The sequence below is a fragment of the Canis lupus genome, chromosome 16 (genome assembly GCF_011100685.1).
Source record: "Canis lupus familiaris isolate Mischka breed German Shepherd chromosome 16, alternate assembly UU_Cfam_GSD_1.0, whole genome shotgun sequence".
Lineage (NCBI taxonomy): Eukaryota > Metazoa > Chordata > Mammalia > Carnivora > Canidae > Canis > Canis lupus.
The window spans coordinates 10,233,575-10,477,367 of NC_049237.1; the positions used below are offsets into that span (position 1 = coordinate 10,233,575).

General features: G+C 42.1%; 2 protein-coding genes, 1 long non-coding RNA gene, 2 other non-coding genes and 2 pseudogenes across 7 annotated transcripts; 5 read left to right on the plus strand and 2 right to left on the minus strand.

Moving 5' to 3' along the window:
• Positions 1–13,087: 13,087 nt before the first annotated feature.
• Positions 13,088–15,414, minus strand: LOC119877089. The gene is made up of 3 exons (XR_005371259.1): positions 14,979–15,414; positions 14,177–14,236; positions 13,088–13,138 (listed from the first exon to the last, which is right to left on the minus strand). It is a non-coding gene; the product is annotated as an uncharacterized LOC119877089 (long non-coding RNA).
• Positions 15,406–43,025, plus strand: LOC119875870. 2 transcript variants are annotated; one of them, XR_005371257.1, is made up of 4 exons: positions 15,406–15,586; positions 40,325–40,518; positions 41,113–41,289; positions 42,050–43,025. It is a non-coding gene; the product is annotated as a ral guanine nucleotide dissociation stimulator-like (transcript). The 2 variants fall into 2 exon arrangements; XR_005371256.1 differs by lacking the exon at positions 15,406–15,586 and having other exon boundaries at positions 37,987–40,518.
• On the plus strand, positions 24,858–24,964 carry LOC119869644. The gene has a single exon (XR_005371738.1). It is a non-coding gene; the product is annotated as a U6 spliceosomal RNA (small nuclear RNA).
• Positions 43,026–108,502: 65,477 nt separating the features above from the next.
• LOC102152761 (ral guanine nucleotide dissociation stimulator-like) lies at positions 108,503–117,539 on the plus strand. 2 transcript variants are annotated; one of them, XM_038559215.1, is made up of 6 exons: positions 108,503–108,820; positions 109,200–109,328; positions 110,871–111,064; positions 111,657–111,713; positions 112,422–112,615; positions 117,202–117,539. In XM_038559215.1, exons 1-6 carry the CDS (start codon positions 108,689–108,691, stop codon positions 117,255–117,257), a joined length of 762 nt encoding a protein of 253 aa, XP_038415143.1. In that variant the 5' UTR covers positions 108,503–108,688; the 3' UTR covers positions 117,258–117,539. The 2 variants fall into 2 exon arrangements, with proteins under 2 accessions (XP_038415143.1, XP_038415142.1); XM_038559214.1 differs by lacking the exon at positions 117,202–117,539 and adding an exon at positions 112,848–113,098.
• A 679-nt stretch (positions 117,540–118,218) lies between these two features.
• On the plus strand, positions 118,219–238,152 carry CREB3L2 (cAMP responsive element binding protein 3 like 2). The gene is made up of 12 exons (XM_038559440.1): positions 118,219–118,708; positions 185,806–186,022; positions 201,159–201,334; positions 202,749–202,836; positions 206,802–206,986; positions 209,152–209,298; positions 210,282–210,340; positions 211,653–211,721; positions 229,056–229,155; positions 229,436–229,562; positions 230,894–231,110; positions 232,766–238,152. Exons 1-12 carry the CDS (start codon positions 118,607–118,609, stop codon positions 232,839–232,841), a joined length of 1,563 nt encoding a protein of 520 aa, XP_038415368.1. The 5' UTR covers positions 118,219–118,606; the 3' UTR covers positions 232,842–238,152.
• Positions 197,138–197,762, plus strand: LOC119874690 (annotated as a pseudogene).
• Positions 213,926–214,370, minus strand: LOC102155578 (annotated as a pseudogene).
• Positions 238,153–243,793: the final 5,641 nt, after the last annotated feature.

Sequence of the window (243,793 nt, forward strand, 5' to 3'; positions counted from 1 at the left end):
AGCCAGCTGGTCAGTGTCTAGGGTGGGCAAGGAGTCTAGGATCTAGCAGGAAAGGGACGACCTCCCACCAGCCACTCGTCACTGAATGGGGTCCCTGGTCAGTCCCTCCCGTGGATGTTTCTTTCCACTGCTTTGATGGAAAGACTCCCTTGTCCCCTGTTGCCAGCCTCAGGGCCTGGACCACCTCCCTCTGTTGGGTTGGGGAGTGTAAGATCCCCCCCACTGAATTGCTGTTCATCCCTCGGGTCCCACGGTAGCCTACCCTCCTCCTTCCTCTCGCTGCCTCTTGCTTTATTTCCAGGGCAAAGAGGAATATGGAGAAGCAGTTCTACTCTACTATGTCCAGGCTGGAGGCCTCACTGTATTATTTTTATGTAGCAGATCTTTGGTTCAAACTCACATCTTTCACCCTAATTCTCCCTCTGCATCTTTTGTGCTATAATGACTCTCAAAGACAAGTTTTCAAGCAAATGAACAGCATGACAATTCAGATCGTTAAGGGACTTCAACACCATCAGCCCCGGGTGTTGTTTCAGGGCTTCCAGATGCGATACGTGATACGTGAATGATCTTCAATCCTCACAACATGCCAATTGTCCATGTAGACCAGCCCACATTGTTGCAAAATTCAAAAAACGTCAAAAATCTGTCTTCTTTCAAGAAATGATGGAAGCCTAGGAAAGCTATGACTTGAAACCCTTGACACATATTCATTATGTAAATCTATTGTCACACCAAGTGTAGAAATAAAAGGAAAAAAAAGAACTCAAGTAAATCCCACATAGACCAGAATCCTAACCATGACTCCAGTGCTCCAGGCTCCCCCAGAGAGCACTATAATTAGTGTTCTAATTCTGCTACACCCCCACAACCAAATGCTCGGTTTTCATGGTGTGGTTAGAGAGGCAGCACTTTGTAGATGGGACACCAGGAGTATGGAGCTGGTGGCAGCACATCATGAAACCCCTAGTGGGTGTGTGAACAGCTATTGAACACCTCAATCCCCAGGTCCCTCCTCCCAGACATTCCCCAGAAAGTCTGGCACCTCGCTTTCCTCAAAACCTCCTGGAACAGAGTTTCCAAGTGGTCAGAGACTTGGGGTTAGTAGGACCTGAAGCTATGGACGAAATGATAAACTGAAGACTTGAATGGTGAGGAACAGCAGCACACAGCTCATTCACCTGGTCCTTCTCTCACTAATTCAGCAATCCTTGAGTAGCGACTTTGAGCCACACAGAATGTCAGAGGCGCTCATGGAGCCTTAGGATCCACAGAAAGACCCAAACTGAAGAAGTACTAAACATAATTAAACAATAGAAAACACTAGAGGGACAACTTCCCAGTGCAAAGGAAACCTATGTGAGGGTCCCATATTGGCCTGGGGAGTTAGAGAAACCCACACTAGGAAGGGGAATCTGGACAAGACAGAGTCTGAGAGTGATAGGCTGCCCTAAAGCACCTGTGACTTCCCTGCTCTCAGCCATGGCGCCATCTGAGACAGCCACCCAGAGCCAACCTTCTCAAAGTCCCTCCAGAACTATCCAGAGCAGCCTTCCCAAACCCAGTCCTCCCATAGTCATCCAGACCCACTTTCCTAAAACTTATATTACAAAAGTATAATCCCATATATTAAAGGGGCTCATTGAACCCCAATCACAAGAATCATGACAAAAACTACATGTCGTACCATTTTGCCCAAAACCACGAACAAAGAGAAAATCTTAAAAGCAGCAGAGAAATAAGACAACTACACGGAGAAGGATGAAGGTAAGGGCGAGTGCTAACTTCTCATGAAGACTTCTGGTTGAAGACAATGAAGAAATTTCTTTACCATTTGAAGAAAAATAACTGTAAACCTAGAATTCTTTACCCAAAAAGAATATCTTTCAAAAAATGAAAGTAAAATAAAATATTTTCCATCCATACTATAGCCAGAAGAACTTACCTCCAGCAAACAGAAGAAAAATTACACCAGATGGAAATCTGGACCAACGTAAAGGAATGCAGAGCATCAGAAATGATAAGTAGATGGGAAATTATGAAGACTTAAAAATGAATTAACCTTTATAAAAGATAGCTGAATGTTTAGAGCAATAATGACAAAACTATATTGTGGAATGTATAACATATGTAAAAGTAAAATACGTTACAATAATAGCACAAAGAACAGAAAGGAAGAAGTAGGAGCATAGTGTAAGTTGCATTTACTATATGGGAAGGGGCACGATCTTGCTCAAAGGCAGGTCAATTAAAGATTTATATCATAAACTCTAAAAAACTAAATAAACCACTAAAGTATCACAATAAAAAAATAGCCAATAATGTAGCAACATAAATGATATGGAATTATAAAAAAGAAATGGTCAATGAATCCAAGAGAAAGTAGAGAAACAAGAAAAAGAGAACAAACAAACGGGACAGTAGAAAACAAGTAGCAAGTGGATAGAATTAGACTCAACCATGTCCATAGTCACACTCAGTATAAATGGTCCAAAACCCACTTAAAAGTTAGAGATTGTCAGATCCAATGAAAAACCACAGCCCCAGCACATAATAGCCACCAGAAAAATGACTTTATTTCTTTTAAGGTTTTATTTATTTATTTGAGAGAGAGAGTGAGAGGACAAGCAGGCAGAGCAGCGGAGGTAGAAGGAGAAGCTGAGCAGGGAGCCTGACTCGGGACTCTATCTCAGGACTCCAAGACCATGGCCCAAGCCAAAGGCAGACACCCAACCTACTGAGCCACCCAGGCGCCCCGAGAAAGTGACTTGAAATGCAAAGATACAAATAAGTTAAATGTAAAGGATGCAAAAAGATATTCCATACTAATCGAAAGCAAGTAGTCGCACGTTAATGTCTGACAAGGTTGATTTCAGACCCAGACTGTTAGAGGGGAGACACAGAACTATGTCGTGAAGAAATAGATGTCCGATCATCAAGAGGACATGACAAAAGTCCTAAGTGCTTATGTACCTAACAGAGCTTCAGGATACATGAAGCAAACATGATAAAGACAAGGAGGTAGAAACAGTAGAGTCACGGATTTCAACATCCCTCTCAGTAAATTGATGGCGGATGTAGACAGCCCATCAGTTACAACACCGAGGACCTGACCTGAGGGACATTCCAGAAGAACATGATACTTGGCAGCAGCAGAACATACATTCTTTCCAAGTGCAAATGGAATATTTGTCAAGATAATCCATAGTCCGGGCCATGAAACAAATCTTAACAAATTGTGAAGGATTTTAGTCATAAAGATATGTTCTCCAATCACGAAATGAAATTAGGTTGTAAATCAATACTAGAAACATGTCTCGAAAATCTGTGAATGTTTAGTAACTAAATAAAATGTTTCCAAATAAGACATTGAACAAAGAAGAAACTTTAAGAAGAAATTAGAAAGGGTTTTGAACTGAGTGACAATGAAATGCACTGTATCAACACGTGCAGGCTGCCGCTGGAGCAGCGTCTGGAGGGAAACACATATCACTTAGCACCTACCCTAGAAAAGTTTGTTTAAAAACCAACAATTCCAACTTCCATCTTCCATCTTAGGAAACTGCGGGGGAGGAATAAAAATCAACATAGTACGAGAAGGAAAAAAAAATCATACGGATGAGAATGGAAATCCATGAAAAAAAAAAAAAAGCAAAACAACAGCAAGAATCAATGAAACAGAAAGCTGGTTCCTTCAGAAAATTGATGTAATGAATAAGTCTTTGGCTAGACTGACCAGGAAAACCAAGAGAACAAAAAAGTCACGAACAGCAGGAGTGAGAAGTGGCAGCCCTTCAGGTGATATAGATATTAAGAGCATAATAAGGGACTATTGTGGACAGACGCATGCCAATAATTCTGACAACTAAGACAAAGTGGGCAAGGTCCTTGGATGACAAACTACCGAAGCTCACTCAAGAAAAGAAGACAAACAGCCTTATGTCTGTTAACAAAATTGAATTTGTAGTAAAAACCAAGGGACAGATAAAATTCCAGGCCCAGGGAGCTCCACTGGGGGAATCCACCAATATTTAAGAAATAAAATGGGGCACCTGGGTACCTCAGTCGGTGATGCAACTGCCGTCAGCTCAGGTCATGATCTCAGGGTCCTGGATTCAACCCTCATGTTGGGCTCCCTGCTCAGCGGGGAGTCCGCTTCTCCTTCTGCCTCTGCCCCTCCCCCCACTCATGCGTGCACTCGCTCTCGCTCTCTCTCACTCACTCAAATAAATAAATAAAATCAAGAAAAAAAAAGAAAAAGAAATCAAACCAATTCTAGACAAACTGTGCAGAGAAGTGGACGAGGGCCTGCCCATAAGTGGCCAGAAGTCTCTGCTACTAAAACCAAAGACATTCCCCCAAAATAAAATAAAATAAAATAAAATAAAATATAATATAATATTTTCACAAGCATGGGTGTAAACATTCTCAACATAGTGTTAATAAATTGAAGCTAACAATATTTAAAAAGATAAATCACAACCAACTGAGGTTCAATGTAAGGTTGGTTTAAAATTAAACTATTGGGGACACCTGGGTAGCTCAGTGGTTGAGCATCTGCCTTCAGCTCAGGTCATGATCCCAGGGTCCCAGGATCGAGTCCTGCATCGGGGTCCCTGCAGGAAGCCTGCTTCTCCCTCTGCCTCTGCCTCTGCCTCTGTGTGTGTGTCTTTCATGAATAAGTAAACAAAATCTTTTTTAAATAATCAAATTAAATTAACAACTAGTATAATCCACCATATTAATAGGCAGAAAGGAAAACGCACATGTCATCTCAATGCAGAAAAAGCAGCATCCATCCCCAGCAAATTAAAAACAGAAGGGAACTTTTTCAAACTGATTAAAGTCGTGTACAAAAACACCATAGGTAACATCACATTGACAGAGGAGCAGTAGACACTTTCCCTCTGAGATCAGTGACAGGACAAGGCCTCCACTTTTCACTGTTCTGTGTGACATTCTTATGCGGTTCCAGCCACTTCAGTAAGACAGGAAAAAGAAATAAAAGGGAGCAGAGAAAGAAAAGTCTTTTCAGCAAATCTGTGGTGAAACAGCTAGAGATAGATAAATACCAAAAAAGGAATGAGAAGAAGAAAGAAAAGAAGGAAAAGGAAAGAAAGAAGAAAGAAAGAAAGAAAGAAAGAAAGTAAGAAAGAAAGAAAGAAAGAAAGAAAGAAAGAAAGAAAGAAAGAAATTGATAAATTGCATCATATACAAACATAAAGTTAACCACGGTCCTAAATGTACAGCCTGAAACATCACACTTCCACAAGAAAATATAAGAAAATGTCTTTTTATTTATGTTGGACTAAGATTTCTCTGATGCAACATAAATATGATCCATAAACACAAAAAAATGATAAATTAATCTTCATGAAAATGTACAACTTCTGCTCTTATAAAGAATAAAAAGACAAGCCACAGATGGAAAGACAATATTTTCAAAATACGTCTCAGCAAACCACCAAAACTGAGGAAGCAAACCAAGAAAGAAAGAAAAAGACAGGAGTTCCACCAGCCAGAGAGCAAGCAGGAGAGGGGTGAAGAATTTCCCAAGACCTTGTCTTGGGAAAGGGGCTTGTCTGTCCGCGGAGCAGGAGAGATGCGTGCGAGACCGACAGTGTTCGCCACAACAGCTGCTGTGTATTGAGTGTATGAAGAGGAGATTTTTCCACTCAAGGATGAATTTCTGATGGTGTGATGGTTAATCTGATGTGTCAGGTCGCCTGGAGTGTGGTCTCAGAGAGCCGGTCAAACACTTTTCTGGCTGTTCCTCTGAGGGTGGCTTTGGATGAGATTAACATTTAAATCAGGCGGGATCCCTGGGTGGCGCAGCGGTTTAGTGCCTGCCTTTGGCCCAGGGCGCAATCCTGGAGACCTGGGATCGAATCCCAAGTCGGGCTCCCGGTGCATGGAGCCTGCTTCTCCCTCTGCCTATGTCTCTGCCTCTCTCTCTTTCTCTCTGTGTGACTATCATAAATAAATAAAAATTAAAAAAAATTTAAATCAGGCAATTTTGAGTAAAGCAAATCACCCTCCATAATGTGGGTGGGCCTCGTCCAATCAGGTGAAGGCCTGCCTAGAACAAAGGCTGACTCCCCCGAGCAAGGGAGAAGTCTGCTCTTCCTGGGCCTCCAGCTGCCGGCCTTCCCCCGGCAGATTTTGGAGTCACCAATCTCCACCATCGTGTGAGCCAACTCCCTAAAGTAGATCTATTTACACACTTACCTCCAGTTGGTTCTGTTTCTCCCTGACTCACACGGCTGGCTTTCCAGACCGCGAGGGGTCTGTTGGCCACCGACACCCGGACTGTTAAGCCAGAGTCACACGCGGACCATGTTGATTAGGCCTCATCCTGCCTCACGAACCATAATTTCCAGAAATGAAAACTTGTGCGAGCCTGGAAATGGCAAGTGAGCCTCCCAGGTTCCCGAGCTGCACCTGGTGCTTACGTGTTAGGAAACACCCTCACTGGCCATCGGTCTGATTCTCCGGCAGAGCCGTGTCTGCACCGCGGGTGGGAGGAGGCGTGAGTTTGTGCGTGGGGAGGCATGCGAGGGGGCGCCAATCTGTCCCTTCCACGCAGGAACGCGGACAGCACCCGAGCCTGGAAACCAAGAAGTTGCAGCAGATACTCATTCTTCAGATACAAGGACGCGGAGAACAGACAAGCATCTCAAAGGGTCCAGAGTGGCTGCATCTGGGGCCTAAGAGTTTGGGGTGGGCAGGGACTGAGCAGTGATCACGGCTTCCCTTCAAAGTCCAGAGCTTTTGTCCTACAAATTATAAAGTTACAGCTTATAACCTCTTGGTGTCAGTTTATTAAAAAAAAAAAAAAAAAATCAGTCGACCAGATATCTGAAACCGCCACATGGAAGACACTGTGCTGGGCTCAGCGGTAGACAGGCAGAAGTAAGAAGAGAATTAATGTCCTCAAAAAGCTTCAGAAGATTTAGGCATTTTCAACCAGAGCAGTCAAATATCTGAACCATGTAATAAACAGTATCAAACAACTGAAAACAATAAAAGTGATACAAAAAAATAAAAAAAGAATGTGCAACTGGATTGTCTCTGGTCTTCCCAAGACACCACAAACTTAACAAATGCATTTAGGTTTTACTAACAACCAAAGCAAAATCACCTAAGTCCAGAAAACACTTTTCATTTCATTTCTTTTCTTTTCTTTCTTTTCTGTTGTCTTCATCAATTTATATGAACCAAATCCATTGTGAAATGAGAGTAGCAAGTATCTCAGAGGAAATCGTTGCTTAACTGTTGGAGGTTAATGTGTGTGAAATTAATCTGGACCTGAATTTTGATGTGATATTTGTATGGAAAGGAGAGTTATTTTTTAAGGTGTTGGAGCCTAGAGCTGTACTGGGTAAACTATCATATGAATAAAATGAAAGCATATATATACCTGCTGAAAAAAAAAAAAACAATACAAAAAAACCAAAAGTGCATTGTTTGTTAGAATTTTAGGCTCATTAGGAGAAAAGATGACAATGCTTCAGACTGGAACGTTTCCCTCCATTTTGCATCCATCCACACTACACTGAACACAGCTACAACCTCGTGTGACACATCTCTGCTAGAGAGGAAAATGTAGCTTGGTATCTCGATCACACAGATATTAAAACAAGTGCATTTTCCTCTCTTTAAACTGATGATGACCTATGGCTAATCCCCAAGCCTATTTCACTGGGTGACAAAAACTAAAACCCTATCAGTCATGCATGAACAGCTATTTATTTTGTTTAAAGCCAGTCAAGTATTAAAGATATGAAACACAATAATACATCTAGATCTCTTCAGTCTAGAAAAATATATCATTATTTGGATGACAGTTCTAGCATACTCGGTACTGCACAAAGGCTTTCTCTAGAATGGATAAAATTAACAAATAGCCATAAGGAAATTAAGATTATTTTCAAAAAGAAAATAACACACAGCAGTAAACAGAAAGAGGAAAACTCACTTAGATAGAGGATGTGCTGGTACTTAAGACCAAAATGACAACTTGTTTCAGAAAAGCACAACCTTTCCTGGAATTAAGACCAGGGAAAAACCAGCCCCTGGATCTCACAGGAAGATCTGACCTATTTTCTGGAGCGGCAACCTGAGCACTATCTTAATAATACAAATATGCATTTTATAAGGCCACTTCTTTAAACATCCTTAAGTGCACGTCATTACCACAAACACTGGGAAGTCCATTCTGCCTTAGAAAACAAAAGCAATAAAAAATAAATTTATTATTAAAAAAAAGAAAACAAAAAGAGAACAAAAGCAAGGCAGGGAGGGCAAGGGGCTCTCCTGCGCGGTGCTAAGGCCAGGGGGAGCGGAAGCACACGAGGAAGGGAAGGCAAGGAACGTGCGCTCAGGCCTGCAGGGCAACCGCAGCCCAGAGGCCCAGAGGCCCAGAGGCCCAGAGGCCGGAGCCCCTCGCAGCTCCTGAGCACTGGGCCGCAGGAGGAGCGGGGCCGCCACTGCTCCAGGGAGGCTGCGGAGCCAGAGGCAGGCGGGACCCGGAGAGAGGGATTTCCATCCCCTTGCGGATGAGCCCCGAGAATGAACTCTAACGAGGTCCAAATCCCTTGCCAAGAAAGTAAGGTGGAAACTTCAGCCAACACATGAGGATCTGAGAACCCGACCTTCTGGACCACTGACACCTCTGTTCACTTCCACCAGGAACGTTCATCAAGTCGCAGTTAGAAAACACCCATTTCAGCAAGAAAACACTTGTCAGGAAGCAACCAAAGAACACTGAAATTACCCACTTAATTGGGAACTATTTCCTAGACACTGACAAGATAGCTTTCGTGGAAGATATATACTTATCTCTGTAGGCACCTTAATAAGTTGTGAGTTTAAATCAGTAACATATAAAAGGAAATTTTCTAGAAATAATAAATAACCTTGGTTTTAGATGAATTGATGTGACTTCTATTTTTCCACATAGAAGTGATCGTTTAGCAGGGCTATATGTCTGTTCGGTCCTACTTGTTCACAACTAAACCGTGGCAAATGATCACAAGATATTAATTCTATTCTACCCTGGATACTGTCTGCAGATGGAGAAATGGGAAAAGACAGAAGAAACGGAGTCCTGAGCTCATGCAACACTGAGGCAATAACATAGGCCAACCTGGGATCCCTGGGTGGCGCAGCGGTTTAGCGCCTGCCTTTGGCCCAAGGTGCGATCCTGGAGACCCGGGTTCGAATCCCACGTCAGGCTCCCGGTGCATGGAGCCTGCTTCTCCCTCTGCCTATGTCTCTGCCTCTCTCTCTCTCTCTCACTGTGTGCCTATCATAAATAAATAAAATTAAAAAAAAAAAACATAGGACAACCTCTCACTCCTTAACATAAGCAAGCCGAGGTGTAAACATAAGCATATGTTTTCCTCCATTTTGGCTCGAGAGTTATTTCTGGTATAAATTTTTTTTTTTTTACAACAAAAAAGAGCCTATAAGCACTATTTTTCTTAAAATGGGCCATCATTAAAAAAAAAAAGGTAGAAAGGGAAAAAATACTGCTAACCATTGGGGTAAGAGAAGAAATGAGAGGGGAAGACCAATAAGCAGTGGGCGAGTCATGGTGACAGTGAGCCTGAGGCCAGCAGGAATAAAGTGACCAACAAGTTTTACCAAGAACACTCCACAGACATCACACGATGGTCACTCAACAAGAGGAAAATATCTCAATGCATCCATGAGAATAAGGTACCCATTTCAGTGGTAGAACAGAAAACGGTATTTACCCTACAGACATTCATAAGGAATAAACACTGAGGAAGATGACGAACCTTTTTTTTTTTTTTCTTTTTAAGTAGACTCCATGTCCAGCAGCCAGCATGGAGCCCAATGTGGGGCTTGAACTCAAGACCCTGAGATCAAGAGCAGAAAGCAAGAGTCTGAGGCTTAATCCAGTGAGCCCCCCAGACACCCTGATGATGGTCTTTTAATACAGAAAATGAAAGTAATGATGACAACTTAGCCAAAGGAACACAGTTCTTTCAAATGGACAATCAAGTGACAATTCCAGGAGTTAAGCTCATACTCTTCTGATAGGAAAATTTTGAATCTCTTTAGATAAATGTAATTCAGAATATTTATAAACTGTATTATCCTCTCATTTAAAGGTAACCTAAGGTTTTGGGGTGCCTGGGTGGCTCAGTCGGTGAAGTGTCTCCCTTCAGCTCAGGTCATGATCCCAGGGTCCTGGGATCCAGCCCCACTTTGAGCTCCCTGCTCAGCGGGGAGCCTGCTTATCCCTCTCCCTCTCTCTCTGCCCCTCTTCCCTGGTATACTCTCTCCCTCTGATTAACAAAATCTTTCAATAAATAAATGTCAGTGAAGTTTCAAATCAACCCAAATTACTGTTAGCAAACTTGCAAAGACAACTGCATGTGCACATTGGTATGCTTTTTTCTAGGAATGTTTAGGTTTGGGATACTTTCATGTTTTCAGAAAAAGAGTTATGTTTCCATCTAAACCGAAAAGCAGGGAACAATGATGCTTTCATAAAATTTTAACATTGCAATACAAGCATTTCTGAAAAAGGAGAGAAAGGAAAGGAGACAAGCAAGACCCCGAAACCCTATAGGGTATCACGTCTGGTCATCTGGGCCTAATGGTTTACAGCAAACCAGAACCAGGTAGCAGAGCTGCCAGTACTTCTATTGCGCAGTGGGCCTAGGTAACACCTGGTATGGATAAAAATGGGGGGGGGGGGGCAAGATTTTACTTATCAATAAGATCAAAGATACTATGAAAAGGAAGATGACGAATCACAAATCCCAAGTGTCTGGTAAAAAGGAGATAGAGCCAGCATCCATGAAAAGAGCTCAGGGATCTGAAACAGGCCTAGGGAAAACCCATTCACCTGAACAAAAGCCCTGACCAATCCTGGGCTCGCCCTGGGGCCTCAAGACTCCCCATGTCAACCACCACACACTCTCTGAGTTTTACAACCTGAGTTGATGCCTCCCAAATTCTTCACTAAGGAAATACTAAGGTTTTTATCGAAGTATTCATTAATTAACAACTTGAAAGAAACAGGTACATTTCCCATGTTCTGAAATTATTTGGGTCTTAGACTCTCTGACACGTGGATCCAATTTAAAATCTTCTAGTGGAAAAGGTGGTTGGGGCGTTAAAGCCCCCCTGAGACGCTGTCAGGGCAGATAACTTTGCTGGCCCCTGGACACCACAAACTCGGATTTCCAGTGAGCCTTTTCCCCTCCTGCTATTTACAGTCACTCAGAGCCCAGCTGACCTCCACCCAGGGAACCAGGAATGCCATCTCCTTCTATTAGAATATGCACCTGACTCCCACGCGAGAAAAACTTAGCAGGGCTGTTTCAGCGGTGGTCATTGTGCAGAGGCTCATTTGCTCGATTCCTATGAGCAAACTCAGTCATAAAGATACTTTGGCTTACTATATTACAAACAGAATTACTCCTTGAAAATAAGAAAGACTTTAGAATGAACTTGCAAATTAATTGAGTCTATTATTTTGGAATGTGAATTGAATGTGGTTATATTTAGTTCTTTATATTTAAGTGTACAAGACTTCAGAAATACAGGAGTGTACTTAGTACCTTAAAGTAAGTTCATACAAATTTAGGGACAAAAAACAAAAACATGTTCTTACGCGAGCCATCATTTCAGGTGTTCATGAAGTCAAACATATATATTTGAAATGATCTAACTTTCTGTCTAATGACAGTCATGCAGACAAAATTTACTGGTTCATCAAACTATAGTGCAAGTATATGAATTTATTTGTAATAAATTATCATTTTTGCATATATCAGTCAAAGCACAAGGCCTAAACACTTGCAACCAAAATGAATTATTAATTTAATTGTCACAAAACATGAGACACCTAGGTCTGGGAAATGAACAAGGGGTAGTGGAAGGGGAGATGGGTGGGGGGTTGGGGTGACTGGGTGATGGGCACTGAGGGGGGCACTTGGCGGGATGAGCACTGGGTGTTATGCTATATGTTGGCAAATTGAACTCCAATAAAAAAAATTAATTGTCACAGCCTATTTGGCTAAGTTCTATTACTATTTGTTATAATATGCAATGCATAAGGGGGAGAATCAGATTGAAAATCTAAAAAAGTAAACCGATTATTTTGTCCTGGAGAAATTAAAATACAGCAAGGTGACAAAATTAGAGCCAAGGCATTAATGTTTTAAATAGGTAAAAAAAAAAAAAAAAAAACAATGTTTACCTTAATTTAAAGAACAGTTGTGCCCAAAGGGAAGGTTCAACCTGCTGATAAAGAGTTCCTTTGTTTCCAGATACCATGAAGAGGTCTCAATTCCCTCTCCGAGGTAGGAAGGAGAGTGGAATGGGAGCCCTTTGGCGCTGGCTTTGCTACTTGACTGTGACTCTCCCCAGCTAAGCAGGTCTACTGGGAGAGGACACTGCTGCGGGGCTCTGGGCCTTCTGACTTGGTATTTTTGTGCAGAGAGAGGGAGCGCCCCAGAAACAGGTGTCCTAAACTAGAAGGCTTCTGAAACACAGAGGTCTTTGAAATAACAATTCAATGGAAGATGCTCAGTTGAGAGGAACTCAACAGCCTGGACTACATGGGGGTCAGGACCCAGAAGATGGTGTATTTTCCCTCTTGAGGTTCCTTTCCTGATGTAGAAGCAAAACCGGATTAATGCCAGAGAAAAAGCTTAGCACCTCTCAAAGGGTAGAAAGACATGCCATGTTTCTCTTGCCTCAGTGTGGCCTCCCTCTACGTGTCAAGGGAGGAAATGAGCGGACATCAGCAAGTGTCCCTGGAGGATACAGAAAAGGTCATGGGAACCAAACAGTACATGTGGGCTCTTCCCCCTCCTGTCATAATACACAAGAGGTGTCTACTGTATTTAAGTCCTTGGAGGATAAAAATATGTATCAGGTAATGAATTATTCATTGTACGAAATGATGTGAAAACTTATTTAACCTTTTTAAATTCCTAAATAAGGGTTCCCTGGGTGGTGCAGCGGTTTGGCACCTGCCTTTGGCCCAGGGCGCGATCCTGGAGACCTGGGATCGAGTCCCACGTCGGGCTCCCGGTGCATGGAGCCTGCTTCTCCCTCTGCCTGTGTCTCTGCCTCTCTCTCTCTCTCTCTGTATCATAAATAAATAAAAAATATATATACATTAAAAAAATTCCTAAATAAAAAGCAAAATGATACATTTGAGTTCAAAACATATACTAGTTACACAGGAGGGGAAGGATTTTCTTTTCAGTAATCATCTGATCTGTTTTCATTCAAAATTTATTTGGGGAACAAAATATACGAAGTACCTATATGTAAAGATTCTCAAGGGGAGATAATTAGTACAAGAAAGGACAATGGGATTAGAGTCAGAAAAATAACAATTCTAATATTCATTAATTAAAAACACTAAGTTTTTATTAAAAAAAAAACACTGAGTAAGTTACTACACATTCCTCAATCTCAGTCCTTAGATCTAAGAACCTGGAATAATGCTGCACTGCTAATAACAACTCAAAGTGATTACTGAGATCATGCATGTGAAAGCAACAAAAACACAGCATTACAAATGTTTTGCTTCCACTCCTTATAGACTCATGAAACAAAACTTTGACAAGTTCCAAATTAGAATTTAAGTGATAAAGAATTTGTTGAATTTGAGGAATAATGCGTTCAGGATATGTTAAATACATAGAGTTTGGCTCAAATTAAATATAATGCTGCAAAGAGAAGACCAGACATCAAAATATAAGGAGTAGGCATACATAACGCTCAGTACTTTGACAAATAGTCACGCCCAAACTAACGTGCTAAAGAAAAGACTAGGCCTGCGATAGAAGAGTCAAGCTAAACTGCTTGTAAACACAGAAAATATTGGTAAGAGCATTTTACATTTTTAAAAAAGGCAATGAAACATTTGTAAATAAGGAAGAGGTCCTTGGAGGTCCTAAGCTGCAGACTTGTACAACAAACTGCATCATTACTGACAACTTAAAAAAGTACTAAAATCCTAAAGTTTCCAGGAGTGTCTACAGAGTTTCAGATACCATCCCAGAGGATCCGGGGGTAAATATCCTCTGTCATTGAAAGAAAGAGAGAGGAATTTTCACTAGCTCTGAGTTGTACATTTTGCAGATTCAAAAAGTTTGGAAGTAGCCATACTCACCTGAGAGCTGACATTGCTCTGTCTCTGCTCAGCTAATAGAATTCAGTCCATGTGGTGAAGCTAATTATGATACGGTAACAGGAGAGAAAAAAAAAAAAGAAAAAGCCTGGCAGTTGAGGACATAATCACTGTGGTGTTATTTCTCACGACTCGGCAACCATAGTATTACTTGGGGGAAGACACAAGATGTATTTCTTTTTTAGTATCAGCAATGTTTAATTCTACACTGAGAATCTGAAAATACTGTTTAAAGTACAGGAAGAAATACACAAAGTTTACTTTTACATCATTATTTTAACTCAAACACATGTGCAGAGGTCAATCCCCTCCGAATAAACTTTTCTACTGTTTCAACTTTATTTCACAATTTCACAAATTCAAAGTCCTTCAAATTGTTGCAAATATTTTTAGAACAGAATTTTCAGAATTCAAAGAACATTAAATGTTTGTGGAAGAGTGGTATGAAATGTCCTATTCAAGGACGGAGCACCACAGACGCAAAACCTGATGAACCGGGCAGCTCCGGGGGCTCAGTGGTTTAGCGCCACCTTCAGCCCAGGGCCTGATCCTGGAGACCCGGATAGGGTCCCGCGACCGGCTCCCTGCAGGGAGCCTGCTTCTCCCTCTGCCTGCGTCTGCCTCTCTCTCTCTCTCTCTCTCTGTGTCTATCATGAGTAAATAAATAAAATAAAAAACACGATGAACTGATGTGATAAGCATTCTAGAGGTCACATCATTAAACGAGGCCTAAAATGCAAATATAATTGTGTTTGTTACATTTTTAAAAATGACCGAAAATTACCTTTCTTTGGGGTGCCAACTCCATGATTGCCTAGTAGAGGTGTATGTAAGTGCTGATTCATTACAAAAGCAACCCTAAAGAAAGAAATAAGCATAATCCTAGAACTAAAACATGACTCTCTGCTAAGAACCTGTGCATGAAGTAGTTAAAAACAGGCATTTATATGCGGATATGACCCGAAAATGCACATTGCAGGGGTGCTCCTGGCGAACAAGAAGCTTGTCTCTAGATCCAAGGCGCTGTCACACCTAGAAGAGAATGTAGTAGTGACAGCAGTCGCTTCAGCCCGCTCAAGGCGGCACTTCCCTACAGTCCTCTAGTTTCCTGTAATCAAAAAACCCCACAGCCCAGGGGAGGAGCGAGGTTAGAGCCCAAAGTGGCCAAGCAGCAGCGCGCCCCGGGCTCCCGCCCCGCCGCCCCGCCCAGGCCAGGCCCCCCGCGGCCGCGCGCTCCGGGCTCCAACGGCCTCAACGGAAGGAGGCGCGGGGGGCAGAGGCGCATCAGTCTGGGGGGGACCCGGGCGGGGGCCGTTGGGGAAGCCGCAGCCTGGACCGGGACCCACCGGCGGCTCCCCCTGGGGCAGGGCTCTGACCCGCACTCGGCCTGCGGTAAGCAGCGCCCCACTGCGCGATGGGGGCTGAGGGCGGCCCGCGGGGGGCGCGACCTGAGGCCGGCGGGGTGGTCCGCGGGGGCGGGGGTCGGCGGGGGAGGCTGGGGGTCGGGCGGGACCTGAGGCCGGGCGGGGCCGCGGGGGGCGGGCAGGGGCCCGGGATGCTGGGGGGGGGGGGGGGCGTGGGCCAAGGAGCCTGGGGGGTCGGGAGGGGGGGGCGTGGGCCAAGGAGCCTGGGGGGTCGGGCGGGACCTGAGGCCGGGCGGGGCCGCGGGGGGCGGGCAGGGGCCCGGGATGCTGGGGGTCGGGGGTCGGGAGGGGCGTGGGCCAAGGAGCCTGGGGGGTCGGGAGGGACCTGAGGCCGGGCGGGGCCGCGGGGGGCGGGCAGGGGCCCGGGATGCTGGGGGTCGGGGGGGGGGTGGGGCGTGGGCCAAGGAGCCTGGGGGGGTCGGGAGGCCGGGCGGGCCGCGGGGGGCGGGCAGGGGCCCGGGATGCTGGGGGGGGGGGGGCGTGGGCCAAGGAGCCTGGGGGGGTCGGGAGGCCGGGCGGGCCCGCGGGGGGCGTGGGCCAAGGAGCCTGGGGGGGACCTGAGGCCGGGCGGGGCCGCGGGGGGCGGACAGGGGCCCGGGATGCTGGGGGTGGGGGGGGAGCGTGGGCCAAGGAGCCTGGGGGGTCGGGAGGGACCTGAGGCCGGGCGGGGCCGCGGGGGGCGGGGCAGGCCCCGGGTCGCCCCAGGGCTGCAGCGGGACTCGGCCAGGCCGGTTCCCGGGTGGCCCCACCGCTGCTCCACGCCCCGCTGTCCAGGTCCCGAGGTACTGCCCTAAGGAACCTGCCAAGGCCCCTGTTATTACCCGAACCCTCATGGACTCTATGATTGTGGCCACAAAATTAAAATTCTTTCCATTTTCTAAATTTCTACAAGTTTAGCAGACAATGGCGAGAATTTTTGTAAGACATACGAATTGTAGATTTAAAAAGATGTGAGTATAACATGGATTATTTATAGGATAAGTTATAATTTGCGTAATTTCCTCTGAATAAGTTCTAAGAAATTAACTTACATAATTTAAAAGACACTGGCTTTAATATTTGTAATATTGAATATAATGGTTTTGAGCTTGTACCTTGTGAAAGATTTAAGAATTAAGCATAAACTCTTATCACTTGATTATTGTTATTTTCAAAGTGCATTGATCAGCGACTGAACCACAAAATATATAGGTTAAAATAACTGGTTTTATTCTCCCTAGGTAACCTTTCTAAACATCATAGTTGATAATGTTTTCTTACTAGCACGGTGTTAGACAAGATAATGATTTGAAGGTCCTTGTAGCTTGAAGAACAGGTAATCTGGTCTGTGTATTCTTACTGTCTATATAGTAAGGAAGAATTATATTTATTTTTAAGTTATAACTGGTATTAAAATATGTATTTTTTGGACAAACAAATCAAAATAGAATTTTATTTTTTTAAATAATAAATTTATTTTTTATTGGTGTTCAATTTGCCAACATACAGAATAACACCCAGTGCTCATCCCGTCAAGTGCCCCCCTCAGTGCCCATCACCCAGTCACCTCCACCCCCCCCTCACCCCCCCTTCCACCACCCCTAGTTCGTTTCCTAGAGTTAGGAGTCTTCCATATTCTGTCTCCCTTCCTGATATTTCCTACCCATTTCTTCTCCCTTCCCCTCTATTCCCTTTCACTATTATTTATATTCCCCAAATGAATGAGACCATGTAATGTTTGTCCGTCTCTGATTGACTTACTTCACTCAGCATCATTCCCTCCAGGTCCATCCACGTCGAAGCAAATGGGTATTTGTCGTTCCTAATGGCTGAGGAATATTCCATTGTATACATAGACCACAGCTTCTTTATCCATCATCTTTCGATGGACACCGAGGCCCCTTCCACAGTTTGGCTATTGTGGACATTGCTGCTGGAAACATCGGGGTGCAGGTGTCCCGGTGTTTCATTGCATCTGTATCTTTGGGGCAAATCCCCAGCAGTGCAATTGCTGGGTCATAGGGCAGATCTCAAAATAGAATTTTAAGTCTTCCGGTGGAATTTATGTAACATATTCAAATAAAATCACAGGTTCTAGGGAGTGTTTTTCATCCCTCTAAACCTCAGTCCCCTAACTCTCTTCCTTCACTTCTGGCTTCTGGTTCTGGAACATATCAAGCTAGCATAATTGGTAGGGCGGAGAAAAGAGACAAATACTCTTTTTGTGAATCAGAGGTGGTTCATAAGAAGTATGCCGTCTTTACAACTGCTTATGGGCAGTGACTATTGAAACGGTTTATAGTAATCTCAATCTTAGTTAAAAATTACAAGAGAAAAAGTCTCAACACTGAAATGGTTCTCTTTTTTTTTTAAAGAAAGAACTTTCTTTTCTTTAATATTTTATTTATTTATTCAGAGACACACAGAGAGAGAGGCGCAGAGACACAACACAGGCAGAGGGAGAAGCAGGCTCCATGCAGGGAGCCTGACGTGGGACTCGATCCCGGGTCTCCAGGATCACGCCCCAGGCTACACGCGCCACTAAACTGCTGCGCCACAGAGGCTGCCCTGAAATGGTTCTCAAAGCCTTCTCATCCCTTGTATATACAGAGACTAAGAGACTTGTGCACACAGAAATGTCATCTCGTAAATTTTCTCAAGTGATATTTTTGCTTCTCATTTTTATCATAAACAACCATTCCCTTTCCTACTACGGATTAGTTACAAAATACTATACTTAACACCAGGTAGCTCAAATGCTATTATAACTTCTTATTGACTCCAGGATAAATCCAAAATTAATAGCATAGATATCAAATCCTTGCTGACAAGGACTGTGAGGAATACCAATAAAATTCAACCTTATTTCCTACATAAATTCTAAAAAAAAAAAAAAAAAAAGGAAAATTGAAAAGATGTTAGTGGTAGCAGGCTAAAGTAGTACTTTTATTAAAGATAAAGATTAAATTGTAAGACATAGGTTACTCAGTATGAGAACCAAATGGTTAACTGATTTAGAGAATCAAGCAGACCGACCAAATGTGATGTGGGATATTTGGGGAGGACATACCCCGTATCTATTCAAAATAAATACATAAGGAAATAAATATGTAAATTAATAAGTAAATCTTTTTTTAAGCCTTAGAACACACACAGATCATGTCTTGTGTTTCTTGACACTCTAAGAAGTCCTTATTTTCACAGGAAATTGCCATGTTATGCATATTTTCAAATTAATGATCAGTTATTATTTCAGTGAAGGTTTAAGTGTTCACTCCCTTCAAAGCATTATATACTAGGCTTTATGGGGAAACCTGGTATAGGTTTTGGTATTCTCCTAAAGCATTTTTCCAAAGTTCAGAAACTAGTGGGCCAGATGAATGCATAAACAAAAGCAAACAATAACACAAAACCTTTGGGATGACACTAAATAAGAGAAATACTGTTATGGGTGAATGATGTGCTATGATGGTAGGAGGGAAGAAAAGTTAATTTTCTATCCAGCAACTGATTCTAGTTAAAAGAAAATATTATAAATAAATCAGAATTAATAAAATGCTTGTTTCTGTATTTATCTTGATAAACCTAACATGAAAGATAATGTACACTGTACAGTAACATTATAAAGTTACTGAACTATCTCCAGAAATATTCTGATATTTGAACCTTTAGTACTCATTCCATGAAGACTCTTCCTTCTCACATAATGCAGTACTCCTAGTCTTCATTAAATATGGCTAATGCAATAAGTATTAGGCTCTGAAAATTTCTTCAGAATTACATTTTTGTTAAGAAAAGATTTAAGGATCTTAGCAAAATTAGGTGGTTTTTTTTTTTTTGACATAAGAAAATTGGATAGGATATCAAAAGTCTGTTTGGGTTAGTATAGAGAATCTAGTCAGTACTGTTTTACAAAACTCTTTGTAAAATAAGTTGTAAAATTCTCACTGTCCAATGCAGTGGCCATTAGCCCCATGTGAATCTTGAGTCCTTGAAGTGTGGCTGTTGCAACTGAGGAACTAAATTTTTATTTTATTTCAATTAATTTAAATTAAAATAACCACATGTGGCTAGTGGCTGCCATATTGTATAACCAGCTCTAGAATGAATATATGAAAATTGGTTGGGGCATTCTTGGTTAATTGATGGGGTAAGGAAACCAGAGCTGACAAACCAAGGTAACCGTGGAGCCTCTGCTAGTCCCTGAAGCCCATGCAGTCCTCATTTTCCTCTTCAGTGCATACAACTAATGTGGCAGGTCTGCCGCTTGATGCTAAAGGAGCAATCCTGACCATAAAAGTATGATAAATGATGCATCTAAGAGGTGGCAAAGTGCAGCCACCTCCTCCTTCAGGAGAGCTACATCTAATGAATTTCATCATTTCCAAGGTGTACATGTCTAATAGGAGACAATCAATAATTGCCTGCTGAGTAGATCGTCAAAGTGAATAAGCTATACAATTGGAAAGGAGTAGATAAATAGAAAAGATTGCAAATGTGGAATGTATAGTATTTGAGATTTTGATTGCATTTGTTTTGAACTTCTAGATCAAGTTGGGAATAATTGGTATTTTACCAGTATTGAGTCTATGAATCCATAAAAATAGAATATTTCCTATTCTTTTACGTCCAATTTGTTTCATCCAAGTTTTATAATTTTCCACATATAGGTTTCATACATATTGGTTTTTAGTTTTGTTACATTGTGGTCTGAAAACATACTTGTATGTTTTTTATTTTCTTAAATTTTTTATGCTGTGTTCTGTGTCTCTGAATATGGTATCTTGTAGAGTCCACCGAGTGAGCTTGCAAAGAGTGTGTATTTTTCTCTCATTAGGAGTATTCACCACCTACTGTCAATGTCAGATCAAGTTGATTCATATTCTACCGATTTCAGGTTCAACTCGCCTACTGATTTTCTGCCTGCTAGGTCAACCAGTTCTTGAAAGAGAGGTGTTGATATTTCTAATCATACATGCAGTTTAAACTAATCTAAGTATACTTTGAAATGATGCTATACCACTTCACATATAGTACAGGTCACTTTTTTATTTTTTATTTTGTATTTTGTATTTTTATTTTTTTTTGTACAGGTAACTTTTAATAGAGTATTAACCAATTCGTCCATTGTAAGCCTTAGGAAATTTCTTTCATGCATTTCACTTGGCTATATGCTATATCAGCTAGTAACATTATTGTTATTGCTTTAGATAAACAGCTATTGGTCAACTGATTTTATTTTTATTTTTAAAAAGATTTTTAAAATTTATTTTAATAGAGAGCAGTGGGAGAGAGAATGTACTCAATGTGCTCATACCTGATTTAACATAGCCAGGTAAAGAAATAGCAAATTTGAACATAGGGTAGCAATAATTACCCAAACTGAAACGCAAGGATACAAAAGTATAGTATAAATCACATTCCTACCATCAATGCCTGACAGACCCAGTTGCTCTCCATCTGTGCACTGCTAGATATTGTCATCCATTCTGATTTGGTCCTAAAGATGATATGTAGTAATATCTCATCATAGCCTTTTTTGAAGGATAAAAATATTTAATAGTTTTCTATACATTTATACCTCGTAAATATTTAGATATAGGAGATAGTACCTACCCTTCCTATCTTGATCTCCATCTGACAAATGTTTGGAGGTGAGCCTGTGCTGAGGCATTGTAGGGCAGTAACAGGGAGACCGTTACTTTCAATCCCTGACACCATTCTAGAGTGGACTTTACAGAAACACACCATGGGCTGCCTGGGTGCCTCAGGTCATCATCTCATGGGGTGTGATATGAAGCCAGGGTCGGGCTCCACGCTCAGCACGGAGTCTGCTTGAAGAGTCCCTTCCACTGCCCCCGCCCCCCCACTGCCTGCTAATGTTCTCTCTCTCACACACACAAATAAATCTTTTTTTAAAAAAGAAATAAACTCTATGTTAACACAGCAGGAATTCTTTCTCTAGGTTGACAGTATAGATGCTGACCTATGTATTTCCATGTGTCAGTTAATCATGCTCCCATTTCTAATCTATTTTTTATCTCAGAAGTTTCTAAGGATGTCCCATCTATTTCTCTTGGTCCTTACTCATAACAACAGATCTTTTCTTGTAGAAAAATATCAAATACTGATATGCATTTTTTTTCCGGTACACTTTATTTCTTTATGTAAATCCAAGTTTTTGACATGTTATCTTGCTCCTTTAAAAGAACTTTCAAAATGTCTTATAGTACAGTCTGCAAACAATAAATTTTTCTTAATTTTTAAGAAAATGTTTATTTCATTAATTGAAGAACAGTTTCATCTGATGTAGAATTCTACACTGGTAGTTTTTTTTCTTTTTAATACTTTAATAGTTTGACTACTCTCTCTTCTCTTTGCATAGATTCTGATGAGCAGCTGGCTCTAATTATTGTTATTCCTTTATAGGTAAGGTTCCTCCCCGCTGGCTGCCTTCAAGGTTTCTATTTGTCTTTAGTTTTCTGCAATTTCAATATGAATTGCCTAGGTGTGTGGTTTTGATATTTATCCCACTTGTGTTTTCTGAGCTCCTGGGATCTGTGATTTGAGGAAATAAATCATTGTGTCTTCAAATATTTCATCTGCTCATTTCCCATTCTTCTCCTTCTGTTATCCCAATTACATAAATGTTGTACTTTTTACATTGTCCCAGTCTTGGGTGTTGTGTTTTGTTTGCCTGTTACTGCCCTACAATGCCTCAGCACAGGCTCGCCTCCAAACATTTGTCAGATAGAGATCAAGATAGGAAGGGTAGGTACTATCTCCTATGTCTAAATATTTATGAGGTATAAATGTATAGAAAACTATTAAATAAAATATTTTTATCCTTCAAAAAAGGCTATGATGAGATATTACTACATATCATCTTTAGGACCAAATCAGAATGGATGACAATATTTAGCAGTGCACAGATGGAGAGCAACTGGGTCTGTCAGGCATTGACGGTAGGAATGTGATTTAGAGGAAACTTTGCAATCTCTTATGAAGTTAAAAATATACTTCCCATACCATCCAGCAATTACTTTCTAGGTATTTACTCAGGAGAAATGACTACTGATATATTCAATAGTATGGATGATGATAATAAACAGTGTCCACCCCATATACTTGTTATGCAGATTAAATGACTTAATATATGTAACCAGTTTAGAGCAGTGCATAACACATGAACACAATTTAAGTACTACCTGTTTGCTTTTTTAATTGTTTTTATTGGACATTAGCACAAGTTTTCATTGGAAACTTTCTAGTAGTACTTATAAGAATGAATAACATGGAAGGAAATGGAAAACTTTTGGTGGGTGGAGCAGAACTAGAGAATGTATATTATAAGATGTAAGAAGCACTAGAGTAAGAATTTTTTTCTCTCTTGTTCACTGATATAGGCCAAGTATCCCAAATAGAGTCCGGCATAGAGAAGTCAATAGATGCTTGTTGAACTGAATCAGCATGGACATGAAGATACAATTCCCGCATGTCCAACACTTATGAAAATTAAACATTCCATTACATGTGAACATCTACAGCTCAACATGTAATGCACATGGGAATAGAATTTGAAATTATTTCATGAACTACTGTCCCAAACTTGAAAAATGAAATCTGCATGAAGTAGATAATTTGCAAGTAGGAAAAAAGGCTACAAAAAGCCTTGATGATAAGTCAAAGGCATCTGATAGGACTAAAAGAAGATGGCAATAATTTAATTAGCTGAGGAAAAAATGGGAGGAAATGGAAAAACTCTAAGGAAACAAGTTTTTGTTGATCAGGGAATTCCTTAGTTCTACTCCATGAGGAACGTATCACACTGAACCTTGCACAGTTAAACTTGACCAAATTTGGTTTCATCTTCCTCCCTTCCTTTTTGCTAGTCTATATGGTTAAAAGATGACCAATATGAATGGAAGTTCACGAAATGATTATCATGAAAACTAAACTTTTAATTCTGCCTTGGACCTCCATATATAGCTGGCTTTAAAGTCTTAGGAACATCTTTTTACATGAGCAGAATGGCTTTACATACTGGCCCCAGATGCTTCATTACAAAAGAGATAATGTACCTTCTTCAACACCTCAAGCTGAGCATCCCTGACTGCTCTTCAGTGAGTGAGCCAATTATGTCAGTTAATCGGCAAGGGACTAGAGCAAGTTGCTACTATCATGTGATTCTGTTTACTTTCCTGTGATACTTTCTATGAAAAGGAGCTTTACCGCATTGTTCTACCTTTTCTATTCTCCCATTAGTCTGTTTTTCCTGAGACACATATTCTTACTCTTTAGGTTATCATGAACTATTGGTGAGACCATGGCTGATTTGCAAGATTGACTTGCACACTGAACTCAACTTGATTTTGTAAACAGCTAATGAAAAGAGAGATACTCTGGCTCTAAGCAATTCTCTATTCAAAACTTTTGTGCATTCAGGCAAAACTGAATTCCCAATCTTGATATGTTGTGAGTCTATAATTTTAGAAGAGATGCAGGGGTGTGGGTCTTGATGAATGCAAGTTAATATGGCCATGCATATTACCTGTCCAGATTCAGTCTTTTCACCCAACTGATCTCTCATTGGAGAGTTCATGAAATAGGACAGTACATAGGAAAAACGGGGCCAGAGTGAAGAAACAGAGCTGAAGGAAACAATGTCTAAGAGTGAAATATGAAATCTCTACAAAAGTGAAATGCTTTTGCTATGCTGTAATGGAAGATGAACTAAAGTTTGATCAATAAGCAATCTTAAAGGCCACTTCTAAAAGAACACTCCTCTTATATTAGTTCAGTGATACAGAAGAGTAAATATAAAATAACTGTGAAAATATAAGAATATAATGATAGATATTAAATTAGTTGTCCCTTCCCAGTAGCATGAATAAAGAGCTATTAACCATAAACTGCAATGGAATTACCTATTGGATGACAAAACCCCTAATATAAAGAGATTTTAGATCCGTTTCCTAAACTGACTACTAGTAATTATTCCTACAGAAAACCAGATTTATTCCTAAACGTCGGCAGTGAACTATGTCAGAGTAAACTACTTTTTTCTTCAGGTTAAAATAAATTTTAAAAAATACCTCAAAAGGTTCATAGTTATCTGGAAAATCAAATTTAAGTGCATAATCTCAATATCAATAAATTTAACCTATTGTGATAGGTTTATGTAGTACACAATTTAAATTAGCAATGCATACTTAATGAAAAATAAAGTATGTAGTTATAAAAAGTTATAAAAAGATGAAGTGCTCGCTTCGGCAGCACATATACTAAAATTGGAACGATACAGAGAAGATTAGCATGGCCCCTGCGCAAGGATGACACGCAAATTCGTGAAGCGTTCCATATTTTTAAAGCCCTCGCCATGGATATTGTGAAACTGTGTTATGTCATTTTGTAATGTGCCCGTTTGTGTATGATCCGTGCAAAAGGGTTTCTGGGGAAGGGGTGGGGGTAGGGAGGCAGGGCTCTGGAGGGTGGGGCGGGGGAGTGGGCTGGGCCCAGCACACAGACTGGCAGCTGCTCCAACCCCATCCCTCCTTAGAGACGCCACCTCCCCCACCACCCACCCCTGATTTGTGCCTTGCCTCCCCGCCCTGGAGTCGTCCTCCGGGTCACCAGCACTGCCTTGGCAGAGCCCACTCCCTACCCTAACCTGTCCCCCTCCCTGCCCCCCAGCATTAGGTGGATACTGTGGGGAAGTGCTGGGGGTCGGGAGGTAGCCGAGGAATGGGGCAGTCCCCGGGGGCATTGAAACCAAGTATTATGAATTGTAACTGTATTTGCACTGTCTTTTTTCCTCTGATTGCATCAGCATAGATACAATATACCTATATAACAAAAAAAAAATGAAGATGAAATCATCAAATATGAAAAAAAATAGTAGTATCAATAAAGATATTTTATTTTTATTTTTTAAAATATATTTTAAATATTACACAAAAAGTCTATATATTGGTATGTGTACGTTTGTGTTTATATAATTTTTTGCATAAGCATAAGCATACATATGTGTATATATGTGCATATATATACTTATTATATAAACAGGTAGAATGTTAAGGATTTTAAGAAGAAACTATAAAGAAGAAGAAAGAGAGTATTGCTTATCCTCAGACTTGAAAGACTGTTATTTTACATAGGTTCACTAATTTAATCTGTAGCTCGTCTAGGTGAGTAAGTATCCACAATATGCCTTTAACCTTATGATGTAACCAAAAGTCCCTTTAAAAAAAACAAATAAAAACAAGGCTTCGATAATAAAAGCCAGGGTCTACTTGACAATATTTCATGTAGTTCTGAAGAATTTTAAGAAAGATTATGTTCATTTAGACATGTACCTTGCTAAAAGTTGAGCATCTTGATTTTTATGACATTTAAATATTAGAATTATCATATATTTGGCACAGACGGTAAATGCTTACTAAGTGAGTATTGACTTAGGTCTTGGGTATTTTGAATGGTTGAGTTTCTGAGTTAAGTTGGACAACTGAGTTAATAAATTGTCCTTATTAAAAAGGACAAAGGTGTGTGTGTGTGTGTATATATATATATATATATATATATATATATATATATATATATATAATGGATTTCTGAAATTTTAATGACATATTTACACTATTCAGCTAACATATTCAATTTATTTTGACTATAAATATGAAATCTTCCTTTATTATAGCACATTATTAATATCCTGTTGCTTTTATTATTGCCCAAAGGTAGTAGAAAATAAAAATTCGGTTAAGTTAATGTTAAGCAATAAAATTTATAATAACTATGAATAAATACAAAGATCAGCAGCTGGTTTACATAGATGGGCAATAAAATGTTGGAATGTCCAAAACATATGAACATAAGGGGTGGCAGTAAGAGGCAGATAGTGATTAAATATGGGATGGCTGAGGTTAGCTTTTTGTTTGCATAGAACATCGGACTTTTTTTTCTTCCAGTAGAAATTTCCTCTATGAAAAGAATAATTATCAAAATGATACATTTCACACGATGGGGCCCCTTGTAGCAAATTTACAATATTTAATTTTGATGTACTGAAATCATTGTTAGAGCTTCTGAAAATGATCTTATTTAAAGATGAAGGAATAAGTTAGGTAATAGGAAATCTGGGTCCATTACTGGACAGCTAAATTGAAGAACTGATATAATTTCACTTTTATAAGTTTACTGATGAATCATATAAGCTTTCTTTCAGGATTATATCTGATCATTCAGAACTGTAAACCTTACAAACCTTCATTAACCTAATGAAGCTTTTAGTATCATAAAAACTTGCAGTATTTTAACCTGACTGGAATACATTCTGATTAATATTTAGAATAAAACAAATTGTGCTTTCATGATTCCACTCTGTGTCTCACTATTCTAAATTTCCTTTTCCAGGTTCTGTATTCCACCCAACCCACTTACTACACCTCATCAGAATTCACATATATATACAGTTCACATATATATACCTTAACATACCTTTTTCCATGAAATGTGACAATGTTATGATCACAATGCACATCTACCACTTGAACCTAATCCGTATTTTTGACCTAAGAAATCCTATCCATTAACTTTTCCTTTTTCTTGATATTATACCATTAAGAATAATCAGTAAGAGGGTCAACCCCATGTTCAGCACTGTGAGGTGAATACCAAAATGAAATAGTATCTGTATAACAGCCAATCAACCAACAATGTCAATGAACAACCATTTCTGACAGCAAGAAGAAATGCATGCTATGATTTATTTATTTACAATGGTTTCCAGAATGTACTATATCCACCTCAAAGATGCATAAGTTACTTTACTGGGGTAGAAAAAGAGAGTATTAGAATTATTTTATTATTTTTATCTTTAAATGTTCTACTTTTGGTTTGCTGTAATACCTTTATTAATCATGAACAGAGAATCATAATATATTACAGATATATCGTCATGTATTTTTTAACTGGTTGAAGAATATGACACCAAAAAATGTTGAAACTTTTAGGAAAGCATGTTAGGGAGTTTAACTGAAAAGTAGAATTGAATATAGAGAAAATGTTGGGTTAAGTGCTTATTAGAGTGGTTTAACTATCAACTTTATCATGTAAGTGGGGTATCTGCTACAGTTCTCACTTACATTTCTAAAAATTTTTATCAGCAGGAAACAGATGTACACTTCAGGAGGTAGCCAAGGAAAATATAATACGAGAACTACTTATACAGGAGTCAATAGAGTTTAGGTAAAACAAGGAATGGTTGGTTGTACACTGGGCTAGTAATCAGCGGTTAAGTCATCACTACTCCTAGACCTTAAATGGAAAGGGAGAAGGCAATTATATGAGCTCATAAAAAATACCTTTTTGCAGAGGGTCACCTGAAGAGACTGTGGCCTTTGGTTTGGGGACAGATGATGTCTACTCTCCAAGGAAGAACCAAAGGAGTAGATATCTTGACTTTACTTTTTGCCACCCTCCAAACTCTTCCTGGTTCCTCCCACGGGCCTGATCCAATCTGAAGCCAGAGAAGGAAGTGCACAGATGTAGTCCATACAGTACAGCCTCCTTGGGCATAGTTTGAGAAAGAGAGCAGAGTGTGGATATGCAAGAAAAAATGGAAAATTTCCTGCATTCCACTCCTCTTTATTCTTGGCATCTTTTCTTTTCCAGATGAAAAAAAGGTGTCTCTAATACAAGGGATACACGAATCCCATCACCTACCATAACCTTATGACTTGATGTCAGTTTAGTCATATTCCCAAATAAAATCTATAATGTTGGCAAACCTCAGTATGCCGCTTTATGTAAGATAATCTAGGGGAAAAAATGAGGGAAGACATTCTCAATTAACATAAAATATAGCTGCCATAGTCCCGTAACTTGTGTAACCTCTCATATGACCTTAAATGACAATTATATATTCTTTTAGCTACATCCATTCAATGTGTATTCTAAGCCTTGTCAGTGACTGGGCTATAGTATTCTTTATCTGGTGATATGATCTTGTGGTATAAGCCTTTGATTGCTTCTGCCTTGATTGAATTGCTTCATTATTCTGTTACCTGACCTTTTATAGAAGTGAGGCAATCCAGAGAAACCTCTAAGTTCTAGAAATTGTTCTTGCCTCCATTGTGCGGCAGCAATCTGATTTCCTATTGTTAAATAACATCAATCACCTCAACTATGATTGTAGTCCCTTTCTCTGCCAGTAAGTTTAAGAGCTTGAGGAGTTTATGATGGCCCGAGGGCATACTTACTTTCCAATTTAACAGAGATTGTGTTGTCTAGGGGAAGCATTTCTTCTGTGTAAACTAGGGCACTTCTACCTATTTGCTGAAAGAAGCTACTCTCACTGCCTTCCTTAGTTTCTGGATTTGTGCATTTTGACAGCAGGAGAGATGGCATGTGTTGGATAATGGTGTAAGGTCTGTAACATCTGGTGGGACACCATCCCAAATCCACAAGATTGTGTCTCTTGAAAGATGCTACAGCAGTCTTTAGCAGATTATTCCATTCTATCAGATCTGCTACTTGTAGATGTTGAGACCAGTGGATTTTGGGGTGAGCCCATGGACACATTTCTTTTGTTGCAAACTACTTACCTTTGTCTGAGGTAAGATTATGTCAGAATCCAAAGAAAATAAGGATTTTGTAAGCCTACGAGTCATGATGCTGACAGAATTGTGACCAGAGAAGAAAGATTCCATATATGTCTCTTCCTGCAAGAAAACATATTTTCCCATAGTGCTAAAAGTAGTCAAGTAGAACCAGTGCCATACCAGTTAGGCAGAAGGTGCCATATGAATGGCTTTGTGTTGTCTTCTGCTATCAGACACTGGTTGGCCATAACCGTATCAACTGTAAAGAGAATTTCTTTTTCTTTCTTTCTTTGTGTGTGTGTGTGTGTGTGTGTGTGTGTGTGTGAAGAGAATTTCATGTTGTCAAACCTGGCCCCTTGTGTTATCCTGGCCTACTAGTATCTTTCCCATTGAGCAAACGCTTGGATTAATGAAAATGAAGACTAATAGCTATAGAATAGGTAATTTTGTGCATCTGATTATTGAGGTCCCTCTAAAGTGTCAGCCTTCTCTGGAAGATTAAATGGGACATGAATATCCATATTTTATGCTCTTTCAAAGGGGACCACTCCTATACTTCATCAGAACTTCTTGTCATCAACTTTTCAATTGGGTTCTTTTAAGTCCCTTACCAGTGGCCCAACTTGTCAGCTACTGCTCGAAGATTAGTGTAGATCACGACCTCAAGCTCTCTCTCCCTTTATGCTGGGCAGGGGGTAAGGGGGTGGGTAAAATGGGTATATTTTCACAAACTTGGTGAATCATAGGTGTGATGATAGATCAAATGCTGGGAGTTTATCGTTTTGTATCTTAGGAACAATTTATATTAAGTATTAGGCTATGTAAGGGGCTTCTTTAAAATGACCATTGTTATGGTACCTGGGTGACTCAGCTGATTAAACATCTGACTTCTGCTCAGGTCATGATCTCAGGGTCCTGGGATAGAGCCCTGTGCCAGGCCACACTCAGTGGGGAGTCTCCTTCTCCCTCTCCTCTCTCTCTCTGCCCCTCCCCCTGCTCATGCTCTGTCTCTCAAATAAGTAAAATCCTAAAATAAAATAAATAAAATGACCATTTTTCTACTTGCAATGTGCCTTTACAGAGGGCTTCCCAAAGCAGCTGACAGCCTAAATTGTTGCTTTTGCTTCCAAAGTTTTTGTTGTGTTTTGTTTGTTTTTGCAGTGTAGGCAGAGGTTGGAGATGGGATTTCCTACTTAAAGCTCAAACTAAGGCTATTAGGCAAGATGAGGGTCTTTTAAATACTTTTAATGAGGAAGCTCATTCTTAATGTAGAAGGAAGTAATTTCATATTTCAGCATTATTTATTACCTCAGCGAACACTTTAAACGCTGGGCCAATTGTTTCCAGGAAACATTTATGACTCTAACATGTGCCAAACAACCTCTTACTGTATGTAAGAATAGCCCTAGCTTAATAGATGTGTGCAATATTTTTGAAGGACGATTAATGAAAACAAAGTCAAACATTTTATACTAATATAGGAATTTGCTTTTTCCTAAAAAGAAACCAAAGACTTTGCTACTTGTCTTTGCTCAGCTACTAAATGTTTTCCTTATCTGTAAGTTGTACTGAAGCTCCTGGAAAGAACTTTCCAGCTGGGGAAAAAAAAACATAATTCTTTATGGGTGATCTACCTGTTTTTCATCTTATGTACAGTGAGAAGCTTTCCTTCCTTCAGGAACTCCACCCAACACTAATCCTTCCTTTTTCATGCCACCAGCATCTACTGACTTTACTTTGTTCCTGTCACTGTCACAGCAAGTTGTGTCTCTCTTCACTGAAGCCACATTTCTGATTAATATGGGCTGAAATCATCTTATGTGGCAAGGGACTGATTGAGAAAATGCAGATAATTCTAAAGAAAGGATGTAAAAGCTCTTCTAATCTAATGAATCGTTACTAATCTTCACTGATGACAAGGGCATGTACATCATGGAACTTAATTTTTTATAGAAATGGGCTATTTTGGAACATTCTTCCAGGATCTCTTTTTCTCATTTGATAATAATATGAACATCCTCCATATCATTAAATACTTTTGTATAGGAAATCTTTAACTATTGAATGCTTTCATTAAATATAATATAGTTTATAGTATTTACTGCGTGTGCATATGCGTTATATTCAGAGGGAATATATATTTATTTTCACCTACATCTACAGACACATAATACGACTTTAATCAGCTATGTTGGTAAAACTTTGGACATATCGTATTTATAGTTCCTGAGAATATATTTTTTAAAAAAAGAATTCTTGAGTTAAAGGTTATAAGCTGTGTTTCATTTTCTTGTATAGAGCATTATAGGAAGGTGTGATACGGGCACCTGCTATAGTACTTATGTGCATTGGCATATAATATTCATTCATTCATTCATTCATTCATTCATTTTTGTTTCTAAGTTAATGGAGGTATAATTGAAAAATAAAAATCATTTAGATTTGTGATGTACAATGTGGTATTTGGGTTTTTTGTTGTATTTTTTTTTAAGATTTATTAATTCATGAAAGACACAGAGAGAGAGAGAGAGGCAGAGACCCAGGCAGAGGGAGAAGCAGGCTCTTCCAGGAGCCCGATACAGGATTCGATCTTGGGATCCCCGGGTCATGACCTGAGCCGAAGGCAGCTGCCCACCCAGGGGTCCCTACAATGTGGTATTTTGATATATGTGTCTCCCATCCAAGTACTATAACCAGGCCTGAACCTGTTTAGCTTCCGAGATCAGACAAGATTGGGCGTGTTCAGGGACTTGATATATTTTGTATCAAGTGTGTATTTTGTAATGGTTGTCACAGTGAGCTAATTAACATATCTATCACCTCATGTAGTTCTGCTTTTGTTTTGTTTTTTCCCTTATGGTGAGAACACTGGATCTACTCTCTTAACAAATTTCAATTATACAAAATAGTATTCTTTTTTAAAGTTTTTATTTCAATTCTAGTTAGTAAACTAGAGGTTTTTCATTTTTAAATACCACAATCTCTTCTACATATCTCTCAGATGGGAAAAACCTCTATTTTAATTCCTCTGTTCATCAGTCTTTCCATAGAACTAGGTTGTCTGAAAGTTTTCTTCTACCTTTTTCAATTTGTTCACTAATGAATGAATAGTACCAGGCACTGGGACTTGAAGCTAGCAGTGTTCTCTTCAGCCTGTTGCTCCTCTGGTACTTACATGGCTTCTCTTGATCTCCCACACTGAATTCTTTCTGGTTATAAAACCTAGTGTCATGGGATGCCTGGGTGGCTCAGTGATTGAGCCTCATCTGCCTTTGGCCCAAGGTGTGATCCTCAGGTCCTAGGATCAAGTCCAGCATCAAGCTCCCAGTGGGGAACCCGCTTCTCTCTCTGCTGCTATCTGTGTGTCTCTCACGAATAGATAAATAAAATCTAATTTAAAAAACAAACAAACAAACAAACAAAAAACAGTACCAGCACCGATTTGAGGTAAAATGCATTGGTGAGTCTTCATAGACTAAAGGGGAAAGAGCAATTTGCATTAATAAAAATAACATTATTGTGTATAATAGATAGGTCCAGAAATCCCAACAGTTAGCAAAATATAGTTGTTTTTCTGTCATGTAAATTGTGCAACATATGTTCCTTATCAGTCAGGGGCTCTCCTCCAAGTGGTGATTCACACCCCCATGTTCTGTCTTCGTATTTTGGCTCTACTGTTTTCTTTACTTTTCTTTCTTTCTTTTTTGGCATGGGAGGATAGAGGGAAAGAGAGAATCTTAAGCAGGTTCCACACCCTGCATGGACCCTGATGCAGGGCTTGATCTTACAACCCTGAGATCTGAGCTGAAATCCACACTTAACAGACTGAGCCACCCAAGTGCCCCAGCCCTGCTGTTTTCAATGTAGCTTCCAGAATTGCTGTATTGAGGGAAAGAACATGGAGGATCACTAGGCCTGGGTTTGGATCATATCGTGTCTATTCTCAGTTACAAGACACATTTTGCTGCAGAGGAGGCTGGGGAATGCTGTATGGGCTATGTGTCCAGGTAGGAGAGAAAATGGACTCAAGAGTTAGACTCTCTGCCATAACATGTGAACAGGTAGTGGTAATTTACTATTATAATAGGATAATGGAGTAAAGTAAACAAGCTCAGTGTGTTAAGCATCCAGCTCTTGATTTCTGCTCATGATCTCTGGGTCCTGGGATTGAGCTGCGGAACAGGCTCTGTGCTCAGCAAGGATTCCACATGGGATCCTCCCTCCCTCTCCCTCTGTTCACCAACTCCCATCGCTCATGCTCTCTCTCTCTCTCTCTGAAATAAATAATAAATAAATAAATCAGATATATAAACCATAAAATAAACAAATTTTTTCTCACTCATTTTTTTTCTAGCTATAGATTGTCTAATCTCTCTTTTTTCAAATAAACAATGCTCATTGTAAAGGAGACATTTCTGCAATTGAAAAAACATGTTCAGGGATCCCTGGGTGGCGCAGCGGTTTGGCGCCTGCCTTTGGCCCAGGGCGCGATCCTGGAGACCCGGGATCGAATCCCACGTCGGGCTCCCGGTGCATGGAGCCTGCTTCTCCCTCTGTCTGTGTCTCTGCCTCTCTCTCTTTCTCTCTCTGTGACTATCATAAATAAATAAAAATTAAAAAAAACATGTTCATAATACAATGTACATAACCAATAATGAAATTAATATGTAGTATTCCATTGGTAGATTGGTCAGTTTGTTTTTAGGTAGTTATCCTCCTTATTAATAGGAATTCTAAGATAAAAGTCAATCTCCTTAAAATTTTTGCGGTATGAACTATGATAAAAAATGAAATATATAGGGATCCCTGGGTGGGGCAGAGGTTTGGCGCCTGCCTTTGGCCCAGGGCGCGATCCTGGAGACCCGGGATCGAATCCCACATCGGGCTCCCAGTGCATGGAGCCTGCTTCTCCCTCTGCCTATGTCTCTGCCTCTCTCTCTCTCTCTGTGACTATAATTAAAAAAAAATTAAAAGTGAAATACATATATATATATACACACACATGCACATATATGTAAAGATTCTGCTTTTATATTTCTACAAGCTTTACAATGTCATTTTGAGTGAAGTTAATCATTATTTTTTAATGATTTCACCATATAATTAGGAAAAAAAATGACTTACAGCACAGTATATTACTTTTGCAGTTCAAACCAGCTTTGGAATCGGACATTTCCATTCATATTCAAATTAATAATCATGAAATCATAATGTAGATTTTGTTGCCTTTTGTGTTACATTTGCCTGTTAGAGCAGAAAAGTTAAATAAATATTTTACTGATGCTTCCTTTTTTTTTTTAAAGTTTGGCTTTGGGGACATGATATTGTGTGGATGTAGGTGGTCGCTCTCCTTTTTTTTTTTTTTTTAAGCTGCATAGAGGAGAGAAATGAACAGGTTAGAAAAGAAATAGGAGTTGCTTTTTAAACAAATTACAGACCAGAGATAAATCACATACCCAATCCCTTAATCTGTCCCATTTCTTATTTATATTAATTGAAGAAAAAATACTGGCTTTATAGCAAGATGCATTCTTCCAAGTAACACTCAGAAAAAGAAATAGGCTAGTTTCACATTGTAATGACTTAGCATTCTTTTTCATTTTTGCTTGAACAAGGTGGAAAACGTCAGTAGGTCTGCTCATGCAAAAGAAAAGAAGTATAAAATATCAAACATGCATTCATTAGAGATTATTATAGAAAAAAGTATTTAACTTTAGGGAGGAAACACTTAACCTGATACACATTAAGTTCTCCTCTCTTCTCCTCTAAGAAAATGAGAATAATTAAGGAGAATGATTATAGGTGCTGCTAATTGGTTCCAAGTTTAAGGATACCATTTATGACACTTTTGTTTTTATTGATGATAATTCTATAACATAATCATACTTACTCTTATCACCATTGACAAAACTATCGTCTTGAGAATGCTAAGCAAAGCAAACGGCTGTACCTTTGAATAGATTACAAAAAACAAGTACTTTTGTGTGCCTTAGTTGATCTTCATGCCATTAGATGTAGCTGAGTGCCATGTTTTTCCACTTGGAATAAATGTTAACCCTGACTGCTTCCTAGACTTGGTAGCATTTGGACTCTGGTGCATTTTTCTGCAATGCGATATACACTTGCTGGAGTGTATAGAGGGAATTTATTTATTTTATTTTTTTAAAGACTTTGTTTATTTATTCATGAGACACAGAGAGAGAGGCAGAGACACAGGCAGAGGGAGAAGCAGGCTCCCTATGGGGAGGCCCATCCAGAACTCAATCCCAGGCCCTGGGATCACAGGATCATGACCCGAGCCAAAAGCAGAAGGTCATCCATGAGCCACTCAGGTGCTCCTATAGAGGGACTCTAAAAGAAATGTAAATGGTCTGTATGTTGGTAAATTGAACACCAATAAAAAATAAATTTATTATAAAAAAAGGGCACACAGCAAGTGAATAAAGATTTGTTCAAGAAAATCTATTTAAAAAAAAGAAATGTAAATGGTGAGTTGATTTCTTAATTTCTAAGAATTCTTGACCTCAAATTCTTTAATCTCTTTTTATTTTCTGAAGGACTTTTAAAATTTAAGAAAATTTTTGAACAGCTCTTCTTTTAATGTTATTTTTCCCTTGAACTCTTCGCTCTTTTAAAAGAACATGTACATATGCATGTGTGTATACATGTATTAATTCATATCACGTTAGTTTTCAAAAAGTTTTTCTTCTCTCTTTCCATAACTGCCATCATTTTTATGAGAAAAAAAGCAACTTTAAATGGTGTGTTCCTACTCTCTAGTCAGTTACCTTGCCCAAGTCCTGAAACCTTAACTGAGGGATCCCTGGGTGGCTCAGCGGTTGGGCGGCTGCCTTTGGACCAGGGAATGATCCTGGGGTCCCGGGATTGAGTCCCGGGATCAAGTTCCGGGTTGGGCTCCCTGAGGGAGCCTGCTTCTCTCTCTGCCTGTGTCTCTGCCTCTCTCTCTCTCTCTGTGTGTGTGTGTCTCTCATGAATAAATACAATTCTTAAAAAAAAAAAAAAAAGAAACCTTAACTGATTGTTGAATTGAATAATGGCAACTTGCTGGCAGCATGGCAACTGACTGTGCTTAACCCAGAAACAAATTCCAAAGAACAGAAAAACAAAAAACAAAAAAACAAAAAACAAGGAATTTGGATATATGTGGTGATACAGAGAATGAATAATGTACTGCATGCACACACACACACACACACATAAACAAACGCACAAAAAAAAAAACTTCCTTGAGAATTTTATGCCACTTCTCCAAAACAGATATGATGGGCATATGAGGTATAATGCAACAGCTGATGACAAGAATGATATTTAAATATATACATTTTATTACTAAAACAGTAAATTATTAAAGAAATGAAAATTGAAACAACACTAATAACACTAATTATTTTGTCTATCATATGGGGGGGAAGACAAATACTACACAATGCTGGCAAGAGTATGGAGAAAGTAGTGCTCTGATTTTCTGCAATAATGAGTGCTAATTGGTAAAACTTTTTGAAAATTAATTTGAAAATACATCTTGAAGTTCAAATATTGCATAACCTTTGACTCAGCGATACTATGTTTATAAATGTACCATGTGTGTACTAACACGAGTCATACAAAAATGTATGCACAGAAATATTTGCTGAGTGAGTGTTGAGCTTTAGCTCTAGAATCAGACAGACCTGAGTTGCAATTACCACTTCATTACTTTCTTTTTTTAAATATATATATATATTTTAATGGAGTTTGATTTGCCAACATATAGTATGACACCCAGTGCTCCTCCCATCAAGTGCCCCCCTCAGTGCCCATCACCCCATCCCCCCTACCCACCTCCCCTTCCACTGTCCCTTGTTCCTTTCCAGAGTTAGGAGTCTCTCATGTTCTGTCTCCCTCTCTGATATTTCCCACTCATTTTCTCTCCTTTCCCCTTTATTCCCTTTCACCATTTTTTTATATTCCCCAAATGAATGAGACCATATAATGTTTGTCCTTCACTGACTGACTTATTTCACTCAGCATAATACCCTCCAGGTCCATCCACGTCGAAGCAAATGGTGAGTGTTTGTCGTTTCTAATGGCATTACTTTCTAGATATGTGAGCTTAGGCAAGTTACATAGCATGTCTAGATTTCACTGTCCTTTGAGAATTAAATGAAATGATGTCTATAAAGTGTGTAAGAAAGTGTTTGGCACCTCATAAGTACTTGAGAGATGTTTATTAGTCTTTGTAATGAAGATAATATTGTTATAAATATTATGCAGCATCATTTATAATAGTTAAGGTCTCAAAACAAGCCCCTTATTCAACTGGGATATCGGTTAAATAAACTTAGGTTCATTGAATAGAATACAACAGAGTCACTCAAAAGAAGAAGATCAATCTATGTGGAAGTAGAGGCAAGAAATACTTTGAAAAACATAAAGTTTTAGTATTAATAGTATTGTTCCATGTGTGTGAAAAGACACTAATATATTTTGACTAGTCTGTATCAACAGAAAGAGGGAAAAGAATATGAACCAACATATTAATAGTGGTTATCTCTGGGAAGTGGAATAATGAGCTATTTTTATTTTTCTCTATTATATTTTTTGAGATATTTAATTTTTTTTTTATTTAATGTTTTTTAAGGTCATTCTTTATTGTCTGCCAAAGTCAAAAAAATTATCAGAATAAATTAATCCTGCTTTTCTGGCATTAAGGATATAGACCGGAATATGCCATCTAAAAAAAAAAAAAAAAAAAAAAAGAATATGTCATCTATCTCTATGTATGGAGATATAGATATGTAGATATAGATATAGCTGCATACCATATCTATCTATAGATAGAGATAGATGACATATACTGGTCTATAGATAGATATAGTATATGAATGTATCTTTATATCTCCATACATAGAGATAGATGACATATTCTGGTCTGTAACCTTAATAAAAAAAATAAGATACACATATAAAATATTAATGGTAAGTAGGTATCATGTAGCCTGATATGTTCTTTATTTGAAAGTTAGAGAGAATTATGGAAATTCATTAACACTTTTTGTGGTATCAGTACTTAAAAAAGAAACCCTAGAAATGGAAGGAATCTCAATACTTCTCTGAGTCCAGCATCTCACCAAGAGCACAAATTCACTGAAAGCCAACTCCACTAACTTCATCTGATTTGGGGGATAATAAACTACTAACTCCAAAAATAAAATATTGCTGTTAGAATGTTATTTCTTAGATTGATTAGAATGTGCTTTCTCATAAAATCCCTGCCATCATTTCTATTTTTGTTTCATAAACTGAATGAGGCTCTTTATAAATTTTCTTTAGATGGTAGCTTTTTAAATAGTTTCAGGTTGGATACACATAATTTTTTCATTTAAAAATTTCCCCAATTCTTATTACTTTTCTGTGTATCAGAGGATTTCCAGGCTCATTACCTTCTTGGTGCTCATATCTGAACGTCCTCAGAACCACTTCTCCTTTAGAGTCTGACTCATGCCATTCCAAAGTCAGGATAACCTTTCAAAGGGAATAGTCAGCTGGGTGATCCAGCTGTTTACTAGTCCTAGCAATATCAGGCTTGATGTTCTCTAACTATAAGTATCAAGGCAGACAAAAGTTTCTTCACTATTTTCTAGTTTCAAGCCTATATTTTTATTTTGGAATTTGTATTTTTATGAAATATAATAATTTACAAATTATTTTAACAAGCTTTATATATCCTTTATAAATTTTGCAAATTTTTAAGGTAATCTGGATCCAAATATTCGCCCTCTTAAGTAATGTGGGAAGCTCATTTCAGTACAATTAATGTGTTAGGAACTATGAAATAGCAACACATTGAGAGTCAAGAACAGACCACATTCCTTTCATTTTAACTTAACATCATCATGAAGAGTAAATTAAGGGTTGACTGGATTTTTAAAATTATATATTAACATACATACACACATATGCATACACACACACACACACACACACACACATTGAAATGTACTTTGGAGCAAAAAGGGACATTAGTGTAGTGATGACTTGTAGGGCAATGACCAGAACATTAGCCTTATATGGGATCCTAAGTTCTCTTAATAAATAATCAAGCCTAGAATATTGTTGTGAAGTTCCACTTACGAGGCACATAGTGTTCAAATTCAACTTGACATTTGATATTCTATGTCACCACTATGAAAGTTCTTGTATTTTTTGAAAATGCTTCGACAGGGAGTCAGTTTACAATTGAGATGAAGGATTATCAATGTCGCTTGATTTATAAAGATGTAGTGGGAGGAGACATGTAAAATATCAAAACATTTAGTTGGATGTGAGAAGAACTTACCTTGGTGTATTTTCAAAAGTTCTCTTTTATTTTGTACAGCTTTGTCTGCCCTATATCCAAGCTCATCCCTTCTCTAATAATTTTACTTTAAAAAATATGGCAGATGGGATGCCTGGGTGGCTGAGCGGTTGAGCCACTGCCTTTGGCTCAGGTCGTGATCCCTGGGTCCTGGGATCGAGTCCCACATCGGGCTCCCTGTGTGGAGCCTGCTTCTCCCTCTCCCTGTGTCTTTGCCTCTCTGTGTGTGTGTCTCTCATGAATAAATAAATAAAATATTTTTAAAAATATGACAGAGAAGTTTTAAGATTTGGGGTTTGACAAGGGGTGAAGCCATTAATGCAGGGAGGTGCTGTCAAAACTCAGCTGACAAGCGGCCCTGGGACACTAATCTTTCCCACTAGGTCCTTGTATTGATCCAAATTTTTTTGAAAATTTATCCTCTAAGATTATTTCTTTATTGGATAGTTTGTCTGTTTAAGAGACAGGCAGAGAAGCAGGGAGCAGAAGAGGGAGACACAGGCTCCTCAAGCACACTCTGCCCCAAGCGCAGAGCCTGCCAGGGGCGGGATCTCAGGATGCTGAGACCATGACCTGAGCCACAACCCGAGTCAGATGCCTAGTGACTGAGCCGCAGGCGTCAAGCCCCGTGTTCCTGCTGTGGGCACTCCTGCCCCCCCACCCCCCGCCCCCCGTAGCCACTGAGAGCTCGGGCTTTGGTCTGCGCTCCAACTGCCAGGTGGTCTGGAGGCTACAGTGCAGGCTGCACGTCCCCTCTGTCCCACCTCAGGCTGAAAGGGCCTCAGCCCTGAGAAAGAATCGGATCTTCCCGACCACCCCCAGCCGGAGGGAGCTGCTGGAGCAGCAGGTAGAAGAACTGGTGCCCGCCTTGCTGTGCTTGGACGACCTTTCCATTGTTCAATTTATGGAAACCTATCCTGAATTTGGCACCACCGAAGAGATCCTGGACCTGCTGTTTGCAAAGTGAGCACCCTGACCCTCCACAGCCCAGGGGGATGGGCCACCTACTGGTTGGGAGTCTTGGGAATGTTCCTGAACTTCCCGGCCCCTGGGGCTGCTCCTCTGACTGGAGTTGAGTCACACAGGGCCTTGTTGGGTCCTGTAGGGAAGCCCCTGGGGCCAGGCCTGTGGCAGGTCGGCTAGAGGGGCTGTGATTGTGCTCAGCAGTCGTCGTTCTCTCCCCATGACGAAGCCTGTGCCGCGTCCCCACCGTCACCAGGGTTTGAGCTGGCCTGTTTTCCCATGGAAAAGGAGGTTTGAGAGTCCATCTGGGGTCTGTGTCCTGGGGCAACCGGAGTAGGGGACCCCGGGGACACCGGGGCGCCCTGGCCCACTCGGATGTAGGCCATGGGCCTGGCCAGAGCCCTTTCATTCCTCAAGCATTCAGGAGGACCCAGCAGGTGCAGGCGCTTCTCCAGGGGCTGCCTGTGGCCCCACACACAGAGCGGATGGCCCCCCAGGGCTCCGGGCTAGTCAAGGGTCAGAGGGTGACAGCAGCTATGAGGAGAGGTCGGGTCCACAGGAACTTTCATGTGATGCCCCCCTGCCCTCCTCTAGATATGGATGCAACAAATATCTGAATGATGACATCGTGGGATCCGTGGAGCAGTGCAAAGTGTGAGTGAGCTCTGGCTCATGCAGGAGGGCCTTCCTCTCCAAGAGGGCAGCGAGGGGGCTGTGGCCTGGAGGGGCTGCTGGACCCTCACCCCACACATCTGCAATTCCTGTGACAAGGTAAAGGTCTAATGGGTCCTTTGAGAAAAGAGGAAAAGAGAGCTGTGGATGGGGTGCGGGCTTTGTGGGAGCCCTAATGAAGTCCTTCTCCATGCCTGCCCCTTTCAAAGTCCTCTGTCTCCCCCCACCTGGGACCCAGAGCAGAGGGTGTGGGGAGCATCGCACTCACCAATCTGGTGGCACCTGGACCCAGGTGCACAGCAGGTGCTCAGGAGAGCCAGTGAGTGCTCACGGACCAGACGGCCCCCGCCCCGGGGGAGATTACAGTCAGTGGAAGGACAACCCCTGGGGGCCCCTCGTGAGTGAGGCAGCGCTGAGCCACAGGAGGGAAGGCGGCAGTACCGGGCAGCTCCTGGCAAGGCCTGGCAAGACACAGAGCCCAAACCCTCCCCACTCGGACATTTCCAGAGCGACAGTGTGTGCAGTGAGGGCAATGACAGGCCAGACACCCCCCTTCCCCGGACGCCTGCCAGTGGATTCAAGGGGCAAGTGGGCAGGGAGCCAGGCTGAGGAGGGAGTCATGCTTCCCCAGGGAAGACAGTGATGGTCACACCACTAGTCATGGGCTCCCATGCACAGAGGCTTCGTGCCAGCCCCTCCTCAGTGAGCAGGCCTGTGGCAGGCAGGACAAGGAGCAGCACTGGCCTCCGACAGCCCTGAGCGGAAGGCCTGGGGCCCCATTCCTGCAGGGCTTCCCCGGGACACCTTGGTGTGAGGGAGCCCTGTCTTCTGATGCCTCTGCCCACCTGTCCCTCCCCAGGGCCATCTCCTTCATCCTGGACATCTGGCTGGAGTACTATCAGGAGGATTTTCATCAGCCACCAGAATTTCTCTTCCTGAGGAAGCTTCTGGCATTCATGGGGCTCAACATGCCAGGCTCAGACCTGGAAAACTGGGCCCAGCGTTACCTGGAATGATTCAGCTACCTGGAGCTCGTGGAATTAGACGATGAGGATGAGGAGGACTGGGGGTGGCCAAGCTTGGGACAGGGTGGGCCACACAGACCCAACCTCCATGCAGGTGGGCCGGGAGCAGTGGGTAGGCTCACACCCCATTCCCACGGGCTTCAGTCTGGGGAGACCTCCCAGGGCTCTTGTACTCACACACGTTGAGCAGTGGGAAGAGTGTCCTTGATTTGTGAGGGACGTGGAAAGTCCGTCCTGGTGATGATACTTTGTCTTCTTGGGGCTACAGCTTCGGCCCCGGAGCAACACCCTAACCCACCTCAGGAGCCCACCCCAGCTCCGACTGTGGGGCCTGTGGCACCTTCAGGGCCTGAGGTGACCGAGCCGGTCCCTGGCTGCTGGAGGTGAGGGCTTGGCCCAAGCTGAGATGCTGGCTACTGAGTCCAAGTCAATGCACATGGTTTTGGCACCTATGATTCCCCACCCTGATGAGGAGCCACCTGCACCCTTGGTCACCCGGTGGAAGAGTAGGCCCTGGAGCCTGCAGTCGGGGTCCCCAAAGTGCCAGGGCCACCACCTGCCTCTGGAGCAACTGGCTTCGACCCCTGAACAACCCCCTGAACCACCTCAGGAGCCACCCCAGCTCCTACCACGGGGCTCGTGATGGCTGCAGCCCAATGGAGGCTTCCCTCCTCGTCATTGTGCTGTTTCCATATTTTGTTTTTCTTTAACCTCTATAATGGCTTATGAATTTTATTTGTAATAAAAGAGGGATCCCTAGGTGGCGCAGGGATCCCTAGGTGGCGCAGCGGTTTGGCGCCTGCCTTTGGCCCAGGGCGTGATCCTGGAGAGTCAGGATCGAGTCCCACGTCGGGCTCCCGGTGCATGGAGCCTGCTTCTCCCTCTGCCTGTGTCTCTGCCTCTCTCTCTCTCTGTGTGTGACTATCATAAATGAATAATAATAAAAAAAAATTTAAAAAAAAAGATAAGTTAACGGCAGAAAATTTACTCTGATGCTTTTAAATTATACATCGTGGTACTTTAGGTCCATTCACAGTGTCACAGGCCCTGGAGCCCAGGGCACTGGGAGACACAGCTCAAGATCCGGCGCCCCCCCCCAGGACAGGCAGAGGCCGGGAGGGTACAGGAAAGCAAGGACGCTCCTACCACTGGGCTGCCCCGAGCTGGGCCGATCGGCGCCCCCCACCCCCAGAGCATCCAGGCCCCTGTGGCCTGGGAGCTGCGGTAGTTACTGCGGGAGCTGACTCCAGGGCTGGACAGCTGGCCGCCACCAGTGTGGCTGTTCCTCCTCGTGTCACCCTGTGCCTGGGACTGGGCAGGGGCCTCACTGGATAAACAGCACCCACTGAGCCAGGCACCTGGCAGGGGGCGGGGCAGCTCCCTCAGCAGCACACACCTGAGAATCAGCACAGCAGGCCCCTACCCCAGAAGACCAGCTGGAAGGACAGGGGAAACCAAGTTATTGACCAAGCAGCACTGGAAAGTTCTAGGGGAAGTTGAGGGATTTACAGTATATAGAATCAGAGGATACTCCCCCTTGTTTTTTCTTTTCTGTTTGTTTCTGTTGTTTCCCAACCCCCTTTTTTAATTCTTTTTTATTTCTTCTTTTTTTCTCTTTTGCTCCTTTTTCCAGTATAACTTGTTTTTGTCCACTCCACACTGAGCAAAATGACTAGAAGGAACAATTCACCTCAAAAGAAAGAATCAGAAACAGTCCTCTCTCCCACAGAGTTACAAAATCTGGATTAAATTCAATGTCAGAAAGCCAACTCAGAAGCACTATTATACAGCTACTGGTGGCTCTAGAAAAAAGCATAAAAGACTCAAGAGACTTCATGACTGCAGAATTTAGATCTAATCAGGCAGAAATTAAAAATCAATTGAGGGATCCCTGGGTGGCGCAGCGGTTTGGCGCCTGCCTTCGGCCCAGGGCGCGATCCTGGAGACCCAGGATCGAATCCCACGTCAGGCTCCCGGTGCATGGAGCCTGCTTCTCCCTCTGCCTGTGTCTCTGCCTCTCTCTCTCTCTGTGACTATCATAAATAAATAAAAAAAAAAAAAAAAAAAAAAAAAAAAAAAAAAAAAAAAAAAAAAAATAAAAATCAATTGAATGAGATGCAATCCAAACTAGAAATCCTAACGACGAGGGTGAACGAGGTGGAAGAACGAATGAGTGACATAGAAGACAAATTGATGGCAAAGAGGGAAACTGAAGAAAAAAGAGACAAACAATTAAAAGGCCATGAGGATAGATTAAGGGAAATAAACGACAGCCTGAGGAAGAAAAACCTACATTTAATTGGGGTTCCCGAGGGTGCCGAAAGGGCCAGAGGGCCAGAATATGTATTTGAACAAATCCTAGCTGAAAACTTTCCTAATCTGGGAAGGGAAACAGGCATTCAGATCCAGGAAATAGAGAGATCCCCCCCTAAAATCAATAAAAACCGTTCAACACCCCAACATCTAATAGTGAAGCTTGCGAATTCCAAAGATAAAGAGAAGATCCTTAAAGCAGCAAGAGACAAGAAATCCCTGACTTTTATGGGGAGGAGTATTAGGGTAACAGCAGACCTCTCCACAGAGACCTGGCAGGCCAGAAAGGGCTGGCAGGATATATTCAGGGTCCTGAATGAAAAGAACATGCAACCAAGAATACTTTATCCAGCAAGGCTCTCATTCAAAATGGAAGGAGAGATAAAGAGCTTCCAAGACAGGCAGCAACTGAAAGAATATGTGACCTCCAAACCAGCTCTGCAAGAAATTTTAAGGGGGCCTCTTAAAATTCCCCTTTAAGAAGAAGTTCAGTGGAACAATCCACAAAAACAAGGACTGAATAGATATCATGATGACACTAAACTCATATCTGTCAATAGTAACTCTGAACGTGAACGGGCTTAATAACCCCATCCAAAGGTGCAGGGTTTCAGACTGGATAAAAAAGCAGGACCCATCTATTTGCTGTCTACAAGAGACTCATTTTAGACAGAAGGACACCTACAGCCTGAAAATAAAAGGTTGGAGAACCATTTACCATTCAAATGGTCCTCAAAAGAAAGCAGGGGTAGCCATCCTCATATCAGACAAACTAAAATTTACCCCGAAGACTGTAGTGAGAGATGAAGAGGGACACTATATCATACTTAAAGGATCTATCCAACAAGAGGACTTAACATCCCTCAATATATATGCCCCAAATGTGGGAGCTCCCAAATACTTAATTAATAACCAAAGTGAAGAAATACTTAGATAATAATACACTTATACTTGGTGACTTCAATGTAGCTCTTTCTATACTCAATAGGTCTTCTAAGCACATCTCCAAAGAAATGAGAGCTTTAAATGAAACACTGGACCAGATGGATTTCACAGATATTCACAGAACTTTACATCCAAACTCAACTGAATACACATTCTTCTCAAGTGCACATGGAACTTTCTCCAGAATAGACCACATACTGGGTCACAAATCGGGTCTGAACCGATACCAAAAGATTGGGATTGTCCCCTGCATATTCTCAGACCATAATGCCTTGAAATTAGAACTAAATCACAACAAGAAGTTTGGAAGGACCTCAAACACGTGGAGGTTAAGGACCATCCTGCTAAAAGATGAAAGGGTCAACCAGGAAATTAAGGAAGAATTAAAAAGATTCATGGAAACTAATGAGAATGAAGATACAACCATTCAAAATCTTTGCGACGCAGCAAAAGCAGTCCTAAGGGGGAAATACATTGCGATACAAGCATCCATTCAAAAACTGGAAAGAACTCAAATACAAAAGCTAACCTTACACATAAAGGAGCTAGAGAAAAAACAGCAGATAGATCCTACACCCAGCAGAAGAGAGTTAATTAAGATTCGAGCAAAACTCAATGAAATTGAGACCAGAAGAACTGTGGAACAGATCAACAGAACCAGGAGTTGGTTCTTTGAAAGAATTAATAAGATAGATAAACCATTAGCCAGCCTTATTAAAAAGAAGAGAGAAAAGACTCAAATTAATAAAATCATGAATGAGAAAGGAGAGATCACTACCAACACCAAGGAAATACAAACGATTTTAAAAACATATTATGAACAGCTATACGCCAATAAATTAGGCAATCTAGAAGAAATGGACGCATTCCTGGAAAGCCACAAACTACCAAAACTGGAACAGGAAGAAATAGAAAACCTGAACAGGCCAATAACCAGGGAGGAAATTGAAGCAGTCATCAAAAACCTCCCAAGACACAAAAGTCCAGGGCCAGATGGCTTCCCAGGGGAATTCTATCAAACGTTTAAAGAAGAAACCATACCTATTCTACTAAAGCTGTTTGGAAAGATAGAAAGAGATGGAGTACTTCCAAATTCGTTCTATGAGGCCAGCATCACCTTAATTCCAAAACCGGACAAAGACTCCACCAAAAAGGAGAATTACAGACCAATATCCCTGATGAACATGGATGCAAAAATTCTCAACAAGATACGAGCCAATAGGATCCAACAGTACATTAAGAAAATTATTCACCAAGACCAAGTAGGATTTATCCCGGGGACGCAAGGCTGGTTCAACACTCGTAAAACAATCAATGTGATTCATCATATCAGCAAGAGAAAAACCAAGAACCATATGATCCTCTCATTAGATGCAGAGAAAGCATTTGACAAAATACAGCATCCATTCCTGATCAAAACTCTTCAGAGTGTAGGGATAGAAGGAACTTTCCTCGACACCTTAAAAGCCATCTACGAAAAGCCCACAGCAAATATCATTCTCAATGGGGAAGCAATGGGAGCCTTTCCCCTAAGATCAGGAACAAGACAGGGATGTCCACTCTCACCACTGCTATTCAACATAGTATTGGAAGTCCTAGCCTCAGCAATCAGGCAACAAAAAGACATTAAAGGCATTCAAATTGGCAAAAAAGAAGTGAAACTCTCCCTCTTCGCTGATGACATGATACTCTACATAGAAAACCCAAAAGCCTCCACCCCAAGATTGCTAGAACTCATACAGCAATTTGGTAGCATGGCAGGATACAAAATCAATGCCCAGAAATCAATGGCATTTCTATACACTAACAATGAGACTGAAGAAAGAGAAATTAAGGAGTCAATCCCATTTACAATTGTACCCAAAAGCATGAGATACCTAGGAATAAACCTAACCAAAGAGGTAAAGGATCTATACCCTAAAAACTATAGAACACTTCTGAAAGAAATTGAGGAAGACACAAAGAGATGGAAAAATATTCCATGCTCATGGATTGGCAGAATTAATATTGTGAAAATGTCAATGTTACCCGGGGCAATTTACACGTTTAATGCAATCCCTATCAAAATACCATGGACTTTCTTCAGAGAGTTGGAACAAATTATTTTAAGATTTGTGTGGAAGCAGAAAGGACCCTGAATAGCCAGGGGAATTTTAAAAAAGAAAACCGTATCTTGGGGCATCACAATGCCAGATTTCAGGTTGTACTACAAAGCTGTGTTCATCAAGACAGTGTGGTACTGGCACAGAAACAGACACATAGATCAATGGAACAGAATAGAGAACCCAGAAGTGGACCCTGAACTTTATGGTCAACTAATATTCAATAAAGGAGGAAAGACTATCCACTGGAAGAAAGACAGTCTCTTCAGTAAATGGTGCTGGGAAAATTGGACATCCACATGCAGAAGAGTGAAACTAGACCACTCTCTTTCACCATACACAAAGATAAACTCAAAATGGATGAAAGATCTAAATGTGAGACAAGAATCCATCAAAATCCTAGAGGAGAACACAGGCAACACCCTTTTTGAACTCGGCCACAGTAACTTCTTGCAAGATACATCCATGAAGGCAAAAGAAACAAAAGCAAAAATGAACTATTGGGACTTCATCAAGATAAGAAGCTTTTGCACAGCAAAGGATACAGTCAACAAAACTCAAAGACAACCTACAGAATGGGAGAAGATATTTGCAAATGACGTATCAGATAAAGGGCTAGTTTCCAAGATCTATAAAGAACTTCTTAAACTCAACACCAAAGAAACAAACAATCCAATCATGAAATGGGCAAAAGACATGAAGAGAAATCTCACAGAGGAAGACATAGACATGGCCAACATGCACATGAGAAAATGCTCTGCATCACTTACCATCAGGGAAATACAAATCAAAACCACGATGAGATACCACCTCACACCAGTGAGAATGGGGAACATTAACAAGGCAGGAAACCACAAATGTTGGAGAGGATGTGGAGAAAAGGGAACCCTCTTACACTGCTGGTGGGAATGATCATTTCAGTAGATGCAGAAAAAGCATTTAACAAAGTACAACATCCATTCATGGTAAAAACCCACAGCAAAGTAGATTTTGGGGGAACATAACTAACAATAAAACCCATATATGAAAAACCCACAGCTAATATCATCCTCAATGGAGAAAAACTGAAAGATTTTCCTCTATGGTCAGGAAAAAGACAAGGATGTCCACCACTCTCAGTACTGTTAATTAACATAGTAGTAGAAGTCCTCACCAGAGCAATCAGACAACAAAAAGAAACAAAAGACATCCAAACCAGCAAGGTTGTCAAAGATGTCAAATTTTCAGTATTTGCAGATGTCATGATACTATATATAGAAAACTGAAAAGACTCCACCAGAAAATTACTAGAACTGATAAATTTAGTAGATCAAAGGATAGAAAATTAACATTGAGAAATCTGTGCATTTCTATGCACCAATAATGTTGCATCAAAAAGAGAAATTAAAAGCTCAATCCCATTTACAATTGAACCAAAAAACCCCAATATGATATCTAAGAAGAAACCTAATGAAAGAGTTAAAAGAACTGTACTCTGAAAACTATAAGCAATGTTGAAAGAAACTGAAGAGGACACAAACAAATGGAAAGACATTCTATGCTTAGGGATAGGAAGAACAGATATTTTTTAAATGCCTGCACTACCCAAAGCAATCTACACATTTAAGGCAATCCCTATCAAAATATCACCAGCATTTTTCACAGAGCTAGAATAAACAATCCTAAAATTTGTGTAGAACCAGAAAAGAGCCTCAATAGCTAAAACAATCTTGGAAAAGAAAGTAAAGCTGGAAGCATCACAATTCTAGACTTCAAGGCATATTACAAAGTGCAGTGGTCAAAACAGAATGGTTGTGACACAAAAATGGACACATAAGTCAGTGGAACAGAGTAGAAAACCCACAAACAAATGCACAACTAAATGTTCAATTAATCTTTGACAAAGCAGGAAACAATATCCAATGGGAAAAAGACAGTTTTTTCAACAAATGGTGTTGGGAAAACTGGGCAGAAATGTGCAAACGAATGAAACTGGACCACTTTCTTATACCATACACAAAAATAAACACAAAATGGATGAAAGACCTAAATCTGAGACAGGAAACCATTAAAATCCTAGAGGAGAACACAGGTAGTAACCTGTTTGACCTTGGCCACAGCAAGTTCTTTATAGATAAGTCTCCTGATGCAAGGGAAATAAAAGCAAAAATTAACTGCTGGAATTTAATTCAAAATAAAAACCTTCTGTGTAGTGTAGGAATCAATCAACAAAACTAAAAAACAAGCACATGAGGAAATGCTCCGCATCACTTGCCATCAGGGAAATACAAATCAAAACCACAATAAGACACCACCTCACACCAGTGAGAATGGGGAAAATAAACAAAGCAGGAAACCACAAATGTTGGAGAGGATGTGGATAAAGGGGGACCCTCCTGCACTATTGGTGGGAATGTGAACTGGTGCAGCCACTCTGGAAAACTGTGTGGAGGTTCCTCAAAGAGTTAAAAATAGATCTGCCCTATGACCCAGCAATTGCATTGCTGGGAATTTACCCCAAAGATACAGATGCAGTGAAACGCCGGGACACCTGCACCCCAATGTTTATAGCGGCAATGTCCACAACAGCCAAACTGTGGAAGGAGCCTCGGTGTCCATCGAAAGATGAATGGATAAAAAAGATGTGGTCTCTGTATACAATGGAATATTACCATTGTAATATTGCCATTAGAAATGAGAAATACCCACCATTTGCTTTGATGTGGATGGAACTGGAGGGTATTATGCTGAGTGAAATAAGTCAACCAGAGAAGGACAAATATTATATGGTCTATTCATTTGGGGAATATAAAAAATAGTGAAAGGGAATAAAGGGGAAAGGAGAAAAAATGAGTGGGAAATATCAGAAAGGGAGACAGAACATGAGAGACTCCTAACTCTGGGAAACGAACTACGGGTGGTAGAAGGGGAGGTGGGCAGGAGGTGAGGGTGACCGAGTGACGGGCACTGAGGTGGGTGGGAGTGACCGAGTGATGGGCACTGAAGTGGGCACTTGACAGGATGAGCACTGGGTGTAATTCTATATGTTGGCAAATTGAACACCAATAAAAAATAAATTTATAAAAAAAAAGATTAAAACACACACACACACACACACAAACAGTACAGGGGTGCCTGGGTGGCTCAGTTGTTAAGTGTCTGCCTTTGGCTCAGGTCATGATCCTGGAGTCCTGGGATTGAGTCCAACATCAGGTTCTCTGCTCAGCAGAGAGTCTGCTTCTCCCTCTCCCTCTGTGCTCTCTCTTGTTCTCTTGCACGCTCTCTCTCAAACGAATAAATGTATAAAATATTTTTAAAAACCTAAACTACAGAATGGGAGAAGATATTTGCCTGACATATCTGATAAAGTGTTAATACACAAAATATATAAAAAGTCATGAAACTTGGAGAGACATAAGATGGTGGAGTAGTAGGGTGACCCTCAGCTTTCCTCCTCCCTCAAACACAGCTAGCTAACTATCAAATCATTCTGAACACCCAAGACATTGATTGGAAGTCTTAGAGAACATAGCTGCATGTCTACAAACTAGAAAAATGATGTGTGGAAGGTAAGAACTCTAGAGCTGATTCTTGGGAGAAAAGAATCATGAGTGCTGCTCAGGGGAGGGAGTAGCCAGAGAGAAGGAGAGAGAGAAAAATCACTGAAAAAAAAAAGGGTGAGGTTTACAATACCACCAGTTTTCTATATACAGCTGAGTGCAGAGTCTGAAGCTTCAGAAGTCCAAGACATTGCTAGGTTTGCACCTGGGGAATTGAGTGGTGCTCCAGTGGAAGACCAGGGCAGAGCCCCAGCACTGGGCATTCTGAGGTTCCCCACAGCCACAGGGAAGAAGTGGTTCCCCACTTGGAGTGCATATGCCAGTGGTAATATGGCCTCTCCATGGACAAAGGATCCTGTAGGCTCATTGAGCTGCCCAGCTCACTGGTATAGGAACAAAGATGCCAGCTGAAGGCAGCAATCTCCAGTGCAGACTGTGTGTTGTGACTTAGCATAAACCGAGAACTGCTGCACAGTCCCACCACTGTCTTCAGGGACAAGCTGGAACTGGTCACCGCACAGGGAGACCCTTCCCCAGAGGATCAGTGCCGGTCCAACCAGTGGGGGTACCTGAAGTGTGGGGTTTTCAAATACAGCTGTGCCTGAGATAAATCCACGAGACTCTTAACTGAAGGAAACAAACTGAGGGTCGCTGGAGGGGAGGGAGGTGGGGGATGGAGTAACTAGGTGATAGGCATTAAGAAGGGCAAGTGATGTGCTGAGCATTGGGTGTTATACACAACTGATGAATTACAGAGCTCTACATCTGGAATGATTATGTTGGCCAACCGAATTTAAATGATTAAACAAAACAAAACAGGAGAGCTGTGCCATTTGGCAGGCAAACAGTTCAGACACAGGGTGAAGGCAGGAATCTGACAGAAGTCATAGAAAGAGGAGGGGTCATTGTCTGCACATTGTGAAGGCTTACTGAAGAAGGGTAGCTTGCATTTCCTGCTCCTAAGCAGAGAGGATGGGGCAAGGCCATGCTCTTCTAGTGCCCGTCAGCCTGATCCACCTCAGTGAGCTAAACACTGCCACCAAGTGGAGAACAGAGCAGGTGCACCGAGCTCCGCCCCCTGCACCTTGCAGGCACATCCCCACTAGGGCAACTCCACCTGAGAATCAGGGGCAGGCCTTTCCCCCAACCCCTAGAACACCAGCACAAGCCTACTGATCACAGAATGCTGCAAAGCTTCAGCTCTATGGGAAACAGAATCAAGCATCCATTAGGTTTTTATTTTATTTTATTATTTTATTTTTTTTTCCATTAGGTTTTTAAATTTTTGTTTCTTTTTGTTTTTTGGTTTTCTCTCTTTTTTTTTTCTTTTTTTTTTGGATACAGAAAGAACAATTCATTTTTCAAAAATTTTTTCTTTTCCTTTTCTTTCTTCCTACCTTTTATTCTATCAAGCTTTTTGTAACAAGAAGACCAAAACACACCTAGGATCTAGCTTCCTTCATGTATTTCATTATATTTTATCTTAAAATTTTTTTGATTTTTAAAATTTTTATTTTATTTTGCTTTTTTCCCTCCATCCAAAATGGCAAGACAGAATAATTCACCCAAAAGAAAGACAAAGAGCAGGAAGAAATGACAGCCAAGGATTTAATTAATAAGATGTCTGAATTAGAATTTAAAACAACAATTGTAATGGTACTAGCTGGGCTTGGGGAAAAAAAGCATAGAAGACACTAGAGAATCACTTCCTGCACAGATAAAAGGACTAAAATCTGCTCAGGCTAAAATTAAAAATGCTATAAGTGAAATGCAGACCTAGATGGACAAAGCAGAGGAATGAATCAGTGTATAGAAGATAAAATTATGGAAAATAATGAAGCTGCAAAGAAGAGAGAAACAAAGGTAATGGGTCTTGAAAGTTGACTTAGGAAACTCAGTAACTTATTAAAATGGAGTATCATAGGAGTCCCAGAGATTAAAAGAGAGATAAAGGGCAGAAGGCCTATCTGAGCCACTTATAGCTGGAAGCAAATTATAGCTGGAAACTTAGCTAGTCTAGGGGAGGTACAGGCGTCAATACCTAGAAGCACAGAGAAACTCCCATTAAATTTAACAAAAGCCACATATCACCAAGACATATCATAGTCAAATTCACAAAATACACAGACAGGAAAGAATCCTGAAAGGAGCAAGGGGAAAAAAGTCCTTAACTGACAAGAGAAGACAAGTGGGTTTGCAGCACATCTGCCCACAGAAACTTGGGAGGACAGAAACAAGTGGCAGGATATATTCAGTGTGCTGAATGGGAAGAACACACAGCCAGGCCACTTTGCCCTGGAAAGCTGTCATTTAGAATAGAAGGAGAGATAAAGAGTTTCCCAAACAAAAACTAAGGGAGTTCATGACCACTAAATCAGCCCCACAAGAGATATTAGAGGGGGACTCTTTCAGTGAGAAAGAAAGGCCAAAAGCAACAAAGACTAGAAGACTAGAAAGGGGGCAGAGAACATCACCAGAAACACCAGCTTTACAGGTAATACAATGTCACCAAACTCCTATCTATCAATAATCACTTAGAATATAAATGGACTAAATGCTTCAATCAAGACATAAAGTATCAAAATGTATTTTTAAAAAAGACCTATTCATATGCTGCCTACAAGAGACTCATTTTAGACCTAAAGATACCTGCAGATTGAAGGTGGAGGGAAGGAGAACCATCTACCATGTTAATGGTTGTCAAAGAAAGCTGGAGTAACCATACTTTTATCACACACACTAGATTTTATTTTATTTATTTTATTTTTTAAAAGATTTTATTTATTTATTCATGAGACACGGGGGGGGGGGGTGTTGGCAGAGACACAGGCAGAGGGAGAAGCAGGCTTCATGCAGGGAGCCCGAGGTGGGACTCGATTCTGGGTCTCCAGGATCATGCCCTGGGCTGAAGGTGGCGCTAAACCCCGGAGCCACCTGGGCTGCCCCACAAACTAGATTTTAAACCAAAGACTGTAACAAGAATGAAGAGGGGGAGGATCCCTGGGTGGCGCAGCGGTTTGGCGCCTGCCTTTGGCCCAGGGTGCGATCCTGGAGACCCAGGATCGAGTCCCATGTCGGGCTTCCGGTGCATGGAGCCTGCTTCTCCCTCTGCCTGTGTCTCTGCCTCTCTCTCTCTCTCTCTGTGTGTGTGTGACTATCATAAATAAATAAAAATTAAAAAAAAAAAAGAATGAAGAGGGGGACTATATCACAACTAAGGAATCTATCCATCAAGAAGATCTAACAATTGTAAATAATTTTGCTCCCAACTTGTGATCACCCAAATATATAAATCAATTAATAAAAAACATAAAGAAACTCATGGATACAATAATAGTAGGGTACTTTAACACCTCACTTACACCAATGGACAAATCATCTAAGTAGAAAATCAACAAGGAAACAATGGCTTTGAATGACACACTGGGCCAGATGGATGAACTTAACAGAACATTCCATCCTAAAACCACAAAATATACATTCTCTTCAAGTGCTTATAGAACATCCTGCAGATAGATCACACATTAGCACACAGAACAAACCTCAACAAATTCAAGATCGAAATCATACCATGCATACTTTTTGACCAACTCTATGAAACTAAAAGTCATACATAAGAAAAAACCCGGAAAGACAACATGGAGGTTAAACAATATACTATTAAACAATTAATGGGTCAACCAGGAAATCAAAGAAATAAAAGTGTACATAAAAACGAATGAAAAAGGGTACCTGAGTGGCTCAGTTGATTAAGCATCTGCCTTCAGCTTGGGTCATGATCTCAGGGTCCTGCAATGGAGCCCCCCAGTTGGGCTTCCTGCTCACTGAGAAGTCTGCTTCTCCCTCTGCCTCTGACTCCCCACTTGTGCTTGCTCTTGCTCTCTCAAATAAATAAAAATCTTAAAAAAATAATAAGATACCTAAGAAAAAATAGAAGTGATAAACCTGTATTTTGAAAACTACAAAACCTGATCAAAGACATTTAAGATGACACAAAGTAATGGAAAAACATTCCATGCTCATGGAATGGAAGAACAAATATTGTTAAAATGTCCATACTATCCAAAGCAATCTACATATTTGAGACAGTGCCTATCAAAATAGCATTTTTCACAGAGCTGGGACAAATAACTCTAAAATTTGTATGGAATCACAACAGATCCTGAATAGCCAAAGCAATCTTCAAAAAGAAAAGCAAAGCTGGAAGTATCACAATTCTGGAATTCAAGTTATATTTCAATGCTGTAGCCATCAAAACAGTACAGTACTGGTACAAAACCAGAAACATAGATCAATGAAAATAATAGAAAACTCAGAAATGAACCCACAATGATCATATCAAGTAATCTTTGACAAAGCAAGAGTATCCAATGGGGAAAAGACAGTCTCTTCAACAAATGGTGTTGGAAAAAATGGACAGCTACATGCAAAAGAATGAAACTGGACCATTTTCTTACACCATATACAAAATAAATTCATAATGAAGTAAAGACCTGAAACCATTAAAATCCTAGAGGAGAACCCAGGCAGTAACTTCTTTGATCAGCTACAGCAGCTTCTTTCTAGATATGTCTCTTTAGGCTAGTCCCAAAAATGAACTATTTGAACTACATCAAAATAAAAGACTTCTGCACAGCAAAGGAAATAACAAGAAAACTAAAAGGCAACCCCTGGAATGGGAGAAGATCACATATCTGATAAAGGGCTGGTATTCAAAATATATAAGGAACTTATAACATGCAACATAAACATAAAACAAAAATAGAACATAAAATCCAATTAAAAAATGGGCAGGAGATATGGAATAGACATCTTTCCAAAGAAGAAATCTAGATGATCAACAGACACAGGAAAAGATGCTCAGCATCACTTACCATCAGGAAAATGCAAAGCAAAAAAAATAAAAAATAAAAAGGAAAAAAAAAGGAAAATGCAAAGCAAAACTACAATGAAATATCACATCACACCTGTCAGAATGACTAAAATTAACAGCACAAGAAAATAACAGGTGTTGGCAAGGATGTGGAGAAAGGAGAAACCTCTTACACTGTTGGTGAGAATGCAAACTGGTACAGCCACTTTGGAAAACAGTATCGAGTTTCCCAAAAAAGTTAAAAATAGAACTGACCTATTATTTAGTAATCACACTACCGGGTATTTACCCAAAAGATTACAAGAATACTAATTCAAAGTGATGCATGCACCCCTATACTTATAGCGGCTTTATTTACAATAGCCAAGATATGGAAGCTGTCCAAGTGTTCATCAATTGATGAATGGGTAAAGAAGAGGTGGTATATTACCAGTGAAATATTACTCAGCCATAAAAAAGAATGAAATCGTGCCATTTGTAATGACATGGATGGAGGTAAAGAGTATAAAGGTCAGTGAAATAAATCAGAGAAAGAAATGTCATATGATTTCATTCATCTGTGGAATTTAAGAAACAAAACAAGCAAATGGAAAAGAGAGAGAGAGAAAGCAAGAAACAGACTCTTAACTATAGAGAACAACTGATGGTTACCAGAAGGGAGGGGGTTGGGGGGATGGGTGAAACAGATGTAGGGATTAAGGAGTCCACTTATGATGAGCATAGGGGGTGTACAGAAGTGTTGAATCATATTTTACACCTGAAACTGATGTAACATTTATGTTAACTAAGTGGAATAAAAACAAAAACTTTAATTAAAAAAATAAAGCCAGTAGGTGATTGTAATGAGCAGTCATGGGTGAGAACCACTGAGAGAAATCATCCTTTGGATCATGTCTTCAGTGGACTGAGATGAATAGTGTCCCAGCATGGTGGGAGCAGTGGCACCTTCTGTCACTCACAGAAAGAGACTTCTAGCCAGAACCATGTATTTATTGATACCTTCCTCTCCCTCACTCCCCCTAACACCTCAGCTGATGCACGTTAGCATAGGCCCACTTCCCCCACCCCAGGCTCCAATGCACGTTATCCATGCTGCCAAATACTACAGATACAGATCTCCTCAAAATTCATCTAGAATCTTAAGATTTCCCTTGTAGAATCCATACTCTTCCACTTCTACTTTGCATCTAGAGCAATCACTTTGGGCTATTTGGGCACAAGTATCACTCGTATTCTCACTTCTTGTATTGCTTTTGAAGCATGTCACCTATACATGTCTTCATTCTCTAAAGGCCCTGGATCTTCTCAAAGACAGGGAGCCAATACTGATTGAGTCTCATCCTCACCCAGTGAGACTGGGCACACAATAGACACATCTTGCTGAATGAGTAAATAAATAGACAACTTTATATACTCATCAAGAAACTAATAGACATGAAGGAAAACACAAACCAAACCAAAACAAAACAAAAAACCCACACAGAACCACATTTAATCCACAAATGGAGATGGCTGGGCTCTTGCAGAAGCTCAATGAAGCATCTTCTCCAGGAAGAGAACAAAGAAGACAGGGGATGGGGGTCTGACTCTGGCCCCATTTCTGATGGCTGATCTGCAATTTTTACTCCCATTAGCAATTGGAACACCCATATAAGTTATCGTCTCTTTGCATAGGTGTGCTTGTATGTATTTCTTCATTTCAATAGCGATGTCTTTAAGACCTACAAAAAAATAAAATAAAATAAAAAAGACTGCCTTTCTCCTCCTCCTTTCTTATACACCAGGTTTGACCCACCCAGGCTGGACTAGAGTAAGATGTAAGCCAGGCCATACTTGTGTGTGTCATCCAACACAACTGTCTCTGGCAGAGACAATGGGCTGGAATGGTGTCCTCCAACCACAGAGCCTCCAGGTGCCTAAATTCTCTCACAACCTATCTCAATCAAATATTGTTAATAGTTTCCAAACCTTCTTTAAGTAAAAAAAATTCCAATCCATATTACCAATTGTGGGTCTAGCATGTCTTTATAGACATTTCATGCAGATGCAGTAAGAACTTGTTCTTAGTCCTTAGTTCTTATTAATCTTCAAATGACTTTGTGAGGAGCTGCATGTACCTGTGTTGCAGTTATGTGTACCCTCCATGATGAAATATAAATCTAATGTCCTTTTATTCTTGGTTTGAGTCATCTTTTAAGAATTAACAATAACCATTTAAAAGCTATCATTCTGATTGGCTTCCCTCTCTTTCAAAGTGTCTTTAGAAACATCCTAACATATGGCAGTAGCTCTATGTTCTCCGTAATTTCATTTTACTTCCTCTGGGTGGGCGCCATATCCATACCCAGTGATTGCTATTTTATTTTTTATTATTTTTTTAATAAATTTATTTTTTATTGGTGTTCAATTTACCAACATACAGAATAACACCCAGTGCTCATCCCATCAAGTGACCCCCTCAGTGTCCGTCACCCATTCTCCCCCACCCCCCGCCCTCTTCCCCTTCCACCATCCCCAGTTCGTTTCCCAGAGTTAGGAGTCTTTATGTTCTGTCTCCCTTTCTGATATTTCCCACACATTTCTTCTCCCTTCCCTTCTATTCCCTTTCACTATTATTTATATTCCCCAAATGAATGAGACCATATAATGTTTGTCCTTCTCCGATGGACTTACTTCACTCAGCATAATACCCTCCAGTTCCATCCACGTTGAAGCAAATGGTGGGTATTTGTCGTTTCTAATGGCTGAGGAATATTCCATTGTATACATAAACCACATCTTTATCCATTCAAAGATTGCTATTTTAAAGCAAAGAATCACTCTACTTAAATTATAGAAAAAAGAAACATAAGTATCTAAGAGACTAACTGCCATGACTAGCCCCTTTAATTTCAACACCTAGGATGAACGCCAAGAAAGCTAAACTCCCGGAGTCAGCAGGCGAAAGTGAGAAGGTAAAGAATAACCATGCAAATAATCCAGCCCTCCTGGAATTCTTCCCCCTGCCCTTCATGCTAAACTATATTACTGCTTCTAATTCATTTCTAATTTGTATCTTCAATTTAGAATTTTGTGTTGGATTTCTTAAAAGCAAGTAGAATAAATTAAGCTTTACAGTCTCTCTGAAGCAAGTTTATGTTTTACTCATTGCCTTTCTCCAAAGCTTCTACTCTGAAAATTAAAAACCCCAGTGGAGTGGAGAACACAAATTACCCATGTTTAAAAAGAAAACAATGGAAGTTAGAGGAAGAATGAAGGTTCATCCAATATGCTGAGCCAACTTCCTCAAAGCTAGCAGAGATTGTTGATAAAACCATGTAAAAATTTATAAATAAATGATAGAATGTGAGAAAGTCAATTAGACACATTTTCAGCATGAGGCTACTATAGTATCTTTGTTTCTAAGAAATTTGGACAAAAGCTCGTTTCTCTTCAACACCCGCCTTGGGACACATACCCCTAAGCTTATGAGAGAGTACCACTTGTACTGTATCTACACAATATTGCATACTAGAAAAGTACCTGTGTTTATGATGCCAGAAAATTCAACACACTTGATCTTATCTGCTGTGCACCACTTGAGCTCATTGTCACACTTTCCATCACTGCAAAGCACGTTGGGCACTTAAAACCATTGGAGTTGAATTCATCAACGTCCTTCTCTTTGAAGTCATTCATCTTAATCTCCCAGGAGGCTGTTTAAAAACAAAACAAAACAAAACACGCTCGCTATTTGTCACAGACAGGCAAACATACCCATGCTCACAAAGCAGACTTAGAACTTGGGTCTGCTCTCTTCACCCTCTCCTACACCCCTCTCCAGTGTTCTAGAGGTGAGACTCAACAGAGGAGTTGCCACAAAAATCCCTGCCTTCATAGAGCTTGCTTTCTGGTGGGGGAGATAGATGAAAAGAAAGAAAGAAGGAAAATATGTGGTATGTAAGACAATGATAAATACTCGAAAGAGAAACAGAAAGGATAGGAAGTACAGGGTGTGGTTGTAATTCTTAAGGTGGTCAGGGAAGGCCTCATTGAAAGTATAATTTTATCTATTTATCTATTTATTTATCTTAGAAAGAGAGAGAGAGAGAGAGCTTGAGTGGGAAGAGGGGCAGAGGGAGAATTCTATGCAGACTCTCTGTTGAGTGTGGAGCCCAATTCAGGGCTTGGTCTCCTGACCCCAAGATCATGACCAGACCCAAAATCAAGAGTTGGATGCTCAACCAACTGAGCCACCCAGGTGCCCCAAAGGGGTAACTGCTAAAACGGAGGCCTAAAACAGGTTTACTTCCATTTGCTTGTGCAGAATAATTCAGTATTATAAAGATCACAGGGCATATAATTCTTACTTAAAAATGTATACAACTAAAAACAAATAAATAAAAGTAAATAAAAACAATGAGAAGGAATAGGAAAAAAATATGTTCTAAAATGTGCTTTTGCCCCTGAAGAATGGGGAAGGAAACCTGCAAAAAAAAAAAAAAAACAAAAACAAAACAGAAAAAAAAAAAAACCTGAAACCTAAATGGACATTTTTCAAAGATATAAGAATGGTCATCAGGTATACAAAAAAATGTTCAAAATCATTGGTCATTAGGAAAATGCAAATCAAAATCACCATGACATCACACCTGTTAGAATTCCATCAAAAAGACAAGAAATAACAAATGCTGCTGAGGATGTAGAAAAATAGAAGCCATTGTGCACTTCTGTTGGGACTATAAATTGGCACAGCCACTGTGTACAACGATATACAGAATCCTTAGAAAAATTAAAAATAGAACTACTGTTAAAAAAGAAATCCACAGGCCCAAAATGGAGATATGGAGTCACTTAGATTAAGGCCCCATCAGTAAACCAAGATTTTATACCCAACATAACTGTAGTTTCAACTGTTCAGCAAGGAAATCTTGAACCAGCCAAAAATTGGAAATTTCTGACCAACACGAGGAGGCCATCACCTGAGAGACTCCTTCCCTTTTAGAGGCTGACCTTGCTGAAACAATGCATTTCTTGCTAATACAGAATCCCTTTTTGTAATGCCTTCTCTCTGCCTTTAAAATCATTTCCTTTCCTTTCCTGCAGCTCTGCAGAGCTCCTCTCTACTTATTATATGGGATGCTGTCTGATTTATAGTGTTTACAGAAGCCAATCAGACCTTCCAATTTACTCGGTTGAATTTGTGTGTGTTTCTAACAGATTCAGGGAACATGAGAAACACAGGCATGGCACCCTGAAAACCCTTTTGAGTTCACTGTCTTTGAGTTTCTGAGGGCTATGGTAACTACTCGGAGCTCTGCTGTCTTTGCTCCAAGCTCCTGATCTAATTGGTTCTCCAGGCCAGAGTTAATGATCGGTCTATATTGAGAAAAGGGACCAACAGAGTGCCAGTTGTTAGCCCTTAGTTCAGTCATTTAGTGGGGTTTGCCGGCTTAATTCCTTTCCCGTTCCAGTCTGTAGGGCCCCACCTACTATAGTCCCCTGGGTCAGTCCACTCTGAGGACTGCTGGTGGTGCACACAGGGTCTTCTGTTGGCCCCTTCTCAAGCTCAGTCCGTCCTTGGTTCTGTTCTCAGAGTCCATGTTGGGAATGGCGGTGGCAGGTGTGCTGGTTCAATCCTGCCCCAGCCCCTAGTTCTTTAGCTACTGCTGGCATCCACACTGCTATCTCCTCAGTACTGCTGGATTCTGTTACTGTGCGCATGATGCAAAGGCTTGGGTAAAAGAAAAATAGTAACTAGGGGCGCCTGGGTGGCTCAGTTGGTTAAGCCCCTGCCTTCAGCTTGGGTTGGGATCCCAGGATTCTGATATTGAGCCCCACGTGGTGTTCCCTGCTCAGTGGGGAGTCTGTTTCTTCCTCTCCCTCTGTTCCTCCCCCATCTTGTGCTCTCTCTTTCAAATAAATAAAATCTTAAAAAAAAAAAAAGAAAAACTAAATAATAAGAGAAGGGGATTTTTAAAATCCAAAGAGTTAAGTGATCCATCTTCTCATACACTGGCGTATTTTGTATCTAAGAACTATGGTCCTGGAAGCCATAAAAATCTGCAAGCTTGTTTTGTGTCCTGAAGAACGTGGCTTGGTAACTGTCAGGCTGGGGTCCCCCAAAATAAGGCCAGATAGAAATGTTAGCTATGCTCTATTCATGACTAGATATGGCCAGACAGAAATGTGGTTTAAACTTCATTTGAAGTTAGGGTCCTATCAAACTGCTGCCAGCCTTCAGGGGAATTACAACCCAGAATTACAATGGCCATTATGAGGAATGTTCCAATTAGATAAGGTCACTTAAGAAGTCTACTTAAAAGCAAAGGCTTCAAAATTCCAAAAATAACTTCACTGAAACTCACAGCGGAAAAAAAAAAGTGATAAAAATTTAAAAAGACATAAGACATACCTAGCACAAAAGACTGGAAGACTGACATAATCTTACTGCTTCCCTGTACCCTCCTTTATTTCAATCCTCATTCCAGTTATCCTCTGAATTGTCTTTGCATGACCATAAACAAAAGTTCTGTCTACCTTTAGAGGAGGGCCCCTGATGGGTCCCTACCAGAGTTGGTGAGATACTAAAGGATTTCTTGATAAACTTCTACATTACTCTTTTAATCAGTCAAGGGAAAACCAGAAGTAAAAAATAAACAAACACAACTAAAAAAATCAACATATGTAGCTATATGTTCTTCCTTTAATATCACATTCTGGCTGGAACTCAATTCTTGGTGTAATTAAAAGCAACTGTCCTTATTTTACAAACCATCACAAAACTAGAAAAGTAATTCTAGAAGCAATTCATAGTTCACCTCTTCCTTTACCAAATCCAAAACCTCCTCAATTTATCTCAAAAGGTTTTTAAAATATTGGCCTTAGAAAACCAAAGTCACTCACGGGGGAACTTACATTCTTTATCTGTCCCTTAAGTTATAAATCTAATCATGTCTTTAAAATATAAACCCAGACCACCTGAGACCAAAGGAGAAAAAAAGAAAGAACAGAGGCTTTTTAAAAATATGAACTGCCAAAAGGACTCACCTGACAAACCCAACACCTCAGCCTCAAGATTTCTTCCAGGGACGAACACAAATCTCAAAAATCTTCTCCACAAATATTGATAATGACAAGATCTCTCTATCTGTATATTTATGTCAATTGTGTCTATTGTGAATATGTGGCATTTTCTATCTCTAACATATTGCTAAAATTAACTTGTAAAGCAACTTTAAGTCAGTTTAAAGAAAAGTAAGCAATTACATAATTTTAGTATTCACAAAAATTCTTAAAAATAAGGGAGCCAGACTGGCTCAGTTCTTGGGTTCATGAACCAGTCACACACTGGTTCTTGGGTTCATGAGTTCCAGCCCCATATTGGGTGTAGAAGTTACTTATAGATAAATACAACTTTTTAAAAATTCTCAAAAATAGGGGATCCCTGGGTGGCTCAGTAGTTTAGCCCCTGCCTTCAGCCCAGGGCATGATCCTGGGGTCCCGGGTTCAAGTCCCACATTGGGATCCCTGCATGGAGCCTGTTTCTCCCTCAGCCTGTGTCTCTGCCTCTCTTTCTCTCATGAATAAATAAATAAAATCTTAAAAAAATAAAAATTAAAATTAAAAATAAAAATTCTCAAAAATAAAATAAAAACAATGAATTAAAATGAATTTCAGGTTCATGTGATCTAGGAAACTATTTGGTAATAAAGCTAATTTAAATTTGTGGGTTTACTTAAAACAGGGATGTCTTTAGAGTTATCAACATTCAATATAAAGTGTTTATTCTATCTAGGTTTACTGAAATAAAATAAGCTCTGAGGAGGGCACTTGACGGGATGAGCACTGGGTGTTTTTTTTTTTTTAAGATTTTATTTATTTATTCATGACAGACATAGAGGGAGAAAGAGGCAGAGACACAGGCAGAGGGAGAAGCAGGCTCCATGCACGAAGCCCGATGTGGGACTCGATCCCGGGACTCCAGGATCGCGCCCCGGGCCAAAGGCAGGCGCCAAACCGCTGAGCCACCCAGGGATCCCCACACTGGGTGTTATACTATATGTTGGCAAATTGAACTCCAATAAAAAAATATACAAATAAAATAAAATAAGCTCATGTTATCTCTGTTACAAAACATGCCAATAATAGTTTGGTATAACGAAACTCTCACTTAAAAACAGCTTTCAAAATCTTTTTGGCAACTTGAAACTTTTAAAGTTTTACTAAGTTATCTTATTATCCAAATAAGATAATGTAGCATTAATTACTGAACTTTTGGCTTCCTTATTATACAGAAATTAAAAATAAATTTGGATCTCTTAGCAAACATTTTTTGTGCTTTAGTTAAAGATTGTACTATTAGAAAGCACATTTCCAGAAATTATGAAATGTGGGATGACTGGGTGGTGCAGTGGTTGAGCATCTGCCTTTGGCTCGGGTCATGATCCCGGAATCCCAGGATCAAGTCCCACATCGGGCTCCCCATAGGGAGCCTGCTTCTCCCTCTGCCTATGTCTCTTCTTCTCTCTCATATTTATGAAAAAAATAAATAAAATATAAAAAAAATCATGAAATGTATTCATAAATTTGCCAATTTAAAGATTCGTGATATAACAGTTCACAATTTCTTACTTAGTATTTGCTAGAAATTAATCTTCTAAGAGTTAAGAATTCTAATTAATGTATGTGGTTAAAGGAACTAGAAACAGCAAGAGACGTTCATCTCTATATGAAAGTAAAGTAAGATATATGCTTTCAGGAAAAGAAGGTATAAGGAATGGAAGTGCATTTTGTTGGTGGCGATTAAAAAATAATTTTGTCCTAAAATGAGGCTGATTATTTAAAGAGGGAAAACTTAGGATAAAATTTGAATGTTAAAAAAGAAAATGAAAAAGCTATAGAGGATTTGTGAAAAAAGATTCTTTGAAAAGGAATTTTGATATGTGGTCAAGCTGGCTAAGATTAAGATAATTTTATTGAAGAATGAGTTTTAATATCAAAAGTACACTAGAAGATGTCTTGTTAATGTTCACCAGTCTCACTGGTGTGAGGTGGTATCTCATTGTCGTTTTGATCTGTATTTCCCTGATGGCCAGTGATGCGGAGCATTTTCTCATATGCATGTTGGCCACGTCTATGTCTTCCTCTGTGAAATTTCTGTTCATGTCTTTTGCCCATTTCAGGATTGGATTTTTGGTTTCTTGGCTGTTGAGTTGCATAAGTTCTTCAGCGATCTTGGATACTGGCCCTTTATCTGACAGGTCATTTGCACATATTTTCTCCCATTCTGGAGGTTGTCTTTTAGTTTTATTGAGTGTTTCTTTTGCTGTGCAGAAGATTCTTATCTTGATGAAGTCCCAATAATTCATTTTTGATTTTGTTTCTCTTGCCTTCATGGCTGTATCTTGCAAGAAGTTGCTGTGACCAAATTCAAGAAGGGTGTTGCCTATGTTCTGCCCTAGGAGTTTGATGGATTCTTGTCTCACATTTAGATGTTTCATCCATTTTGAGTTTATCTTTGTGTATGGTGTAAGAAAATGGTCCAGTTTCATTCCTCTGTGTGTGCCTGTCCAATGTTCCCAGCACCATTTATTGAAGAGACTGTCTTTTTTTCCAGTGGATGGTCTTTCCTGCTTTGTCAAATATTAGTTGACCATAGAGTTGAGGGTCCACTTCTGGATTCTCTCTTCTGTTCCATTGATCTATGTGTCTGTTTTTGTGCCAGTACATAGAAAACCCAAAAGACTCCACCTCAAGATTGCTAGAACTCATACAGCAAATTTGGCAGTGTGGCAGGATACCAAATCAATGCCCAGAAGTCAGTGGAATTTCTATACACTAACAATGAGACTGAAGAAAGAGAAATTAGTGAGTCAATCGCATTTACAATTGCACCCAAACGCATAAGATACCTAGGAATAAACCTAACCAAAGAGGTAAATGATCTATACCCGAAAAACTACAGAACATGGCTAAAAGAAATTGAGGAAGACACAAAGAGATGGAAAAATATTCCATGCTTATGGATTGGAAGAATTACTATTGTGAAAATGTCCATGCTACCCAGGGTAATTTACACATTTAATGCAATCCCTATCAAAATACCATGGACTTTCTTCAGAGGGTTGGAACAAATTATCTTAAGATATGTGTGGAATCAGAAAAGACCCCAAACAGCCAGGGGAATATTAAAAAAGAAAACCAAAGCTGGGGGCATCACAGTACCAGATTTCAGGTTGTATTACAAAGCTGTGTTTATCAAGGCAGTGTTTGTCTTTTTTAAAAAGATTGTATTTATTTATTAGAGTGAGAGCATGAGAGAGAGAGCACAAGCAGGGGAAGGGGCAGAGGGAGGAGCAGCCCACTGAGCAGGGAGCCCAGTGTGGGGCTGGATCATGACCTGAGCTGAAGGCAGATGCTTAACCAATTAAGCCCCCCAGGTGCCTCTGTTTTTGTTTGTTTGCTGATTTTTGGTCTTTTCCTTTCTTTTCCTTTCTTTTCTTTTCTTTTCTTTTCTTTTCTTTCTTTTCTTTTTAAATAATGACAAATCCAGCAGTCTGAAAGACAAAGTTTCCACCCACTTCCTCTTAGAAAGGCCTGGGAGATATAGATAATGACATCATCTTTCCAGGCCAGTATCAGAGTAAAGCAAAGGAAGAGAAGAAAGGGATTTGTGTTAAAGTATAAAGTCCTGATCCAAGATCTTGGGCAGAAGCCATTTACCTCAATGTCTGTTCCTGGTCAGTTTGATTTGGAGGTCTCCAGTGCTTGTCCAGGACCACTTGTCCTGCAGACTCTTTTCCAGCTGTGAGGTGCTTATCCCTGAAGTTTGAGTAGTGTCATCTGGGTCATGAGGAAGCCCTGGTATGTCCTTTCCAAGGAGATTCAAGGGATGTTGTTGTTCTTACTTCCAAATGAGAAGGGTGAGAGAAAATTGGAAACATTAGTTTGGAGAGTTGTAACCAGATTTTTTAGAAAACTAGAATTCAGGATCCAGTCCAATTTACAGGTATATAACACAACCTCAAAGACAATTAACAGGATTACAATCTAATATAAATAAAGATGTGGAGATAATTTCTTTTATTTGAAATGACCCTCATTTTTAATAATAAAACTAATTTTTCTGTATTAAATTTGGCCTGATTATTACATAAGTACAACAAGAATAGTGATGGAGTACTCTATGAGATGTTTTCTGTTGGTTTTTTTAAAACTGATTTACTGGGAAGCCTTTTTTTTTTTTTTCAATTTTTTTTAATTGGAGTTCAATTTGCCAGCATTTAGCATAACACCCAGTGCTCATCCCACCAAGTGCCCCCCTCAGTGCCTGTCACCCAGTCACCCCAACCCCCACCCACCTCCCCTTCCACTAACCCTTGTTCATTTCCCAGAGTTAGGTGTCTCTCATGTTTTGTCTCCCTCACTGATATTTCCCACTCATTTTCTCTCCTTTCCCTTTATTCCCTTTCACTAATTTTTACATTCCCCAAATGAATGAGACCATATAATGTTTGTCCTTTTCCTTTTTTTTTGACATATCTGAAATTTTAATAATTGCTTGGTATGAGGTACTGTATTTTCTTTCTTTCTTTTTTTTGACATATCTGAAATTTTAATAATTGCTTGGGATGAGGTACCATATTTTCTTTTTTTGACATATCTGAAATTTTAATAATTGCTTGGGATGAGGTACCATATTTTCTTTTTTTTGACATATCTGAAATTTTAATAATTGCTTGGGATGAGGTACCATATTTTCTTTTTTTATTTTAATAAATTTATTTTTTATTGGTATTCAGTTTGCCAACATATAGAATAACACTTCTGAAAGAAATTGAGGAAGACTGTCCTTTTCAGATTGGCTTATTTCACTCAGCATAATACCCTCCATGTCCCTCCATGTCGAAGCAAATGGTGGGTATTTGTCGTTTCTAATGGCTGAGTAATATTCCATAGTATACAGAGACCACATCTTCTTTATCCATTCATCTTTCGATGGACACCGAGGCTCCTTCCACAGTTTGGCTATTGTGGACATTGCTGCTATAAACATCAGGGTGCAGGTGCCCCAGAGTTTCACTGCATCTGTATCTTTGAGATAAATTCTACTGGGAAGCTTTTAAGCCAAGGTACCAGGTTGATTTTTTTTCATGGGGCTTTTTAGCTCAGTAAACTCATGTTTAGTTCCTAAAACTGACTGATTGTGAACTAATTAATATGAGTTCACTCCATGGTGAGTCAGAAAATGCATCAAGTTGTTCGTCACACAAGGAAAATTTTTATTTGCAGCAGATAATGAAATCACAAGGGTATGGATTCCAAAGCTATGACTTCCAGAGGGTGGGTGAATGTGTTCCTTTTGTTTAAGATTAGGATGAATATTTAGATAGGGAAGCCTTTTCACCCTATGTAGAGGCAGGTAAGGTCACACATGCAACTTACAGACACAAGCCTATACATACACTGTATGTTAGTAAATGAGGCTGAAGCTCCTCCTTGGGCAGAGCTTTTAGTATTATAATGAAGTAGAGGTAACTGCAGGTATTCTAGACCTCCCCCCATGGTCCACATCTGCACAGGCATGAGTCAGATTTAGCTCAAAGGGTCTGCATGGTCTGGGGCAGGAGGACTTGTCAGGGCAATCACCATCACCTGGGGAGTAGTTTCTGGTTTCTTTTGCCTGACTCAAGAGGAAAGTCAGAAAGAAGAGCTTAGGTGAAAATATAAGATGAAGTTGGTGAGTCCAAGAAGATGGGCAATAGAGGCCAGGTCCTGGGGTCTATCTGTGACATGATCTTATTCAAGTTGATGTACCTCTCTTCTGAAGATGATATTCCAGTCAAAGTTTTGATGATATAATCACTGTCCCATTATGAGGAAAACAGATTCTCATTGAACTTACGTAAACAATTCATTATCTTGCCATAAAAAGAATTCTCAAAGAGTTTTTGAATTTTGGAGAAATCAGGTAGGGAGAAAAAGTAAATGTTTCATCTTTGTTCACAAGGTATATCTTACCAAACTGTTGATAGCTTAAGAGAAAACAGAAAAACACTTTTTCAAAATCTAGAGAAACAACATTAGAGAATCATCAATGTCTTAAGTCATAAAAATTAAAATTCAGTTCATTTGGTCCCATTATTAAATTTTGTTCTGTCAGAATCCAGTTTTTCCACTAGTTTTAGAAATTTTTACCCAGTTCAGTTTTATGTGCTGACAGGATCAGAAAACTGTATTCTAGAGTAATTATCAGATTTTTATGAATTTATTTGAAAATAAAACACATTTTTATCCCCATTGAAAACTGTCTATAAGTTACTGTTTATTTATTTAAAAGTCTTAAATACAGCATAAAGGTCTGATTAGAGCTCATTACAATGCAAGTGATGAACAAATTTGGTCATTCTTGTGACGTATAACATTTTAAAATAATAATTAGAGTTATGGCTGATAATATTACATCAGGACATACCACAATTTTAGATATTTTACACAATGTCTAGTACACATATTAATATTTACATAAACTATATAAGATTTAGCTTCACCTACTTGACAATAGCTTCCCATGTAATTTAACATGCCAAATAAGCCTCATTATAGTTTAGTCTCTCCCTTTTTATAACGAGAAAGAACAACCCTTTGAATGTTCCGATGACTCTCTGGAAATTTCAGAGTTGATTTGTGGTCAAAGGACTTCATTTTAAATTTGATTTGAAGAAGTTTGTCAAAAATATCAAAAGGTTTTGGACACTTGGCTAATAGGATAATAGGTGGCTTAGTTCTATTTAACCAAAGTGACAAAGACTTCGCAGGCAAATACAGAAAGTTACATAATCGTGAGTAAAATTTAGCTTTTTTAATATTAAAAAGACTCCTGTTTTCTTAAAGACTGATGATAAAGATATCATTAAGCACATAATATTATTTTAATAAAATACCTGTTTTCCAGGCAGTTAATTTTGAAAGGTAAAAAAATAATTAATTAAAAACTCTGTAATCTCTTATCAAGAGCAAGCCAATAGTTCAAAAAAACTTGTCCTTCATAGACATGGCCAACTAGCACATAAGAAAATGCTCTGCATCACCTGCCATCAGGAAAATACAAATCAAAACCACTATGAGATACCACCTCACACCAGTGAGTTGGTGAAAATTAACAAGACAGGAAACAACAAATGTTGGCGAGGATGTGGAGAACGGGCAACCCTCTTGCACTGTTGGTGGGAATGTAACCTGGTGCAGCCACTCTGGAAAACTGTGTGGAGGTTCCTCAAAGAGTTAAAAATAGATCTGCCCTATGATCCAGCAATTGCACTGGTGGAGATGTACCCCAAAGATACAGATGCAGTGAAACACCGGGAGGCCTGCACCCCGATGTTTATAGCAGCAATGTCCACAATAGCCACACTGTGGAAGGAGCCTCGGTGTCCATCGAAAGATGAATGGATAAAAAAGATGTGGTCTTTGTATACAATGGAATAATACTCAGCCGTTAGAAACGACAAATACCCACCATATGCTTCGATGTGGATGGAACTGGATGGAGGGTGTTATGCTGAATGAAATAAGTCAATCAGAGAGGACAAACATTATATGGTCTCATTCATTTGGGAAATATAAAAAATAGTGAAAGGGAATAAAGGGGAAAGGAGAAAAAATGAGTGGGAGATAGCAGAAAGGGAGACAGAACATGAAAGACTCCTAACTATAGGAAATGATCAAGGGGTGGAAGAAAGGGAGGTAGGCAGGGGGTGGGGGTGACTGGGTGATGGGCACTGAGGAGGGCACTTGATGGGATGAGCACTCGGTGTTATGTTATATGTTGGCAAATTGAACTCCAATAAAAACAAACAAACAAACCTCCCAACTCACAAAAGTCCAGGGCCAGTGGCTTCCCAGGGGAATTCTATCAAACGTTTAAAGAAGAAACCATACCTATTCTACTAAAGCTTTTCTGAAAGATAGAAAGAGATGGAATACTTCCAAACTCGTTCTATGAGGCCAGCATCACCTTAAGTCCAAAACCAGACAAAGACCCCACCAAAAAGGAGGATTATAGACCGATATCCCTGATGAACAGGGATGCAAACATTCTCAACAAGATACAAGCCAATAGGATCCAACAGTACATTAAGAAGTAACCACCATGACCAAGTGGGATTTATCCCCCGGGATGCAAGGCTGGTTCAACACTGGTAAAGCAGTCAATGTGATTGATCAGATCAGCAAGAGAAAAAACCAGAACCAGATGATCCTCTCAATAGATGCAGAGAAAGCATTTGACAAAATATGGCATCCATTCCTGATCCAAACGCTTCAGAGAACAGGGATAGAGGGAACGTTCCTCAGCATCTTCAAAGCCATCTACGAAAAGCCCACAGCAAATATCATTATCAATGGGGAAGCATTGGGAGCCTTTCCCCTAAGGTCAGGAACAAGACAGGGATGTCCACTCTCACCACTGCTATTCAACATAGTACTAGACGTCGTAGCCTCAGCAATCAGGCAACAAAAAGAAATAAAAGACATTTAAATTGGCAAAGAAGAAGTCAAACTCTCCCTCTTCCCAGATGACATGATATTGTACCTAGAAAACCCAAAAACCTCCACCCCAAGATTGCTGGAACTCATACAGCAAATTCGGCGGCGTGGCAGGATACCAAATCAATGCCCAGAAATCAGTGGCCTCTCTATACACTAACAATGAGACTGAAGAAAGAGAAATTAAGGAGTCAGTCCCATTTACAATTGCACCCCAAATCATGAGATACCTAGGAATAAACCTAACCAAAGAGATAAAGGATCTATACCCGAACAACTACAGAACATGTCTGAAAGAAACTGAGGAAGACACAAAGAGATGGAAAAATATTCCATGCTCATGGATTGGAAGAATTAATATTGTGAAATTGTCAGCGTTACCCAGGGCAATTTACACGTTAAATGCAATCCCTATCAAAATACCATGGATTCTCTTCAGAGGGTTGCAACAAATCATCTTAAGATTTGTGTGGAATCAGAAAAGACCCCGAATGGCCAGCGGAATATGAGAAAAGAAAACCACAGCTGGCGGCATCACAATGCCGGATTTCAGGTTGTACTACAAAGCTGTGCTCATCAAGACAGTTGGTACTGGCACAAAAACAGACACATAGATCAATGGGACAGAATAGAGAATCCAGAAGTGGATCCTCAACTTTATGGTCAACTAATATTCAACAAAGGAGGAAGACTATGCATTGGAAAAAAAGACAGTCTCTTTAATAAATGGTGCTGGGAAAATTGGACATCTCAGAAGCTTTAAATGCATGCTTGTAGTCACTAGCCACAGGGCACATGATCTCCTTAAGATTCAAACGTCAGGAAAAGGAAAAAAAAAAAAAGAGGATGATGACTTAAAAATTGTGAAGCTGAAATAACCTGTGAATACGAGATAGAGGCAAGATGGCGGAAGAGTAGGGTCCCCAAATCACCTGTCTCCACCAAACTACCTAGAAAACCTTCAAATTATCCTGAAAATCTATGAATTCGGCCTGAGATTTAAAGAGAGACCAGCTGGAATGCAACAGTGAGAAGAGTTCGCGCTTCTATCAAGGTAGGAAGACGGGGAAAAAGAAATAAAGGAACAAAGGCCTCCGAGGGGGAGGGGCCCCGCGAGGAGCCGGGCTGAGGCCGGGGCGAGTGTCCCCAGGACAGGAGAGCCCCGTCCCGGAGGAGCAGGAGCTGCACCGACCTTCCCGGGCGGAAAGGGGCTCGCGGGGAGGTGGAGCAGGACCCAGGAGGGCGGGGATGCCCTCGGGCTCCCGGGGACACTAACAGACACCTGCGCCCAGGAGAGTGCGCCGAGCTCCCTAAGGGCTGCAGCGCGCACGGCGGAACCGGCGGGACCCGGCGGACCCGGAGCAGCTGAAGGGGCTCGGGCGGCGGCTCCGCGGAGGGGGCTGCGCGGCCCCGGGAGCAGCTCGGAGGGGCTCGGGCCGAGGAAGAGGCTCCGTGCGGAGGGGCCTGCGCGGTTCCAGGAGCAGCTCGGAGGGGCTCGGGCGGCGGCTCCGCGGAGGGGGCTGCGCGGCCCCGGAGCGCGAATCCAACAGCGCAGGCTCCGGAGCACAGGGCGCCGGGACACAGCCCAGGATCCCGCCTCCCCCGGGACAGGCAGAGGCCGGGAGGGCCCAGGACAGCGAGGACGCTCCTGCCCCAGCTGAGCAGATCAGCGGCCCCGCCCCGGAGCCTCCAGGCCCTGCAGACGGAGTTCCTGCCGGAGCTGAATCCAGGTTTCCAGAGCTGCCCCGCCACTGGGGCTGTTCCTCCTGCGGCCTCACGGGGTAAACAACCCCCACGGAGCCCTGCACCAGGCAGGGGCACAGCAGCTCCCCCAACTGCTAACACCTGAAAATCAGCACAACAGCCCCTCCCCCAGAACACCAGCTAGACGGACAACTTCCAGGAGAAGCCAAGGGACTTAAAGAACACAGAATCAGAAGATACTCCCCTGTGGTTCTTTTTTTTTTTTTTTGGGGGGGGGGGTTTTTTGTTTTGTTTTGTTTTGTTTTTTTGTTTGTTTTGTTTTGTTTTGCTTTTTGATTTGTTTCCTTCCCCCACCCCCCCCTTTTTTTTTCTCCTTTCTTTTTCTTTCTCTTTTTCTTCTTTTTTTTTTCTTTCGTTTTTTTTTCTCTTCCCCTTTTTTTTCTCTTTCTCTTTTCTTTCCTTCTTTCTCTCCTCTCTTTTTCCCAATACAACTTGCTTTTGGCCACTCTGCACTGAGCAAAATGACTAGAAGGAAAACCTCACCTCAAAAGAAAGAATCAGAAACAGTCCTCTCTCCCACAGAGTTACAAAATCTGGATTACAATTCAATGTCAGAAAGCCAATTCAGAAGCACTATTATACAGCTACTGGTGGCTCTAGAAAAAAGTATAAAGGACTCAAGAGACTTCATGACTGCAGAATTTAGAGCTAATCAGGCAGAAATTAAAAATCAATTGAATGAGATGCAATCCAAACTAGAAGTCCTAACGACGAGGGTTAACGAGGTGGAAGAACGAGTGAGTGACCTAGAAGACAAGTTGATAGCAAAGAGGGAAACTGAGGAAAAAAGAGACAAACAATTAAAAGACCATGAAGATAGATTAAGGGAAATAAACGACAGCCTGAGGAAGAAAAACCTACGTTTAATTGGGGTTCCCGAGGGCGCCGAAAGGGACAGAGGGCCAGAATATGTATTTGAACAAATTCTAGCTGAAAACTTTCCTAATCTGGGAAGGGAAACAGGCATTCAGATCCAGGAAATAGAGAGATCCCCCCCTAAAATCAATAAAAACCGTTCAACACCTCGACATTTAATTGTGAAGCTTGCAAATTCCAAAGATAAGGAGAAGATCCTTAAAGCAGCAAGAGACAAGAAATCCCTGACTTTTATGGGGAGGAGTATTAGGGTAACAGCAGACCTCTCCACAGAGACCTGGCAGGCCAGAAAGGGCTGGCAGGATATATTCAGGGTCCTAAATGAAAAGAACATGCAACCAAGAATACTTTATCCAGCAAGGCTCTCATTCAAAATGGAAGGAGAGATAAAGAGCTTCCAAGACAGGCAGCAACTAAAAGAATATGTGACCTCCAAACCAGCTCTGCAAGAAATTTTAAGGGGGCCTCTTAAAATTCCCCTTTAAGAAGAAGTTCAGTGGAACAGTCCACAAAAACAAAGACTGAATAGATATCATGATGACACTAAACTCATATCTCTCAATAGTAACTCTGAATGTGAACGGGCTTAATGACCCCATCAAAAGGCGCAGGGTTTCAGACTGGATAAAAAAGCAGGACCCATCTATTTGCTGTCTACAAGAGACTCATTTTAGACAGAAGGACACCTACAGCCTGAAAATAAAAGGTTGGAGAACCATTTACCATTCGAATGGTCCTCAAAAGAAAGCAGGGGTAGCCATCCTTGTATCAGATAAACTAAAATTTACCCCAAAGACTGTAGTGAGAGATGAAGAGGGACACTATATCATACTTAAAGGATCTATTCAACAAGAGGACTTAACAATCCTCAATATATATGCTCCGAATGTGGGAGCTGCCAAATATATAAATCAATTATTAACCAAAGTGAAGAAATACTTAGATAATAATACACTTATACTTGGTGACTTCAATCTAGCTCTTTCTATACTCGATAGGTCTTCTAAGCACAACATCTCCAAAGAAACGAGAGCTTTAAATGATACACTGGACCAGATGGATTTCACAGATATTCACAGAACTTTACATCCAAACTCAACTGAATACACATTCTTCTCAAGCGCACATGGAACTTTCTCCAGAATAGACCACATATTGGGACACAAATCGGGTCTGAACCGATACCAAAAGATTGGGATTGTCCCCTGCATATTCTCGGACCATAATGCCTTGAAATTAGAACTAAATCACAACAAGAAGTTTGGAAGGACCTCAAACACGTGGAGGTTAAGGACCATCCTGCTAAAAGATAAAAGGGTCAACCAGGAAATTAAGGAAGAATTAAAAAGATTCATGGAAACTAATGAGAATGAAGATACAACCGTTCAAAATCTTTGGGATGCAGCAAAAGCAGTCCTAAGGGGGAAATACATCGCAATACAAGCATCCATTCAAAAACTGGAAAGAACTCAAATACAAAAGCTAACCTTACACATAAAGGAGCTAGAGAAAAAACAGCAAATAGATCCTACACCCAAGAGAAGAAGGGAGTTAATAAAGATTCGAGCAGAACTCAACGAAATCGAGACCAGAAGAACTGTGGAACAGATCAACAGAACCAGGAGTTGGTTCTTTGAAAGAATTAATAAGATAGATAAACCATTAGCCAGCCTTATTAAAAAGAAGAGAGAGAAGACTCAAATTAATAAAATCATGAATGAGAAAGGAGAGATCACTACCAACACCAAGGAAATACAAACGATTTTAAAAACATATTATGAACAGCTATACGCCAATAAATTAGGCAATCTAGAAGAAATGGACGCATTCCTGGAAAGCCACAAACTACCAAAACTGGAACAGGAAGAAATAGAAAACCTGAACAGGCCAATAACCAGGGAGGAAATTGAAGCAGTCATCAAAAACCTCCCAAGACACAAAAGTCCAGGGCCAGATGGCTTCCCAGGGGAATTTTATCAAACGTTTAAAGAAGAAATCATACCTATTCTCCTAAAGCTGTTTGGAAAGATAGAAAGAGATGGAGTACTTCCAAATTCGTTCTATGAGGCCAGCATCACCTTAATTCCAAAACCAGACAAAGACCCCACCAAAAAGGAGAATTACAGACCAATATCCCTGATGAACATGGATGCAAAAATTCTCAACAAGATACTGGCCAATAGGATCCAACAGTACACTAAGAAAATTATTCACCATGACCAAGTAGGATTTATCCCTGGGACACAAGGCTGGTTCAACACCCGTAAAACAATCAATGTGATTCATCATATCAGCAAGAGAAAAACCAAGAACCATATGATCCTCTCATTGGATGCAGAGAAAGCATTTGACAAAATACAGCATCCATTCCTGATCAAAACTCTTCAGAGTGTAGGAATAGAGGGAACATTCCTCGACATCTTAAAAGCCATCTATGAAAAGCCCACAGCAAATATCATTCTCAATGGGGAAGCACTAGGAGCCTTTCCCCTAAGATCAGGAACAAGACAGGGATGTCCACTCTCACCACTGCTGTTCAACATAGTACTGGAAGTCCTAGCCTCAGCAATCAGACAACAAAAAGACATTAAAGGCATTCAAATTGGCAAAGAAGAAGTCAAACTCTCCCTCTTCGCAGATGACATGATACTCTACATAGAAAACCCAAAAGTCTCCACCCCAAGATTGCTAGAACTCATACAACAATTCGGTAGCGTGGCAGGATACAAAATCAATGCCCAGAAGTCAGTGGCATTTCTATACACTAACAATGAGACTGAAGAAAGAGAAATTAAGGAGTCAATCCCATTTACAATTGCACCCAAAAGCATAAGATACCTAGGAATAAACCTAACCAAAGAGGTAAAGGATCTATACCCTCAAAACTATAGAACACTTCTGAAAGAAATTGAGGAAGACACAAAGAGATGGAAAAATATTCCATGCTCATGGATTGGCAGAATTAATATTGTGAAAATGTCAATGTTACCCAGGGCAATATACACGTTTAATGCAATCCCTATCAAAATACCATGGACTTTCTTCAGAGAGTTAGAACAAATTATTTTAAGATTTGTGTGGAATCAGAAAAGACCCCGAATAGCCAGGGGAATTTTAAAAAAGAAAACCATATCTGGGGGCATCACAATGCCAGATTTCAGGTTGTACTACAAAGCTGTGGTCATCAAGACAGTGTGGTACTGGCACAAAAACAGACACATAGATCAGTGGAACAAAATAGAGAATCCAGAAGTGGACCCTGAACTTTATGGGCAACTAATATTCGATAAAGGAGGAAAGACTATCCATTGGAAGAAAGACAGTCTCTTCAATAAATGGTGCTGGGAAAATTGGACATCCACATGCAGAAGAATGAAACTAGACCACTCTCTTTCACCATACACAAAGATAAACTCAAAATGGATGAAAGATCTAAATGTGAGACAAGATTCCATCAAAATCCTAGAGAAAAACACAGGCAACACCCTTTTTGAACTCGGCCATAGTAACTTCTTGCAAGATACATCCACGAAGACAAAAGAAACAAAAGCAAAAATGAACTATTGGGACTTCATCAAGATAAGAAGCTTTTGCACAGCAAAGGATACAGTCAACAAAACTCAAAGACAACCTACAGAATGGGAGAAGATATTTGCAAATGACATATCAGATAAAGGGCTAGTTTCCAAGATCTATAAAGAACTTATTAAACTCAACACCAAAGAAACAAACAATCCAATCATGAAATGGGCAAAAGACATGAACAGAAATCTCACAGAGGAAGACATAGACATGGCCAACATGCACATGAGAAAATGTTCTGCATCACTTGCCATCAGGGAAATACAAATCAAAACTACAATGAGATACCACCTCACACCAGTGAGAATGGGGAAAATTAACAAGGCAGGAAACAACAAATGTTGGAGAGGATGCGGAGAAAAGGGAACCCTCTTACACTGTTGGTGGGAATGTGAACTGGTGCAGCCACTCTGGAAAACTGTGTGGAGGTTCCTCAAACAGTTAAAAATATACCTGCCCTACGACCCAGCAATTGCACTGTTGGGGATTTACCCCAAAGATACAAATGCAATGAAACGCCGGGACACCTGCACCCCGATGTTTCTAGCAGCAATGGCCACTATAGCCAAACTGTGGAAGGAGCCTCGGTGTCCAACGAAAGATGAATGGATAAAGAAGATGTGGTTTATGTATACAATGGAATATTACTCAGCTATTAGAAATGACAAATACCCACCATTTGCTTCAACGTGGATGGAACTGGAGGGTATTATGCTGAGTGAAGTAAGTCAGTCGGAGAAGGACAAACATTATATGTTCTCATTCATTTGGGGAATATAAATAATAGTGAAAGGGAAAATAAGGGAAGGGAGAAGAAATGTGTGGGAAATATCAGAAAGGGAGACAGAACGTAAAGACTGCTAACTCTGGGAAACGAACTAGGGGTGGTAGAAGGGGAGGAGGGCGGGGGGTGGGAGTGAATGGGTGACGGGCACTGGGTGTTATTCTGTATGTTAGTAAATTGAACACCAATAAAAAATAAATTAAAAAAAAAAAAAAAGAAAAAAAAAATAACCTGTGAATACTAAAGAAATTAAACAAAAATGTCATGACCTGTGAATACCTCACACAGGGTTCAAGAAAAGCTGTGAGAACTAGAGAGTGCTATCTGAGAGTGGCACAAATGTCTTAAAAATTTTTTTTATAAATTTATTTTTTATTGGTGTTAAATTTGCAAACATATAGAATAACACCCAGTGCTCATCCCATCAAGTGCCCCCCTCAGTGCCCACAGTTGCTCTACTGTGCCCTTTGCCTGCACTCCACTCTCACACGGTCACACAATAAAATTTCTGACTCCCTGACAACTGTTCCTGAACAGGACCTGCCATTTCTAGTGCTCTAACTCCCACTCCAGATCTCTTCACCATTCTCACTTCTGTTCCCACCAGAGTGTTTGAGCACGTGGATCCCTTCTGGTTCCTTTCCTCTAGTAAACAAGGAGAGCTTTAAACTTTGTTTTCAAGACATTTTAAGAGTGACACTACATAAAATGTTAAGTGGAAAGCCAGCATACCACCTTACGAGGGAGAAAGTATAAAGTGTCTAAGGTAAATATCTCCAAGGGCTTGCAGTGGGAGCCACATTCGTATTTTAAAACTTTCTAGTAGCCTCACTAAGAAAAGTAAAAAGAAACAAGTGAAATTGACTCTAATAATATATTTTATTTAACCCTATATATCCAAAATACAATTTCAATATATAATCGAATGGAAAATGTTAACGAAATAGTTTCCATTTTCTTTCTTTTTGTGCTAAGTCTTCAAAATTGAATACTTTACACTTAGAGAACATTCCAGTTTTCACAGGAACATTTAGTTTTCAGGGGAAATCCTTAATCTGTATTTTGATCTTATAAAATTTATAGTTGAGGGGCACCTGGGTGGCTCAGTTGGTTAAGTGTCCAATTCTTGATTTTGGCTCAGGTTGTGATCTCAGGATCATGAGTTCAAGCCCCGCTTTGGGCTCTGCACTCAGCAGGGAGTCTGCTCGAGATTCTCTCTCTCTCCCTCCCCTCTGCACTTCCGCCACTCACATGCCTGCTCTTTCTCTCCCAAATAAATAAATAAATCTTTATAAATAAATAAATAAATAAATAAATAAATAAATAAATAAATAAATAACTTTATAGTTGAAAAGGAGATTCACATACCTAAGATGCTTCGAACAGACTAAAATTTTTCTCAATTACTGAGGAAATTATTACTTTTTAAGTTTAAAGTAATTAAAAGAAAATAAAATACCAGGTCCTCAGAAGCACTAGTTACACATGGCTAATAGCTACTGTACTGAAAAAAGCCTCTTTCTAGATTAGCATTCTGTGAGTGGAAATTCTATATGTATTAAAATGAAGAGAATGAATACAAACATTTTGGGTGAACCTACCTAGTAAGAGTGGAATTAAATGATTTATTGAGAATGACAGATCACAATTAGGGTAATGGGGGCACAGGAGGGTCAGTGCCAGTCCAGCCTCCAACTCTAGTAGGAGCCTGATGGGTTTACCCTCATATCAAGGGACAGGGAGCTCCCTCACTCCAACATGGTATCTCAGCATTACATGGACTATGGTTCAAGAGTATGATGACTGGCTCCACTTGTCCCATTGATTGTGTCTTCTCTTAACTCTGTCATCCTAACTTCTATTCCCAGTTCCCCAACAAATCTGAATGTAGAGAGCAAAATGGACTCTCTCATGTCAAGCAGGAGCCTTTGTCAAGCAAGGGCCTGTGTCAAGCAATGATGCAAGCAGTTAAGGTATTGCACCTAGGAGATATCACCAGGACCAGCATCAGCTGACACCCCAGAACTGATAACAAGCAGAACCAGAGGAGGTCTGCAGAGACCCAAAACTCATTAAATACCTTTAAAAAGGGAAGGATTTTGGCAGCAAAGTATCAGAGTCTTTAGACCTGACCCCTCTATGTCTGACCACTTCAAAAAGGCAACTGCCACTGAAGGCTCTGACCAGTTGATCTCCAAACAGAACTGAGATCCTTTGTTGCATGAACGTTGGAAGCAGTAAATGCCAAGAGCTGGCCCAGATCAGATTAAGGCCTTATCTCAACTGGGTGCCCACAGACTGACTTTGTGTTTGGTTCATTAACTTCCTGCACCCTTCTGTTATCTTGTTGTGTGGCTTGTCTTCTGTCCTGCTTTTGTGTGTAAGAAGCCAAGTTTAATCACATGGTGAATTGTCATTGAGGTTGGAATCCTGAACCTGCTTTATAATTGTGACTTAACTTTGCTTTATGCTTGAATAAAGCTGACATTGTAGAAAGACACTACTCGCCTTCATAGCGTGCTCATGACAGATGGACCCCCAAGGGCCCTTCATTTCTATCATAGGTGTATGCATGTATCATCTATCTATCATTTATTTATCACTATATATATGTGACATATTTATATGATATATTTACATCTGTATCTAGAGATAGATCTATATCTTTCTAGAACTCTATCATGTATGTATGTACCATCTACCTGTTATCTATCCAGTTATCTATTTATTTATCATCTATCTAGATCTTGATATGTGATATATCTATAGATCTATCATCTACATATCAAAAGATCTATATCTATCTCCTTCCTTTTCCAATGCTTACTTGATATTTAATTTGCTTTTCTTTGTCTAGTTTACTAAGATGGACACTTGTATTATTGATTTTTAGATCTTCCTTATTGTCTAATATATGCATTTAGTACCATAAAATTTTCAAATAAGATCTGCTTTTGCTGTATCCCACAGGTTTTGACAAATTGTGTTACATTTTCACTTAGTTATATATATATATATATAATTTCTCTTGAGATTTCTTTGATAATTAGAAGTGTGTTTTTTAATCTCCACATATTTTGGGATTTTTCAGTTATCTATTATTGATTTCTAGTTTAATTTCATTATAGTCTCAAAGCAGATATCATATGATTTCTTTTAAATTTGTTAAGGTGTGTTTTATGATCAAGAATGTGGTCTATCTTGGTGAATGTTCTGTGTGAGCTTGAGAAGAATGTGTATTCTGCTCTGGTAGGAGAAAGTAGTCTATAGATGCCAATTATATTTGGCTGATGGTATTGTTGAGGTCAGCCATGTCCTTAGTGATTTTCTGCTTCTACTTCTGATAGACTAGTGTTAAAATAATCAATGATAACGGTGGATTCAAATATTTATCCATGCTGTTCTATCAGTCTTTCTCAAGTATTTTGACACTGTTCTTAGACACATACATGTTAAAGATTGCCATGTCTGCTTGGAGAATTGGCCCCCTTATCACTATGTAATGCCTCTCTTTATTCCTGATAACACTTGCTATGAAGTCTAATTTGTCTGGAATTAATTTTGCTATTTCTGTTTTCTTTGATTAGTTATAGCATGGTACATATATTACATGTATATAGGCTCCATGCCCTGCGTGGAACCCAATGTGGGGCTTGAACTTGCAACCCTGAGATCAAGACCTGAGTTGCAATTGAGAGTTGTAGGCTTAACCAACTGAGCCATAGCAGTGCCCCTAATTTATATGTTTTTATGTTTAAAGTAAATTTCTTGCAGACAACACATTAGTAAGGTCTTGAGGTTTTTTTGTGTGTGTATGTGTGTTTTTGTTTTTATTCATGACAGACATGGGCAGAGGGAGAAGCAGGCTCTCTTGTGAGAAGCCTCATGTGGGACTCAATCCCAGAACTCCAGGATCATGCCCTGAATCCAAGGCAGACGCCTAACCACTGAGCCACCCAGGCATCCTGGGGTCTTGTTTTTCATCCACTCTGACAATTTCTATGTTCAGTTTCAAGTGTACATTTTAGTTATTCAAAACTTCCAATCAACATCCTGTGCTCATCACAGTTGTATTCCTTAATCCTCAAAACCTATTTAACCCACCCCCACTCCTCTCCAGTAACCATCAGTTTGTTCCCTACAGTTAAGAATCTGTTTCTCGGTTTGCCTCTCTTTTTTCCCCCTATGATCGTTTATTTGTTGCTTAAATTCTACATATGAGTGAAATCATATGGTGTTTGTATTTTTCTGACTGATATTTTCACTTAGCATAATACACTCTAGCTACATGCACGTCACTGCAAATGGCAAGATTTCTTTTTTTTAAATCTGAGTAATATTCCATTTTACATATAATGGAGTATATCTATATCTATATCTATAATCTCACATCTTCTTTATTCATTCATCAGTTAATGGACATTTGGGCTGTTTCCATAATTTGGCTATTGTAGATAATACTGCTATTATCTAAGATTAAGGTGCATGTGCCCCTTTGAATCTGTATTTTTGTACCCCTTGGATAAATACCTAGTCATGCAATTGCTGGGTTGTAGGGTAGTTCTATTTTTAACTTTTTGAGGAAACTCCATACTGTTTTCCAGAGTGGCTGCACCAGTTTGCATTCCCACTAACAACGTAAGAGGGTAGCCATTTCTCTACATCCTTGCCAACACCTGTTGTTTCCTGAGTTGTTAATTTTAGCCATTCTCACTGATGTGTCATGATATCTCATTGTCCTTAGATTTGCATTTCCCTGATAATGAGTGATGCTGAGCACTTAAGTGTCTGTTGGACATCCTTATGTCTTTGGAAAAATGTCTATTCATGTCTTCTGCCCATTTAACTAGATTGTTTATTTTTGAGGTGTTGAGTCTGACAAGTTCTTTATTAGATTTTGGAAACTAACCCTTTATCAGATATGTCATTTGCAAATACCTTCTTCCATCCCATAGGCTGCCTTTTACTTTGTTGATGATTTCCTTTACCATACAGAAGCTTTTTATTTTGATGAAGTCCCAATGGTTTATTTTTGCTTTCGTTTGCCTTGCCTCAGGAGATGTGTCTAGTCAGACATTGCTAGAGCCAATGTCAAAGAGGTTACTGCCTATGTTCTCCTCTAGGATTTTGATGGTTCCCTGTCTCACGTTTAAGTCATTTATCCATTTTTAATTTATTTTTGTGTATGGTGTAATAAAGTGGTTCAGTTTCATTCTTTTGCGTGTGGCTGTCCGGTTTTCCCAACACCACTTGTTTTTTTTGTTTCTTTTTTTTTCCAACACCACTTGTTGAAGAGACTGTTTCCCATTGGATACTCTTTCCTACTTTTATGATATTAGTTGACCATATAGTTGTGGTCCACTTCTAGATTTTCTATTCTGTTCCATGGATCTATATATTTTTGTGTCAGTATCATACTATCTTGATCACAACAGCTTTGTGATATAACTTGAAGTCTGGAATTGTGATGCCTCCTGCTCTGCTTTTTTTTTTTTTTCCTTCAAGTTTGCTTTGGCTATTCAGGCTCTTTTGTGGTTCCCAACAAATTTTAGGAGACAATCCCCATTTTTTAATTGGCATATTTAAGTCATTGACATTTAAATAATTATTGATATAGTTTATTGATTTGTTATATGTTATTGATATAGTGAAAATTGATCACTGTATCATTATGTCATTATATCTAACATTTTGGTTACCACTATTTTTTCCCTAGTTTGTTGTTTCTATTTGTCTTTCACTCTTTTTTCCTGCATTTTGTAATTTTAATTGAATATTTTATATGATTTGTTTTTTCTTCCTTCTCATCATGTCAGTTTTTAGAAACCTTTTAAAGAGGTTGTTCTAGAGTTTGCAATATACTTATATAATGCTTATTATATAAATTATGCAAATTTCACTTCATATAACACTGTAACAATTCATGGGTAGTGAAAATACCATATAATAACAAAATATTTCTAATTCCTTCTATCCACTCCTTTTACCATTTCTGATGTGCATTTTACTTATACATAAACATGCATAAACATTTATGTGTATATATAAGTACATACATAAATACATTGTTGCTATATTATTTTGAAGAAACAATTTGTTAGAACAATTAAGAATAAGAAATACACAAATGTTGATTTTACCTTTACTTGCATATTCTCTGGTACTTTTACCTGGCTTGTGTAGCTCTGTTTCTGGCCTATGTAATTTTCCTTCTCTCTGAAGAACTTCTTTAAGCATTTCTTGCAAGTCAGGTCTACTAGCAATAAATTCCTTCAATTTTGTTTACCTATAAAATTATTTCTTTTTCATTCTTGAAGGATAATTTCACAAGGTACAGAATTCTAGGTTCTCTGTGTCTGTTTTTATGCCAGTTTCCTCCGCACCAATACTAAATATTTCATTCCATTACTTTCTTGCTTGCATTGTTTCTAAGCAAAAGTCAGATATAATTCTTTGCTCCTCTACCAGTAGTGTTTTTCTACCTTTGTTCCTCTGTCCTGATTCAAGATTTTTTTTCTTTAACTTTCATTTTATGTTTATGGTCTCTATCTTACTTGATGTTTTCTGATCTTCCTGGTTCTATGGTTTGGGGTCTGACAATAATTTGGGAAAATTATTATTGTTTCATATGGCTTAATGCTCTTAGGCACATACATGTTAAGAATTATTTTTTTCTTGGCAATTGACCACTGTATGATTATGTAATGCTCTTCTTTACCTTTCATATGTTTCTTTTGCTTTGAACTACTGTAAGCTTTATACATGCAAATAATACAATTCTGTATGATTTTCAAAATTTTGTAATTCTATCACTCCAAAGGTGATAGAATAGAGATATAAACATGAACACAAATATGGATATGGAAATGGATATAGATTTATGCAAAGACTATAAGATTTAGCCACTTTATAATTTACCAGGGTGTGCTTAGAGGAGAAATTAAAGAATATACTAGGAAAATGAGAATTACAGACATATCTGTGCTTTCACACGAAATGTATTTCACAGTATAGGACTTATGATGAAGCATACATGTACAAGTTTTTGTTTGACACACTTTTTTTCAATTATTTTGGATATATATCCAAGAATTAGCTTGCTGAGTTATAAGGTAACTCTAAGTTTACCTTTTTTGAGGAGCCACAAATTATTTTTCATAGCAGTAAAGTGCTTTTGGATTGTATATTTATAGAATATGTGTTATCTTGGACTTTGTAATTCAGAATTAGCTCCAATCTAGTCTTTAAAAAGATAATAAAAACTGGGCAGATAATTTAAACTAATTCAATAATAATCTATTACCTCTTATGATCCAGGATGATCCCAATTGAAGATAATTAAAAAAAAAAAAAAAACAGACAAAAGTTCAGCCCTAGGTAGGTCTTGCCTTATTAAGTGCATGTAGAAAATCTGGCTGTAAAGAGAATGTGTACAGACAACTTGTATTTGTCCCATTGTCTCATCAACTGCACTCACAAATTCGAAAGTATATTCCCAAGGGGAGATTTCACACAGGGAGCATAAATGAAGGCTTTTGATAAGGGTAGGAGTAAATGATGGGCAAGTTTGCAATCCATTAGCTGTTAACATTGTTTGTCTCAGGAAGGATTTAGTAAATGTTAGGTACTTTTGTCATTTTCTCCTGAGTTGTCACTATCCTTCTTCCATCTTCTTCTCAGGCAAAAATGTTTTCTACAATGCTAGAGTCTGCCCTCATTGTTCCTGAAATTTAGCTTTGAGCTTCTCCACTTCATTTGGTATCTTTCATGTCTAATAGAGCTAAGCTTCACCATGTCACTTGTCCCCTCAGAACTCAGCTTTAGAATCTTTCCATTTTCATGGTTTTAGGTTCTAGTAAAATAAAGAAAATAAATTGTGGCTTACATTATAAATTGGAAATTCTGAGTTTCTTAAGTAAGTTCCAGATCTAATTGGAGTTTGTCATTTTTTCTGTGTGTAGATCACATCTCATAGCTACTGATTTTATAGTCTCCATGTTGCATTGTGATGTGTGCCTCCTCGGATCCACTTGAACCTACTTTTCAGCAAGCTTTTTCCAGCATTCCAGCAATCTGGAGCCACACAGTAATTTCTCTCGTGCTACAAAAAGGGCCTGTTCTCTTCCTGTCATGTTTGTTTTGTGAAAGGACGTTGGATTAGGTTCACTGTAAGTGCCGAAAACAAAACAGTAGATTAGCTCCAAGATTTCACAAACTCAGTTTCCTTCTATATGTTAATTTGCCCTCTTCATCTGCTGGCTTTTATCTCTTGTACAAGACATCTGCAGAAGCTCTGGTGGTCATGACTACATGTCAGCTAATAGGAAAGAGTGGTCAAATGAAGAGTGTGATCCCACCCTGATTTCTAAGGACAGTGCTGGAAGGCACCTACATTTATGCTTGTAGTTCACTTTACAGCTTGGGTACATAGCCATACCTAGCTGCATTGGTGATTGGGAAATATATTTACTTCAGTTAAAATAGAGTTTTTTTTTCTCAGTTAAAATTAAGTATATTTTTAAAGAAGGCAAAATTGGATATTAGGGAACAACTGGCTCCATGTATCACAAGAACGGATGAACAGGCAGCTTATCTCCTACATGTCAGTTTTCAAAGCTTGCTCACCTGTTTAATGGGCATGAGGTCAGATGCATTACCAATTGCAAATTATGGCTTTCTTTTTTATTTGGGTAAGTGATAACGATTCAAAGGATGTGTAAGGTTATGCTTATGGTGTATGAGGTGGGGGACTGTGGTGGTGAAGGGAATCCTGTTCTAGAATCAGGTAGTAGGCATATGCTTATTTGATTTTGGCCGCATACCCTCTTGGAATAGAAGTCACTCCTCCCTGAGTAAATTCCTTTTTTGAAGAGAAAATGTAGTAGAAATGTTTGGGTGAGAGTGCAAATCTCTTTGCTGTTCTTGATTTTTATGAAGAGTCAATTTAGAGAAATTATTATTTTTTATTATTATTATTAAAGGTTTTATTTATTTATTCATGTGAGACACAGAGAGAGAAGCAGAGACATAGGCAGAGGGAGAAGCAAAACTCCATCCCAGGACCTCAGGATCATGACCTGGGTCGAAGGCAGATGCTTAACCATTGAGCTACCCAGGTGCTCCAATTTAAAGAAATTAATCCAGCTGCAGTCAAAAGGATGCAGATTGAACTTTGGCCTCTGAAGACTTTTAGTGATGTCTTAAGAAAACAGAAAGTGATTTTGGCATCTCTTATGATGGCTGCATTCTTTTTTTAAAAAATTTATTCATGAGTGACACACACACACACACACACACACAGAGAGAGAGAGAGAAAGGCAAAGACACAGGCAGAGGGAGAAGCAGTCTCCTCACAGGAAGCCCAATATGGGACTTGATCCCCAAACTGGGATCACACCCTGAGCCAAAGGCAGGCACCCAACCACTGGGCCCCCCCAGGCATCCTTGTATTTTTTCTTTCTTGTAATGGCTTTGGTTTTGGTATTACGGTAATGCTGACCTCATAGAATATATTAGGAAGTATTTGTTCTGCTTCTATTTTCTGTAAGAGATTGTAGAGAATTGGTACAATTTCTTCAATAAATGTTTGGTAGAATTCACAACTGAAATCATCTAGGTCTAGTGTACTTACTCCAATGGCATCAGCAGTGATGGTCCCTCTTCTGAGATTGGCAATTTGTGTCTTCTCTCTTTTTTGTCTGAGTAAAGCAGGCTAGAGGTTTATCACTCTAAAGTCGTGAACGACTTTATTTTAAAGAATCAGCATTTGGTTTCATTGTTTTTCTCTACTGATTTCTTGTCTTCAATTTCATTGATTTCTGCTGTAATTTTTATTATTTCTTTTATTCTATTGATTTTGAATTTAATTTGTTCTCCTTAAAATTTATTTATTCTATTATTATTATTATTATTAGTTAATATAATCTCCACTCCCCAACATGAGCCTCAAACTCATGACCCCAAGATCAAGAGCTGCATCCTCCACCAACTGGGCCACCCAGGTGCCCCAAATCTAATTTGTTCCTTATTCTCTAGTTTCCTAAAGTGGAAGCTTAGATTATTGATTTTAGGTCATTCTTCTTTTCTAACATTTGTGTTCAATGCTATAAATTTCCCTTGAAACACTGCTGTTGCTACATCTCACAAGTTTCAATAAGCTGTATTTTCCTTTTCATTTATTTTGAAGTATCTAAAAATTTCTCTTAAGATTTCTTTGATTTATGTGTTATTTAGAAATGTATTGTTTAATCTCCAAGCACTTGAGAGGTTTTCCAGTTATCTTTCTGTTATTAGTTTCTAGTTTAATTCCATTGTGGTCAGAGAGCATACTTTGTGTAATTTCTATTCATTTAAGATTGTTAAGGTATGTTTTATGGCCCAGAATGTGATTTTTTTTTTTTTTAGATTTTAGTTATTTATTTGAGAGAGAGAGTGTGAGTGCACAAAAGAGAGAGAGAGAGTATGAGCAGAGGGAGGGGCAGAGGGGGAGAGAGAAGTAAATTCACTACTGGGCAGGGAGCCCAACACAGAACTCAATCCCAGGACCCTAGAATCCTGACCTGAGCTGAAGGCAGATGCTTAACCAACTGAGGCACCCAGGTGCCCCTAGAATGTGATTTCTCTGGGTGAATATTCCATGTGAGCTTGTAAAGTATGTGTACTCTTCTATTTTTAGATGACATAGTCTATAGACATTAATTAGATCCAGGTGTTTGACGGTGCTGTTCAGATTAATTATATCCTTACTGATTTTCTATCTTCTCCATCTGTTCACTTCTGATAAAGGGATGTTGAAGTCTCCAAATATAATAGTGGATTCATCTATTTCTCCTTGCAGCTCTATCAGCTTTTACAACATGTATTTTGTGGCTTTTTTGGTTAAAAACTTTAGTCTAACTGTTGTTAGGTACACACATATCAGGAATTAAGTTTTCTTAGAGAATTGACTCCTCTACTATTATAAAATGCTTTCTTTGCTCTCAAGTCCACTTTGTCTGATATAGAATATTTGTGAGAGTATATACATATTAGAAAAAAAATCCAGAAACAACCAAATGCCATTGACAGAAGGATAAATGATTTGTAGTGTATTTATACAATGGAACAGTACACCTAAATGAAAATGAGTGAATAACAGCTACACAAAACAACTTGCACAAATCTCATAATAGAATATTGACTGACCAAAACAGTCCTAGAAAACAACAAATAGGGATCCCTGTGTGGCTCAGTGGTTTAGGGCCTGCCTTTGGCCCATGGCATGATCCTGGAGACCTGGGATCAAGTCCCACATCAGGCTCCCTGTGTGGAGCCTGCTTCTCCTTCTGCCTGTCTCTGCTTCTCTCTCTCTCTCATAAATAAATAAAATCTTAAAAAAAAAAAAACAAATAGTAAGATATCTTTTCTATGAAGTTCAAAAGTCATCAGAACTAAAATGTGTATTGCTTGGCACAGATATTCTACATTTCATGGATTGTAAGATGCAAGCTGAGGAAAAATTTTTGAAAGAGAAACACTGGAATGACAAACCAGAAATGAATAAAAATAGTTCCCTCTAGTGGAGATGGTGGTAGTTTGGAATCCTGGTGAAAGGTTTTGGAATAAAAGCAAATCCATGAGTATATATGTTTTACATAATTGCCACCTTGAAAGTACGTATTTTTCATGTTTGAAAAAAATTAGATCATAAAAGGAAAAAAGGAAGCCTTAAAAATAGAAAAAAAGGAAACAAATGAACTTGAACATATGTCCACTTGATAACATGATCTCAGAGAAAAAAAGAATTATTCCAAGTGAGCTTTGAACACAGAACTCTGTTCATCTTTAGTGAGATATAGATTAAGGATTTTTAAAAAAGAATGAATTTGGGAACTGCAAATGAACCTTTTCCCTCTGTTAATAGTTTTATTTTTGGGAGTGATACTGGTATTGTAATTTTGAAAGTATTTTATGTTTTTTAAGATAAAGCAAGTCAGTGAATATCTTAAAGTTATTAGGAACCAAGATTTTTAGTGTTGAAGAACTATAAATACAAAATCATGCCAAATCATGTTAAATCTGAGTTGGATATTACCAATATAAATTCAAGTTAAAATATATACATATATTCTGCATACTGAAAGAATTTAAAAGCAAGACATTCCAGCGTGAAACTTGCTGGAGCTCAGATTTATGTATTTACGTACTTTTCTCCACTCTAGGGAATTAGGGCTCTTCGGAGAAATGGTTGAATATGGACCGGGGCTGGGAAAGGATAAGGTGGGCTCATCATTTCTGGATGTACCAAAGAGAAGCAAGCATCAAAGACTATTGGGGTGATATCAAAGACACAGAGGGGGGCAGCCCAGGTGGCCCAGGGGTTTAGCACCGCCTTCAGTCCAGGGCGTGATCCTGGAGACCCAGGATCGAGTCCCATGTCGGGCTCCCTGCATGGAGCCTGCTTCTCCCTCTGCCTGTGTCTCTGCCTCTCTCTCTCTCTCTCTCTCGGTCTCTCATGAATAAATAAATAAAATCTTAAAAAAAAAAAAGACACAGAAGTCAACTTGCTCAAGCTGCCACTGGTAAAATTTGGGGCAATTTGATTATCAAAAAGATTAGTGATTATAAAAACTTTGAAGAAATACAACTTTACAAGTCCAAAGTTACAAAGTTATTAGAAAAGAGTAGGGGGGGTGACTGGGTGATGGGCACTGAGAGGGGCACTTGATGGGATGAGCACTGGGTGTATTCTATGTGTTGACAAGTTGAACACCAATAAAAATAAATTTATATAAAAAAATAAAAACTATCAAAAAAGAAAAAAAAGAAAGAAAAAAGAAAAAAAGAGCAGAAAAGATTTACAGATGACCATTGCAGACAATTATTATATAAGATACAACAGAAATTAGTAGTTAAAGAAAGATAATTAAATTCTCATTCTGCCTTTGGCAAGGAACGACAGTTTATGTCCACTTGATGAGAGATGACTCTTCTTGATGGAGGATGCAGGTGATTCATATAAGAATTACAATAGAACCATTTTGAAACTCCCATTAAATAATCAATTTGGGTGAATATCACAGTGCTTGTGAAACCTCTACTTCAAAATATATTGGGCAACAAGATAATTTGCACTGTGCCAAAATATCAACCCAGGGAGAAGTTTATATCAATGTGACCTAGGAACTACCATTAAAAAAAAAAAAAGATTTTATTTATTTATTTTAGAGACATAGGAGAGAGAGCACAAGTGTGTGAAGGGCAGAGGGGGAGGGAGAGACAAGTAGACTCTGCACTGAGCACAGGGCCCGATGTGGGGCTTGATCTCAAGACCCTGAGATCATGACCTGTGCCAAAATCAAGAGTCAGATGCTTAACTGACTGAGCCACCCAGGCACCCCTAGGAACTACCTACCATCTTAATGAAATAATCAAACTTGGTGTGTAGTAATACATGCTTTGTTTTGTTTATTTTTTTATTTTATATATAGAGAGAGCACAAGCAGGGGGAGAGGGAGATGGAGAAGCAGACTCCCTATTGAGCAGGGAGCCCAACGCAGGGCTCCATCCTAGGACTCCCGGATAATGACCCCAGCCAAAGGCAGACTCTTCCAGGTGCCCCTCTCATTGTTAAGCAAGGATAAGGGAGAAGTTGTATAATATAATCCCATCTTTTCAGAAAAAAAAAATACCCCGTATATACATGTTTACAAATATGAGCATGTGTGTGTGGGGTATGTGTGTATGTGTGCATGTGATTGTGTTTGGATAAGCAAGTGTGAATCTGAATAAAGAAATTTACACACAGGTTGTTAATAAGGATACCTGAAAGGCAAGAGATGGTGATGTTAGTGAGGGAGGAGAAAAAAGAGAATGGAAAAAGATGTATTTTCTAGAAAAGTATTAAATTTTATTATATAAGCTAAACAAAATCTCTAGATCAATGAGATAATGGCAATAATCTAAATTAATTAATTTACCCAATGCCTTGACTTTTAAATAATTTTAAAACTTAATTTTTCTCAATGTTACATTAAGATTAAATAGAGGCTTGGGAGATATACAAAAGACTCAAATCAGGTTTGTAGATGTCTGAGATGAAGAATTCACTGGATGAAGTTAATAATAGATTAGACATTTCAGAAGAAAAAGTCAGTAAATTCAAAGCCATAGAGGAAGAAACTGTTGAATGTGAAACAAAAAATAAAAGGAATTTTAAAAATAAAAATAAGACTGGTGAGCTGTGGGACATCAGTCACCCTAATATATGGGTAACTGGATTTATTGATGGAGGGGAGAGAAATGAAATGATAAATAGTTGAAGAAATAATGGCCAACCTGTTCTAAATTTAAATAAAACTGGGAATCTATATATCCAAGAAGTTTAACAGACTCTAAGCACAATGATAATGAAAGGAGGACATAACAACCCTAAACATTTGTGCATCTACTAAGAGAGCTTCAAAATACATAAGGCAAAAAACTGATAGTCAGCAAAGATAAACTGACAAATCCACAGTTACAGTCTTGGTCTCAAAACTCTTCATTCAGTAATCGACAGCACACTTAGAAAATTGCCAAGGATAATGGCAGACTTGAACAACACTATCGATCAACCAACTTGACCTAATTAATGATACAACAAAAAAGAACATACATGCTTCTCAAATACACATGGAACATTCACCAAGATGCCATTCATTAAGTGGAGATGAGGTCATACTATGTAGAGTGGATCCTTAATCCATTATGACCGGTGTTCATAGAGAAGAGAAGACACATAGAGAGACACATATGATGAAAGAGGAGGAAACCAAGTAGATACAAATCATGAAGGGCATTGAATATTTGATTATAAATTCTAGCTGACATTTATAGAATACAACATCCAACTATTGCAGAACACAGACTTTTCGTGTGTACATGGAACATTCACCAAAATAAGCCATGTCTCAAAAAATCTCAAAAGATTGAAATACTACACAATAAGTTCTCTGATTGCAATGGAATTAAACTAAAAATCAACAACTAAAAGATAACCCAGAAATTTCCAACGTATTTGGAAATGAAGAGTAACCTGTAGGTAAAAGGAAAATTTACAATGGATCTTAGATGGTATTTGAACTAAACAGTGAACACAAAACATATCAAAATATATAGGATGCGGTTAAAGCAGTATTAATAGGAGAATGTATAACTCTAAGACATTTATTGAAAAGAAGAAAGATCTCAAATTAATGATGCAAGTTTCTTCTCAAGAAGGAGGGTTTTCAGTATTAGAGCAATTGGATGACTGTATGGACAAAGACAACCTTGATCTTTGCCTCACATCATGCAGAAAAATTTATTTTGAGATGGATTATAGACCTATAGGTAGAAGGTAGAATTATAAAGCTTTTAGGAATAATAGGACACAAAAAGCACTAACCCTAAATAAAACATTTACAGAATGGACTTAATTGAAACGTAAAATTTCTACTCATCACAAGTCACCATTAAGTACATGAAAAGGGAAACCGCACAGTAGGAGAAAATAGAAACATTACTTGTTACAATACAATTCATGTATTTGACAAAGGATTTATATGCAGAATATAAGGATTCCCATATATCAGTAATAAGAAAGATAAACATCCCAATTAAAAATGGACAAAAACTTGAAAAGGAACTTCATAAAGAAATATCCAGATGGTCCGTAAATGTATAAAAAGGTGTGTGACATCACTAATCATTGGGAAATACAAATGAAAACCACCAGTGCACACCCACCAGAACAAATACAATTCAGAAGACTATCAGTGGCAGGTGTGAAGACGTGGAATGCCTGAAACTCTCATATTGCTGATGAGAGTATAAAATGGTAAATTACCTTGGAAAACTGTTTAAGAGTTTCTAATCAAGCTGAACATGTACAGTAATTTCACTCCTCCAAGAGAAATGTGTGCATTTTCACAAAATAGCTTGTACGGGAATGTTTATAGAGCCTTACCTCATAGTAGCCCTCAACAGGAAACAACTCCAAATTCCATCTATAGGTGAATGGATAAACAAATAGTGCTATATACATACAATGGAATATTACTTAGCACTAAAAGGAACAAAGAATAGATACAATCGATCCTTATTATCTATGGATTCTATGTTTGAGCATTTCCCTATTTGCTGAAATGTATGTGTAAGCCTAAAAGCAATATGGCGCTCATGACCATTCATGGACATGCACAGAGTAGCAAAAACTTTGAATTGCCTGGTATGCAGGTTTCCAGTGAGGATGAATAAAGTCATGCTGTCTCTTTCTGTCTCAGCCCTCATACTATAATCACGTAGTATTTTTGTGGTCTATTTAGTTCTATGTTTGTCATATTTTTATGCTTTTTGATGATGATTTCACTGTTCAAAGTGGCCCAAGTGTAGTGCTGAAGGTTCCTAAGTGCTTCTAAGTGCAAGAAGACTGGTGTTCCTTTTGTTTTTTAAATATTTTATTTATTTATTCATGAGAGACAGAGAGAGAGAGGCAGAGACAGGCACAGGGAGAAGCAGCCTTCATGCAGGGAGCCTGACGTGGAACTCGATCCTGATCTCCAGGATCACACCCTGGGCTGCAGGCAGCACTAAACCGCTGCGCCACCAGGGCTACCCAAGACTGGTGCTCCTTACAGAGAAAATACATGTGTTGGATAAACTTCTTTCAGGCACATGGCTTATATAGTGCTGTTGGCAGTGAGTTCAAAGCTAATGAATCAACAATATGTATTAAATAAGGCATCTTTAAATAGAAACACACATAAGGCAAAGTATTTGTTTTGATTTTGCTTGTTTACATGTATTAATCAGTTGACATACATATATAAATATCGGTATGTTTGTTTATATGTATCGATGAGGTGAGTTAAGACTGAGACTCACAGGAATCTACTGCTGTATTTCCCCTATAAGTGATTTCTCCCAGAAGCAATGGCCCAGTATTCACTAATTCAGTGTTTGTGGAGAATTTATAAAACACCATTACTGGGAACAACTAAAGATTAACTACATGCAACAACATGGGTGAAACTTATAGATACTGTGAACCATACACAAAAGGGTATGAACTATAGGATTCCATTTATATGATGTGTAAGAATAGCGAATCTAGTGGAAGTTGGAAAAATGATGGTGGGGAAGTACTGATTGGAAATAGTATAAGGACATTCTTTGGGTTGATGGAAATGTTTATATCCTGACGTGGGAAGTGCAAATTAAGATAGAATGCGAGAACCGGTTCTATTTAATAACTGCTTCCAACCCATCACTTCTAGGTTTGCTAGCTGCAATGTTCTACAGCCACATGGTGGCAGTGTTGTAGAACTGACCAAAATTCTCCCTGAAACTTAAGTTCCTGTTCTCTCTAGTTCAGGTCTTTAGTTTCAGGTTGTCTTCCACTCTCCTTTAAGTGATTTATGGCCTCTTTTGTGACACAGCGTGAACAATACCCTAAGGTGAGGACCTCACATTGGTCAGAGGCAAAGCTGTGGTATGACAAAGAATATCCTTATAGCCCGTGTTCCTTCCCTGGTCCTTCATGCCACTTCAGCTCCCTTCCTAAGGTCTACTTCTTGGGCACCTGAGGCTCTTAGGCTGTCAAATTCAATGACCTGAGCCTAATTTGCCTTTACTGGGAAAAGGGCATTTACAGGAAAATTCAAAAGATAAAGGCGTATCATCCCCCTGTTATGTAATTTATGTTTCCAGAAGTAAAGTTTGGAAATGGGTTAAATGCTTGTCAATTGGGAACAAAAAGTGCTTTATTCTGTTTAAGCCAGGACAATAGGTACAAAATGGAGTTGCTTATGCTAAGCTCCATATCACCCAAACCAAGATGTAATGTAAGTACAGTTTTAGGGCTCCCAGAAATGGAACCAATCAAGAATCAGCTGACCAGCACTGGTTAGGTAATTTGTCTGATAGACCCTTGCCATCTCCCAAAGGACAGTAAGCTTGCATAATTAATGGGCTTTTTTGCTTTGTAAACTTCCTTGTTCCTGCTCCATTCTGCCTATGCAAATCTTTCACTTTCTGTTGCCACTTAGAGTTCTTTTGTAGTTGCTAAATTGGATGCTGCCCAATTCAATCAGTGTTTGCTTAAATAAAGTCTTAAAGTGTTTAGTATGTCTCAGTTTATCTTTTAATGATCCTTTTTCAGTCATCATGAACAAGAATGCACTAGATCTATATTGGAGGACTTTAGGGATTTTCAAGCTCTGTTGTTACGTAAGAAAAGCAAAATGCAGGGAAGTGTACAAGCTCAACAATGATTGAGCTTCCCTGTATGTGTATTTGTATAGGATTATACAGACATAAAGAAAAGTGGGGAGGGCAGCCCGGGTGGCTCAGCAGATTAGCCCTGCCTTCAGCCCAGGGCCTGATCCTGGGGACCCAGGATCAGTCCCCCGTTGGGCTCCCTGCATGGAGCCTGCTTCTCCCTCTGCCTGTGTCTCTGCCTCTCTCTCTCTGTGTCTCTATGAATAAATAAATAAAATCTTAAAGAGAAAAGAAAAGTGTGGAAAGGTACATACCAGGCTGTTAATACTGTTTACTTGGGATGAGATGGGAGTACCAGGAAAATCAGTTAAAAAGACCTTCACCAAAAAGACTCAGGTTAACAACAGCATGGATAATACTTTAATTCCATTTACCTGAATTATATATTCTGTGTGGATGTGTGTGTGTACACACACATATATATACATCAATCTATGTATAAATAAATCTAGTTTTTCTTTTCTTTTTAAAGATTTTATTTTTATTTATTCATGAGAATACACAGAGAGGAGAGAGAGGCAGAGACACAGGCAGAGGGAGAAGCAGGGAACCCGATGCGGGACTTGATCCGGGGTCCCCAGGATCATGCCCTGGGCTGAAGGTGGCGCTAAACCGCTGAGCCACCCGGGCTGCCCAAATCTAGCTTTTCTTATGTTTTCTGCCTTTTTTTTTTTTTATTTTTTTTTAAATTTTTTTTTAAATTTTTATTTATTTATTTATTTATGATAGTCACAGAGAGAGAGAGAGAGAGGCAGAGACACAGGCAGAGGGAGAAGCAGACTCCATGCACTGGGAGCCCGACGTGGGATTCGATCCCGGGTCTCCAGGATCGCGCCCTGGGCCAAAGGCAGGCGCCAAACCACTGCGCCACCCAGGGATCCCTTTTTTTTAAAAGTTTTTTTTTTTTTTTTTTTTTTTTATTTATGATAGTCACACAGAGAGAGAGGGAGAGGCAGAGACACAGGCAGAGGGAGAAGCAGGCTCCATGCACCGGGAGCCCGACGTGGGATTCGATCCCGGATCTCCAGGATCACGCCCTGGGCCAAAGGCAGGCGCCAAACCACTGCGCCACCCAGGGATCCCCTGTTTTCTGCCTTTTATACTATGTCTAGACCTTGCCCACACTAAAATTATAAAAGTATTTTATTGCTGTTTCTTCTGGATAGCTTTGCCTTATTTTATACTTTTGTCCTTAGTCCATCTGAAATTTATTTCCATATAAGTTGTGTGGTAGAGATTGAATAAAATTTTATTTTCTAAGTCAGTTGCCTGAGAAGATATCCTCTTTTTTTTTTTTTTTTTTTAAGATTTATTTATCTATTCATGAGAGACACAGGCTGAGAGAGAGCGAGGCAGAGACATAGGCAGAGGGAGAAGCAGGCTCCTCACAGGGACCCTGATGTGGAACTTGATCCTGGATCCCAGGATCACGAGCTGAGCTGAAGGCAGACGCCCAACTGCTGAGCCACCCAGGCGTCCCTATCCTCTAACTTTCTAAAAGGAGCTGTAGCATATTGGCAGGCTGAGTCTCAGTGGCAAAACAGTGTTGAGTATGGATTCAGAACATGATTGTGAAGCTGCCTTATGGCACTGGAAGGGTAGGGATCAAGATCTCTGAAGACAGCAATGGTAGGGCAGGGCCAGTGTGACATTTGGCTGTAGCTGCTCGCACCTGGGCGACCCCTATTGTTCATGGAGGCTCCTACCATCTCTGATCTTCCCAAGATGGGTAGAGGTTAAGAGATTTTTTAAATTATATTTTCAGTATTATTTTTACTAGTTTTCTCTCTAGGTCTTTATAGTCCCTTTTCTCAGAAATTGAGAGAAAGTGACATGTTTCCTTGGCTTCAGGCAGAGTGGCCCACTTCAGTGGCTATTCTCTATTAGCAAGCAATCATATCTATAGCCAAGGCTGTTATGACTTCCAGCCCTTTCCATCTCACTATCTGGCCAAGGCAACTTCTCAGAAGTCAGAAACAGTAATGCTTACCTCCTCCTTTTGTTTGATTCTTTATCTCAATGCTCAGAGTTTTCATTACCATTTATTTCAGGATCCCCCAGGGCTGAAAGGACTCGAGAGTCTACCTTATAACACTGGATCTCCTAGAGAGAGATTGCAGATTCTCCCAGACATCTTCTATCCTCTTTGCTCTACAGGTAAGAGAGAAAAATGAGTGTGATACCATTTCTGGCTAAATAACGATAATGTTTTAATAATAAATTTATTTTTTATCGGTGTTCAATTTGCCAACATACAGAATAACACCCAGTGCTCATCCCGTCAAGTGCCCCCCTCAGTGCCCATCACCCAGTCACCCCCACCCCCGCCCTCCTCCCCTTCCACCTCCCCTAGTTCGTTTCCCAGAGTTAGGAGTCTTTATGTTCTGTCTCCCTTTCTGATATTTCCTACCCATTTCTTCTCCCTTCCCTTCTATTCCCTTTCACTATTATTTATATTCCCCAAATGAATGAGAACATATAATGTTTGTCCTTGTCTGATTGACTCATTTCATTCAGCATAATACCCTCCAGTTCTATCCATGTTGAAGCAAATGGTGGGTATTTGTCATTTCTAATGGCTGAGGAATATTCCATTGTATACATAAACCACATTTTCTTTTTTTTAATAAATTAATTTTTTATTGGTGTTCAATTTACCAACATACAGAGTAACACCCAGTGCTCATCCCGTCAAGTGTCCCCCTCAGTGCCTGTCACCCATTCACCCCCAACCCCCGCCCTCCTCCCCTTCCACCACCCCTAGTTCGTTTCTCAGAGTTAGGAGTCTTTATGTTCTGTCTCCCTTTCTGATATTTCCCACACATTTCTTCTCCCTTCCCTTCCATTCCCTTTCACTATTATTTATATTCCCCAAATGAATGAGAACATGCACTGTTTGTCCTTGTCCGATTGACTTACTTCACTCAGCATAATACCCTCCAGTTCCATCACGTTGAAGCAAATGGTGGGTATTTGTCGTTTCTAATGGCTGAGGAATATTCCATTGTATACAAAAACCACATCTTCTTTATCCATTCATCTTTCGATGGACACCGAGGCTCCTTCCACAGTTTGGCTATTGTGGACATTGCTGCTAGAAACATCGGGGTGCAGGTGTCCCGGCGTTTCATTGCATCTGAATCTTTGGGGCAAATCCCCAACAGTGCAATTGCTGGGTCGTAGGGCAGGTCTATTTTTAACTCTTTGAGGAACCTCCACAGTTTTCCAGAGTGGCTGCACCAGTTCACATTCCCACCAACAGTGCAAGAGGGTCCCCCTTTCTCCACATCCTCTCCAACATTTGTGGTTTCCTGCCTTGTTAATGTCTCCCATTCTCACTGGTGTGAGGTGGGATCTCATTGTGGTTTTGATTTGTATTTCCCTGATGGCCAGTGATGTGGAGCATTTTCTCATGTGCATGTTGGCCGTGTCTATGTCTTCCTCTGTGAGATTTCTGTTCATGTCTTTTGCCCATTTCATGATTGGATTGTTTGTTTCTTTGGTGTTGAGTTTAAGAAGTTCTTTATAGATCTTGGAAACTAGCCCTTCATCTGATACGTCCTTTGCAAATATCTTCTCACATTCAGTAGGTTGTCTTTTAGTTTTGTTGACTTTATCCTTTGCTGTGCAAAAGCTTCTTATCTTGATGAAGTCCCAATAGGTCGCTTTTGCTTTTGTTTCTTTTGCCTTCATGGATGTATCTTGCAAGAAGTTACTGTGGCCGAGTTCAAAAAGGGATGTTGCCTGTGTTCTCCTCTAGGATTTTGATGGAATCTTGTCTCACATTTAGATCTTTCATCCATTTTGAGTTTATCTTTGTGTATGGTGCAAGAGAGTGGTCTAGTTTCATTCTTCTGCATGTGGATGTCCAATTTTCCCAGCACCATTTATTGAAGAGACTGTCTTTCTTCCAGTGGATAGTCTTTCCTCCTTTATTGAATATTAGTTGACCATAAAGTTCAGGGTCCACTTCTGGGTTTAAATAATGATAATTTAAAGAAATTCCTGGGAATGTCTTTTGTTATGCCAAAAAGCTGGGACTCTCCTTTGTTATACCAAAGACAGAACAAGAAAAATTAAAAGAAGGAATGTCAAGTGATAGTAAAGATTTGATTTCATTCCAAACTAGAATCAGAATATAAAACATGTTTAAAAAAGGGATATCTGAGTGGCTCAGTGGTTGAGCATCTGCCTTCGGCTCAGGGTGTGATCCCAGGGCCCTGGGATCAAGGCCTGCCTCAGGCTCCTTGTATGAAGCCTGCTTCTCCCTCTGCCTACGTCTCTACCTCTCTCTGGTGTCTCTCATGAAAAAAATATTAAAGAAACATTAAAATAGAAAGAAAACTCTCAACGGATGGTAGAAAGCCATTTTTGTTGTTATAGAACAAAATAGGTGCATCTTTAGAATCCACTAAAACAATGTTGAGACAGGATAGATGGGATCACATGGTTGGTTATAATGAGAGGAAACTGTTTAAAAGGAATGATAAGTTCTCAAAAATGCAAATCTGATCATGTAATCACAAATGGTTCAATACAGAAAGCAAGAGGGTACTTGGAGAACTTGGTGTTTGTTGGGGAAGTACTAGGGTAAGTTCTTGAATGAATATGTATGAAAAGAAGACAGAAGAGGGGTACAAGGGCATGGCATACATCTTGAAGGGTAACAACAGGGATGTTAAATTCTAAATGTAATGAAGTTTTTTTTTTTTTTTTTTTTTTAAGGCTATGGTGGTTTTACCAAAGAATCAAAGACATGTTTACAGGTATTAAAATGATCAAGAAAAGGATGTGTTTGCACTAGGAACTCATGGATTAATGTTCATGGCTTGATGGGTGTTATGGGTTGAAATGTGTCCCCCCAAAATATATGTTGAAGTCCTTCCTAAGTGCCAATAATTTAAAATAAAATCCTATTTGGAAATATGATCATTGCAGATCTACTTAGTTAAGCTAAGTTCATACTATGTAGAGTGGTCCCTTAATCCAATATGATTGTTCTTAAGAGAAGAGATGAGAGAGACGTTCAGAAAGGAGAATTCCACATGAAGACACTGACACATGAGGGGAGGATGTGACAATGGAAGCAAGGATCAGAAATGAAAGAGGAAATAGTATAGCTGATACCACAGGAATACAAAAGATCATAAGAGACTGCTATGAACAGTTATATGCTAACAAATAGGACAACATAGAAGAAATGGATAAATTCTTAGACACATACAACCTGCCAAGACTAAATCATGAAAAAAGAAAAATATGAACAAATTACTAGTACAGAGATTGAATCAGTTATCAAAAATCTCCCAACAAACAAAAGTCCAGGACCAGATGGCTTCATTGCTGAATTCTATCAAACATTTAAGTAAAAATTAGTATCAATCCTTCTCAAACTTTTCCAAAAAATAGAAGAGGAGGGAACACTTCCAAACTCATTTTATGAAGCCAGCATTACCCGCCCGGATTCCAAAACCAGATAAGGGCAGCACAAAGAAAAGAAAACGACAGGCCAATATCCCTGATAAACACAGATGCATAAATCTTCAACAAAATGTTAGTAAGCCAAATCCAACAATACATTAAAGGGATGATATATACCATAATCAGGTGGGATTTATTCCAAGGATGGTTCAACATTTATAAATCATGTGATGTGGCACATTAACAAAATGAAGGATAAAAATCATATGATCATCTCAATAAATCAGAAAAAGCATTTGACAAAATTTAACACCCATTTATAAGAAAAAGTCTCAACAAAGTAGCTATAAAGGGGACATAACTCAACATAATAAAGTCCATAGCCAGCATCATATTCAGTGGGGGAAATCTCTAGGATCAGAAACAAGACAAGGATGCCCACTCTCACCACTTATATTAAAAATAGTACTGGAAATTCTATCCCAGGCAATTAGGCAGGAAAAAGAAAAGGCATCCAGATTAGAAGAAGTAAAATTATTGCCACTTGTAGATGACACAGTCTTTTATATAGACAATCCTGAAGACTTCATTGAAAAACTGTAAGAACTAACACACAGATTAGGGAGGGGGCACGATGGTGGAGGAGTAGGGTCCCCAAGTCACCTGGCCCCACCAACTCACCTAGATAACTTTCAAATCATCCTGAAAACCACGCATTTGGCCTGAGATCTAAAGAGAGAACAGCTGGAATGCTGCAGTGAGAAGAGTTCGGGCTTCTATCAAGGTAGGAAGATGGAAAAATAAACAAATAAAAAAGCCTCCAAGGGGGAGGGGCCCCCACGAGGAGCCGGGCTAAGGCCACAGGAGAGCCCCCAGGACAGGAGAGCCCAGGCCTGGAAAAGCAGGAACTTTACCAACCGTCCTGGATGGACAGGCACTGGCAGGGAGCTCGGGCAGGATCCTGGGAGGGGCGGGGATGCCCCCAGGCTCCTGGGTCACTAACAGGGGTGGGGCACCCCGGGGGAGAGCGCGCCGCACCCCGCCACCGAGCTCCCTAAGGGGCTGGAGCAGGGCCCCGGGAGCAGCCTGGGCCGTGTAGGCCCCGGAGCCCAGGGCGCTGGGGACACAGCCCAGGATCTCGTGCTCCCCCTGGGACAGGCAGAGGCTGGGAGGCCACAGGGCAGCCAGGATGCTCCTGCCACTGGGCACCCCGAGCTGTGCAGATCAGTGCCCTGCCCCGGAGCATCCAGGCCCCTGCGCACTGGGAGCTGCAGTAGTTACTGCGGGAGCTGACTCCAGGGCTGGACAGCTGGCTGCCGCCACTGTTGTTCCTCCTCCTGGTGTCACCTTGTACCTGAGACTGAGCAGGGGCCTCACAGCTTAAACAGCTCCCACTGAGCTGGGTACCTGGTGGGGCGGGGCAGCTCCCCAGGGGCACACACCTGAGAATCAGCACAGCAGGCCCCTCCCCCAGAAGACCAGCTGGAAGGGGAAGAACAAGTTCTTGACCAAGCAGTGCTGGAAAGCGCCAGGGGAAGTCGAGGGACTTACAGTATATAGAATCAGAGGATACCCCTCATTTTTTTTTGTTTTTTGTTTTTTGTTTGTCCCCCCCTTTCCCCTTTTTCCTTCCTTTGTCCAGTACAACTTGTTTTTAGCCACTCTGCACTGAGCAAAATGACTAGAAGGAAGAACTCACCACAAAAGAATCAGAAACAGTACTTTCTGCCACAGAGTTACAGAATTTGGATTACAATTCAATGTCAGAGAGCCAATTCAGAAGCACAATTATAAAGCTACCGGTGACTCTGGAACAAAAGCATAAAGGAATCAAGAGACTTCATGACTGCAGAATTTGGATCTAATCAGGCCGAAATTAAAAATCGAGTAAATGAAATGCAATCTGAACTGGAGGTCCTAACGATGAGGGTTAATGAGGTAGAAGAAAGAGTGTGTGACATAGAAGACAAGTTGATGGCAAGGAAGGAAGCTGAGGAAAAAAAGAGAAAAACAATTAAAAGATCATGAGGAAAGGTTAAGGGAGATAAATGACAGCCTCAGAAGGAAAAATCTACCTTTAATTGGAGTTCCAGAGGGCGCTGAAGACACAGAGGACCAGAAAGTGTATTTGAACAAATCATAGATGAGAACTTCCCTAACTTGGGGAGGGAAACAGGCATTCAGATCCAGGAGATAGAGAGATTCCCCCCTTAAAATCAATAAAAACTGTTCAACACCCCAACATTTAATAGTGAAACTTGCAAACTCCAAGGATAAAGAGAAGATCCTTAAAGCAGCAAGAGACAAGAGATCCCTAACTTTATGGGAAGAAGTATTAGGTTAACAGCAGACCTCTCCACAGAGACCTGGCAGGCCAGAAAGGGCTGGCAGGATATATTCAGGGTCCTAAATGAGAAGAACATGCAGCCAAGAATGCTTTATGCAGCAAGGCTCTCATTCAGAATGGAAGGAGAGATAAAGAGCTTCCAAGACAGGCAGGAACTGAAAGAATATGTGACCTCCAAACCAGCTCTGCAAGAAATATTAAGGGGGACTCTGTAAGACAAAGAGGATGCCCAAAGAAATAATCCACAAAAACAGGGACTGAATCGGTATCATGATGACACTAAATTCATAGCTTTCAATAGTAACTCTGAACGTGAATAGGCTAAATGATCCCATCAAAAGACGCAGGGTTTCAGACTGGAGAAAAAAGCAAGACCCATCTATTTGCTGTCTACAGGAGACTCATAAGGACACCTACAGCCTGAAAATAAAACGTTGGAGAACGATTTACCATTCAAATGGTCCTCAAGACAACAGGAGTAGCCATCCTTATATCATCAGATAAATAAGCTTATCCCAAAGACTGTAGTAAGAGATGAAGAGGGACACTATATCACACTTAAAGGGTCTATCCAACAAGAGGACCTAACAATCATGAATATTTATGCCCTGAATGTGGGAGCTGCCAAGGATATCAATCAATTAATAACCAAAGTTAAGACATACTTAGATAATAATACTCTTATACTTGGTGACTTGAACATAGCGCTTTCTAAAATCCATAGATCTTCTAAGTACAACATCTCCAAAGAAACAAGATACACTGGACCAGTTGGATTTCACAGATATTTACAGAACTTTATGTCCGAACGCAACTGAATACACATTCTTCTGAAGTGCACATGGAACTTTCTCCAGAATAGGCCACATACTGGGTCACAAATCAGGTCGTAACCGATACCAAAAGATTGGGATCGTGCCCTGCATATTTTCAGACCATAATGATCTGAAATTAGAACTAAATCACAAAAAGAAGTTTGGAAGGATTTCAAACACATGCAGGTTAAGGACCATCCTGCTAAAAGACGAAAGGGTCAACCAGGAAATTAGAGAAGAATTAAAAAGATTCACGGAAACTAATGAGAATGAAGATACAGCCGTTCAAAATCTTTGGGACACAGCAAAAGCGGTCCTGAGGGGGAAATACATCGCAATACAAGCATCCATCCAAACACTGGAAAGAACTCAAATACACAAGCTAACCTTGCACCTAAAGGAGCTGGAGAAGGAACAGCAAATGAAACCTTCACCCAGCAGAAGACGACGGTTAATAAAGATTCCGAGCAGAACTCAAGGAAATCGAGACCAAAAGAACTGTGGAACAGATCAACAAAACCAGGAGATGGTTCTTTGAAAGAATTAAGAAGAGAGAGAAACCATCAGCCAGCCTTATTAAAAAGAAGAGAGAAAAGACTCAAATGAATAAAATCATGAATGAGGAGAGATCACCACCAACACCAAGGAAATACAAACGATTTTAAAAACATTATTCCATTTTAATTACTCCATTTTCTCCATTCAAGATTCAGCTTTATTTCTTTTTTTATTTAATTATCTTCAATAAGGTTACTTCTCCTCTGCTAACTTCCTAGTTCTACATTTATATCCGTTTCTCTGTCAGTGCGCGTGGATACACAACCTGATTTCAGTTCAGTTGGTGGTCAAGCTGGAGAGTCAGTGCCTCCTGTCTACTTACAGTTCTGTGGCTGACAGCAGGTTTCCTACTTGTAAACACTCAGTCTTAAGACTCACTAGATTGATTCATCACGCTGCCTTTTGATGATCACCCTCATATGTTTCAATTCTACATGCCTACAACCACACTAATTCTTATTTTTAAGTCAATGTTAATTCTTCTTTTTTACGTCCATGTATATTCATAAATGGTCATGTTCATTTTTATATCCATATTCAAATAGGCAGAATTATTTCTCTCTCTCTCTCTCTATATATATATATACACTCACACACGCACACAAATCTTGCTCTCATTTCACTCATACGGTCTGTACTTCAAGTAGAAAATTTTCATTCAGCTTGAGGAGATGCCTTTTGTTTGTTTTGTGGAGCAGATCTGGTGATGTGTTTCCTCTGTTTTGTGGGATATGATTCAGAATTCCTGGGTTTGTGCCTCCCTGCTTGCGGGACACCTGCTTCTCCCTCTCCCTCTGCCTGTCTCCACTGATCATGCTCTCTCCTCTCTCTTTCTCCCTCTCTCTCTTAAACAAATAAATAAAATCCTAAAAATTAATACTACTTCTAATAAATAACACACAGAGTGAGCATAAAGGTGGACATGCAGGCCTGCTAGACCTGGCTGGAGACCCCCTCCCTCGTGCCTGTGTTTGTCATCTTCCCCTTGTGCTGCTGGCTGCAGAGGTGCATGACCTCCCGGGGAGGGAGGAGGCCCATGGAGGAGCCACCCTGGCTCCTGAAAGACCCCGTGAACGAGTTCAGTCTCCAATCTGAACAGCCACTCAGTGCTGTCAGCTGGGGCAATCTGTGCTGTCGCGGTACTGACATTGGGGGAGTCACTTGGTAATTCAGCATAATGGGATAGACCTACAAAATGGGGATCACCAAATTAACTGAAATAGTTATCAGTCTACTAGTTTTCAAATGACCAATGGATGCCTGCCTGGCTCAGCCTGAAGGGCGTGTGGTTATTGATCTTGGGGTCCTGAGTTTGAGTCCCTCATCAGGCACAGAGTTTCCTTAAAAAAAAAAAGAAAAGCAGAAGTATTTAAAAATGCTCCAAATCAATAAGGCTCCCACCACTGAGCTGGCCCGTGGTGGGATGGTCCTCCCAACTGCTCCTTCAGCCGCTGAGCCCTGAGCACAGACGGTGCCAGAGCTGATAAACAGACCAGATCCTCCCTCTCAGAGCTCATGCTCCAGGGGGGAAGATGGACAAAATACGGAACAACATCAGGAATGGAAAGAGCAATTGCTCCCTAGAAAGAGAGCCTGGTGCTTCCCTGGGTCCTGAGCTCCGGAGGTGAGGCTGTGACGAACTGTGGGGCTTTGACAAACGCAGCGGCTCCAGGGGGCCACTGAGGGGAGGAGGTGAAGATCCCAGCAGGGCCACTACCTCGCCAGGATCACAGCCTGGGAAGGAGGCAGAAGGAGGGATGAAGCCAGCTCTGTGCCCTCCGTTGGGGGCCAGGGCTGCCCCTCCCCTTCCTGAGGGGGCTGGGGAAAGGTTGTGTGGATGGAACTGGCTACAGACATGGAGATGTGACGGGGTGGGGGTGGGCACTGGCAGCCCAGACGGGAGGCATTCCAGCACGTTCCAGTCTGAGGAAGAGCCCAGGTCAGGGCGACCCACTGGGTGCACCACTGTCCACAGCTCACCCAGTGGAAACGAGGGAATGGCCCGTAACACACGACAGGCAGGGTTTCAGGATAAGGACGGCCTCACACCTTCTAGGCCAAGACTCCCACACCTACTGTAGGGTTTGCCTTGGATTCAGGAGCCTAGGATCGTGGGAAGCTATTGCCCATCCCTGCCCCGGTGGCACTGTCATCTTCTGGGCCTCCAGAATGAGGGTACCGGTGCCCACGTGTGTGCACACAGGGACCTTGTGGGCCTGGACGCATGGACACACCAAGGAAGAACATGTGGTGGGAGGTATTTCCTGCATGGGACACCCGCCTCCAATGTCATAGATATGATGCCACAGTGGCCTGGGGACGTCTGGAGGAAGCACCTGCTAGGATAATCCCTATGCCACAGGCAAGAGGCAGACCATCCCCGACGGGCACAACGGCTTCTCCGGGGTGGAAACCAGGGAAGAATGGAAAGTTGTGTCTGAACCCAGGTGTGTTTTGAGGTGGGGCCCTGGCTGCACACAGTCCTTCCCTGGGGCCTGTGGAGAGGGGTGCGGTTGTGTCACTGTGTGCACACAGGCCATTGCCTGCGGGGGGGGGGGGGGGGCATCGGCAGCCCCGAGCGCTGCTCCTGAAGCTTCCTCCAGGAGTGGACTCAGGGAGGGGGTCCCAGGCAGTGAGGTCACTTCTTTCACAACAGAGGCCAACAGAACTTGGAACCCCTGCCCGGGGCTACATTCTAGTGCAGCCCCACCTCAGGCTCACTTTCAGGAGACTTCTGCTATTGAAAGATGTTCTCTTCCTGCTGTCCCAGTTTCGAGGACCCCCAGGAACCCCAGGGATGCAGCTGCTTCGAATGCTGGAGACGTTGGTGCCACCGTCAAATCCAACACCTCAGGGAGTTTTTCAGGAGGTGCTGGAGGGTAATACAGAGCAGGCCAGGCCAGGCCAGGCCACCTGTGCCAGCCATCCTGGGCAGCCCCACCCCCTCCTCTTCAGGGAACCAGGGATGTGTGGGCAGGTCGCATCCAGGCTGGAGGACATTGCAGGGCAGCAGGTTCCCCGGTGATCCCTTCAGGGTCACCCTGATGTCACGGTGGGCAGGGTGGAAACAGGATTCCCGAGGCGCCTCTTACCGACTCGGAGTTAACCCAAGGCCCTGCAGCAGCATCCCTTTGCTCTCCTTGGGGGAGGTGTGTGCCGGCTGTGCTGTGGTGGGTCTGCAATGGAGTCAGCTGGGTGTGCGGCCCGGCCGAGGCGGCCAGACCGGGCGCTCAGGCCTCCTGCCTGGCTGCCCTGCAGTCTTTACAGAGCTCCACATGGGAGATATGGAGTGCCACGCGGGAATATGAGTGCCGGTGGAAGAGGAAAGCGAAAATCCGCCACACCCCAGGGTCCAGCACATCCTCCGAAGACCTGCAAGGGTTGAAGGTGAGTGCAGGGGCTGGGGCCACCCGACACCCAGGGCCCCGATGCAGCAGGAAGGGCCCCGGGTCCCAGAAGCCAGCCTGTGCTCCCCTGGGCTCCCCCCTAGACTTCTGCTGCTACAGGAGTCTGGATTCCCCTTCTCCCCAAACTTGCCCCCATGGCCCTGCCCCTGCCTGGGCCAGATGCATGCAGAGTCCCTGGGCACAGATTTGTAGGAATATCAGAATAGAGCCTTCAGGGGATACCTGGTCGCCAGTGGTTTAGCATCTGCCTTCCGCCCAGGCCCTGATCCTGGAGACCCGGGATCGAGTCCCGCCTCGGGCTGTCTGCATGGGGACTGCTTCTACCTCTGTCTGTGTGTCTGCCTCTCTCTCTCTCTCTGTGTGTGTCACGAATGAATAATAACTTTTTTTATAATTAAATCTTTTTAAAGATTTTATTTATTTATTCACGAGAGACAGAGAGAGAGAGGCAGAGACACAAGCAGAGGGAGAAGCAGGCTCCGCGCAGGGAGCCTGATGTGGGACTGGATCCTGGGTCCCCAGGATCACGCCCCGGGCTGAAGGCAGTGCTAAACCACTGAGCCACCCGGGCTGCCCATAAAAACTTTTGAAAAAGAGACACACCGTGTCTCATCACACGCGGTCTCCAGTAGTTTCCACTGTGCTATGCTTTCTCCTAACTGGTGCTCCCAGGAGGCCCCATTGGCCTGACGTCCTTCCCCACCTTCTCCAAGGCTTGAGCATGGTCCTGGTGAGTTGGGAGACTTTTGCCCAAAGGGACACGGGGCTCACTGTACTATGTCTATCGCTCTGCAGTTAGGTTTTGAAGGAGCGCATCCCTGCCCCCCGTCCCCCCGGGGTCAGGCACAGGGGCCTCGTGTGCTGCACAACATGTCAGAGGCCAATTGGTCCCAACAGCCACTGAGCCCTTCACTGATGCAGGACTTCGATGCGATTCCCTTCTGTTGCCAAATCACAGGGTGGCACTGAACATCCTGCAGCCCTCACGCCCTGGGCCCTCCCACCCAAGGAAAGGTCTCCGTGTGGGCACCTCGAGACAGGGACGTGTGGTCAAATTCAAGGGGTGAAGCTGTTAATGCAGGGAGGTGCTGTCAAAACTCAGCTGACAAGCGGCCCTGGGAGACTCACCCCTCCCACTTGAGATCCTTGTATTGATCCAAATTTTTTTGAAAATTTATCCTCTAAGATCATTTCTTTATTGGATAGTTTGTCTGTTTAAGAGACAGGCAGAGAAGCAGGGAGCGGAAGAGGGAGACACAGGCTCCTCAAGCACACTCTGCCCCAAGTGCAGAGCCTGCCAGGGGCGGGATCTCAGGATGCTGAGACCATGACCTGAGCCACAACCCGAGTCAGATGCTAAGTGACTGAGCCGCAGGCGTCAAGCCCCGTGTTCCTGCTGTGGGCACTCCTGCCCCCCCCGCCCCCCGCAGCCACTGAGAGCTCGGGCTTTGGTCTGCGCTCCAACTGCCAGGTGGTCTGGAGGCTACAGTGCAGGCTGCACGTCCCCTCTGTCCCACCTCAGGCTGAAAGGGCCTCAGCCCTGAGAAAGAATCGGATCTGCCCAACCACCCCCAGCCGGAGGGAGCTGCTGGAGCAGCAGGTAGAAGAACTGGTGCCCGCCTTGCTGTGCTTGGACGACCTTTCCATTGTTCAATTTATGGAAACATATCCTGAATTTGGCACCACCGAAGAGATCCTGGACCTGCTGTTTGCAAAGTGAGCACCCTGACCCTCCACAGCCCAGTGGGATGGGCCACCTACTGGTTGGGAGTCTTGGGAATGTTCCTGAACTTCCCGGCCCCTGGGGCTGCTCCTCTGACTGGAGTTGAGTCACACAGGGCCTTGTCGGGTCCTGTAGGGAAGCCCCTGGGGCCAGGCCTGTGGCAGGTCGGCTAGAGGGGCTGTGATTGTGCTCAGCAGTCGTCGTTCTCTCCCCATGACGAAGCCTGTGCCGCCTCCCCACCGTCACCAGGGTCTTGAGCTGGCCTGTTTTGCCACTGAAAGGGAGGTTTGAGTCCATCTGGGGTCTGTGTCCTGGGGCATTCAGGGTAGGGGTCCCCGGGGACACCGGGGCGCCCTGGCCCACTCGGATGTAGGCCATGGGCCTGGCCAGAGCCCTTTCATTCCTCAAGCATTCAGGAGGACCCAGCAGGTGCAGACGCTTCTCTAGGAGCTGCCCGTGGCCCCACGCACAGAGCTGATGGCCTCCCAGGGTTCTGGACTAGTTGGGGTTCAGAGGGTGACAGCAACTATGAGGAGAGGTCGGGTCCACAGGACGGTTCATGTGAGGCCCCCCGCCCTCCTCTAGGTATCGATGCATCCAAGCGTCCCCCGAGAAAGGAGAAATCCAGATGCTCTGGGAAAGGTGAGTGAGCTCTGGCTCATGCAGGAGGGCCTTCCCTCTCCAGGAGGGCAGCGAGGGGACTGTGGGTCGGAGGGGCTGCTGGACCCTCACCCGTCAGCAATTCCTGTGGCAGGGTAAAGGTCTGAGGCCCCTTCAGGAAAAGAGCAAAGGAGAGCCGTGGGTGGGGTGCGGGCTTTGTGGGAGAGCACTGGGACCCCAAAGGGAGACCTCCTCCATGCCCATCCCCCCCAACCCTGTCTGCCCCACACCTGGGACGCAGAGCAGAGGGTGTGGGGAGCGTCACCCTCACCAATCTGGTGGCACCTGGACCCGGGTGCACGGCAGGTGCTCAGGAGAGCCAGTGAGTGCTCACGGACCAGACGGCCCCCGCCCCGGGGGAGATTAGAGTCAGTGGAAGGACACCCCCTGGGGGCCCCTCGTGAGGGAGGCAGGGCAGACCCACGGGAGGGAGGTTCCCTGGGAAAGACAGTGATGGTCACACCGCTGGTCATGGGCTCCCACGCACAGAGGCTTCGTGCCAGCCCCTCCTCAGTGAGCAGGCCTGTGGCAGGCAGGACCGCCAGGTGGCAGGTGGACAAGGAACAGCACTTGCCTCCGACAGCCCCGTGCGGGAGGCCGAGGGCCCCGGTTCCTGCCGGGCTTCCCCGGGACACCTCTGTGTGAGGGAGCCCTGTCTTCTGACGCCTCTGCCCACCTGTCCCTCCCCAGCACCATGACCTCCTTCCTGACCATCTGGCTGACCTACTATGAGGAGGACTTCGACGATCCCCCAGAATTTCCTGCCCTGACAAAGCTGATGAATTTCACGGGGCAGTACTTGCCAGACTCAACGCTGGACCGTCGAGTCAACAGTTACTCTGAATATTTAAGAAACCTCCATCAAGCGGAGTTTGAGGGTGGAGGTGAGGAGGACTGGGGTGGCCGAGTGGGGACAGGGTGGGCCACACAGATCAAGCCTCCGTGCTGCTGGGCCAGGAGCACTGGGTAGGCTCACACCCCATCCCCACGGGCTGCAGTCTGGGGAGACCTCCCAGGGCTCTTGCACTCACACACGTTGAGCGGTGGGAAGAGGGTCCTTGATTTGAGAGGGACGTGGAAAGTCCGTCCTGGTGATGATACTTTGTCTTCCTGGAGATGATACTGTGTCTTCGGACCGCGAGCAACACCGTGAACCACCCCAAGAGCGCGCCCGAGCTTCGACGGAGGGGCCTGCTGCACCTTCAGGGTCCCAGGGGACGGAGCTGGTCCCGGCTGCTGAAGCTGAGGGCTTGGCTGGAGCTGAGACTGGGTGATGGGCACTGAGCGGGACACTTACTGAATTCTAATAATAATAATAAAAAGAACTAACACACAAACTCAAAATAGTTGCAGTTATACAAAAATCCACATACAAAATCTGTTGCATTTTTATACAGTAATGATGAACTATCAGAAAGAGAAATTAAGAAAATAATTCCATTCACAATTGCATCAAACAGAATGAAATACTTAGGTATAAATTTGACCAAGGAGGTGAAAGACCTGTAACTGAAAACTAAGACATTGATGAAAGAAATTTAAGAAAATACAAATAAATGGAAAGATATTTCTTCCTTCATTAATTGGAAGAATTAATATTGTTAAAATGTCCACATTACTCAAAGTGTTTTACAGATTCAATGTAATCCCTATCAAAATTCTAATGACATTTTTCACAGACATAGAGCAAACAATTCCCAAATTGACAAAGCAATTTTGATTAAGTAAAACAAAGCTGGAGGTATCATGCTTCCTGATTTAAGACTATATTACAAATCTATCATATTGGCATAAAAACAGATACATCACTAGAACAAAATAGAGAGCCCAGAAAGAAACCCATGCAAATAGTCAATTAATTTATAACAAAGGAGCTAAGAATATACAATGAGGAAAGGACAGTCTCTTTAATAAATGCTGATGTGAAAACCGGATAGCCACATGCAAAAGAATGAGACAAAAGTACTATCTTAAACCATACACAAAAAGTAAGGCAAAATGGAATAAAAAGTTGAATGTGACACTTGAAACCCAAAAAACTGCTAGAAGAAAACAGAGGTGGTAAACTCCTCAACATTGGTACTGGCAATGATTTTTTGGATTTGACACCAAAAGCAAAGGCAATGGAAGCAACAATAAACAAATATGACTACATCAAACCAAAAAGCTTTCATGCAGCAAAGGAAATCATCCTCAAAACGAAAAGACAACCTACCAAATGGCATTAAATATTTGCAAATCACATATCTGATATGGGATTAATATCCAGAATATATCAAGAACTGGGGCACCTTGTTGGTTTGGTCAGTTAAGCCTCCAACTCTTGCTTTCAGCTCAGGCCATGATCTCAGGGTCATGAGATTGAGCCCTCTGCACTGAGTGTGGAGCCTGCTTAAGGTTCTCTGTCTCCCTCTCTCTCTGTCCCCCCTACTCATGCTCACTTATATATATCAAGAATTCATATAACTTAATAGCATAAAAACAAATAATCCAATTAGAAAATGGGCAGGGGACCTGAATAGACATTTTTCCAAAGAAGATGTAGACAACACAGATGGTCAGTAGCTATATAAAATGGTGCTCAACATCACTAACCATCAGGGAGGGGCAAATGCAAACCACAATGAGATATCACCTCGCACCTATTAGAATGAAAAATTGCAAATGTTGGTGAGGATGTGCAGAAAAGGGAACTCTTGTGTACTGTTGGTGGGAATGTAAATTGGTGCAGCTACTATCAAAAACAGTATGGATGTTCCTCAAAAAGTTAAAAATAGAACTATCAGGGCAACCCCGGGTCACTCAGCGGTTTAGCGCCGCCTTCAGCCCACGGTGTGGTCCTGGAGACCCGGGATCGAGTTCCACGTCGGGCTTCATGGAGCCTGCTTCTCCCTCTGCCTGTGTCTCTGCCTCTCTCTCTCCCTCTCTCTCTCTCTCTCTGTGTGTGTGTGTCTCGTGAATAAATAAATAAAATCTTTAAAAAAATTTAAATTTAATTTAAAAATTAAATTTAAAAAAATTTAAATTTAATTTAAAAATTAAATTTAAAAAAAAATTTAAATTAAAAAAAAAAAGAATTAAAAAAATAGAACTATCATATGGCCCACCAAATCCACATGTAGAGAGTCATCTAAAGGAAACAAAACCACTAGCTAAAAAAGATACCTGCAATCCCATGTTCATTGCAGCATTATTTACAATGGCCAAGACATGGAAGTGACCCAAGGGTCCATCAGTGGATGAATGGATAAAGAAAATGTGGTATATATACATCACGGCATATTATTCATCCTTAAAAAAGAAGGAAATCTTGCCATTTTCAACAACATGGATGGACTTTAAGGGCATTATGTTAAGTGAAATAAATCAGACAGAAAGACAAATACTGTATGATCTCACTTATACGTGGGATATAAAAACAGAAACAAAACTCCTGAATGTATAGATAAAGAGAACAGATTGGTGGCTACCACAGGCAGGGGTGGATAGGCAGAAAGGATGAAGTTGGTCAAAAGGCATAAACTTCTCAGTTTTAAAATAAATAAGTCCTGGGAATGTAATGTACATCATGTTGCCTATAACTGGACATTGTGGTGATCTCTTTTGCAATATATACAAATGTTGAGTCATTATGTTGTACACCCGAAAAGAATGTAATATGTCAATTATATCTCAAAAAAAAAAAAAAAGGAAAGAAAAAAGACAGGGGAGCAAGTGCTGTTACTTTTTAAGGATGCCAGAGAAGCTGGGAAAAAAAGTCAACTCACTTGCTAAGTCCTAAGAATGAGAGGGAAAGGGACAGATGCTAGACTTCCAGTGTAGAACAAGAAATAAACTGGTGAGAAGTCTTGTGTACATTGAATGGGAGAAGGAAACATGGAACAAAGGAGGATGAAGAGACTCACCATTAGGGATTGTGACAGTATTTTTGGAGTACAGGTAAATTTCAACAAATATTTAGGGTACCAATTATTATATTATTTTGTGAAGAAAAAAATTTGTGGCTTAAAACAACATACATGTTTTACCTTTAGTGTCTCTGGGTTGAGAATCTGGGTGCAGCTTAAGCTGAGTCCTCTGGTTCAGGGTCTCTCATAATGTTATGGTCATCTCCAGGTTCAACTTGGTGGGAGGAGGGCAGGAATCTGCTCCAAAGTCACTCACGGTTATTAGCAGGCTGCGGTTGCTAAAGAGTTGTTGGATCAACAGACTCAGTTGCTCGCTGGCTATTGGCTGGACATCTTCCTCAGTTCCTTGCTATGTGGGCCTCTCGATAGGGCAGCTTACGACATGGCATATATTTTTCCTTGGAGCCAGCAAGCAAGAGAGGAAGAGAGATCAAGCAAGTGAGGAGCCAGAAACTTCCTTGAAAGGCCATTACTTTTGCTATATTTTATGTGATTGAAGGAAGTCCAGTCCAGAGTCAAGGATAGGGAGTCACACAAGGATGTAAACACCAGGAAGCAGAATAATTGGAGCCATCTTAGAAGCTGCCTACCACCTGGGGCATAACCAGAGACTGACTTTGTCAAAAGAAGAAATGTTTGACAGATAAATGTTTGTATTCCAACATTAAGGAGGATATACATGTTTCTAACTTACTCATGTTGAATGTTATGCTAAAAGGATATGGTGAAGGAGGTAGCAGATTGAAAAATGAAAATCGAGGACCAGGAGAAAATGAGAAAACCTATTCCACGAAGAAGCTACATGCCCATAAGTTGGAATTTCTACTCAAGTATTAAAACATTCTCAAAAGCCCCAGGAGACAGGATCAGACAAATGGAAGAGTTCACATGATAATCTACTGCCTAAAGACAATGCAGAGTTCCGAGACCTTTGACTGACCCCACTCACCAAGAAATGCTTGCAAAGGAGAGGAAGCAATACCCAATATCTGAATGTGCTATTGTAAGAAACTTCTAGAGACAAGGCAGACTCCTTTATATTTAAAATGAGCAAACTAATTAAAAATATCAAAGACAAAATGACCAAATTATATTTTCAATGACTTTGCATCCCTACACGGAAGAGTCTAAAAAAGGAAGAAAAACGTGTTGAGGACAAATACTTTAGGATAGGCTCTCTTTTCCCTGGTGTAGGCAGGCTGGTGATCGGTCCCTGCCCACCTCTCAGGCCCCCTCTGCCACTTGCGTTGGCAAGTCCTGCGGCTGCCCTATTGGTCGGCTGGTCAGTCAGCAAAACACCGGCTCCTCCACAAACCTCATTTCATTCAGGTCCCTGCTCCAACGTCACTTCATACCAGTTACCAGTCCCTGAAGTTACATCACGCCTTGATTCATGGGACTCTTGATTTCAGCTCAGGTCACTCTGGTTGCTCTGAGCCGGCTGTGCACCCTGTTTGTCCTCCCTCTGCTCCCCAGCCTCCTGCCCCACCCCTGCCGGGAGTGCTCTCTCTCCGTCTCAAATAAATAAATAAAAACTTTTTTTTCTTTTTTTTTTTTTTTAGGTTTACATTATGCCTTTATTTTCTTTGTTTATTGCCCGGCTCCTCCACGGATATGAAAGTTCTATGAATTCAAGGTCTCAACTCAGAGCTCTTCAGCAAGCCATTGGTTCTTCTCAATAGAGTCTGCGGAGTGAATTGAAAGGGAAAAATAAGTGAAGCGCATTTAAAAAACAAAACCAAAACCAAAAAACAACCCAAAACCATGTCAGGAGAAGAGCATAGCAGAACAAGGGCGAAAATTTTGAGGAGCAAGCAGTGACCATTTGTTTTATGACTGTGCTAATAACAAATTCACGCAGGAGGGGAAATATTTATGCTTGTGTATATGTAATTCATTTTTTTTCAGACTCTCGAAACTCAAATGAACGAATCTATATTAATAAAATATTTAAGACCGTATATAAATATATAATATTAAAGACCTGATATAAACCTGCCCACACAGGGACTCTTTCCTCGAAGGGCGTGCTAACTTTGTGGATTCCTAGCGAAGGTACTGAGTTCACCCCTCCCTCTCTTTATTTTTATTTTTTTTAATTTTACTTATTCATGAGAGACACATTGAGAGAGGGAGAAGCAGGCTCCACGCAGGGAGCCCCGTGCGGGACTCAATCAGGGGTGTCCAGGATCCCGCCCTGGGACAAGGCAGGCGCCAAACCGCTAAGCCACCCAGGGATCCCCACCCCTCCCTCTTTTATAAAATGTATTCTTGTCGCTACTTGATTGGCTGGCCCCTGAAGGCGCCCCTTTCTCATTGGCCACACCCCCCGTCCATCACGCCCGGACCGGGCACTCCATTGGTCCGCTGCCTCAGAGAGCGGTGGCTGGTCGCGCCGGGGCAGAGGGAGTTCCCCGGTGACGTCAGAGGCGCTCCCCGCCCACATTCCAAAGCCTGGGCTGAGCCTTCCCGCTGCCCAGCCTTTCGGGGCGGGACGGGGCGGGAATCCCTGACTTCTGATTGGGTCGGGCGGGCGCGGTGAGCATCCGATTGGTCACTGCCCTGGAGGGGGGTGGAGTCATTAGCTGGGGTCCTGGAGCCGTGCGGAGGAGCCCTGGGGAAGTCTCAAAGTTTGCGTCTGGGGCGGTAGTGGGAAGTGGGCTTATTGCAAAGGGATTTTCTTGGGGTGAGACCTGATCTGCCTCTGTTTTGGATGCGCGCCCTGCTGTAGCCCCATCAGCCTTCAGCCGGGTCCCTGGACAGCCTGTCTCCCCCGGCAGTTCTCAGAGTTCCGAGGTCACCGGCCGGGAGCACCTGGCAGCTGGTTCTCCGGCAGGTAGATAGAGCACAGGACGCGCTTCCTTCCTAGGTGCCTAAGCTACACGCGCACGCGCACACCCCGCGCGGGACCCTAACCGCGGAGGCATCTCCACCCGCTGTGCTCAGGCCGCAGCATCCTCGCCCGGCATGGAGGTGCTGGAGAGCGGGGAGCAGAGCGTCCTGCAGTGGGACCGCAAGCTGAGCGAGCTGTCGGAGCCCGGGGAAACCGAGGCTCTGATGTACCACACGGTGAGGACCTGAAGGGCACGGGGGGCGGGGGCTGCGGAGGAAGTGTCGGGGAGGAGGCAGGCATGCCCGGGGCAGACACCCAGCGACAGGTGTGCTTTTGCCCCCCGGACAGACCAGGGTGGGCCCCTGGCCCTTTTCGGGCTTCCGTGATCGCAGTGACAGTTTGTGTTCCTTTGGCAAGGAAGGCTCTGTTCCCGAGCCTGTTTCACCCCTGCTGGGGGGCAGGGGAGAGCCCAAGGGGTAGGTGGTGGAGAATTCGGTGCCACTGTTGAGTCTGCTGCTGTTCCCTGGGAAGGTTTGGAGAACTAAACAAAGTGGCATTTTCTTCCCTTCGCTGTCACAGTCTCGCTCTTTACTTTTTCTATGTTTCTGGAAGGAATTGCACGGGTGTGCGTGCGTGTGTGTGTGTGTGTGTGTGTGTGTATTGGAAAAGCTTCTTTGACATGTAGGAGAGAGACTACGTTATTTGGTCTCTTTAACTGGACAGCCAATAAATCTGCTTCCTCTCTCTTCTTCAGGGGAAAGATCAGCAGAGTATGGAAATCTGAGGCAGTTGCATATGTCAGAAAGGCTTTGGAGGAGGTGGAACGGCTCCCCAGTTCTTTGTTCCGTCTTATGCCTCAGGGACCCGTTTGGGGATTGAACTGTCACAGAACACTGCACATTTCTTTTAAAGGTGTCAGGTTCAAGTGTTTGGCATTGAGTTTGCAAAATAAACTCCTGCTTCCAACAGCCAGCAATGTTAATATGATTTTATGTGAGATCTACTTTTTGCTTGTTTCTTAAAAATGCAGAAGTTAGTAATGAGTGAGAGACAGAGACAGAGAACTAATGAGAAAACGAGAAGCTTGGCTGTTTTCCCTTCATGATTTTTTTTTAAGGGGGTCAGTGCCAGGATATTTGAAACTTTTGCAAAATGGCCTGCAGGCCCCACCTCCTTGGCCTTTGCCTCTGGTCGACGTTATTTTGGGAAAAGGGATGAGGGCCTCCCTGTGATTCCCACCAAAGCATTTGTGATGGCTGAGAATGGCTTGTTGGAAAAATGCAGAGTGCAGGGCGGAGAGGGAGTGGTAGTTCATGCTGGGGCAAAAGCCAGATGTGTAGTGGGATTTGGGTTTTGCTCACTGAGGCTTTCCCCGAGGAGACCATTTGGGCTGCATTTGGTTTGGGGGCCCAGATGAACTTCCTGTTGTCAGTCCAGTACTTAGAACACATTGGCCCTCAAATATCTTCTGGTAATTGGGTGCTCCAGGTGTTTCTACTGACATGGGCGGCATTTGAACCATGGGGTGGAGGGGGGAGACAGTTCTTCTCTTTTGTTCTTAAACATACTATGAAAATATCTCATCCAGCAGCTGTAATGCCACAGCTTTGGGGTTGTCTTTCAGCTGGTGGCATGAATAGTGCACAGGCATACACATTCCCTTTCGGCCTGTGACTTGCATTTGTGAGATCACAGATAGGATTTAAGATGCTACCTGTGACTATGACATTAACTCCAGACAGAACAGTTTGGACTGGCTCTAATTAAGATCTTTATGAAGAGTGTCAGGGGTAGAGACCTTACATTCCTTTTGGTATTAAGAGCTCAGTTTTTCTTTTTTAAAGATTTTATTTATTTATTCATGAGAGACACAGAGAGAGGCAGACAGAGACACAGGCTCCATGCAGGGAGCCCAACATGGGACTCAATCCCAGGTCTCCAGGATCACACCCTGGGCTGCAGGCAGGCGCTTAACCGTTGAACCACCCAGGGATCCCCCAAGAGCTCAGTTTTTCTATGAAACTGTGATGAAGCAGTGATGTGTGATTATTTTTCCTCTAATTTTTTATTTTTTTAAAATGACTTTTATGTCTGCCACTTAGGAATGTGTCTCTCTTCTGGGCAGCTCACTCCTATAAAATGCCACTCATCATTACTAAGGGTCCTTGCCAATACACTATGTATATGAATTAGTGTTGAAAGAGGTATTGGATTTAGTAGCAACAGACGACTGGATTGTATTGCTTCTAAACTAAGGGGAGTTTTGGCAGAGATGTGAATATAGATAACTTTCCCATCTGTTTCTTGAACTCTGTTGGGTATCCAATTGCAGAACTGGTTTAAATTGCTGTTTGTCCAAAATGTGGAATAGTCTGACCCCCAGGCCTAAATAGGGATTTAGTTACCACATGCATGATTGCTAATGCCCTGTTTTAGCAAACCTGTCACCTACCTGATTTTAAAAACGTAGAGGGTTCATATCGCCTGAGGCTGGGATTGTACCTTCTCTGGCGCCTTCTGTGAACCAGCTGGAGCAGTGTTTTTCTCATATGGTTAGTGGGGAGAAGACTTCTCGGTTCAGAAGGACAAAGGCTTAGAAGGGACAGGTTCCAAGCTTACAAAATAATGAAGTACATGGATAGGATGAATATGCACTTGCTTATTAGATCCCAAGTTTTTAGAGCTTTGGGCTTCCTCTTGGAGCTTAAAAAGTAGTTTCCATACAGATGACAACATATTATTTTAAAACAGTGAGTAGTACTTTTATGGATGCTGTTGTATCCAGAGTGTGTATAGGCTAAAAGTGGGCCTAGAAAAGATGGTAGATCTAAAAATGAGAGTGTGTCTCTTTTCTGGTTTGAAAGCATTGTGAGAAACCTTGTTCCTTCCCCCAAACCTGCCCGGATATTGGGCATTTCTAACACATATGTTGTGTTCCTCTAAGATTCGGTGCAAATTATATTTCTGGGCATTCGTTGTGGGATTTTGTAATTTAAAGAGGAAAACAGGCTATAAATTTTATCTACTTATATAGACACAGTTCATATTTGGAAGGACGCTCAAGAAATGAATAATTGTTTCTGGCACGGCAATCTGGGGTCTGGGGGGGGTCAACAGAGGGAGTAGGGGTGAGAGAATTATTTATATGCTACCCCTTTTATACTGTTCTATTTTTTTACCTCCAGAATGTATTTAGAAAATGTAAAATTAAAGCTTAAAGGCACCATGTAAGACTGGACTAGAGGTGATTTTAACTTGAGTCTCCCTAGGGGGAGAGGAGATCTGGTGCTCCATTAAGGCTCAGCACTTCCTGAGGCACCTGGGTGGCTCGGTGGTTGAGCATCTGCCTTCTTCAGCTCAGGTCGTGATCCTGGGGTCCTAGGATTGAGTCCTGAGTCCCATATCAGGTTCCCCACAGGGAGCCTGCTTCTCCTTCTGCCTATGTCTCTGCCTCTCTTTCTGTGTCTCTCATGATTAAATAAATAAAATCTTAAAAAGAAATAAAAGGCTCAACGTTTTCCAAGTCAGTGGAGGCCTTGGTGAAGAGAGGAGGAGGCCGGAATCCTAGGTGGAAGGGGGCTCTACGGGTGGAAGATTAACTGTGAGTTTGGGTCTGATAAACTTTATGATCTTGGTAACTTTCTTATATCTCAGTTTAACAATCTGGAGAATTGGGATTTTTTTTTTCAATTTTTGCAATGATTTTAATCTTTTCTTTTTTATTTTAATCTTTGTAGAAAACTATACAATGGAGTCTGCAAAGATAATGATGGTCCGTTTTGTTTTCAATGCTGTTCATATCAATCTAGTAGTTGTAAGGTAATTTAGTGACTGTGCACTAAATTTTTATATCTGGTTGGTTCTTCAAGTGAAATGACCAATACCAGACAGTGTGGGGTAGAGAGTTAAGGGGCTGTTAAACCTGTGTCCGGATGTGAAGGCCATCTAGCTTCCACATCTATCACTGAGTTCTGGGATGGAGTTGGCTAATCTCACAGGCTGGTGGTTTCCCCTTCCTCCTGGCTGGCCCAGCGACTGATGTGGCTTCAATGGGATATTGAAGATTTGGGGCTGATGTACCACCTTGGGGACAACTCCTGTTATTGGCCCCTGACCAGGTTCTGAGGTGGAACCCGGGGTCCTGCTGGCTTGAGGATATCATTGCTTGTCACCTGATCGTCATGCACTGAAAGATAAGTAATGAGTTCTAGTCGAATTGCAAAGCAAATATAGTTTGTCTTCAAGGCCCTCACTTCACCTTTCTTGACCATTGTTTTCATGTTTTCCTCCCTTCTTGGCCCTCAAGTACTCACTGTAATGATGTTCTCTTTCTAACTCCTAAATTTTGCTCTTATGAAAGATTTGATGAGCTTACACTGAAAATTTAAATATTAGTAAGGTTTAACATATGACCCCCTAAATGGGCATTTATATTTAACAGTAATTACTTCCACTCAAAAAGGTGGATCTCTAAATGGAGAACTTCTGGCAATACCCAAGTTGTAGGGGAGGAATATTTGGGGAGTTGGGGGAGCACTCACTATTCTTCTACTATTCCATATACTTGGCTCTTATTCATAAAGCAGCCAGGTACATGTGTTGCTAATATATCTATGATCTAGTGATCATAGATCCTGGTGATCTTGGTGAAATTTGTTTGACCTATTAGATTGTTGTCTCTGAAATTGTTCTCATGGTGATAACACAGGTTGGGGGCAGGTGGACTCAGGCATACTGCTGAAAGTTGAGAGGGCACTACTGGGTTTTGTGCTTGTCCTCTTTCTTGCAAGACCCTCAAGTAAGAATGTTCTATGGAAGCAGGGAAGTCTGATGTGAAGCTGGTCTTGCAAGAGAAACGAGGTATTGCATCTAGGGAAGTCTGATGTAAAGCTGGTCTTGCAAGAGAAACAAGGTATTGCATCTAATTTAATTGAATTAAATTATAATTTTTGCAGCTTTAAGTAACTGAAACCTGATTCAGATTGCTTATACAATAAGTAAATTATTATGTCACGTTGTAAGTATATAGCTCCTTGTTTGACTGACTGGGCAACTCCTCCGTGTCATTATGGTCCTAACAGCCATCCATCTATGTGCAAATTTCATCTTTCGGCTTGATGCAATGAGAAAGCAACTCATTGCCATATGAGTTTCTGGTATTTGATTCAAAATGGCAATATTCAGAGGAATAAGAGAGATTGAGTCTTGCTGTGTCCTTTTTTAGAATGGAAAAAACTTTTCTCAGAAGTCCACCAGCTAATTTCTCTTTGAGCTTCATCAACAAAGATGGGGTCATTTAACCATTTTAAAACCAATGGCTAGAACGGGATTTACATGACTGGCTCAGATTAGTCATCTGGGGATTGAAGAGCTATCGGTAGCTCACTCAGCATGATCATTGGAAAAATAGTCTGAGTTGGCAGTCCTTTCATTAGTGTGTTTGTTTGACCAATGGCTGTTTTCCTCACAGAGGTGGGCTAGCAGATGGAAAATGTTTTATAATCCACAATAATTAGCCTTGGAAATAAAAGATCAAACCAGGTACTGTGCCACTTGCAAAGCTCTTAGAGTGTTTTTTACCTGTGCTAATAGTAGCGAATGAAGGAAGACCACAGAGACAAGACTGGCCTCTCGGAAATGCACACAAAGGTGATCAGGGAGGGTGTGCTGCTGTGTCCCAACTCACTAGCTAGGAAATGTAGAATTGACTATATTATCTGAACTGTCTGTATCAGGGTCAAATATCAGGGCTAAAGGTAACTAAGCCTACAATCATGCTTATCATGTAAGACAAGAATGACTTGTTTTGTTGGGAGGTCCACACAACTTCAGATCTGCAGGTGGAAAGCTGAATGTCAGTTTTCAAGGAAGCTGGTGTTTTTTTTTTTGTTTTTTGTTTTTTTGTTTTGTTTTGTTTTGTTTTATTTTGTTTTGGTTGCTCGTGGCTATTCAAATAGTGATAAGCCCAGGTGTACCTATTGGCATCCTGAACTGCCTGCCTCAGCCTGGCATGGCTCTGACCTGTCTGTCTGCTGTCTCGAGGCAGATGGCTCTAGGTGTTGCTTGGTTATTTGGTAGGATTTTGGGCCTACGGCTATAGGATGTCTCAATTGTCCAAGTGAGTAATTTTATGAATGAGGGGGAGTGTTCATGTTCCCTGCCACTGCAGAGTCAGGATCGAAAGAAAATGATGAAAAGCATGATCTTTGGATCAACTTTGAGCCTCCTCCTCTTCCTCCCTGCTCATCACATGCTTTCCATCTCTTCCAAATGAAGTTCTAAGTGACCTAGATTTTTCCTGAATTGAAACATATAGGTCATCTGCGGGGCGCATGGGAGGCATTGGCTTGTTTTATGTACCGAGAATCTGAGGCCTAGAGCAGTCAAGAGATTGGCTTAGCTGAAACATAAGCTCCTTGAGGACAGGGGACACAACTTTGGCTTTTCTGTATTCTCATGATGCTTACTTAGCCAAGTGCAGGATGCTCAGAGATACACAATAATTGCTTGATGCCTAAAGAAAGTGGAGTGAGGCACTCTCGGAGAATGGTTAAGTTCGGTGACCCTGACCTCTTTCGTTCATATATTTTTTAAACTCTGAATTCTTGTAAATGCTTCTGGAAATCTGAAAATTTAGTGTGAAAGCAACATGGGTAATTTGGTGTCAATGATCTTTTCTTTAGTTTGGAGAACAAGGTGGGAGTGTGGGTGATTGTGTAACAGCCCTGGTTTCCACTAGTGTGGAGCTGAGGGCAGCATGGTGGAAAGGGTGAGCTTTGGCAAAGTCAGGCAGATTCGACGTCAAGGGCCATGGGCAAGTTACCTCACATGTCACTGCCTGGCCCATAATAGATAGGCTTTTCCTCCGTCTCCCCTGACTTAACATCTTCTCTCTGAGGCAGAGATGCTCTGACCTTAGGAGTCTGACATCACTCAGGAAGCACGAGAGCCTGTTATTAGTTTCTCGCACACATCCTCATTTCCTGCCCTCCCCAGCTTCTACCTTCTGCTGTAAACACAGGTCTCTGCCTTGAACACATGTTTGCCAGATGCTGTTGCTCCTTCTTGCTCACATTTTTCCCCTTTTGTTTACTGCCAGCTTTTCTGAAATAAGTAGTCAATACCTACTGCCTGCATTTCCTTACTTTCTACTTACTTCTGCACCCTGTCAGTTCTGGTACCCACTGTTGCTAGAAGGTCCTCCAACTTCTCTATAACCACTACACCTAGTCTTTTCTCTGTCCTGACCTACTAGGCCTCATGGACATAATTTGGCAGCATTGACTACAAGGTCATCTCATAACTCATTCGTGATCGGCTTCCGTGACAGTCTGAGGGGCTCAGCTTTTCCTTTTTCACTGGCTTCCTTGCTACCTCCTAAATGTGCGTGTTTGGTACTTGGCCTTCTATTCTTTCTGTATGCTCCCCTCTATCACTTTCAATACAGCCGGTTCTCAGATCTTTGTATCTATTTTTTTGCCTATTGATGGAAAGTTTGGTATAACCCAAGATTCTTCTGGGCCTTCATTAGTTCTGGAAGGGCAGTGACTGGGTAATCCTGCATCTTCATGATCATTATTCTGAGAAGAGTAGGGGACACTTTGAACTCCTTTTATCACTGCACCCCATTTATCTCAGGGAATATTTACTGACTTAGCTCTCCTGCAGTATAGACCCATGAGAAACTCACAGGTCATTACTGGGACACAGTTGTTTCTAGAGTCAGTGTCACTCGTCAGATGCAAGCTGTGTTTTAGCTGGGCTTGTGCTTACTCTTTGGGTTGGGAAACACTTTGTGGTGTTCTGAGGTGGTATGTCTAAATTTTTCTAGGACTGTGTGGAAGGTCAGCAAAAATCAGACATAACTTCTTAGAATCGTGTACCGTATATTTCCTCCGTTGTGTATACCTGCTGTCAAGCTCAGTTGCAATTGTCTCCTGTTGAACTGCCTGCCTTTGACTTGCTCTATTCTGGAGTAATTTATTTACCCAAACCGTGCTGACATTACTGAAGAGCTTTGAGGTGTTTTTAAGAGTAGAGATGGGTTACTCTGAGCCACCCAAATTCCTATGCCTGCTTCTTGTCAGAAGTATCAATGATGGCTCTTGGAAGAGACTTTTTCTTTGGAGCATGTTGTTTTGATCTGTAAATTTGTGTTACAAGGTACTTGACATTCTGGGTGTCAGTTTATCCAACTTGTAAAATACTAAAATACTCTATTTGTATCACACGGCCACCAAGGTTGTTTATTTTATTTTATTTTATTTATTTTATTTATTTTTTATTTTTTTAAACCCCATAGTTCTATTCTGGGTATCATGCTCTTTGAAGGCCTTTCAGTTTTAAAAAATGATTTAACACACCAACAAGATTTAGTTGATTGCCTGTATAGTTGGAACAGCTCAATTGGCAGCTGTTGTGTTGCATTCTGTAGCCTCTCTTTCCTGACTTAAAACCTTGCTTCTGTAAAACCCAGACAATATAAAGAATGGAAAAACAGAGAGGCACAGAGGTAGGAAACATTTTTTTTAACATCAGAAAAAAAAATCCTCTTCAGACTTCTTGGCACTTAAGAAGAGTCTGGGGAAAAAAATCCACAAACAGTTTCCTAGTTGTCTGAGTGGAAAATCCTGGTTTTTAACATTTCATATCTTGGAAATGTCTGAATAGTTTTTGTTTAAAGGGAAATTCCTTTTGGCTGAGAAAGAGACTGCAGGATTCAAACTGATAGGGTGATGTTTTTAGAAAACTTGGAGGAAATGAGGATTTGTGATGAAAATGCGTTCTCACTGGCCAATTGTGTTAAACAGAAATTCAAATCCAAGGTTACCAATCATAGCATTGTAAAGGTTGAACTATTAACTCCTTCCTTCCCTTGGCTTCCTGTCCATGCATCCTGGGGAAGCATATCTCACAGCTGGTCCTTCCTCCAATTTGAGGAACTTAATGAACTGCTTTTCTAAACCTGTGCATGTTCTAGGCAGGAGGATGTACATTATCTTGACCTTGTGGCTCTCCCAGTAGAGTGGGAAAGAAGATATATAAACAAGTCATTAAATACCTGATGTACATTTTGCACCAGAGCTGTATTCAAGATATTCCTGGAGCACAGAGGATGGAACCACAATTCCAAAGGAGATCACAAAGCAGATGATATTCACAACGGGTCCTGATGTATAAATAGGAATTCTCTAGGCAGTAGGAGTGGCAGGTATAGAGTAGAAATGTGTTAAATGTCATGGTTGATTCTAGGAATCCCAAATAGTTTCAGGTACTTTGAGAGTACTCTATGGGGAGTATTGGGAGATATGACAAGATCATAAAAAGTCTGCATGCCAGACAGCCTGAGTGGCTCAGTGGTTTAGCACCACCTTCAGCCCAGGGCCTGATCCTGGAGACCCGGGATTAAGTCCCAGGTTGGGCTCCCTGCATGGAGCCTGCTTCTCCCTCTGCCTGTGTCTCTGCCTCTCTGTGTGCCTGTCATGAATAAATAAATAAAATCTTAAAAAAAAAGTCTGCATGCCTTGTTAACCATTCAGATGTTCTTTTGTGGGTAGTAGAGTGGGAGGGCTTTTAACGAGAAAGGGACAGGAGCAAAAATGTCTTGTAGAAAGGAAACCCTAGTGGTTGTGAAGGATGGATTGGAGGGTAGAATTAATGGTGGCAAGATGATCTGTGGCTGGCTTTTTCATCGCTGAGGTTAAACAAGATACCATGAGAGCCTTGAACCTGACAGAGAGGAGCACATCAATCAGCAAGGGCTAGGAGCTAGACTGGGAGACTTAGTGACTTTGTGGGGTGGGGTGGGGGGTGGGAGACCTCCTGTTTTCTGATGGCAGACTGAGTTGGTGATGCTTCCAGTGATCTGAAAGGGGATATTAAAAAACAATTTTTTAAAAGATAGATTTATTTATTTATTTATTTATTTATTCATTCATTCATTCATTCATTCATTCATTCATGATGGGAGGGAGGGAGGGAGAAGCAGACTCCCTGCTGAGCAGAGAGCCCCACTTGGGACCCAAACCCAGAACCCTGAGATCATGACCTGAGCTGAAGGCAGATGCTTCATTGACAACTGCTCAGGTGCCCCCGAAAGGGGATATTTAGAAGAGTGGTGGGGAAAATAATGAGTTCAGTTTGAGACATAGTGAGTCTGATGCATTCATGGAACATCCAGGAGCTCTGCTTAAAAGGCATTTGGGAACTTGTGTTTGGAGTTTGGAGAAAAGTCTGGTCTGGAGGTGTAGACTTGGATGTTGCAAGTCTGTGGGGATCAGTGAAGCCCATAGCCCACAGAAGCTGGTCCAGGGAGGTTAGATGAGAGTGAAGAGTGAGAGGAAGGCTAAGGATAGAGCCTTGGGGGCCCTAGAGGGGTTGGCCAGGGAGGAGGAATCTGCAGATGGAACTCGGAAAGACCAGGCAGGAAAATGTGGAGAAAATCCAGGAAAATCCCATCACAGGTTCCAAGAGAAGAGAGAGTTGCTACACAGTACTTAAGATAAATAAAGGCTGAGTTTGCACTTCACCTGGCTTCAAGGACCGTGTGTATGTCAGCTCAGTGCAGGACCTGTGGTCTGAGCATGAGGCATGCTAGGCAGCATTGCGCCCAGGGCGTGGAGGCCTGGCTTCCGGAGTGGAGGGCAGACGGACAGAAACTAGGGGTAAAGATGCATGGTGGGGCATGTAGACAACACTGCCTCTTTCTTTCCTGTGTTTTAGTACAAACCCAAAAGCAATCCTTAAAATTGGCCTTGGAGATGGTCACAGCGCCTTTGCACTTTTATGAGGGTACTTTGTTCATTCTTCTCTCCAGGCTGAGTTCATCTGTCCCTGGATGTCCTTCTGGTTGGCCACCCGGAGTTTGAGCTTGGGTTCCTTTGGGCATATGTCCTTTCCGGCCTTCAGGCATGCAAAAGGCTGGTCTCTGGATTCTGACCCCTGTAGGAGAGTGTTGGGTTTACCAAATGCCTGTAAGGGTTGAGGCTTTTCCTTTATTTCTTCTGACTCTTCCCATGAAAAAATATCAAGTAGACCCACCGATGGCCAAAGATGGGTTTGATCACAGATACATCAACAATATTCAGTAGGCAAAAAAAAAAAAAAAAAGACACCTAATTGGCTCCAGTTTTGTATGATATGATAATAGGAGCAGATAAGGACAAATGGTTTTATTATAAGAATATGAGCCCAAGGGTTTTCCAGAGGAAGGAACATTAAAATAAATGATGCCACTTCAAAGAAAATGAGCAGGGAGTCTGGTGGGACATCCTGTGGTCATCCCCAGATCCTCTGTGTATCCCCTGCTTGCTGAGGCTGGCTCCTCCCTATGTTCTTTGCCTGGCTGCTGGGGCCCTCGGCCCTCTGGCCCTCTGGAGATGAGGAGTAGGCATGGGAGTAGGGGGGCTTGGTAGCCAGGTCTACAGGCCTGTGGGCTGAGGCCCAGGGGGCAAAAGAAGAGGGGGTGGGGGTAAGCAGGAAGCAGGCACCTGGTGCTTCTCAGCCTGCAGCAGAGCAGACACCTGTGAGGAGATGCAAAATTTAGGAGCCACCCCAAATTTCAGCTACTGTGTGGGTTGAGTGGTCTCTCGGCTGACCAGGAAATGGATGCTTTCTTTTTTTCCCCATTATTTCGATGGAAGCACCTACATTTAGAAACGTAAAAAAAAAAAAAAAAAAAAAAAAAAAAGACTTAATGTTCTAGAATAGCTTTAGGTTCACAGTAAAATGGAACAGAATGTGCAAGGAATTCCTGGACACCCCCTGGAATTCCACTCCCCGCACCACACCCAGCCGACCCCCACTGCCCACATCCCACTGCTACCACCTTTGGAATATGGATTTGTAAGCTGGGGTTACCTGTGGCAGCTTTTGCTTTTAACATTTTTTTCTTTTTTAAAAATATGTTGGCTAATTGAGCTTAAAAAAATAAAATTGGTCACAGACAAGCTTCCTTTGTAGTCCAGCAAGAGGCCAAATTGGTCCTCAAGAGCCTTAAATATATGTGTGTGTAGGCAGTTTTTTTTGTTGTAATAAAAACTTACTTCAAACAATTTGGGAGCAGACCTATGGATTTCAGTGGAATATAATGATGAAGTTAAAATATGGTACCCCCACCTCCAACCTTCCATTTACGAATGGCATAGGCACTAGATGCCTCCATCCTTTGGAAAGCAGGGTGGGATCGAGTGGGGGAAATACCATATTTTTAGTAACCAAAGCGCCCAAGCCCATCTTCATAGCTGTGACTTTTAACTTCTTACCCTGAGATGGCATTCATTTTTGAGGCACTGCCAGGAGTTGTTTTTCTGGTTCTGCTCTGGATTTGCAAGTTTTCTTTCCAGGGCTCTGGGCAGCCCATGACCCACATTTGGGAGCAGCTGGAAGGCCTGGTGCTCTGGACTGAGGAGGTGGAGGAGGACTGAACCTCGATGGACACCACCCTGCTCCCCTTGGGCTCCAGGGCATCACGTTGTAACTGAAGGCGCCCACCAGCCCCAGCAGTCTTTAACGTGGGCATTTGCTCGTGTGCGATCAAAAAGAGAAGCAGAAAAATAGCAGCCAGAAAACCATTTGGTGTTTCAGCTGTGTTTACATAGTCGGAACATGAGGTGGGTCGAAACCCAGTGTTTCCTTCTGATTTAAATACACACTTATAGGAGGAAACTGAAATTAAGCCTGGCCCAGCTGAGAGATGGGATGGTTGAGTAGATGGAGCCCGACCAATGTTCAGCTTTCTTATTCCTACCCTTCTTGTTTCCGGTGTGGGACTCTGAGCATGGGACATGTCCCCATGTCCGTTGATGGCTCAACCACTGGGAGCAGGGGGTCGGTAGAAAAGGCAGGGGTTCGGAGTCAGCACAAACTTCATAGCCCTTGTCACCAGCAAGCAATTATTTCATTCAGTGCTTCCAAGCCTTGTTGGCATGGCACTCGTAGGCATTGCTGTCATCTGCTGGGTGCACTGAAGCTGTGGGTGAGGCTGCTCACAGCCCCAGGGGCCCTCAGCTCCAGCCTCTGGCACTCCTTAGGCACACTGGTTGGGAAGCTACCAGAACAGTGCTGAGCACAGCACAGGTAATCAAAGAAATACCTGATGCTTGAGTGGGTGAATCAGTGACTCTGGGCATACAGCCTGGTGCTAGCCCTCCCTACTCTGGGTATCCTTCTGAGGCTATTTCACAAGGCCATGAGAGAGGATGAGTGACATGATATGAATAATGTGTCTATCTGTCTGCCTGGTGTGTGGCCACTGCCTTGGAGATATTAGTTTCCTGTGATCCTTTTTTTGTTTTTTGTTTTTTTTTTTTTGCTTCAGTAATTTCAGGGATGCGTAGGAAGAAAAACCTTGCTGAGTTGTAAACTTCAGGGGAAAAAAAATATAAATAGAACAAAGCCTTTCTAATGTGACCTAAATAAATGCATGTATGTATTCATTTATCTATTTTCTCCAGGTTTATTGAAATATAATTGGCATCTAACCTTGTATAGGTTTAAGACATACAACATAATGATGTGGTTTGTGTATATATTCAAAATGATGCCACAATACATTTAATTAACATCCTGTCATCTCACACAGTGACAGATTCTTTTTCTTGTGATGAGAACTTTTAAGATCTACTCTCTCGTAGCCACTTCCAAATATGTAACACAATATTGTTAACTATAGTCATCATGTTGTATATCACATCTGCAAAACCTAATTTCTCTTATAACTGGAAATTTGTACCTTTGACCCCCTTCACCCTAATGTGGCCTGATTGGTTGTGACCAGACATTTGGAGGGTGGCAGGAATCTTAAAGTTTTTTTTTTTTTTTTAGTTCCTACCTGAATCTTTTTAGCCCTAATGCCTGGTATCGATTTGCATGACTAAATTCGTGCTTGGATTTTTCAGGCACCTGCTTCTACAAAACTGAAATTGTTTGGAGGTTTTGAGGGCTGGGTTGGTGGCAGGTGTTAACATTCTTCCAGTCTCAAGAAGGAAGGCAAGAGGGGGTGTGGCTTATTCTCTGTCCCTGCTGTCCCCTGAAACGACGATTTGAGTGGGCATTTAGATCATTTACAGTGTTTATCTAATATGAATCAGATTTCTGGAGCTGATTGTGATATGCTGAGGAATCCATTAGCATGAGAGTGGGAAAGGAAGTGGAAGCATGGTGGAGCAGCCCTGTGGGGCCCTGCTGTAGCATCAGGGAGAAGCCTGAAGGGCTCTCTGCTTGTCTCCTGGACCTTCCCCACCAGAGCAATTTTGAATGCTCTTTTTTTTTTAAAGATTTTATTTATTTATTCATAGAGACACACACACAGAGAGAGGCAGAGACACAGGCAGAGGGAGAAGCAGGCTCCACGCAGGGAGCCCGACGCGGGACTCGATCCCGGGGTCACGCCCTGGGCCAAAGGCAAATGTTCAACCACTGAGCCACCCAGGTGCCCCTGAATGCTGTTGATAAGCTGCATCACCTGACATATAAACTACAGGCTCTCTTTCTGACCCAGGGCCTGACCGCATTCACCCTTTGACCTTCCAAAGTAGTTGATGTAAAGACAATTGAGTGAGAGAACCTGCCCTGAGTCTTCCTTCTTGGGGAGCAGGTTCTAAGCACCTGAAAAAACCCCAAATCCGGAACTCTCAGATTCCAGGACATCTAAACAACCACAGAGCTAGATTTTAAAAGATTCGCTTGGCAGAAAAATACTCCACGTTGGGAATTTGCTGCTCTATAAAAGGCCTCAATGATTTAAAAAGAAGAAAAAAGAAAATATGTTGATCATTGGGAGTATAATTTTCAGCTTCTGATGCACACTAATATAGGTCTTCTCTGCCTGCCTTTTATCTGGACTAAACCAGCATCCCATCCAGTAGAAGCTCCACAGAGGTTTTGTCAAGTGAAAGGACCTACTCCCATAATGCCTTGTTATTATTTTGGCAATTTCCATAAGGCTTTGGTGGGGTTGCTGCTAGAAACCTGTGCCCAAATCTCCACCCTCTCTGGAAGGCATACATCTTTGTTTTAAATAAGAACAACAGCAAGTTGCTGGAAATGGGGCTGAATGCCAGTGAGAGAAAATCCTTTGCTATGGAGGCTAACAAATTTTAATGAGTTACCTTATGGTTCTCCTTTGTGGAGCTGCACTACTGCGAAGCAGCTGGCGGTTTCGGGGACTGGTTAGCCCTTTGCTGGTTTTTCGTGAGATGCAGATGGCTTTCATGACAAGTTTGTTCTTTGGTATTTGCCAACCAAAAGAAAAATATCCTGGTAGGTAGATTTATTTTTCCTCATTGCCCTTTTGAAAAACTATTACCTGTGCCAAATTTGCTTCTAGAAAAAAAAAAAAAAAAAAAAAAAAAAGAACAAGAACCAAAGTTTGAGGGGTGGAACTATATATGTCACTTAGCTTTAAAATACACTGATTTAAACATGCATGGGTCTATTTAGCTTTATGAACCAAGAAGTCCTGAGCTAGGCTTTCCAGGACTGGTGTAGTGGTTGGACAGTGGGTCCCCGGGCTGTCTCACATTTTCATCCTGCCATCTATAGCAGGTAGACCTTTGTCCTTTTGGGCATTGCCTCATGACTCCAAGACAACTACATCACCTCCAGCAAGACATCACCTTCTGGGAGGGCAAAGCAGAGGGCAAAGCTGTATTGGAAAAGCCAAGGCTTGCCCTGAGGTCCCAATCAGAATTCCTTTTAGGTTTCTCTGGCTATCCCTCACTGTCACAGAGTGTCCAGGAAGGTGAATGGTTTAGTCGGATACCTTGCCACTCTGAACAAGGTGGACATACCTGATGGTGAGGACAGAGGGCAGGATGGATATTAAGTGGCCAAGCAGCAGTGTCTGCCTCACTACGAAATAACATTTTCCCAAACTTATTAGGGTCATGGATCTCATAGGGACCTTTGAAAATGGCTGAGCACAACCCCTTCACCTCACAGATAAGGGAACTGCTTTATTTCCTTTCTACTTCTCTGCTCAGTGTGCCCAAAACTCCCAGTTGCACTTTCTGGCACTCCTGGGCTGAGCTGCTCACCCTACTAAACTGCACCCAGAATGTGAGTGGGCTGTGAAGTGCCTTTCACCAGGGAATAGAGTGGCAGGGACACAGGCGGTTTGTATATGGGAATCAAAAGGTCTGATTATGCTTTCTCAGGAAAAGCCACTGGCCAACAGAAATTATGGGTGCCTCTGAGTACAGAACCTGGAACCTAGCCTCCTGGAATGGTCACAAAAAAATAGAAGCTCAGCCCTGCCCTTGAGGAGCGAAGCCTAACAAGGCCTCCAGAACAGTCACATGTGTAAGACCAAGCAGAGACGCAGGCTGACGATGAAGACAATCCCTGGCAGACCGAGTAGCCAGGCCAGGAAGGTGGCTTCAGGAAGTGGCCATGAGCAGGGATTTGTAAAGACTTATTATTTGGTGGAGACCAATGGTGTAAAAAACAGTGGTCTGAGAGTAAGCAGTTTGCCTGGTTGGATGCCTTTACTAACAGCTGCCTGAAGCCTGGTGTGTTTTCTTAGAAGAGCGGCTGAAGGTGACTTTGTTTATGGATTCCTTCCTTACAGAGGGAGTGTGAAGTTAGCCAGATTTACTGGAACATATCTGAAGGACCACTAGCTCTGTACCAGCTTTCCCTTTGATTTTTCAGTGTTGGTCCTTTTCCCTTCCCCCACCTCCTAGGAATGCCTGGGAGCCCTGACATTTCATTTCTGCCCTTATTTCTCCTGTGCCTGGAATGTGAGTGGGCTGTGAATTGAGAGCCCCCCCCCCCCCGACTTCTTTGGGGGCCAGTCTGTTTCCTCAGTGCTGGGTCTGTGCCTGCTAGTGCTCTGGAGGGCATTCTCCACCCTTGGGCCATGTGGCAGAGGAGGCAAAAATGAGGGGACAGGTGTCTTAGGCTCTTATGTCCCGTATGGATCAGATGGACAGTGTTTGGCATTGAGAGTCTCTAGGTATCTTAGCTGGGGCTGCTATCACAAAATACCATAGACTGGGTGGCTGAAACAATGGACATTTATTTTCTACAGTTTGGAGGCTGGGAAGTCCAAGATCAAGGGATTAGCAAATTCTTGCTTGTGATGGCCTTCTTCCTGGCTTTCTTTCTTTTTTTTTTTTTTGTTTTAGACCAGTATTTTTTTTTCTTTTTTTTTTTATAATAAATTTATTTTTTATTGGTGTTCACTTTGCCAACATACAGAATAACACCCAGTGCTCATCCCGTCAAGTGACCCCCTCAGTGCCCGTCACCCATTCACCCCCACCCCCCGCCCTCCTCCCCTTCCACCACCCCTAGTTCGTTTCCCAGAGTTAGGAGTCTCTATGTTCTGTCTCCCTTTCTGATATTTCCCACACATTTCTTCTCCCTTCCCTTATATTCCCTTTCACTATTATTTATATTCCCCAAATGAATGAGAACATATAATGTTTGTCCTTCTCTGATTGACTTACTTCACTCAGCATAATACCCTCCAGTTCCATCCACGTTGAAGCAAATTCTTCCTGGCTTTCTTTACGCTGTGTCCTCACCTGGTGGAGAGAGAGTGCTCTGGGTGTTTCATTTTCAAAGAACATTAATTCTTGGGCACCTGGGTGTCTCAGTCAGTTAAGTGTCTACCTTTGACTCAGGTCATGATCTCAAGGTCCTGGAATTGAGCCCTACATGGGGCTCTGCCTCTTTCTCCTGCTCATGGTCTCTCTCAAATAAATAAATAAAATATTGGAAAAAAAAGAATATTAATCCTATCATGGGAGGGGTCCCACCCTTATAACCACATCTAGTTACCATCACATTGGGTATTTAGGACATCAACATATGAGTTTTGGGGTGACACAGTCCATGGCAATGAGGGTTCACTAGAGCTTCATGAGGCTCCCATGTGACAAGTGGTGGTGACCAGAGCAATGTGCTTTCAGCTGGAAGACATCTGTGAGAAGTGAGTACCTGTCGAGTGGTGGGCGGTTCTAAAGCTGAATCCTAGACCCAGGTGGGTCTGGGAACCTCCTGAGATGCTCTCCAGGATATTGAGGTGTAGTGCCAATGTGTGTTTTTCATCACATTTTCAAAAGTTATTTATGACTCTCCAGATGTTAAGAGCTAGTGTCCTGGAGATTGTGGAGGCTGAAAGGGATCGGGTCTGTGCATAGTGGTGCCTATCGCCAGCATCCTGTGTGCATGACGGAGAACCATTGCTGTGCTGCTGTCCATTCCTCAGAATGTTCCAAGGAAGCCCTGCTCCCTCTTGCTGTTGTGCACTAATTAGACCCTGATCGCTGACAGGTGAGCTTACCACCCAAGCCCTAAAGAGAGCTTTACCTGCAAGCACCACTGTTTGTCTCTTAAACCTAACCCTTTGTCTTTGTCTTTTTGGAAACAAACTCCCCCCTCCACCTCCCAACACTTTTTTGGAGAATGCATGAAAAATGAGCGGTTTACATCATACGAAAAAAAAATCTTACTTTTTAAAGATTTTGTAGGATTCTCAAGATACTGACTCAAAGCAGACAAAAGTTGAAGCTGTCTTTTCTGACCATAAATGGAGGGTTCTTGCCCACCTATTCATTCATAGCACCCAGGGCTAAAGCTAGCTCACCCCTACTTTGTTCTCCTACTTCCTAGTTTTCCCACATCATAAATTCTTCTCTACGTCCATTTAGAATTTTATTTGGCCTAATGTTATAGGTTTCCTTTAGGCGATTGAAATCATTTTTGAAACGTGGTAAACATGGGGAAATTTTGGAAGCACAGACCTTCCTAGAAACTGGGCTTAGCCTAAGGCTGGCTTGCTCCTGACCTGGGCACAGTCCCTGAAGCCTCAGAGGCATTTCCTCTTTTTCCCCATCCAGGCATCCTCTTTTCTCCTTCCTGTTTCTCTCTTTTTCCATTCTAGTGTCTTTTGCTGTCCTTCTTTCCTTCTCTTTTCTGGGCTCTTCCCTTCTTCTCTGACTCTGTGTTCTGACTCTGCCACTGTTCCTACAGCTTTGCTCAGTCCTGACTGCCAAGAGGACCCATACAGGGTTTAGAATCTCAGATTCTCCTGCCTCATGGCAAGGACTTGTGGGCTCTGGCCGATGATGGCATTCAGGAGGTGGTCACAATAATGCTGTACATTGTGTAGGGTCTTTGACGGGGATTGGAAACTTCAGAATTGACTTTCCAAATGTATGGGGTGGCTAGGGACCCTGGAAAGGTTACAACGTGGAGTAACCAGGCTAATGTATAACTAAAGAGCAGGAGTAGCCAAGAGAAGAGCCAGTCATGGGGAGCCTGGGTGGCTCAGTTGGTTAAGCATCTGGCCTTCAGCTTAAGTCATGATCTCAGGGTCTTCGGACTGAGCCCCATGTCTGGCTCCCTGCTCAGCTGCTTCTCCCTCTCTGCCCTTCCTCCTGCTTGTGCTCTCTCTCAAATAAATAAATAATAACTTTTTAAAAAAGAAAAAAGACGATCTGGTCACTCTTACATGTCCCTGAGGAATTAATTGTTTTGGTAAATAGTGGAAAATTTCTACGCTTTCTTGTCTCCTGTCCCTGCAGTTGAAATACTGAAGACTTCTAGCCCATAGCTCTACCAGTTCTGGAGCAAACATGAGCTAGCCAGTTATGTATTTTAATTTAGAAGCTGATCCATTGTTTGGGAAGTCTGGATCTAGGTTTTCTATTTTCAAGTGTCTGTAAAGCTTGGTGGAAGCCCTAGGCACCAGGAACCCCTCCCAACCCTTTCTCCAGTTGTGTTTTTTAGGGCCTAGGGGTGTGGCCTCTAGGCTGAGACTTTAACTAGGCCTCTGGTCACTTCTGTGGCTGACCCCACCCTCAAGTTGCTTCAGGCCAGATGAATATCCTGGAACTATGAGCCTCCAGCTGTGACCAACCCACTGCCTATGGCAATGCTTTTTTTTTTTTTTTTTTTTAAATCTTGGCTACATGTTATAATTACCTGATAGTTTAAAAAATACTGATGTGTGCATCCTAGCCCAAGAGATTCTGATCTGATTGGTTCTGGGATGAGGTTTGGGCATCAGGAAATTTTAATAGCTTTCCCTAGTGATTCCAAAATGAAATGAAGGTTGAGAACTGCTGGCTTAGAGCTTTGCTACTCAAAGTGTGGTCCATAGACCAGCAGCATCAGCATCCCTGGGACTTTGTCACTGACCCATTATCTCTGCCCCTACTCTAGACTTTCTGGATGATATGCTGAAGATCTATTGCTCCTCAGATGATTCTCATGTACATTATAGTTTGAGAACCACAGGTGAGGAGGTGTCCTGCCGCCCTTCCTGGGAGGCTGGTTGGACCCCGACCTTGCCAAACCACATCAAGTGCTGATGCCAGGTCAAACAAGATAGAGCCCAAGAAACTGATTTGGCTCCCCCCCGCCCCACGTGCCCCTTGGGGGTCAGTTCTACACCTGGGTACAAGGGTCTGGGCAGTAATCCTATTCTGAAGTTAAGGTCCAACGGGACTGGCTGCAATCTGTGCTTTGGGGGCTCTTGGCCTGAGGGCTTGACCTCTTTGCCTAGTCTCCTTGGCAGAGTTTGCCCTGCCCTAACCCTGGGGTGGAAGTAAGAGAATAAAAACTGAAGTTTTGAGATAATGAATAAAACACACTAGAGCTAGCACTGGACCAGAGATGATGGGTGCACAGCACCCATGGTGGTCTTCCCCCTGCTTACCTGCAGCAGACACCTGTTTTGAACCTCACTGTACTCCCTTCCCAGCTCGCACTTGGTCCTAGCCCTTCTCAAAAGGGCATTCCAGGCAGACATTGCCGATTCCTCAGATTTTGCACTTAAGATACAACTATTCTGAATTTCCATTTTCCCAGAGTAGTATCAGTTACTACTTCTATTTTCACTCTTCATTTTCATTGCACACCTTCTGAGTTCTCAGTAACCTCTGAAATACCACCAGCACCTCTCTCCTCATTTTGCCCCTTTCTAGGCCCTCACAGGCAACTGGTCAGCCAAATGCACATGTCTCTGAGATTTTCATCCATGTCTCCATTCCACATGTCTTTCTCAAGCAGCACTCTGTGCCAGTACTGCAATGGGCTGGGACTTAGGGAAGCACAGATTACTGGGGACCCAGCCAGTGCATCACCCCTGCAGCCCTCCTCAGACAGCCTCATTTCCTGTCATTCCTTGTCATTTGGTGGGACTAGCAGTGCATGGGGTCCTTTGGCTTCCTGCTTCCCAGTATTAAGGCCTGACCAGTGTCCTCCATTCATTGCCTATTCCCTGCTTGGAAAACAATGTGACCTGACTTAGTAAACTTCATATAGTATCAGGGCTGACCCTTAATACCTTCTTGGACCATCAGCCTTCATGTTGACTTGAGCTCAGGGGTCAAGTAGGTGGATAGGAAAGTTGTCAAGGAGTGAAGCTGGTCCAGGGGGGTCATAGTGAGCAGGAGGGACTAGAGAGACTGTGAGAACTCAGAACCTGTTCACAGGAAGCAGCTGTCACTCAGCCCCAACAGACTGACAGGAATTTAGACCCAAAGTTCGCAGGTACCCGGCTTTAAAAGAAGCCAGAGATAATAGACTTTCGAGTGAATCTCTTGCTTTTTAAAAATCACTCCCATGTCCTACCAATGAGTTAAAGCAAAAAAGGTGAAGTAGATGTCTTTTTTTTTTTTTTAAGATCTAATTGGCTTTATTAAGTGATTCATGACTGAGGCAGCATTCCATCTAGCAAATAGAGAGATGCTCCCAAAGTAGATGTCTTTATAAGCCATTCAGAGACAAATCGTAGACTCTCCAAATCCACAGAAATCTAGCAAATGCTCCAACCCACATCAACTGTGCTGAGATTGTCCTGATCAAGGCATGGCATTCTGGTTTATATGTATTTCATAAAAAGAGTGCTGTTTCTACATCCATCTGAAATGCTGCTGGAATTAGAACCAGAAATGGCAATAGGACATTTTATTTGCTATGTCCTGACTGCTTCAAGCTCATCTTTTCCATTGCTCAGTCTGTTTTAAGAGAGATTATTCTATCTGACCTTGATTTCAGTTTTTCTGTAAAGTACTTTTAGATTACAAAAATGTGGCTAGAAGTCAGGTAATTACATTCTGGGTTTGTGGAGCTCAGTAATCTCTGATTTAATTTTATTTATCTTGGCCTCATTTGCTTCATTTGTAAAGTAGAATGATAATACCCATTGACAAAAAAAAAAAAAAAAAGGAAAAAAACAAACCATTGACTTCACAGGGTTAGTATGAGGAATAAATGAGATTTTTAAAAATGTGAAATCACTTTAGAAAATGTTAAGAGTGCTCCTTGATTGTAAAGTATTAAGTTTCAACTAAAAGGCACTGCAGGATACTGCTTCTACATCTCTTAAAACACAAGAAGGTTTATTGGTGTTGCTGCATATGATTGATTTATCTATTGTCTCAACATGAAATTAATATCTGGTCTTTTATGATATTGCCACTAATTATTTGATTAGATGCCCAATGGTTTATACCAAGGTTCTTCTCTTAATCACTATTTATTATTCCCTTTTCTCAACTCCTATGGGTATTATTTTTCCTCACAATTTTATCTTGAAATTATTGCATAATCACCTCATATGTGCACTCTGACTCTCTGAGCAAAAAGGGAGATATTGGTGCTTCAGTAGCTGCTTCCACCAAAGCATTCTCCTTCTGGATTGTCTGGACTGAGAAACCTAGGCAGGATTCATTGCTAATCCTCTTCTTTTTGCTAGATTTTGAGAAGACTTGCAACCCCCTTTCCATGCAGCCTTTTGCTCTAGATAAGAGGCAGTGTAAGGAGGCAGTGGCAAGGATGGAGGGAGACAGGATTGATGAACCAGTATGTAAGCAAGTTCAAGGAGTGGCTTTAGACATGAATTCTCCCCCTCAGCCCCTTCCACCTCCTGCTGTGGCCTTGGTTCTAAGGGAGTAAAAGCAAATCTTTCCAACACCCACCTCTGCACTTTTGCCCTTCGTGTTTGTTGTGTGTATTGGTGTGCGCGTATAGGAAGGCTGAGCACTGCAAGCTGCATAGCTTGTGGAATTCTTTTGTCTCCACCCTCTGGCCTGTCCCACTCCCACTGGTCAGTGCTCATGGCAAGCAGTTGCATTCTTGCCTATCCCTTTGCCTACATATTTGAATTACTTGAAGAGATTTTTAAAAATCACAGATGACTGAGCCTTACTTCAAGACTCACTGAGTCAAATATTTTGAAGATAGAGCATTGGAGTTTTTAAAATAGTCCCCGGATCAGATTTGTATTTATACTGGGGTCTGCAATTTATTATATAACACCTAAAAAGTAAAATGGGGTGATGGATGAATATACTGGTGGATAGATTTTTGATAAGGCAAGAAAAATAAAATGTTAATGGTAGGATCTAGGAGGTAGGCATATAGTGTTCAGTATAGAATTCTTTCAACTTTGCTCTGATTGACATTTTTCAAATTAGAATGTTGAAGGAAAAGAAACCAAACCTCCCACACTTCTCCAGATGATTAATTTGGGGTCGATGCCACCCAAAGCCTGATGTTTGAGCTGTGTGGAGAGAGACTGCATCTGCTCTGGGAAAAGAGTGTTGGGTCACCAGCTCTGAGCAAAGGCCTGGTGTCTGGGTGACCATTGTATTTTTAGGAAAGGGACCCCAGGAATGCCGCAGAAAGTAGATGAGAGCAATCTCCTGTCTGATAAAACATCCATATTGAACCCAGACTTGATTAATTGATATTCTGAGTGCCATTAATTCATTTATTAGCAGAGAAAAAAAATAGATGTTTTTGAAAGATGCTGATTCTTTTGTAAGAACATCTGGTTCTTCCACGTGTGAGCCAAATCATCTTGGAGTTGAGAAGCCATTGAGGGTCATCTGGTCCAGCCTCCCACTCTGTGTCTTTCTCAATGGCTTGAGCTGAATTACATTTGATTTGTGCAGCTGGGCAGAGTGATTCTAAGGTCCCTGTTTTGAGGGTGACATCACTTTTAATTCTGGTAAATGGATATAGTTTAAAACAGCTTTCCTAAGAGAAAAATAAAAGCTGTTATGTGCAAGGCTTGATCGCTTCTCTCTTTCCTGCTATTTTACAATTGGGTGTTGAGGCTGTGGGAGAAGAACAGTGCCTCAAGGAGGGCGTGCTGTGTGCTGCCTGTGTTTTACTCCCCGCTGAGTCATGCATGAGTCCTGGTCCTCCCTGAAATGTGCAGAATGAGGTCTCTTTCTTATTTCCTTGCTTCCCAAACTTTTCGCTGCTTTTATTATTTTTATTTTTTTATAATAAATTTATTTTTTATTGGTGTTCAATTAACCAACATACAGAATAACACCCAGTGCTCATCCCGTCAAGTGCCCCCCTCAGTGCCCGTCACCCATTCACCCCCACCCCCCGCCCTCCTCCCCTTCCACCACCCCTAGTTCGTTTCCCAGAGTTAGGAGTCTTTATGTTCTATCTCCCTTTCTGATATTTCCCACACATTTTCGCTGCTTTTAAAGAGTGCAGAAGCAAAGACCCTTCTGTCTCGCCTGTGGGGTCGAGGAACAATCAACAAAGGCCCTTTAAGGGAGGGAGATGGGGCAAGAGTCCTGCAGATGTGAGGTTACAGTGTGTCAGCCAGCCCCCTGGGAGCTGCAGCCAGCCTGTTGCAGAGGCCAAAGTATGGGACTCGTTTGTGGGTTCCCGAAAAGAAATGCCCTGCCAATTATGAGTCACACTCAGCCCCCTTCCCAGAGCCTCTGGGGCTCACAGAGAACTCAGACAGTCTGTTCTCCTGGACTTTTTGAAGCTTTGATATGAATTAAACTCTTGCCCAATCTGTCTGCACAACCAATTGCCATGTTGAGCCTGATATATAACTTTTCTTTTAGTTTCTACACCTATAAAATACTGAGAAATATTAGTCTCCAAGCCTTTCAGCTTTTATAGCAACTAATGCTTCACGGTTTATAAAATACGTTGTTATAATTCTCTTCTTTGAGTCAGATGATCTTCTGAAAGGGCTTGAGCATCTCAGGGCATGATGCCTAAATGTCTCTTCTCACTCTATAACCTTTCCTAGAGCAACTTCTGTTGCTTCAATTACCATCTACATTACAATAGGCCTATAATTTATATCTTGTGCCTGGATCTCTCTCTAAGACCTGATTGTCCTGTTGCCAGCTTGTCTCTCCACTGGGCTATCTCAAAGATTTCTCAATGAAATATGTCAAACACTGAACTTGTGATGCTTCTTTCCCTTGGGCTCTACCTAAAGCCTGTTCTCTGTCTCAGTGATGGGTACAGGCACTCATCGCTCAGGCAGGCCAGGTACCTATGAGCCATCCTTGACATCCTTTCCCTAAATCCTCATATTCAGCCTGTCACTCAGTCTCCTGCGGACCTTCCTAAATGTCTTGACTCCCTCCACTCCCTGTCTCCTTGGCTACCTCATTAGGACAAAGCTGCCCCCCATCTTTTGCCAGGACCTATTGCATAACCTATCAATCACTCTCCTCACATCTATTTTGTCTTCTCCTTCCCATTATCTCCAAATCTAGGAGAAATGTTTTCAAAACACAAATCTAACTGGGTCATTGTCATTCCTTAAGCCCCTCAATGGCTTTATATTGCTGTTATGATTTAAAAAAAATCTTAAATTTTTTTTTTTTTAATTTTTATTTATTTATGATAGTCACAGAGAGAGAGAGAGAGAGAGAGAGAGAGAGGCAGAGACACAGGCAGAGGGAGAAGCAGGCTCCATGCACCGGGAGCCCGATGTGGGATTCGATCCCGGGTCTCCAGGATCGCGCCCTGGGCCAAAGGCAGGCGCTAAACCGCTGCGCCACCCAGGGATCCCTGATTTAAAAAAAATCTTAACAAAAAATCCTGCATCTCCTTGTGGTTTGACTTCTATGTGACTTTTCCCTGGCAATCTGTGCTACAGCCCTAAGAATGCCATTCCCTGTTTTAAGTGTTTAAAATCTATTTATTTCTATCAAAAGGCCTTTATACATACTATTCCTCTATCTGGAACACTCTTCCCCTCACCCTTTGCCCAGTTAACTGCTGCTTATCTGTTAGATTCAGCTTGAACCTTATGGAAACTCCCTGCTTTTGGAGATCTGGTTCCCTTTATTTCAGAGGTATTAGGACATTTTTATATTTCCTTTTTTTTTTAAGATTTTATTTATTTATTTGAGAGAGAGATGGAGAGAGAGCATGAACAAGGGGAGGAGCAGAGGGAGAGGGACAAGTAGACTCCCTACTGAGAGTGGAGCCTGATGTAGGGCTCAGTCCCAGGACCCTGAGATCATGACCTGAGCCAAAGTCAGATGCGTAACTGACTGAGCCACCCCGGTGCCTTATATTTTCTTTTCATTATTTTGATTGATGGACACCTTCTCACCCAGTAGTATAAGTTTCAGTAGAGCAAAGATCTATTTTTTTCTCATCACCATTATACTCTGCTACATACCCAGCATGCAGAAATATTTGTTCAGTGGATGAACCCAATGGGGTAGATAGAACAGGTCTTTTTATTCACTTTTTCTTTTTTTAACACAAGAGGATTTTTTAACGTAGATGCTCAGCCTTTTACTTTTCTTTCTAATTACTTCCATTTCTTTATTTCTTCTCTTTTATTTTTAATTCTTTGATATGGGTATTTCTGCCTCTCATCAGTTCCTTCTGCTATCATTTCTCATTCCTAGCTGATTCTATCATTGCTCCAGTAGAGTCAATGATGAGCAATCATTGGCCTGGAAGTGCTCTGTAGAACATACAATGCCAATTCATAAAATGTTTTTAGATTGCTAGTAATCTTATGGAAACTTGCATAATTAACTACTGGAGAACTAAACTGTGAATATGGATAGGAGAGTCATTAATTAGAAGCTCTGTATGGATAATTAAACAATGAAATGGGTTTCCAAGGGGAAGATTTTGAGACTGAATGATAAATCCACAGCTGACTGAGACCCTCTTGCCATTCTCACTTTTCACCTGCACGGCATTAGAAAAATAACCTGTCTCCTATGGTATTTCTTATAGTGTTTGGGTATAATGACATATCTTTTTTTTTTTTTTTTTTTTTGTGGTTGAGTTTAGGTTTTATTTTATTTCTTTTTTTTTTATAATAAATTTATTTTTTATTGGTGTTCAATTTGCCAACTTACAGAATAACACCCAGTGCTCATCCTGTCAAGTGCCCCCCTCAGTACCCGTCACCCATTCACCCCTACCCCCCGCTCCCCTCCCCTTCCACCACATCTAGTTTGTTTCCCAGAGTTAGGAGTCTTTATGTTCTGTCTCCCTTTCTGATATTTCCCACATACTTCTTCTCCCTTCCCTTCTATTCCCTTTCACTATTATTTATATTCCCCAAATAAATGAGAACATATAATGTTTGTCCTTCTCTGATTGACTTACTTCACTTAGCATAATACCCTCCAGTTCCATTCACGTTGAAGCAAATGGTGGGTATTCTAGCAGCAATGTCCACAATAGCCAAACTGTGGAAGGAGCCTCGGTGTCCATCGAAAGATGAATGGATAAAGAAGATGTGGTCTATGTATACAATGGAATATTACTCAGCCATTAGAAATGACAAATATAATGACATATCTGTGCCAGATGTTCTCCTATGCTACTATGCTCTTGGCCATAAGACATCTCCTATTACATTTGGCTGCTTACTCCTTCTGAGGAACACAGGAGACTAACTTGCCCTAGCTGTACATTCTTCTGGCTTCCCAGGGCCACGTGGATCTCCACTGTGTTCAAAGAGAATGGGTACCCATGCGTCACTGTCTAGGAAACTGTGTTGTGTGTTCCTTGCTGTAGTACTAAGCTGATTTAGTTAAAATCTTATCAACTTTGAGAGCACACTCACTGTGAGCTTGTGGGTTTAGAAAACACCCAGGATCTCTATCCCTGAGGACCCACATTTACACAAGGCAAAAAATGGTAATAGGCCTCTCTGTGACTATATCCACCTTTAGCTGGGGAATTTCAAATCATTTTAGTCTTTCATATAGGATATTTCTTTAACTTTCTGGTGTGAGTATACGTGTGCACGCACGCACATGCAGGCATATATTCTCATACATAAATATTTTGCAGAGACCCTCAAGCCTCTATCCTTGTGTTGGTAAGTGGGGACACTCCCCAAAGCAAATAAGAGAACTTTGTTGCCAGGTTGTGCATATTTTCACACTAACAAGTGTGGGTTGATGCACAGTGTATTTATTGATTGTATTAAATGTTAAAGTATTTAATTCCCTTAGATAACTATAGGTTCATAATCAGAACTTTGCTGTTATTCTAGATTCATTATTTTCCTTTTTTAAAATCAAGAATAACTTTTATTATTGTTTATTACAAAAAGAATATTACCCCGTTACAGAAACTGAAGAGTACATCTCTCAAAAACTCATTATATCCCCCTCAAACTGCTGTAAGTTTCTATTGCATTTGCATTCAGACATTTTTCTGTGAATATTTCTTTTACATAGCTGTAATTATATTCTTCATATAACTTTTGTGTCATACTCTTACATCCAATGATAGACTTTTTTTTCTTTTTTAAACATTTACCTATTTTTTAAAAATTCCACTATAAATAACATAGTGTCATATTAGTTTCAGGTGTACATTATAGCGATTCAGCAATTCCATCCATTACTCAGTGCTCATCATGATAAATGTATCCTTCATCCCCTTTTCACCCATCTTCCCACCCACCTCCCTTCTGGCAACCACTTGTTTATTCTTTGTATTTCATACCTATCACTTTTTAATGCCTAGGTAGTATTCACTGTACATGTGTTATGTATTTCTTAATATTCAAATGTTAGAATTTTGGTGTATCTTTCCTCCTTTTTTTCCCCCCTCTTTTAAATAGTTTGCTTAAATTTTTTAATAAAGATTTTATTTTTTTATTCGGGAGAGAGTGGCAGAGATAGTGAGAGAGAGCACAAGCAGGGAGAAGAAGGAGAAGCAGGCTCCCCACTGAGCAAGGAGCCTGATCCCAGGATCCTGGGATCATGACCCCAGTGGAAGGTAGATGCTTAACCCAGGTGCCCCAGGTTTACTTAAATTTTTTTTTTGTTTGTTTACTTAATTTTTACTTAATGATATTAGAAAGGTGAGAAGAGCCAGGATATACATAAACATTTCATGGATTTCTGTGACTATCGAGAGAAATCCATGAGTCAGGTCAGAAGAACATGACCAAGTGGCTTGCAATGGGGAAGGAGGCCCGGGTATTCTGAATGCACAGCATAAGGCTTTTGGTTTTGTGTGCACCCACACTTCAGAGCTTTGCCCCACAGGGAGCGAATTTGGGTTCTGCAGTGTCTGAAGCTCCCCCTTGGCTTCCCATTGGCGTCCCACATAACAGCCTATATGTTTTCTTTTTTTTTCTTTTTTTTTGCCTATATGTCTTCTAAAACTTTTTTTTAACATATAACTCAAATTCCAGGAATCTACGGGCATCTGTGGGTCTCTGTGTAGACTTAATTGTTTTCTTTTCAATTTGTGTATTTCGGTATTCCTGCTAACTTAATTCAGGGACAACGTTCCTGCCGATGTTGGAAGCATGTCATATTCTCGGCTTTTCCAAAACACGGATATTCTGAAGTAGCTCAAACTGAGGCCCACAGTTTCCAAGTAAGTGCAGTATAGGTGGATGTGCGCTGTATAACACTTCTTCTGTAAGCTGAAGAAATAGCTAGAGGAGAAATGTGTTCTTAGAACAAGGCATATGCTGTTGGTTCCAGACATTCTTGCTGGAGGATACAAGAGTGGTGTTTAACGGCTGCTGGCCCCACGCCCGCTCTCCAGCCCCAAGGAATGTGCTGTGTCTGGGCCACACTCCCAGGCATCAAGGGCAGTTACTGTGGGGAGGGGAGAAGCCAGCCCTCCAGGTCGTTGGCCTGAGCTTTTCTTGCCAAAAGGAGGAATCTGGTTTGACTTTGGGCTTCCCACCTAGCCCCTGCCCCTGCTCCATGAACTGCCCTGCTTACAGAAGGAGGCTCATTTTTCTCTCTTACAGTTCTGGTTGCTTCACTGCAAGTGCTTTAGCCTGAATGTAAAGTTAAAAACAGCCTTTATAGGAAGCTTTGTTTGGTAGAGAGGCATCACCCTGTTCTCCCATTACAGATGTGACATATGGATCCATTCCAGTATCTGTGGGTTTTGGCACATGCCATCTTTCTGAAATTGCTTCTCTGTGTTTTACATAGGAGGAAGAAAGAAAAAAAAACTAAAACAAAATAATTGGTCTATCCATTGGGATTCTATTTGGGCAGTCTAAGTGAGGATAGTGTTATTTTGTCCTTTCTCAAATCAGTAATAATATTATGATGATGCTGATGAATTATCTTTCATAATTGCTTGAATTATCTCATTTAACTCTTTAACCCCTTGAGTTAGGTATTATTTTTCTCCCCATTTTACAGGTGAGGAGACTGAGGTTTGAGGAGGTAAAGGAACTTGTACTGCTCATCCATGGTAGATGGCGTCTCCACACAGGCAGCCTGAATCCAGAGCTCCAAGTGACCTTAATCCTCACATAACAACCTCCAATATCAGTGGGAGGAACTTATTGGGTCAATGGAAATGTCCTGAGGCTAATGGAAATTTTGTTTCTTTGGTTGGGCTAATTTATATTTTTTTTCCCCTAAACTTATTTAGAAAACTTTTAGACCTGAGTAAAGTTGTAAAAATAGTGCAGTGAATACATATATCCTCCAACTAAATTCACCAACTGTTAACATTTTCCCATATTAGCCTCTCTCTGTCCTTCTGTGTGTGTGTCTGTATGTGTTGTTTTGTTTCTCACCCTTTAAAAGTCAGTTGAGATGTTATAACCATTTCATCTTGAAGTACTTTAGCAGGTGCTCTTTGAGGAACAAAGACATGCTCCTGAACAACTTCCTATCAGAACAATTGAGTTTTCTAATATGTCGGTGTTCAGATCACCCTGGTTGCCCCCAAGTGTCTTTTCTAGCTGGATTCTTTTCTTACCCAGGATGTGATGAAAGATCAAACCTTGCTTTTATGATTTGTAATTCTTGATATGAGGCACATTCCCTTCTCAGACTAGGAACAGTTTGCTTTGGCTGAACTGGGAAGACCAGGGACTGTGCTGCAGGTCCAGACTTTCCCATCCCTCCTGACTAAGCAGCCTCACCAATGTCCTTATTTGACATGTGTTGTTTTATTGGGCACCACGTCGTCTGCTTTCTTTTTTCTTCCTTTTCTCTCTCCAGCACTATTTTTCTTTAATTCTCTCGTCTCCTTCCTTTCTTTTTTCTCTTCCTCTCCTTTATTCTTCCTTTTCCCCCACCCCATATGATATATACAAGACTTGGTCTTATGCATGATGATGATGTTATGCTCCAGCTTGGAAATTGGGGGTGTGGAGGGTGGGCGCTGCCAAACTGGATTCACTTATAGGTTGGAACAGGTGATGAGATTAAGGGGCTGTATGGGGAATATGGAGGGGGGCACTGACCTAGTTGTGGACCTTATTGGAGGAGGCTGAGATGGCACTGCATGAGGCTAAGAGGATGGATATAGGAATGTCCAGCTCTGGTCCAGGGAAACATCAGCCATGGAGGATAGGGAAAGGAAGAAATGTACCAAGATGTAGGGAAAATGCCCCTATGGCATAGTGGGAAGATTAGGACTTGGCAAGTATTTAATGACTGTATGATTTTGGTAAGATTATTTAACTTTGGTTTGTTTGGTTTTTGTTTTATGTATTTATTTTTTAGTATAGTTGAGTTATTTAACTTAAGTCTTAGGTTCTTCACCTACAACTGGGAAGAGTAATATCTATGTTGCAGTATTGTGTTGAAGATTAGGTGTAATGCATGTTAAAACAAAAATCCTTTGTTTCAACACAGTTGGTGCTCAATCAACAGTAGCCATTAGGTATTCACATGGTCTTGCAACAAATGGATGGGAATCACAGGTAGTTGACAGTGGTGAGCTCATGCAGGTGGCCAGCATGAGGCTGATCTGTCAGTGGAAGAAGGTCCTTTGGAATGAAGTTCAGGCAGGCCTCCTGTTACTGGGAACTTGTAGGCAGCTAACTGATCAGAAGCCAGACTCCAGTTAGAAGCTATGGTGTTTGGGATCTGAAGAGAATCCAGGTGCCAGAACCAAACAGTCCCATCAGGTTCAAGTCAATGGCAAGGGTGACTTGCTGCTGAGCCAAGTAGAGAGTATCTCTTGTTTGATATCAGCATTAGGGAGGAACTACAGGTAGGGAGTGGGAGGAGAGCTGGGACTCCAACCAAGTCTGGCATTTATTCTGTCTTAGATCTGCTATTGGTGTGATGACATTATTATATGAAAAAGGCTCTTTTTAAAAAAAATATATTCATCAGAGACACAGGCAGAGGAAGAAGCAAGCTTCCTGCAGAGAACTTGATGAGGGACTCGATCCAGGGACCCCAGGATCATGCCCTGAGCCAAAGGCAGATGGTCAACCACTGAGTCACCCAGGTGTACCTAAAAAGGCTCTTTTCTTCTTGGATACTTGGCCTGAAGTTAGATAAATTGTCACTAGGTAGGTGATTACACCTTGATTATGAGTTCAGAGCCCCAAACTGCTGAGCTGACCTACATTCACTCCCCTTCTGATTGAGCTCCAGTTGCCATAACAAAATATGTAGACTGATGGCTTAAACCACAGAAACTCATTTCTCCCAATTGGATGCGGGGAGGTGGAGAGGGTGGGAGACAGAGAGGGAGAGAGGCAGGGAGGGAGAGGAGGAGGGATGAGGAGAGAGAGAAGGAGAGAGAGATCAAGATGAAAGGAGGGAGGAAAAGAGAGCCGGAGGTGGACATGGTGGGAGGGAGAGAGAAAGGGAGGGAAAAAGAGATAGGTCAAGGGAGAGGGAGAGAGAGGAAGAGAGAGAAAGTGCATGCTCCATGCACCCATGAGGGAGCTCTCTGGTCTCTTCTCAGCAGGACACTAATCCCATCAGGATGACTACACCCTCGTTACCTCATCTGAACCTAAGCCCTTCCCAAAGGCCCCACCTCCAGATACCAACACACTGGGGGTTAGGGCTTTACCATAGGAATTTATAGGGATATAGATATTCAGTTCATGACAACCTCTTTCCATGCTCCCATTCCCAGACACTTAAGAGTCTGTATGTAAGGAGAGGTGTCACCTCGAAGAGAGTGCTGCTCACATGTAGTATCTAGAAGCAGGAAAATGACACTAAGCCATAGTTCTTGCAGCTTGTCAATGAAAAGCTTTTTCAGGGGAGCTCTAATTAACTGTCATATTACATAGGTGCTTCCCTTTTGCCTCCAATCTTTCTTTTTCCTTTTCTTACTTTTTACTCTAGAGGCATGAAACTGAGGCAAAATATGTTATTGCTCTTTGTGAAATCTCCACATTGAACTTTCTGTTAGAAATGAGACATTTTCCCTCTTCTGTCCAAGAGATTAGCTTGTTCCAAGCTTTCTCTTCTCTATCTGAGCAGGAACTAGAATCAACATACACCTCTTAAATATTGACATTCAAACCAAGTACATAGCCCCTCCTTTCTTCTGTGCACTGACTGAGCCTCAGGGAATTTCCGGGTTTTTTTTGTTGATCAAATTTACTTTTGTTTTTTCGTGCTTTCTGAAAGAGCATCAAATTACAACCTAATCTTATTAGGACATGATTTTGAGTTTTTTTTTTTTTTTAATACTTAAATAAGACATACAATGAAAATAACATATTTTTACAAATTATAAGGTAATATATATTAGGATAGAACTTAAGAAGATGCAACTAGCCCTGTGTCTTCACTTTCTGGAAGAATTTCATGGCTGTACCTTTCTCTGTTCTGTGTCTCCTTTGGCTCCTTTGCCTTGGTTGGCTTATACCCCTCTCAACCTCAGCTCCCTAAGTCTCCATTCCCATCAGAGAACATCATGTGCCTTTCCTAGCAACCGGTGGTTCATAACATATGCTCCATAGACAACAACAACATCTGACAACTGGTTATAAATGCATATTTCTTGGCCTCATCCCAGGCCAACTGAATTAGAAACTCCAGGGGTGAGTCCCAGGTGTCTGGGTCTTAATTGACCCTCCAGGTGATTCCGATAGATACTTGCAATGGACTGAATATTTATGTCTACCCAAAATTCATATGTGAAAATCATAACCCCCAATGTAATGGTATTTGGAGGTGGAGCCTTCCAGAGGTCAAGAAGATTTAGCACCCATGTGCTATTTAGCTCCTGGGTGGCATAGTTTGTTGAGCATCCAACTCTTGGTTACCTCTTGGGTCATGATCTCAGGGTCATGAGATCGACCAGGTGTCCAGCTCTGTGCTCTGTGTGGAGTCTGCTTGAGATTCTCTCTCCCTCTCCCTCAGCCCCTCCTGTGTGGGTTTTTCTAAAATGAATAAGTAAGTAAGATTAAAAAAAAAAAAGATCTAGCACCCACATAAAAGAGACACCAGAGAGTTCCTTTGCCCCTTCTGCCCTGTAAGGATGCAGTGATAAGTTGTAGTCTGTGAGGAACTGGGTCTCACCACTCACTGAGTCTGCTGGCACCTGGATCTTGGACTTCTCAGCCTTTGGAAAATAAATTTCTGATATTGGTAAGCCAGCCAGTCTGCAGTATTTTGTTATAGTGACCTGAAATGGCTAAATGCAGAATTTCTGCTGTAGGCTAGGTTTCTAGATTGGGTGGATTTATCTCCCAATTGCTGATTTTGGCTTAAGTAACAGGACTTTGATTTTGCTCTTCCTCAGATGTAGAATCAGACAGGGCTGGTGGAGTGAGACTTTAAAGGTCATTCTGGTGACTTCACTTCCCCATAGAAGAGAGCTCGTGGCCTATGCCAAAGCTCTGCAGAGAGTACATCATTCAGATGGGAGACTGGGGCTTCCTATTCTGGGCAACTTGTTCCTGACATGAGCCATGTTCCTTCTCTAAAGACTGTTTAATCACTGCCTTCTGAAAAGAGGATTCTTTGTAAGATGGCCTGAGGAAATATTCTTGGAATAGCCACTTGAATTGGCCTAATCACTTGTGGATTCTCCTAATATTTTAATATTAGTAATATTCTAATAATGCAAGTGTGGACTCCAAAGCCTCAGAATCATGTAGCTTTTGTCACTGATTTCATTTAGATATTCTAGAGGAAAAAACCCCAATTGCTTACACTAGCACAGTTCCACATATTTTTTTTTATGGCTTTTGCTTTCCTGTAATGAATATAAATGTATTTGTGTGCTGTGTGTATATGATATGTGTTGAGAGAGAGGAAGGAGAACGAAGCTTCTGTTCATAGGGAAACTGAGTTATCTGAAGAGGGTGTCCTTGGTGGAGTCAGCAACAGTCTGAACTCTTGTGGGGCACCGGGCATGGCAGTGCCCCCTGATCTGCCTCTGATTTTGGAGACCATTGCATTTCCAGTGTCTTCACAAAGGTCTTTTCCTTATTGATTTTTTTTCCCCTAGTGGGTAATCCCTGTGGTGGAACTAGATTTTACTCACTACTGGTTTGCGAATTGCTATAATCTCAAGGAAAGTGTAGCCTTCAATGAATTGGGAGCAGTTTGTCCAGATAATTCAGTGTCCAACTACCTTGCATATCACCGCTGAACCCCCTTCCCCTCTTTCCAATGATCTGGTTTTTCTGGATGACTTAGAATTCTTGTGTTTGTGGTGGGAAGAATAAATACCCGAGGAAAACATTCCCCTGTTGACATACATGATGGATTTGGTTGTGACAAGTACTTTGGGAGCCTGGTAGACTAGGTGAGGGTTCCTTTAACATGGTAAGTTTAAAGGGGATAGGGGACATTTACATTTTCTCGGGATCTATTTCTGCTGAAAGCAGATTGTGGTAAATTTACTTAGGTGCTGCCATCATTGATTCATATTTATTTTTTCTTTCTTTCTTCAACAGATGTGCCACACACAAAAAAATAGGCTTAAAAAAAACCCTACCAAAACCAAGAGGGGAATGACCATTTCTATTTTAAGGTTATCAAAACAAACCTAGTAACACCTGAACATAATTATCCCTGGACCAGAAATTTGGGGAGAAAGATTTAGATCCTGGGAAAAAAATTAGATATGCTTTATGAGCAAGGAGTCTACTATAAATGTAGTTGATGAAGTTAGAAAAGAATATAAATCCAACCTATAAAAATACATGAACAATGAAACAAAAGAATGTATCCAGAAGATGGATTGGTGTCTATTGGAAGATAAATATAAAAGTTGTGTGTGATGTAAAAAATCAGCATATGGGGGTGCCCGGGTGGCTCAGTTGGTTGCACATCCAACTCTTGATTTTGGTTCAGGTCATGATCCCAGGGTCATAGGATCGAGCCCCACGTTGGGCTCTGTGCTCAGCACAGAGTCTGCTTGTCCCTCTCCCTCTGCTCCTCCTCCTAACTCTCTCTCTCTCTCTCTCAAATCAATCAATCTTTAAAAAACACAGTATAAGGATTTCCAAAGTGAAGCGTGTATTCCAAGAAAACTAGAGATAAGTGAGTACAGTATAGATTTTTGAAAAGTGAAAAGCTTGACATTCATGTCTGGAAAGCATCTAGAGCTTATTATGGAATAGATTCTTTGTGAATAGGAAGAGAGCAGTACTGGCCTAGTGGTAGCATGGGTTTGCTAAGAGGTAGTCAAGAGAATGTATATTCTAGCTTAAAACTGAAGAAGAGTGGAGTCTTTGGTTATCTCTGTTCATCTTTCTTATCAGCATATTAGAAGATGGCATATGCCATGTACTTATCCAGGCTTTTTTAGGGTAGAAGTTTCTGGAGTGGGAAGGGGAAGGAAAGAGGGGGCTGGTGTGAGGAAGGGAAGTAAGGAAAGGAAGGTGGAGGGCTGAAAACCCAAAGAATCAAGGCAGAAAGGGACTAATCTTGTCAGAATTCATGTTCAAAATCACCCTGTGAGTAGGACATGCAGGCCAGTGTAGGGCTGGCAAGCACGTGAGTTACGGGGATGGTGAGCATGAAAGACGTAGGAAATCATTTCCTGACTAAATATTTATCAAGCACTTATTTGGTGCCAGGTGCTATATTCTGGGTGCTGGGGATGCAGCAGGGAATGAAGCAGACAAAGGTCCAGCCTTCCTAGAGCTGCCATGCTAGTGAGGGAGAAAGCAAACACATTGGTAATTTCTCAGGAGGTGATAGTGTGATGGGGAGTAAAACAGGTAGGGTGGCTCGTTTACCTGGGGTGTCAGGGAAGACCTCACATATTATGGCATTTGAGCCTAAAGGCAGCACTCAGCCCAAGGAAGTTGGGGAAAGTTGGTCCTGAGGGAGCCCCGTGGAACCAGGTGTGCCTGGAGTTGAGTGAGTGGAGGGGAAGAGGGGATAATGATGCTGGAGGAGATGGAGGGTGGAAGGCCCATGAAGGAGAGGCTGGGAGCCAGCTGTTCATCCAAATGAGCAACAAGATCTGAGAGTAAACACTCAAGAGTCCTTACTGACAGTCTTCAAATAAGTTCCAAAGTCCAAACCACAACCATCGAGCAAAAGTTACAAAGCAGGCAGCTTTTGGCTCAGCGTATGACAGCTTAGTGATCAAGCTGCTAGGCAGTGGTCTGAGCTATGGGGTGTGGTCTTTACCTTCAGAGGTGCTGTAGGCAGCATCCATGCACTGGGACAGGTGTAAATTTAAAAATCTCCAGCATCCCTTTCAGTGTGAACATTCTGCTTCTTCCCCTTTGGAGAACAAGAGTCTCCTGACTTTGGCCTGGAGTTTCAGTGGGATGGCTCATGGGGAAGCCAGGCAGGGGCATCACGGTGAGAGGGGGTAATGGGAAGGAGAAACAAAGGGCTGGCTATAGGTTCATGGAGACACGAGGAAGACTGAAAACAATCTGAGTCTGGAGGAAAGCACCCAGAAAAGTGAGGGAGCCTGACCTTGGGGGATGAGCGGCTGGCAGTGGCGAGCCTGAGGAGGATGTCATCCTGAGATCAAGGGACAGAGGCCTGGACAGTGTATTGGCGGGTAGGCAATGGGGGGGCAGGGGGAAAGAGTGAAGGATGGGCTTGAGAATTTCCAGGCACAGAGCCTAGAGACTGCAGTCAAGGTGGCAATCCAGAGTCTTGTGAGGTGTGCCCCGGGGCAAGATAAGGAAAAGCATCAATTCTCCAGGGACCAGCTCACCAGAGAGAAAGGCAGGACCCCTAGTGTAGAAATGGAGGGTGGAGGGGTGACATGACAGGTGAGTGATTCTAGAATGCCACACAGCCAGAGGTGAGGTCTAGCCCCAGTATCTGAATGTCCCATTATTGCAAAGGTGGGAAGAAAGGATCTCCTTCAGAGAGGGCAAATACGAAAAGGCTGAGAGACACCCCCGCCCCCTGCCCCAACACACACAGTCCCCCAGTTCTGAGGCTCTTGGGTGCGGAGAGTGACCCAATCAGAGGGAATCAGACTTTGCTTTGCTTTGGCAAAAAATGGATGTGTTCTTTCCCCAGTTTTGATTCAGGGGACTTAACACACTTTTGCCTGAACTGCTGCCTAATTATATCTAGATCTCAGGGACACTGGATGAATTAATTGAAATCAAAACAATTAAGGGCAGTTGAAATTTAAAAATTTTTCTCTCTCTCCTCTGGTTTATAAATAATTTAGAAGAAGGAAATGAATTTCGTGAAAAGCATAAAGATTTAATTTGAAAATGTAAGTTTCTTACGAAAACAGTAAGTGTACTTCTTATGGCTCCGTTTCTTTTTTAATTAAAAGTCAAATAATAGTTTACTTCTGAGTTTAAAGTAATCGATGAATAAGATTACATTTATTTGTTCGTTTAAATAAAACCCATCTTTGACTTTAGTAGTGGTTGTGTTATGGCAAAACTGTTCATAGATATACACAATTAGCCTAGGTTGCATTTCTGTGAATTTCAGATAGTTCCCCTCCTGATGCCTTCACAAGTGTCTTCTTTAGGTTCCAAGACCATTGTTCCAGTGATGTCTTTTATTAGATAATTAAATAACAAGCTAATCCTTACCATCTTACATTTTTGCTGTTCTCTCTCTTTCTTTCTCTCTCTCACTCTAAGTCTTGGGGAGGCTTTGGCCAAAGTCAATAAAGTTCCAACTTTTGGGGCAGAGTTACAGCTGAATCTTTTTCTCTCTCCACCCTCTGTGTGTGTGTGTGTGTGTGTGTGTGTGTGTGTGTGTATTTATTTATTTATTTACTTATTTATAGTCACTGTATTTTAAGCTTGTGTTCTCATGAGAAGTCTATGTCAGGAGCTCAGCACTTACTACTCCATAGAGGCTGTTACATAATGGAAAATTCATGAGCTGTGAAATCACACAGGTGGTGGTTTAAATTCTGTTTCCAGCACATTCAAACCATGTGACCAGGGCAAGTTACTTAACCTCCCTGAGCCCTGGTTTACTGCTCTATAAAATGGGTCTAATCATCTCATCTAATGGGGGTGATTGTGAAAATTCACAGTATAATGTATAAAGGACCTAGTAAAGGGTCTCTATCAGCAGAAGTTACTGCTGTTCTGTTGTTTTGTTAGAGGACTACAATGGGGATACAAAGTAATGGGAATTATAATAATTAGGACCCTGCAACATGGGCAAGTAGTCTCTTCTAAGAAAGGCAAGAGAGTGGAAGTGAAAGTTATTGGGGCAAGGATTTTATATTCTATTTTCTGTTGCACTGGTAAGCTCAGTAATAAAATTAATTTTTATATATGGTACCCACTTCCCTCATCGAGTGGTAAAGGATGAAATTTATCAAATGATAATTTCATTTGGTCTTTAGGACTTTGGTTTTTCATCATGAATTCACTTGCCCTTACTTTGAAGAATATCTGTGAAATTATTGGCCTGGTTTTCTGTCTTCAAGAGTTGAAAGCCGTTCAGACATATGATTATCTTTTCTCTTTCAGAAAGTTTTAGAGGATGATGTATGACTTTTTACTGCATAACAGATTAGTGACTCAAAACATACAACCACAATTGTGTGGACCAACAATTTGGACTTGGCTCACATGGGTAGTTCTTCTGCTGATGTCAGCTGAGCTTACCCATGAGTCTGTGGTCAGCTGCTGGTCAGCTAGTTGTTCCTGAGGTTGGCTGGTGTTCAGCTGGAGCAGAGGAGGAAGGAAATGGTGGGGATGCAGGACCTCAGATCTCTTATCCTCGATAGGCTAGCCTTGGCTTATTCCCATGGCAGCTCATTTCTGTGAGACTCTTAGGTCAGGTTCTGCCCAGCTTCAGAACTTGGACAGTGCCACTTTCCCCACGATCCATTGGCCAAAACAACTCAAAAGGCTATTCCAGAATCAACAAGCAGGGAAATAGAGACCACCTCTCAATGTAAGGAACTGCACAATATGGAGAACATTTTACAACCCTTTCCAGGTGAGGACTCTAGGATCCTCATTGATTAGTTAAGTTGTAATTCCTTGGAGTCAACAGATTCTTTCTCTTAGGCTTTAATTTTCATCCTTCTTGTGTTTTGTTTTTTTATAAATGGGTATTTTCCAGACTGAAAAGAGATGCTTAAGTTAGTACTTCCCTTATATTTCAGTCAGAGCTCAAGTTTGAGGCCATGGCTCAAGAGCAGCTTATTCATCGTCCTTTGATACAGAAGGTATGGAATGAGAAAATGAGCCTTTCCACTTAATTAACTGGATCTCTTGGAACGTTTAGACATTGTATTGCAGCAAAAGCTAGGCAGATAAGGTAGTTCCTTAAATAAAGTTATTTGAACTCTTTTTAATCTATCTGATGATCTCAAGTGGCTGGGTTTAAGTAGCTAAGGATTCATTTTCTGATTTTTTTTCAGGGACTAGAAATTCTAGTCATCTTCCACAGACACCAGAGATCTCCATGGTTTCTCTATAAGTCCTAAACTTAATGGGATCCTTTTTTAAAATATGAATGCTCTTCTGATCTCTGTTAGATCATAAAGTGTGTTAGCCATCATCTTGGTCTGTATGCCTTGGGTAACAGGAACTTTCTGAATTGTCTTCTGGCTTATGAATTTTAAACTCACCTATATTCCCACTGATCCTGGGGAACTGCATGATTAGGGAAGAAAAAAAAAGGGTCCGGAAGCTGCCTGCTTCTCAGTGACCATGGAAGTTAGGCACAGTGATAACGTGGATTTAGGAGAAAACTGGCAAGTGACTGGTTTGGTTTCAGCTCCTTAAGATGCCAATGGGTCAGGCCTACTCCAGAGCTTGCCAGACGTGATGCTTTCACTTTATGAGAGGAGATGGTGCATCATGATCATTATTTTACCCTGTGTTACAGCAAAAATTAGTAAGAGCTGAAGTGTTTTGACTTATGAATCAGTTATTACCTTGGCAGAGGAAACAGGTAAAGGTCATTGCATTTACCATTCTCCTTTTATACCCAGTCATCTTACTCTAGGCATGTTCCTTTAGGAAACTCCCAAAGTGGGTAAATTGAGTGGAGGGAGTAGGAATTCTTTAGGCTATCAAAATCTTCTTCACTTTATAAAAATAAAAATTATCTGTCTTCTCTTGGGTTTAAGCCTTCTTTATTAGTTGAAGGAATGGCCTGGTTATTTATCTACCTCATGGGAGATAGTCAGAACTGAATTGAAAATTTCAGTGGGAAGAGTGACCACAGAATGGTGTGACCAGGCAGTCCCGTGGACTGTCAGGATGTGGTGCAGGAGGACAGGGAAGGCAACAAGGCCATGGCTTTCACTGATTTATCAAACATTTATTTGGCTCCTGGCATATCTAGGCACTGGGTGAGATCCTGTGGTCACTTCCTTGAAGAGTGGGAAATAGATAAAAAATGCACAAAGAAAGTGATAAATGCAGTTGGAGGAGAACATCTCATGACTCCAAGTGTGCATTGAGTGCATAGCAACCTGACTGTCGGGGTGAGCGGGAAGAGGCTGGATTATGAAGTGGGGAGGGAGGGAGGGAATCCCAGATGCTAGACCTTGTGTCCAGAGGCAGGGAGGAGTGATGAAAGTTGCATATTTGGGGAAATCCATGTGGTTATGTCTGGCTAGACCAGAGCAGCAGCCGAGTGAGTGTGCAGGCAGGAAGATAGGAAGACACACATTCTGAGAATTTGAAAGTATACCAGTGGGAGATTAAATACACACTGGTTTTAGAAAGGCCTCCATTTTATAAAATGGAACCCGTTCTTCTCTAAAAGCACCATATTCAACGACTGGGTTAATTAAATTTTGCCACTTTCCTGCAAGTGGCAGATCTCTTCCTAGAAAAAAGGTTACAAGGTTCATTTAGCCTGGGGAATGTTCTTTCAACTTCAGAATGGTTTGACTTTTCAGGCAAAGCACTGCATTCTCTGCACTGATCATAACATTTAGAACCTGGACTGTGAAATACAAATAAAAATAATTGTCATTGTGATTTTGTGCTGTTTCAATCTGGCATTTCTGAGCCTTGGCTTCTCTAGAAGCACTCAGCCTGGCACGCGGATAGATTGTTAAGGCCCCGAAGACGGAAAGTATAGAAGGAAGTTACAGTCTGAAAGGGGCTGAGGTGGTCTTGAGTGCTTATGTGAATAGGAAGGTGCTCTGTTTTGTTTTGTTTTTTTTAATTTTTTTTTGTTTATTTATTTACTTATTTATTTATTTACTTATTTATTTATTTATTTATTTATTTATTTATGATAGTCACAGAGAGAGAGAGAGAGAGAGAGGCAGAGACACAGGCAGAGGGAGAAGCAGGCTCCATGCACCGGGAGCCCGACGTGGGATTCGATCCCGGGTCTCCAGGATCGCGCCCTGGGCCAAAGGCAGGTGCCAAACCACTGCGCCACCCAGGGATCCCGGTGCTCTGTTTTGATCTGATGTTTTATAATTGAAAATGTTCAACTATATTGAAATTGTACATTTCTAGTTATATCTTATGCACTTCATATAATTGCTGCTTTTTTATTTCATTTCCATTTATACTTCTAAGCAGGGAACAACTATTTATAAGCAATTATAGAGACTTTTAAAGTTTTTTTTTTTGTGGATTTTTTTTTTTTTTTCTGATTTGAAGTTTTACATTCCTCTGGAGACTTGACTGTTCTCTAAACGTGCACCATCTACGAGCACTTGGTGGCAGCACAATTTGAGTCCTGGAATCAAGTGCTTTGGCTCATGTTCTTTTTTAAGCATCAAATTAAGAATCATTTTCGGTGCACTGAAAGGTACCCAATGAGAGAAGAGAAATTTTACTTGGAGCAAGGAAGACGGAGATTTGAATGGTCCATAGACACTCCCGATGCAGCTTTGGGAAGTGATTTAATCTTACTGAGCTTCAATTGCCATCTTCTTGTGGTATCTGCCTCTTTGAATTTTATCTGTAACAGTTCAGTTCATTTTTTGTGAAAATCTAAGACCAATGTTGCAGAGTTACATTCAAAAAAGTCTGGGTGGCAGATTCAGGGGTTTTTGCCACATTGTTGTCTGAATTTCTCTTTATTTCACATTATTTCCTAATTAGAAGAGAATTTTAATCACAAATTGTAAGAGAAAGGGCTAGGTGCTCTCACGTATTTTTAGGTTCATTAAGAATTTGGATGTTTATGTTGGCTTGAGGCGGCAGCCCTGAAGAAGGAATCCTAAAGTTGCTAAACTGTCACTCTTCTCCTGTGGCTCTTAGCAAACGAGGATGTGACTTGCTTCTGTCCATCATGCCCTTGCTGCTTGCTTCTTTTTTTTTTTTTTTTTTTTTTGATAGAGAGAGAGAGAGAGAGAGAGAGAGAGTGGCAGAGACATAGGCAGAGGGAGAAGCAGGCTCCATGTACTGGGAGCCCGACGTGGGATTTGATCCTGGGTCTCCAGGATCGCGCCCTGGGCCAAAGGCAGGCGATAAACCACTGTACCACCCAGGGATCCCTTGCTGCTTGCTTCTTAAAGGAAATGTCTAGAATGCATGCTTTTTCCATTTAATGGCTTCCTCTATGAAAATGGAAAATGAGCAAGGGCTTCTAATGATAGAGTGGCTGTGTATGTACTCACTACTTACAAAAGGCTCACCTGGCAAGAATTACAGGTCAAGAAAGTAACTGGTTTACCATGGCCATCCATTAATTAACCTCCGAATGGAGGGTGAAGAGGTGGAGGACTGGTGTCTCTGCTGGTGGCTGTCAGAGGAATGCTGCCCTTTAGAGTTTATTTGATGTCAAAGAAGAACCCAGGCTCGGAGATCAGGCTAGGGGAATGCCAGCGTCACAGACGCTGGCTCACTGCAATTTTAGAGCAGGGACATGCAGAGCAGGGTTTCCTGAGTCTGGGTTCCTCATGACTCAGGGTGTTGAATGACTAAGTATGCCTGTGTTTAGACAATGTCTGCAGTTTCCTTTCTATTCCTTTGTAGGTTTAGCAATGGTCCCGATTTGCCTGGGACTGAGGAGTTTTTCAAGATGTAGGACTTGCAGTGCTAAAACCAGGGAAGTTTGGAGCAAACTGGGGCACTTGGTCACCTTCCCTCTGGCTCTCTGCCTGTCTCTCTCTCTCTGCTGCCTCCTCTCCCTGCCACACAGAACACTGAGCATCCCAAACACCTTTCCGCAGCATTCTAGGTGAACTTCACACACGGTAGGCATGGGGAGCTGGGCAAAACAGAACAATCTCTTTTAAAACAGAGGTGCTCCTGAAATAGTTCAGACTGAAATATGACTTACTATCTTTATAGAGGGTGATACCACCCTGCAATGTCCTGATTGTTTGCATTGCTTTTCCTGAACATTTATGAAACTTGCAGGTGGAGGCCATTGCAAGGTCCCCTCTGTGGGGTGCAGCACACAGGCACCCCCCCTGAGATGACCCTTCCCATTGGCACTTCTATTTCTTCCTGAGTGCTATGGCTGCCCCCACCTGGAAAGGAGCTGTCCTTGTAAGCTGTGGATTGTGTCCTTGGGATTAGCTTAGTTTGCTGGTCTCCCCTCCTCCCCCAGGAAACTAATATACAATTGGAGCAAATTAAGTAAACTCTGACACCCTCTACTTTTGTCCCCAGAAGTTATTCAATGCTGCAAGTCATTTCATAATTTTAGTTATCATTTTAGCTATCCCTCCTGCATCAGCAGAACACACACAGCTTGTATCTCAAGATCCAAGGGCAGTTCTCATTATGCTCGTGGAACCTCAGAATCCCAGACAGAAGCCCGTGCAGGGGGCCTCTGAAGAGTCTGATCTTCTTTCCATTAAGAGTGACTGGGTTTTTTTGCTCCTTATGATTCATCAAGAAAGTTCCATTTATTCTTCCATGGGTGCTTTATTCTTTATTCATTTATTCTTCACAAACCACTGCTTCTTTCTCCTCCTGGCGAAGTTACATGACTATGTGATGTTACCGGGCTGTGTGAAAGCCCAGGATCATACTGAGCATCAGGCAGTTGCCTGGAAACCATCATGAAAACAGGATTAGGTAAAGAATTTTTTCTCTATTACAGCTGCTTTCTAATTAAGATGCTATGTTACAAATAGCTCAGTGTATATACACCTTTGCGGTTTTAAGACACAGATGAGTGAGAAAAGGATTTCTCAATAGAGAGAAAATGATTTTTCCATAGTCATATTTGCAGGGGCTCAGCACCAGCCCAAATCTCCCTCCTCCACAAGCTCACTCCCACCTCCCTTTCAGGAGGGTCATGTGTTGGGGATTGTTGGCCCTCATGGAAAAACGTTACTAAACCAACAGGTGAGTCTCATGTGCTATTGCTCTTCCATCAGCCCCTCAACCTCAGCCAGATTGGCGTGTGTGCAGAGAGGTTAGGAGGCTGTCGCAGGAATTTAGTCATGAAGAAGGAATGTGTGATGTGGAGTAGCAATTAATCAGCTAAGTGATAAGCAGGTCTTCAACCAAACACCACCAGTGGCCAATCCCACCTTAAGTTGACTGTATTGAGTTCAGACTAAATCTCTAGCTCTGAACCCTGCTGTCTCACAGGAAATTAGTTGGGACAGAGTCAAGGGACACAGAGGAATGTACATCGAAAAGACCGACATATTCCCAGACCCCTGGGATAAGATAACGGGTCAATAAATGATAAACACTGGTTTGGGGTCAAAGGAGAAAAAGAAATCAGGAAAACCTGAGAGTCAGTCAGCAAATATTTATTGAGCTCCTCCTGGCTGGCCCTTCCGGGGGGGTGGGTGGGGTGAGGTGACTGGAAACAGTGAGCCACACAGACACAGACACTTCGTTCTAGGGAGGGGGCAGGGATCAGGCAATAAAAGCTGGACCAGATGAATACATAAGATAACTTAAGAGAATAGTAAATGCCATGAAGATGATAAAATAGGGTCTGTGACTACAATGAGCGGCACAGGCACTGCCCATCTGAGCTGACATTTGAGGTGAGGGGCTGAGAATCTGAGGGCCTTGAAGCCGTGTCTTATCAGCCCTTGGAAAGTAGGGCAGGAGGCTGAATAGATGGTAGGGATAGAACTCAGACCACAAAGAATCTTCGATGATGCTGGACAGTAAGTCTGATCCATGTTAGGAAGATCATTTTCAAATTTCTCAGAAAAGTGAATCAAACCTCCCCAGTCCCCTCAGATGGTTTTAATTACATTTGGAAGTGTTGCCTAATGTCGGATTAATCAGAATTGACGAGGAGGATTTCCGTATTTTTCTCACTGATATTAATGGTGGGAATTATTTTGCATTTAGAATTTTATTTTTAAGCGAAGCTGGAGAAATAAAAACAAATCTCTAATTCTCTTAACCTAGAGGCACCATTACCTACTTTGTATATTCCCCTCCAATCTTTTTTATGTAATATATTATTTTAGATAGTTAATATGTGGCTCTCTAAATGCATAGCAGGCAGTTTCCCACACCTCCTCATGTTTATATTCTGTGCCTACAAATTTTAATGACTAAATACAGCCCATTCTTATTTGGGGGGTAGTTATGTTCTATAAAGTTGCTCTGAGCACTGAGTCAATGGGGACTAAGTCATTGCCCCTGGAGGAAAGACAGGGTTAGTTTCCTGTGAGCCTCAGGTCACAATATTTTCATTAACTGATTAATATGTAACTTTGTTTTATGTGTGTTTCTGTATAAATACACCTTATTTAATATATTTTAAAAATTCATTAACATTGAGCTCATGCCAACCTTACTGTAAGTCATGCCTGAACGAAGCTTACCTAACACATATTTTTTTCCATAGGGCACATCACGGCTCCCTTGCACTTAGAAACACTAGCCAGTGCTTTAGCACCGTCTTTGGGGGCCATTTTATTTTTTTTATTTTCATTTTAATTTTTTTAGAATTTTATTTATTTATTCATGAGAGACACACACACAGAGAGGCAGAGGCACAGGCAGAGGGAGAGGGAGAAGCAGGCTCCATTCTGGGAGCCCGACGGGGGACTCGATCCCTGGTCTCCTGGATCACACCCCCCGGCTTCAGGCGGCAAACGGATGCGCCACCGGGGCTGCCCTGGGGGCCATTTTAAACAACAAAATCACCAACAAAGGGCACAAAAATGTGAAAAATGTGGCAGTAAATAGCCCATGAAAAAGATACTTGCTTATGGTATGACAGCTGGAACAAAAAGGCAGAGCTTCAGGCTCAGCTGAGAATGTGCACTTCAGGAAACCCAGAGTGTCGCCTCTCTGTGCATATTTGTGAATGATCGTGAAAGTACCACAAGTATTGATTTAGGGGTTACAAATAAATGTTGGCAAGTAGGCGAATCTGCAAATAGGGAATCTGTCTATAATGAGGATTGGCTGTGTACACTATTGTACTGACTGGCTTTGCTGTGATTAACTGAACCCTAAATGACTCACTTTGGAAAGGTACCAACATGCTTCTCTGGTGTTTGTGAAATCTTCATAATCCTTCCTCACTCCCTACCCCAAACAAACCAAATCCTGAAACAAGTGCTACGAGGGAGTAGCTCAGAAGCATGCAGTAGGAAATAGCCCTCTGAGTCTCAGTAGGGGATAAGGGAGATAATTCCACCTTCCATTTATAAGGGCTTTTGTATTTGCGCAGTTCTTTGATGTTGTGTATGTAATTTGATCTTTACAATGTCCCACAGACGGAGATGGAATTGTTACCTTAGTTTTCCCAGAAAAAGACCAATGTGAATTGATGGTAAGCACACTTAACCTTACCTGGTCTTTCTGAAATGACTATCAGGTGTTTTGCCTTCAGTAGAGGCCCAGGTAATGAGTTTTGTTCCTTTCTGTGAATGCTGCCTGCTTGGTGAGAGTCGATATCCCCATTGGAAAAGACGGTAGTAGTCATAAGGCCCATAAATGCATGACACCGTCCACTCACATTTTTACCATGGAAGATCAAGAGGCATGTTGGAAAAAAAATGTGGTTTTCACAGAGAAACTGATTTTGGTTTCCTACTCTGCCCCTTCCTCAACTGTGCAACCTTGGCCAAGTTACAGAACCCCCTCTGAGCTTTCATGTTTTCTTTTCTTTTCTTTTTTTTTTTTTAGCTTTCATGTTTTCATTGGTAAAATGAGGATAATGATATCATGTAACCCATATGTTTGTTGTGAAGATTTAACAAAATAATGTATTTAGCCACTCTCTCCTCATTATGCCTCGATGATGAGAACTGTGTTGAAAAAAAAAAAAAAAAAGGAACTGTGTTGACAAGGAGATAGATCCTTAGAGAAAATCAATAAATAATCTTTTTTTTTAAAGATTTATTTATTTACTTATTAATGATAGACACACAGAGAGAGAGGCATAGACACAGGAGGAGGGAGAAGCAGGCTCCATGCTGGGAGCCCAACGTGGGACTCGATCCCGGGACTCCAGGATCGCGCCCTGGGCCAAAGGCAGGCAGGCACTAAACCCCTGAGCCACCCAGGGATCCCTTTTTTTTTTTTTTTTTTTTTAAGATTTATTTCAATAAATAATCTTGACAGTGACCTTTGCTTCCTGGCAATTCTGCCTGGAGATCACCACCTTCACCAGCACCATTATCAAATAAACAGTGTACATTGGATTCTGCATCAATAAGTGTCTAAGTTCACATAGCTATTTAGTTTTAATCTCCTGTAACTCATGACTTTCCCCTCATATAAGAAATATAAATGTTTCAAAATAAACAATGAAGTCTTCCTTAGATTTTCTTCCTAATCTTGACTGGGATGTTGACAAGCTTTATGTGTGTGTAGACTGTTGAATGAGCTGAAGTGATAGAAGAGGCTTGCATAAGGTAAAATAAGTGGTGTGGGAAGAGATTAATGCAACACAGGCACCCATTTTGTTGGGAAAAGTGAAATATAAATAAGTGACTTGCACAATAAGATCCCCAAAACTAGATAAGGTGTTCCTAAGCAGCCAGCCTGTGAGTTAATTTCACTAGGGTTAGAGGGTAGTCTAAAAAAATTCCCTTTATCCTGATAATTTTACGATTCATGAGAATGTCTGAGTCCAATAAAATGTTTGAGATCTAGTTTCACACCTGTATAGTACAGGTGTACATTTCTGGTATTATTTTTTTAACTCCTGTGTGACAACGGTAGGGGTGATTGGGTCAGCAATCTGAATTTTAAACTACTGGTGCAAGTTGGCTATTTCTTTCTGAACTTTGACATCAGGTATCTCCCTTGAGGAAAACATTTGTTTTTGCTGGCTTGGCCTTTGAGATCAGCTTGAGACCAGTGATCTTTGGACACTGATGTGAGCTATTGACTGATTTCTCAGCTAGATAGAGGGATACCTTCTTGTATAATTGGTTTGAGATTTTTCCCATTCTTGTGTGAATGTCTCATTATATTTCTGATGACTCATACACAGTCATGCTTAAGCCTGGGACAGAGTAACAAAGCTGACATGGGCAATTTCCCAGGATCAGGCTGGTTTTCATTGTCTTCTGTAGAACTCATGTGAATGGCCACTTCCTCATCATGTTGTGCAGGTCACAGAACAAAGACAACAAAATGCACGTGATATACCTTCTAGGAGCTGACAGTCTAAGACAGATACATGGTTGGTAAATGTTCAGCTTGTTTTCATGAAGTTATTTTTCAGTAATATGCTAATATTCATGCCTGTGGATTCAATAGGAAAATTCAAACTAAGGAATTCTTGTGTTGAGCCCAGCACACATTTGAATAGTCAAGAGAACCCTCTTAGAGGTAATATTTACCTGTACTGGTTCATATTGCCCCAAGGCGAGTCAGTATTGTATTTCCTTCTGTTATTGGCAATGATCACCTACAAGTAGACAGTCTAGTAGTGAGAAGTCCATTAGGGACCTTAGACACTGAAATCCTATTACATTTTCCCCCCCAATTCTAAAGTGTATATTTATAGGAGACAGAGAAGCTGCAGGTAAGTTTCGGTTGCCACCATGCTGCTTTTCTGGCTATTAGCAAGACAAAGCTGGGATCCCTGGATGGCGCAGCGGTTTAGCGCCTGCCTTTGGCCCAGGGCGCGATCCTGGAGTCCCGGGATCGAGTCCCACGTCAGGCTCCCGGCATGGAGCCTGCTTCTCCCTCCTCCTGTGTCTCTGCCTCTCTCTGTCTCTCTCTCTCTCTCTGTCTATCATAAATAAATAAATTTAAAAAAAAAAAAAAAAAAGACAAAGCTTAGGCACTAACCAAGAAAAATAGTTTGACCATGAATTGAGTTTTGGCATAGTATAGCACCAGCCTCAATCATGGACTATTGAGCATGTTTTAGGCAATCCTAGTAGGCCTTGAACTGCATGACAGCATTTCTGTATCTCCAGCATTCAGCACAGTTGCCTGACACAGTGAATTCTTAATATATTTTAGCTGAGTTTGAAGAGTTCAGAGAAAAGGGTAAGAATAGGAGCAAAGAGACCTAAAGGCAGTGAGTGACACAAAAGTGTTATCTTGTGAGGTCCCCAGTAGGAGGCCTAACAGAGGAATTGTTGAAATCAGATGGGTGGTACCTGGTTATCCACGGAGCCAGAAACCAGAGCAGGAGGACCTGGGAGGGAAGCCGCAGAGTGGAAGGGCCCTGGAGCTAGTCAAGGTGCCAACTCAAATGCAAGTCGGGCCAGAGGGAAACTGGCACAGTTGTAAACCTCCTGCAATGACAGGGCGGGGGAGGGAAGCGGATGTGGTGATTAATATTCCAGAAGCTATACCAGCCAACCCAGGCTATGACTAGCCTTTAGTTAACATAGAGCAAGTTAATGGTCTTAAGTAAATGTGTCTTTTTTTTTTTTTAATTTCAAAAATTCTTTCTCCTTCCCCCTCTTGGTGTTATTGTAAAAGTTTTTTTTAAAAGAAAAAAGTCAATTTCGTCTTGGCCAGGAAAAAGAGACTTATCCAAACCCAGATCTGTGGTCTAGGAGGCCAGGTATGAAGTCATAGCCGCCATCTTGGCCAGACTTCCCAAAAGGAGTGAACAGAGGGAGGTGAGGCAAAGCATCAGGTTCAAGAAATAGGGGTGGAGTGCTTTGGACAAGTAAGGGGCAGGGCCACACTCTTCAGTTTGAGGCTGACGACAAGGCACATAGAGTCTCCAGCCTCCACATTTGTCCTCAGGATTGACTTTTCCTCCACAAAAACATCTTTGGAGATGTGGACAAGAAGAGTGTGGATGAGGGAATAGAGAGACGCGTGGCCAGTTTGTGGGAGTAGTAGTTTTCTATTGCTATGTAACAAATTACCACAAACTTCCTGGCTTAGAGCAGTACAATATATTCTTCACAATTTCCCTTGGTCAGGAGTCTGGCTGTGATTTAGCTGGGTCCCCTGCTCAAGGTCTCACCAAACGGTAGTCAGGTGTGAAGTGGGACTACAGTCTCCTCTGAGTTTGGGGTCTTCTTTCAGGCTTATGTGGTTGTTGACAGAGTTCAGTTTCTTGTATCTGTAGGACTCTCGGTGGTCTGCTTCTTCCAGGCCGGTAGCAAAATCTCTTTCTTTCTGACTTCTAGAACTTCTTTGTAATGGCTTGCCTGATTACGTCAGACCCACTCAGAATAATCTCTCTTTTGATCAACTCAAAGTCAGCTGAATTAGGACCTTAATTATATCTGCAAAATTGCCTTCACCATAATATAACCTGGCCCTCACCGGAGCACCATCATTTTCCCAGGTCATACAGGCCACACTCAGGGGAAGGGGATCTTATAGGGTGTATACACTGGGGAGCAGAAGTCTTAGAGTCATCTTAGAATTCAGCCTCCCACAGTGGCTAAGAGAGAGTGAGTGGCCAGTGCTGGTCTGTTTTCTCTATAATTTGGGAAGTGGAGTTCGAAAGAAAGGATGGAAGATATTATTTTAGGGATTTATGGCTGGTGGCCCTAACTCACGAGAGAAGAGAAACTACAATCTAAGGATAAAAGCTTAATTGTAGTGGCTCAGGGAGGAAAATTTGATTTACAAAAGTGTTATTGTTGGGGCCATAGTCCAGAGATGTTCTGAGGCCCACCCTAGTGAGGGGATGGTAAATAAAAGGGAACTCATTTCCAGTGTTAGAGATTCTGTTGCTTACGGGTCCCCCCACTGAAACCGTTTTTGAAAACAAACCCTTCCTGTTCATTTGTGGTAGCCACGCTCACTGGAGAAAGGCCCCGTCGGGAAGAGCTTTCTGTGTGTTAACATTTAAAGTGCTGGTGGGAGGGTGGACGGGGACCCAGCTCTGTGAGTTGGGTTATTATTGTCCTATTGTCTTGTAAGCCTGTGCCTACCAATGGGTTATTTATTTTATTTTTTTTATCAGGAACAAAATATAGAAAATCTGCCTTCTGGGCAGACAATGCTATTTCTAGTCAGCTCTCCTCGCTGTTCTTTGTTCCCTGAGGCCTATTTAATCCAGGTCTCACTTAATTTGATTAAACGGTCTGGTTTTTTTGTTTGTTTGTTTGTTTTTTGTTTTTTGTTTTTTCCGGAGTCTGTTTTTAAAAACAGTTTTCCCCCCATTGTAACTCCTAGATTTTCAGTGTCGAAAATATAAATAGGAATTACAACCCCGCATCTGTTGCACCCTATGACTAGTTACACATCTGTTATGAAGCAGAAACTTGTCAACATTTTGTCAGATATCTCCCTGTACGTTATAGCATTTGTATGTAATTCTCTACAATTGAAATGTAGAGGGAATTCAGCTGTTGTAATGTTTTCTCTTTGAGATTATATATATATATATAATATATATTATTTATATATTTACACTTTAATATGTCATTATATATATTATATATATATTTACACTTTAATATGTTCACAAACAGCTTTCTACAATAGCATTTGAAATCTATTTACTTAGGTTTCAAATTTGAGTCTACTTAACTTAGATTCTTTACTTACCTTCGTTTATGAAAACAATCTCATATGGGCTATTTTACATTTCATATGGATGGCAAATATCAAGTCAGGATTATCCACCTTTAAGCAGTAAATCTGTCTTAGTGGTTGTGATTCTGGTGATGCCACCCAGTGCTTGCTTCATCCATCTGTGGGTGTTGGGTGCTCCAGTGTCACTGACAGAGCGCTGGCTGCTTGCAAAAGCAGAACTTGTGCTTTATGTTTAGTTTTCCCCTAGTCCATCCCCAAGTTTCCTTGTAAAAGTTTTTAAATACCTCTTTTGTGAGCAAGAAGCCCTAATAAACAAACCACTTTGTTGAGACTGGGGTATTAGCACCGGCACGATTTACTAATTTTACCGCACGTTGCAGACATCACGAGCCAGTGACGTGCCCCAGCGGCCCCTTGGTTCCACACAGAGACTCTGTGTGCGGTTTTGTGAGCTGCTCTGTTTCTCTCCCTGCTGGTGGCAAAAATCTGTTTAAACAAAGGTGAGCAAAGGATCAGACTTTAAAAGTTACTGCGAGATTGAGCCTCTTAGAAAACCAAGCTTCACAAATGTTGAGTATATTAGGCTTCTCGGGTAGAGGGGCCCTCAGATATTGGTGGGTGGTTACGCAGCGGAGGGAAAACAATTCAGTGACCCAGACAGCCATCCAGAGAACTTGTTGACCTCTTGCTGCATTTCTCATGAATAATGAAAACAGACCCACGGAAGAACCCAAATTAACATAAACATCCGTGTGATCCAGCTGAGTCTACATATCAGAAGTGTTCTTCTTTGGCTTTTTGACACACATGGTAGATTTTGGACTGTCTTTGTGATGGGGGGTGAGAAGCTACTAGCATCTAGTGTCTGGGGGCCCCCCGGTACATGCAGGACAATGCCAATCAAAGATTCTTTTTACCTAAAATAACAACATGGTCTGGTTGAAAACTTCTAAACACTTCACAATATTTGGTTTCTTCTAAGGGACAGAGCAGAAAACATGAAACTTACAGCCGTGAATTTTTCTGGGGCTTCCTAGAAGTTGTCTAACCCTTTTTCTCTCCCCCATTTCTCATAGTGGTTCTGCATAGCTAAGGCTGGAAGGATATTGGTCCAGGCGAGGGATTGTGGGCCAGGGAAAAGCAGTATAGCACTTTTTAGGTTGGATATTTCTGTCCATCTGTACTTGGCCTGCAAAAGTTGAGTCATTTTATTCTACTAAAATCCTGTCTGGTTGTTTGTCTCCTAGGCCAGCTGTTCAAAGGCAGAAATTAGCCAAGTACCATCCAGCTGTTAGCTCAGTCATCCTCAGGGGTACGAATCTTTGCCAAAAGAGCCTCAGAAAAGGCCAGAGAGAAGGAGTTGCAGGGAACACTGACTCAGGCTTAAGATTTGTTTTCAGACTGTTTTATTCCCCTTGGTGAGGGGAAGCAGAGGCCGCCTACATCATAACCGATCTCAGAATGTCAGAGCTGCAGGAGGCCTGGGAGACCAGCTGGTTTTACTCTTTTATTTTGTATTCTAAGAAAAGAGACCCAAGAGGTTAAATACTTGCCTGAAGTTACAGAGCCAGGTTGTGACAGAGCTAGGTCTAAACCCAGACCTTTTGATTCCAAATAGAGAGTTCCTTCTGCTACACCAGCAGCTGCCCTTTTGACTTATTTTATTTATTAATGAAACTTTGCTGACTTTCTTTCCAAAACATTCCCTGCCCCCACAGAAGCATTGCATCATTATTACAGTCAAACCTTATGTAATTTCTGAGACCGTTGGCTTCAGGCATAAGGGAAAAGCACCTTTTATGACCAGAGAGCAACTGCTCCCTCTTTGTGACTCAGGAAGCAAGTATCCACTCCCGTTAAATAATGGAAAGACTGTAGAAGCATTGTTCTGCATTGTCTTTTGGGAGGAAAATACACAATTAAGATGTTTAACTTTTCAAATATGGTGTTTGCACATTGTTTTCCAGAGGGACTGCAAAATATCTTCAGTTTGCTTATTCTCATGACAACCCTGAGATTGTTACATTCCATGCATGGTCTTTCTTAGAAAGAGAATGCAGCCTCTCCTTTTTCACCTTCTTTAGACATCGTCCAAGCCCTCCGAGGTCAAATGAAGAGGAAAGGCAGGGTTGTAGCTATGTGACTGGGAGTATCAGCCTGGTGACCAAAGCACACAGATGAATACCTCTTGGAACCCCTGAACTCCACTTCCAGAGCAAGACTTGAGAATCTGAAAACAGCCATCTTGGGGAAGCTTTGGCCGGCTGCTATTCACTGTCAGGGCCAGGTATCTTTGAACATGTCCAGGACATTTTTTCACAACCAACTTGCTCTATATTTCTCACTTTCTGCTGCCTCTGTCTTGGATTCTCAGTAACCCCCTAGGTGATGATCTCTTTCTTCTCATCAGCTTACTTTGGGTTTTCTGGGCCTTTTTTGTCAGGTGTGCCACCAAGTGAGCACTTGATAATCCAGTTTGGCTGTGACCAGAGTCATAAAAGTTTGAGTGGAGAGTTTCCATAAAAATTTGCTGGATACAATGAAAAAGCACTTTAAGAAACATGGATGTAATTGAGGTGATGATCTATGGAGGACTATCGGGGTTTAAGACTGGAGATGTGGACCTGGTTTTCAAAAGGGGAAGAGGAAAATTTATCAATTAGGAATTGATAAACTGAATACTGAGCCCCTTGGTAACCGAAAGAACAAACTAGAATCTAGTATGAGATCACCAGGAATAAATAAGCCTCACAATCTCTTATTGTGTTAATAGGCTGATAGAGCAGAGAAATGCTTAGTAATTTTTCCCAATTTCGGCAAAGTTTGTAGTAGTGATAACAAAACAGGTCTTATTGAGCTCTTATTAGTGAAAGAAACTGTTCAGAGTGAATAAAAATCACGTTTTGCTTCTAAGGGTGTGCCTTGGTGTCTCTTAACTTTAGCTTCTTCATTTAAAATAATGGAACTTGGGGCACCTGGGTTGCTCAGTTGGTTAAGCCTCCAACTCTTGATTTTGGCACAGGTCATGATCTCAAGGTCCTGTGATCAAGTCCTGCACCAGGCTCTGCACTCAGTGCAGAGTCTGCTTGTCCTCCTCCCTCTGCTTCTCCCCTGCTCATATTCTCTGTCTCCCTCAAATAGATAAATAAAATCTTTAAAAGTTAAGTGAATAATATAATGGAGCTTGGAGCATCTGGGTGATGTAGTTAGTTAGTGTCTGATTCTTGGTTTTGGCTCTGGTTTGACCTCAGGGTGAAATTGAGCCCTTCATAGGGGTTCTGCTCTCAACTTGGAGTCTGCTTAAGACTCTCCCTTTCTCTTTGCTCCTCCCCTCTGCACGTGCTCTCTCTCTTACTCTCTCTTTCCAATAAATAAAATCTTTTTTAAAAAGATTTTATTTATTTATTCATGAGACACACACATGGAGAGAGAGAGAGAGAGAGAGAGAGAGAAAGAGAGCAGAGACACAGGCAGAGGGAGAAGCAGGCCCCTGCAGGGAGCCCGATGTGGGACTCGATCCCAGGTCTCCAGGATCAGGCCCTAGGCTGATGGCAGCGCTAAACAGCTGAGCCACCAGGGCTGCCCAAGAAATAAATAATCTTAAAAAAAATAATAGAGCTTACCTTTCCAATCTCCCTCCAATTCCTCCAGTTAACAGGGAGCTAACTAACTGGTGGTTCTTTTCTCCTCACAATCCTAAGATTTCTGTTCTGACCAAGCTGTTGAACTCTCGGATTCTAAAAGCATTTGGAAATAGAAGGAAGTTTATTATCTCAGCTGGTTGGGTTTCAGAAGAGGAAGGAACATGCAGGAACAGATATCCAATAGGTGTCATGCTCCCAATATTTGCAGTTGTTAACTGGCCGGTCAAGAGGAATAAGAAATAACTATGTTGGTGACTGTAGCTTTCATGGTCATAGCCCATTAATGGTTCTCAGCCAATTTTTTTTTTTAAAGATTTTATTTATTTATTCATAGAGCTGTAGAGAGAGAGAGAGGCAGAGACACAGGCAGAGAGAGAAGCAGGCTCCATGCAGAGAGCCTGACATGGGACTCGATCCAGGGTCTCCAGGATCACGCCCTGGGCTGCAGGCGGCGCTAAACCACTGCGCCACCGGGGCTGCCCCTCTCAGCCAATTTTTATCTGCCATAGTGCCATATTATATCTGGATCAGACTATCTATGAATTTATTTTATCTTTGTGACAATTTTGAGAGGCAGATTGTATTTTTCCTAATTTCAGATGGAGTAGAAAGCCTGAGTGATTTGCTCAAGGTTACTGCTAAAAATGGCAGAGCTGACCTAGAATATATGTGTTCTGACTCATAAGTCCAGTGGATGGAACACTCCTTTGCATGGTCAAGAGCCTCCGGTATGTTTCAGCAGGCCAGCATTCCAGGGAGGTGGGGCACTTAGGTGAGATCTAACAGAGTAAAAGTCTAAGTGGTTTTAAGCCAGAACTTGTCTGGGTTTCCTAGTTTGGCAACACGTGGGATTCCTGTTGCTCTTATCTGGGGGTGAAGGGGTACCTCCTGGCAGTGAGTCACTCCCTGTGCATTTGAACAACAAGGCAGATAGTAATGTATACTCTTGAAGCACTTTCCTTTTTCTAGTGTGGCATTCTAGGGATAAAGTGATCTTGGTAATCTGATGACATATCTGGCTTATAAATAAGTAGAGTTCAAAGGAGTATGCCATTTTTTTTTTGTGAAAACTTTATGGCTCCTTTAATTTTTCACACCTGACATCCTTGGCATTGGCTCTTAACTTGAGATGGAATTGTCTCCATTGCAAAACATTTGTCCTATTCAAAGACTTCTGTGAAGGAAGTCTGTGAGACTCTTCGGGCATTTGTTTGGTGATCCCTGTGGGAATCACCATCTTTCTGGTTCCAAAACCAACAGGATAAAGATTTCACATCTTGCCCTGAACCTCAATTTTGTCAAATTAAAATGACCAGGTAGGCCCAGATGATCCCCAATACTTCTTCAAGCTTCATCAGTCTATGATCTGGAGCCTGTTATCATAACCAGGAGTTTTTCTGGAACAGCAAAATACCAGATTTTAGTTGTTTTAGGGTAGGACCGAAGAGAATAGAAACAATGAGTATCTTAGCTTATGCCTTCCTTAGAGCTTATGCCATTCCCATGAGGGAACGCCCGGAGTATTTCCTGGTGAAGACGGGAAGGTATATGATGGGGCAGGGAGACGGGGAAGGCAGTGAGAAGAGGAGGAGGTTATGCCTTTGGAGGAGGCAGGAGACACAGAAGAGCCTGGCCAAAACAAGCCTCCCACCTGGCTTACGTAATGAGAATGTAAAAGGATAAAAACTGCAAATTGAAGGTAAAACACAGAAGGAGAATTATCAACAAGGGACAAAACATCAATTAGGAAAAAACTTCAGAGGTTTGGGAGATGGCAAATAAGAAAGTTAAATTTGCTTTAACTCTGTGGGGAGTTTGGACTTAGAGGGAGTTATGGTGGGGATTTTAAGTGAGGGAAGGTTAAAAGTAAACCTGTTGGCTTTGGCGTGTGGTATAGATGAGGGAGAGAGCCCTTGCTGGGTCACCAGTGCTCCCACTGCGATGTGAAGACGGAATCTGGACATAGGGACCGACTGACAGACAAAATGGTTGTCAAGATGGCTGCAGCTCAACGTCCCAGGTCGGTGGCTCCACTGAGGCTGGAGAGAACAGAATGGCAGATTCTATACTGCCCTCCACCTTGGATGGTTGGCTTGACCATGATCTTGAAGTTGGTGTTGGGGAGATTCAGCGGCCTGTTGTGGCAGAAGGAAGAGGCAAGGGGGATGGTTTGAGTTTCTTAAAACAAATCAAAGAGGACTACTCCATCTGACATGTATTATATGTTATTTCTGGAACAGCTCTGCTTGCTCTAAAAGGATCCTAAGAATTTCCTCCCACAGTAGGAGGGGATGTCCTGGTCTAAGGCCCAAATTACAAATCAAAAAGCCTTTGACAATCAGGAATCTGGTTGCTGAGTTCTCTGTGTTGGTGAAAACCAGGATTCCTGACCTTGACAGGAGTCTCTATAGTTTCTGTCCCCACCTTCTAGATATTTCTTAATCTTGTGGGGATCAGGAACCGTAATGACGTGGAAGTGTTTGTCCTGTGAGCACTGTGCATCCAACATGGCGCATTATTACTATTATTGTCATGTTTTCTCATCATATTTGATTCCTGTGAGGACTGGTTAGATACTGGTAAGCCATGGAAAGAGAGGCCTTCTACCAGCTACAAGGCTGGATTCTAGGAGAACTAAGAAGCACATTTTGGGGCGTTTGCAGCTATACTTATAAATGAACCAAAAAATAGGCAGATTGAATTTTCCTTTGTGCCGGTTAACTCTGAATCTCTGAGCAATCCTTCCCCAGCAGGAGCCACCCACGGGGTGTATCTCCCTTCATCTCATTAGCTGATTTGTTTGTATAAAATAGTGAATTTTTTCACCTCAATCATTGAGCAAGAACACCTGCGACAGACTGTCGAGACTGTATTGCATTTGGAAAAAATGCACCATTACTTGTTTTGATGATGAAAAATCATGTCTTTTAAAAGGAATTAGTATTGGTGTGTCTCCCTGGAAACAAATACCACATAAAACTTCATATTTGCCTAATAAATAAGTTACGGGTGACTCTTTTTTACAAAAAAAAAAACAAAATACATCCTACCAATGGATTTATAAGGCTTTCTTTACATACACACCCCCCAGTGCCTTTACAATCTGATTAACCTATTTCATATACCTTTTAATTTTTACAAAGAAAGGCATATCTGGATACTACAAACCAATGGTTGGATGTTTGGGTTCTTTAAGAAACAATTTCTGCTACTGCTTGTGAAATTTCAGTGCAGCATGTATTACTTTACCAAAAATGCCCCCCACTCCCCCCAAAAAAACTTTCCAGTTGCCTGTATAATAAGGGATTCTAAAGCTCAACCCCACATTTCTTTATTTAGAGAAGTATGTATTATACCTAAATATTGGTTCCAGCAAAAAATTGAGTTCCCTTGAAGTTTCACTGTATGAGTGTTTGATTTGTGAGCCATTTTTTTCCTAGCGATTTTGACAGAATAGTCTTTTTCTCTTCCACTAGGCGTCTGGCTGTGTCCTGTGTGGTGTATGCCCAGGGCACATTGGCAGGGCAAGAGCCACTGGGGTCTAAGGAATGCTCTCCTCCGAGGGGGCCCCTGGGAGAGTGGAGAGGGAAGGGCATCTCCTCCCTACCCCCCCTCATTCCTCCCCACCTTCCTCTTCCCTCCCTTCTCCACCTTTCTCCACCCTTCTTTTCTCCTCCCTCCCCCCTCTCTCCCTCCTGTGGGATACTGGCCAACTGTGTGTTTTGCAGGAGGGAAACCTTGGTTTCTAAAGTGAATTTGAGGTGTGCTCTCAAAATTATTTCTCTGTATTTCTTTCAGGCTTTGGGAGTTGTCAACTTGCCCCTACCATGTCCCCTCTGTCTGTCCGAGGCTCCAAGTCTTTGAAGCCTTCTGTGCTCTGGGCAAGGCTCCTAGCTGCAATTTTTCACTAAAAACCCTTCTTCCCCAGCCTGAGAGCTAGCCTTGAGCCAGATGCAGCAGCAAAGGCAGCCCCATTCCAGGCAGTAGGCCTGGAAAATGGAATCTTTGTTGGGCACATTTGCTGGAGCCGTGGCAGGCCTTGGGGATCCCTGCCTCTTGAGGGAGCTGCTGGGTACTGCTGTCCAGTGGGTACCTCCTGTGGCTCCTCAGGATAAAAGGGGGCAAACAAACCCAAGAAGCAGAAAGGGGGCATTTCCCTCCTTTTCCAAAGTTTTGAAAAGCTTTTGCATTTTGTATTGCCTGCAACATTTCAGAAAATTATAGGGTATTAGAGCTGAATAGGTTGATTTCAATGACCTATAACTATTTGTGTTAGCATTATCTCTACTAGGGTGTTTTGTTTTGTTTTGTTTTTTTAAACTGGAGATCCATGGAATCCTCCTTTCCTGTCCTTGGACAGGCTTGAGGAAATGGAGAGCCACCAGGAATCTGCATTTGTGGGCATGTTTTTGTAGGAAGCTTTCATGAGATTCCCCATGGGGTCCAGAGCTCAAAATAGGAGAGATTTCAAAGTCTTGAAATCAAGACCAAAGTCCATTCACTCTTCCCACCCCCTAAACATACACACACAGAGTTTACTGACAAGGAAACTGAATCCAGAAGAGCTAGTGTGCCAGCCAGAGAAGCCCAGGGCTGGGACTGGTTACTCCTGTTAGCTGGAGCACAAAAGATGCCTGTCAGGCCCACCTCGGGAGGGCAAAGCTGCTTTGAACACGCTCTCTGAACATGTTGGTCCATAGGGGCACAGGACATCCATTTGGGGAACTCATCTGGCATCTCAGGACAGCGATCTCTTTGTAAAACGACCCTTATTCATCCTATAACTAAGGCCAGTACTACAGTACTGTTCTCAGAGTAGCCACTCACTATATTTTGTTGAAAGAGTGAAACTTTGATGTGCCTGAGTGGCTGAGTCAATTAAGCATCTTCCTTCAGCTCAGCTCATGATCCCAGAGTCCTGGGATCGAGCCCCACGTTGGGCTCCCTGCTCAGCAGGGGAGTCTGCTTCTCCCTTCCCCTCTGCCCTTCCCCCTGCTCATGATCTCTCTCTCTCTCTCTCTCTCTCTAATAAATAAAAATAAATCTTAAAAAAAAAAAGAAAGATTGAAACTTAGTACAAGGAAAATAGCTCAGTAGCTTTATGTGACTAGTTATTTGAGCTCAAGAATTATGAATCCTTTGTTTTTCTCCTCCTCCCTTTTCCTCAGCCCCATGACCTCAGTTCTTGGGGCAATTGTTAGCAGCAGGAGCAGCCCAGACTATAAACCACTCTTTCCTTGCTCACTCCTTTGACAACTGGTAAATGACCTACAAACACAGTGCCAGTGCTTTAGAACCATGGTCAATTTTTAAAAAATAAATTTATGGAAGGTTAAGAATTTCTCTCAGTTTATCTGATTTGTACACATGGATATATGTTTTAAACATTTGATAGCACTTCTTTATAATTGTAGGGAGGCCCTGGCTTTAATTGAGATTTGTTTACTGTTTGGCTGGGAAATTGTAGAATGGTAATAAACTGAGACCAGACAGTTGTTAGTGCATATGATCTGTGGTCTGTATTGGGCTCAGGGCTGGCAAAAAAATGTTTATATCTTGGTTATGGAGTTTGTAAGGCACAAGGGCAAAGGATTTAAGTAACTTGGCAATGAGAGGTACATCAAGGACGAGTAAAAAGGTGTCAAATTAGGAGATACTTATTCCCAAGGGCTGAAGTTGGTCGGGGAAGTAAAACATCTCTTGCAAGCCATGTCTGTCTAGCTAACTGCACAAGAAATGGATTCTTTTTTTTTTTATGTAGTTTTCTAATGGACAGGAAAATGAAAGGATATTCTAGAAATAACACTGTGAGAAGCTAGGTGCAAGTGCAAATGGTGACATTTTATTGTTTTCATTTTTATAGGTTTTTTTTCCCCCTAAAGAGCCTTTTAAAAAATTGATTGTGATGCCAATGAAGTGTTGGGTGTAGTGCATACATTATTTATCTCAATCCTCACAACAGGAAGCTGGTACCGGAGCAGCAAACTGGAATGTAGAGATTTGAGGTCTTCTTACACAGGCCCCTACAGCTAGGAGTCAGGATTCAAATTCAGAGCTGTCTGGCTCTAACGCCATATCACCCAATGTCATGAGGAAATGATTAGGATTGGAATGAGAGTTTCATGTGTTAGAATAAAGAGGCAAGACTTTGCAGGACAGCTGGGGCCAGGCTGGAGGATATTAAATGTTGGGTCTTAGATAAGGAGGAGATGAGACCTTGACATGAGTTCTTAAAGCAAGTTACCGAGGGTCTTCTTCACTGAGGTGGGTGAGGAACCCTCCTGTCACGAGGCAGGGGTTCAATCCTGTCAGGAGGTTTGTTCCCATTCGGAGATTCTATGATGGAAGCGTGAAACCTTTGGCAGAAGAACCATGTACTAAGGGCAGCCACATGTCTATATCATCGATACTGCTGGTGTCCCTTGGAAGTGATGCGAGGAGCCTCCCCGTCTGATGACTCCCTGGCACGTTTCTACACTGAATATGGAAGACTGTGTTTGTGGTAGACAAGTGGGCGGGCTGTTGGTGAAATCTATATAAATAATTTTGAAACTCCAGCCCCCACTATGTGTCAGTTTTGGAGATAGACTTAAATAAGGCAGCATTCTATAGTAGAAAGTGCATGGACTTTGGAATCTGTGACTCCAACCCTGGGCAATGTGCCTGCCTGCCCCAAACCCCCATTTTCTTACTGGCAAATGGGCATGTGTCTGCCTTTTAGGGGAGAGCATCTCCCTCACTTCCTGCAAGTCTAATATGTGAAGCGCTTCTCCACCAGATGACCTGGTCTTATCACCATCATCATCCATGATCATCAGCAGCTTCCTGGTGTTATACTTGATGGAACTTCACCATGCAGTTGGATCATGAAGCTCAAACACCTCTTTCCTAGGAGAAATACTGTGGGAAAGTTAAGTCAGTTTGAAATAAGAGGACCTTAGTTCCAGGCCTAGCTCGAGCAGTAGGTGACTGAGGTCTTCTGAGCGTTAGATTGAGTGGAAAGCTATGAAAATACTTTACAAACCCAGAGACCTTGACTAGACTATTAGGCAGAATGATAAAGTGCTATGATGCCATGTCAACTAGAATTTCATAATCCTTAGATTCACATGCATAGTCCTTTGCTAGAGTGTTTGCAGGATCCGGGAAGGCTCTCTCTTTGAGGAGGTTCACTTTGTCCCTTCGTCTGGATTTTGGTCTCCAAGACCATATACCATCTCCCCTCACTGGCTGCCAGTAATGATGGACCAGTTCGGGCCACATCCCTGCACCAGCAATAGGATGTTGACTTGTATGCCGAGTGCCTGAACCCACAGCTGCCAAGGAGACTGAGCTAAAGCTGATCTGCTGGGCTGAGTCACAGCATCTGTTGGGACAAGTTGGGACAATATCTTTTCAATCACAAGTATCCCCCTGGGACCTATTCAGTGCTCACCACCTTGCCAAGTTCCTAGGTATGGGTGGAGGTCGGGTACAGATGGTCCCTTCTTCTGAGGAGGTTCATAATGCGTTCAGTAACAACTGCGAGTTCCCCAGGACCGCCTATCATTTAGGGCTACGTTGTTTGGCAACATGATAATTACTACAAAACCCAAAGTAGGGGGAGTTTAGAGATGATTAGCAGAGTTAGAGAAGGTTTATTATTGGTTATTTGGGGGGACATTCATGAAAACATTCATTAGTGCTGCTCAGGAGAAAGAAAATGGTGTCAGCGGACTAACCCAACCTGGCAGCTTCCTTGGGAAAGCAGGACAATCAAAGAGAGTCTTGCCTCAGGGTAGAACAGGATTCCAGAGGTTTAGCAGGGTCAGCACAGCTGGCCAGAGTTGATATTACAGCACAAGGGACAGAATCGTGGCTGGGAAATACAGGGACTGTGCGTTCAGCTCTTGAGTTTGCATTTTAATTATCTGTTACTTATTTCTCTTTTTGTTGTCTGAATGTTGGTCTTGAGAGGAACTCTGGTAGATACTTGCGGAATATCCACCCTCAGGCAACCAGTGAATTTGTCTTTGAGGACCTGCTTAGGGAGTCAACTCCTGACTTCAGGTTGTCTTACAGTCTGGAAACCTGTATCCTAATCTTAGCTTTGCAGGTGTTCTCCTTGCTATGCAGCATGTGGTCTGGGGGCCAGCAGTATTATCTGGGAGCTGGTTAGAAATGCAGATCCCCAGGCCCACCTGGCCTTGCGAGTCACCATCTGGGTCTTAAGGGGATTCATACAGACACCAGAGTGTGAGAACCACTGGTTTCTCTAAACAGCAAGCTCAGGAAAGGCACAGGCGTGTCTCTTTTCTTCTATATTATCTCATGTCCCCACTACCTATTTCAGGTTTAACACATGGTGCCTGCAATGTTTATGAGTTGGAAGACTTGGGCATATCTCAACCTCTAGGGACATTGTAAGCTTCTAGGGAACTAATTGTAACTGGGGGTGTAGAGTGGGGTGTGAGGGCGTGGGGGAAGTGACTGGGGATGGGGTTGATCTTCAGTGGTTGAAAAACTGAAATGAGCATTAGAAGTACAGGTGGTGGTGATGGTTTTCATACAGACGCTTTTGAACATCTCAGAACCCTTTGAAAGTGAGTCACAAGGTTTATATATACATTTTTTAATTTCCCATCATACTTAAGAATGTTAATGATAATATCACACATATAATAATAAAATCTTTAAATATCTCTCAGGAAGAAAAAGATAAATACAATGGAATACAAGCCAGAAGTTCAAATGAATGAAATTGAGCTGCCTTTTATTTATTTATAAACATAAAGAAATCTAAAAGAATGTTTTTGGAGACAATAAAGTTGCAGAAGGATGTGTGAGGGATGGTACTATTTATTTAAAGTTTACCAAGTTCATACCAAGTATGTAATGGAAATATGCATATATAATAAGAATGTAGACCTGAATGGGGATGTTAACCAAGTCCAGGGTATTGGTTAGCTTTGGGAAGGAGGAAGGGAAATGGGTGAGAGCTTTAATAATCCCTTCATGAATAAGTCAATCAAAGGACAAACATTATATGGTCTCATTCATTTGGGGAATATAAAAAATAGTGAAAGGGAATAAAGGGGAAAGGAGAAAAAAATAAGTGGGAAATACCAGAAAGGGAGACAGAACATGAAGGACTCCTAACTCTGGGAAATGAACTAGGGGTGGTGGAAGGGGAGGTGGGCGGGGAGTGGGGGTGACTGGGTGGCGGGCACTGAAAGGGCACTTGATGGGATGAGCACTGGGTGTTATTCTGTATGTTGACAAATTGAACACCAATAAAAAATAAATTTATTTAAAAAAATCCCTTCATGTTTTATTTCTTAAAAGGGAAAGAGTAAAGAAAAAAGGTTGCAACAGCAAACATGGAAAAATGAGATTTTTTCCCCAAAGGAATGAATACATACTTATTCATGGTACCATTTCTATAATTTCTCTGAATGTTTAAAACATTTCATTATAAAATGACTAAAACAAAACTCTCCTGGTAATTGTGATGTAGACACACCTTTGTAATTCTTTGTAATTCTTGCCTTAGATGCTCCTAAGGACTTAGTTCTAAACATATTTGTGTGCAGAGAACTCTCTCTCCCCAAGCACCTCTCTTATTCTTGTAGATGGCTGATGCTTATCAGGCCATGCCCAATGCCTGTTGCTTCCCTCTATTTTATCCTGATGAGGTGCAGCCACTTCTCATGTTGGTGATGTTGGCGAAACCACAATCTCAACTCTACTTTGAGGACCTAACCTACAAGGGCTTCTTCCCTTTTGTCTACTTCTCTCCTTTATTAAAGAAGAAGTTCTGTCCTATGACTAGCATAATCTTAGAACTCTAACCTCCTGCCTCCCCATCCCCAAAGTGAATTCATGTTCAGAGTGTGATATTGACACTTCAGTGGTAGAACTTAGTATCCATGTGGATCTCAAGAATTTTCTTTGCTTACCCTAAGCATCACCATTTGTGATCAGTTCTTCTTATTGCCGTATCTGCTTTTGTAACTTTCTTTCTATACCAGAAATATCCCGAAATTTAAATCAGTAAGGATGACACCTATTAGTCTGTGACTCAGGAATGTTAAGAGGAAAGAAATGGCTCTAGCAGCTGGTGCCAAAATGGACTTTCAATTTTTTTTAAATTTTGTTTTTATTATTTTTAATGTAGTCTGTAATGGTAGATTTTTAAAAATTTGAGATAGAGTGAAAGAAAGAGCATAAGTCAGTGGGCAGAGGGAGATGGTGAAGCAGCTCCGTGAACTCACATGAAATAAGCGTGTCTGCCCAGCCAACCCACAGAGTAATAAGGAATAATAAATTGTAGTTATTTTAAGCCACTAAACTTTGGGGTAGTTTGCTACATAGCAATAGATAACTGGACATTGTATGTAAGTGACTTCATCTGAGGCATTAGATGATGTATTTGCCTCAGGATAATGTGTAAATTTCAGATTATGGTTTAAAGTTCTTCCTCCTTTGTTTCTTGTAGCACTTCTCAGAACTCCTGGATGAGTTTTCCCAGAACGTGTTGGGTCAGCTCCTGAATGACCCTTTCCTCTCAGAGAAGAGCGTGTCGATGGAGGTGGAGCCATCCCCAACATCCCCAGCACCTCTCATCCAGGCTGAACACAGCTACTCCCTGTGTGAGGAGCCTCGGGCCCAGTCACCATTTACCCATGTTACCACCAGTGACAGTGTCAATGACGGTAAGCACAGAGCAGGGGCAGCAGCTGGGATTGTGACACCTTTGCTTCTGAACCTCTCGAGGGTGTGGAGTACGTTACACTATTGTCAGCACCCACTTAACCACATATCTACTCCATGTAAAGCCTAGAGTTTGGGCTGTGGGGAAATGGAAAGGGGCATCGGACACATTTTTTTCACCCCTGGCTGGGTGCTCTGGGAGCTTGTTATAACAGAATGGTAGTAATTGGTTTCTTTGCCCCTAAGGATTGGGCAGAGCATCCTTTTGCAAATCAGGTTGGCCCATCTGGTTGATAATTCCACTAAGTCTGTTGTTTTAAGAGGTCATGTCATTTTTTTCTGAGAAAGAATTTTTATGACCACTCTTCTCCACAGAAGCTTCTTAGGCATTCTCTTAACCCATATTCAGCATGTTCCCTTGACCACACATAGATGAGATCTTGGTGAGCATTCCTAGGTCCCCTAGCTTTCTTGGTGATTCTTGCCCATCATCCATGCCATCAGAATGGTATTTGTTGATGGTCTAGTTTTCTTGGCCTTAGAGTATTAAGCTGTATGACCACTTGTCTGTAAAGTGACTGTCTTCGATGTCTGAACTCCTTTATCATATATTATCAGTGCCTTAAAGTGTAGCCATTCATTCACTAGTGGTTCTCCAGTTCACAGGTGATACATTGAAGGATATATAAAGAAAAAAATGTGCACATTTGTCTCCTAGAACTTACCCATGTGGGGAACATTAGAAATGTATACAATGGAGAATAAAAATGTCGAACATGTACTAAGGGTGGTGGTTAAGGTTATGTGCTCTGTAGTCCGACCTCGGTTTAAGATTTATGTCGGTGACTAGTTAGGGGCAAACTACTTAATTCTGTCAAGCCTCAGGCTCCTCATGTGTTAAAATAGGATAAAAACAGCATTTACTTCATGTCCTGTTGTGAAGATTAAACAAGAGAATCTATGCCAGTGCCTAGCCCAGGACCTGACTCATAGTAAGGTGATTGTTCTTAGCTGCTGTTGCAATCATTATTATTCCAAACCAGGAACTATGAGAGGATGGCAGGACCTTAGGTGATCGGGAAGGTTTTGTGGAGGATTTCTCAACTTCCAGGCCCTATACCACAATGAAATACGATAGTGGGTTCCTACCCATCAAACTTACTATTGGATTATTTTGTTTTTTATTGTTTATTCTTCATATTTCTGTTGATTCAGTGAATTTGCTTTAGATGATAATCTTTAAGAGGGTAGGAATAAACTATAAATCTGATGGAGATGGTTGCTTAGGACTAAGGGAGGGAAATCTTTCTTTGGATGGTGGTTAGGATACTCATAAAGTTAGGACTCCAAGGAATTATATGGGATGAAGATATTAAAAGATTCAAGAAGAATGTTAGATATTCACTTTTGTTCATATTCACTCCCTGTTGCAAAATCTCAAATAGTCTTCTATTGTTCTGTAGAAGGAAGCCAACCTCACAGCATGGCTTTTGTGGCCCTTTGTGGGCTGATCCTACCTCCCTTTCCCATCGCTCCCTGTCTGCATGGCTCTGCCATTGACTTTTCCACCCCATGCCTTACAGTGCTTTCATTACTCTGAGTTTTTGTTACTTCCTCTCACACTCCTGTCAACTCTACTAGTCAAATTCCCACTCATCCCTCAAGATTCAACTCAGCGTCATCCAATGTCTGGTTCTCCCATCTGGAAGTTGTCACCCTATATGTTTTCATATAAAACATGTTTCTGCTTGTTTCTTTGTTTTGTTTTTGCCATTTTTGTGGAGACTCTTACACTTGTCCTTATAGTTCAGTCACTATTTATTTTGTTGTTCTCTTTTCTGTTCTCTACTTTGAGCTGGCTGTGAGCAAGTGTGATTATGTGTTCCCAACACCTAGTATTGTGTTCGGCACTTTGAAGGTATCTGTTAAACAGTTATTTCATTGAATTAATTGTGCAGCAAGTTGTTAAGGGAGAAGGTATGGAAGTGAAGCACTTTCCTAATCTCTCTGGTGCTGGCATCAGGGGAGACACCTGTTCTGCTCTTCCATGCGTTGCTAGCTCTCTAATGATGCAGATACACTAGGCTTTGTGCATTAGATCAGGTGGTATTTCTTGGCTTCTAGTAGCAGTCTTGTATAGAAGCAAACAGTACCAAGGAGAAGTAGATATTTTATAAAGGCTTTATGATTCACCCTTAAAATTCACTTCATAGCAATATCTTGAGTCACTACCTTGTACTTAACCTGCCAGGGACTATCCTAAGCATAGTCCTTGAGAGTGAAAGAGTGAACACAATGAACAAAGATTTCTGCCCTTGTGGAGGTTACATTCTAGGAGATGGGTGTAGAGTAGAAAATAAGAAAAGGAAAGAGGTAAAATACATGGTTTATTAGATGGTGATGAGTGATACACAGAAAAAAAAAATCAGAAAAATGGATAGGGAATTGCTGGAGAAGATGGGCAGGGGTCATAGCCTATTTAGTCTGCTTGAACAAAAATACCACAGACTAGGTAGCTTATAAACAACAGAAAATTTCTTTCTTATAGTTCTGGAGCCTGGAAGTCCAGCACGGTTGGGTGAGAGCCCTCTCTGGTCTCAGACCTCTGTTGTACCCTTACATGGTGGAAGGGGTGAGGGAGCTCACTGGGGTCTCTTTAATAATGGCACTGTTTCCATTCATGCAGGCTCCACCCTCATTACTTCAGACCCTCTCATAGGGTCTCCTCCTGATATCATCATATAGGACATCAGAATTTGGGGGGAAGCATAAACATTCACATCCTAATAGGAGAGGAGGAATTGAAATCTTTTTTAAAAAATATTTTATTTATTCATGAGAACACACAGAGAGAGAGAGAGAGGCAGAGACACAGGCAGAGGGAGAAGCAGACTCTATGCAGGGAGCCCCACGAGGGACTTGATCCCAGGTCTCCAGGATCAGGCCCTGGGCTGTAGGTGGCGCTAAACCGCTGAGCCACCTGGGCTGTCCAAGGAATTGAAATCTTAAATAGAATAGACAGAACATGAAAGACTCCTAACTCTGGAAACGAACTAGGGGTGGTAGAAGGGGAGGTGGGCGGGGGGTAGGGATGACTGGGTGACGGGCACTGAGAGGGGCACTTGACGGGATGAGCACTGGGTGTTATTCTATATGTTGGCAAATTGAACACCAATAAAAAATAAATTTATAAAAAAATAGGATAGACAGAAAAGGCCCTTCTTTGAAGGTAACATCTGAACAAAGGTCAGCAGGAGATGAGGGAAAGAGCTAGATGTCTCAGAAAGAGGCTTCTAGGCAGAGGAAACAGCAAGAGCCCAGGGCACAGGCTGTGTGGCTGGAGTGCTAGTCTCCATTGAGACCATTAGCATCTGTGCAGTCATCAGCCATTCTGCAGCCTTGCTGTTCTAGAATATGCAGGTAGAGAAGGCCTAAATAGTCTAGGCAGTTTGACTTTCCTCTTCAATTCCATGTGTGTTTGTTGGACACCTGCTGTGTGTCATACTTAAAGGACACGGTAGTGAAACTTGGATCCCACCTCTAAGTAACTCAGAGTCTGGTGAAAATGCCACATACTCCAATACTTTCCCAGATGGAATATAAACAATGTCTCAAGGGGAGTTAAACTGTAGAAGTTCAGAGCAGAGGGAGCATGCCCAAGGAAGATCATAGGAAATGTTGCATGAATGAGGCAGAACTTGGTTGGTGGGGGGAGAGGGGAGGTTCAGTGGGGCGCGGGGAATCTTGAAATCTTAAAGCCTTGAGTAGAGCTGGGACAGTGGCATTGGCTGTGTGGAAGCTGATGTTCCGAGGGTGAGGTCATGGATTTCTCTAAAACAAGATCTCTAGTGGAATAATTCCAAATAAGCAGGTTTCCAAAAGTTCAAGGTCTCTTTCTCTTCCATGATGAAACGATTTCTTTGTATTTTAATTGTAATCGATAGAAATGCAAGCATAGGGGAACTCCTGAGTGCCACCTCTGCCAGTAGTTGAGTATTGGAGAAAAAAGAACCCATGAATCTTACAGGAAGCCTTTCTTAGCATTAGGCCAAAGCACACACCTTTCAGTTCCCTCACCTCGGGCCTTGTTCTATTTATAGATCCTGTGCTGCAATAGGGGATGTGCTAATGATATGCTGGGGACAGGTAGTGTGGATCAAATATATTTTGCAAAGGGTTTCTGATCCACAGTCTATATTCAAATACTGGTATTTTTCTGAATTAAAGCCACTTTCCTATGCCAGAAAAAACACTTGTACAATAAATAGGGAATCATGAACAAGGAGAGTAACCACTGGGACTTTGAAATCAAAGTTAAGACAGTGGACATGAGTAGATGGGGAACTTTTAGTATTTTCCTGAGTTTTGTGTGAATGGACGCAGAATTATTTTATTCATTTGAACCCCGATTTTGCATCTGCCTTGAGGGAGGATCAATTCCAAGGATCCCTCTTATACCATGTGCTCTGTCAAGCAGGTCCCCTCCCTGTTGGAGAAGGGGACCTGCTCTTTGGGCAATGCATACGTATTTAATAATTGCTGTTCACGTTAAATTTTATATTCTTTTTCTCTTGCATTGGGAAAAGAGCTTAAGCAGAACTAGGAGTCCCAGTTTCTAGTGATGGATAGTGAGTTAATTATTTCATTATACCTGGAAAAGCCAGTAATTCAGATCTCTTTGTCCAATTTTTAAAATTTTTTAAAAATTTTTATTTATTTATGATAGTCACAGAGAGAGAGAGAGAGAAAAAGAGAGAGAGAGAGAGAGAGAGAGAGAGAGGCAGAGACATAGGCAGAGGGAGAAGCAGGCTCCATGCACCGGGAGCCCGAGTGGGATTCGATCCCGGGTCTCCAGGATCGCGCCCTGGGCCAAAGGCAGGCGCTAAACTGCTGCGCCACCCAGGGATCCCTCCTTGTCCAATTTTACTCAGATTAAGTGGAGTTCTTCTGTAGTTGCTCCTAAGCCTAAAAGAAAGTGATAAATAGTTTGAATAGACCCTGTCCTAGTTTATTAGGATTTTTCTCTTTCTTTTTGTCCCTGTTTCTTCCCTTTTAAAAACCTCTCCTCTTCCATCTTCCAATTCTTCCTTAATCTTCTCCTTCCTTGTTCTCTCCCTCCTCTTTTCTCCCCTTCCCCCCTCCTTGAACCCCACGCCAGATATATAGGGTATATGTAGGTGCTCTTATCCTATTAACTTATCATGGAGCCAGGTGGGTTGTAGACCCCTAAAATTGTATATAACATTTTGGGCTATCTACATTTGTCGATTTTTCTGCTGAGAACATTTACACCTTTTTTTAGATCCTCAGAAGAGCCTGCACACCCTCTCCCCTCCAAAAAAAGAGGTTGAGAAAATCTGATCTAAGATTACATAGGAGTCATCTATCTTCAGGGCTGAATTTGACTATAGACTTCTGTGAAACACTAGAGCTACAGAATTTCATGTGGGCTCAGCATCCACAAGAGCCAGCCCTTAGAATGTGGGCTTGGCCTTCCAAACCACCAGAAAGACATCCTGCATCCAGTTCATTGATTTCTCCCCATGATTAAGGCAGTTAACCATACGCCAAGCAGGGTTTTCTGTCTACAAAAACAGAGAGGAAGAGAGAGAAAGAGAAGGTTATAAAGAGATAAGCAGAAACATTCAAGTAAAATGTCTGTGGATATTTTTATACTCTGATTTAGGGGGGAAAAAAGCTTATATTTGGATGTCCAAGTCTTGTGCCTTACCACATGGTAGGTATCTTCATGAATTACTCTATTTTAGTCATGTTCCTTTGTAATTAAATTGGGACACTAGGTATTCATTTGCTTTGTTCTTCAATTTCAGTCTTCTTCCTAAAGAAGAAACTTCGTACTGGAGTTAAGTCTGTTCAGAGAGAACTAGACATGGCCACTATCCTTGCAGATGACTTAGGAACAAAATTAGAACATATATAAAATACCAACAGACCCAGCATAAAATATACAAGTACTGAAGTGATCTGATATAATATTTCTATGATGCACAAGCCAAAGTAATTTTATTTTGGATGAAATAAGGGATTGTAACTATGGCTGTTTCAGGTTCTAGAGAGGGTGGGACCAGGGACGTAAATAATAATCATCTTCCTTCTGATTAAGCCAGTTGGGCTTTTAGTAGTAACAAGGGTGAGGGATGGCTGGGTAGTCTTGCTTGGTATGGAGACCCTAAATTTATGGAGCTATTGTCACAGGTTGGACTGAAAACTATAGACTGTGAGCTAAAGATGAGCAATGCTGCTGGTAAATGAGAAGCCTGGCAGGAGCCAAGACTCACGGCTTTTGGGGAAACAGATTTTTAGGAAAATACGATGGTGTTTTGGGGAAGACTAGAAGAAAATAATGTTGCATGGCTGATGATGCCAGGGCATGGAAGGTGTGTCTGGACATAGATCAGTAATACAGGGAGGAAAGGGAGGGTGTGTAGCATGCATGGCAAAGAAATAATGGGTTTTGAAATAATTAGATGAAACCCGTAGCACGAATAGCCCATGATCCAGTATGTGGAGTAAAAGGTAGAGATGAGTCATAGGTGACTTGAGTTTGCAGTGTGACATGTTGAAGACATCGTGATGTTGAGATGTTCCAAGGAGGTGAGACTGGACAGAAAGTCACAGAGAGACAATAAACAGCTGAATCTTCATCACATTTCATTTGAGCTGGTGACAAGAACATCAGTTGGTCAGAGCCATTATAGAGGGGGGGTGGAAAAGGTAGGAAAGGTAGATAGTTCCTAAGTCATCTGCAAGGATAGAACCCATCCTCTGACGTGGGTGGGCTGGAGCCACAGAGGTGGGTTGGACAAGCAGAGGAGCATTTGTCCTCTCTGAGTCAGATGCCTGGGTTTATGATAGATGCTCTTTTGCTACTCACCTCCTTTCTTGGTATCACCTTTACTTTCTTTTTATAATAGGCAAAAAGAATAATGATGCTTCCCCTTTAAAAAAAATCTTTAAAAAAAAAAAAAAAGAATGAATGACTTCTTTGTCTGCCCAACCATTACAACGTTAGAATAGCAGAAGAAAACAATGTGCACATCTATCTGGCAATTGAAGTTACTTTGGATATTCATGCATGAGAGACATAACTTTGCTTAAGGAAAAGAAGTATACAGGAGAGATTTTTTTGTGTGTATTAAATAAATCTTTCGAAGTCAACCATTTGTTCTATAGGTATTTAATTCATACTCTAAACATGTTATCCTATAGGAGGACCTGAGAGGCTGAGTGCAGAACACTTGCTAATCTCTAGAGTCAGATTGTTCAGATTTGACCCTGGACCCTGCCACTTACTAATAGGGTGAGTTTAGGCAAGTTGCTCACTTACCTGATCTTTAAAATGAAAATAATGATATAGTACCTACCTCATACTGCTGTGGTAGGGATTACATGAATTAATGTGTATTAAATATTCACAACAGGGCAAGTCAATTAGTAAGCACTAAATAAATATTATTGTCTTTAAGCAGATTACTGCAGAATTAAATTTATAACGCACCAGCTGGCCACAGTAGGAATGACCAGAGTAAGGGAAAGAGGTTCTCCATACAGGCACTGAAAGGACACGGAGTCAGGGAGGCATCTGAGAGAAATTGTGCTGATCACAGAGGTCCATCTGATCTACAAAAACATTGAGAACAGTAGTGAACGTGCCTGGCATGTAGCGAACACTCAAAACATTTTAGCTATTATTCATTGATCTTAATCTGTGGATCTTCGGGAGCATTGGATTCTATATAAACCAAGCTGAGAAGACAGCAAGAACCAATATTGCACCTTTTGTAGGGGCTAATTATGGTCTTAAAACACATGAACTGAATAAAATCACTTTTGGCTAGAGACCTATTTAATTATTGGTCTGTTGAAAAACGGTATACTGAAGTGGCAAAGAGAACCAGCTGTGAATCCCAGATCTGCCCCACACCAGCTGGGTAACTTGGGATGAGTTATTTAGTCTCAGATTCCTTGTCTAGAAAATGTGGGTAGCAGTAGTGCCTGCCTGCCTTACAGAGCTGCTCTTAAGATTCGGTTAATACATGTAAACCTCTTAGAACAATACTTGGCGCATAGTAAACACTCACAGTGGAGCATTTGCTATTTTTACTGTTTTCCACACTTCATCATGTCACTCATGACCGAAGGTTACTTCAGGGTGAAGGCTCTCGGGGAGGGGACCATGGACAGACTGGCCTCTAACTTCCATTCCAACATGTGGTGGGCTCTAGTTTAATAGGATTTTGACACATTCAGCTGAGTTCTTGCCCTTCTCCCAGGCTCCAGAACCCAGCTTTAGTAGCATTTCTTCCTTTAAGAGCTGTTTGCAGCAAAACTCACTCCCGATTTGCCAACTCCTTTGAAAAATTTCAAAGAGCAAACATAGTTATCAAATGCTGAGGTATTTAGATGAGGCATACTTTACAAAAATTTCCTTTTCACGTTAGTCCTGTTGTATAAATAGCAAATGGATATATATGGGTGTATGTATCATATAAGTGGTATTTGCCCCCATGTGATTTCTCTTTTTAAGAATACATACTCACACACACTATATACATATGTGCACATACATATATAAGTATGTGTGTAACATATTTGCAAAGATCCTGGCTCCTGCTAATTTAGAGTTTAATCTCCTCCCCTCCTTCCCAAGGAATCAGGATCTATTCGATGAAGTTATTTATGCATTGCATATGGAAGTGATTGAGGATGTGCACTGTGGTGTTGCTTCCACGTTGGCTTCAATTTTGTCTTTCCTGGCCTTCCCGTGCACCCTGCGGTGTGAGTCATCTTATTTAGAGTCTAGCCCCATTTCTCACAGCAGCTCCATTTTGTCCTTGGAGGGGAAGGACTTGCTCACCACTAGGAGACACTGGCTTGTTTTTATTTCCTTGCTGATAACTAAAAGGGGATGCTGAGGAAATGTGCCAGTTGAGTTTGACCTTTGACAGGAAGCTGTTTATAAATAAAATCAGATGATATGGGGGTTGTTCTTATGCCTGGTGGTATGTACTACTGACCCTATTGGGTGATGTTTTCCTTCTGAAATGAAACCTAAAAGGCGTGTAAGCATAATTTAGGAAAAAAAGGGTTTTTTTCTCCTCCATATCTGAGCTTCAGGTTTTAGAAATTAGTGGGTGTAGAGTGTACTGATTCTTGTTTTTATTCAAACATCTGAGGATAATTCAGCTCTGAGCCCGGGTGGCGTTACTGATCTTTTTCTAATAAAATAAAACTACAAAAATAAGTCTATGTGGAAAATTGTGATATATGTTCTACTTACTCCCTTTCACTCTGCCCTTTGCTAATTCCCTGCCTCATAGGTTACATATGTCCTTTTGTTTTCTCTGATTTGATATTTATTTCCAGTGAGAGAGAGAGAGTACAAGCCAACCCTTAAGTAGTTTTTAGGATGAAAACTCTACTGTCAACTGCCACTGGAATGTTATTTTCACCAAACTTTGTACTGGCTGACTTTGTTCATATCATGTCATTTCTTTTATGATGTAACTGGTAGATCTAATCAGTTGATCTACAGATTTATTGGTATGGTTCACAAATGATAGTTTAGAGGAATTATGGCAAATAGGTACAGCTATTTTGTTGCAGTGGGTTCTGATGTAATGGATTTAATTTCCTGTATATACGTTCAGCTATATTGTATAAGCTAGCTATATTGCTATGTCACAAATCACCCCAAAACTCTTTAGCTTTAACAATAATCATTTGCTCTTACAGTTCATATGTCTCTGCCTTGCCAGAGCTTGACTACTCTAGATACCCCAGTTGAGTGATTTTCCTAGTTTCAACCAGATTTACTCACATGTTTAAGGATGGGAGTTGGCTGATCTTGGTCAGGCTCATTGGGGGACAAAATCTGTTTTACATGGCTGCCTTCCTTTTCCTGGGGTCACTGGATTGTCCTGGCATATCCTTTTAATTAGGATAGCAAAATTATAAGTTTTGTAAGTCCAGTTGTACAAGTACATTTTAAGACACTACCTGTGTTAGGAAGCTAATATCCTTTTGGCCAAAGCAAGTCATGTAGCTAATCCAAGGTGAGGATTAGTCCACAGCGGGAGGGCACTGAGAAATTACATGGCAAAATGGACATGATAGAGGGATGAGTATAGACCTGAAGCCAATTATGCAATTTAGAACAAATATGAAAGTACTCATTGACTTTTCTTGAGTCAAGGGACTCTAAAGGGACCCCCTTGAGCAACCGGGGCTTCTGTTTAATAATTACCATCATAAGGCATTGTAAAATACAGCAGGTAGAAACAGGCCATGACCATGTGTGATTATCCAGGGACAGTGTATTCCCAGTACAGGAAATTTTAAAATAGTATAAAATCTAAAGAAAAAAAAAAGTCATTCATATTCTGAATTCTTCTCCAGAGTTATTTTTACTATTTTTTAAAAGATTTTTTTATTTATATATTCATGATAGAGAGGGGGGTGGTGGGGGGAGAGAGAGGCAGAGACACAGGCAGAGGGAGAAGCAGGCTCCATGCCAGGAGCCTGATGCGGGACTCGATCCTGGGATTCCAGGACTATGCCCAGGCCCAAAGGCAAGCGCTAAACCACTGAGCCACCCAGGGATCCCATTTTTACTATTTTGACATACTTCCTTTCCGTCTTTTTTTCCTGTCACTTTCTTCATTAATAGTATATAAATTTATATCCAGATTTTAAAAATATTCTACAATAAATCTTTCTTTGACGTGTTATTAAAAAGACTTTGTATATATACTATTACTGTATATATAAATGTTCCATGTGTAGATGCATCATAGTTCATTCAACTGGCCTTTGTTCTTTACTGTTTTGGTTATTTTCAGTGTTTTGTGATTATAAATAATGGTACGGTAAGCATATCTGTGCACAAATATTTATTTACATTTTTAGTTGTTTTTTTAATGGAAAGACTACAGGAGTGCAGAGATATGGATCTGCCGCTTGTTCACTGTGTGATCTGGACCTGCATGTCAATTTCCTCATAATAAAATTGATGTATTTGAGCTTCATGACCTTAAACCTCTTTCCAATTCAAAAACCATGGGGACCTTTCGGCCGGAACCACCATCTTTCAGTAATTTGCCAAAAGGACCAACACAAAGGGAAAGAGGAGAGGTACCCGCTATATGTTCTCTAGGCCTTTTAGAAAACATGGAGTTGTTCCTTTGGCCATATACATGCGAGTCTATAAGAAAGGTGATATTGTGGACATCAAGGGAATGGGCACTATTGAAAAAGGAATGCCCCTCAAATGTTACCATGGCAAAACTGGAAGAGTCTAAATGTTACTCAGCATGCTGTTGGCATTGTTGTAAACAAACAAGTTAAGGGCAAGATTCTTGCCAAGAGAATTAATGTCCACATTGAGCATATTAAACACTCAAAGAGCTGAGATAGCTTCCTGAAGTGTGTGAAAGAAAATGATCAGAAAAAGAAGGAAGCCAAAGAGAAAGGTACCTGGGTCCAACTGAAGCAAGGTACTTGGGTCCCCACCAAAGAAGCACACTTTGTGAGAACCAATGGAAGGGAGCCTGAACTGCTGGAACCCATTCCCTATGAATTCATGGCATGGTAACTGTAAAGAGAATAAAAGACCTCAGGATTGTAAAAGTGTTTCTCTTAATTGAGTAGGAGTATGGTTGGTATCCCTTCACTTAAAAAAATATTTAAAGCAAACTTTGTGTTCTAAACACACACAGACACACACACACAAAATCATGGGGATCCCTGGGTGGCTCAGCGGTTTAGCATCTGCCTTCATCCCAGGGCATGATCCTGGAGACCCAAGATGGGGTCCCACATCAGGCTCCCAGCATGGAGCCTGCTTCTCCCTCTGCCTGTGTCTCTGCCTCTCTCCTTCTCTCTGTGTATCTCATGAGTAAATAAATAAAATCTTTAAACAAAATCATCTTTAAGTTGGAGTAATAAGTCACTTTATTGAAGTGGAAGCATAAAGGCAATGCTGGTATTTTGTCCTCAACAAAGTTCATGGGAAGACAGGCAACTTCCTTGGGCTTCTCACTTGGAAGAGTTCAGTCGTCTTTGAGAGAGGAGGTTTTGCTTCAGAATTCAAGTATCATTGTTTGTCCTTCAGTCTCCATTCCTGACACAGTAATGATTATATATATACACACATATATAGTATATATATGATCATATAAATTGTATCTAGTATAAATATAAATGTGTATATATATACACATAATTTTATATGTATGTATGTATACATAATCATATATATATATATATACACATATATATATATGATTTTAAAATAGGCTTATAGGACACTGAGCATTTAGAATATCAACTATCAGGACACCTGGGTATCTCAGTGGTTGAGTGTCTGACTTCAGCTCAGGGCGTAATCCTGAGGTCCAGGGATCGAATCCCACATCGTGCTTCTTGCATGGAGCCTGCTTCTCTCTCTGCCTAGGTCTCTGCCTCTCTCTCTCTCTCTCTCTCTGTGTCATGAATAAATAAATGAAATCTTTAAGAAAAAAAAAAAAGAATATAAACTATCTTGACCTATATTTGAGGTTGGCTTAGCTACACTGGAAGAACTGATTGCATTACCTGTCTTCATTTTGTCTTATAGTTTTGTATTGCTTTGTGTTTTTATTTTTGCTCACCCGTCCCCGCTCCCCCTCCCCCCAAGAATTAAGCTTCATTAAAGTAGTCATAAGCGCATGGCCAGGGGATCTGGCCTTATCTCACAACTTCCTGGTGGGACCTTTTCTCAGCAATGCCTCCTTACTGTTGATTTTTAAATACACTGAGGCAGTATTGCATCTTACTATCTCACTTCCAGCCTCTGGCAGGGATAAATACCATGCAGTGTGGACAGGCTGCAAGTGTTGCCTTCACAAAGCAAAGGCATCCATATGTCATTGCTGAATAGAGAAAATGTGATCTGTGTACTCTATCTCTCCAGCTCCTCCTCAGATCTGTCCTGAGTGTGTCTTCCTTGCTGGTGATAGAATTTTCTAGTTCTTAAGCTTATTTTGAGGGAGGTATTAGACTCGTCTATTGGCTCTTCAACCATTTGCTTCCCTAAGTTGAGCCAGGCGCCCATCTGGCCAGCAGAATTCGGTGTCAAGTACAGTGTGGTCTCCCTCCCCTGGCCGCCATCAAAAGGCCCTTTGTTTCCTACCCTTCCCCCTCGGCCAGGATGTGGTGTGCACCCCATGAATGATGGAAATTCTCCCATCACACCATTGCACTCAGCAGCTTTATAGAACCAGTTCCAAAAGCAAAACATCTTCAACCCACAGAAGTTTTGCCCATCTTTACTTTGCCTTAGGAAAGAACTCAGGGCTGGGATAATTAATCAAGTCAATTATAAACTGGATTTGGGAAAGGGGGAATCATTTTCCTTTGTAAATGCGAATCTAACGTTTTCTTGGGTTTTGAGGAAGTTGTTTAGGAAACACAATTTTAATTATTGTGAAATTTAGTTTTTAGCTTCTGTGCCTGCTCTTTCCCCGCCTCTAACAGTTCTAAACGATCTTCATGTACCTTTTCTTAAGAAAGCTTGAGTCCAATTCTTGAGGGTAAAATCATTTCCTAATGGGAACAACTTTGCTCTTCTGTACACAGGGTTCCCTAAGCATGCGGGGTGTGCACGTGTGTTTAAACATTTTCATAAAGCAAGGAACATATCTTTGCTTTATTTTAGTCTCACCAGTAAACATGGCTTCAGGTAAGGAATGCTGACTTTGGGAATCTCTGTTTTCTTGTTCTGCACCTGTTTGCAATCTCCTGGTCTTTTCCTATCCTGCCCATCTCCCTCCTTTTCAGGTCTGTGTTCTGCTAGTAGCTCTGAAGTAGTTTGGCAAGAAACAGGTGGATGTAAGCTTCTAGAAGAATGTAGAGGTGCGTCTGTCTGTTATTCCTTTGTCACAACCCCCAGTAATAATCATGAAAACCAGTAGTGAGCCAAGATCCACACTTGCCAAGATCCAGCCCTTTTCTCTAGACCTTTGGTCCATTTCAGCAAAGGCTGATGTTTGTTACAAACTCTGAAATTTTGCAGAGGGCTCGGTCAAGTTCTGGAAGTCTAGGTCAGGCTTAAGGCATAAGTGGGGTTGTAGGGAAGCCAGAGTACAAAAACAGGGAGTGAGAAGAAAAAAGAAAGAGAACAAATAACTGTCCACTGACAGAAGAGTAGCGCCCACCTAACCATGGTCCTCAGTCCTCTCTCCTGAGACTCTGGTTACATGCCATTTGTTTCTTAATTTTTTAATTAATTAATTAGTTTATTTATTTATTTTTAGATTTATTTATAAATAAAGATTTTAGGTATTTATTCATGAGAGACACAGAGAAAGGCAGAGACATAGACAGAGGGAGAAGCAGGCTCCCCACAGGGAGCCAGATGTGGGACTCAATCCCAAGACCCTGGGATTACGTCCTGAGCCAAAGGCAGATGCTCAACCACTGAGCCACCCAGGCGCCCCTGTTTCTTAATTTTAAATGTACTTATTGGGGCACCTGGGTGGCTCAGTTGATTAAGCATCTGACTCTTGATTTTGGCTTGGATCATGATTTCAGGCTTGTAAGATCCAGGCCTGTGTAGGGCTCCATGCTTAGTGGGGAGTCTGCTTGAGATTCTCTTTCCTTCTCCCTCTGCCTCTCCCCTCCCCCCACTCTCTCACTCTCTCTCAAGTAAATAAAGAAATCTTTTTTAAAAATGTACTTATTTATTTTTAAATAGATAACCCAGTCACTTGGTTTGAAAACCGAAAAGTGTAAAACGTCACACGTTGAGATTCTCCTTCCTGTTCTGTTCCCATCCACCTAGTCTCCTTCCTACTCTGACCAGGAAAGGCAGGTTTCTTTCTTTTATGTGTATTCTCGAGGTTTCCGTAGGCATACTTACTTACACTCAAGCGAACACAAGTATAGATTCTTACTTCACCATTCATTTCTTTATCCATTTATCTCCTCTCTCACACGCTTACTTTATTTCCTCTTATTCTACTCTCAGTAGCTTATTGTTGGAGCTATTTTTTTGAGGAGCAAGATCAGTGGTCATTTGTTTTACTTCTGTCCGATACTGTGAACAGATTCATACGTCTGCTTGTCTTTTTCCCATAGATGAAGTGGAAAGTGAGAAATGGTACCTGTCTACAGACTTTCCATCAACAACCATCAAGACAGAGCCGATTACAGAGGAGCCGCCCCCAGGACTTGTTCCCTCTGTCACTCTGACCATCACAGCCATCTCCACCCCTTGTGAAAAGGAGGAACCCCCTCTGGAAATGAATCCTGGGGTACGCTCTCTTTTCTTCTATACACACACATGACTCAAAAGACATGGATTCTCATTCTCAAATACGGCATTTAACCTATTAAGGAGCTAGTGCCTATATGTGTTTCAAGATATATAATTGCCTATATGTAGGTGTATAGTAAGGATATGTTGACCTGGGATCAGCATTGATTATACTACTTCCTTTATAGGAAGTTTATGTTCAGAAAATTGGTAGCAAGTCTGATTTTATTTTTTATTTTTTATTTTTTATTTTTTGATTAATTTATTTTATTTTTCCAATGATTGCTGTTACAAAATTATGATAAATAGATGGATATCCACAGTTAAAAAATGCCAAACTCTCCATGGGATTGCCTTTTAGACCAGTGGAAAGAGAGGAAGTAACTAATGATGCGATCCTTGGCTTGCATGCTGGGGCTGATGGAAGTGTTGTTTCCCGTGTGACGTTTTACTTTCCTAGTACAATGTTGAGGTGCCCTGACCCAATTCAGGGATCTCCCACCAACCAAGTTTTATTGTATTATGCATGGAAAAACATACAAAATTGGGCATTTCTTCCTTGTTTGATTCCATGCCTACATGCCTATTTCACCTTCTCTCCCGGCATTTCCAATGTCCAGAGGATTACATATAAATACTGACTCTGTTGATGCTAAGTCAGGTCTCCTCTGAGCAAAGTGTCATATCTACCCAAACGTGTTAAGGAAGAGGTCACCTAGAAGCAGCAGAGTCACCAAAGCTTCGGTGTGTACTTGTGCTTATTGCTCTTTACAGTCCATCTTGGAAAAGATGGGGGACTCTGGACAGAGCACCTCGGCAGCTGTCCTGTAGAATTCGTTTCTCATTCTCTGCCTAGATCTTTTCATGGCACTGGGCTCCTGGAGTGTATATTAGTCTCCTTGTTCCATGAGATGTTAGGTCAGTTGATTTTTTTAGTATGTAACTAAGAAAAATCAGTCACAGCCTTGCTCCACTCATAGGCCAGAGAGCTTTTGTCCTTCCTGCACTGAAAGTTTTATTATTAGATGCTGTGGGTCCCGAGGAAGCCTGGAGGGTTTGTTTAGTTCCTGCTATAGGACAAACTAGTGGAGGCCCGTGGCCCTTTACAAATTTACTAGATTATTTCATGATAAAAGGCCTTATATGATCATGAAAACAATAGAAAGATGAGTCTTGGTTTTTTGGCTTTGGCATCCTGAGTGTTCCATCAGCTGTAGTGCTGGGTTTGGCAGGGAGAGAAAGGTCAAGAACAAAGCCACCTCCCCGTCAAAGAAGGAGCCTGCCTCTGCCAGCAGAGAGAAGTGGAGCTGCCAGGACAGGAAGACACATAGTTTGATGACAAATAACTCCCCTGGTGTCCCTAAAGTTTTGTTACTGGGTTTTAAAAACTGTGTTTGAAATTCTTCCTCCAGGTTGATTCCTCGTGCCAGACAATTATTCCTAAGATTAAGCTGGAGCCTCATGAAGTGGATCAGTTCCTAAACTTCTCTCCTAGAGAAGGTCTGTTTACTCTCTCCCTGCCTTCCTTCAGGTGACCAGATGTCAGGGCACAGAGAAAGCGAATGTGGGAGAAAGTGTCGGGATTAGAGCTTGCTTTCTGCAAGAAGTCTGCTCTTTAAAACCTTGATTCTAAAGACACATTTTGAAAGCTAAATTTTAATTTCCCGTATATGTATATGCTTAAATCTTTTCTCTAAATATGTCTATGCTTCAGGCTTTTATGCTAAATCTTTTGTTTTACTTTTACTCCTAGCAGAGGTGGGTTTTTTTTGTTTTGTTTTGTTTTGTTTTGTTTCCAAAACCTTCATAGTCAGCTATGACTTGGTTGCTGATGCACAAGGCAAGTGCTGCCCTTCTGGGTGTGAACGTGTGAATCAAGCCTGGTTCCCTGTGCTGCGGTGGTGATCAGTAGAGGCAGATAAACAAACATGCATAGAGGCACTTTGCCTTGCCTGTTTGAAGCAACTCTAGTCTAAACTCTTTGTAAATTCACAATTTGGTCGTTCAGAGTTTTTAAATGTTAATTTTAGATGACAGTAGTTGTAAGGAGACTCTTCATTATTTATAATTAGTTCATGCATCTCACTGGGTGTCTTGCCATCCATTTATAACAAAGTAATGTCATATTCAAAGTTGTCACACTTTTCGCTTTTCCTTCTCTGTGTCAGTTTCTTTCTTTCTTTCTTTCTTTCTTTCTTTCTTTCTTTCTTTCTTTCTTCTTTCTTTCTTTCTTTCTCTTTCTTTCTTTCTCTCTCTCTCTCTCTTTCTTTCTTTCTCCTTCTCTCCCTTTCTCTCTTTCTTAAGAATTGATTTATTTATTCATGAGAGACATCCAGAGAAAGGAAGTGAAAAAAAGAAAGGAAGGAAGGAAGGGAGGGAGGGAGGGAGGGAGGGAGGGAGGGACATAGGCAGAGGGGGAAGCAGGCTCCCCATGTGGAGCCCAGTGTGGGACTGGATCCCAGGACCCTGGATCTCAACTGAGCTGAAGGCAGATGCTCAACCATTGAGCCACCCGAAGTGCCCCTCTATGTCAGTTTCTTTCTGACTTCTCCCTCCTGTTCTTGAACAAAGCCCATAATTAGGAATCCTGAACACTGACCCTCAAATGTCATAGAGTCGAAGGAAGCTTTCTTTGCCTTTTTTTTATAACTGAGACATCCCTGCAGGGGCCTTGTGCTTTTAATTCTGTGCCTTTGGACCTGCCATCATCTTCCTTTTCATCTATGTCTTTGGGACAAGGTTAGAAGGACAATTCATTAGTGTGGTCAACAAATAAGAAATTCGTCTGTGCAATTGTCATAGAAAAGGCTTCTGTGTATACTTAATCTATGGGTGTTACAAATGAATAGTTCTCATGAAAGCATAACCTTCTTCATTCCACTAGAAACAAATTCAGGGTTTTGTCTGTGACAGTTTAATCAGGGTTAGTATTTGCCTTTATTATCAGTAAGAAATGATTACATTCTTAAAATGAACAATGTTGACTAGAATCCATATATAGAGACAATATTTCTTTCCACTGAGTGTTCTCCATTGGTGTCTTTCAGTTTATATACTGTTCTAAAGTAATTCCTTTCATTTTCATGAAAGCTACACATATTAGTCTTTTAGTTTATGTTGCAATATGCTTCAGAAAGTGTCCCAACTATAACAATGAAGCCCCTAGTGGCCTCAGATGCTGGGATCACTGGAGGAGAAACATTCACAGTAAAGTAAGTGGCGGGCAGTCCTTCCTCGTTATCCTAGATAAACAGAGAGGGGGAAATTCAATATCCTTGTATGCAGTGGAGCTTCTAGGCAAAGTAGCTTGTTGTTCCCAGACCTTTTAAGTAATCTGAAACTGGCATTTCAAATGATATTTAGAAATCTGACACTGAGCCATTGAGAGCCAGGTCAGTAGCTCTTAATAAGTAGGAAAGAGGGGACTTGAGTTTCCCTCACCTTTCCTGTCATGCCATTTCTGTTTTTTTTTGTGGAGCACCTTCTACCTGGAAAGGAGAAAAATATTAGGTTAATTTGGACGGTGCTATGTGAACGGGACGAGTAAGCTCTAGGCACACTTGGCTGGTTCTCTGGAATTGAACAGCATAGTGTGGCAGGACAGTGGGAGCCCCTAATACATTTTGCTTTTGGGTTGTTTTTTTTTTTTCCACCATTGTTAAAAGATAAGCGGAGACATATTAAAATTTTGTTTTAGGAGTTTATTTGAGTGAAAATGTATTCACGTTGACAGTGCCAAAGCAGATGTGGTTAGGAGTGTTTCACCAACGGGAAGCTCAGGGAGAGACTTTTCTACTTTGCCAAAGCAAAGTCAGGAAATTATTGATTGGCCAAGGTGTAAAGCCTTGTTGGCTCTTTGTGATTGGTTGTCCTTAGGTTTCAATTTGGTAACCTTGATGCATCTAGAGGCGTAGATTTTGGTTTGCTCACGTAGGCCACACGGCATTAGAGCCACCTCGGTCCAACAGCCTCTTCGTTTAAGTCATTGGACTCTTTGGTTGACACTCTCAGGAGTCTTTCTAGGTGGACACATATGTGAGGCCCCAGGACTGCCGGCAGGGATGTTGGCAGTGGGGAGATGCAGGATTATTCTAGAATATTCTTCAGCTTTGAGAGTACCCAGAGACACTAAAAAACCTAGGGAGCTCTCTGGCAAGACTTTGCCAGAGATAAAGGGTAGCATAGTGCAAGGCACTATGTTAGAAAAAGAGAAAGAGAAGGTTATAGTTAGAGAGAGAGAGAGAAAAGAAAGAGAGAAGAACTCTGCTGTGAATAGCGGGGAGGGTGGCAGGAAGGGTGGCTGAGAGGCACATTACCTGTTATCTTGGATATTCAGGTATTTCAAGAGAGAGAGAGAGCCACCTAGTTACCGCTTGTCACCACCAAAGGCAGCTCTGGGTGGTATCTCATAGGTCAGTGGTACCTCAGAAGGCCCTCCCCACTCATAGCACTTCTCTGGCTGAGCTGTGCCACTGAGGGCTCTGTTGTTCTGGGTCCCCGGAGGGGTGTGGGGAGAAAGGCTTACCCAAAGTTTACGCCCCTTGGCTCACTGGCAGTGGCCGGCTCTCAAGGCATTTGGGCTTGGTGGGAATAGAACGGAGACCAGAGAAAGCAGAGTTCTTTTGTCAGAAAGGTCGAACTCAGTGAATTCTCCCTTCTGGAGCCCATCCCTGCTGCCCTGGAGATGTGTGATTGGTCACACCAACTGAGGCCCACGCTCCAGCAGACAGCATGTCTGGGACCCCCCGAGGAGAGGCAAGAGGTGGGCTTTCAGATGCTAGGGGACTATGGAGCAGAAAGGCCCCCAACACACACACACACACACACACACACACACACACACACACAGATTTCTTTTCCAGTGCCTACCTACCTATCTACAGATGGCTTTAGTATTTTCTGAAGGAAGAATGCCTGGCATCTTGCCCGCAGGCCCTACCATGCACATTCCTTTGGAAACAAATGAGCTTTTCTCAAAGCAGCCATGGGGAAACCTCGTGGGCCCCAGGTTCTGCTGATTTTTTTTTCAAGGACCTAATACATGAACATTGCTGATGAGTCAAGCTATATAAATGATACGAAGTGAACACAGTGAGAAGCTGTGCTGGCACTACCACCGTCTACTCTAATTCCCCACCCCAACTCCCATGAGGTCATGATTTTATCAGTATCTTATATATTTCCCAGTGTTTCTTTATGCAGAGACAATCAAATATGAGTCTGTATTGTCCTCCTCTCCTTTTTCATACAAAAGGAAGGCTACTTTATACGCTGGTCTGCACTTGGATGCCCCCGCCCTGAGCAATAGATGTTGGAGATCTTTCCATATCTGCACACGCAGAACCCTCATCCCTTTCTTTGTTCAGCTGACCTGAGTTGCGCTATGTGGATGTACAGTTGTTGAGTCACCCCCAAGTTCTGCTTCGTTGCTGTCTGATAGATGCCATCCACTTTCTTTCCCTCAGCCTCCGTGGAACACCTGCACTTACCTCCCACCCCTCCCAGCAGCCACAGCAGTGACTCAGAGGGCAGCCTGAGCCCCAACCCCCGCCTGCACCCCTTCAGCCTGCCTCAGACCCACAGCCCGGCCAGAGCTGTGGCACGGGCCCCCTCTGCCCTGTCCAACTCTCCTCTCCTCACAGCGCCTCACGTGAGTATTCTAGAACCCCATCTGCAGCTCTGGACACCAGTCCTTTCCCTCTGGTCACTTGGAACTTCACTAGGAATAGGTGCTCTTCAAGGCTGCTGGACTTCTGTTCTTGGAAGACAATTGTAGGCTTAATTGCTAAAACCAGTGATAACCATCTTAAAGAACTTTTTTTTTCTTTTTAAAAAATGTTTATTTATTTATTCATGAGAGACACAGAGAGAGAGAGAGAGAGAGAGGCAAAGGCATAGGCAGAGGGAGAAGCAAGCTCTCTGCGGGGAGCCTAATGCGGGACTCCATCCCAGGACCCCAGGATCATGACCTGAGCCAAGGGCAGACACTTAACCCTTGAGCCACCCAGGCTCTCCTTAAAGAACATTTTTTAAGACTTGCCTATAACCTTACCATGCTAACACAATTCTCCTCCTTTTCCTCCTTCAGTTATTACTCCTATGTTTCTCTGACATCACCAGAAGCACAAATAGTAAAAATGTTGTGTTCCCTTCCTCCTCAAAGTCATGTCACAAATATTACCAGCAGTTTGGATGGTCCTATGGCCTACAACAGGAAATAGCTTATTTTTCAAATAGACAATATTTGATGATCTTTAAACTTTGAGATCAAATGTTTTGAGGTCAAAAGCTCAACAATATAGTTTAAACTTTTTTTGTCTGTGGTCCAACTCCTAATCCAGAGACTCAGGTTAGAAAGCATGAGTCATCATTCATCCCTCACGTATATAAGGGCACCTATTCCCAGATAAAAATAGGGACAGATACTTAACATTTTACTGTTCTGAGGTGTTCGTTGATTTCTGTGAAATCTGAAAAATGATAAAATTATAATCATCCTTATTGAATTTATATCACATAGAGAAAATTTGAATGAGGTGAGATGTTTAAGAGTTCCGTAAGAACCATCTCTCAATTAATATATTTTTGGCAATTTAAATTCAGTGTGTCTCACAAAGTTCTCGATCTGTGACCATGTTTGTTTCTTTCACCATTACCAAGGATGAGGGAATTAACTCTAACTCAACTCCTTACCCCTTTGGTAACTAGAATAGCTTTCATCCTTATTATCTGTGAGTCCTCCTACAATCAGTCCAGTCTACATATTTATGGAGGAAATCCTCCCAATATCACACCTCCACAGCGTGTTGTGTTGCTCAATTGGCTCTTAGTATCAAGCCCTAATGCTTCTACTCTGTATTAGGTGCCCTGACTCTTCACTGTTTCAAGAACTTCTTCTACATTCTAGGCAGAGTAGCATCTTTAAGTGCTTTTCAGAATACTGCCTTTTGCGTGGAATGCCCTCCTCTATGTAAGTCATCCCCGTCTTTTCAAAAGGCCCAGTGCAATTCTCCTCTCCTACCCTAAGGCTTTGCTTGTCACACACACTCGTGTGTCTCTTTCCCTGGATTTTGAGTGCACCTTGAGTTGATATTACAGCGTAGCACGTAATTGCCCTCAGCTTTTAATAGGTGTTAATTCAGTCTTAGTCTTGATCACAAGCTATAGCTTGAGAGAGGCAGTTTGTTTTGAGTGTTTGACATTTAACATGGGCCTCATACACAGTTGGCACTCAGCTTGTTTGACTACATAAATACATCATTTTTTTATGGGCTGAATGGGATGAGCTACAGTTCTCATCTTCACTGATGATGAACAATCCAGGACTGTCTTCAAGCCAGAGACCTCCATGGGATGTACCTGCAGGTGTATTTCTGGGAACCCTGGCCCCTGAGCTGTCAGTGGGGGAAAGAAGTGACCCTTGGTGTGAGGCGAGCATCTTGCAAAGTTGTGTTTTCAGGAGAACAAGGAAACTCTTTCACAAACAGAGCTCCAAGTGAATCCGCCATCACTCCAAGGCCATGCAATCTTGGGAGATGTGGGAAATGACTCCTGTAATTTTACCTTTGATGTGTTAGCCAGTGGTGTACTTTCTGAGAACTGAGGGGTGGAGGTTTCTTTACCCTTTCCCTTGAGTGATAATCCTCGGGTGTAACACATGAGAACACATGAGTGTTCTCCATCTTTGCTTCCATTTCCAACTACTCGTTTCTCACCCAAAGCAGATGAGCATCATTTTCTCTCAGATGTTTGCAAGTTTCTTCAGTGTGCCCAGTTGCCCCGCTTTGACCCTTTACTGCTCCTTGTTCGGCACAGAAACTGCAAGGATCAGGCCCACTGGTTCTGACTGAAGAGGAGAAGAGGACCCTGATCGCCGAGGGCTATCCCATCCCCACCAAATTGCCTCTAACAAAATCAGAGGAGAAGGCTCTGAAGAAAATTCGGAGGAAAATCAAGAACAAGGTGACCCCTTCAAATCTAGGTGCTTCTAGGAGCAGAGACCATGACCAGGCTGTGTGCTCCCACTGCCCCCTTCCCTGTGGCCAACACTGGCCCGTCCCATGGAGCCATGGAGAGCTCCCCAGCAGGGAACTGGAACACTGATCGCTGTGTTTCTCTGGTCCCTTTGCCCATCCTCTGGGTCAGTGGATCCCAAACTGGGTGTGCATACTCCTTGGTGCCTGAGGGGATCCATTTGGGGCTGAGAGGAAAACATCAGAACTCCCATTAATTTTTTTTAATCTTAGCCTTTTTAGTTTCTGTTTTATAATATATACATTATTTCCTTCTAGTGAGTGTGTATATAATTTATAAATAAATATAAATGCAGTATGGGTGCTTGTTTAACTTTTCACTGGGTTTTTTTATTAAAAAAAAAATTCTATTGTCCACTGTTCTATGCCTGGATTGAGGAGTCTCTTTAGCCCTAGGCCCCTACAGTGCAGATCAGAGCTGGTGAGGCCCCAGGGCATGGCTCGGGCACAGGCAGACCAGAAGGAAGGTGGCAGGAAAAGGAAGAAAAAGAGGTCAGTTATGACTCTTGGCCCATGTACAGAAGCAGTAGAGGATTATGTATGACTGAGCCCAACTATCTTCGTTTATATGTTAAGTTGAGCCAACTGAGCCCCATGGAGTTGAAATCATTTATCTAAGACCATATAGATGGCTTGTGAACCACACGTTCTGTTCTGACTCAGGCCTGCCATGCTTCCCACACGGGGCCCAGTTTGATGGGACCTGGTGACAACACAGGCTGGTTGAAACCAGGGAGGTCAGAAGAAGTGACTCACAGATGAGCCAGCAGGTTAAGTAAATGAAGAGGGGCCACAAAAATGAGGGGGAGCTCTGGTGATTTCTGCACCAACAGACTCCTCTCTTCCATTTACTCGTAACTGACATACTGACAGAGCAGGAGGTTAATCTCTCTTTCTCCCCTTATATCTCAGATTTCTGCCCAGGAGAGTAGAAGAAAGAAGAAAGAATACATGGACAGCTTGGAGAAAAAGTAAGCCTCCTGCGAAACTGGGTGTGTTTATTGGGTGATAGACATAGGGAAATGGGTGTGCGCAAAGCATCTGCTTTCCCCGAGAAGCCAGTGAAGTTCATTCTGGCCACTGTCAGAGCCCGTTGGTTCATCAGCTGTGTGCTGCCTGCCACCTAGTGGCTTTTGGGGGGCGGGGCTGGGGTGGGGGGAAGCTTTATAAATAGGGCCAGAAGTAAAAAGTACACTCAATCTTAGGCATTTGGACCACACCGTTTCTAACGGAAGCAAGTCCTTGAAGGTCTCCTTTCAAACAAGTGCAAATATTAACATTCGTTCACATTCCTGGAGCTTTCCTCAGAGGAGAGGCACTGTTTCGGCTGAAAGGACCGGGGCTGATTAATCAGTCTCTTTGGCCACATCCCTCACATCCTAGAGAAAGCACGTAGGCAGTGCAGAAAGTCGGGCTGGCATTACTTACTTTCTAGCCACTATAATTCACGCCACTGGCTAGTGACTTCCCACAAAAACACTGGAAGGCACCTTTTGTTCTTCTAAATAGCCCAAAATCTCAGGAGGGCTGTTAAAAAAACATGATTGAAATACAATTTCCATATTGGCCTTAGAATATAGTTCTCCAGCTGACAAAGGAGTATCACTTAAGATGGAAATGGAGTCCAGAAATGAATCTTCCTGTGGGTCTGCAGAGAAGAACAGAACATTCTGGAACATTCTGGCTGACTCTTGACTTTGCTATTGAAAATTGGTGTCTCTGCATCCTACTTTCGATACTGATAATTTTCCATTAAGTGGTCCCACTCTATTCCATTATTTGCTGTAGGCTTCCAGGGTCAAGATGGCCTCTCTTGCCTCTTCCGGGCATGCACGCTCCTGCAGCTGGATTCCTTGTCTTGAGGGGCTGGGTTTTTGTCTTCCCCTCTTGCCCCAAGCAAGTCTCCTGTTAGTCTTTCTGGGCGTGAATCCAACTGGCAGCATCCAGGCTCCTATAGTATGAGGGAGGTGAATGATGGGCATTGAGAGCAATAGGGCAGGTGAGAGGAATCAAGTTTGGAACACTCTAGGAGGCTTTACATTGTGTCCCATCCCTATTCATTTTCTGTACCTGAGGCATGTGTTACTCATCTCTTTTTTTTTTTTTTTCTTTTGTCTTTTTACCCTTCTTCCTGACCTAGGCTGGCTAGGCTCTCTCTCTCACCTCTCTAGAGTAGCTGATGCCCAGTCCTCCTTCTGTGAGCCCCATCTTCCTCCACTCTAGCTCCCAGCTTGGCATTTGCTCAAAATACAACTAATTTTCTTCTTTCTCACTCCCCTATAGGGTGGAGTCTTGTTCAACGGAGAACTTGGAGCTTCGGAAGAAAGTAGAGGTTCTGGAGAATACCAACAGGTGAGTGTCGCTAGAGTGAGATGCTGCTCAAACTGCCTGATGGAAGGTGGGGACAAGAGGGGGCAGGTCCAGGACCAGAGCGGGAGGGAAGTGGAAGAGATCACACTGAAAGTATGGTTGTGCCCAGGGGCTCTGGGCGACTGTGATCCACTTACCTTATCCACACACATGCCCTTGTACACACACTCACACACGCATGTGTGTTCTCTTTACTTTTCCTCAAATAGATGGGAGAAAGCTTGGAGAATAAGGCTGATAAGTTTGATTCTCCTGAAAATGACACTCAACTTTAGAGGTGGGCAGGGAGGGACTGGCCACTTCATCGTCACCCAACTTTGGTAACAAATGGTGGCTATTAGTGAGAAGAAAAGAAGAAACCAGGTTTGTTTTTTAAATTACTCTTTATAAAAATTAATTAATTACATTTCAAGGCTACTTTTAAAAATAACTATGGGACAGAGTGAGTTAATGGGCTCTTCTAGCACTTTCTTGCCAGGTACTGTTTTCAGCACATCACAGATATTAACTCATTTAACCTTCCAACAGCCCTAGGAAGAGGTCCTATTAATATCCTCATTCTATAGAGGAGATCACTGAGACTCAGAATGGTAGGTGGTTTGCCCAAGGTCATGCAGGCCATCTGGCTCTGCAGCCTTAGAATAGGAGAAGCATAATGAACGTTATCCTGCATCATATGCAAGAGAGGTTGAGGCATAGAGTTAGGAAAAAGGAGTTAAGATACAGGGTTAAAGGGTGGGGAATTTAATCCAGAATGTGTGTGTGTGTGTGTGTGTGTGTGTGTGTACACAGTGCCTACTTATACTTTAAAAATTAAAATGTTCATTAGTCAAGGGATCCTGTCGCCCTTAGTTGTTATAGAGCTGACAATTCAAGTAGAGAAGAATAGATTTTTAGATAAGAAAAATATTGTTCATTTAAGGCTTAGCGTTAATGCTTAATAATGATTTTGCAGTTATTAAGGTTAAGTCCACTTGCCTGTCATTTGATAATAACATTAAATTTGGCTCCCATCTTCACGGTTTGATTCCCAGGCAGCAGGCTTTCCTACTCATAAGTTAAAACTACCGTCGTTGGGAACACTGGACAAGCCCACTGGGCTTCCCTCTGCATTTCTGGGAATGTCTATGCTCAAATAGCAGGCCGAGGGCGGTCACCTGAGGTGCTCCACAGACAGGTGGCAGAAATAAGTGCAACTACCAGCTCTGTGTGCTCGCACCTCAAGCCTCTGCGGCAAAGGAGACAGTTTCCAGTACCGCCTTAGGATTCTGGTTTCATGGTTGCCTGTGGATATTCGACTCCAGAGGCTGGGCCCCGTCTTACCTCCACCTTCTCTCCTGCCATAGTGGATCTCTGGGTCCTGAACCCCTGCCAGAGTCTGTATCCATCTTGTTAGCATCCTGAATGCCCACCTTGGCACGTGCTGCTGCAGAAGCCCCATGTCCCATGTTCATGAGTGGGACAAATGCGCACCATGAAGTGGTGAAAGGGGAAAGAAGAATTTGTCCAAGATAACCTTGGAGTCTGGTTCAGGTTTCCTCCTTAGGCTCTGGGTGCCAGGTCTTCCCCAAACCGCACGGGGGCAGCAGAGGTGCAGTACAGGCTGTGCTGGGGAGCAGGGTGCTTGGCATTAGAAGGGTTCTGCTGCCCCCATCCTGAGAAAGGCCTCTCCTCCCCTCTCTAGGCTGACTGTGCTGTATCTTTTTTTATTTTTTTTTAAGATTTTATTGATTTATTTAAGAGACAGAGAGTGAGGACAAGCAGAGAGGGGGTAGGAGCGGGGGGGGGGGGGGGGGGAATCAACTCCTTTGGAGCAGGGAGCCATACATGGGGCTAGATCCCAGGACCCTGGGGTCATGACCTGAGCCCAAGGCAGGCGCTTAACCAAATGAGCCACCCAGGAACCCCTATACTTTTTAACTTAAAAGAACCCCACATATGTAATATATTTTTCATTGCAGAAAAAAAAATCAGAAACTACAGTTAAAAAAGAAAAAAATTGCAATCTTTTCACTCAGAAATGTTTATACTTTGTAATATTTTATACATATGTATTTGTGCATATATGCATCTTCTTTTGTTAGGAACTTTCTCTGCTTAACAGAATACTCTGGACATATTTCCGTATCTGTGTTTTTCTTTTTGTTGTTGTTTTTATTTTTATTTGCATTTATTCTATGCAGAATTTACTCCTGAGCCATAAGTTTTTGTTTCTTCAGTTTCTTCTGGGATATCATTTTCTTCTGTGCAACCTCCTCTTCTGGTTTAGGAACAATCTGCTTTTTTTCAGTAAGAATCATCTCGATGTGGCTCATGTATGGGTTAATCCGGCCATGAGCCCTGTAAATTCTACGTTGCATCTTGGGGGCTTTGCTCACCTGGATGTGCTCAATGACCAGAGAATCTACATCTAAACCCTTAAGTTCAGCATTACTCTCTGCATTTTTAAGCATGTGCAGTAAAAATTCAGCACTCTTCTTGGGACACCGACCCTGTGTCCAGCCCCACTGTTTGGCCTGTGCACCTACCAACTTCACCATTGTAGCGACGGAATGGCACACACTGCTTCTGCAAAGTGACATCTTTCTGATACGTGGTGGCTTTTCAGATATGCATACCCTTGATGGCCTGGGCTGTTTGATGTGTGTTCTTCAAGTGAACACGAAGATTTGAACCTCTTGACTTGTATGATTTTGTAGGGTTTTCTGGGTCCAGCAGTAGAGAACCATTTTTGGAGGTTACCTCAGCCCACTCCTGTACCTGTGTATTTCTACAGAATCTTTATTTCTATCAGATTCTAATGAAGAGCTATCATGTGAGGAACACTGACATAAGGTACATCTGATTCTGTGTAACAACAATCTGTGTTTTGCCAGTTATTTTCATCTTTATAAATAATGGCCATGGTGATTTCAACCCACTATTTGTTATTATAGGATATGAGTTATGGGAACATATGGCATATTTGAGCTTGGGGTCAGCATATCTGAGAGATATGTTCTTCCCTGAGAGAGTCAATGATGATTTTCCTCTTTTCTTCTTCATGGACCATGTGGAAGTTTTTTCCAGCATCTAGCCTAGTGAAACCTCCACTGAAGAAACAACCTACCTCATGATATTGGTGCCTTGCTGCCCCTTGCCCACCCTGTGTGTGTGTTCCCTCTTCAAAACTTACCTCTCCTGGCAGACAGCCCTTCTTTCGTGGTGCTGATGGCTGATACTTGACTGATCTTAGTCTTCCCACAGATGATCGTATCAGGGGACTCGTGGGGTCATAATTTCTAAGCAATTTTTAATATGTTTTAGCCTGAGAGATCAAGAAATAAAAGCAGTGCTGTTCTCATTGAGGCGGGGAAGGTGGGTCTGCATTCCCTCCAGCGCCTACCCCATCTCAAGGGCCTCACCTTGCTCAGAGGACAAGGCACCAACTGCAGTGACTCTAATGTAAACTTGGTAATCTCCCACCCTGCACCTGTCATAAGGTGTTGGTGGTTTGGCCATGTCACAAGGGGAAACTTTTGGTCCCTTTGGTCACATAACATTGCGTAAGTGACACAGTGTTTGAACTAAATACAGACTAGGCCTGGTGAACACACACCTCTGTTTGTGTTCCTCGTCATGCTTCTTAGAGAAACTGAAGAAACAAAAACTTATGGCCCGGGAGTAAATTCTGCATAGAATAAATGCAAATAAAAATAAGCATTTATTATCCTTTGGAGGAGGCTGGACAGACATAGGACAGCTGTACATGAACAGGATCCTGTGTCACTAGAGTGGGGTGGGAGCCCTTTGGAAGCCATTGTGTCCTATGACATGACAGGGTGGGAAAAGTGAGTGGATATATCCTCATTGGCCAAATTAAAGGAAGACTATTTTTACTCCCCCTGCCCCTCGGGGGAGTTTTCCATCTCTCTAGATGAAAATGAGCTCTCAGATTATGAGTCAATCCTGACTCTTTTGGTTTACACTAGACTTAGCAGCAGCCACCTAGCAGAGCTTATTGTTGGTTTCTAGGTATAGAGACCCTTTTATCTGAGCTCAGGAAGCTACAAGAGGATGAGGATGGGAGAGAATGCTGCTAACACTTCTGTAGGCTCACCCGGGAGCCTCTTGGGGCAGAGCCAAGCAGTGTGAAAGCACCTTCGCTCTTGCTCTGCTAAGGTGATCCACTAATTGCGTGCCATCAAGAAATGTGTGAGATGAGAGATGAGAGTTTCCCAGGGGGCCTGTCTTCCTGCGCTCGATCAGGAAATACATTTTCACTTACAAAGTCTGGGCGAGGTCCGTGTGTGTGTGTGTGTGTGTGTGTGTGTGTGTGTGTATGTGTGTGTGTGTATTGTGTGTGTGTGGCTGCTAGAAGATTGTGCTGGCTCTTCTGTGCTCATCATTCACCCCTCTAAGCTGCAGGCTCTCTGGACAGGCCTGCCCTTGTCCCATTCCAGAGAAATCCTGTGCAGGTGACACACGCACACTGCCCAGCCCGGCAGTTTTGAGTGCTGGCAGTTCAGTTGGCTCCTCTTGTTCCATATTTTGCTCTATTGCATCTGTAGGGCTGTGAGCTGCAGGTCCTCTCCTCCCACCCTGATGTGTGGAGCCGGGGGAGCTTCGACTTGAATTGCTCCTTAGCAGAGACCATCTAATTTGCCTTCTACTCACTTTCTTTTATAGAAGGGGAAACTGAGCCCCAGTGAGGTTCAGGTCATTCAGATATCTAGAGCTAGAACAGGGACTAGACCTTAGCCACTTAATTTTTAAATTGGTCCAAACCTTAATTTTTCTTTTGCTGTGCCCCTTTCTCTCTCGAGGACCACTGCCTTTTCCCAGCTTGGGGCTAACTTAAACCTGCTGAAGAGGGCCTTGCTTTGGACCTGTGTTTCCAAGGACCCTGCTCTGGCTCCCTTCTGGCCACATGTCTCTCCAAGAGAAGAGTAGTCAGCAGGCCCAACGCGATGCTTGCATGTGGTGCTCTCACTGGACCCCTTCAGACCCCACCAGACCCCACCCTGGTACCTGGGATTCTGGAATTCCCTGCCCCAACCACCTGGGCCTATCTCCAGGGCCTGTGTGGATCTCTACCCCGTCTTCTCCAAAAAGTACACCAAGCCACCAGAGGGCCTAAGCTGATGGGATGTGTCAGGACTGTGAACCTTGGCTGGTGTGTGTCTGAAATCCTCCATGGTGTATCAGGTCCTCTCAGCTCTAATCTCTAACTCCACTCTTCTTGTTCTTTGAATCTATATACAGTTCCTGGTAGAGGTCTTTCCAGCTGAGTGCCCTGGGCTTTCACCTTTTTCTGCCTCTCCTCATTTGTTCACGTGACCCCTGAGGCTGTGCCCATTTGCCCTATACACTATTACCCTCTCCCACAGGTTCCCCTTTACTCTGTGGACTGACTGTAGCTGCCGATCCTGCTTGCTGCCATCCACAGAGAAGCCACTAGAGTACTGGCAAAAGATGCAGCTTACCCCTCTGCAGAACTTTATCTGGCTTTAATTCACTTTCATCTCTCCATTTTCTGTAACTTCTGGTTGTGTGAAGAGTACAAGCTTTCTTTTTACGTGAACATATTTCAGACTTCAGTGGATCTTTGGGTACTAGACAAAGTTCCCCAGAGAGACTGGAAGGGCATTTTAATATAATTTTGTGGTTAAGTCAGCCATTCCTCAGCCCCAGAGAACATTCTAGAGCTCTCTTGTTCCTGTTCCTGGGCAAGGAGATAATAGAATATTTCAGAAGTATCCTCTGGTCCCTGCAAAACCAACCCTTTGTGACACAGCGATTACACAGGAAGAAGGAGGAGAAAATTCATCCTTGTTTTTTTTTTTTTTTTTTTCCCATTTAAGCCAAAGCCCCATGAACAACCCTCAAAGCTTAAGTAAAAGATGACAAATAGATCATTTTTGAATGATCTATTCAAAAATTAGTATTTTAGCACAGTGCGACTGTCATTTATTTGCGTATGTGACACTTCAGTTTTGAAAAGTCTTGGAGATGGTTGGTGAGTCTCTTTACTATTGTTATGCAGCGTGTGGAACTCTGAATTGTATTCCCTGTATCCCAGGACCTCTCCACCTCCACCCCAGGACTTTGTGGTAGATATTTTAGCTTCTGGTCACCCTTGTTCTAACCCTCAGAAATTTCTCTAAATTTCTAAAAGACCTAACCCTCAGAGTTTCTCTAAACTCTAAAAGACCAAGATGGGGTGGGAAGGGATTCAAGTGGGATATTTTTTTTTTTCTTCAGAAGCACACGGATGCTTAGCTCTTCCATCACAAAGCCACCTGCTTTCCACGTGTGCACTAGCTAAGTGACACTTAGACTTTTTTTTTTTAAGATTTTATTTATTTATTCATGAGATACAGAAAGAAAGAGAGAGAGAGAGAGAGAGAGAGAGAGAGGGGCAGAGACACAGGCAGAGGGAGAAGCAGGCTCCATGCAGGGAGCCCAGTGTGGGACTCGATCCCGGGACCCCAGGATCATGCCCTGGGCTGAAGGCAGCGCTAAACTGCTGAGCCACCCGGGCTGCCCAAACTTAGACTTTTTTATTGTAATCATTTTGCATTTTATGTAGTAACCCAGACATACCACAGGAACGTGTACATCACATGCATAACTAGTATGAATGTTTCACAAATGAATGCTTATATACTATGCATGATGTCCTCTGATACCATGTGTTCTAGTTGATTGTTTCATTAAAAAATACACCAGTGCAGGGACGCCTGGGTAGCTCAGTGGTTGAGCATCTGCCTCTGGCTCAGGACGTGATCCTGGAGTCCCAGGATCGAGTTCCACGTTGGGCTCCTGCATGGAGTCTGCTTCTCCCTCTGCCTGTGTGTCTGCTTCTCTCTACCTCTATCTCTCTCATGAATAGATAAATAAAATCTTAAAAAAAAAGTATACCAGTGGCAATCCAAGTGTCTTTACAGCTCATGGTTCATCATGGTTCACATGGTTCATCATGGAGAATTTGGAAAATATTATGTTACTTTGGAAAGTAACGTAAGAAAAAAAAAAAAAAAAAAAAAAAGGAAAGTAACGTAAGGATATGAAAAAAAGTTCCTGCATCTCTGTAAGAGTCTGACTTATCCAGAGAGTGCTTTATACACACATACACATGTGCACACACACACACACACACACACACACACACGTGCACCACACACTGTAGCCTGGCTAGTTCCATTTCTCAGTAAGGCGTGTTATAAGATTTCATGGAAAGTATGTCTATTGAATTCCTGGTTTGGAGCTTCTGGCACAGCAAGTATTTGGGAACCCTCACTTTATTATTTTTCCTGGGTTCTGGTTTGTCACTCCAGTGGGAAATTAGATACCTGAAAAGTATAACATGCAATACTCTATGACCTTTTCCCACTACCCCCCCGCCATCTCTCATAAAGAAAGGGAACAGTAGAATACAAAATTAAGTGAAAGACAAAGAAAACCATGAGGCTGTTGATGTATTTCCCAGTTATTATAAGAGTATGTCTTGGCCTCCTGGCTACTTTTGAATGTTTTGCCCAATTTCTCTTGATATGCCTCCCGAGATCCAGGGTGATACTTTATTTTGGGCAAGGCTGGCAGCTGCCTTTGACTGCTCTTTTGCAAGAAAGTGTATGAGGACAGCCACTAAGTTTATTTTTACATCTCACCACGAGAGAAAATCCACATTTTCAATCAAGAATTGGATACTCCAATTTAACAAGTTGTGAAAAATCTCTTGGCCCAGATAAATGTTTGCTAAGAGTACTCCTTTCTCTAAATTGAGACCTTGCTCCCGGAAGCCCACGAATTCATTAAGCCATAATTAGCCACGGTCACTGATGATTTAAAATACAGTAATAAAGGGAAAGTTTATACTGGGCTTTGAATGCACTGTTGGGTCTGTCCTATGGGTGGCTTTTTATAGCTGTAGTTTTAAAATAATTCTTCCATTTCTTCTGATGCCTGTCTCTTCTTCAGCCAGCCCTTCGTGCAAGCAGGGTAACAGCTGTCATCCACACTCCCACTGCTGCAGGCCGTGGCATCTGTCCCAGTGGCTCCAGGGAGAATCGCACATCATCTCTGACCAGTGTTTCAGTTAGGAGGTCCCAGGCTGCCCTGGAAAGGGCTGGCTTCATCCGTCATCAGTGGAAAGAGACAGCAAGCACTCTCTAAAGGTGGCTTTGCTTCTAAGAAGCCCAGAGGACACCAAGAGGGGGGGATTCTCTCACTATTTTGTGAGCTGATGAGGTCAAAGGAATAAACTTTGATTAGCCGCCTAAACTCAGGACCAAAATAACTGGGTTAAAGTAATGCAACAGTGGTATCAAGATCTGAACTCAGCCAATCTCCTGCGCTGGTGCAGATGCACCAGTCCTAAGCCATCCTGTCTGCTCTTCTACTGTCTCACAGAGCGACAGGTCTTATAGTTTCCACTTTCCTAAACAAAGTGCAGATTTGACTTCAGACACCTGACATGGCACAAGGAGCACCCTTGATTCTTTTACCTGTCACGTAGCAGTTTATCTTTGGCATACCTGGAGGTGTGTCAGGAAATAAATATTCATTTGCCCTTATTGTTTTTATTTGTATCATTATCATGGAAACTTTGTTATAGTATGTATGTCTTTGCCATTGGGCTGATTTTTATTGTGGCTCTGCCATCTGTGGCTTGGCCCCTGTTGATAGTAACCTTCTCTTTTCTCCTTCTCTTCTTGTTTCTTTTCTTTTCTTTTCTTTTCTTTTCTTTTCTTTTCTTTTTCTTTTTCTTTTTCTTTTTCTTTTTCTCTTTTCCCTCCCTCCCTCCCTCCCTCCCTTCCCTTCCTTTCCCTCCCTCCCTCCCTCCCTCCCTCCCTCCCTCCTTTCCTTCCTTCCTTCCTTCCTTCCTTCCTTCCTTCCTTCCTTCCTTCCTTCCTTCCTTCCTTCCTTCCTTCCTTCCTTCCTTCCTTCTTTTTAGAGAGCTTGAGAATCAGTGTGGTGGGGAGGGACAGAGGGGAAAGGAGAGAGAGAGAAAGAGAATCTTAAGCTTAGCATGGAGCCCAATGTGAGGCTTGATCTCATGACCCTGAGGTCATGACCTGAGCAGAAATCAAGAATCAGATGCTCAACGGACGGAGCCACCCAGGCACCCTCATAGTAACCTTTTCTTATCTAATGGTGGATGTATCTCTCCATCGAGCTGTTGTTGATATGATGTTAATTCACTGGGTTTAAGGGAAATCTACCTAAGAGGTATTTTGGTTATTGATTCTATTAGGTTATAAACTTGGGTACCATGATGTAGAGCATTGGAAAGCACAGAAACTACAGAATCAGGTTTTATTTACGTAATAGGTTTTCAACCTACTAGTTACATGTCATTTTTTTTAATAAATTTATTTTTTATTGGTGTTCAATTTACCAACATACAGAATAACACCCAGTGCTCATCCCATCAAGTGCCCCCCTCAGTGCCCGTCACCGAGTCACACCCACCCCCCACCACCCTCCCCTTCTACCACCCCTAGTTCGTTTCCCGAGAGTTAGGAGTCTTTATGTTCTGTCTCCCTTTCTGATATTTCCCACACATTTCTTCTCCCTTCCCTTCTATTCCCTTTCACTATTATTTATATTCCCCAAATGAATGAGAACATATAATGTTTGTCCTTCTCCGACTGACTTGCTTCACTCAGCATAATACCCTCCAGTTCCATCCACGTTGAAGCAAATGGTGGGTATTTCTTGTTTCTAATGGCTGAGGAATATTCCATTGTATACATAAACCACATCTTCTTTATCCATTCATCTTTCGATGGACACCGAGGCTCCTTCCACAGTTTAGCTATTATGGACATTGCTGCTACAAACACCGGGGTGCAGGTGTCCCAGCGTTTCAGTGCATCTGTATCTTTGGGGTAAATCCCCAACAGTGCAATTGCTGGGTCGTAGGGCAGGTCTATTTTTAACTCTTTGAGGAACCTCCACACAGTTTTCCAGAGTGGCTGCACCAGTTCACATTCCCACCAACAGTGTAAGAGGGTTCCCTTTTCTCCGCATCCTCTCCAACATTTGTGGTTTCCTGCCTTGTTAATTTGCCCCATTCTCACTGGTGTGAGGTGGTATCTCATTGTGGTTTTGATTTGTATTTCCCTGATGGCAAGTGATGCAGAGCATTTTCTCATGTGCATGTTGGCCATGTCTATGTCTTCCTCTGTGAGATTTCTGTTCATGTCTTTTGCCCATTTCATGATTGGATTGTTTGTTTCTTTGGTGTTGACTTTAAGAAGTTATTTATAGATCTTGGAAACTAGCCCTTTATCTGATACGTCATTTGCAAACATCTTCTCCCATTCTGTAGGTTGTCTTTTAGTTTTGTTGACTGTATCCTTTGCTGTGCAAAAGCTTCTTATCTTGATGAAGTCCCAATAGTTCATTTTTGCTTTTGTTTCTTTTACCTTTGTGGATGTATCTTGCAAGAAGTTACTGTGGCCGAGTTAAAAAAGGGTGTTACCTGTGTTCTCCTCTAGGATTTTGATGGAATCTTGTCTCACATTTAGATTTTTCATCCATTTTGAGTTTATCTTTGTGTATGGTGAAAGAGAGTGGTCTAGTTTCATTCTTCTGCATGTGGATGTCCAATTTTCCCAGCACCATTTATTGAAGAGACTGTCTTTCTTCCAGTGGATAGTCTTTCCTCCTTATCGAATATTAGTTGACCATAAAGTTCAGGGTTCACTTAAGGGTTCTCTATTCTGTTCCATTGATCTATGTGTCTGTTTTTGTGCCAGTACCACACTGTCTTGATGACCACAGCTTTGTAGTACAACCTGAAATCTGGCATTGTGATGCCCCCAGATATGGTTTTCTTTTTTAAAATTCCCCTGGCTATTCGGGGTCTTTTCTGATTCCACACAAATTTTAAAATAATTTGTTCTAACTCTCTGAAGAAAGTCCATGGTATTTTGATAGGGATTGCATTAAACGTGTAAATTGCCCCGGGTAACATTGACATTTTCACAATATTAATTCTGCCAATCTATGAGCATGGAATATTTTTCCATCTCTTTGTGTCTTCCTCAGTTTCTTTCAGAAGTGTTCTATAGTTTTTAGGGTATAGATCTTTTACCTCTTTGGTTAGGTTTATTCCTAGGTATCTTATGCTTTTGGGTGCAATTGTAAATGGGATTGACTCCTTAATTTCTCTTTCTTCAGTCTCATTGTTAGTGTATAGAGAGGTCACTGACTTCTGGGCATTGATTTGGTATCCTGCCATGCTGCCAAATTGCTGTATGAGTTCTAGCAATCTTGGGGTAGAGGCTTTTGGGTTTTCTATGTAGAGTATCATGTCATCGGTGAAGAGGGAGAGTTTGACTTCTTCTTTGCCAATTTGAATGCCTTTAATGTCTTTTTGTTGTCTGATTGCTGAGGCTAGGACTTCCAGTACTATGTTGAATAGCAGTGGTGAGAGTGGACATGCCTGTCTTGTTCCTGATCTTAGGGGAAAGGCTCCCAGTGCTTCCCCATTGAGAATGATATTTGCTGTGGGCTTTTCATAGATGGCTTTTAAGATGTCGAGGAATGTTCCCTCTATCCCTACACTCTGAAGAGTTTTGATCAGGAATGGATGCTGTATTTTGTCAAATGCTTTCTCTGCATCTAATGAGAGGATCATCTGGTTCTTGGTTTTTCTCTTGCTGATATGATGAATCACACTGATTGTTTTATGAGTGTTGAACCAGCCTTGTGTCCCAGGGATAAATCCTACTTGGTCGTGGTGAATAATTTTCTTAATGTACTGTTGGATCCTATTGGCTAGTATCTTGTTGAGAATTTTTGCATCCATGTTCATCAGGGATATTGGTCTATAATTCTCCTTTTGGGTGGGGTCTTTGTCTGGTTTTGGAATTAAGGTGATGCTGGCCTCATAGAACGAATTTGGAAGTACTCCATCTCTTTCTATCTTTCCAAACAGTTTTAGTAGAATAGGTATGATTTCTTCTTTAAACGTTTGATAGAATTCCCCTGGGAAGCCATCTGGCCCTGGACTTTTGTGTCTTGGGAGGTTTTTGATGACTGCTTCAATTTCCTCCCTGGTTATTGGCCTGTTCAGGTTTTCTATTTCTTCCTGTTCCAGTTTTGGTAGTTTGTGGCTTTCCAGGAATGCATCCCATTTCTTCTAGATTGCCTAATTTATTGGCATATAGCTGTTCATAATATGTTTTTAAAATTGTTTGTATTTCCTTGGTGTTGGTAGTGATCTCTCCTTTCTCATTCATGATTTTATTAATTTGAGTCTTCTCTCTCTTCTTTTTAATAAGGCTGGCTAATGGTTTATCTATCTTAATTCTTTCAAAGAACCAACTCCTGGTTCTGTTGATCTGTTCCACAGTTCTTCTGGTCTCGATTTCATTGAGTTCTACTCAAATCTTTATTAACTCTCTTCTTCTGCTGGGTGTAGGATCTATTTGTTGTTTTTTCTCTAGCTCCTTTATGTGTAAGGTTAGCTTCTGTATTTGAGTTCTTTCCAGTTTTTGAATGGATGCTTGTATTAGTTACATGTCTTTGAGACAGTTTTTTAGTATCTCAGTGTATAGAGTTCCTAGAGCTCAATCAGTGGATGTTCAGTTACTGTTAATTTCCTTTCCTTATGACAAAAATGAGTGTTTCTCTTGAATGAATGAATATATATGAATGTCCCAGACTTGATTGGATCATAGAAATCTGTTTAGATTTGGGGATGGATGAGTTCAATCACCTTCCTTGGGTGAAGTCACTCGGAGTTGCTGATTGATGGGCTTCAGAGTGTCATCATTTCCACCATCAGTTCAGTTCACCTTCACTGATCTGAGTAGGAGAAGCAGCAGCAAATAGCACATTATGTCACTATTCCTTTCCACCAAAATTTCAAGCTAAAATTTCTATTTTTATTATTAAAGGTTTTATTTATTTATTCATGATAGACACAGAGAGAGAGACAGAGACAGAGACATAGGCAGAGAGAGAAGCAGGCTCCATGCAGGAAGCCTGATGTGGGACTCGATCCCGGGACTTGGGGATCACACCCTGAGCCAAAGGCAGACACTCAACCGCTGAGCCACCCAGGTGTCCCTAAAAATTATATTTTTAAACTACATGTTTGCTCATCTCAAAGAGTTGGATTATAAACTGTTAGAAATCAGGGACCATTAAACAACTATTTTCTTTCTTTTTAAAAAAATTTTTTAAAGATTTTATTTATGTATTCATGAGAGACACAGAGAGAGAGAGAGGCAGAGGGAGAAGCAGGCTCCATGCAGGGAGCCCAATGCGGGACTCGATCCAGGGTCTCCAGGATCACACCCTGGGCTGTAGGCGGTGCTAAACCGCTGCGCCACCAGAGCTGCCCTAAACAACTATTTTCATTTGCAGTAGATTCAGAATATAATTATCTTGAGTTTGGAGAAGATGTGCTGCTGAATGCCAAGTAAACGCATACAACTGGAAAACATCAAGCCTTCCTTCTCCCCCAGCCAGACTTAAGCAGCTCTTCTTCCGAACCCATAGCACTTTGTCCCGGTAGCAAGAGATCTCAACTTGAGGCTCAGACACTTTATCACTGGTGTTTCAGTGTGTCTGTTATGTTAGAGGTCTGCTTTCAGGGGATGCAAAGGAGCCTTCTGGGAGACTTTTCAGCCTAGGGAAGGGAGTATCAGGCCTAGTGTTCTCAGCCAGAAATTTAAAGGAAGGAGTGATTCCAAGTAATTTGTTTGTTTTGTTGTTGGTGGTGGTGGTGGTGTTTTGGTTTGGTTTGGTTTGGTGTTTTGCACTGTAAAGGCAGGGCAAGCAGCCAGAACAGGCAGGGAGGAAGTGTAGGATGGTCATGGGTGAATAAGGTTGGTTGGTAAAATATGGAAATGGTTTCACTTTAAAAGTCACCTTAGGGGATCCCTGGGTGGCGCAGCAGTTTGGCACCTGCCTTTGGCCCAGGGCACGATCCTGGAGACCCGGGATCGAATCCCACATCGGGCTCCCGGTGCATGGAGCCTGCTTCTCCCTCTGCCTGTGTCTCTCCCTCTCTCTCTCTCTCTCTCTCTCTCTCTCTCTGTGTGACTATCATAAATAAATAAAAATTAAAAAAAAAATCACCTTAGGACTTGGGAGCAAAGGGAGATAGCTTTGCTAACATCTGGAAAGCTGCTGTCTAACCGAAGCCTGGATGGAGAGGTGCACAGAGCCCAGCTGGGCTTGAATACCTCGGGCTGCTAGCTCAGGCTGCAGGAGTGTCCCGTGGGAGTTGAGGTGCACCACCCTCCCACCCAAAGTGGCAGCTGTTGCTTCAAGACATGACTTCTCAGCAGCAAGCTAGGAAACTGGGAGGCCCCTTTCCATAGTGTGGCAGGCAGTAAAAACATTAATCAGTGCCACAGGAGGAGGCCAGATGGTGAGAGAAAAGGGTTTAGGCCCATTGGTCAAGTACAAGTCTTCTCTGTGGGCTCACCTGTATATCTGCTCTGGGAATCCCAGAAGACAGCAAGGAGAACCCAGTGAAGGCTTTGGGGACAGCACCACAGATGGTGGTCAATAAAATACAAGCTACTGCCAGCCCCCTCTTAGGTCTACAAGCATGAATGCTCACCCAGGAAGTGGGTGCATGCATGAGGTCACTTAGCACCCAGTCTTGGAAGTCTTATGCTAGCAAATAAGAATGGGGGAGAAGTGGTGGGAGAAGAGGAAAAAACTTGCTGCGTTATGTGATCATTTAGTTATGAGCTCTTTTTTTCCCTTTTTTTTTCTCAGCTTCGTCGAAGTATAATTGACAAATCTGTTATTTATAAAGTATACATGATGATTTGATATATGCATGCATTGTGAAAGTATTCCTCGCATCGAGTTAATTAATGCATCCGTCATCTCACATATTTACCTTTTTTGCTTTTAATTTTCTAGTGAGTGCATTTTAGTTCAACTCTCTTAGCAAATTTCAGTCATCCATTACGGTGTTACAGAGCATAGTTATTATGTTGTACATTAGATCCTCAGACCTTATTCATCTCATAGCTGAAAGTCTGTATCCTTTTACCAACCTCTCCCTAGTTCTCCCAACCCCTAGCCCTTGGTACCTACTTTTCTATTCTGTTTCAACTTAAAAATAATTTTGGGGGGGCAGCCCAGGTGGCTCGGCAGTTTAGCGCCACCATCAGCCCAGGGCGTGACCCTGGAGACCCCGGATTTAGTCCCACGTCGGGCTCCCTGCATGGAGCCTGCTTCTCCCTCTGCCTGTGTCTCTGCCTCTTTCTCTCTGTGTGTCTCTCATGAATAAATAAATCTTTAAATAATAATAATAATAATTTTTTTAAGGTTCCATGTACAAGTGATTCCATACGGTGTTTTTTTTTTCCCCCTCTGGCTTATTTCACTTAGCACAGTGCCCTCCAGATTCATCACCCATATTTTCACAAATGACAGGCATGTAAGAGGAATTTAAAATAATCATACTCTCCATATGTCTCAGCCTTGAGTAATATACAGAACACCTTTAGAGAACATGTTCCCTGAATATACATAAACCAGGTCCAAACTACATGTGGTTATACTTCTAGATAATAATGAACAACAACAGGGATCCCTGGGTGGCGCAGCGGTTTGGCGCCTGCCTTTGGCCCAGGGCGCGATCCTGGAGACCCGGGATCGAATCCCATGTCAGGCTCCCGGTGCATGGAGCCTGCTTCTCCCTCTGCCTGTGTCTCTGCCTCTCTCTCTCTCTCTGTGTGACTATCATAAATCAATAATAATAATAATAAAAGAACAACAACAAAAAATGAACAAGGTACTAAAAAGACCTTCATTTTAATAGAATTTAAATTAATAATATTGGTTAATGGGATGAAAGGTTTTGTTTTGTTTAAATTAAATTCACCAGGACCACAAGGGGGTTTTTTGGTTTTGTTTTATTTTGCTTTTGAGTTCAGAAGGCCTCTGCCCCATGTGCTGTGGACTGCCCCAAATTCTGCCCCCAGTCTTAGCCAGCTAGCTGTTGAAAGCAGTGTCATCCTATGGCAAAGCCGTCCCTGCTTCGCTTACACCCCGGGACAATTCTTTTCATTGGCACTTGTCAGGTTGCAAGTTGCAAACTCTGGAAGACCAGCTTGTCCTTCTAGCGCTTGAAGGCTCTTCAGGAGGTAGATTGTATCAAGAGGCAGGTTCTCTGGAAGAGCCCAGAACTCTGCAAATGAGTGATTTGCTGATGTTTCCCAATGAACTTGTCTGGCTTTCTGATGTGACATCACAGCATGAATTTTTTGAAAATTTCTGAGACTCAAGAAGAAGCATCTGCTTATAAAATCTTTCCACTTTGCTATGTGCATAGGGCTTGGGAAAAGGGGTGAGGCAAGGAGAAGCTTCAGCTCTAGGCTGCTCACAACGATTTATCCCTGAGCCTCTGATTCAGGAGGCTGTAAGATCCTATTCTACGGCTTGGAGTGTTCAGAATTTGCAAAGAATGTCACCATCTGCTCTCTCTGTGACCTGATGTCATACAGACCAGAATATCGTACTCTCATCCCAAACCCTTTCCTTTTAAGGGTATGCACGGTTGTCCAATTTTAGGGAGAGGATAACTCTTTTTTTCCTCCTGCTCCTCATCTCTTTCTGGAGAAGGATCAGAGTCTGTATGGGAGGATGGTTGCCGAGCTCCCTGGCTCCAAGCATAAATCCAGTTGAGCAGGCTTCTTTGCTCTGTTGCATTTATTGGGCTTCATTTCTAACTGTAGCAATGCTGTGAGCCTTCAAGGACCCGGGGCTTGAGGTGCCTCTGGCTGTGCCTCCCTGCCATTCTTGTTTTCCCTCTCTTTCTCCTCAGATTTGCCATCTGAGTGACTGTTGCTCACTGATACTGCTTCCATTTCCAATGATGGCCACCACCTGTGGCCACTCCTTCAGGTCTCTGGGGCGTTTTCTTCTCTTTGCTTTTTCCTTTTCTTACATCTTCTTATGTCTAGTGGGTAAATGAGTTCTCCTTGTACCACCATTACCTGTCCATCAAAATGTTCTTTTTGGTTTTTCTTTCTCAGTGGCTGACAGACAAGTTGCAGCATGTCAGGGATAATTCAGGGCATTGACCTCTTAATTCAGAACAGCACAAGAATTGGCCAGGCTGTTAAAGTGGGCTCATTCCAAGCTCTGGGAAGCTCTGCAACATGGGGGCCCAAAGGCACTGGTGTCCGTATCTCCCTCCAAATGAGACTTTCCCCTCGGTACTGTGTTCAAATTCAGACACGAAGCTATGGCAGCTTCACTGGAGCATGGGGGCAGAGGTCACCTAAAAGCATTCACCTCCATCTCAATTCTCTTCATGGCTTTGATTTGTCATGTATGCAGAACCCTCCTGCAGCAGCTGCAAAAGCTTCAGACTTTGGTGATGGGCAAGGTTTCGCGCACCTGCAAGTTGGCCGGCACACAGACTGGCACGTGCCTCATGGTGAGTTTCCCAAAGGGACAGCACCACGCATGCCCTGGCCTACCTCCTAGTCTCCAGTCTGTCCCCAGCTTGCCTAGTCCAGGCGAGGTTGGAGGAGTCGTGCACCTCACTCTGAGAGGAAGTTTCTTTGCTGTGACGTTCCCGAGGTTTACCTGTTGGCTTAGTCCAGCCTGGTGAAGGGGAGCCTGTCTCCCTGGACCTCCTGGGTGTTGCGGGGCTAGAGGTTTGCTCTGAGGATCCTGGAATTGACAGCTCCCTGTGTTCTCTCCTCCCCCTGCAGGTGGTTGTGCTATGCTTTGCTGTTGCATTTGGCAGCTTCTTTCAGGGCTACGGGCCCTATCCTTCTGCCACCAAGATGGCTCTGCCCAGCCAGCACTCTGTGCAGGAGCCGTATACAGCCTCTGTTGGTAAGATAGCACTCAGCAACTCGTAAAGTACCATGCTGAATTTCTCTGGAGCTTTCTGAAAGCTCAACATTCTGAAGGAAGTCTGAGGAGAAAGTCTAATCTTTAAAAAGTGGTCAAAGCGTAGCTTCTCCATTGAAGGGGTGGGGTCTGGTGCCCAGGCTTCGGGGTCCCTAAGGCACCAGTGGGAATTCTCTAGAGCTTGGCAGAGTCACTTCACAAACTCTTGCTCTATGTTCCCTAGCAAATTCTGAGGTGTCCTTTTTGAGCTCTGATAAGGGGGAGGGATGTGAATTTGGGGATGAGTAAATAGAGGGGGACATTAAGCTCTCCATGACATTTTAAAGGACCTCCTGTATTTCTACTTCCACTCAGTGGAATTATATGTTACCGTAGTAAGAATTCGTGAAATGAATCTGTCCGTCTTACACAACAGTATGGCCAAGATTTACAGACTCAGGTGTTAGAGAAGAAGTGTGTGATAGCCTCACCTAGATCGATGATCCAAGCGTGCAGGAAATAATGAAGTGGCCTCTGGGGACCATTATATATACGCGAATACACATATCCACTAATAATAATGAGTGTGGGATTGGGGATACTGGCACACTTTTTACAGTTCTGAAAGGTCTCTGGTCTTCACCAGGTGGTTGTAGCCCTGCCAGGTTTATGACAGAAATGCTAGCATTTCAACCAAATAATTTCAGTGATCTCTTGGGAAATTCTTTTTTCCCTAAGGGAATGTATCTGTAAATTTAGATGGAAGCCAATGAGAGCAGAGTTTCTGTGTTGTAGAAAATTTGCTACAGAGCCATCTAGCTATGCAACTATACTATAAAACAAAGAAACTGTCTCTGTCATTTGATTTATGGCTTTGGTTTTGTGGCTTCTCTCCGGTTTCTAAATGAAAATGCAGTTTTCCGCCCTTGTACCTTCTCTCCATGCAAGACCAACTCATTAGAAATGTTTCTTATTTTAGCTGGTCTGGACATCTCCAAGTATTTGACTCCATTCTTCATGAATTGTTTCCCCCAGATGGTTATGGGTGGACAAGGAGGGGAGTTTTATTTTCAAAGCAATGGGGGTGGCAGTTTGCTTCATGTTTGTTTGCTTTTCTATTGTTCTTCCAGCACTGTATAATTGGTATAATTTTTCAATGCACAAAACTCTGAAACCCTGAAGCCTTTATGGAAAGTCAACTCTAGCTGGCACCCTCAGTTCTGGGCAAAAGGACCCACAAATTATCATCTGCTTCCAGCCCTAGGCATTGAGTGAGGGGATGTGATAAACCCTGTGGTCTCTCCCTAACACCTCTTATTTTGCTCTGTCCTCAGTGAGATCCAGGAATCTGCTGATCTATGAGGAACATTCTCCCCTGGAGGAGCCGTTGAGCCCAGCCTCGGCTGGGGAACTTGGGCATTGGGACAGAGGGTCCTCCCTGCTCAGGGCATCAGGGTTGGAGACCAGGCCTGATGTGGATCTTCCCCATTTCATTATCTCAAATGAGACCAGCCTGGAGAAATCGGTGCTGTTGGAGCTACAGCAGCACTTGTGAGTCAAGAACACACACAGATGCAACTCCTCTAATGATGATGGGTTGTGAGTCAGCAACCCGGAATGTGGGGTGTAGACTTTCCCATAGGCCCAGTCCAAACCCTGGGTTCTTTCAGGACCTATTTTCAGGACCTGGGACTCTGAAGAGTTTACTACTTGCCAACAGCTGCTCTTAGTAGACATGGGGTGGGGGTGAGGGGAAAAACCTAGGGTGAGCTGCCCCCATGTCTGCTTTGTCACTGGGGAGCTGGCTGTGGTGCCTGCAAGGAGTGGCAAAGGGCTTGACTCCCACCTTCCTCCCCATAAAGCCTCATAAGTAAACACAGAGCCCACCTTAGCAGTGTGCTTGCTATGCAGGTACAGCCTTAGGACACCTTCCCTACCTTCCTTCGAACTAGAGATACATATATGTTATGCTATATGTTCATATACAGTTTTATGACATATATAAATAACATGTATTAATTATATATTTTTATTGAGGGGCATCCTTTGAGAGGCATTGCGCATAAACATGTTTCCATGTTGAAAATAAGACTGGGCTCCAATTCTCCATGAGTTGTTTCTTTAGGTAGTTGCAGGGTCGGGGGGAGTCTTTTTGTAAACATAAAGGCTTATAGGATGGCCAGATATTGTTATTGTGCTGGGGGAGGTTCCTGAAAATGCCAAACAGCATGGGAAGGAGGGTCTGCATGCACACTCCTGGTTACACATGCTGTGGTTGCTGATCGAGCTTAATTCCCCCTTGTGCTTCCCAGAAATGATGCTATTCCAAAGCAAGTGCTCCCCCGCTTGAAGATTCTACTTTGGATTCCTCAGCTTTTTTCCCCTAAAGCTGTGGGGAAGGTTTATAATTGCATGTACTTTTATATGTTTACATTATACATGCATATTTAACATTTACCAGCACTTACTCCCTTAAGTACTGTACCGACGTGATATATAAATCCTTTTAAATACTGTAAGAGTCTAGGCATTATTATTTATTTCCATCACAGAGAAATTTGTAGAGATGCCACTGGGAGCTGTAGAAGACTTAGCTGCTTGATTACATGGCTCATACCACAAGTCTTCTCCCCTCTTGGCTCAATATTCAGGGGCCCACTGAAAATCTCACTTGTTCTGGGGTGTCTCCCAGATACCAAAGCCCTCATAGCCCTCTTCTGAGTACCTAGAGACTTTCTAGGCTGTTGTACAATTTGATTACATTTATTTTCTGTTACATGTTTAGTATTATTTCAGGTTAGCTTTTTAAAAAAAAATTATCTGAGTTATTAGTATTCTAGACCAGGAATTGGACTCTATCCTTTTATTTTCTTCTTTCCAGAGCCTAGCATAGGGCTCGCCATCATCAGTAGATACATTCACTTAAAGCAATTTGTGGCAAATCAGCATCAAGCCACAATGCTTATCTTCTGGGTTGGGATGTCTCCTCTTGGGTTGGGATAAAGGGAGGAACACGACCGAGCGCATGGGCTGGTAGCTGGAGACTGGGAACAGAGGGTTGCTAGTTGGTGGGAAAAAGAGGAGAACCCACTTGGGCTCGCCCGCAAAGTTGTAGTCATGGAATGATTGTGTCATATGCCCAAGCGTGAGAATCAGAGTTGTTAGTTGGTGACTGAGATTCTTTTCTCCTTTTGGTATCTTTCCAGGGTCAGCGCCAAACTGGAGGGGAATGAGACACTAAAAGTTGTAGAACTCGACAGAAGAGTGAACGCCACCTTCTGAGGAGGCTGTCTCCACCTCCCTCTTTCTCTTCACTCTGCTTTCACATCCCCAAATCACCTTTGTCATAAGCTTTCCCTTTTTGCCTTTTATCTGGACGAAGACATGGACGAGCAGTCATGGCTTTGGATGAGAGGATAGCCTGGGATTTCCACCTGCAGTGAGAGAGCTCCTTCCCCTCCATCACATGCCCCCCTGAACAGGGGAGCCCGTGGCATCCCTCCCTCCCTCTTGCTTACTGACATAGGAAATTATTTTAGGATCGAGGCTGGGATGGGACGAGCAGGCTCATTTCTACCAATAGTGCCAAAAATATACAGCCTGATTTTCACTGTGGGTTGTGACCACCTCTCTGAAGATGAGATGACTCTTGTTTCTATGAGACCCCAGACTCCAGCCACAAAAACACCAGGATACCTGCTGGGATCTGGCAAAGCACTGACTGACGTCCTGCCTTCTTGGCCTTGATCTCCCATGTGTCTGCCCCCCACAGCCCCTTCAGTGAGTACCCCTGCCACTGGGCCCCTCCCGAGCCCTCGCACATCGTCCTCCCCGCACTGGAGCGAGGGCTCCCCTCCCCATTCTCAGGCCGCAAGTGCAATGCCTGAAGGAATCAGGCTTCTCTACTCCAGGCGAACCTGCCCCATCTTGTTGCTTGTAGGACATCCCCACAACCTGCGTCCCCACACACCCATAGGTCTGCCTCCCCAGCTTCTCCTCCCCATTTGTAAATAGTATTTATTAGCTCGCTGAGGCTTCCTGCTAGCAGCCACGCTGAAAAGATCTGACGCCTCCCTCCAAACTGGCAGTGTTCTGTTGGCCTTGGGACCTTGGAGGGTACCCTAAGCCCTGGGATCCCCAATCCTCCAGATGCCTTTTTTTCCCCTCTTCCTCCTGTTCCTCCCTCCTCCTCCTCCCCCTTCTACAGCTGGAGGCCTATAATTCTAGTTGGGAAATCCCCTTAAGCTCTTGTCCTCCTACAGAATGGAGTCAGAGGGAAAGATGGAGGGATGCCTTAATCAGGTCTGTGGCTCTAGGGTCAGATGCTTTTTCTGTCATCTTCCCATAAGAGAAGGGAATCCTTGTCCCTGATAATAGGCGATTTGGACAACCTGGCTGGCTTGCCTCTCCACACCTGCTCCTAGTGCCCTCCTCCCCAGCCCCCTACACTTCTGCTTTACCCTCCTTCTGCCTCAACACAGGGGGTGGGTCTGAGGCCTGGGGTGGGAGCAGGTGACTTTGTTTAGTCACAGTCTTACCTTTTGTGGTCAGGTTTGGCTACTTTGCAGCTTACCCAAAGAGATACAACCTAAACCCCCCAACCTACTTTTTTTTTTTTTTTTTTGTAATGATTAAAAGTAACTTTTGTAGCTAAAAAAGAATTCTTTCCTCTTTCATACAAATAAGAAATGGAAATTGCCTTTTTATTGTATAGTGTAGAAGATTCCCTTTCAGTGTTTTCCCCTAGCTTGTGAAAGATTTTGTGTAATCTTTTTTTGCTTATTTTATCTTTGCTTATTATTTTGTATTTTATTTTTAGTAGTAGCTGAAGGTCCTTTAGCTTTAACTCCTCGCTTGCTCTCTCTCACTCTGTGTTTGGTCTACACTGTCATTGAAACCTGCATTTACACAGGATTAAGCCCTTACCTGGGCCTTCCATTCCATATCAGATGCAGGATTTGGTGTCATTAAGCATTTGCCATCATACCTCATAAGCAGATCCCTGCTTTGTCTGCCTTGGTACACCTGGGGCTCCCTGGGAGTGGTTCTGCGCTCTCTCTTTTTCTGCTGTGGTAGAGAGGGTTCCAGACCAGGGGAGATGCCAACTGTGTCTTCTTGGCCGTGTGTAAAGCTGGATTGGGGCAGCTGTCTGCAGTCTCACAACCCCTTACCTTGGCCACGGAGAGCAGAGGCCATCTGAGCTGTGCGGGAAGGGGGGTTACCAGCGTGCCCCCCACCCCTGGCTCTCTCCTTTCCATTCCCTCCTTCTCTTCTGCTCTAGATCTTACTGGGCCTGGCTGCTGTCAGGTAGCCATGGGCTGCTGCCGACCCATCCCTCTCTTTAAAATACCATATAATTACCAGGCAAAGGCAGCCTGTGGGGCCCTAAGAAGGTAAAAAGAATGAACTCAAGTAGTATTTGGTCAACGAGAAAGGAAAGGTTTTATAAGTAAGGGCAGACATGTGAGAATGGGTCATCCTACCCACCTGCTGCAAGGGAACCAGATCAGGCTTTGAAGGCTCCTGGATCAGCCAGGGTGGGAGAGCTGCTCTTCCGAATGAGGCCGGAGAAGGGAAAGGCTGGCCAACCTCCAGTCTCTGCCCTTAGTGTCCTGAGGATTTTATTTTCTGCCCCACCTACCTTTCCTTGTCGTCCCCTTCTGCAGACCTCCACACGGCAGGGTGTTCTCTCTGGGAAGCCGTTCTTCCAGGACTGAATCTGTATCTAGAGACAGGAGACATCCACTTGGGTGCTCAGATGGCCATGTTCAGGGGGTTCCAAGAGCCAACCCTGCTCTGTTTTGAGAAAAACCTCTGCCCTGCACTCCCTGCTTCGGCAAATCAAGGGAACTAAAGATTTACCTTTAGGAGGATGCCATGGGGTCAGGACGATGTAGAGGAATCAGATAATGCCAAGTGATTAAGGGCTGTGTGCTCGTTGGCTTTTCTGGGGTGAAGCCCTGCAATAGACCAGTCGGCAATACCTGGTTAGCCCTGAAGAGTTCAAGCAGACTTTCAGACTCGAGTTTTGAAAGGCATGAGACTGTTAGCATCACTATGAACCATAAATAATAAATAGGTTACTCATTAATACATTAATTATATTTTCTGTCATGTGAACAGCGTTTCCTCTTGCCTCTCTTTGATTACCCCGGTGAAGGAGGTGTCTTGCAAACATTCAAAGAACAAGCACCTTTTCACTGGCTGAGCCCCAATAAGCCAAGCCCCCCCAGCTTGGCCCTTTCCCCAGCTCTTGACCCTATACTTAAAAATGGATGCTGGAGATGAAAGGCCCCAGTGCCAATTTAAGAAGGAATTTCTGTGAAGTGTGAGGACTCTAGAGCCTCGATCACATAAAGAGAGTGTTATGTAAAAATCTGACAGCTGAACTAGGTTGCTCCTTTTGTGTGCGTGGGGGTGGGGTGGGGGTGGGGAGGTGAGGTTTGACACCAGCGTAGGCAAAATTAGATAACTTTTTCACTAATAAAAATGATATTGATTCGGAGAACTAATTTGTAGGTTGTGAAAGAAGCTTGTAGCTCAACTTATTTACAAACCAACTATAATTACCACGTTTTTCTTCCTTCCTAAATCTCACAGTTGAGCCTGAATGCCAAAGGAGGGCGGTGAAGCTCATGCGCCCATAGAGCAGGAGTGTTGAAGTGATTCATCCTTATTCTGGCAACAAGGCGGTGTCCAGAATTCTGGTCACATGTGTTTCATTAAAATTTGTCAACACTTCATGGCTCCTTTCTTCCATGTCCTCAGATCAAGCAAAACCACAAAGAGAGAATCAGAGGCCTCTTGGGGACGGCTCTGGAACACACATGTCCTGTAGGGTGTGTACTTGAGCATGACGTACAAATTGAGACATCCCGCTCTTGGCTGAATCAATGGACCATCGGTGCTGGTCTTGCTGACATGGGGAGATGGAGGAGAAGGCTTTCAGAGCTATTGCCTTTGCATGCTTTTCAGCTGAGGCAATTAGGGGAAGGGTGATAGCCTGAGCCCCTCTGGGAGGCCAGTTACAGGAGAGACTGAGTGGAGCAGCCGGAGCGGATTTCAGGTTTCCCACGCAGTCAGCTAGTCAGTCGTAGGACTTTTCAGTTTACTGAGGCAAGAGTGCTGTCTGGAGCCCTAGCGATTGTTGGGGAGTTAAGGGGGCTGAGGAGATTTCATCAATCATTAGCTATTCCAAAGACAAAATACCGGGTCTCTCTCTTCCCCTCCTGACACATACGCACAGTCCCCCTGTGGCTCTAAACCCTGTCTTACATGTACTTTATGCGTATCCTCCAGGATGACCGAGGCCTCCTTCATCCCTGGGAGATTTTACAGCTAGCCTTGCAGTATTAGACTGAAGTGAGCGTGGGGACAGGACTTTTTCCAAAGGCCCAAAAATGGTTTCCTAAAAGTGAGCCATGGTCAGATTTGCACATCAGGGGGAAAGAAATAGGGTTCGGTCCATCAGGAAAATCCCACTCTGCAAAGCTGCAGTCACATCAAAACAACAGCAAGCTTGGATCAAAGTTATCATAAATCATCACAGCAGAATATTTTCTCAGGGCCAAGGAACCTGGCCCATTTGATGATTAATGCCCAATCTCATGGTGGCCACAGAGCCTATACTTAGTGCAGGAAAAAATCGAGGTGTGGGTTCATTTTGTCATTTTGGGCATCATAATTCAGGAAAGCTTTATTTTTGTCTGTGTTTTGAGAAGAGTGGGAAATAATATTTCTTGAGCCCTTATTCAGTGCTGGGTATTGTGCGTCATAAATTGACTTTTAATTTTATGGACAGAGAAAATGGCAACTAGTTACCAGGAGATAGATCAACCCCTGAGGGATACAAGGAAGTACAGTTCGTGGGTTCAGCTGGGCAGATTCCTCTCTATGAACTTGTAAGGTTCTCTGGGCAGGAAACACAGTGTCTGCTCCCTATGCTGGCCCCGCCGTGCAACCTTCGGTTCTGTGCTTCCTGCTGGAAGTATCCACCAGATGTTCCTCTCCGGTCTTGTGCATCCAATGTTCTGTGAATTCCAGCTAGCAGGCTTTGCATCCTGGAAAAGAAAAACCAGGGGTTTTAGCTCCATTCCTCTGCTCCTGTCCTTTGCTCACCAGCTAGGTGACAACATGAACTTTTTGCACCATGAACCCATTGTCTACACTGCTTAGAACCTCTCCCTTCCAGATAAAATGCTTTACAAGTCTATGGAAAACACCAGCACACCTTGACAAAGCATGAGGGACCCTGTTTAAACAACGCTGAGCAGACCCTAGACTATAATCAACCATGAGCTTTAATGTCTATGCTGACAGGCTGGACTGCTTTCTCTCTTGTAATAGTTCTATAGACCAGCAGTGTTTAATAGATTGTGAGTCTATCATCTGTTGTATTGTGCTTGGGTTTTTTTTTTTTAATGGCTTTTTATTTTTTATTATAGCTAAGGAAATACCAAAAATTTCAAAAAAAAAAAAAAAAAGGCTTTGTAGGATACTTGTACTTAGTTTGGGAAAAAAATGAATTGAAATTGTTACGCTTTTGTATTTCCATTTCTTGCAAATAAAAATATTTTTTTCTTAAATAGTAAAATGTGGTCCCGTCTTTAAAATCCTGGTCATATGGTTCTAAAAGCATTTTGCTTTTCTTATGAGCACGGCTTTTATACATGTGTACCTAACCATTCTTTTCTGATTATCTAGTTGAACTGACAGACGAACCTCCAACCGGCAGTTTGTCTGATATCTTAGCCCTGAAATCCAAGCCTTCGCTGGAGGAATATTGAGAAACCTAATTGTTTTTTCAGTCACAGGAAGAGAAACAGCATTCTCTAGAGATTTTTGCCGCCCGACTGCTGTGTTCATTGTCTACTACAACTATTCACTAACTAGATTACGGAATTCTTCGAATTTGATTCTGCTTCCCCCGTCTCGGATGCTGGGGAATGATGATCTGGGCTTGAGCCAGGAGAGAAGTCTCCTTCTTCAGATGGACAGTTGCAGGGGATGCCTAGCCCAGTGTCGTGCTCCAGAAATTCTAATGAAATGGTTGATAAAGGTCAACGCACTCAAGCAGAATCATCATCATTCCATTGCAATTTCAGCGTTCAAATTTAATTTTCTCCACTCAGACAGAGTGTGGCTTCATTTAGCCTCAAAAAGAGAACCCAGGATGTTAAGAGATGAAGGTCATGGACAGTGCTTACCTGCAAAAAAACCTACCTTTTTCTTTTCTTTTTCTCTTTTTCTTTTTTTAAAGCAGCATGCCTATCCCTGCTTTGGGCTCAAGGGTGCATTAGTCTGCTGCCTTTCCTCTCTGAGCACCTTGACCTTCTATTCATACACAAGGGGCCTCTCCCTGTAAAAGCTTTTAGGAACACATTTTTCCTCTTTTTTTCTTATTGGGAGCCTATTATGGAAGGCTCCTTCTGGACATGCTGATGTCTGTCCGGTGGAAGGGGCAGATACAGATTTCTCTGTATTAATCGTGCCTTTGTATTTTCTGTATTCCTAATGCTTTGCATCTGGGGCTTTGCAGACCCAGGAGGGACTGCCCTGGGCTAGCCAGTTCCTAGAGACCTTAAAGGACTTGCCTACAAGCACAACTTTCATATGCAAACCAACCAATCCAGAACCCATACCCCAGCCACCCCAGGGCCCAGTACCAGACAACTAGAGACAGTCCCTACACCTAGAGATCCCCCTTGAGATTATTCAAACTAGCCAATCCTAAACTTGCTTACCTTGTCTTGCTCTTTCCTTCCTGTGGAAACTACAATAAACCTTCTTGCTGACTTTTCCTTCCTTCCACTGCCTCCTGACCGACTACAGTGCTTCCTTCTGTGGCCACTATGGCAGGGTGTGAGTCCTCCTCTTGGGACCTGTGTGTAACAAACTCTTTTCATCAGCAATTGTCTCTTGGCAATCTGCCAGCCTCACCATATCTGAATAATAATAACGGCCTACTTTAAAAAACACATTCCTTAGGCCTTGGAATGTCAAGTTAGAGGCTGATCCCAGACTCGTGGGCATTCTGGGTTTCACGGATGGATCTACTATGACTTGGGGCAATGTAACAGATTTGTTGTCTCATTTCACAACAATTGGTTGGCAATTGTGTTCCAGAGAAGAAAAATGAGACTTGTAGAGGATGGTGGTGGTTCTTTTTCCCAGGAAATGAGGTAAATCAGAGAGCAGGTGTCTCATGTCCCAGTCCTGTGCTCAGGCTGGTTCCAAGGTAAATCACACCCCAGGCTCTGCAAATGGGAACTATAGAGGCAAGGAAGCAGTGGGGAATACAGTGGGGGAAAGAACCCAGCTGGCTTCAGGAGATAAACGTTTATGGATTTCTGCAGTTTTATCAACTTGCTGGCCGCAAGGGAAAAGGAGATGCTTATCAAGCACCTATTTATGCACCTGGTGATTTTTATGTATTATCTATGATCTTATTTATTTCCTCTAAAAATTTTATGAAGAATATATAATTATCCCCTTTCATAGTTGAGGACCCTGGGATTTTAAAAGGGTAAGAGGCTTCCTCGAAGTCATACAGTAAATTAGCTGCAGATGAGAGAGGACAGAGTCTTCAAACTCTACTGTGCTGTTTCTTAGGGCTTGAGCATTTTTGCTTGTCAAGATGCAGGGGTTAGCCTCTATCAGATATTGCAGACCTTCAGTGCGTGTGTAAATATTTCCGGTTTGGCCCCGTGATGTTTCAAACATTTAAAATTATTGGTTAACCTTTCGACAGTCCAAGACTACTTGTAACATCAGATTTCCATCTTCTCTTAAAAGACTGGAGGACTCAAAACTTCAGGAGCTGAGTAATGGTGACCCCTTCAGTAGCATGGGTTGTCTGTGGGTAGCCGCATGTCTCCATGCCTAGGCTGGTTCATTCATTTATGCTGCTTCCCTGGCCCTTCCATCATCTGAATTGACAGGAAAGGGAATAAAGGATAAGATGCTGTATTGATGGGGCTGGGAGGTGGGAGGGGGCTCAGTTTCTCCCTGAGGGACAGAAATTGTGAGGCCTGAGTTTGGAGGCAGCCAGGCTATGAGTCATGGAGGCTGCTGGCTAATTGCCCTTCTTTGCATTACATGAGAGAATTTGAAATCTGGGGTCTGTTCTTAGTCCAAGAGATAAACCTTTACCAATCTCAAAAATGATATTAAAAACTCTTTTTTGATGATCTCACTCATATAAGACCTTATGCTCTAAATAAAGCTCTTTCACATGCCATGTAACTTGCAGATCATCTAGGAGGGAGATGGAGCAGTCAGTGTTGTCCCTGTCACTCAGTTGAGGAAATGGGGGGCTGTGGAGATGGGGATGGCACCACATTAAGTTACAAGATGAGTGCAAAGCAGAATCATGAACCAACTGTCCCGATTTCCATCCTAGTACCAATTCCATTAGCTATGCCTCATCTGGGCAGGTTGACATGCTAGCTGTCTCAGTCATCCATGATCCTTCCAATGGGATTGCTTTTCAAGATGCCACTGCCATATTCTTTTTCCTAGAATTCTCAGGACTGAGTTTTAAGTTGGATATATATATATATATATATATATATATATATATATATACCCAAATGCCCCTGTCTCTATAGAGAGAGGGAAAAGGGGAAGAAAGATCATCTCAGTCATTTCCTTAAAAATAATCCAAGTCACCATTTGAGAGGCTGGTGTCACTTGACCCCTCATTATTTGGTGAGTCTGGGCAGGTGGCACAAGTTGATGTTGTCTTCCAATGGACACAGCTGTTGCTAGATCTTTTTGGCAATTTTAAAGTAGAGTTCTGGCCCCATGAGGAGGCCATGTGTTCTCCTCCTCCCTCTGTGCTGTTGTTTTTAGATGGAGGAACAAAAATAACCATTGAGGAATACCATGAAAGCTGCCAGAGAGGCTGTTGTGCTCTTCTCCAAGAATCTGTTTCAAAATGTTTAATGTTTCTTAAGTGAAAAGTATTTGGGAATCGGGGCTGCCAGAGTGTTCATCAGTAATGTCCTCCCCAGTATTACTGCAAAACAGATGGCAAGTTAAGTTTCCTGATGAGTGTATGAGACATTCCAGGTGCTTGGGCTGGTTCAAAGGAAAGCCCTCCCCAAGACAAAAATGTAAATATACAACCACCTACATATTTAGAGACCACCAGGACTGGAAAGGTATCCTTAATCCCCAAAATGTTTCCTTTCTCAACTTAGTTATCAATTAAATGCTTTCAATCATTGATACAGCATTTTATCGTGGTTTGAGATAGTATAAATTGTAAATAAAATGCAAAAAGGAAATACAGTTGACCTGGTATATGCAATATTGCACACATCATTCCATGCAATCCCACCCCAGGGGCAGAACTTGACAGGGGATATAAGTTGAATTAGGAGGGGTGCTATAAGGAAAGTCAGAGTTAGGGACAACATGCATGGCATTACAGAGATAAGAGGTAGAGAGAATGCTATTGGAGCCAATGGCAAAATTTTCCTATGGTATAATTAAATTTTAAAATATTGCAGTTCTATTACACATAGCTAAAAAAAATTAGGGTACTAGAAAGCTTTTATTGAAAAATAGCAGGCTATTTTTCCCTATCTTTTCTATCCACCAGTCCTACTTCTTGGAAGTAACCAATTTCCATTTTTTTTCTCACATTTATTTCTATATCTCTTTTTTAAAAGATGTTATTTATTTGAGAGAGAGACAGATAGAGAGAGAGAGAGAGCACAAGCTGGGGGAGGGGCAGAGAGAGAGAGGGAGACAGAATCCCAAGCAGACTCTGTGCTAAGTGTGGAGCCCCATAGGGGGAGATCGTAGGACCCTGCGAACATGACCTGAGCCAAAATCAAGAGTTGGACTTTAACTTATTGAGCCACCCAGGCACCTCTCTCTATTTCTAAATAATGGGTTTATGCTGCTCTTACTCGATATATCAGTTTTAGACAATTCTTATGGTTATAAGAATTTTACCACTTCAAGGGGAACCTGGGTGACTCAGTAGTTGAGCGTCTGCCTTTGGCTCAGGGCGTGATCCCAGGGTTCTGGGATCAAGTCCCACATCGGGCTCCCTGCAGGGAGCCTGCTTCTCCCTCTGCCTGTGTTTCTGCCTCTCTCTGTGTCTCTCATGAATAAATAAATAAAATCTTTTTTTAAAAAAAGAATTTTACCACCTCCAGCACATGTACAATGCATACTTCTCTCCCCATTTTCTTCCCATTTGGTTTTTCTTTCACGCTATCAGCCTTCCTCAAAGATCTGAATGGCTTTTGTCCTTTCATGTGCATTATGATGTATCATAATGATGAGCTATTCCAAATTTAAGAGTCAGGATAAGGTGTTATTCATTTTCCTTTAGCCTAGTGTTCTTTAAACTGAGGGTTGAGGAATTGGGAAATCGATTTAGTGTGTTTTGACCAACAATTTAAAAAAGAGAAACAGCATGGAATGGAGTGGAATTGCACAGAGTAAAATAGAAAATGTCAGAATGTATCTAGTAGAGGTTAACACTGTTTCATGTAACAATTTCAGGTGTGTGTGTGTGTGTGTGTGTGTATGTGTGTGTGTGAATATTCTCTTGGCTCATAACAGTTATATCACTCTGAGGGTCACAATAAAAAAGTTTTAAATTCTCAAAAACAAAACCCATTAATAATTCTCTCTCCATAAAGAGGTAAGATTATAAGTTAGCTTTTTTTTGTTAACAATTCCCAAAGAATAGCATATGAATATCTGGCACCATTTAAGCCTCCCAAGAGCAGTAAGTTTCCGTCCTGCCTGGGGACTGTAACTGCGCGCAGGTGTTCACGGATCAGTGTGGGGAACAGCACCAGGGAGAGTCGAAGTCATTCGGTACAGAGTTTACTTAATCCTCCTGTTTTGAGCCCATGCCTCACTCCTGCTTCCTTCTGTCTCTGGTGGCTTAAGCTGTGTTTTATTTGGATCATCTCAAAGAACCTCCAAGAATTTTCTAGATGACTCAGCACTTGCTCTCACCCTACCATTTCCTAATTGATGTAGCAAAAGACCAGCGCCAAGGACTAGCAGTGAGGGAGTCTTTCTCTCCGCTGCCCCAACTCCATTTCCCTTTGTCATCGTTAAGCCGTTAGTGGTCTCTCCTGCTGTGTTCATTGTCTAGAGGTGTCTGAATTTTGGTACAAACAAAGGTAAAATAGCTCTGCATGTTGAAAAGTAAATGTTATTCATAATTATGAGCTGGTACTTTTGGCACAAACTTTAAA

What these genes read in the sequence shown, in the direction of transcription:
- CREB3L2 (XM_038559440.1), top strand. Translation starts at nt 118,607, where the DNA reads ATGGAGGTGCTGGAGAGCGGGGAGCAGAGCGTCCTGCAGTGGGACCGC. An exon ending in CAGTGACAGTGTCAATGACG is followed by an intron (nt 186,023 to 201,158) that starts GTAAGCACAGAG and finishes TTTTTCCCATAG; the next exon opens with ATGAAGTGGAAAGTGAGAAA. An exon ending in GTTCTGGAGAATACCAACAG is followed by an intron (nt 211,722 to 229,055) that starts GTGAGTGTCGCT and finishes TCATGTATGCAG; the next exon opens with AACCCTCCTGCAGCAGCTGC.
- LOC102152761 (XM_038559214.1), top strand. Translation starts at nt 108,689, where the DNA reads ATGTTCTCTTCCTGCTGTCCCAGTTTCGAGGACCCCCAGGAACCCCAG. An exon ending in TTTTCAGGAGGTGCTGGAGG is followed by an intron (nt 108,821 to 109,199) that starts GTAATACAGAGC and finishes GCTGCCCTGCAG; the next exon opens with TCTTTACAGAGCTCCACATG. An exon ending in AGCGGAGTTTGAGGGTGGAG is followed by an intron (nt 112,616 to 112,847) that starts GTGAGGAGGACT and finishes GTCTTCCTGGAG; the next exon opens with ATGATACTGTGTCTTCGGAC.